This window comes from Delphinus delphis, chromosome 6 (assembly GCF_949987515.2).
Source record: "Delphinus delphis chromosome 6, mDelDel1.2, whole genome shotgun sequence".
NCBI lineage: Eukaryota > Metazoa > Chordata > Mammalia > Artiodactyla > Delphinidae > Delphinus > Delphinus delphis.
Genome location: NC_082688.1, coordinates 32,756,269 through 33,036,703, shown reverse-complemented (window position 1 = coordinate 33,036,703; position 280,435 = coordinate 32,756,269). Strand labels below are relative to the sequence as shown.

Genomic DNA, 280,435 nt, shown 5'->3' with positions numbered 1-280,435 from the left:
TGGGTGTGTTCACTGGACACTGCCGGTAATTAGCTTTGCTTGAGAAGTCATCCCTCTTACTCTCGCCAGCAGTTTCTACGGGGTAATTTTTAGGATGGAAGAACTAATAAAAATATTCAGGGTGTCCAGGAAGATATTTTCAGACTGTAAGGCAATTTACAATATTTTGAGGAATCTTCCCTTCACTAATGGATGAGGAATCTCAGCCTGGGTAGGTCTCCACCTGCCCCACTGGAAGGTATGGATTGGCCTCCAGTCCTGTTGTATGGAGTCAGGATCTTGGGGGCCAGCCCCAGCTGGGGTAGGTTGCTTCACCTGCTAGCACTCATTTCCTCATCTGCATGATATGGATAAGAATGTCTTCTGTTAAATTCTCAGATATATTTTTTAGTTACTTTTTTAGCAGTTGCCCTAAGGGATTATATTATGCTTCCTGGATTTATTACAATCTTCTTCATTCTTAGTATTGAGTTAATTTGAGTAAAATTTAGCAAATTTGTATCAGTATAGCTCCTGTCTCCTCCCCTGTGCTATTATGGACATATATGTTATATCTATATGTTATAAACTCAGTAACAGAGTGGTTTAGGTCTTGCTTTAAATAGTAAGAGAAAAAGAAAAAATATGCACACATAATATACACACAGTCTCTTATATTTACCCATCTATGTACCATTTTCCATGCTCTTCATTACTTCCTGTGAATCTGAGTAACCCTCTGGTGTAATTTTCTTTCAGTATAAGGCTTTTCTTTGGTATTTCATCTAGGATAGATATGTTAGCAATAAATTCTCTCAGTTTTTGTTTATTTGGGAATGATTTTATTATGCTTTCAGTTTTTGGAAAGATAGTTTAGCTGGATATAGAATGCTAGTTGACAAGGATTTTTTTCTTTCAGCACAGTGAATTTGGGATTACACTACCATAGTGTCACCATTGTTTTGATTGAGAGGTCATCCATTAATCATTTTGTTACCTGTATGGGATGAATCATTTTTCTGTTGCTGCCTTTAAGATGTTCTCTTTGTCTTTCAGGAGTTTAAGATATGGTAAATGTGGTTTGTATTTATTGTACTTGGAGTTTGTTGAGCTTGGAATGTAATTTAATGTTTTAAAAATCAATTTGGGAAGGTTTTAGCCATTATTTCTTCAAATATTTTTTCTGCCCCTTTCTCTGTTCTTCAAATTGGATAATTTCTGATGATCTATCTTTAAATTCACTGATTTCTTCTGTCAAATCAAACTATTGAGCTATGTAGTCATTTTATTCCAGTAGTCATTTTTTGTAGTCATTTTTTTTCAACTCTGAATATCCATTTGGTTCTTTTCAGTAGTATCTGTTTCTCTGTTGAGATTTCCTATATACTGACTCATTGTTAGCATATTTCCTTTAGTTCTTTAATTATAGTTTTCTTTAATTATTTGAATATATTTTTAATAGCTGCTTTGAAGCCTTTGTAACTTAGCAGCTTAAAACGTTAAATATATTATCTTACAGTTCCTGTAGGTCAAAAGTTTGCACGTGGCTCTTTTTTTTTTTTTTTTTTTTTGTCTGCGTTGGGTCTTCATTGCTGCGTGCGGGCTTTCTCTAGTTGTGGCGAGCAGGGGCTACTCTTCATTGCGGTGCGCAGGCTTCTCATTGTGGTGGCTTGTCTTGTTGCAGAGCATGGGCTCTAGGTGCTCGGGCTTCAGTAGTTGTGGCTCGTGGGCTCTAGAGCACAGGCTCAGTGGTCGTGGTACACAGGCTTAGTTGCTCCGCGGCATCTTCCCGAACTAGGGCTCAAACCCATGTCCCCTGCATTGGCAGGCAGATTCTTAACCACTGTGCTGTGCCACCAGGGAAGTCCCTTGCACATGGCTTGACTGGATTCTCTGCTCAGGGTCTCCCAAGGCTTCAGTCAAGGTGTCCACCACGGCTGTGATCTCATCTGTGATCTCACTGATTGTTGGCTGAATTCAATTTCTTGAGGCTGTAGAACTGAGGACCTCAGCTCTAAAAGGCCATTTTCCATTCCCTGCCATATGGCCTTCTACACAACATGACAGTTTTCTTCTTCAAGGCCAGTAGGAGAGTGTCTGTTGCTGATTCTTATCTCTTTTAAGTTCTCACTTGATCTAGTCAGGTTGACCCAGGATAATCTTCCTTCTGTTAACTCAGAAGTCAACCGATTAGGGACCTTAATTACATCCAGATAATTCCTTCTCTGGAGTGATATGTCATCATATTCACAGATCCTGCACACACTCAAGGGGAGGGCATTATATTCAGCATGTGTACCAGGAGGCAGGAATCTTGGGGGGTCATCTTAGAGTTCTGCCTATCACTGTGCACCTTTGATCCCCAATAATTCACATCCCTTACACGCAAAATACATTCACTCCCTCCCAAGGTTCCCAAGAGTCTCATCTCATTACAGCATGAGTTCAAAGTCTAAATTTTCATCATCCAAATCTAAATCTCATCAGCTAAAAGTCCAAAATCTAAATCAGGTCCAGGTCCAGGTGCAGCTCATTTCAGTATATGCAGCTGCTAGGACACCATTGCTCTCCATCTGTTACACTGAAGAGGCCATTTATCCACCCCAATACTCCCAACATACAGTGGTAGGAAGGCATAGGATAATGTTTATAGATATTCTGGCTCAAACAGGGGGAAATGAAAGTCAAAAGGAGTCATGGGTCCATAATTGTTTTGAAATCAGGTAAACATTTGACTTTTCTTGATTCAATTTCAAGACCTGGGAATAATCATGAGGGGCTTTTGGCTCTTCCCTCTGGGCACGTGGTTCCACCTTCTTGTCATCCTTACTATTTTATGAAAAGTAACACACGTTTGCAGCTGAGTCGTTTTGTGAGCCTGCTTCCCACCAGTAGAATTTTGGTTGTCCAACCTCTTTTCATTTTGTTCTCTCTCTCTGTCCCATTTTGTCCAAGCTGACAGGATTTCTTTTCTTTTTTTGTTGTTTTAATATTTATTTATTTATATATTTATTTGGCTGTGCAGGGTCTTAGTTGTGGCATGCGGGATCTAGTTCCCTGACCAGGGATCAAACCTGGGCCCGCTGCATTGGGATCATGGAATCTTAGCCACTGGACCACCAGGGAAGTCCCCCCAGCTGGCAGGATTTCTGCTGAGATAATTCTCAAGAACTTTGTGGTCTTTCATGGATTCACTGCTTTCACTCCATTAGACAGAAGCCACATCCACTAGATCTTTTCAAACAAATCCCTTTTCTCTCTTGGCCTCCTGTTGAGAAGGCTGAGTGATAATGACCTTCACCTTCCTGGATGCCCCTGGTGTAGTCAAGAAGATCCATGACATGCACACACTCTTGATCTCTTAAAAGGTCCCTTTGTGTGACTGAACGTTCTGAGCTTTTGATCTCTCTGAGGTTTTAACAAAAGATTGTACAGTCACACACTCAGTCTTTTCTCTGTGCCACATTTTCAGTAGCCATTCTGATTTTTAGCCTCTTTTGCCATCTGGAGTGGCTGAAAATTTTCTAAATAATTCAGTCCTACTTAATTTTTGTATAACAGTTATATATATATAATGTTATGTATAACATTATACATATATAATCTCTCTCCTCTTTCACTTTACCATAAGCAGCAAGAAGAAACCAGGCAGCATCTTCAGCACGGCTTGGAAATCTCCTTAGCTATATAACTAGGTTCATCCCTTAAAAATTCTACATAACTGCTGGAGACGATTTTGCTAAGCTTTCTGCCACTATATAATAAGGATCTCCTTTTTCCACTTTCTAATAACATGTTCCTCACTTTCTTCTTAACCTTCACCAGCAGCATCCTCAACATTTATATTTCTGCTAACAGTCTGTTTAATTAAGGAAATTTAAGCTTTCTCTATTATGTGCTGCAGAATTCCTCCAGCTTCCTCCTACTGCCCAATTCTAAAGCTGCTCCTACATTTTAGGTATTTCTTAGAGTGTCATCTCACTCCCAGGTACCAAAATCTTTATTAGTTTTCTATTGCTGCGTAATAGATTGCCTCAGATATAGCGGCAAATATAGTGGTTCCTGTAGGTCATAAGTCTGGACATGGCTTAGCTGGGTTCTCTGCTCTGGATCTCACTGGCTGAAATCAAAGTGTTGGCCAGGGCAGCTATCTCATCTGGGACTTGGGCTCTTCCAAGCCCACTGTTTGTTGGCAGAATTCAGTTCCTTGAGGTTGTGGGACTGCAAACCTCAGCCTCTAGAGGTCGCTTGCTGAGAGATTCTCCTGCTGGCTTTGAAGAAATCAGCTGCCATGTTGTGATGGGCCCTGTGGCTGGGACCTGAGGTGGCCTATGGGAGCTCAGAGTGGTCAAGTTCATGTTGAATTTGTGGAAACAAAGACTCATCAGTATGATTATTACATTAATAACAATGTAGACCATGCAGGTGCATTTGAAACTCTGGCTCAGGGATGCCCATCTCATCAGATGCCTACTTACCATTCCAGAAGATTCCTTTTTGAAAACTTGTAAAAATTCCCAAGAACCTGAACCTTCATTGCATGACAGTCTCCTTACACATGAGTTGGGAAGGATTTGTTTTATTTATATGGGTCGATTCTGGATATGTGTTAAAGGGAAATTTCCTGCGCTAACTAGCTTCCCTTTTCTCCTCCTATGAAAGCAGTACTTTTCACAATTTAATGTGCATGGGAATCACTTGACATCTTGTTAAAAGGTAGATTCAGGTTCAGCAGGTCTGGGATAGGCCTTGAGATTCTGCATTTCTCACAAGCACGCAGATGATGCCACACTGGATCAAATTTTGAGTAGCAGATTATTCAAGTGAGAATAAGAATGCAGGTCCTGGTTGCCTGGTCCCTGGTGTCTATTCTCACACACACACTAGATGGTGTTGTCAGCTCAGGAAATATCACAATGCTTTAGTTGCAGGCGTGTCTGTTGATCTAAAAGAATCCTCCAAATCTCAGGTCCATGGGATGCAGACCTGGAAGGCACCCAGAGATCATCCTTTGCCCAGTGGGTAGAGGTGGTAATGAGGCCCATGAGGGAAGGGGGTTGCCTGAGATCACACAACAAGTTAGGGACAGCGTTTTCTTTGTCAATACCTGTCAGTCTATGTAGTAATCAGTGTTCTAAATTTGGCCTGGGTGTGTTTTTCTTAAAGTGTTAAATTGGTACTCTTTTTAAAAAAATTGTATCTTCAAATATTGGCTTGCTGTATTACATTAAATTATAAAAAGGAAAATTAGTTTCCTATCTTGATAAGAAGTTCTAAAGACTTTGCCACATGGTTTGTTGTATCATAGCCGCAACGTTTATTTAAGCAAGTGGGGTTGGAAATGCTGGCCTCTTACAGTCTCCTAATGTTTGTGAGATTTAATGCACTGTACACCAAATTTTTCACACTTATACACAACTTTAGAGTTTTGTTTTCAAGAGTTTTATTTTGTTTGCTCCTATAAAGTCAGCCGAGTGAGGATTGCTCTCTCCTTTTTATTATCAGCATCTGCTGATAATAATAATAATAATACCATGAGTTGGGCACTGCTCTAAGCACTTCATGTAAATGAGCTAATTTAATGCTGAAAACACCCAGTAACGTAGGTGTTGGTCCTCCCCTCGCCTCCTACCAGCTTCCCCCATCCCCAATTTAAAGGTGAGGACACTGAGGCTCAGAGAGTGTAGGGAACTTGTCTCAGGTCACACAGCTAATCAGGGGCAGTGCTAGAATTGAACTCAGATGGTCTAACTCCAGAGCTCAGTTGTAACTGCTGGGACCTGGTACCTCCTGGAGGGGAGGGGAGGCGACTTGCCCAAGTCAGGCAGCTCGTACACCCTGGCCACAGCCCTCCCCTCACTCTTAGTCCAGTTACAGCACACTGCTGGTCATGGCGCGAGAATTAATGAGAGTCTGTCCTGCTTGGAGAGTACAGGGGTCACAGCAGAGTCACGTCTCTGGGCAAGTGCCAAGTCAGGGAGCAGAGCCAGGCCTAGAGCTCCAGGCTCAGAGCCGCTGGGGGTGCAGACCTGCTCCTCCAGCTGCCATTGTCCTGGTGGGCTCCGTTTTGCCCACACCCACACTCTGCCCTCTTTCTCTTTAAAACGAGGCATGAGTAGGAAGGCAGGATTCAAGAAGAGGGTGGGGGGTGTTTCTTCAGTTTCCCCTTTGAGATTCTTGCTGCAAAGCCAAGGAGGCCCACAGTCCGTGGCCAGATCCCCTGCGGTTGCCCCATCCAGCACTTTGCTGTCTTTGGAGGGTTTAGAGCCCGTGGGACTGAGTTCTGTCCCATCTGCCATGTCATGATTGCTCTGTGAATCATCTCGAACCTTCTTTTACAAGGCAAGGGTCAGTGGAACTGATTGCTCATCAGACTGTTAAGATGGTTATTTCAGTGTCCTAAAAAGAAATTGCCCGATGGGTGTGTCTATTGGGCAGCTCTGGTTATTAACTCAACAGTGATTGCACAGCACCACTGGATTCTGACTGCCAACTGTTATAAAAAGAAGCAAGTTACTGGGTTATAGAATTTGCAGGGACTTTACAAGTCATGTGTTCAACTCCCTCCTAAGCAGGAGTCCCTCCTTGTCCCCAGCAGTGGCCAGCCAGCCCTAGCTTGCCCACTGCTGGTGCGGGGATTCTCCCCTCTTCACAGGTCATCCGTTGTGTTCTTGGACAACTTCTTACAAGGCTGAAATCTGTCTCTCTGTAGCCTCCTTATTGCTCTGGACCCCCCGCTTGGAGGCCACCCAGCATGTGTGCTCTCTCTTCCCCTCAGAGATTCAAGGAGAGAGGATATGTGTCTCAATCTTCTCTCCTCCAGGCTGTCAGCCCTCCCTTCTTCAAAACATCATTATGGAATGTGGTTTTCACTGGAGTTCTGTGAGGGAGTAAAGATAGACGCTTGCATTAAATCTTCTGCATTTAACCAAAGGTCAAGACTCCATTCCCCATCCCTGCAGAGAAGTCTCATCTAGCTCAGGACCCCCCAAATGCTCTGAGGGCAGTGAAACGACATTAGTGGGCTGTAGGGTGGGACAACAAGAGGGAGAGAAATGGTATAAGAGAAACTTCATTTTCCATAATAGGAAGTCAGTAATAATGGTCTAAAACTGAAAAATCGTGAGAAAGCAGGGCTAATGTGTTATTTGAAGTTCTGAGGCAAATACTGGAAGAAATTGCTGAAAATGTTGAGAGGAGGGGCTCTCTTGAGAGCCAGATCTGGGTAGGATTGGGACAGGGGACTGCTGATTTTATTATAAACCTTGAGTACTATTAGGCTTTTTAAGTACATGTACTTAAGCTAAGTGTATTTGTTGAAAATTATCTCTAAAAATTCTCCCAAATGGAGTCTGGGCTCAAAGTCTTGTTAGTAGGGAAACAATTAGGGGCCTAGGTTTGGCTTTATTTGTCAGGGTAGATTTAAAAGACATTGAGATATGTAGAAGGACAGACCTGGATATAAATTTGGTCTGGTGAACTTGCCAGCTTTGTGACTTCGGGCAAGTTACTTAACCTCTCTGAGCCACAGTTCCTTATCTGTAAAATAGAGGCAGTGCTAGGAGCTAACTCTAGGGGGTTGTGAGGATTAAATGAGATGAGGCAGGCTCAGGGCACCCAGCAGAATGGGGGCTCAGGGGCCATTTCCTGGCCACAGATTCTCTGTTGCTTGATCCCAGAGATATCCTGAGGACCAGAGCAGCCGTCAGAAAAAACACGTGTCTCAACTCCTGCCTGCAGAATGTTTGCTCTTCATAGAAGTCCTGGATTCAGTGCCTTATGGCAGAACAAACAAGCCGGAGTCCTTAATGGTTCCTAGTCCTCCTTCCCTCTCCATCCTCAAGGAAATTAGCTTTTTGTGTGTGTGTGTGTGTGGTACGTGGGCCTCTCACCGTTGTGGCCTCTCCCGTTGCGGAGCACAGGCTCCGGACACGCAGGCTCAGCGGCCATGGCTCACGGGCCCAGCCGCTCCGCGGCATGTGGGATCTTCCCAGACCGGGGCACGAACCCGTGTCCCCTGCGTTGGCAGGCAGACTCTCAACCACTGCGCCGCCAGGGAAGCCCGGAAATTAGTTTTTTAACCCTTCTCCTCTCATAACTAGTTCATCTCTGGGAAAACTTTGAACCCAAGAGCAGCCGGGGGTTGGGGGTCACTTCAGTCCAATTTTTTGGCCATGAAGTGGGGGCACTGCTCCTCGAGAGCGGCCAGGAAGGGGGCCACCAGGCCAGTTCATCCTTTGTGCCTGCGGGTAGGGGACAGGAGCAGTAGCCTCAGCCTCTCTGCAAAATCCTAGCAGGCCACAGGATTTGGAAGACTCGGGGAGCTTGTCCCGAGGTAGACTAGGCTCAGCTCACTCCTTTTGGAACCAGAAACTGAGGCAAAATAAAACTGCCTTTTCTGGGTAGGATTCTGGACAGTTCTGGGAACTTGTCTGCAAAACAAATTGATTTATGGGGATCCAGCTGTGAGGAACTGTACAAAACAGGGATCAGAGGAGATATACTCCAGATGTGGCTTCATTAAGGTCAGGGGTAGAGCAATGGGATTGAAAGACTTCCGAGGTCCATTGGGCCATGGAGACTTCGAGAAAGTATGGCCAAGGGCCTGTGGCTTCCAGCTGCTGATTCCGAGCTGTAAAACAGCTTTGAACTCATTCTGTCCAACCTCTTGAAACTACAGGTGGGGACCCCAAGGCCCAGAGAGGGAAGGGGCTTACCCAGCATCACACATGGAGGGGAGACAAGGCTGGACCCAGAAGCCACATCTGCTGCTGCCGGTACCAACATCTGTCTCATCACCCACCCCTGCCTCTCCTGCCTTTTAGAATCCAGCCCAAGGTGGTTTTCTTAATCAAAAGTTGAGGGAAGACTTAACTCTGCCACACTCTGATGGTAACTTGCCCAGTGAGGAGACCAGGCTCACCCTAATGCTGGGGGGAAAGCTCCCTCCCCACTTCACGGGCTGCTGAGAGCCTGGGTGACACCTTCTGTTGGAGCAGTCGGTCCCTGTGCTTCTGGAGCTGGAAGTGGTACTTTGTTAGGTGCCTGTTCCCTGTCCTCTGAGGTGAGGGCAGGATGCCCTCCTGCATTGCCTGTATTGGGAATGAATTTCAGGTTTTTTTTAATGTAGCCAGGGATCAAACCCAGGACCCCTGCATTGGGAGCGTGGAGTCCCAACCACTGTGCCACCAGGGAAGTCCCATCTTCTTTTTTTTTTTTAACACTTTATTTTTTCCAGATTATTAAAATATATATATGCTCAGCTGAAAATTTGGAAACTATGCAAGAATATAAAGAAATCACTTAAGTTCTCACAACCCAATGACAGCACCATTTGGAAGCATTTCCTTCCAGTCTTTTTTCATTATTACAATTCCTTTTATTTGGCTGGAATTGGCTCAGTATTAGCTTTTGCCAAATGAACGTGGTTCTGTCCTTTGGGGAAATGCAGAATTAGTCTCCTTCCTCTGCCTATAACAGGGGTGTAGATGTGTGACAACAATATGCACCTCCAGATTCTTCCCTCCTCTGGGAGAAAATTGCAACTCCATTTTAAATGCCAAAGTTTTTAACAGTTATGGTCATTGCCATTTATTAAGAGCGTGCTACTTAAAAGGCACTGAACTAATATTTTCATACATTGTTTAATCTTCACAACAGTCTTACAAAGGAGGTATTTTCTAGCTTCAATTTATAGAGGAAGACACTGAGGCTCAGAGAGAATGGGTCCCATTTGAACTGATGGGAATTGAGTTCAGTGAGATTATCACCTCCCTTAATCTGGCCTTTTTATCTTTATTAATGCAGCCTTACTAAAACTGCCTCTTGAATGCCAGACTTGCAAATCACACCTTTACATTTGTTCCTGACAAATTTATCTCCTTGATTCTGGCCCACAAAGATCTTTCTTTTTTTTTCTCTTGTGATAATCTCTCTGATGCAACATGACTCATGTAGAATTCCTAGCAATGATTAAAAAAAAGGAAAAGAAAACCCTCCTAGCACATTGCCTGGCACATAGTACTCACCCAGTACCTGGTTGCTATTATTATTATATGAGGTGGGTGACACTGTTTGTTTGGTTACCTGGGTTTCCCTCTGTTCCCCACAAAACACACAACAATGTGCTAAAAGTAGCATTGTGCTAAGGAGGGGTCCAACCACCGTGGTTGGTCTCTGAGATGGCTTCTAGAACATCCTTCCTTTCCAGCTGTTGGCAGAAACAAGAAGCCAAGAAGATGCTCCCTTGAATTTGGACCCCTCTGTCCCATGCCTGGCCCTGCCCTTCCCCTGGGGTCTCATCATCCCACCCGTTGGTTGATACGGTAGGTCTGTCTTTGGTGAGAAGGGCCCCCTTCCCCCGACCAGCCTCCCAGCCCCTGACATGGCAGCCTGCCTTGCTGTTGCTCGTGCTGCTGACCCCTCAGAAGAGACGTTCCTTTTAGTGGGGTGGAGCTGTCAAAATGGATTTTAAAACATGGGTTGTGTTTTATTGTAATTTTTGGTTGTTTTCTAAATTTGGTCACAATCATGTCATCTTGTTCTAAAAAGAGAGGGAGGAAGCAGCTGCCCCCTGGGAAGGCCTCAGAGAGGAGAAGGAAGGGAAGAAAGCCCTCAGGCTTCCCTGCTAATTGTTCTGCTTCCTTCCTGATCTCTCGAAAGCCCTCTCTGTGGGAGTAGAAGGGACAGATGTGGACTTGAAGATGCCCGCATGGTCTCCCTGACCTGGGAACTTCGTGGAGGGCAGACTGTCACCGGCCCCTGATGACACTCACCAAGGCTACTGGCCCCGTACAAGTGCCAGACAACACAGACCCTGTTCCCACCTGGACCCAGGAGATTATGATTCAAGGTGGAAACAGAGAGATGGGAGGAGCCTGAAGAAAGGGCTGATCTCGTCTTCCTCAGAGAGGGGTGACATCTGTACCATCTTGAAAGGCTGAGCAGCCTGTGGATAGGTAGGGGGAAGGCGGTCCAAGGGGAGGGCAGCCTGGCCAGGAATGGTGGGCAGTGGTGTTACTGGAATGTGAGGAAGAGAGGCTGGGAGGTGAGGCCAGGTCCTGGCAGGGTCCACATCTTGTGGGGGGCTTGGATGCCAAGCTGAGGAGTTTAGAGGTCATCCTGGAGGCAGCGAGGATAAATGGTCTTTGCAGTCAGGACAAGACTGCAGCTGGCCGAGGGGCACCTTCCTCCCATCCTCCCTTGAGTGTCCATCCCCCAGAGCTGCAGATTCTATCACATTCTGTGCTTTGGTTTCTGTCCACAACGCTGCACTGAACTACCCCTGCCAAGGTCCAGGACCTCTTGTTTGCTAAATCCATTGATAAGTTTTCTTCCTCATGTTCCTGCATCTCACCATTGCATTTGGCCTGGTCCACCCCTGTCTCCAGGCATTTTCTCCTCCTCTCCAGGTAGGCTCCTGGCTACCACATCTCTTAGTTCTCCACTCACCCCAGACTTCTGTGGGCTTCCTTTCCAACATCCTTGAGCCACATTCCCCAGGATCCTAGGGGACCCTTTATGTTCTCCCCCAGAGATCTCAAACACAGATGTGGCTTCAATGCCAACGGTTACCTGTGTCCATCAGTTAGGAACTGTATTCAGCTGCTAGTATCAGAAACCTGAAAAACAGTGGCTTAATCAAATTCAAGGCTTTATTTTTGTTACATAAGAGGAAGTCCAGAGTTAGGCATTTCAGGGCTGATTTGGTGGCTTTGTGGTGCTGTTAGGGATGGTGCTCATTCTGTCTTCCCATTCAACCATGCTTAGCATGTGCCTGTCACCCTGTAGTTGTAATATGCTCCCCCACCCCCCACCAAGCATTTAGTGTGTCATCATTCAAGGAGAATGAGAAGGGTAAAGAGCAAAAGACCTGCTAACTGAGTCCGTCCGCCATTAAAGAGCTTTCCCAGAAGACCCTTCCTGTTTCTGTATTAGTTATTGCCACAGTAACGCTCTGTAACAACCACCCCCAAACTCAGCTGGCCAGGCTCAGCTGGGCAGCACTCCAGACTTGGGCCAGCCAGTCTTGGTCTAGGTCAGTTCCAAGTGCACTCGTTCTGGAACCCAGGCTGAACAAGCAGAGATGAGCCGGGGAGGATTCTTCTCATGGTGAGTCATCAGAGCAAGCAAGCCAAACTGCGCAAGCAAACTTAAGGTTTCTGCTTATTCCTTCTGCGAACGCTCCAAAGGAAGTCATGGAGCTAAGTCCAGCATCAGTGGGTGAGTACTCACCCTCCATTACCAGCGGCAGAGGAGAGCCCATGTTTGTGGAGTAATATCCACATTCACACGGTCTCCGTCCAGTCCTGTGTCCTGTCACCCCTTCATTGAACAGGAGGCCGACAAGTGTGGGCTTTTTGGCTGGCGCTTTGCCATCCTAAACAAACTCAAGGTTTTGATGGTGAGGAAGGAGGGAAGAACGGAAATCTGGTAGGCACACTTTGGCAGGACTTTTTTCAATAGCTGTGTCCCAGGAACTACCAGGTAAAAAATAATGAAGTTAGAGAACACACTGGCTGGCAGTGACACTAGTGACATTTATTATCCTTGGGAAGCCACCAGGACACAGAGACAGGCCATACCACAAGACTTATGTGGCCACTGAGTCCCCTCCTCCTGTTGCAACATTTCACAAACCTCCCTTATTTGGTGCTGTCATAAGTCCCACTGCACGAGGGCATGGGAGAACATTACCAGCAGAGGTGGGAGAAGTCATCGACGTCATCCCCATTTGGACTTGCTTGTCCTTCTGTCTCTAGTGAAGTGCTGGCCTGTGTCATTCCCAGCACATGCTCATCAGCCCTGAAGGGTCCTGGCTCTGTCACATCGTGGCCTGGCACCAAGACCTGGCTTCGATCTCTTGCCTTTGCTGTATCCATAGCTCAGATAGCTGTCAAATATATTCAGGTCCTAATATCATAGGGAGAGGAAGGTGCAAAGCATCTAAGACAAGAAGAAAGAGCTAGAGCTGTAAGATGGAAGCTGGGGCATTGCCTGCCTAAGGGCTGCAGCGGCTGTCCCACCACCAAATCCTGAGGAGCAAAGGAAGGAAGAGACGTTCACTAGACTGGATGTGCTGTTCCTGAGACAGGGAGCCCAGAATGGTTTCCAAAGCCCACGGCATTACTCGCCCTCTTAAGCCTCTCTCTTGCCATGTACACACTGGCAACTCGCACATCTCCCCCCCAGCCTGGGTCTCTCCCAACCTGCTGCCCGCTGAGCACTTCCCTCCGGCTGTCCCATCCACCCTGAAAAAACAACACATTCTACCCTGGGCTCGTCATCTTTTCTTTCCCCAACCTGCTATTCTTTCTCCCCTGCTGTCCACAAAGCTGGAAAGATGTGGTTTGTCTCCCTGACCTCTACTTCCCTTTACTCTGGCAAGAACCCCAGTATTTCTTTGGGATCCACCCCTTGCCCTCTTAGTCTCTGTGGTCTGTATGACTCCAGCAAAACTCATGGATCTAAGACAGTTAACACAGCCGTAGCGATTGGTTCAGTGGTGAGCATGTGACCTAAGATGGTGAATCTCAGAACTTTCATGCAAATGCTAGGACACAAGCTCTCATTTGTTTCTGTTAGATTTAAACCTGGAAGGATATAGCTCCGAGAGGTGCTGGCTGGCAGCCACCTTGTGACCATGAGACTGGTGACCATCTTGTGACAATGCAGGAGGAGCTGTCAAGACCAGAGTCAGCGCAGAGTACCTGAGTTACAAGAGATGGAGAGAGAATATACTGATGATGTGGTTTGAGTCCCTGGATCCAGGTGGGCCTGAAATGATTGAGATCTGCCCTCGTGTTGTTTAGTCATATGAACCAGTACACTTTACTTTTCCTCTTTTTAAAGGTCAGTTTGATTAGGTTTTCAGCCAATTGTAACCAGAAGTGTTCTGCTACACCTGTTTCACTGAATGGCAGCAGCACTTAACCAAATAAGCCAGAAGCCTGGGGTTCACATTTAGATTCACTCCCCACATCCAAGAAGGCTCAGCCCTGGGCCGTCTCTTTAGTTTCCTTCCTGCATCCCATTGCTGTCGCCTCAGGTCAAACCTATGTCCTCTCTTGCCTGAGCCATGGAATAAACAACCCATTGAGTGGCCTCCCTTTCAGCCTCAGTGTCTCAATTTCTCCTTCCCACTTGGCAGAGTTGTCTTTCTAAAAGCTAATCTGACTATGGCATGGTATTCAACCACTCCCCAAGCTCTGTTCGTTCACGTAAAGAATGACCTGGTCCCAGCCTGCTGCCAGTGGCCTGGGCAGAGTGGGTGTGACAGCATGAGGTTGCCAGAGCTGGCCTTCGGGGCCTCCTTCCCTCTTCTTGGTGCCATCCCACCCTGGCACCATCAGCTGAGTGTGGCACAGAACTGCTCAGATGGGCCAGGCCCACAAAACCAGTGGAACTTAAAGGTCTGAGGGAGCAGCCGGGAGGTCAGGCCCCTGCTGCCCAGCTTCATAGAACCAGATCTCTGACCTGTGCCCAGGACTCTGGGTGCCAGGCTTCCCCTCTTCACTTACCCATCCAGCTTTACTGGCCAACCAGCCCCTGGCTACTCGAAGCGTGAGCCATGGACCAGCAGCCCTGGCATTGCTGGGAGTATATTAGAAATGCAGACTCTCAGGCCCCAGCCCAGACCTACCGAACCAGAATCTGCATGTTAATACTCTCACTGGGTGATTCTCAGGCACACTGAAGTCTGGACAGTCATTAAGGCTCCCTCCAGGTCATTCCCTGGGCCTCAGGACTGGGACAGAACAGCAGTGAGGTGTAGACAGAGGCATAGAGCTGGAAAAATCCAGCTTCCTTGTCCCTCATCCCTGGGGATGTTTGTGCACCTACACTGGGGCCGTGGGATCTTAGAGTGGGCAGGGACCCTGGAGGTTCCCAGTGACCAGCCCACTGAATCTTGCTTGGATCACAGACACCTTTGAGAATCTCAAGGAAGCTATGGCCCCCATCTTTAGGAGAGCATGCATGTGTATGCACGTGGCTGCCCTGCACACAATCACAGCTGACGGCACACGCCCACAGGAGCCTCCAGGTAAAAACTTCTGCCTTAGAAGAACCCTTTCTGTAGCATCTCCAGCCTTGTTGAGAGCCCTGCAGGCTCTCACCACCTGCCACACCTGCATTGCACTCTGGTTACCCCCTTTTCTTGGAACTGGTTATGCCTCCCAGTGACTTCTTTCCACTGCCTTGTCCTGCTCTGCAGAGTCACGCAGAGGAGGTCACTTAGTCCTCCTCATGACAGGGATGAGAAGATAAGGAATTACATCTACCAGAGTTTGCCCTTCTCCACAATGTTCAGCTGTGGTTCTTTCCATATAGGATGGGACATCCAGACGCTTCCCAGCCCATCTTGGCCCCAGACATCCTCTGTTTCTCCGTGTTCCCATTAAGGGTTGGTCCCCAGAACACAGCATTCCAGGTGCAGCCTGACCAGCCTGGGGAAAGCTGACCACTCCCCCATTTGTTCTGAACACTAGCTCTGGGGACAGACATACAGCAGCAGATACACTGAGCTGGGGTTCAACTCAGACCCCCAGACCTCTCGTAAACACCTGCGTGATCTCAGCTTCCTTTTGTTGTAGGAAAAAATGGGGTGCAAGCGGAGGGTCACGTCCCAGGTCTTGAGTGAGTCCCTGGGGTGGGCCACCAAGTGAGGGTCCTTGGCTTCGAGTAGGAAAGAATTCAAGAGCGAGCCATAGTAAAGTGAAAGCAGGTTTATTCAGGGAGATACACACTCCCTGAATGCTCAGAGTGTGGGTCATCTCAGAAGGCAAGAGCGGCCCTGAGAGGTACACATTCCATATACAGAATATGGTATGTCTCAAAAGGTGAGACTGGCACTGAGGTGTGGGTGTGGCTCGTTTTTATGGGCTGGGTAATTTCATAGGCTAATGAGTGGGAGGAATATTCTAACTATCTTGGAGAAGGGGCAGGGATTTCCAGGAGTTGGGGCACTGCCCACTTTTTGACCTTTTATGGTCAGCCTCGGAACTGTCATGGCGCCTGTGGGCATGTCATTTACATATGCCAATGTATTACAATGAGCGCATAGTGAGGCTTAAGGTCTGCTGGGAGTCGAGTCTTCCACCAACTTGGAGCTAAATAGGTTCTAACCAGTTTTTGTGGTATCCTGTTCTTAATGGTTGTGTCATTCTTTTAATGGTTGTGCCCTGCCCCTTTCCTTCCTGTCTCACTTTCTCTCTTTCTAGCATTTGGGAGAGTCTAAATTGAAATCCCAGGTTAGACCACACATTCAGGTTTCTGTCCTGTTCTTTAACTGCCCTCAGTGCCCTTGCCCAAAGGCATTTCCACCCCCCCACCACACCCCACCAGCCTCAGTTTCCTCACAGGTTTGTTGGGATGGTCAAATATGTAATGAAAATACTGGGGCTTTGAAATATGGGATTTTAAAAAATCAATTTATACTTTATTTTTGGCTGCGTTGGGTCTTCGTTGCTGCGTGTGGGCTTTCTCTAGTTGCGGCGAGCCGGGGCTTCTCTGTTGCGGTGCACGGGCTTCTCATTGCGGTGGCTTCTCTTGTTTGGAAAATGGGCTCTAGGCGCGCGGGCTTCAGTAGCTGTGGCACGTGGGCTCAGTAGTTGTGGCTCACAGGCTCTAGAGCACAGACTCAGTAGTTGTGGTGCACGGGCTTAGTTGCTCCGCAGCACATGGGATCTTCCCAGACCAGGGCTCAAAGCCGTGTCCCCTGCATTGGCAGGCAGATTCTTAACCACTGTGCCACCAGGGAAGTCCCTGAAATATGTTTTTTAAAGTTTCTGTTACTTGTTATTTTGGAAAAGATTTCTGGTTGTTTCCAAAATCCATTTCCCCTTTCTTTCATAGGAATAGAACCTTAGCACACAGACGCTCAGCGTAAGACCATAAATCCCGGCCTGCCCTGTGTTAAGTGTGGCCCTGGGAGGTGAGGGGAGTGATGCACTCAAAATGCAGTCATGCTCTTCAATGGAGAGTGTGTCTTTCCTTGCCCTCTGCCCCTCCCCTGGCTGTGGACCTGGTGGTGTGCCATTTTGGAGCACAAGTATGAGTACAACACCCCTGGAATGGCAGAGCAACAAGATGGAAGGTGTCTGGGCCTGTGATGACTTCAGAGAGCAGCCTCCTCAGACTCGGGACGACTTTTATGTGAGTGAGAAATGAACTCCTATCTTCTTTAAGCCACTGTTATTTGTGGTGCTCAGCTCAACCTTATTCCAGCCTGATGAATGAATTTTCTTGAGGCGTGTTAATTCTAAGAGGCAGGTGTTGGCTTCAAATCAATAGGGAAGAGTTAGGGACTTGCAAATACCCTGAAGAAACCTGTATTTCCCCCTTTCTTTCTACTTTTTTCCTTCCTTTCTTCCATTTCTCTCCCCCCGCATCCAGTTCTCCAACATTTAGTGGGTTATTCTTCTGTACCAGGCCCTCTACTTGGCACTGTGGTTATGAGATGATTAAGGCACAGTATCCGCTGAAGCCTAGCAGGGGAGACAGATATAATGACTAATTGTCCTCCAAGTCCAAGTCACAAGATTATTGTGAAGGTGTGTACAGGGTGATGGGTGAACCCAGCTACCACTTTGCCTTGGCAGGTGGGAAGCAGGGGGCCTGAGTTGGTCCATGAGGGTTGAGTTGAGGTTCTCTAGAAAAAGAAGGACTTGCTTTGCTGTTACTGCCTTGTGAGAGATCAACTTCCTTCTGACAAGCCCTGAGCAAGGAAGAGACAACTGCTTTGCAAACAAACACCTCATGTATTATTTCCTCTGTTCTCCTCACATATTTCATCTCCTCCCCTGAATGATATGCCTCCCTGTGTCACTTAATTTCCACAGGAAACTGGAAAAAGCAACATCTGTCTAAATTTCCCCTAACTTGCTCCAGATTTCCAGGGTCAGAATGTGGACCCTGGGAGACACGGTCTCCGTGGGGTCAGAGGTGACAGCCCCAGAACTGGTGGACTCCCGCCGAGCCCCTGTGGCAGCCGGGCCGCCCCGGCGCCAGTTCCCTGCGCAATACAGATGTTCTGCTCGGCAAGGCTTTCACTGGGAGCATAATCAGTGGCTGAGGGGGCCCGTGGAGAGGGGAGTGCAGGCCTCGTTCCCACGGGCTCCTGCCCAACGTGGTTCCTGAGTTTTCTGTTCCTGGGAGAGCGGGTGACCAGCAAATGCTCCAGCTCCCACACCAGTTGCTCCAAGGAAGCAACTTCCTCACATGGCCCCAGGCTGCCCCCAGCCATGGGGACATTGTTTTGTTCACAGCCCAGTGGTAATGGCATTTATTTAGGGGACACTTTCTCTTCTGCTACCCACAAGGAAGCAGCTCTGAGCAGGGGAAGGAGCAGAGATGAGCCTCTAGGGATCAGGTTACAGCCCTTGAAAAGCCACTTTCTCTCTGAGTCTCAGTCTCCTTACCTGTAAAAGAAAATGAGTTGGTCCAGGTGGCATCCAAGGGCAATGCATGGCGAAGGTGTGAATTTTGGAGGCCAGCAGAATCCCACCTGTGCCACTTGCTGCGCTCGTGGTCCTGCCTGGGTGGCCTTGCACCTCGCCAGCCTTGGTTTCCTCATCTGTGCATTGGGGAGGTGGGACCAGGGCACCTCGAAGGGTCCTCAGGGCTTCATAATGATGGGAGCGTCTGCCTTTCATAAGGAAGCTGAGGAAAAGGGTTTTATTCTCTCCTAATGGCAGAATATTTCTAATTCTGTGCCTGGTGAAGATAAGCAGGGTCATCTCAAAAGAACTGGCCTCCATGAGTTCCCCTTCTGCCCTCTGCCCCCCATCCATGAGTCTCTGCAGATCAAAACACTATTTTTCTATAGCAAGAATCAGATGACTCTTTGGGGCCTCCTCCCAGGTCTTGTAGGATCCAGCCCTCAGACACCGCCCACACTGCTCTGCCCTCTCACTTTCTCTGGCCCCTTTCAGGCCCTTAAGTGGTCCAGCTGCAACCTCCTTTGGCCCTGGCCCCAGTAGTGGTGCCAAGGGGTGGCTGGGGGTAGCTCCTCCAGAGTCTTCCTCTGCTCCTCCAAGGCCACTCCAAAATCCTTTATCTAGGTAAAAACAGGGTGCTGTTAGTACAGGACCATGCCACATTCCCCAGGTTGCCCTTTCAAGATGCTGTCCCCCCAGCAGGCCGCCACTACAGCGTTTTCTCTGCCTGGAGCACTCCTCCCCCTCTTTCAGATCTTAGCATCGCCCATCACTCCCTCCAAGTGGCATTCATGCACATCCTGCTGGTCCCCCCTCGCTCTCCTCTCTCATAGCACCTGGTCCTTTTCTTCAGAGAACTCATCGCATTTGTGACTACACAGGTATCCTGTACTTACCTGCTCAGTGCCTGACTCTTCCACTGAATTATAAATTCCAGGAGGACAGGGGTCATGCAGGTCTTGCCATACAGTTGACCCTTGAACATGAGGTAGGGGGCGGTTAAGGGAGCCCATTCCCTCTGGGGTCGAACATCAGAGTAAAACTTTACAGTCAGCTCTGGAGTTCCACATCCTCAGATTCAACCCACCATGGATTGAGTAGTTGTGTAGTATTTATAGAAAAAAATCTGCATATAAGTGGACCTGCAAAGTTCAAACCCATGCTGTGCAGCCGTCAACTGTATTCCCATTGCCTAATACAGTGCCAGTAAATAGTTGACTCTTGATAAACAACTGATGAATGAGTGAATGAATGAATCGCCCAGAGAATCTAGAATTTGGTGGCAAAACGATGTCAATGGGAAGGCAAATGGTTGCAAGTGATGCTGTGGTACCTGCAGGCTTGAGGCGCTAGGCTTTGGCACCAACACTGTGGGTACAGTCCTGGCCTTGACACTTGGGTCTCTGGGAGGGCAAAGTCATTTTTCCTCTCAGCCCCAGGGAGAAGAGTGTCTTGAGAAAGATAGGAAGGTCCCCTGTGTTGAAATGTTTCTGAGAGGTGCAGGGAGGAAGCAAAAGTCTGAGACATGTCTATTGATTCCGCCACAGGTTGTGGTGACCTTGACAAGAACAGTTGCAAAGGATTGAGGAAGTCAGAAACTAGACTGCTGGGGAGTTAGCAGGAGGTGAGGAAGTAGAGACTGTGACTTAATGACTATTTCTAGACATTAGAACAGGAATGGGAAGAGAGGTGACATTAGCTATTTCTTATCACACAGGATCACATCAAAATCAATTTGGAAAAGTTTCTGAATAATAAAAATGATTCATTTTCTGGATGGCTAGCAAAATATGATGCCTCAACTCCTTGTCTTACTTCTCTCAGAAAAGTAGGATGTCAGAGTTGAAGGGATCTCAAAGGCCGGATGTTCCAACACGATCCTCTCATTTGGTAGATGAGGCGCCTGAGACCCAGAGAGGGGCAGGGACTTGCCCAAGGTCACACAGCAGTTGAGGGTTAGAGCCAGATTTTAAACCCAGGCTTCTGTAGGCCCAGGCTGAGGTTCTTTTTCATATTTCATGTCTTTCTTTCCTCTGTCCTTTCCAAACAGTCTTTATTGGCTCCAGGAAATGGGGAGGATAGTTATTTTTAGTTTATTCAAAATGAATAAAATGGGTAATTTTTTTCCCCATATATCAGATCCAAAGTATGTCTTATGTAAGAGCTAAATGGGATGAGAAATGGTTCCACAGTGAGAACAAAGATTCCTTTGAATATTAAAAGCTCCAGAGTGAACTCCAAATGGGCCCAAATGACTGGGACCAGCTCCTAGCCTAGCTGACTACAGAAGGCTGTGCAGGGCCGTGCGTGTGTGTGTGTGTGTGTGTGTGTGTGTGTGTGTGTGTGTGTGTATGTGTGTGGTAGCAGGCTCCATCTGTGGGGTGTGATTGCCTGAGCACCAGGACGAGCACCGCAAACCTCCTCAATACGTCTTTATTATTATGATTATTTAAAAAATATTTTTAGAGCAGTTTTAGATTCACAGCATAATTGAGCAGAAGGTACAGAGATATTTCCCATATACCCTCTGCCCCTACACATGCACAGCCTCCCTCACTGTCAGCACCCAGCACCAGAGTTATGCATTTGGCCCTTGAACAACATGGGTTTGAACTACATGGGTCTACTTATGTGTGGAGTTTTTCAATAGTACGTACTATAGTACTATAGGATCACCAGATATGGAACCACAGATAACAGAGGAAACTTGGAGATGGAGGGCTGACTATAAGTTATACTCGGATTTTCAAATATGCACAGGGTCAGCGCCCCTAACCCCTCTGTTGTTCAACGGTCAACTGTATATTTGTTGCAATGGAAGAACGTACCCTGACACATCATTATCACCCAGAGTCCATAGTTTACATTAGGGTTCACTCTTAGTGGTATATGTTCTAGGGGTTTTGACAAATGTATAATAATGTGACCCTGCACCTTCTCAATACCTCTTTATTATTATTATGGTAAAATACACAAAAAAATTTACCATCCTAACCATTTTTAAGGGTACAGTTCAATGGCATTATTCACATTGTTGTGCAGACATCACCACTATTCATCTCCAAAACTCTTCTCATCTTGCAAAACTGAAACTCTATACCCATCAAATGCTAGCTCTCCATTATCCGCAGCCCCTGGCAACCCCCATTCTGCTTTCTGTCTCCGTGACCTTGACACTTGAGCTCTGTCACGGAAGTGGAATCCTCCAGTATTTGTCCTTTTGTGTCTGGCTTGCTTCACTTTAGTCCCTCTGTGCATGTGCTCCCTGCCCCCCAATTCCACCGTTAGAAAGCCTTACCTCTGGCAGAGGATTTGATTCTCTGCTGAGGAGGGGCACACGCCCTGGGAAGAAAACACTTCAGGCGTTACTGGCACTTTTTCTTTAATGCCAATCAGTGGATGATTTCTTGAGAGCAGGTTTCGATGGGGGTAGGGTGACCCTGGTTGAAAGCAGTAGGTGAATAAGAGGGAGAGACATTAATGACAGAGAAAAAAGTTTTCCTGCCTGAAACAAAATGTTGTTAGGATGATTATAAATGAACCTGTATAATTGTTTTTATAACATAGCCACCACCTAAATTTATGTCTCTGGGTCTGTTGGCCTCATGTCTTGCTCTGACTTAATTCCTTGGGGTGTCATGGCTGAGGCGCCCTCTAATGGCTGCTAGTGATAATCACCATAATACCTTTGTGTTTGGTTGCAGTCTATAAATTAGCACACATTTTTTAAAATTTATTTTTTTGATTGAAGTATAGTTGATTTACAATGTTGTGTTAGTTTCAGGTATACAGCAAAGTGATGCAGTTATATATGTATATATGTATTATATATATATTCTTTTTCAGATTCTTTACCACTGTTTGTTATTACAAGATATTGAATATAGTTACCTGTGCTATACAGTAGGTCCTTGCTGTTTATCTATTTTTTAATTTCTATCCATTTATTTGATCAAAATGGCAGTGGCGTGAAGTAGTTAGAATAGGACTTATTGTCTCTATTTTTCAGGTGGGGAAACTGAGGCTCAGTGGGGTAGAGGGACCTTCTCTATTTGTTGGTAGAACTGGATCAAGAACCCAAGTCTTTAGTCCAGGGCTCTTCTCATGGCTCCACATTTTGCTGGCATTTATTAACCTAAAAATGTCTAAGGATAACTGTTATTTGCAAACGCATGGTCCTCTCCCCACCCCCACCCCCAGCCTTCCACTTGACCCAGTCCTTCTCCAAGAATGATGCGTCACCATACAGATGCTCAAATTAGAAATCCAGGCGTTGTCCTTGATATTTCCCTCTCTCTTGCACCACATCCAATCTTCAGTTAAATACTGTGGTTTTTAATTCCTAAATATGTTTTTAGTATACCCACTTCTCTGCAGTTCTGAACTCCCATAGTCTAGGCCTCTATCTCTCACCTGGAGTTGGCCCTTTATATTGTTATTGCTGTCCTTTCTGCTCACCTGTTCCTCTGCGATTTCTTGGGAAATGTGGATTTGAACAATGTTAATCAGGTTTCTATGTTATAGGATTTCTCTTTGGTATGACAATCATGGTCACGGTGACTCTTCAGGGTGAGGGATCAAGCATTTTGCAAGCCCCAGACTTTCTTGGTCATTCCTGGACTCCTGCAGTCCATTCTCCCAACTGAAGCCAAAGAGTTTTCTGCTAACTGCAATCTTGATCGTGCTGCCTGCCCTTCCCATACCTCTCCTGCGACCCTGGCCTTTCTGCTTCTCTGACATGTGTAGGACACACCGTCAGTGCCCCACGCAGACCCCTTCTCCAGTCTCCTGCATCCGTCTCCAGCTGCAGCAGCAGCGCTGACTGCTGACACCACAGCTGCCTCTTCTGGGGAGCCACCTACCAGGGAGGTCACATTCCCCCACCCTCCACAAGCATCTCCTAACCATGATCTGGGTGGGTTCACAAAAGGCCTCCCACCCTGACCTCGAGGAGAGAAACTTTGCTGTGCAATTTATGCTCCCGAGCCAGCTGTGGATCAGGAGCCAGTTAGACTTTACCGGAGAGCACCTCCACGTTCTTGTTCTGCTTCCCTCACTCCTTGTAGGTTTTTCCTGTCCAGCACTCCCTGGATACTTCCCTCTGTCAGCCTCCACCCTTCAGGAGCCCTCCCTAAGACACCAGCCGCCCCTCAGCCACCAGATGGGTCCTCGCACACTGTCCCTCACTCCTGTGCCTCATTCTCTCATAAAGCAGGTCTGTCTCCCCTATGGCGCTACCAGTTCCACCAGGGACCATGTATGTTTCTGTCCACAGTTCCATCCCCCATGCCTGGGAGGTGCTCAAGATTTGCCAAATGAAGTTAGAAAGCATCATAGATATCCAGAATGCCAATGAGAAATATTCATAAAATATGGCAGGCAGCAAGTTAACATCTAGAATATATTAAAACTTTTACCAATAAGAAGAGACAAATGTATTAATACAAGAAAAGAGCATGATCGGACAATTCATGCACACAGGTGGAGATGATTGCTACATCCATGGGAAAATATGTTAATCAGAAAATAGCAAATTAAAACAATAGTTGAAAGAACACTTTTTGACTACTGTGTTACCTAAGGTTGATTCTTAAAAGAGCATCATGCTGATGAGGGGAGGAGGAACCAGGCATTCTCATACATGGCTAGTGGGAAGATAAGTTGGTACCATGTTAGAATATAGCTCCCTAGGGCAGAAAGTTTGTCTCATTCTCTGTGGTCTCTCCAGTGGCCAGAACCATGCTTGACACTGGGCACCAAATTAATATTTGTTGAACAAATAGAAGGCAATTTGGCAATATCTATCAAGAACCTTAAGTTCTTCATACCCCTTGGTTTAGTAATTTTACTTCAAAAAGAGACCCTTAGAGAGTAGGACAAAGATATTTGTATCAAGACATTTTACACATTCATTTATAAAATCAGAAGACTGGAAACAGCCTGAGTGTCCACAGCTTGATGACTAGTTAAATTAATTATGGCACATCCACACTGATCAATCTGATATAAATGATAAAAATGATGTATTTGAAGAATACTATGTATGTAGGATTAAGCTACTGACAAATGCTAAATGAAAAAATAATATAAAATTCTATATACAGTGTGACCTCAATTTTTGTTACCAAAAAAAAAAACCTGAGTTGTTAATGGTGGGTTATAGTGATTTTTATTTCTTTGTTTTTCTCCTTATTTTCCAAAATTTCAACAGTGAATATGTATTACTTTTATAGTCAGAAAAAAAAGCTTTGAAAAAGGGATCGTGGTTAATAACAAAATTGTGGGCATCCAGGAAAAGTAGAAATGACTAGTCATCTTATTTTTCCCATTAATACTTCATAACAGATGATTTTATGGTGGGTTAGGGAACATAGCCCCGATTGAATTAGTCTGGTTTTACTTAGACAACAATGAGAAGTAAATTTCATGCTGTTGGAGACACTTGGTATTGTTGTCATGTTCTTAGTATATATTTTTCCATGACCTGGAGAATCTTAAAAATATTGGCTCCACTTTTTAAAAGAATTTTGCAACTTGTGTGACTGGAATTGATTTCTCCTGTGGCTCCTCGGATCTGTAAAAGGCATCAGAAGGCCACACGCTTGTTGACCTTTATTCTTTGCCTTGGCTAGAGAATTTCCCTATGGCTGGCTCAAGGTTTTCAAGAGGAAGGCAATTAAATGACCTAGCACAATTGCCTGCATTCTCAGCCCTGACCTTATCTTGATTAGGAGGAAGTGGATAGCTAGTTGTTCTAAATTTAGAGAATAGAAGAGAGCCAGATGTTTGAGACTGTCACGGTGGAGGAAGCCTTAACCCTTTAGGGCGTTTGTCCCACTCACCACTTCTCAGATATCTGTTTGTGCCCATCTTGACACAGAACAAAGGAGTTTTGATTTCCATTTTCCCCTTCCCCAAAATGTTTTCCTGGCTTCTAAGTCCATGGCAAACCTCATGCTAAGTATTGAAAGGACTCAGACCACATCTGCTAGCTTATTATTATTATTATTAGTTTTGGCCGCATAGCACAGATTGTGGGATCTTAGTTTCCCGACCAGGGATTGAACCCAGGCCCTCGCAATGAAATTTCCGAGTCCTACCCACTGGACTGCTAGGGAATTCGCCTGTTGGCTTATGTTAAACCTTCATCATCTCTAAGATCAAGTCCAGGATTCAGAGCCTGGTAGTCAAGGCTCTTTACCACCTGGCCGCTCCCTCCTTCTCCTACCATTCTCACTACAGTGAGAGAACAGCATTTAAGAGAGCAGACTACAGGCAGTTGACACAGATTTGGCCCCTAGGATAGTGGGGAGACAGACATGAAGAAGGAGAGTACATTCATCTGAGAGAGATCTGGGTTTGAAGACCAGATACGCCTCTTACTAGCTGTGTGATCTTGGGCAAGTTATTTCACGCCTCTGTGTTTAGTCATTTCCTATTAAAGGGGGATAATAATAATGATATTAACAATAATGATAATATCAAATCCATAAGGTTTATATGAGCCTTATTATCATCATCACTGCATATAAGTAAAGCACTCAGTACAATGCCTCCCATATAGTTAGTACCTAATACACATTAATTCTTCTTTTCTCTTACTCATTCACTTGGAAAAAGTTTGCCGAGTTCTGAGTAGGTGCTGGAAATTCAGAAGGGGATAATGCACAGCTTGACCCCAAGAAATCCATATTTTAGTGATGGAGACTCAGTGGGAACAGGCCAACATAACCCAGCTCCAGATATCATATTCCAGAAACCCTGGTCTCCTTCCCTTTCCCAAACACACCATGCACCCTTATACTTTGTGCCTTTGCTCACCTGTTCCTTGTGTCAGAAAAGCTTCCCCTCCCTCCTCTGCCATTTGAAGACTTTCAAGATGTAGCTTAAATGGCATCAACATTGTGAAGCCTTCCTGACACCCAAATTATGACCTCGCCTTTGTGTCCACGGTGCCCTGCACAAACTTTCTGACTCTAGCCTTCCCCTTCTGTCAGGGCTGGTCAAATAGGAACGTCTCCCAATAGACTGGGAGCCTCTTGAAGGCGAGTATATGCTTGACCCATTTCCATGTCTGAACGTCAGCACAGGGCCAGGCACACTGTAGATGTTTAAGAAGTGTTTATTGGTTAAATGAGTGAATGAATGAATTAAAGGGCACCTGACATCATAGGAGAAACTGCTGCATTGACAGGGGAGACGAGGAGGAAGGATGCTTCCTTTCTGCTACAGTATTTTATCTGCTCTGCAGATAGTTGGGTCCCTCCTACTAATTCCATCTATGGACAAGGATAAGTTTACTCAGTCATAGGAAACTTGGAGAAGGTCCATGTCCTCAGCAGTGTCTGCCTGAGGAAGCTGTCCTGAGTGTGGCTTTCAAATTTCAGACATTGTCAGGAGCATCCTGAAAGGGTTAAGACCTTGTCCTGTTGCTGGTCTTGTGCCATTCCATTCTCTTTTCACTGTGTGGGAGACTATTTAATTGGAAGTGCAGTTGCTAAGGCCAATAGTGCAACAGAAATAATTGGGTGTACAACCACATGTGCTTTCAGGACTGGGACACAGAAATTTAATTTAATTCTAGTTTCCTCTATTTGTTGGGTAATCTAGGGATGACTCCGTCTCCTTTCTGGACCTCATCTATTAAATAGTGATTGTAGGAGGCGAGAGTTAGGGTGGTGAGACATTACTCTCTAAGGTTCCTTCCGGCTCTGATAAACCATGTCTGTAACTTACATGTTATCAGGTTGACCAAAAGCCCACTGACACTGAGTTGCTGGAAGGTGATGTGGATGGAGTTCTGGGAGAGTGTCCCAGTCCTTGTGAGTTCATGGCCATGGTTTAGGAACCAAAAGCTCAGAAATGCTCTGAAACCACAGATGGCCAAATCCACCCACTGGAAGTTCAGTACATACTTGCTCAAATTTGTAAACTAAAACCAGAATTTTCTGAGTTGTTGGGAGTATGCACGGCTAGATATAACCTGGTAGTGGGTATGTGGGTTGGCTCATTCTAATGCGGGAGGCCTTCTCTGGGGCCAGTGCCGTCAAGTGAGGAGGCATCTCCCCGGCTAGCCCACCCTGGCCATCAGGATGTAAACATCCCTATAGTGAGTCTTATTCAAGCACCAGGTGTTAATGATACCCTAAGGGAATTCTTTTAACTCACTGTGTTATAGAGGCAACAACAGGGTCAGTTGAGAACTGAACCCACTGTGGGCTGTGAATTGCAGTATACACTTTTTAAAAAACTTGAGATATAATTCACATACCATAAAATTTACCTCTTTAAAGTGTACAGTTCAGTGGTTTTTAGTATATTCACAAAGTTATGTAACCATCACCACTAATTCCAGACTATTTCACCACCCAAAAAGAAACCCCATATACATTAGCAGTCACACCCCATTCCCCTCTCCCCTTAGTCCTCAGCAACTGCTAATCTGCGTTCTGTCTCTATGGATTTGCTTATTCTGGACTTTTCATAAAAAAGGAATTTTATGACATGTGACCTATCATGTCTGACTGCTTTCATTTTAGCATAATGTTTTTGAGGTTCATCCATGTTGACTGTATACTTTTTGAACAAGTAAAATTTATATATGCGTATCATCTTTAAGCTAGCATAGAGGCAAAACTATAGTTAGAGTTTGGTGGATCTACCAGCCCATCTTCATAGATAAAGAACCAGGCTAGCTAGGTCCTCCTTACTTTATTATTCCAGTTCCATTTTGGCCTTTTTAAAGAATTATGTATATAGATCTTTAAAATTGAGTCAAATTGGTTGATATTTTCAATTTTTGTTTTTTATTTGCTGGCAGGTTTAAGTATTTTCCCAACCTAAGATTATTTAAACATGTATATGTATTTTCTTGTCATAGTTTCATTTTTTCATTTATAACTTTAATGCATCTGGAATTTGTGAATGGTGTGAGGTAGGCACCTAATTTTAAGTTTTCCCATATGGTTAGCAAGTTGTACCACCAGACATCATTTTCTAATGATTTGGAACCAATAGCATTAGCTTCTGCTACTTTTTATATATACTTGGGACTGTTTAGGAGCTTTCTTTTCTGCACTAATCTGTCTTTTCTTCAGCTGCTAGCATACTGTTAAATTTCTTGCCCTTTTATGATACAATTTAATATTTGTTAGGATGAGTTTATATTATCACTCGTTTTAAAGCATGCCTAGTTATTATCATACATTTATTATTCTAGTTTAGCCTTATTTGTTAAAATGACATATTTGTTTTGTGTAATGTGTATTGCTATGTTATCAAAAATGTTAAATTCTGCCTTAGAGAACAATAGAAACAAGCAGCTGTGTAACATATTACAGATAAAGTTAGTAAAGCATGTATGGGCTGAACATAGATGGGAAGGACAGAAGGACCAAGGAAGCACTAAATATTCATGAGGTCTGAGACGTCAAATATGTGTGACAGCTATAGCACAGCTACAATATGAGAGCCACCTTGGTGATGACTGAGCAGAGAACAAGAAGGTCTGGGTCTCTGGAGTCCTAGAATTGCTGCTACACCAGCCTGGTCTGCTCCCTCCAACTTAGGCGAGAGTGGAAGACACTTCTATTTTGTTTAAGCCATGATTACATGAAACTGAACACACCCTCACTGATATCACCCCTAATTTCATTTTTGTATTTGGTTGTCTGGCTTAGGATTTGCAGAACAGTGTTAATAACACTGATGGGAATGGATATCCTTCTTGTTACTTATGTGAATGGAATGGCTCATTAAGCATCCCACTGGCTTTGATTTTACATAGAGTACATTTGTCACTTTAGGAAAATATTCTTCTCTCTTGATGATGATGATGATGATGATGGAATGTTGAATTTTCTCAAGTGATTTTTGTCACCTATCAAAAAAATTATGTGGTATTTCTGCTTTGCTATATTGATATGATGAATTAGACTAATACATTTTTCTAAAGTTGAAACATATATGCCACTTCAATTTTTTTCTCTATCTCCTCTGTTCTCTTCTTCTATATGTAGAAGCTGTATTGCAGCTCTTGGCTCTCCAACTTTTCTTTCACCATTTTTATCTCTTTAACCATTTCCTTTGAGTTCTGGGAGAATTGTTCATGTTTGCCTTCTGATTTCTTGCTCCTTAAAGTGTGGTCCAGGGACCAGTGCATCACCTGAGAATTTCTTAGAAATGCAAATTCTTGGGCCCCATCCCAGACCTACTGAATCAGAATCTGCATTTTAACAAGACTCTTAAGTGATTTGTGTGCACGCTAAAATTTGAGATGTGCTGTAAGATCGCCCTTTCCAAGTTTCAGACTTTCCCCACTTATTATAGTAGTTTGATGATTTTAGTGTAAATTTGAAAGGAGAAATTCAGTGTGAGGCTTTGGGTCACCATTTGGGACCAGAATCCACAGGCTCTTTGTGGCAAGATGTGGGGAAGGGCGGTCAGCTACTGTGTGTGATGACATGAAATGAAAATGACATCCCAAAGGTCATCAAAATCACCACCAGGCATCATTAACCCAACAAGAAAGGATCCTTGTGTTGCATTTCTGAAGGGCAGTGTGTATCCCCTAGAGGGCTTTGCCCACACAGTTCTTTGACAAATTTATAAATGCCAAGTCGTATCCACATGAAAATCTCTTGTCCTGAGCTTATAGAAGAGGAAAGGAGGGGTTCCAAGAGACTGGTTTGGTGTCAGGCATGAATTTCCCTCTTTTCTTGGTGAGTAGAAGAAATTTCTACGGTCACTGATGTGCTTCAGGACCCCAGCATTGTGCCTGAGAGCTGCCTTGGAGGAGGTGGAGTATTCACAGACCTGAATTATATGAGTATTAGCATGTGGAAAGATTTCCCTTAATTTTTTTTTAGGAAAAAATTAATTGAATAATACCCAGTTCTCATCAGTCATGGCAGGATGGGCAGGAAAAGTCTTGGTAAGGCACAAAAAGCTATTGAAATGATTCTAAAGAACAAGAATCTTTAGGACAAATTGGCTCATTCTTTATTGCTGTCAAACCCTTTATTCCCTGGAGATGGTTGAAACAATACCAGCACATAACTCTCATTGTGGAATTAACAAACATCCTAGTTTTCTTAATGGTTTCATGAAGTTATTGTCTCAACAGGAAATTCTGGGCATTGTCACACATTCTTCTTGTTTATTAGTAGTAATAATAACTCTTTGCATCATAAATGGGCTCTAACCTTATAAGGCTTTTCCCCACAAAGTAGGTCATTTGGTCTTTCCTGAGAATCCCATGAGACAGCAGGGTGAGTAGGCGTTAATGTGCCTATTTCGTAAAAGAGGGAACTAAGGGTCCAAGGAATTAAAAAACTTTCTTAAAGGCATGATATACAGTAAATGGCAAACTCAGGCCTCAGACTCCTGTTTTCTGGCTTCAGGGGAGATCTCTAAAGCACATATGGCCAAGTGTCTTTCATCCTTAAGCTTCCCCGTCTACTCAGTGATTTCTGCTTCTCTGCAGTGCCTGTACATATACGAAACATTGAGAACAATCTCCGTCCATGTGTAAAGTTCACTCTCTGCAGTTTTATGTTGAAATGCAGTGTAACTTTAGTGAGGTTACAATCTTCAGATTAGATTCACATGGTCAGACATCTCTGGTTCTCTGTACACTGTTTAGATTTCCCCCACTTATGGCAGACCTTTGTTAAACTTCTGCTAAAGATCCACTCCAGTCCCAAAGAAGGTGAGATTCATTACAAATCAACAGGAACTGTTTATAAGTTATTTTTTTATTCCCTAAATTTGATTCATCTCAACTGATGGGAAGAGTAAAGTCATCTTATTTCTGCTCTTCTATAAACTATGCTTCTATTCCTCATCTTTCCATTAAAGAACTTACCAAATTTCCCTTATGTTCCATTTATTCTCCCTTCATATGTTCTCTTTGCCTAGAATACCCTTCCCTTCTTCACTTCACCACATTCACCGTTCTTATCCTTAAAGGGACCCAGCTCAAAAGCTATTCCTTTGTGAAGCCTTTTCAAACCCAAAGTTAGACATACCTGTGCTCCTAAAAGCAATTTGAATGTATCTCTGCCATACCACGGACCTATCACAGTCTGAAATGTACTTAATTTAACTCCATATATACTGGAATTTCCACTAGATTTGAAGCCACTTTGGGGGCAGGAGTGACATCTTATTCCTCTTATATCCTCTGAATTTGGAACCTGACAACTGACAGGGATTCACTAAAGGTTGATCCATTTTCCTCCACCTGCTGGCTTTAGTGCACTGGGAATTCTTTTTGACCAGCTATCACTTTAGTTTTTACAGTCTAGGTGACAGGAAGGTCTTGAAGGAGGACTACTCAAACTGAGCAAGAATGAGCTATAATAGCTGATCCTTTTAAAGGACAGGAGGTACACTAAACGATTAATCTTGGGTTCTGTTCCTTTATGTCTCCCAGGTTAGAGCCATTTTAGTGTAGAGTTCTTTTTATCAACATCCTTCATGATTTTGTCCAGGACCAGTCCACCTTGAGGGGTTCGGCATTTTCTTTGGTACTAGGGCATTTCTTCCAACTCCTTCACAATTAGGGAATTAATACTCAATAGTTCTCAACCTTGGCTGTACATTTTAATCACTTAGAGAGCTTTAAAAAACACTGATGTGAAATGTTCATGGAATTCCCTTAAGTCTTTTGCTGAGTACTAAGCTGTACATGCACAGAGTGAGACTCTGAGAGACTTGGCAGGAAACGGCTACTGGAGGGCTACGAGGTCAACAGAGATTTTGGTAGTCTCACAGCACTGACAGATACTGGATTTCTGACTAGCCATATTAGAGAGACATCACCAAATACTCTGGACATTCAGTTGAGACCCCAGAAAGGCTGTGCCTTTCTGTCTTTAAAATAAAGGCAACTGCCTGCCAGAAAAAAAAAAAAAGAGAGACTCTTTTTTTTTTTTTTTTTTGCTGTACGTGGGCCTCTCACCGCTGTGGCCTCTCCCGCTGCGGAGCACAGGCCCCGGATGCGCAGGCCCAGTGGCCACGGCCCACAGGCCCAGCTGCTCTGCGGCACGTGGGATCCTCCCGGACCAGGGCACGAACCCGCGTCCCCTGCATCGGCAGGCGGACTCCCAACCACTACGCCACCAGGGAAGCCCCACAAGAGAGACTCTTTAAAAGGAGATAATCTAGACTCTCAACATCATATCCACAATGTCCAGAAAACAAACAAAAATTACTGGAAACATGAAGAAGCTGGGAAACGTGCACAAAACTAGAAGAAAGAACAGTTAGCAAAAACAGGTTCAGAGGTGATAAGATGATGGAATTAATAGATAAGAACTTTAAAATAGCTATTATCAATATGTTCAGTAAAGGAAGAGATGGACATAATGAATGAACATATGGGGGAATCTCTAACAGAGAAATGGAAACAAACAAGCAAAAAAACGGAATAGAAATTTTAGAACCAAAAAATGTAAGATCTGGGGACTTCGCTCGTGGTGCAGTGGCTAAGAATCTGCCTGCCAATGCAGGGGACACGGGTTAGAGCCCTGGTCCAGGAAGATCCCACATGTCACAGAACAACTAAGCCCGTGCGCCACTGAGCCCGCACTCTAGAGCCCATGAACCACAACTTCTGAGCCCGTGTGCCACAACTACTGAAGCCCTTGTGCCTAGAGCCCATGCTCCGCAACAAGAGAAGCCACCGCAATAAGAAGCCTGCGCACTGCAATGAAGAGTAGCCCCCACTCACTGCAACTAGAGAAAACCTGCACGCAGCAATGAAGACCCAATGTGGCCATAAATTAATTAATTAATTATTTTAAATATACATATATATATACAAGATCTGAAATTTAAAAATTTGATAGATTGGATAATAGCAAATTGGACACTGCAGAAGGAATAAAGAGCAATGGAAAAGGTAAAGATATGGACACCGTGAAAGACTTTTTTCTCAGTACTTCAGCCAGGTGATTGAGGTCATCATCAACTGTGAGAAGTCACATTTGTAGAATGTACCCTTGATATGATGTGATGAGAATGATACTTTATCTCTGTGGTCTTCTTCCTTAGAATTTATAACGCAAGTCTAATTGTGAGAAAAAACACCAGGCAAATCCCAACTGATGACATCCTATAAAATACCTAATACTCCTCAAAACTATCAAGGTCATCAAAAACAAGGAAAGTCTGAGAAACAGTCACAACCAAGAGGAGATTAAGAAGACATGATGACTAGATGTAATGTGGTATTGTGTGTGGAATCCTGGAACAGAAAAAGGACATTGGATAAAAACCAAAGAAACCTGAATAAAGAGTAGACTTTAGTTAAGAATAAGGTACAAATAATGGTTTATTAAGTGTAGCAAATGTACCATACTAATGTAAGTGTTAATAATAAGGGAAACTGGGTTCAGGATACGTAAGAGCTCTCTTTACTACCTTTACAATGTTTTCTGTAAATCTAAAACTGTTCTAAAGTAAAAAGTTTATTGAAAAAACTAAACTGACAATAACAAGTGCTGACAAAGATATGGAACCAATTGGAACTCTCATCCATTGCTGGTAGGGATGTAAAAATTGCATAGTTTGGAAAACAGTTTGGAAGTTTCTTATAAAGTTAAACCTCGACTTATGGTATAACTCAGCAATATCACTCCTGGGTATTTAACCAAGAGAAATAAAAACATATGTCCTCACAAAGACTTGCATGTGACTGTTTATAGAGGCTTTATTCAGAATTACCGCAAACTAGAAGTGACCAAAATGTCTATCAACTGCTGAATGGAGAAATAAATTGTACACATCCATACAATAGAATACAACTAAGTAATGAAAAAGGAAAGGGCTACTGATACATACAAAACATGAATGAAAATCAAAAGCATTATGCAAGTGAAAGAAGTCAGTTCATAAAAGAGTACTGTATCATTCTATGTATTCAATATATGCAGTTCCAGAACAAGAAAAACTAATCTAAGGTAGAAAAAAATCAGAACAATGTTTGCATCTTGAGCTCTGGGGAATGGTTAGGAAGGGGCAGCTGGGAACTTTCTGAGGTGATAGAAATGTTCCATATCTTGATAGAGGTGTAAGTCACATGGGTATACACATTTGTCAAAACAGATTAAGATAAGTAGTTAAGATCAATAAATTTCAGAGGTATGTAAAGTATATCTCATTAAAAAAAAAAAAAGTAAAAATGCTGATATCTATGTCCCACCCCCAGAGATCCTTATTTTGGTGGTTTCAAATGGAAGTTTTTGGGTTTTTAAAGTCTCCCTCAACCAAGGTTAAAAACCTTGATTATAGGTACTTGTCTAATGATAGGATCCTTCATCATTCCTGTTTGCCATGTAGATTTCTCTCTCTGACTTTGATGTGTAGATCATGGACACTAAGTGTATGGATTTACATGCTTACCTGATGGTCGGGTCCACCTGGGGATGGCTAATTGGCAAGCATCAGGATGCCGAAAGGCCCAAGAAGAAGATAGGATCAGGATAGAGTTTCCTGAAAGCCCCCGCAGCTCTTCTCTTTCTGCCTCTTCTGAGAATGGTCCTGCTTATTCAGGGACTGGATTGTTATGCTGATGGGAGAGGTAAACTGGAAGGGGACCAGTGGAGGTATCATTATGGGGCAGGGGGAATTCTTATTCCATAACAATTTTGGAAATTTTTCTGTCTTCAGTTAGCTGGTTTCACATACACAACAAGGTCCCACTGGATTCTGTAATCCTGACCTTCATCCTGATTTTGTCCTCTTGGTAACTTCGGACAGACTATAAAAAGAGAGAGAGCAGGACATACCCATGTGTTGAGCACATGCCCTGTAATCTGCTGGAACTTTGCTTCTTCTTTCCACTTTGGGGTTAACACTGTAACTATATAACTTTCCTATTAGCTATTTTTCTTCTTTTGAAGCTGACGGGCAACCCATTAACATTTTTAGGGCAACAAAGCTTCTCTTAAAACTATCCAACATTAATAAAACTGTATAATAAAAACTGAAATGATAAATCCTAACAGTTATTCCATGGATGCTCTTTGTCTGATATGGATTTCAGAACACATGGCCGAAGTTTCTGAGTGCTCTCACTAATAACTAGAACTCTGACTAACAATTTCCTCTAGGGTGCACCAACAAATAAACACATAGACTTAGACACTGCCAATTGAAAGGAATTTTTCAGGTCACTAGCCCAGCCCTCTCATATAGTGCCTGAAGAGCTGCTAAGTGGTACCCAGTCTCTGCTTGCACATGTCCCCAAACAGGGAGACTTATAAGACAATCAACATACCTGTGAGCAGTTCCAACAGCAAGTTTTTCCTGGTGTGAAGCCACACCTGCTTCTCTGTAACTTTTGGCCACGGAGAACATTGGATCGCTTTTTCTGTTTGCTCTCCATGAGCCTTTTCTGCAACAAGTTAAATATCTCCAATTGCTTAAAACATCCCTCCTATGCTTTGAATTTGTCTGCACTCACCAGCTCGCTTTCCCTTTCCCTCATGAGTCCTGGTCTATTTCCATTCATATCCAACACAATTCATCTGAAACAATGTCACTTGAGTGCCGTCTCAGTGCCAGGCGCTAGGCTTTGTGCTGTGGGGTAGACAGGAGCAAGTCAACCTTGGCCTTGTAAGACAGAGAAGGCTTGTCTGCAAAGGCCCTAGAAAACAGGCTGTGATAAGGGGCAGCAGAGAGGGACAAGTATCCTGTTTTCCCCCCAAATCCTCAGGCTCTCATCTTTTCATAAATTTATTTATTTATTTTTGGCCGCATTGGGTCTTCATTGCTGCATGCTGGCTTTCTCTCTAGTTGCGGCAAGCGGGGGCTACGCTTCACTGCGGTGCGCAGGCATCTTACTGCGGTGGCTTCTCTTGCTGTGGAGCACGGGCTCTAGGCGCGCGGGCTTCAGTAGTTGTGGCACGTGGGCTCAGTAGATGTGGTTCGCAGGCTATAGAGCACAGCCTTAGTAGTTGTGGCACACGGCCTTAGTTGCTCCGCAGCATGTGGGATCTTCCTAGACAAGGGATTGAACCCGTGTCCCTTGTATTGGCAGGTGGATTCTCAACCACTGGGCCACCAGGGAAGTCCTCAGGCTCTCATCCTGCAGTGCAGCACGTTTACTAAAATATATGACTGTGCAAGCTCAAGGCATGATTAGAGTAGGCTGCTCATCAAATGTTTGATGAATGCAAGTCACTTGACTAAGTCTCTGTGTTCCAAATTCCTGGGAGAGAGTGTGATTGGCCCAGCTTGGGTCAGAGGTCCTCCTGGCTCCATCACTTGTCTGCAGAAGGGGCTGCATCCACTGGTATGAAAAGCCACACTTTCTGGTCTAGGAACAAGGAAAGTTCCGTGAAATATGGGCATTTTCTCGATTTTATAGCTGGAGAAACAGATTCAGAGAGGTGAAACGACTTTGCCAAAGTTACTACTTGTTAATGGCAAAATTGTGTTTGAATTCTGGGCTGCCAATTGACTCCCTGCATTTACTCAGCAATTCTTTCTGGAACTTGTTTAGTCATTCGCTTATCTATTCATGTATTCATTCAACTAAAACTTCTCTGGCACTAACCACGGGCATGATGTGAGGGCAGCATGGGATACAGCAATTAGTCACATAGATGTGCCAGAGGGACACCCGTCAAGAGCATAAAAGAGAGTTCCTGCCCTGCTCAAACACATGGTTTTACTGGAGAAAGGAAACATGTGGACACCACAAATTCAGGCATTGTTGCATGAAATGACTCCAGGAGTGACTGATATTTCAAGGCCTAGAAGATGTCAGAGCAAAGAGATCTCTGAGGACCAGTGTGGTTGAAGAAGCCTCCTATAGAGGCAGAACTCTGAGTAGGTGCCTGCGGATAAAGAGAGAAAGAAGGAAGAATCCCAGTAGGCAAAGAGCTGTGCTGATTCTGCCTCTGAGTATTGCTCATTTGTATCCACTTCTCTCCATTCCCCACTGTGCCCTCCCCTGGTCCGAGTCACCAGCTTCCCTTACCTGGACACAGCAAAAGCCTCCCTAGCCTGGACACAGCAAAAGCCTCCCCAGCAGATCTGCCTCCCCCTTGCCTTGTTGTCCACGAATCCATTTTAAAATTCAATTGCCAAAAACTTCAAACATATCAAAAGTATGGCAAACAATGCAAAAGTCACAAGATACCCACCCTTTTCACTCAGTAGGTATTAACATTTCACTATATTTGCTTCAATTCTGTCTTGTATAGAAATATAAGATTATAATTTCAGCTAAATTCCTACCCTACCCCTTAACCCTCCGTCCACAGAGTAAATATTATCCTAATTTTGTGTGATGAATTCCCACATGTATTTTTATATCTTTTCTATTGATGATCCACAAACCACAAAGTATTAGGTTCATATCCTTTTGCAAGTTGCCTTTTTTCCCCCACTGCTCATTATATTTTCAGATTTGTCCTGATACATGGAGATCCGGTTCATTCATTTAACCATCGAGTAGTATTCCAATGTATAAGCAAATTGCACTTTACCAAGTTGTCCGTCTACAGGTGCCTGGATAGGTCATTTCAACTTTTTTACTATTACAAATGGTACTTCAGTGAATATCCTTACATAGACATGCCTCACACATGTCTCTTTGGGTAGGAACCAAGAAATGGAGTTGCTGGGTTAAGAATACCCACGTCTGAGGGGATCAGATTTAAAAAAAAAAACAAAAAACAAAAAGGAATATCCAGATCTTCAACTTTACTAGGTGTTGCTTAATGGTTCTTTAAAACAGTGGTTCAGGTTACAGGTATACATCCCATTATATGTGAGTATGGGAGTTGCAGTGGCTCCACATCCTCACAGATGCTTGGTATTGGCAATCATTTTTTTAAAAATCTGATCCCCTCTTGCCATGGCAGACAGAGGCATCTTCAAAATCATGCCTGACCACGTCCGTTCCCTGCTTATAATCCCTCCAGTCCTCCCCCACTGCTCTCTATGCATACCACCAGAGTCTTGCTCTGCATAAGCTAGTCCATGGCCACTTCTCCAGGCTCACCTCTCCATTCTCTCCTACTCCAACATGCATGAGTGCACACACACGCACGCACACACACACACATGCATGCACGTGCTGTGGTGCAGTCGAACCAAACCACGTTTGTTCATGTCCCCTAGCCTTCTATTGTCTTTGGGCCTTGGTTCAAGCTATTCCCTCTGCCTAGAATATTCTCTTCCTCTTCTTCAGAGGGCTGATTCCTACCAGATCTCAGCTTGATATTTCATCCTTTGGGAGGTCTTTGAAGGCATCCCAGGGCTGAATGGATGCCTTTCCTCACATTACCCCAGAACCATTGGCTTCTGGCATCGCAGTTCGCAGTGCACTGTCTGATAGTTGCCTGTCTATTACTTCCCTGACCCTCTAGACTGTGGACTCCGTGATAGCAGGGCCTGTGTGGAGCTTCTTATGGGAGTGTGCTCTGTGCCAGCCTACCTATTGAATGGATTTGTTAAATAATCCATGGGCAGGAGACAGGTCTGGGTGGAGCAGAGGTGGCAAGGTGGGGGGCAGTTGGAAATCAGACTGGAGAGGAATTGCGGCCCTATCACCTTCATAACTCCAATTTCCAGGAAAGGAAACAGAGGCTCAGCCAGGTGACTGACCTGTCTAGAGTCATGCATTTAGTAAGTGACAGAGCAGCTTTGATTCCCAGTCTTCTGACTCCGTGTCCAGGCTCTTTCTGCTGCCCCTCAGCAGCAACCAGTGGGAAGGAGCCAGTAGAGAGGGAGGGACAGGGCTGCCAGGGAGGGAAAGCTGAGCAGGAGAGGGAGGCCTCAGGATCTAGGACGCAGGTGGAGGACTTGGCTCAGCAGATATGGCCCTGGATCCTCTGAGCCAGCAAGGAAGGAAGAACATTGGGCCAAATTTCCAGATCAGATACTTGTTCAGACCGTCCTGGGAGACTTGGGTGGGCCGGCCCTTCTCTGGGGAGGAGCAGACTTGTGGAAAGTAACTCAGCATCTCCCTCGGCACCCACCCACCCTGAGTGGCCTCTTCCTGCTGCATCAGGAGAATGATTTCTCAAGGTCCCCTCTGGTAAGAGGGAGACCAGAGCCAAGGACAGCTGGGAGGAAACAGGAGCCTAATGCAAACAGGCAGGAGCTGGCCCAGGGCCTAGGGCCCGAGCGGAGAGTACACGGGTCAGGTTCAGAGACTCCATTCAGTTATTGCGTGTCTAGAGGAACTCACGTTTGCAAGGGCAAGTGGACATCGGTAAAACAGGGACAATAATACCCATGCCTCGTGTGAGTATGGTGGGGATTAAGTAAGGTGAAATATGTAAAAGGATTAGGGTAATGCTCAGCACATAATATCACTCAATCAACTGTAGGGTATTACCTTCTTACAGGGTTGTTGGGAGGAATGAACAGGATTATATGGTGGACAAACCTGTAAAACTGTGTGAGTGTTGGTGAGCAGTCTTTTTTCGTCAGCAACTCGATAAATGAGTGTGGACGACGTGGGACATCCAGTGGACAGAGAGAAGGGGTGTGGACTCGAGTGACCAATCACCCTCCTCCGTTCCTTTGGTTTCTTCACCTGACATCTGCATCGGAGACTACACGAGTCAGTTCTGGAAACTGCTTAGAGATGGCACAGTCCAATCCTCCAGCTCACAAGGGAAACCAAGGCCTGCTGGGTGGAAGTGACTTGTCCAGGGCTGCAGACAAGGCATCCCCAACTCAGATCCAACACTGCTCCCTCTGTCCCCGCAGTTCAGCCCAAGCTCAGGACATGGCTCTTTCAGCAAGGTCAGTGGTTGGCTGTTCTTCCACATTGTCCACACCCACCCCTAAAGTCAGCGGGGCTCCTGCCAGCTCTGAGCACCTCAGTCTCCAAGAGCCCCCTGCCTTGATCACCCTCTTTCTATCTTCCCATAGAGGGCAGTTGAAAGTAATTGAAAGCTACTTCCATCTCTGTTTTCCCCTGCAGAGCTCTCCTTCCCTGGGCCTCTCTGGGAGAGCTCGGGAGCAGGTCAGCGGCATGTATACACCTGCTACCTTACCCAAGGTTCCTTCAGCATTGGGCAAGTGCAAGCATTTCCCTTCCCCTCAGACAGAGTCCCCTCCCTCTTTCCTTTTTAAAATGACACCGCCGACCACACACACCTTGCCATTGAACTTGCCCATCTGGCACACACACAAGCTCATTCTGAAGGACCTTGAGTATGTGTTCCTGTTACACAGGTGGGATTTCTCTACTGAAAAACAGTTGCAGGAGAAAGCAGATAACAAAATTCCAGGCCTGTTAAGAGCTCATTTGACCCCAAGGACAGGCTGATGTCTGAAAGGCAGATTGAGTAACTGAGCTCACATCTTACCAAACAGTTTGGATTTTACTTTCTGGGTAAAAAGTTATCAGTCTGTGGCCACCACAGTTACTTTGAAGACATGGACCATTCTTATTGCCTCTGGAAGGAAAGCCCCCAGTCCCTGCATCCCATTCCCCAAAGTAAGGAGCACCAGGCCTCACCCATCCTTCAAGCCAGCAGAGCTCAGAGGCCAGCGTAGCACATGCTTGAAGAAATGGAAGGAGGAAACTAATAATATTTGTTAAGAACTTGCTATGTAAAGATGTGGTCTTAGGCCTTTTACATATACAAGCACACCTGGGAGTTATCTTGGGTTCAGTTCCAGACTACCACAATAAACAAAATATTGAACTAAAGCACATTACACAAATTTTTTGGTTTCCCAGTGCATATAAAAGTTATGTTTACACTACACTGTAGTCTAGTAAGTGTGCAATTGCATTATGTCTAAAAAATGTACATACTTTAATTAAAAATACATTATTGCTAAAAAATGCTGACCATCGTCTGAACTTACAGCAAGTTATAGTAGTAACATCAAAGATCACTGATCACAGCTTGGTGCTTTGTGACCACCTAGAGGGGTGGGATAGGGAGGGTGGGAGAGAGACGCAAGAGGGAGGGGATATGGGGATATATGTATACGTATAGCTGATTCATTTTGTTATACAGCAGAAACTAACACAACATTGTAAAGCAGTTATACTCCAATAAAGATGTTAAAAAAAAGATCACTGATCACTATAATAAATATAATAATAATGAAAAGGTTTGAAATATTGTGAGAATTACTAAAAATGTGACATAGGGACTTCTCCAATGGCACAGTGGTTAAGAATCCGCCTGCCAATGCAGGGGACATGGGTTCGATCCCTGGTCCAGGAAGATCCCACATACTGCAGAGCAACTAAGCCCGTGCGCCACAACTACTGAGCCTGCAGTCTAGGGCCTGCAAACCACAACTACTGAGCCCATGTACCACAACTACTGAAGCCGCATGCCTAGAGCCCATGCTCCACAACAAGAGAAGCCACCACAGTGAGAAGCCCGTGCACCCCAACAAAGAGTAGCCCCTGCTCACTGCAACTAGAGAAAGCCTGCACACAACAAGGAAGACCCAACGCAGCCAAAATTTAAAAAATAAAAAATGTAACATAGAGACACGAAGTGAGTAAATGCTGGGAAATGGTGCCAACAGACTTGCTCAACGTTGAAGGTTACCACAAACCTTCAATTTGTAAAAAAAAAATCATACCTGAGAAGTGCAATAAAGTGAAGTGCAATAAAACGAGGTCTGCCTATAATATATGTGTATGCATTTGCATACAACAGCCCAGGGACAGAAAGCTTTACTATCCCTGATCCCCAGAGGAAGAAAGGAGGCTCAGTGGCCTGATGGCAAGAGTAATGGAGATCAGATCTGAACGTTGAACTCAGTCCTCTCTGAGAGTTCTCCATCCTGCCTTTCTGCACAGTGATGACACCCGGAAAAAGTTGGTGCTGCCTTGTCAGAGCTGACAACACTAAAGGCCCTTGGAGCTGGTCTGGCCACCAGGAGCTTTCTGATCTCCCAGATGCCCCTCCTGCCCTCCAGTCTGTCCGGTTGATGTCAACTGGAACAGTTGGAGGGCTGGCCCAGGCATCCAGAGGTGAATGCCCTGTCCTGGGCCAGGGGCTACTTGTTGGTAAGAGAGCAATGCTGCTGGCTCTCTGGGAGGGGAACCAACTGTGAACCTGGCTCACAGGACGTGCTGGCTGCACAGGTTTGCCTGGTATTGGAGCCAGCACGGTTGGTCGCAGGGAACTTGATGAAAATAATCAGCTGCAAACTGCTCAAAAACAAACAGACTCCGATCCAGAGGTTTGAATAACAGCCCCCTCAGCCAGATGGCTGCAGGAGCCTTGCCAGGGAGAAAAAATGATCTCCCACCCTGAATTTCCTCTTTGTTCCGGACCCTGCTCTCTTTGGATGTCATTGGCTTCCCACCCCTTTCATGCACCAGACACCCAGAGTCTTGTACAGGGAGCTTAAGGAAGCTTTCCCGAGATTAGGACTTGGGGACAGGGAATCCAGGCAAAGAAGTGGCTTTCTTGTCCCAGCATGAGTCACCCTAGTTCACAGCTGTCTGCATGTGGACCTGGAATGCTGCTTCCTCCTCCGAGGACACTCCCAAGAAGCCCGGGACCCTTGTGGGTGCAGAGCAGGAAGTCATAAGCAGGGCCGCTTTGTGTGGGGCAAGCCCTCTGGACACCCTAGTCCTCGCCAAGAGACTGTCATGTCTGAGCTATTGAAAAACTGAATGCTAGCCTGTTTCCACATTAAATTGCAACCACCCCTGGAGCGAAAGGTGGCCAGTGTGTCCTGCCAAACTCAGCCTCCCTATGGCTCCAGTAAGAGCATCGATGTAAGAGTAAGGCCAGTGTGGGTTTGAATCCTTTCTAGACATCTTCTTTGACCTCTCTGAGCCTCAGTTTCTACATCATTGAGTTTTAGTGAGAATAATAAAGAAATTATATTTTCAATGCATGCAGCACAGTATCTGGCACGTAGCAGGCACTCTGTAAACACTGGTTTCCTCCCTCCTAGCCCTCTGGTCCAGAGCCTTTTGGTACTAATTTCTTCTATTACCCACTCCTAAATGCTTTCACTGATCCATAATCTAATACTTCATTCTTGGCTTTTAGCAAAGTTGCAGGTATAATCCTGGCAGTGTATAATTACATGAAGTCACATCAGTCTTATTTAACTTACAAGTTTACTTAGAACTTTCCTACCTCTATAAGAGGTAATGACATTTAAAAAAATCTTAACAAACAAGTCTATGAATTTGTATTAAGATTATCAAACGTATTAGTCAGGGTCAGCTGGATTTTGCTGCAGTAACACACACCTCCCAAATATGAACGGCTTAAAACAGCAAAAGTTCATTTCTCCCTCAAGCTATAAATCCACTGTAGGTTGGTGGAGTCTCTGCCCAACACTGACCTCTCTTAGATACTCAGGGTTCATCATCTGGAATGTTGTTGGCCCCTGCAGCTGGGGGAGACGATGAAGAGTTGCTTAGCACTTAGCAGAACTGGAACGCCTCAGCCCTAGCACACTTCACTTCACATTCGTTGGCCCGAGCAAATCACATGATCTCACTTAACCTCAAGGCAACAGGCACATCCAATCCTATTGTGTTCAAGGTGGGAGATAATTGATGAACAACACTACCGTCAAGCACTTGGAAGCTCAATGTTTTAAGAAGATTGGAGGAAACGCTGCAGGCAGGCAGAAACACTGAAATTCCACCCCTGCCATCCACCACTAGGGATTTGCTAGTCATTTGAAAAGTAGAATGTGCCCAGACATTTGCATAAAGAAGTTCCTTTTGTTCCTCCCTTCATTCTATTTCCTTGGTCCTCAATTTCCAGTGTGCATAAGAATGATTTGACATTGCATAACGTTGCATATACAATCCTAAAGTGTTTTCGAAGTGTTTTAAACATAGGCAGTTTTCCCTGTCTGTGCTGAATTTAGAACCTGACCTATTGAGGATGTGACTCTGTAGTATTTAATTAATACTAGTGCCTGACTTTATTGTTTTTTTAAAACCAGTTTATTGAAGTGTGATTGACATACAAAGAGCTGTACAACGTAATGTACGCAATCTGGTGAGTTTGGAGATAAGTATACATCCATGGAACCATCACCACATTCTATGCCATAAACATGCCAATCACTTCCAAAAGTTTCCTCCCACCCTGTTTAACTGCCTGAGTCTAATTGTTCCAATGTTTCATTGCTTTCTCCTCTTCTGTGCTTTACTTATGCTCTGAGGGGCCATTCCATCTCTGAATCCAATTGCAATTAATATTTTTTTTTGATTTTGTGTATGTACTTGACAATAAGAGTTTATAAGAACTGATCTGTACCCAAAACTCTAAAAAAGTCCTCTACATATATGATGTCATTTAGTGATTCTCACCATAACCCTCAAGAATTTGTTTAGTAGTGGAACATTTCCATTCTACTGATGAGCTAATGGGAGCTCAGAGAGGCTGAGTGACTTGTGCAAAGACACACAGTGCATATGTGTTGAGGTCAGGTTTTTGAACTTAATTCTGTCTGCCTTCAAATTCTGCAGGGCCACTCTGGGCACACAACGTTCCGGAACTTGGACATCCAGGAATTCCTGTCAATTAGGCATTTATTCACAGAATAAACATTTCCCTGAAGAGCTCTCCACAGCTGGCCAATCGCATGGCCCTGCCACATTTCGATCTAGGTGGTGAGATGCCCATTTGTCTTTGAGGTGTGACGCGTGAATTGAACTGTCAGTGTGTTATATGTGTGTGTGTGTAAGCTGGGTTCTGTGGTGGTGGGGGTTGTGTAAGCCTTCCTTGATGTGCAGGGTCACCAGATAAAACACGGACATCCAGTTAAATTTGAATTTCAGATGAACAACAGATTATTTTTTAGCATAGTAAGTCTGTCCCATGCAATATTTGGGACACTTATACTAAAAAATAATTTGTTGTTGACCTGGAATTCAGATTTAACTGGCACCTTGTGTTTTTATTTGCTAAATCTGGCAACTCCATCTACAGGCATGTGTGTCTGTATAAATGGGCTTACTCGTTTATGTCTCATGTGCACCTGAGCACGTGTGTGTCTGTGCCTGTGTGTGTCTGTGTGCCTATGTGGGTCTGTGTGCATGCGTACCCCCACTGTGGAGGAATCAGCAGGTGGTTGGGAACAAACAGCTCTACCACCCAAAAGCTTATCTCCCACCAGGCCAACCCCACTGGAGCAAGCGAGGTCAGGATGGGCCAGGGAGCTTGGACCTTCTGCTGAGGGCAATGAGGAGCCATGGAGGACTCTAGGCTGAGGAGGGGCAGCCCTGGATGTGTGCCGGAGACGTCCCTCTGGCTGTGTGGTGGAGAGGGCCAAAGGGGAGGGAGGCCTTGGTGAGAGAGGACGAGGATCTGGCCTCAGGCCTTGGCAGTGGAGATGGAGGGAAAGTGGCCAATCGCGGGACTTGTTTAATGTTTCCGCTGGGGCTGAAGGAGGGAGGAGTTGGCGGTGACACTCAGCTTTCTAGCTTGGACATCGGATGGACTGTAGGCTCCTTGAGGGTCTGTCTTGCTCCCTTCCTCCTTCTCAGTGTCAGGCATGGTGCCTGGCATGTAATGGATGCTCTCCGGGTGTTAATGGCATGAACACATGCGTGCAGGAATGAGAGAAATGGGAACCCAGGAGGAGGCGGGGGAGGAAGGGAAGGTCTGGGAGGTAGGCTGACCTCAGGTACTTGGGTCTGAGGTGGCAGTGGGACTTCCCAGGGCGACGTCCAGCAGGCAGTTGGCCATATGGCCAGCTTAGGAAAGAGGTCCAGGCTGGAGAAGCAAATTCAGGGGGTATGAGTGGGTGGAAAAGGTATGAAACCACCAGCTGGGATCAGCTCACTGCAGGACACAGTGAGGAAGGAGAGGGCAATGGTGAAAGGAGGAAGCTTGGGGTACAGCAGCATTTAAGGAGCTGGAAGCAGGAGTCTGAGAGGGTCAGTGTTTCCCCCTCACTGGGCTGCTGGCGATTAAGTGAGATACCCATGGCCTGGCAGCTCCAGGAGGGCCAGGCAAGGGTGATAAGTGGGACATTTAATGGGCACCAGCCAACAGGTGCCAGGTCTTTGGGCTCCCAGCTATGCTGGAGTCAACTCTGGAGTAGCTTGATCTTAGGGGAGTGAGGGGAAGGAAGGGAGGAGGGCCTGGGCAGCTGGGGCAGGGAGGGGGCACTCGGAGGCTCAGGGCAGCTGCTCTGTAAAACAGAAACATGGAAATATTTTAACATGTAGGACAGTTATATAGGGATATCCTGGCTGCATGTCAGCCCTGGCGACTGACAGTATGTATGTATTTCATTCCTGGCTGTGGCCTCATGTTAGAATAGCGCCCAGCAGTGAGTAAATGATAGTTCACATCAGGTCCTCACACAGTGCCTGGTATATAATAGGCTCTCAATAAATGTGCTTCCCAGTCTTCTTTTCAGGGAGTAAAGACGCCTCCATAGTAACAAGGAATTTCCTCCTCTGAGCACGATTTTTCTATTTTAGGGAATCAGATTTCCTTCCACTTGGGAAGACCTGTCTTTTCTGCCATTGAATTCCTGGGAATTTCAAAGGCACCAGGCTGCAAGCTCGCTGTGGCTCACGGCACAGTCAGAGCCCAAGCGAACAATGGCCTGATCTTGAGGGACAGTTCCAGTCAGGGTCACCCTTCTGGTAGCTTCCCCTTCCTTCCGACACAGCTTAGTCATCTGTCAGGAACCAGGAGCTTCTCCTGGGCCTGGCACATAATCTGTGCTGTGTGTTTGCTGTGATTATTTTTGTTATTACTGTCCCTGGGCCTGGTGTTTCCTCAAACTGAATCTTCTCTGTGACTCTAAAGCTTAATTTATTTTATTTTATCCAAGCTTCAGACTAATACCTCGATGGCTGTGGATCCCCAAACAGGGTCATTTTGCAGCAACTAATTCTAACACAGTCTCTTTCTGGTGATTTTTAAACACTCACACCACAGAGGAAGGTAGGCTTCCTTCAAGAGCTCACTTAATTTAGATAAATATTTGGCCTTGTGGATATACAAACAGTCCTAAAATGTACCTTTTCCTAGGCGTAGGGTCTCAAAAGGGTTTTCAGGATTCAACGCATATTCATTCAGTTATCAATTTGTCCACTTAGTTGTTCCCACTGGAATGGCAACGAGGGTAGAGCTTTTTGTCCGTTTTGTTCACAGTTGTAAACCCAGAGTCAGAACAGTGCCTGCCACATCGTAGGTGCTCATGGCACATTTGCTGAATGAATCAGTGAGTGAATGAGCATCTTCTCTGTGTCAGGATACCCGGCACTGGAAAGCCAGATTAGGACACAATCGCCCTGCTGTCCACGAGCTTGTGGTCTTGTAGAAGAGCTCTCCACTTCCCCCCAACATCTGAAATTCAAAGCAGTTCAACACAACTCCCCGTGAGATATGTAAAGACCCTGTACTGGTCACAGAAGCCTAACAGGAGGAATGACACTGTTGTTGGGAATGCCAGTGAAGGTGTCCTAGAAGAGGTGGCATTTGAGTTGGGTTTGATTTCCGCAGGAGGAGTTGGCAGAAGGGAAACAGGATGAGCCAAGGTCCAGAGAGGGAAACGTTGTCTTAGTAGAGGAAGTTGCAGGAAGGCAACCTGGTTGTGTAGGTCACTGTAATATAAGCTCCAGGAGGGCAGGGGCTGTGTCTGTCTTGTCCCTTGTTACATGACACTGCAACTGGCACATAGTAAATTGTAAACTGTAGCTTAAGAATGAATGAGTGATATGAGAATGGAAAGAAAAGATGGGACCTAGAAATCTTTTTTGGAGGTTTGTTTAGCACCTACAATGGGTTTCATCGTCCCCTTCCATCCTGTGTAGATGCTCGTGCCTAGAAGGAACCTTAAGTTCAACCCCAATCACCTCTGTAACACCCCACCAAGGGGTCATGTACTTTTGGTTGGTATGCCCCTTAGTGATGGGGTGCTCACTCCCTCCCACACAGCTGGCCCCTCTTTTGTGTACATCTGATTGTTAGAATAGCCAGCCTTACATTGACCACACAGAAGCAGAGGGGTGGCAGGGAAAGACCACTGAACTTGGCTTGGCTCCTGGCCCTGCCACGGACTTGTGTGGTCCCTTGGGCAGGGCTGGTGTAGCCAGTGATTACAAGTGTGGGCTCTGGTGTCTGACAGTTACTTGATGTGCAAGTAAGCTTAGATAAACTAAGCTTCTCCTCTGTGCCTTAACTTTCTTATCTGTAAAATGGGGATAGGAATAATAGTACTTTCCTCATAGGATCTTTGCGGGGATCCTCCTCAGTACCTTATTAGCAAATTAGTAAGTACTCAACATAATTAACCACGATTTGTAGTGTTATCACCTCCTTTCTGCCTCTCAGTTTCTTCCTCTATATAATGGAACTTAGAACTCCTGCCTTGGATGTCTCAGGTGGTATGTTTGAGGAGCCAGAGAGAACGGGTGAGAGGCATCCACAGAGGGGAGGGTTGTGTGCTCTTCCCACCAGCTGTGGTGTTTGCCATGGGAGACTTCACCACATGGCTGGCCCCCCAAATCACTCCCACCCAACCCAGAACCCGAGTTTTCTCTCCACCTTTGGTGGCTAGGTTTCTGCTTCTTGCCATCCCATATCTCGACTTCTAAGATGTATATTTAGAACAGGCCTCTGCAAGGAGCAGAAGGAGGAAGTGAAGGAAAGGAAACAGGCAAAGTTCTCTCTCTCAACAAGTCCTTGGGGGCCTCAGGACTCAGGCCCCTTTGCAAAGCAGGCTCGCCCAGCCTTTGAAATCACCACTTCCTTCTCTCTTGACCTTTTCAGATCAGAGAGGTGGGAGGGAGTGTGGAGGTTCACTTCCCAGACGTGCTAAACAGGAGGCTGCAGGCTTTCCTCTGATGTGCCCCACTTGTCCAGGGGCCCTGCCTCTGGGAGACAGGGCTCTGGGCTGTGGCCGCTCCTCCTGGGGTCTGCATTGGACTTGCCAGTGGCCCAGCTGCCACTGAGTACGCGGGTTTCTTTGAAGAGGTTTGGCTGACCTTCAGCAGAGCTGAGGTATTGTCAGAGCTGGAAGAAGTGTTAAGACTCCAGGGCAGTAGTTTCCAGGCTGGGGGTCCCTGGGTGTTGGGTTCCTGGGACTATGTCCAGTTCTTTCAAAATCCTAAAAGAGAGAGTCCATAGTTCCTGTGTGAGGGCTCATAGGCTCCTAATAGTGTCAGGTGTCTCCGTGTTTCTGAAGTCAATTCAGGGTGGTCCCTGTGCACCCTCGTGTTTGGAGAAAATAATAACAGCTTTTTATTGAGCTTCTCCCCTGCCAGGAGCTGGACGAAACCCTTCACACATCGTCTCAGTGATCTTCAACCTGGTAAGGTGGGTACGCTTATGGTTCCTATCTTGCAGATGGAGAAACCGAGGGTCAAAGGGGCTAAGCAAGCTGCCAGAGGCCACACAGCCAGCCAGGATTCCAATCCAGACAAGCTGGTTCCCAGCTCCACCCTCAACCACTAGGAATAGTCTCCTGGAAGCTCTGTTACGTGTCTCTGAATATCACAAAAGGGGCAAACACATTCGTCATTACTCAGGAAAAGTACCGGCAGGGAAGATTTTTGGATGCAAGCACTCGACGTAGGAGGAATAATAACAGAGGTAGTGGGATAGTGCGAGCCAGACACCTTGTGTTGTAGAACTAAGGCCCAGTGAAGTGAAGGTCTCGCCCAAGGTCTTCTTGTGAACTGGCAACTGGGACAAGAACTTGTTTTATTTCAAGTGGACTCCTTGGGCCTAAATCCAGAGGGACCTTGGCTAGCCAGGAAGCAGGCCAGCAGTGGGTTTTTCCTGAGCTAGTGGCTCATACCTTTGATGGCATCAGCCTGTGGCTCTGCCGGGCAGAGTCTCTGAGCTCCCCCTGTCCCAGCAGGCTGCTCCCTGTTATGGGACTGACTGCAAATCCCGACTAATTGTCCACCAGTCCCCACCTGCCTCCCACCAGCTGTACAGAGCTTTGGCCTTGCCAGACCAAAGGGCTGCTGAGTGCTGGTGGGGGCCAGTGGTATTCGTCTTCAGCAAACTCTTCCCTCATCACCTCTGACTTCCAATTCCCTACTTGTGCACGTACTTTACAGTTCGCAAAGTGCTTCCACATCTATTAGTTCATTTGAGACTCAAAGCTGCTCTGGGAGCTGGGCAGGGCAGGGATAATGTCCCATATTATAGAAGAGGAAAAGGAAGTTCCAAGAGGCAAGTGCCTTGTTCAAGGTCACACGCTCAGCTAAGAAATTTCGGAGCCAGAAGTTGGAGCTGAGTCCACCCACACAGCCTCACTCCTTTAAAAAAGAGGAGTCTCAGGGAGCAGTGATGAGTAAGGTGCTAAGCTGGGTCCTGCAAAGCACTTTATATATAATTAACAGCATCACCATTAACCATATCTTTCTTTCCATAGTACACAAATACAAGTACCTCAGTTAAAACAGTTAAACCTGTATCAACTAAGATTCCAGTCCTGCATTCTGAGAACTCATTATGTGATGCAAATACACAGGTGTTCAAGTCAGAAGTGGTTTCTGTCTCACTGTCACCCTGGAAAGACGGTTCATCATCTGGGTCTTGGTTTCTACAAGTGGACAGAAGGTAATGATAACACTTACCTCGCTTCTTATAAAAACGAGTAGGACCATTACATACAAATTTCTTTCTTTTTTTTTTTTTTTTTTTTTTTTTTGCGGTACGCGGGCCTCTCACTGTTGTGGCCTCTCCCGTTGCAGAGCACAGGCTTCGGACGCGCAGGCTCAGCGGCCATGGCTCACGGGCCCAGCCGCTCTGCGGCATGTGGGATCTTCCCAGACCGGGGCATGAACCTGTGTCCCCTGCATCGGCAGGCGGACTCTCAACCACTGCGCCACCAGGGAAGCCCCCATACAAATTTCTTTTATGAAATTTTTATATGACTGTTACACATGACAATGAATTTTCATAAGCAGGGAAGGCAAGGGAAATTTACATCTATAAGCTAATGATTATTAAGTGCTTCCTGAGTAATTTACATGGCTCATGCCATTAATTTGAACAATGGCCTTTAGGAGGCTAGTACCTTTATTATCTCCACTGTATACATGAGGAGACTGAGACGCAGAGATTTTAAGTAACAGGTAGCAAATGGCAGAAGCAGGATATTACATCTTGGTAATTTAGTGCCAGCAGGTAAACATTTTAACTGCCCAGGTGCCTCAGAATCACCTGAAGGCCTGGATAAAACACAAATTGCTAGGCCTCACCCCAGAGGTTCAGATTCAATAGGTGTGAGAATTTGATTTCTAACAAGTTCCCAGGCGATGCCGACGCTGCTGGATCAGGGGCCACGCTGTGAGAATCCTGTGCCACACAGAGCTCTCCTGGTACTTCCTGCCATACAAGTGGCCAAATCAGGACCCTGAGGCCTGTTTGCAAGGTTAGCTGGACATCCATGCACTAGATACTTGATTTATGTCACAAGACATATGTTATGCTCATGGACAAAGTAGACGTGGAGGCTGAGGAGGTCCTGACTCCTTCAGAAACCAAGTTAGAGAAGTTGCCCAGTGCCTGATGGCCCTGCAGTTGCCAGAATCCTTGTAGCTGTGGCTACTCAGGTTCTTCCCCAGAGTTGACCAGGGTGAAGGAAGGCCACTGACTGAGGAAGGCACAGAGAACAGATTCACGGGCTGCTTCCTTGGCTTCCATCAGTTTTGCCCTTTAAGCTGGTCACACTCCCAGATTTCAGAAATCATCTATGAATGGAGAGATAAGGCATAGCCTGCGAAAAGAGAAAGCACAGACCGAGAAGATTTAAATTTAATTAAGATTAATTAAATTTATGTTTTTGAAAAGGAATAAGAAAAAGAACTTTAGAAGAATACAAGTAGTTCAGAAAATAGGGGTTGAGCCAAAAGCAGGGGTCATGGGCAGAAGAGAGTCAAAAAATCAAGACATATGGATATCCAATTGTTCCGGAATTCTATATATTGAGAAGGCCATGCTTTCTCCACTAAACAACCTTTACAGCTTTGTCAAAAATCAGTTGTCCAACCCTCATAATGGGAGAAAATATTTGCAAATGAAGCAACTGACGAAGGATTAATCTCCAAAATATACAAGCAGCTCATGCAGCTCAGTATCAAAAAAAAAAAACAACCCAATCCAAAAATGGGCAGAAGACCTAAATAGACATTTCTCCAAAGAAGATATACAGATGGCCAACAAACACATGAAAAGATGCTCAACATCACCAATCATTAGAGAAATGCAAATCAAAACTACAGTGAGGTATCACCTCACACCAGTCAGAATGGCCATCATCAAAAAATCTACAAACAATAAATGCTGGAGAGGGTGTGGAGAAAAGGGAACCCTCTTGCACAGTTGGTGGGAATGTAAATTGTTATAGCCACTATGGAGAACAGTATGGAGGTTCCTTAAAAAACTAAAAATAGAACTACCATATGACCCAGCAATCCCACTACTGGGCATATACCCTGAGAAAACCATAATTCAAAAAGAGTCATGTACCACAATGTTCATTGCAGCTCTATTTACAATAGCCAGGACATGGAAGCAACCTAAGTGTCCATCAACAGATGAATGGATAAAGAAGATGTGGCACATATATAAAATGGAATATTACTCAGCCATAAAAAGAAACGAAATTGAGTTATTTGTAACAAGGTGGATGGACCTAGAGTCTGTCATACAGAGTGAAGTAAGTCAGAAAGAGAAAAACAAATACCGTATGCTAACACATATATATGGAATCTAAAAAAAAAATGGCTCTGGTGAACCTACGGGCAGGACAGGAATAAAGACACAAACATAGAGAATGGACTTGAGGACACAAGGAGGGGGAAGGATAAGCTGGGACAAAGTGAGAGAGTAGCACTGACATATATACACTTCCAAATGTAAATTGATAGCTAGTAGGAAGCAGCTGCATGGCACAGGGAGATCAGGTTGGTACTTTGCCGACCACCTAGAAGGGTGGGATAAGGAGGGTGGGAGGGAGATGCAAGAGGGAGGGGATATGGGGATAAACATATGCATATAGCTGATTCACTTTGTTATACAGCAGAAACTAACACAACACTGTAAAGCAATTATACTACAATAAAGATGTTAAAAAAAAATCAGTTGTCCAAACTGAATAGCCAAAACAATCTTGAGAAAGAAGAATAAAGTTGCAGGACTCAAACTTCATGATTTCAAAATTTACTACAAATCTATAGCAATCAAGACTGTGTGGTATTCACATAAGGATAGACGTATATATAAGGGAACAGAATTTGAGAGTCTAGAAAGAAACCCTCATATTTATGATTAAATGATTTTCTGCAATGGTGCCAAGACCGTTTAATGGGGGAAAAATAGGGTCTTCACCAAATGGTATTGGGACAACCAGATATCCACATGCAAAAGAATAAAGTTGGACTCCTGCCTCACACTATATACAAAAATGAAGTCAAAATGAATGAAACCTATAAGACTCTGAGAAGAAACATAGGGGTCAATCTTTGCACCCTTGGATTAGGTAATGGGTTATCTCTCCATTTATTTAGATCTTATTTAATTTCACTCAGCAATGTTTTATAGTTTTCAGCACCGGTCTTTCACATCTTTTGCAGATTTATACCTAATTATTTCATATTTTATGCTATTATAAATGACATTATTTTTACATTTTAAATTCCAATTTTTATTGCTAGTATATAGAAATAAAGTTGATTTTTGTACATTGATTTGGTATCCTGCAGCCTCACTAAACTCACTCCTTAGTTCTAGTAGCTTTACTGTAGGTTCCATCAGATTTCCCCATAGACAGTCAGGTCATCTGTGCATAAAGGCAGTTTTACTTCTTCTTTTCCAATGTGGATGCCTTTTGTTTCTTTTTCTTGCCTTAATCAACTAACTAGAGCCTCTGGTGCAGCAAAGAATAGCAGTGAAAGTGGACATCCTTATCTTGTTCCTGATCCTAGATGGAGAGGGGCATCTTATAGTAAGTACGATGTTAGCAGTGGGGTTTGTGGGGGCCCTTTGACAGAAGGAGGAAGTCCTCTTCTATTCCCCTTCAATTCTTAATTTGCTGAAATTTTCATCAAGAATGGATGTTGGATTTCATCAAATGCTTTTTCGGTATCTACTGATACAGAAAATACAGTGATCACAGATGGGAGAGGGTCCAAACTCAAGAGTGGCCTCTGTTTCTCTCAGAATGAAGGAAACAGGGAAGAAAGGGCCCTGCCCAGTGAAAGGAGCCTGTCTAGGGGAGCTGGGCTTGCCCCACCTCTGCTCTGCACCCCTCTCCTTGCCTGGCATTCCTAGAGGTCAGATCCTGGCCTGCGAACTCCAGAACCAGTGCTCTTTCCTCTACACCAAACTGTCTAAAGACTTTGACTCCAGAACTTTGAATGGTCAAGGCCCTGAAGATGGATGGCCCCTCAGTAATATAAAATAGTAGCAGCCATTTACAGAGCACTTTTGGAATGTCAAGAACCAGGGCTGGGTCGAGGGTGAGGTAAGTGAGCCATCTCTGGATGCAGAATTTAAGGAGGTGTCCGCAGGACTGTAGGCACCTCATTCGCTTCACCCTAATCCCAGCCCTGCAAGGAACAGTGCTAAACACTCCACTTGCATCTGTTCCCTTAATCCTCAAAAGAGCCTACAGTGGTAGGCTATTATTCTTATTTTTCGCAGAGGAAACAGAGGATCAGAGAGGTGAAGTGACTTACTGAATGATAAGTGGCAGAGCTGACTTGGAAGCTCTGAAAGTCTATTCATGATCCGTCTGTGCTCGTAATCAGTAGTTCTCAACTCCAGTGGATCAGAATCTCCTGGAAGGTTGGTGAAAGCACTGATGGCTGGGCCCCATCCCAGAATTTCTGATTTGGTAGGTCTGCTGTGTGGGCAGAGGAATTTGCATTTCTAACAATCTAGTCCAGGGACCACATTTTGAGAACCACTCATTAAATCTCCGGGGGCATGAAGATTCCAAGAGTAAAAGAGAGAAGTATGAGAAAACACTGCCAGATCCCTCTGGCTTTGAGAAAGGAAAGAAAGCATCCATCTCCCAGGACTGGACCAAGAGTTTCCATGTCATTTCTGGGCGTGTGTTGGAGTTCCAACCCCATTCCAGAACGCCTGCCACAGAATCAATGAGCACTTACGAGTCGAACTGAGGGATGAACGGACCAGTCGTGCTGGGACCTCTGCAGGGGCTTATTCATCCAAAAAGAATGCCTGACATTTATTCTGAACAGCGTCTTTCTATAAACCCTCAATTCTTGTGGTACCAAATGGCATTTTTTTCCTAAATATATTTCGAATATTTTCTAATTTATTCTTAGACATGTGTATCAGAGAGACATGGTTCATCAAATTTTTCAAGCCTTTGAATAAGGGCCACTGCAAGATAATGGGGGGGGGAACCAACACAGAACTATTCATCATGTTATAAGAAAAGCGAACTTAAATGAGACTTGGCCAAATCGCCAAGCTTTAAACACGTGACAACATTCCAGAGTTGACCCTAGTTTCTGAGGGGTTAAATTTTTCTTTAATTTCCCAAATCTTTGGACCCCAAGACCCCCATTCAGCTGCACTTGGCCCTAAAGTGCAATAAGAAAAAAAGCTGATTTTATTCATTCACTTGATCTTTATCAGGAGTATCACAAGGAATTCTCAGCACTGCGGCCCACTGGAGTCACTCGGGGAGCTTCTAAAAATCTCTTTGCTCCTCGCCACATCCCAGACAAAGCACGTCAGATCTCTAATGAGGCTTCTGAATCTTAAATATCTCCCTTGAAATGAGACCCTTGCTTAGAATATGGAGACAGCTACTGCCCAGGGCTCTGATTGGAGGGGTGATGAATGGGGAGTGAACTCCTATTTGTTAAAGGTCTTCTGATGCCACTTAACAACCCTCTGAGACAGGTATTATTACTGTCTCTACTTTGTAGAGGACACACTGCCGGTCAAGGAGGTAGAGTGACTTGCCCAAGGTGGCACAGCTGGAACTTAGCACCAGGCTTCGAACCTTCCTCCTCGGGAGGGAGGAAGGAGGCGAGAGTGCCCGTGGCAGCCACTGCTTGCCCCCACCTGCTCAAGGCAGCCCTTCTTTGTCCGTCCTACCTGGACCCCTGTGTCCGCTTGGAAACAGTTCATCATCTTCTCCAGTTTTGAGACCTCTGTAGCTAAAGGTCAAGGACAGGACTGTTCTCCCATCCCTGCCCCCCCAGGACTTGCTGTTAGGTGGTGGATGACAGGGGCCCTGATGGCTTCTCTCTGGGACTCTGGCTTCTGGCATCCCCTCCTTTCCTGTAATCTGATGAGTAATCAGCAGCTGAGGTCACCGTGTGTCCTCTCACAGACCAGGGCAGGCCAGGGCCCTGGGTGACCTGGCCAAGCTTGGCTGGAGCTTGTGCCTTATGCTGCTCCTAATGTATGCACAGCACCCAACAGCTTTGCTGCCCAAAATGGGCTCTGATATTTGTAATATGAAATATATATTTGATCTACATCCCCATTTCTGGCACAGAGTTCCCCAAACCCTTGGAATTTCCTGTGCTGAGAGGGATAAAGGTGTCTTTTGTTGTGTTAATGAAGTGACTTTTAGACCAGCACCTAAGAATGGGGGCTGGTTGCCAGTTGGAACTTTCAGTCCCACCTCCAGACCCCTGAGGAGGGGAGAGGGGATGGAGGTTGAGTTCTATTGCCAATGGCCTATGATTGAAGCCTCCATAAAAACCCAGAAGTATGGGGTTCAGAGAGCTTCAGGGTTGGTGGGGAGAATGGTGCACTCCCAGAGGGCTTCGATGCTCCGAGCTCCACACCCTTTCCCCTGACCTTGTGCTATGCCTCTCTTCCATCTGGCTGTTCCTGAGTTATATCCTTTTATAATAAACCACTGATCTAGTAAGTAAAATGTTTCATGAGTTACGTGAACTGCTCTAGCAAATTAACCGAACCCAAGAAGGAGGTCGTTGGAAGCTTCACTCTATAGCCAGTTGGTCGGAAGCACGGGTGACAACATCGACTTGCAACGGCGTTTGAAGTGGTGGGAGGGGAGCCATCTTGTAGGAGTAAACCTTTCACTGTGTGATCTGCTGCTAGCAGTGTGAGAATTGAGTTGAATTTTAGGACACCCAGGTGCAGAGACCTGCTTGATGGTGTGGGGGAACCTACCCCTCCCAACACACCTCCACCTTTGGGAACTGGTACCAGAATCTTTAAGGCATCAGACAGCTTCACTGGTGCATCTCAAGGTAAGATCTTTATCCTTGCTTAATGGCTGAGGAAACTGAGACTTTGATTGGGCACAAGGCTTGAAGCAGCCACCTGGGACCAGGGCCAGGTCTCCTGTCTGTAAGAACCTGTTTGGGTTTCTAAGTCCCCCACTGTTCAGGTTCAGGCCTTCCTCACCCCCAGGCTCCTGTGGCATCCTTTCCACACCAATGTCCGATGCATCCCTCCAAGGCACAGCCTGGCTTGTCCCTTCATTCAGCAACCTTAAATGACATTGAAAACGAACACCTTTTTTTATTACGGAAACTTTCAAAGAAATGCAGAAGAGAACAGTATAATACCACCCTTCCCCCCAACTACCAACTCCTTATCTCCTTTCATCTTCACCCCATCCACTGCTCCCACCACTCCATATTTTGGGGAGCAAATCCCAGATATCGTATCATTTAATCTGTAAACGTTTCTGTAGTTATCTCTAAAAGATAAGGACTTTAAAAAGTATCCACAATACCATTATCATCTTTAACAAGATAAACAATAATTCCTTAAGATAAACAAAAGCCCAGAGTTCAAATTTCCCCTAAGTCTCTTGAATATTGTCACTGCAATTCATTTGTTTGGATCAGGATCGAAATAATGCCCAATTATTCCAGTGGGTTGACAAGTCTCTTTAAACCTCTAGATTCCCCTTCCTTTTGTTTTTTTCCTTGTAATTTATTTGTTGAAAAAAACTGATCGTTTATCCTGTAGAGTTAGTGTCCCACACTAACTGGATTTTGCTGTTTGCATCCCCTGTGGTGGTGTTTAACATGATTCTCTGTTCCTTGTATTTTAAAGAAAAAAATCTAATAGGAAAAATAATGATCTAATGTCACTACCCTAATAAAACTATTTTTATTCCTGTCTGTTCTCCTTTGATCCCTGTTTACATGCATATAACCTTTGGTGTTTTTTTCTGTTTAACACCACACTGTAAATATTTTCCTTGTTTCTATGTAAAACTTTCACAATTAACATTCTTAATAGCTACTTACTATTCCAGAGTGGTGTTAAGCCTTAGTCATTTTCCTACTGTTGGACTTTTAGGTTTTGTTTATTTTTGTCACTCTGATAGATAATAGTAAATTTTTCATGTCTCTAGTATAGTTATTTCTTTAGGGTAGATGAATGCCCAGGACTGAGACAGGGGTCCAAAATGGATGAATGGTTTTATGTATTCTGTACATATTGACAAGGTGCCTTCTCAAAATGTTGTACCAATTTCCATCATCACCAGTGATGTACACACGAACTCCACCTCTATGACTTTGCACTGCCTCCTCCCCACCTTGAACCTGGGCTAGCCTTACTGATTGTTTGACCAATAGTATATGACAGAAGTGATGTTCTGGAATTTCCAGCCAGTTTGCAAGAAGTCTAGGCCTCTAAATGCTTGCTCTGGGCCATGGCAGCTACCATGTAAGAGCTCCAATATACCAAGGAGACTGCTGTGCTAGAGAGGCCTGGTGTAGGAGCTGTGGTCAACAGATCCAGCCCAGCCCAGGCTGCCAGCCTCTCCAGGCATTGGACACACGAGGGAATCTTTGCATCCTCTAGACTCATTTGCTAGCTGAGTACCACTGAGTGCCCTCAGATGCCATGAAAAGCAAAAGCATTTCTCTGCTGAGCCCTGCCTGAATTCCTGACCCATAAAATTGTGAAATACAATAAAGTGGTTCTTGTTTTAAGCTGCTAAATTTTAGGGTAGTTTGTTATGCAGTAATAGGTACCAACAGGTGTCTTTATGCCTTCCCCCTTATTTTTCTTGTGTCAAGAACTATGTTCCTTTGATTTACACTCCAGTTTGCATTTTCCCAGGGATTTGGATTTGGATTCGTGTGGTTTTTTTTCACCTTTGTAAATTGACCTTGTTTTGCCCCCGAGCAGAATTTTGACTCTGGAGTCACACTTATATAGTGAGTCAGGGACCCTGCATGTTCCCCCTCCCCCCAACCTCACTGGGCCATGTGATCCTGCTAAGGAGATTTCTACCTGAATGACCTGAAGTTTCCTTCCAGTTCTTCCATGATTCTAAGTGTCCTGGATGGTGGAGGGAGAAAATGAGATTTGTTTTCTAAACCCAACACCCATATCCACCTGATCATGGCATATCGAGTGCTGCAGATGAAATAAAAACTGTAAGAGACACTAAGCATCATCTCAGTGCTCCTTGACAAGAAGCCCCTTGTAAGTAGTTCCATAGTAACCTGAAAACATAGAAATAAAAGAAGCTTTAGACCCTGAATGGTTTCTGCAGTAATATAATTTGGACTTTTCTGTGCCTTAAACAAAACTATATTTTTATATATGCTTTTTGCATATATTTTATATTTATTTCATAAAACATGAAACCATTCTAAAGACACAATATTTGGGCAATAAGATGGGCAGTTTCTCATGTTAACTTACCCCCCAACCTCTACTCATGGTGTTTCTTCCTACTTAAAGCATTAATAGCATCTATTGCCTTTCTTTTTTTTTTTTTTTTTAGAGATTGAACTTTTTTTAAAAAAGAAGAGATGTAATACTATTAGAGAAATTTGAAAACAAGGTAACTATCCATACTGCTACCACATTGACACAGTGACAAGTACATTTTTATGTTCCCTGCTTGTTTTTATAAATCATGTGTGTGCAAATATTTTTCCAGACTTTTTTTTTACGTAATACTTTATCATAAGTATTTTCTCTGATCCTTCATAAACTTCATGCCATCATTTTTAATGGTTATAGAATATTTATTCAAGACTTATACCCTAATTTATTTTATCATCCTCCTCCCCCTTTTTGAATATTTGGGCTGCTTCCAGTTTTTCACTAAGCAAGTCTTTGATGAGTATTTTTCTGCATATGGTTTTTCCATATTTCAGGGTATTTTCTTAGGCTAGCTTCCCAGAAGGGGATTATGGAGTCATAGTGTATGAACATTTTTATGGCTCCAAAGTATCTTTTGAAGAAGGTAGGTGTTCCATTTCATGAGGTTCACAAACATAAAAGAGGAAATTTGGCTTCAAAAAAATCCCGTGTAACACATCTATGTAAAAATTTGGGCAAAAAGAGGTTCTAATAGTTTTCTAAATTATTAAAGCGTGCCCTTCTTAATTTAAAAAAGTTACTTTTGATTCTGTTTGTTTTCGATGAGAGTCTTTGCTAAGATGTTTTACACTGCGGAGCTTTTCTAAAAAGAACCCACAGAGCACAATTTAACCTTTTCTTGATGACTCATGTGATCAGTATAACCATCAGCCATTTCCCTGGGCTGAATCCCGGAGGACTTTTAGGAATTTCTCAGGTGGAGAGGCTACTCGCTCCTTCACAAAACAGCCACAGACCAGGAGCTCTTCTAGAGACCTACCCCAGTCTCTAGTTTCACGGCTCTGCACTGAGTCGCTGGCTACCTGTAGTGAGCTGCTGTCTTCTCAGACACAGACTTGTCTGGCCAAAGACACCAATGCCAGCTCTGATCTTTCCTCTTTATTCACAGGCCACAGGCAGCTATTGGAACTGGGGGCCTGAAGGCCCAGCTCCCACCAAACAGCAAGGCACCCACATCAGCAATCATCCTTCTTGGCAAATATTATTTGTGAAGCACAAATGTTGAGGTGGTGAAAATTGCACGTTGGGATTTCCTTGGACTTGCCGTTGGAAACTTGCATCTCCCACTGAAGTCCTGTGAAACTCCTGCAACTTCCCACGTGAAGGTGAAAAACTCTCAGTTGTCTTTTCGTGTATCCCCTGGATAACGAGGTAGGTGAATGGAGTTCTGAATAAAACCTGGGTGCCTAACCCAGGTGGTGGTGGACACAGTGAAATGTGAGTGGAATATGCATGGGCGGCCAGAAGACCCAGGTTGAAGTTCCAGCTCTGCCCTTCATTACCTACTGGCCTTGAGAAAGTCAGTTACTTAACCCTTCTAAGTTTCAGTTTTCTCATCTCTGAAAGGGATAATAAGACATGCCCTGCCGCCTCCAGGGTTGTTGTGATAATGACACGAGATAAGTGGTAAGGAAGCCATGAAAGCCCCTACCTACGCAGGTCACCATAACCTTATTTAGATTGTAAGAATACAGACCTGCTCAGGCCAGAGCAAGCCCACATTTTATTTTGTCAGCTTTCTGGTGGGAAAATGTATGATGTTTCATGCGTCATTAAGAATGAGAGGCCTGGCAGGGCTGGGATTCCCAGAGCATGAAGCAGGTGTGGGGAGTATTCGAGGGGTTGTCTGAATCCTCAGTGGCACTGGGGTGCTGGAGAGAGAGTGAGATGCTTTTCTCAAGAGCTCTACATGTGAGAAAAACAAGTTGCAAAATCCAGGATATATATATGCTTTTCCTGTCCATATAGGAAGGGATTATATAGGGAGGGACTGTCCATGGAGAGGCAGGGGGAAGGCCACATTTTTCTGAAAGTGGTAGCATTTAGACCATTTAAAGTAATATGTTGATATGATGGTTGTTAAGAGTGTGGTAAAAATATTAGAGGAAGCAGCTGGAAGAAGGGATCAGTTTGTGACTGACCTTAGTGGTCAGGAGGTGTCAAAGGGTGTCTGGGTATCCCACCAGCCAGTGTCACAGCCCCACCCATTGAACCTGGCTCTGCCCTCAGCCTCCTAGGTGGCGTCTACTCTTGCACTTCTTCCTCCATATTAGAACCTGGTCTGCTTGCACACAGTGGCAGGGAGGTTTGGGATTGATTTGGAGAGCCAGGCTGCCCTCTGCCATAGGTGTCACGCTGTAGTTCAAAGAAGGTGAGAAGTATTCTCTTAAAGCCTTTCAGCCGAGTTCAGGGTCCTCAGCCCTACCCTGCAAAAGCTTTTGAATGGTCAGATCCATCTGTTCCTACTGTGGGGAAATGCAAAACACATGGGCCGCCTGGCTCAGAGCAGGGTCCTGTGAAAACCACACGCTTCAACGATGACAATTGTTTGTCTCTCTTTGGGCATCTCTTCGGGAGACAGAGCAAGACAAGTTTAGCTCATCAGAAGTCACTGGGGCTTTCACTTTACCCTGAAATTTACTAAGTCAAGTAGTGTGGGTGAGAACAGACAAATGATTCTTCCAGTAAGGGCCCCTCTATATTCCCACCGCTGGTGCTGATTAAGAGTCTTGAAATGGGCTTCCCTGGTGGCGCAGTGGTTGAGAGTCCGCCTGCCGATGCAGGGGACACGGGTTCGTGCCCCGGTCCAGGAGGATCCCACATGCCGCGGAGCGGCTGGTCCGGTGAGCCATGGCCGCTGAGCCTGCACGTCCGGAGCCTGTGCTCCGCAACGGGGGAGGCCACAGCAGTGAGGCCCGCGTACCGCCAAAAAAAAAAAAAAAAAGTTTTGAAATGATTACTTCCTAATATGGGTTTTGGCCCATTTGTAGGTCATGAAATCTATTTAGTAGGTTTTGACCAGCCTCTTTTTTTTTTTTTAATTCAGTGGAATAGCACAGAATAGAGTAGAAAATACCTGAGCTCATTACATGTAATAAGTGCAAATACTGTTGCATGAAACTTTTGTTTCAGAAGTATGTGTTTATGGGATTGTGAGACCAAGCGTCTTGGTCAAAAAAAGTTTGAAAGTCACAATCTGCTAGTATTTCTCAGTGTGGGCACAGTTGGTACTTTTGCTGGGCTATTTCTTTGTTGTGTAGACTGCCTCTTGCATTGTGGAATTCAGCATCCCTGGCCCCTGCCTGCCAAATGCCAGTAGCATCCCCATTCATTGTGACAAAAGGAACTTCCTTACCTGGACACCCTCTAGGAGTGCCATTGACCAAACACTTGAACCTATAAGGTTGAGTAAAGAGGAAGATGCAATCTATTGCTGATTCAAGACCTCTCCTGCGGATTTGCAGTCAAGGCCAACAGAGCCAGAACCGGAGGCAGTGAGGCACATAAGTGGGGAGAGAGAGGGGCTGTATTTTTTGGAAGCTGTACCACTTACTGACCACTCTCAAAAGCAAGGTGTGGCCCTGCCCTCTGGGGACGTCGGTCCTTAGTCAGTGATAAAGCTCCTATCAGTTTGGGCAGATTTCACATCCTGCCCTCTCTGGCTTATCACAAAGACACATTTATCAACCCTCATCCTCCTTGAGACAAAAATAGCAGTTAACTTGAATACTTCCATCTTCGCCACACCCTTCTTTACAGATATTGGGGAAAGGACAGTTATTATCAGATGTATTGATGAGGGATTTGGGGTAGGATGGAAGGCAGACAGCCCCCAGGAGAGAGGTTTGCACACATCTTCTTCAACAGGCCCCCTTCTCTAGCCAAATGGCAGGCAGGGGATCCCCTGGTTGTCTTATTTCTTTGAATTTGCACAGCAGAGATGGATTAGATTGGATTTGGGATCATGTGCAAGGTCCCTTCCATTTCTGGGCTGCTTTGTTTCCAAAATCTTGGATTCTAAAGGCCTTAACTGAACAGAATGCATGATCTCTTGCTCTTTCAAGGGTATGGTAAATAGGAAAATCCACCCAAGAGAGGTCTTGGCAGCCTGTCTGAGCTAGAAACTGCAAATGCATCACTGTGGGGGATTATATTTGAACAGGAAAGTGTCCTAAGGCAAGAAATGCCAAGATAGAGGTCAAGAACCAGGTGCTGTGAGAAATATAGATGTGAAACTTTAGGCCAGTGGCAATGAAACTTCAGTGCACATAAGATGGACCAGAGGAGCTTCATAAAATTCCAGTTCCCTGATTCTGCCTGCAGACATCCTGATTTGGTAGGTGTTGAGTAGAGACTTGGAAGCTATGCTTTTAACATTTTCCCCATGAAATTATTCTGATGCACGTGGGCCACAGGTTAGGAAACACTGGTCTGGACTGGGGCTGACTAATGCTGATTGGCAGAGTGACTGAGACTTTTATCCTTTAAGGGTCTGTTCTCTTAGCTGCCTTGACTATTTCATTTGCTCATTTACCATCATTATGGAATATGGAGCCACCAAGAAATCCCCAAGAAATTACCTGAGTTCCTCTCTGACCCCATAAGGTAGTCACTGTTAACACTTCTCATGGTAATCAGAGTTCTTATCCCCGCTAATGCAGCCACTGTTTCCTTTGTCTGCTGGCTCTCTGGCATGAAGAACTCTAAGTAACCAGGTGGTACTCTCAGCTTCAAGTTTAGTGGCCTTACTATATCCCTTGGAAGAATTCTTCCCCTGCAAATCAGCACCTCTACCCCAAAAGAGCCTAGGGTTTCAGTGGATCACTGGAAGAGAGAGAGAAAGGGCTCAATCCTAGTACTATCCCTTGATTCCCAGACCCAAGTATTGTAGCTACTGGGGACACAGGACCATACAGTGACCATGGGTTCCATGTTCTGGAGGACAGTGCCACAACCCTGCACTGTATTGCCCCTAAGCTGATGCCTTAGCTGAGCCTTTAACAGGCTATTCCACCATTGTATTAAGCTAGTGGCTTCTGGGTGATGTGGTAATGCTAAAACCAGTGGGTTCCTTGGTCATTCACCAATTTTCACACCTCTTTTGCCATAAAATGAGTCCCCTCATTTGAGACAATGTTGTACGGGACACCACACTGATATATCAAGCATTCTGCTACTCACTGAATGATGGTGCCGGCAAAGGTACTTGGTCAGGGAAGGCAAACTCATATCCAGATAGGTATCGATCCTGGTAAGGAAGAATTGCTCAGGAAGGGTCCGAAGAAATCAACTCGCCATCAAGTGGCTGGGTGGCCTGTTCGAGGAATGGTACTATTTTGAGGGCTCTGTGTCGATCTCTGCAGCTGGCAGGTTGGCCATTCCACAATGTCAGGAGGTAGATCTGCTTCAGAAGGATGGGGCCCCTGTTCTTGAGCCGTGTTTGCCTAACATTTACCCTGGCCATCACTGTCACTCTTCTTAAGGCTCCACCATGTCAGCCCTGGGGTCACCAGGGCAAGAGGCGAGCTAACGTCCACAGGATGAACCACTCTGTCCACCTGATTGTTGCATGTCTCCTCTGTGACGGATGCTCTCTGGTGAGCATTGTGAGATACAAAGACCAACACATTTTGTGCCCATTCCTCTATGTAATCACATGATACTTAGCTTCTGGCAGAACCTTTGTATTAGCTCCCTGACTTATGAAAAGGTCTAGTGGAAGTCCTTGAAACTACCTTCCTTTTTCTACCTCCTAGAGTAAATCAGAAGCAATACCACATCCCAGCAAGTATTGCAGAGTTTAGAGCTACTGTTAACAGTTACATGGTGCAGGGGTAGTGGGTCCCATTGTATTTCCACGAATTCTCCTGAATGGCCTTTGAAAAAACCAAATGGATTGTGGTGGATAATAGTGGATTGCTATAAACTTGGCCAGATGGTAGCCTCAATTGAAGCTGCCATGTCAGATGTGGTAGCTACTGGAATATATCAATACAACCTTTGACACTTGGAATGCACTATGGTCTGGCAAATGCAGTCACAGCCTCTATGCGGGGGGAAATCAAAAGCAATTTGCTTTCATATGGCAAGGAGAATAGTCCAGGTTCATTTTTTGGCTCCAGGGCTATGTTAACTCTCCTGTTCTCTGTTATACTATAGTCCATAGGGGCCTTGTCATCCTAATATGACACAGATCATAATGCTGGTCCCCTATTTGGTAACATCATGCTAATGGGACCTGGTGAGATGGACGTGACAACCACTCTAGGAACCCTGTTAAGATCATGAGTGTGAGAGATAAACTCCACCACCTAGCTTATCCTGGGTCACTCAGGTGTTAGTCTTAGGTGCCTCTTTGGTATTAGGGAGTAAAATCCTAGGGAGCAGAAGTGAAGAAAAGAGAAGTGAGGCAGGGAAGGAGGAAGAGCCAATGAGAGGCATTAGATGATTGATCACTCGGTCTTGTGAGAGCATCTCTCAGATGGCGTATAAATGACTTTCTCAGGACAGTGCATCTGGTTGAAGAAAGGAGAGAAATGTATTTGCTGGCTTCCATTGGCTAAATATTTGCTTTGTGTGGTGTTATTTCTCCTGCACTTACAGGTTGCTCGGGCTGAGTGGATTAGGCAGTGTGTCAGAGGTCAGCATCTGCAGGGAGGCCCTGGGCAGGAAGGGAGAAGTGCTCAGTGTGGGTAAGGGGCAAGGGGCTGTGACGGGGACGGGGACTCTGGGTGTCTAGACGTTCCCACCAAATGGGAAAGGGAGCCCAGGTTTTTATCCTGTCAGCCACTGGTTGAGAGCAGCTGGGGGGTCAGCACTGATTCCCTAGCACTTCCAGTCCGCTATGCTGTGGGCAGAGCAGGCTCCAGCAGCCAGAGAAAGTGCTCAGGTGAAGGGAAGCAGTTGCTGGCAGCTGGATGACCTTGCCTATGGTGCACATAAATGATGGAGGCAGAGGGTAGGGACGGGCACTGGCAGTGGCACCTAAGAGGTGTTTGACACACCCTCCCTCCTTTTTTTTCTTGTCCTCTTCCCACTAGGATTGTCAGATTTTCATATTCATCTCTCATGCAGAACAAATCAGCTCTTAGTAGCCCATGGTCTTCCTTGGCATAGCCAGACACATCAAGGTGCTCATCAGAACAAAAGCATCCTCCGTGGAAGGCACGTGTGGGGTTACGCTGTCATTGTTTTCTCTTGTTTACCCAAAGGGCAGCCCTTTTCTCTGGATATTCCAGTTAATTCTTTTCTAGTCAGCTAGTTAGGTCTATTCTGCTTTTTCTGCTCCTGAAACCAGATGAAGATGCAAGCTTTGAGTGTCTCCTGTGAACTTCCCCACCACAGCTCCTCACGTGTCCCCACGTCTCGAGGAAACATGTTCAGAAAGACATGCGCTATGTTCTTCGTAACTTCTTCCTAAACCACAACCTGGGATGCTTCTCACTGATTTTTGTGCCCCTTCCAGCTGCTTGAGACAGTCTGGAGAATGCTTTTGGAGACTGAGTTTACTGGGACAGTTGGGTGGTTTATAGGAAAATGGAACAGCCCGTTAATTTAGTTGAGTCCTTCAAGAGCTGGGACATAGATTCCCCCCACCTCCACACGTCCCGATCTCGCAGATTGTACTAAAGCTGTGGTAAACAATTTAGACCAGCTCCAATATGACACAAAGCTTCCTCTTGGCTATTTCTACAACTTCACATTGAATAGAAGGAAATCGCTTAAACCCTCAAAACACAGTCTGGCAGGAGGCGAAACGTCTTGTTTGGCATCCTGCCCCCATCCCTCCCACACCGGCAGCTGGGACCATTTGGTCCCCCTTCAGCTCCCAGGCCGGATGCCCTCCCTGTCCTCCATCAGTCTGAGTTCACAGTTCCCACCTCCAGGCCCAACTTTAAAAATGAGAGCCCTGATTACCTAGGAACATGGTCTGGCTTCCCAGGTGAAATAGGTACAAAATTAACAATATTAACATGCATCCATTTCCAGTCATTTGTAGGAAAGAAATGTGCTCTGGGGACTTATATCTTTAGATTCTAGTGAATTAGATATTATCAGATACTTACACAGAACCAACAAACTATGAAATGTGCACAAACGACTTCCCTGTCAGAATAATAAAGGAAACTGCTGCTTTATGCATATGTATCTTGGACTGATAAATTGGACCACAGTCAAGCCCACCAATCAAAATACAGCTATCCTTTCATCCATCAGGTAACATGCATAACTGAGGGGGACCAGGTTTTTTCATCATGGCATTTTAGTTTTCATTTTTTCAATGTGGGTATTCTTAATTTGTATATTAAACGTGTAGAAATATGTTCTTCCACATCTTTCTTGAAACATGCTCCCCTTCTCTATCTATTTATGTTTTCCCCCCATTTCTAACTGAGATATGAATGCTCAATCTCTTCCACTTTTCTCTTTCTTATAAGAAAAGGCAGAGTGCATATGTGATGAGAAATGGCAAATGATTCTTAGGCTTGGTGTTGGGGAACAATAGGGATGGTAGGGATCATGGCAAACTGGAGAACATGGCCTTGACTGAAGGCAGCCACCCGCTTTTCATGCAAATCAATCACTGGCACAGGGAATGCAAACCCCATGTTGCCAGGTTTTCCAAAAATTTAAAAAGAAGCCAGAATTCTGGATTTGAATGTAAAATCAACTAATTATCAAATATATTGCTAACTAATTTAATTTGGAGGTTAACACCAGGCAGGCTGGACAAAACATACCTGTGGGACAAATTGAGCCCACTGCCACCAGTTCACAACCTGTGGTTTTAAGCATCAAATAGAACAATAGAACTATTATATAATCATAGTTGATGTGGCTCTTTCGAAGCAATATAGAATTCTAGTTCTTTTTTTTTTAACATCTTTATTGGAGTGTAATTGCTTTACAATTGTGTGTTAGTTTCTGCTGTATAACAAAGTGAATCAGCTATACATATACCTATCTCCTATAGTTCTAAGAAAATCAGTTACATTCCCAGTCGATGTGGTACTTTATAAGCAATAAAAGATATAGAACTAATAAGGCAAATTCCTTATGGTTAGTAATTCATAATAAAATAAGGTATGTCCAGCACAGCATGGCTGCAAGTGGGAGAAGAATTCATATTCACAGAATAAGAAAGAAGCCTAACGGTTTTGTTAGAATGCACTTTGCCTTTTGTGTTAGCTTCATGGGGGGCCATCCTAGCTCTAGAGCTGCATTGGCTGCTTTTCCCCTCCCTCCTATTTGCACCCCCCCTGCCCCCTGCAAACCCTCCATAGACCCCAGAGTCTGGGTTAACTTCACTACCAGGCTGAAGCCTCTCCTGCCTTCTCCAGACCATGCTGGTTTTTCTTTCTTTTTTGAAGACTGTGTGCATTAATCCCAGAGCTGACCCCTCACATCTGTACAGCACTTTACAGTGGACAGAGCACTGTGGCATCCAAGTGATTTCATCGACATTCCAGCCACCCACCCACAGCAGGATCATTACGTCCATTTTATAGATGAAGAAATAAAAAGTCACACAAGGATTTGCCCAACTTCACTCTGTAGCTAGGGCCAGAACTGGACTGGAATCCAGGCTCCTGACCCCAGGCCAGAGCTCCCGCTGGAGCCCTCACTGCCCATGCTGGCATTAACCCCTTCATGCATGAGTGCACCATTATCTCCAGTGCAATTTTGCTTTCAAGGGTGGGGAAATGGGTGTAATCCTCTTGTTCACAGACAGGTAGTGTGATGGAGTGGTGAAGAGCATGGGTGTTGGTACCTGTCATGCACTAGCTTGGGCACATTTTAAACCTCAGCTTCCTCATCTATGAAATAAGGATCATTGAAGTATCACCTATCCAGGGCTGTTGCGGGAATTGATTGTCATGAGTAAAGCATTTAGCACAGGGCCAGGACACAATCAGCACTCAATAAATGTTAGCTACGATGTCCATCCCCATCCCATCTCTGCAGGTGGTGACTTGCCATCTAGAAAGGAAAACCAGGAACTGACCACAGAGTCACAGCCCACTGTGGCTATTGGTGCACCAGGAAGAGACGCCCCTGGGCCTGCCTGGCTTCAGAACTCTCCAGGTCTCAGCTGATCTCAGTGGTGCCTCATCTCCCCCAGATATCTTACACTACTGGGCCTGGTGGTAATCACAATAATAAAAAGCCACCGGGCTTCCCTGGTGGCGCAGTGGTTGAGAGTCCGCCTGCCGATGCAGGGGACACGGGTTCGTGCCCCAGTCCGGGAAGATCCCACATGCCGCGGAGCGGCTAGGCCCGTGAGCCATGGCCGCTGAGCCTGCGCGTCCGGAGCCTGTGCTCCGCAACGGAAAAGGCCACAACAGTGAGAGGCCCGCGTATCGCAAAAAAAAAAAAAAAAAAAAAAAAAAAAGCCACCATTTGAGGGTTTAGCCAGTGCCAGGCCCTGTGCTAAGATCTGTAGAGGTGGAATAGTCTGCCCTCTGCTCCCTCCCCGCCAACCATGCACACTACCCATGTGTGCTTCTGTAGGCTGAGGCTGGTTCTTCTGTCCCCGGTCATCACAGTGCCTGGAGTGGTATCTCACCTAAGAATTGTGTTCCTTCATTCGTCCCCTGTTTATTGGCATCTCCTACTGCCAGGTACTATTTTAGAAGAGAACAAAACAAATATAAATTCTTGCCCTTCTGGAGCTTACATTCTGGTGGTGGAGGATGGTGGTGCCGGCAAGGTATAAAGAGGAAAACCTTGCAATAGTAGATAAATTTAAAATTTTTATTAGGGTTCTCTTTGCAGCGTTTATTTACATGAATCACTTATGCCGCCCCAAGGGGGCCATTCCTGGGCATTCAAGGGGGTTGTGTGTCAAGCGTGCAGGGCGAGGCACAGCAGTCAGGAGCCCAATCCAGCTGTGTGAATTTGGGACATTCACTGCGTCTCTCTGAGCCTCAGTTTCTTCGTTGTCATTTAGGGAAATCAGAGCGATTCCAGCCTTTCTGGGCTGGTGAGAGGATTTCATTGGCCCTTAAAGAGAGTGCTTTGTCTGCGAAGCAGCCCGGACAGGCACAGACGTGAGGGCCGGAGGGAGCTGCCCTCTGACCCACAAGAGCGCGGGCGCGGGGCTTTTCTCGGTTACACAAGGCCACCCGGGTGGAAGCCACGGCTGGGGGGCGCGCATCTGTCGAGGGGGTGAGTGGCGTGGGGAGGTGGTCAGCGCGGCCAAGAGCCACGGGACGTGAGTGCGCCGCTGCGGCACTGCCCGAGGTGGGGCGCGGCGCGGCGCACGGGGGACCGCAGGGCGCGGCAGAGTCGGGTTTCAGAGCGCGGGTGACTCAGGGCGCGGGCCGGATCCTGCCCACCGCTGCCGTTGCCGCTGCCCCTGCCCAGCGCCGCCTTTGTTCCCGGCAGGAAGGGCGAGCGGCCCGCGCGCAGAGCCCGTCGCCGTCCTTAGAGCTCGGCGGCCCGGTGCCCTCGGAGGCTCGCGGAACTGCGGGATGGCGCAAAGGTAGGACTCGCTGCCCCGCGCCCCGGCTCCCCCCGGCCCCTCCCGGCCGCCTCACTTTCTCTCTCTCCGCCACTTCTCGCAGGAGGGACACGCAGTGTTGGCGCCTGCTGTGGCTGCTTTCCATCTCCGTGCTTCTCCCCGCTGTCACCCGGACCCGCTCCGCGACAGGTAAACAGCCCGGCCCGAGGGTGGCACCGGCTACCTCCGCACCCAGGGGAAGTTGGTTTTGGCTGCGGGCGCGGCTGCGGTGCGCGCCTCATTCCTGGACATAAAAGGGAGTCCTCGCCTCTCGGTGCGCACTGGTGGTTCTGCCACGGCTTCCCCGGGCGCTGCCGGGGGTTCGAGAGGCGAATGGGAGTCTCTGGGCGGCCGGAGCGGGTGGAGCGCTGTCCGGGCACCCGAGGTGTCTGAGCTAGGCGCAGCCCTTCCAATCTTGGGCAGAGGGGGACTTTGGAAGCCCAGTGACAGCGCCAGCGGTTCCGCGGGGACAGTTAGCTCCAGCTCACCCAGGGCCCGCGCTCAGGTCGCGCGTGCTGACTGGCTCATTGTAAGGGCAGAGCTGGTGCCCTCTCTGTACACAGGTGCGGAAGCACGACTGCCAGCTGAGACACCTGGTGCTTTGCCGCGCAAGAAATAACGGGACTCAATTGCCCTGATGCCTAACTTAGCCCTGAGTTACCTGGAGAGTCCCATCCATCGTGGGCAGTAGCTCCATGTGTGATGGGAAGAGCTATGGACTGGGGACCAGGGGATCTGGCACCTTCTGTTCCCAGGTCTCACTTTCCCCGCCAGGACCCAGAGGCGGTTGCATGACTAGTGGAGTCTGAGTTAAAACAGTTTTGAGTTAAAGTGTGTTCAGGCTTCCTGGGCTTGAATTGTGGCTGTGTTAGGTGCCATTGGACAATGAATTTCACCACTCTTTGCCTCAGTTTCCCCATCCGAAAAAGGGGAATACTTAGACGACCTTTCCTCCTAGGAATGCTGTGCAGATTAAAAGAGATATTAGAAATAATATGCTTTCCACACCATGGCACATACTGGGCACAAAATAAGTGATCGAAACTATAGGTTGATCCTTGCAATAGCTGTGTTGGAAAGCAATGCAGACATTTTTACAGAAGAGGACACTCAGGGTGAGAGAGGCTTAGGAACTGGCCTGTGCAAAAGGCAGGGCTTGGGTGCCAAGGTCTCTAGACTCTGGTCCTTCCCTGCTCAGCCCTTTCTCCATGCAGTTTTGCAGGAGAGCTACCACTCTCCAAATAGTAGCCTCGGACTGCTTTTGGATTTAGGAGATTAGTACACAGTCTCCATAGAATAAGTGTGCTGGGAGACAGGGTCTGGGGTGGGGGGGAATGAACACAACCTCTGTCTCTGTGAAGGAAACTGAGGACTGTCGAGTGGCCATGGTTAACTCTTCGTGTGCTGAAGGAAGCCTGGGACAGCCCAGATCCTTGCCTCCTTGGGAGCAAGACTCAAACACAATGACAACTTTTCCTGCCAGAGCATCCAGCCTGGCATTTCTTGCAGACCAAAGGGCAGCTGGAGCACAGTTTTGGCTTCTCAGCACCGTGGCCCGTGTCGGAACGTTGCAGTTTTGCATGTAATATGAGGTACTGCCAACTCAGCGGCAGAGGGCAGCTTCAGGTTCTGTGGTCTTTGTGAACTCTGCTGCAGCCCCACCCCCAAAATGAAGAAGGTCTGGGGAAAGAAAATTTGGTGTTTCTTTCTCATCCTGCGTTTGTAGGCTGGCTCTCTGGATGCCAGGTCAGGGCTGTTTTTCTAACACAGAGGAAGTCCTGTGCCTATCCTTAATGTAAAAAGGGAGTGCCAGGAAACCCTCCGGAGAAGAATGAATGATTGTAGTGTTTTAATTACTGGCTAAACTTTTGGTTTTCTCTAAAGTTAGGAATACCCGTTACTGATGGGTGATTGATGGATATTCAGTGTCCCTCGAGGGGAGAATCTTCCTAGACCTGAAATATCCTCCTGTAAACTAAATCTGGCATGAAGTTTAATAAGGCTAACACTTGTAAACCACTTCATATGTGTGATAAGTTCATCCTTCATTCACTCAATCATCACAATCACTCCAGGAGCTGGGTACTGGGACTGTGCTTCAGATGAGGAAACGTGGTCCAGAGACCCCAGGCTTCTCAGCTCCTGAGGGTTTTCTGGCTCACCCTGTTTAAAGAGACCCTTGTCAGTTGGCCCCTTATCCCTCGCATCAATCCTTGTGCCCCTAGTGGGTGAGGGCTGAGCTGGTAAAGTTACAGTGTCACTGGAATGCCTGCTCTTTTAGAAGATAAGGAAGTTGTTGTGAGACGGGGGCAGTGGTGTCATAACTAATTTGTTCCTGATTACAAAATGTTAATATGTGCAAATGATCTACTTTTCTTTAAACTGTTTTATTGTGAAATATAACATCTATGCAGAAAAGTGCGCACAAAAATACAGTCCCATGATTTCTCACAAAGCAAACTTTCATGTAAGTGGGTCAAGAAATGGAATAGCCCCCAGAAGCTCTCCTGTGCCCCTTGGCTGTGATTTTTCCCTCCCTCTCCTCAGAGGTAACCATCCCCTTGACTTTTATGGTGATTCCTTCCTTCCTTTTAGAAAATAATGTTAGTACCTAAGCATGGATCCGCAAATTCTGAAGTTCAGTTTTTCTCTTTTTTTTGAGCTTTATACATGTGGGGTGTCTCCTTTGGTGTCTGGCTTCTTTCCCTGAATATTAAGTTTTGAGATTCATTTATGCTGTTGCATTTCACTGTAGTTAATTCATCTTCCTTTCTGTACAGTATCCCACTGTATTAACTTACTGTCCATTATTTATCCATTTTTTTCCAATGACATTTGGGTGGTTTCCATTTGGGGCTAATATTGTAGCGTGTCTCTGACATGCTGTTTGTCCACGTCTCTTTGTGCACGTGTGCACACATTTCCGTTGGTTGTACACGTGGAAGTGCGGTGCTGGCCGACAGGGCAGGCAGGCCCTCCAAATGAACAATGGCAGCACGGCTTCCGCTATGGTTGTGCCGGGGCTCAGGGCCGTCAAGCTGGTAGGAGAGCCTCTGTTTCTTCACCTCCTCGCCAGCACTTGGTGTTGTCAGTGGGCTTAACTCCAGCAGTTCTAATGGGTGCACGTTAGAATCTTACTGTCATCTTAATGTATGTTTTCCTGATTATTAAGTCGATTACCTTTTCGTATATGTATTGGACATTTGGATATCTTGATTTACTTTTTTAAATCGAGGTGAAATTCACGTAACATAAAACTAGCCATTTTCATAATGACAATTCAGTGGCATTTAGTACATTTTCAATGTTGTGCAGCCATCATCTCTAGTTCCAAAACCTTTTCATCACTCCAAAGAAAGCTTCATTCCCATCAAGCAGTCCCTCCCCATTCCCCCCATCCCCACTCCACCAGCCTGTGGCAACCACGAAACTGCTTTCTGTCTCTATGGATTTGCCTATCTTGGATATTTCATATAAATGGAATCATACAATATGTGACCTTTTGCATCTGATTTCTTTCACTTAGCATAATGTTTCTGAGGTTCATCCATGTTGGAGCATGTATTAGGACTTCACTTTTTTATGGCCAGATAATAGTCCGTTGTTTACTGCAATTTGTTTATCCATTCTTCCATTGATGGAGACTTTTGGGCTGTTTCCTCCTTTTGACTATTATGATTAGTGCTTTTATGACATTTGGGTACATGGATTTGAGTACTTGTTTTCAATTATTTCAGTTGTATACCTAGCAGTGGAATGGCGGGATTATATCATAATTCCATGCTTAAATTGTGGGGAACTCCTAAACTATTCTCCACAGTGGCTGAACCATTTCACATTCCCACCAGCAGTGTACAAGGGTTCCAATTTTTTCATGTCCTTGCCAACACTTGTTATTTTCTACTTTTCAGATTACAGCCATCTTAGTGGGTATGAAGTGGTATCTCACTGTGGTTTTTTTTTTGTTTTTTTTTTGCGGTACGCGGGCCTCTCACTGTTGTGGCCTCTCCCGTTCTGGAGCACAGGCTCCAGACGCACAGGCTCAGCAGCCATGGCTCATGGGCCCAGCTGCTCCGCGGCATGTGGGATCTTCCCAGACCAGGACACGAACCCGTGTCCCTTGCATCGTCAGGCGGACTCTCAACCACTGCACCACCAGGGAAGCCCCTCACTGTGGTTTTGATTTGTATTTCCTGAATGACCAATGATGTTGAGCATCTCTTCATGTGCTTCTTGGCCATTTGGGGGAAACTCTGAGTACCAGTCAGGGCAGGTTCAGGTTTTCCCTCTAATCATCTCATTCTTGCTGGTGGCCAGCTGATGTGCTTTCCTGAGTGAGAGAGAAAGGGGTAAGAGTCACACCTAAGATTTTACATCACTGGCCTCCCACCTTACCTGTGCCCCAGCCTGTAATGAGCTCATGTTGCTCACATACCATTAGAAGTTGTGATGAATATGAATGATTGTAGTGTTTTAATTACTGGCTAAATTTCTGTTTTTCTCTAAAGTTAGGAATGCCTGTAGTGGCATAATGTCCTGTCATTATATGTTTTAAAGCAGAGTTAAGGCTGAAAACCCCTGGCACACTGAACCACACACAGCTCCCCATGTATATTTGGGATTTTGCAGTCTCCTTGACTTTGCACAAGGTGTGATGAATCCCCTTGTCTAAAATACACTCCCTCGCCTTGTTTCTCTTTAGGGCCTAATTCTACCTCCCAGCTTAAACGGCACCTCTTCCAGGGTGCCTTCCCTGGATCTTCCCAGCTAAGCTTTCTCATCACTAAACCGCCACAGCCCTTCACCTGTCTCTCCAGGCACCAGCCACTACTGTCCCCCCTGTACTGACAGTATGTTTATTTCTCTCTCCTTCCTATGAGAGCACCTTGAGGGTGTGGATCATGCCTCATTCATCCAGAGTCGGCCACGTGGACTTTGGCCATTTTGTCATTATGATAAATAGTGCTGCTGGGAACATCTTCAGACAAATGGCCTTTGTTTTCTTTTGGGATTATTTCTTTTGACTAGATTCCCTCAAACAGATTTGCCCATCAAATAACAGAACTAGTTGGATAGTTCTTATTATCTATTTAGATGGATCTTTCTGAGATACAAATTGAATCATGCCGCTCCTTAGTTTAATTGCTCTCTCTGGGTTCTCCACCTACCTAGGATGGAGTCATGCTCCTTGCCCCCAAGTACCCCTTGTGGTCTGGCCTCCGCCTACCTCCTGTTCTCTACTCACACGATGTCCCTCTTGACTTGGGCTTACACCAGCCGCTCGCTGGCAGTTTTCTGGATGAGATATTCACTGTCCCACCTCTGTGTCTTTGTATGGGCCAGTCCCTTCTTGAGAATGCCTTTCCCCCTTTTCACCTGGCACCCCGTCATTCATCCTTTAAGATTCCTCTCTGGGAAGTCCTCCTGTTCTAACAGGCATATTGAGTGTCTCTCCTCTGGGCTAACACTGTATATCACCGTCTCTCAGTCACAGGGCTTCCCAGACTGGACCGTGATCATTGATTACTTGTCTGCTCCCACCACTACATAGGAAGTTCTGTGAGGTGGGGACTGGGCCTTGCCCGACTCTGAACCCCAGAACCTAGAGGGCCTGGCACAGAGTGGATGCTCCCCAAATCTTTCAATGAATCAAAGAGGGAATGAATGGGCAGGTCCAGACTGTGGTCTAGAGAGAATGTGCCGATTTATCATGTCCTCTGCAGTGTCTAAGTCATCCTGAGTCTTCCATGGCTCTGCCAGCTGTGGAGTGGCCATGGCTGAGTAATCAGGGCACGTTATAGGGCTTTTAGTTTTCTTTTCTTTAATGACTTTAATAACTGGTTAGGCTGGAATTTACACTGATGTTACTTTGCTCTTTATCTTTTTTTTCATTACATCTATTTGTGTAAACAATTTATTTTCTAGCTTATCCCACTCATCTTATTCCTGAAAGCCTCTGTTTTGTCAAAAGCTGCACGTTTATCTTTCTGTGCTAGCTAAATATATGAGCTTATTTTCGAGTTTTGCTTGAATGTCTACAGCTTGATCCATTTAAAATGAACCATTGATTAAATAGATTACATAGAGTGTATTCTGAGTTCAGTTCTTTTCCAAAGTGGTACCCAGGATTCCCTGAAATACTAATTAAAATGTAAACTATTCCTCCATCCTAGTATTGCTTCTGGTTATCATATAAAATTTTTCTTTTAATAATAGAATTTTTTTGTGGAATCTTTATACATACTATTGGTTGCTTTCTTGTGCGTATGTGTTGTTTTTAAAAAATCCCACATGGTCTTGATAATTGTTGCTTTGTAACGTGTTTTAAAATCTGGTAAGGGAAGTTACCCCTGCTTCCTCCATTAAGCTATGAATTCCTTAGCATAGACTGATTTATCACATAATTTTCTCATGATATGATTGGATACTGGGAGTGTCATAGTGGTGGTGGGCAGGTGAGGGTTATAAAAAGCAAGGCAATCTTAACAATAAGACTCAATTTAAGACATTAATATGCAGTAAGGAGAACAGATGAGCAACTAAGGCTTCAAAGTCAGAGGAACAGCTGTAGGGCCTGAGCTATTGCTGTCGACACAGAGCCCAGGGAGCTGAGGTGGGTCAGAGGTGTTGGAGAGGCCCAGTTTGCTGACTGACCACCTTCCTCCGCTACCACAATTTAAGAGAAAAATGTCTAGGGTTAGAGCAGAACCTCGAGAAACCCCAGACCTCTTCCTGGGCAAGATCTAATGAGGCAAAAATGAGGCCTAGGTCACCTATTGAGTGCAACCCACCCCTTATCTCCAATCAGAATCAACTCAACCCAACCCAACCCAACCCAACCTAATCCAGTGTAATCCATCCCAACCCAACTTTATCCAGTCCAATTCATTTCATACTTGTTGCATGCCATGGATGACTTAAAGAACTGGACAGGGCAGAAAACAGTTCTGAGGGCCCTCATATCTCTCTTAAGTGAGCAGGACCCTTGACTTCAGGTGTTAGGGCAGCCCCCTTTTTGGTTTGGGGAGCTTGGCTAGAGTCTGGCTTGCAGAGAGCAGCCCTGCCTTAGGTCTGTCTGGGAGTCACCCCTCCTATCACTGAGGGACTCAAATGAGGCCCAGCTTAAAAGGCCCCTCCACCACCAGGAGGTCTTTGCAACTAGTCTCCTCCCAAAGCAAACGTCTGCTGAAGTCCTCAAAACTGTCTGCCCTGTTCTGTGTTTTGGCTACTACTATAGATTTCTGTCTTCCTCCCATATCTCCTGACTGCCTGCCCTCTCTGAGGCCCACTGGGATAGGTGGCAGAGTGAATAAAGAGCCACACTGGACCCAGTGCCCATCCTGGAAGGACTCACAATCTAGCAGTAGGGACCAGCAGCTGGCTTGAATGCTGTGGACCTTGTCCTGAGTGTCCTAATGAGGGTGCAAGCAAGCCTCCTCAACACTGAAGCAGGGATGTCCATCTCCACCAGAAGGTGGAGGAGGCGGAGGGAGGTAAGCAAGCTTTGAAAGAAGAGATTTATATTTTTCAGTAACATTAAAATATTTTGATAATAAAAATAATAGTCATTGTAAAAATCTAGGTTGGAAAAAAAAAAGGAGTTTAAAAAAGTTGCATATTTTCGCATGACTCAGAGATGAATCCTGCTAACATTTGGTGGACTGTTTTTCAAGTCTATCTTCTGTGCCTAAATGTGCACATATGTTATAATGCGAATAGATCGTTCTGTGCACTGTATTTTGTTGCTTGGCATTTTTTCCCTTAACAATTACCTAGATACTTCCTCTGGAACATTGAATATTCTTCCCTAAATCCTTTGTAATTGAAATAGTATTTCATTATGTGGATGTCCCATAATTAAACTAGGCCTCTTTTAGGCCTTGAGGCTGTTTCCAGTTGTTTACGTCCATAAACACTATTGTGATGACGCTATTCTTGTAGCTCTGTACTTGACCATTCTCGTGACTATTTCCTAGCACAAATTCCTAAAACAAACTGTTGGGTCTAGTGCTTGCCCGTTTTTTTTCTTAAGGCATTCATTGCATTTTTTTGGAAAGGCATAGTAATTTATACTCCCTGCAACAGCATAAGAGAACACCTACCTAACTTACCGCACCTTTGTCCACTGATGCTATTTTTCTAACTGAAAGGAGAAAATGACAACAGTGCAAGGGACAGTGCCAGCATTACTGCTCCAAACTGCCCTTAGTTAAATGGAGTTGGGGATTCCTCCCTCGCCCCTACCATTCATTCATCCATTTGGCACGGGCCTTGTGGTAGGGCTAGAGGAGAAGAGGCTTTTTCAGGAAATTAGAATGCAAGAGCTCAGGTCACAAGGACCTTGGTGGTTCTCAACCCTGGCTGCACCTTAGAATCACCTCGGGGATTCAAGAGGAATCTGAAGCCCAGTCCTCCCCGCGTCCAGGATTCCTAATATGCCTGGGGTCCAGTCTTGGGCAGATTTCAAAATCTCTTGGTGTGATTCTAAAGTGCAGCCAGGGTTGAGAACAAGCAATGCAGTCCAGTGGCTTCCTTTCAAAAGTGACAATGCTAAAAAAAAAAAAAAAAAAAAAAAGTGACAATGCTGAGTCCCAGAAAGGAAAGGTCCTGTCCGTGGTCGCAAGACAGGTGAGAGGCAGAGCTGCCACTGGACCCCAGAACCCACGTCCTGGGTTCAGATCTCAGGTCTGTTGAGTGACCCGGGGCCAGTGACTTCTCTTATCCATGTTTTCCTTATCTGTAAATTGGGACAATAATTCCTACTATGAGGAGTAATAAGGGAAGTATAGGGCCTGTAATTGGTGACAAGTTCTGTACCTCTTTCCTTCCTGTTCCCGCATCTCTGTGAGTTCCTTGAGGGCAGAAACCCTATGTTATTTATCCATGTTTCCTCAGCGTCTGACGTGGCACCAAATGGACACAATGAGTGTTTGAATACATTCATGAATGAATATTCAAAGCCTGGGGCTGTGGAGATCTTAGTGAAAACCTAGCATTAGGAACCCTGGACCATAGCAGAGTCTGTGTGAGCCTCCAGCTCTGCGGAAGACCACCCCCAGCCATCCACTGTGATGATGGTGATGGTGATGATGATGACGGTGGTGCTAATGGTGGAGGGGCCAGAGCGGGTGGGAGCAGGGGCTGGGTGTAACAGATACGTCAGGGATGGAATACATTTCATGAAAGAAAAGTGAAGGTATGCCTTTCCAGTGCTGGAAAGTTATAACCATTGCATCCTGTAGAACAGAGAGTCCAAAAGCCGATGACAAACTACACCTAAATCCATGCAGTTTCAACAGCGTCACACAAAGAACCATCTGAAGTTAGGTGAGCCAGCTGCTTCTCCCCTTCCAGCGGCACAGTCTTAGTGCCTGGCTTGTTCTGTCTTTGTTTTCAGCAAACAGGCCTGTCTCCTGGCCTCCATTCTCTCCACCCACCCCCTATACTGCAGCCACGGGAGTCTTCTAGCTTCTTGCCACTCAGGTGTGGTCCACCAACCAGCAATATCAGTATCACCTGGGAACTTAGTAGAAATGCAGAATCTCCAGTCCCACTCACAGACCCAATTTATCAGAATCTGCATGTTAACAAGCTCTCTGGTGATTCACATGCACGGTAAAGTTTGAGCAGCAGTGTAAAACCAGCTCTTATTATGTCACCCCCTGCCTTAGAACCTTTTGTCATCTTCCTGTGCTAACCAACCTTGGTAGGCAGAGTACTGGCCCTCCCACTGTGTCCACATCCTAATCCCCAGAACCTGTGGATATGTTAGGTTACCAGACTAAGGGGAATTAGGGTTGCAGATAGAATTAGTATTGATAATCATCTAACCTTCAAAAAGGGAGTGGATCCTGGGTTACCCAGGTGGGTTCAGTGTAATCACAAGCGTCCTTAAAAGTGGAAGAGGGAGGTGAGGTGAGAAGGACTTGACCAGTCTTTGCTGGTGTTGAAGATGGAGGAAGGGGCCACAAGCCAAAGGAATACATGCAGCCTCTAGAACCTGGAAAAAGAAAAAGAAAAGAAAAAGAATTTTTCCTCAAAGCTTCCAGAGAGGAGCACGATCTGCTTAATTTTTATCCAAGATCTGTGTTGGACTTCTGACCTACAGAACAGTAAGGTAATACATTTGTGTTGCTTTAAGTACTTAATTTGCAATAATTTATTACAGCAGCCATAGGAAATGATTTTAACATTCCTTAGCATGGCATTTGAGACCCTCTGAAGTCCTACCAGTGTGCTGTTTTGGCCTCATCTCCAAGAATATCCTTCCTCTTAGCCTGATCTGAAAGCTCACAGCCCCCAGGGTGGCTGGAATGTCAGGAGTGGGGCACCCTGCGAGTCCAAGCTAAGGTTATTCTCCCTGCACCCCCAGCACCTAGCCCCATGTCTGGCTCCGGCAGGTACTCAGTCAATGCTTGTTAAACAAATAACCCAGTGGAAGCCTGCTGTATTCATTCAGGTCACCACCAGCCACGGTGGGGCCCCAGTACACTGGAGGCACTGGAGGGGCTCTACTTTGCTGTCCCCCTGCTCTTCTGTCTTGGGCAAATCACTGGCTCTCTTTGGGCCTCAGTTTTCTTATCTGGGAAATGAAGGGGTTGGACCAGGTGAATCCTAAAAGCACTGTTAGCGAGAACATTCTAGGATATCTGAATTCACTTCACCCAAACTTTGCGGCGGTTGGGGGAGGTGATTCAACTCAGCAGCGCTCGGTCCAGTTCCCATCCTTCACTGACATCCTGTTCCATAGGTCAGGATACAGAACTGCCCAACGGCTGTGTGTATTTGGTACATAATGGAGACCACAGCTGCTCTCCTTCCCTGTCTAGTTAAAATGCCAAATTGCTCACTCTCCCACAGAAAGAAAAAGGGAGGGAAAAAAGAAAGCATTTCTCACTGCAGAGTTTTTCCACGTGACACATTTTCTAATTTTATTTCAGGCTTAACTGTCTAGAGTAGATGGCTTCATTTCAGTGTCTCCCCCCTCCCCTTTTATTAGAATATGAGCTTCCAGTTGAAGAAGTGGAATGGTTTTTCTTGTTTAATATTTGCAAGTGTGGGCTGCTATCAAACTACGGCTGAATGTCCTCATTTTCTCTGCTGAAGGAAGTGCTCTCAGGTGCACAGCACTAAGCTAGTGGTAGGATTCCTGGGGTCTGGACCCTCCATGGGAAGCTTGACCAAGTCACTTCTGTTCTTGGACTCAGATACTTAGTCTGCAAAGAAAGGAAAAGGTTGGGTCACCACGGAGACTGTATGGACGATTGGAAGAACTGGTTGGTGAGCCCCATTTCTAAGAGTTGTTTTGTTTGAGACTTTATTGGAATTGTGTGCACCTAAATTTATATCTGCCATCAGCTTTGTCATCTCCGCACTGTCGCTGCAGTGCATGGATTGGTTGAGAAACTTTTAGCACCTGGAAAGAGTGTTGTAGCTTTGTTTCGAAGAAACTGATTCTGCTCCTGCAAGGTCTGTTGCTTCCAATCTCTTCCTTTCATCCCTTTGCCCCACTGGGTTCAGGCCTGTGTCGTGCTCACTAAGGGACTGTCACAGCAGCTTCCTGTCCTGGCCAATAGGTCCTCCCATCTCTCTGTCCTCTAGTGCATCTTTTCACAGCAACCCGAGTGGCAGGTCCCATTATGTCACATGCCCTTAAAACCCTTCCCTGCTTTCCCTTACAGCACCTTAAATTCCACTCTCCTCGAGCTGGAGCTCAAGGCGTCTTCTCCCCTCCCAGCGCTCCTGGTGCCCTGGCTCCAGCTATGGTGCCCTGGCTTCCAACTACGCTGAACTCCACTTGTCTCTGAATTTGCAAGTATGTTCCCTCCTCCTATCTTTGCTAGCGCTGCCCCACAGTCTGGAATACTCTCCCTGCTCTGTTGAAATCCTCTTTCTCCTTTATAGACTTGGTATTCAAAGTATGGTCCCTGTACCAGCAGCATCAACACCACTGGGGAGCTTGTTAGAAATGCAGGGTTCCCCGGTCCAGCCCCAGACCTGCTGCATCAGAATCTACACCTTACCTCGCCCCCTGGCTGATGGGAGTGAAACAGAAGTGAGGGGCGCGCCTTGTAGCGTGGTGGTCAAGTGCTGGGGCTAGGGGTCAGGCAGGGCTGGTTTGGTTCTAGGCTTTGCACGTACTAGCTGGTGACCTTGGACAATTTACTAGTCCTCTTCTAGCCTCAGTTTTCTTATCTGTAGAGTGGAGATGATAATAGTACTTATCTCAGAGTTCTTTGGATGAGTACATGGAGTCATGTCCCCAAAGCTCTTAGCACAGTGCCTGGCACACCACGATCTGTCAATGAAGGGTAATGGCCATGGTGACGAGGTTCAACCTCAGTGCTAACTGACATGGTTCCTAAACCCTCCTATGGCCTCCCTCAGCATTGCTTGTACCTGGTTTCTTCCATCAGAGTCACTTGCAAGCCCATCTACCTAAGGATGGGGAGAGCCGGGACAGTGCCATTCATTTTCAGGGTTCAGAATCATTGACCTTCCAGTGCAGGGAGACAAGCAAGGACTTTGCAAGTATGGGTGGGTGAGTTGGATAGAATTAATGCCAAAATTTCTAGGTATAAATGGTCATCCTGCCTGTCATAGCCTGGTAGGTTTTTCATTCACTCATTTGTTCACTCACTTTTATTTGATAAATATTTATTAACTGCTTACTGAGTGCAAGGCAGTGTGGTACATGCTGGCTATAAAATGATGAACAAGATAAGTGTGGTTCCCTTCCTCATGGAGCCTAGAATCTAATGGGGGACATAGACACTAAATAAAGGGTTGTAGAAAAAACCCTAAATGTCTATAAACAGTAAAAAGTGTTATGAAGAAGTGCAGGGAGCTATGAAAGCACATGGCTGGCCACTCTAATACTGTGGTGTCAGGAAAGTCTCCCCAAGTTGTGACCTTTAAGATGAGATCTGAGGTGTGAATAGATTTAGCCAGGAAAGGGGGTGGGGCTGGTGGGTTAAAAGAGGAGTGGAATGTTCCAGATAGAGGCAACAGGATGAGGATAGGATGGAAGCAGCTGCTGGTGTGGCCTGAGCAGTCAATTCTCTGAGCCTGGTAAAGGAGGGGAGGCTGGGATGGGACAGGACAGGATGGGATGGGGCTGAAGTGGGGGGTCTCCAGCATGAAAGCAGGACCTCCGTCCAGTAGCTGCTTTCCCGAGCCTGGCCCTGGGTGAGCATCTCGGCTGCCACTGCCCCTTGGGTCCTGCCCAGTGCTCATAGCCCAGGGTCCATGGGTTGAGAGCCTCTGGGTGCTCTTTCCTGCCCTGCTCTTGCCTCTACTTACCCGAGAGTTTATGGCTTCAGGGAGGGGCACAGTGTCTCCACCTCTGTGTTGCCCAAGAGAAGTGTATATGAGAGACTTGCAGTAGAATGATAGGGAAGCAGGGCTGAGTGAGAGCCTGGAGCAGAGTCTCTGGTCTTACCTTGGCCACCCAGAGCCTCCCAGGCCATCATAGCTGCCTGGCTGAGAGGTTGTGAAGGTCACACAAGAAAAGGATTCTAAGAATTGCCCTCTGCAGTTAGTCTCGGCTTTGAAAGCTTCTTCCTGTCTGTGAAATGAAGGGGTTGGACCAGCTCTGAGGCTCATCTAGATCTTATATTATCTCTTCTGATTTCTCTCTCTGGATCTCTGTATTCAGAACGTGTATCCACAAGTACATGCAGAATTCTCTTGCCAGGGAACAGAGAGGTCTTGTGGGGGAATAACTTGGGTGGGAAGTCCTTAGGTGTTTTCACATGGGAAGCAATTCCTTTAGAGATGGTGGGAGATGGGTGATTCATTACCCACTCCTGTCCAGGCCATTCCTTTAGAGACCTGCTTCTCAAACTGGGTGTGCTCGTGGTCCTTGGCTGTGTGACAGCAGTGTGCAAAGCTACATTGTTTATTTCCTGCATCCATTTTACTCAGCGGTTGATAACTCAGGGAGTCCAGTAACAACTGGAAAATAATTTAGAATATTTTTATGTTAAACAGCCCACAATTATTATGGAGTGCAAAACTTAAGTGCTTTTAAAGATAGTGCAGGAGGCTTTAATTAAATTTCCAAGCTCTGTGGGGCTCTGGCTAGACCCAGGCCTTCAGGTATAGGGTCCCCTCTCTCTAATGGTGATGCTTTAGTGGAGACGATGTTATATATAGATTTGAGGTCCCCAGTTGGTGGGGGAGGCTTGGAATTATGGTAGCGGGTACAAGAACCCGTTCTTGTATAAACGTTTCCTCCATCAATAGTTACCTAACGCACTTGTGTGTGGAAGGGGCTACTGACATGTTTGGTTTTTTGCTATGACAAGATGGAGGTCACTGCTCTCCATAGCGCTTGTACTAGAACTTTCAGGTCCACGAGGGAAGGAACTTGTCTGTCACTGCTGGATCCCCAGCACCTAGGACAGTGGTACCACACAGCATGTGCTGAATAAATGCTAGCAGAATGAATAGATGTGTGTGTGTTGGTGGCCGTAAGAAACTTCCCTCCTCAATCTGCATTTACCTTTCCAGGAATAAGTGTGTGGGTGCACGAGCATGGGAAGGTTGGGTGGAATGTGAAAAATGCTGTTCATGCATATGCATGCGGTAGACTGGCCGGTCCCACTCAAGTTCAAGGTTTCTAAGAATCTCTTTGGAGGCAGCCTCCTACCCTGTGTGGTCCATGCTCCTTGTGGGAGAAGCACAGTTCACCATTCATGCACCTTGGGTAGCTGGGGCTCCTGAGCTCCCTTCTTAGGGTCCGTGGGTCCCCCAAATACCTCGCTCCCATCAAAACCCACCGGGGACCTTGAGGACCCAGAAAATGTTGGACTTTCAGGATCCTCTATTCTGGCTCTCCTAAATTACAGAGGGGGAGATGGAGGCTCAGAGAGAACAAGGGACGTGATGAGAGTCACACAGCCAGAATATAGAAGAACTGGATTTAGAATTGGGTTTTCTGATGTCCAGGTGGGTGGCATCACACCACCCTCAAATGCCCAAGTTTTGCTGCTGCTTGGGTGTAGACATGTGCGTCTGTCCCATCCTCAGGGATGTGGGAGGAAAGACGGGGGACAGGAATTCACATACACTGAGGGTCTCTCCTGTGCCTGGCAGCGTATGGTTAGAGCTTTGGAAACGTCAGCTGGACTTCAAATCCCAATTCCTCCATTTATCAGCTGTGTGACCTGGGCAGATTGCTCAGAAGGAGGGTTGGTTCCCTATCTGGACAGGGGGTAGTGGAGGTCCCACCTCCCAGGCTGTGTGAGGCGCTCAGAGTAGAGCCCGAGAAGACAAGCCCTTGGTGGGGGAGAGCTCTCCCCGAAACCATGAACCGCACCCTGTGCACAACAGCGTCACTGGGGAGCTTTTAAAACATGTGGAGGCCTAGGCCTTTCCCCCAGAGGTCCTGATTGGTATGCAGCCGAGAATCAGACTTCTAAAGCCCTCAGGCGGTTTTTCTGCCCATCCAGGAACACAGTGCTAGAGCATACACGCCAGGAGGGCAGGGGACGCATCTGTCCTGTTCACCCGTGAATCTCCCACAGTGGCAGTGCCAGGCACCTGGTGGCTGGTGAATGAACGAATGAACGAACGGACAGATAAATAAGATGTGCTCAGCACCTGACATTACCCTGTACCACCACCCTGAGAGCTGGGTATTGTCATCTCTCTGTCCAGATAATGAAACTAGGCTCAGAGGAGTTAAGGAACTGGCACAAGGCTAGTAAGTGGATGAGGCCTGGCGTGCAGGTCTCTCTGGCACAGAACTACACGTCCTTCCCCTGCATCTGCTGGGCGAGGCTCGAGGCTCATCCTCCTCGGGTGCCCCCGAGGTCACCCTCAGTTTCAGGCCTCCAGTTAGGGGCATCTCCTGGTACGCACCTTGGAGGGTCTGGTTCCCTCTGCCATTACTCTGGAGGTGCACAGGCTCTTCCTCCAGCTGACATTTGGAGGCCATCAAGCTGTACTTTCATCTAGATTAAACAAGAGTCAGCCTGTTTCAAAATATGACTTCAGGGTCACCATCTGTTCTGGCTGTTCCCTTAAACTCAAATCCCATCTCAGAGTCAAATGGGGCTCCGGCATCCCGCAGGGAGCAGGTCTCTGCACAGTGGAGCAGGAAAATCTGTAGAAAGGAGCAGTGTGTTTGATAACAGCTGTAGGACAAATTTCTTAAGTCGTTCGTTTCCCCCTACTCCATGGCATCGAGTTGTTACATGTGAGCACCACAGGCCCCACTACGCATCCATTCCTGTATTGGGTGCCTACTGTGTACCAAGCACTTCCCTGTGCCTCACCTTCTTAGGGCAGTGGGTGAGAGTGGCCTGGATAGTCGATAACTGTGGGAACACGATACGCTGGGCAAGTCACATCGTCAGTCTGGGCCTTAGTTTTCTCATCTTGGGGACACTGGACTGAAGTCCTTCCCAGCTCTGAAGGTCACCCCGAGTCTCCAGGCCTCTATCAGCCTGTTCAGTGTAGGCATGATTTCACAGCTCCTGCTGAAGCTGTGAACTCATTCTGCCAGCTGCTTCCCTGCCCTGGCTGAATTCATACAAGCTCATCTGTTGGGACGCCCTGGGCCGTTCCCAGGGCAGCTTGATTTTGCCCAGGGCATCACATGACAAGTGCTGAGAGGCTGCAGGAAAATATGTCTCCTGCTGTTGCCAAACGACCGCCTTCGCTCCACATTCCAAATCGCCCAGTTCCACCCTCTGCTTGGCAAGGGAAAGGAAGGGGCCCGACTGCAGGGGCAGCAGCTCGAGGTGAAGTAGTGATGCCTCCTAAAATGGTCAGCGGCAGCCTTCCTCAGAAACCCTTCAGGCACCCCATTGCCTGTTGCATAAATTTTAGTCTCCTTGGCTTGACATTCAAGGCTCTCCCTAATCTGTTTCCAGTCTCCCGAGTGAAAAAGTGATTAAGAGTAGAAAGAGCTGGGAAGGACCTCAGATGACCCATGTGTGAGTCCCAACCACACCAGTCCAGCTCTGTGGCCTTGATCTCCTTCAGCCTTGGTCTGTTTATCTGCAAAATGGGAGAGCAATTGTTCCCACCTTACCAAATTGTCCTGAGAGTAAATGAGCTGATGTTGGCTTCACGCTTCTAACCTGGCTTCATAATTCTCTCCTTTCTGTGCTAATGTTGGAGGTTACCTAAGAGTCCCATTGCTCCCATCCCCCGGGACTACCCACTTACCCCTCAGTTTCCTAACTCCATAGGTTTGCTTATGCTCTGCTTGCTCTACCATGTTCACCTGTGCAGAGCCTTCCAGGCGCATCTCCATTGCCCTGTCCTTCAGTTCAGGCACCTGTATCAGGGCTCTGTGTGTTGGTGTCTTGCCCTCCCTACTAGTCTGAGAGCTACTCGGGGACCAGAGCCCGAGTCTTCTTGATCTTCCAGAGTCCACCCCAGGCCCAAGTCCAGACAAGTGTGGCCACTGGATGCTGGTTGTGGGCAATGCCAGAACCCTGGACTGGGACCAGGATAGAGTGAAAGACAGGGAGGTCCACTCCTGCCTCGCCTTCCGAGATCCATCCTCCCCTTGTGGCTGCGTTTCTCTCGGGGCTGGCACAATGTAAGTTATGACTGAATTGCATGTGGTTAGCACCTCTAACTCTGTAAGAGATTTTATGGACCACGTGGTGTCAATCATGCGAAAGAACTCAAGAAATACCCAAGGACATGCCTTACTTAGAGACTTACAAAGCTCCAGAATTACTCTTTCAAGCTCCTCCCACCATCGATGCCCCTCCCACCCCAATGCCTTACAACGTGGGGCTGGAGGTTGGAAGTGGGGGGATGCAGGAAGGAGCAGGAATCTTACCTTCTTCTCCCAGGACCTCGAGGGCTGGCCTGTCCCACCCCATCTTGCCCAGTGGCCCCAGCTCATGCTCTAGCCCCCAGATAGGCGACGAGCAGCCTCTCTGAGCTCTCCAGCCAAACCTCAAGAAGCTAATAGTATATCACGAGAAGGGGAAGCGTACGTTGTCCACAATCCCTACCCGGACCCTTGTTCCGGGGAGGCAGCTGGAATGCACACTGAAGTCTAAGAGGCCAGTGTGTTTTAGAGTGGCACCCCCAGCTCAGTTTGGTGGGTGAGAGCCAAGGCAGGCATGTTTCAGAAGCTGGTCATTCTGCACCCTCTTGCTTAAGGGTCAGCCAAAAAGATGGAAGATCGCAGCCCTCAGAAAAGTTAACATCAGGGCTCTGTTTGGCTATTAATATTATATTAATAGTTGGATCAGATGAGAGCTAGGCTGTTAAGTGCATATTGAGCTAAATGGTGCTGGTGGGATCACTGTGACAAACAGCTGGCGTTCATCAGAGTTCTTTGTAATTGCTGAAAAAGACTATTGATTGTATGTATTGATGACAATAAATGTAATATGGTAAGACAGGCATACGGTCACTCTTCTCCAGAATCCGTTAAGCTCATTCATTCACTCATGTGTGCATTATTCGTTCATTCATTCCTCCATCAATGCTCAATTTTTGCCTAACTCAGGCAAGCCCTGTGCTAGAGGGGTGAGGGTGAAGTTAGGAGATATAAACATGAAACAGATGATGCCTGACCCCCGAAAGGCTCACAGGCTGGTGGGAGACGTAGGCAAATAAACAGATAATAGCATAGAAGTGAGGAATTGGAGCTTCCTGGGAAACTTACCAAAGGAGGGTTTCTTGGCAAGATGGGGTGATCCATTTGCAGGCATTTAGAAAAAAATCAACCCTGAGGCCCAGCTTCCCAGTGTGGCTGGAGAGGACTTCCCCCAGGTAAGGGCAAGGGGAAGGTGGGGAGGCAAGGGAAGTAGCTATTGTTGCCCCTCCTGGAAGTGTGGCCTCCTCCGGCTTGGGACAGGCTTTCTCTGGGGATCAGCTCCCTTGGAGGCCACAAGCTTCCTCCTGGCTGTAGAACCCTCGCAGACATGCCCAGGCCCCCTGGGCTGCACCTCCCAAGCCTCTCTGCATCCCACAGATCACCAACCTCCTTCCCCCAGCTGGGGCCACGTGGCTGCCTCTCCCTGTTGTCAATCGGTGGGATCTAGTCACTCAGGGGACTCGGCCTCCCGTCAGCCTGTCTGGGAGGCAGCTCATTTGCTGTGGCTGTGCTGTGATCTGAGGGAAGCCCCATCACAGCTAGGGCCCTGCCTAACCCTGTGTCCATAGAGAATGGACCCAGGCTGGGTCCACATCTTGTCTCTGCCACTTACTACCTGTATGACCTCATCCCTCTGCATCTCAATCTCTTCATGTATAAAATACAGGTAATAATACCTTCCTCACTGGGTTATTGTGAGTATTAAACGAGTCAGTCCAGGCACCACACTTATAATAGGACTTGGCATACAGTAAGGGTTCAATGAATGTATTAGGTTTTTTGCCTGCTCTAACAAATTACCACAAACTGGTAAAGTTCTGGAGACCAGAAGTCCAATGTCAAGGTGTTGGCAGGGCTGCACTCCCGGTGGAGGCTCTAGGGGAGAATCTTTCTTTGCCTCTTCCAGCTCTGGGGGCTTTCAGTATTCCCTGATTCATGACTGCCTCACTCCAATCTCTGCCTCATAATCATGTCGCCTTCTCTTCTGTCAAATCTCCCCTGTGTCTTATAAGGACACTTGTCATTGGACTTAAGGCCCACCTGTATAATCCAGGATGGTCTCGTCATCTCAGGATCCTTAATTATATCTTCAAAAGACCCTTCTTCCAAATAAGGTCACGTTCACAGGCTCCAGGGATTAAGATATGGACGTATCATTTTAGAGGCCATCGTTCAACCCACTACAGCGAACATGGGCCATTATTATTATCGTTTAGTTGTTGTTTCTTCCAGCAGCTGCAGTTAGCCTGACCGTAGCGTCCTGCCCTGGGGTCAGGAGGGGGATGGAGTGGGAATGCTAAACCAATTTCCAGGTTCCAGCTCCTCTTGGTCAGCCCCATTTTATTCAAGCCATTCCCAGGCTGGGACAGGAAATTCTGCTTATGAAGTTCCACTGGCCACATTATAGCATTTCCGCATATTCAAATTTCACTAATCTGAGATAAACAGTCCTCTCAGGCCCCTACACCTGTTTGGAGCTCTCTGTCCATGTTAGTTGCTCCTTACACCTGAGCAGGCTATGCTTAACAAAGCATTTTCACATGCAGAACCACATTTGACCTTCACTGCGACTAAACTGAGGGAGGTCATTTCACCCCATTTTGCAGGTGAGAAAACTGAGACCCAGAGGGAAAATTGCACAAACCTATCTTTCCTGGCAATTATAGACAACAGTTCAGGGGAAAGAAAAGAAGGCTAATATCATTGATGATAATTGCAGTAACAACAACCACTGTGCTATATTGAATGTATGCTTTGCTAGGCCCTCTGCCTAGTATTTTACGTCTGTTATCTCAAGTCATTCTCAAAAGTCTCTCCTGAAGTAGGTGGCATTATTCCTGTGTTATGGATGTAGACACCAAGGCTCAGAGAGATTAAGTGTCTTGTTCAAAGTTGCACAGCTTTTAAATGCTGAACTGGGATTTGAAGCCAGACCTGGCTGAATCTTTCTCCCTAATACTGTGCTGCTTGGAGATCCTTCTCTAGTTTGGAACATATGTCACGCTGGCCAAAATGAGAGCAGTGGCAGTCCAGTTCCCTCCCAGATCTGCTCAGAAGATGAAGCCCACGAGAGACTGTCTCTTGCTGGTGGCAAAGCTCCTTCCTGAGAGGCAGGTGCTGAGTGTTGATGCTCAGAGCAGTGGGGATCGGCAGCAGGGCAATGGGAAGAGGGAGGCAAACAGGCCCAAGGTCACTGAGGGCCGGGACAGTCAAGGTGTGCTCCCTGGAGTGGGGCAGCCTTGGGTTGAAGTGACATTCCTGGAGAGGAGAGGAACAGAGGGAGACTCAACTCCTTGCCTCAGACCTTTAAGATTCATATCTTAAAATCGCCAGTTCTAGGACCTGATAGCTGTGTGCCCTCGGGCAAGTTATTTAACTTCTCTGTGCCTCTGTCCCCTCATCTGTCGACTGGGAACAGTTAAGATTGGGGTTGTCGTGGAGAGCTCCGGGGCTGTGAATCAGGATCACCTGGGAGGCTGGTGCCCAGGCCATGCCTGGACAAACTGAATCAACATCTCTGGGGGTGGGCCCCTGGCATAAATATTTTTTTAAAATCTCCCTGGTAATTCTGTGTAGCCAGGGTTGAGAACCACTGCTCGGCAGGTAAAGTACATGGCGCCCAGGACATGATAAGGGCTCACTACACACGAGCTATTGTTACACTTTCCTCATACATTCACGAAATTAACATTTATTGGGCACCTCCCTGTGCCAGGCTCTGCCAGGTGCCCATATCACCTGCGGTTCATACTTCTTGCTCAGCCATTTCTAGCACTGCTTCCAAGAGAATGAGTTAATTGGGTTCGATGCTGTGTGAAGACATGACCCAAATCTAATATTCTGAGAAGAAGGTTTTACTGATAAGGGCAGAATCCAGAAAATGTGCCCACATCAGAGAAACTGAAACCCTGTGTGTAGGAAGTGCAGCCGAAGATCTCCAGACCTTTAAAGAGGAAGCTAGAGAGAAAGAGTGGGCTGCTGACTCTCTGTGGGTCCCCAGGCAAACATCTGCCCCAGCAGTGCCCCCACTTCGACATCTGTAACGTGGAAGGGTTTCTCATGGGTGGCTTTATGTTGGGGGGGCTAGTTTTTAGCCGCAGAATCCTTTTCAAACGAGGCTGTAATTGGAACCCAAAATATCAAGCAAATTAAGTCTGAGTTGCTTTGGTGTGAGTGTATGGATCAGGGTAGATGAGTGTGGGTGTGTGAAGGTGTGAGAGAGTCTCCGCGAATGATTTGTGTGTGGATGTGAGTGTGTGAAGGTGTCAGGGTGCGTTAGTATGGGATGAGAGTGGGGGAAGGTGTGTGTGGATATGTGTGCATATACGTGTGAGTGTGTGAATGTGTGTGTATGGATATCTGTATCAGGGTGTGCGTGAGTGTTCGTGGGAGTGTTGTGAATAGGTGAGAGTGTGTATGAGTGTGGTTTTACGAGCGTGAATCTGGATGGGTGTGTGTGTGTGCATGTGTGACTGTATCTGCGTGTGTTAGGGAGCTGAGGGGCAGGCCTCCTTTAGCCTCCCCTCTCCTGCTGGTGGCCTCCTCCGTGCCCCTCCCTGCCCTCCTGCCATCCCTGGCCCTGGGGAACAGTTGGGAACTGTCTGGTCATCTGCCCTGCCAGCATTGGTTCTGTGTCCCCTTGCAGCGCGGAGCCTGGCATATTCAGGACACCCTGAAATTGCCCACTTCCAGCAGGTTGCCACCTGTTCCTCTCTGGTGCCCCTCACGTGCCCGGGGCAGGCCCCTTTTCCTCCAGGCCTGCTTCAGTGAGTTTGTGAGTTTTCCTTGCAGAGCCCCGGGCTGAGTCCTCTGGAGCTGCTGCCGGGAGTGATGACTCACCGCAGTTGATGTCATCCCCAGGAGTCAAGGCCTCCATCACACTCAAAGAGTCTTTGTTCCCCAAATGGAAAAGGAATGGCCATAAACTGAGAGGAGTTACTACAAAACCCTTCCCAGATGCCCGTGGCCCTCATGCCTGCCCACACCTGGTAGCCTTTACTGTACCACCTGGTGCACGGGGTCCCTGCAGTGGCTGTGAACCCAGGTTTGGGGAAGACAGTGAGGAAGGGGTCTGAAGACGCTCACCGCAGCAGCACAGCAAGACCCACTGCTTGCTTCCTGGGGCTTGCGTATGGCTCTTGCACTGGAGCCAATTCTGCCTAGCCGGGTGTGTGTGCGTGTGTGTGCGCGCGTGCGCGTGTGTGTGTGTGTGTGTGTGTGTTGCAGGGCCCGGTCACAGAATGAGAGACTCATGGCACTCTCTCCAGGCTCAGCTCCTCAGTTCCCTAGTCTCTGGGCCTACTTATCTGATTCTATTATTAATTCTGTAAAGGCTATAACAGTTGGAGGATGACTGTGAAGGGAACTGCAGAGACCATGAGGGTACCCGGCCCAGAGTCTGCCTAGTCTCTGGGTCCTGAGTGTTCCTGGCCCATCGTGTTGTCCATTCTCGTGGTGACTCTGGGAGGCAGCTTTCATTGCTGCCCCGCTGTACAAATTAGTTCACAGCTCAGAGAAGCGAATTGGCTTGCCCAAGGTCACACCCCAGTTAGCGGTAGATCCAGGGCTCAAGTCCAGATCGTTCTGCTACCAAACCCCAGGAGGTTAACCCTTACCTGTGGCTGCCAACCAGGAGAGGGCATCAGACTCACCCAGGCCAGACTCTGGAAGACTCTGATTCCATAGGGCCAGGCAGGAGGGGCAGACCTCTGTCTTTTTAAAAGCTCCCTGGGTGACTCTGATGTGTGGCTAGGACGGCAACCTTCATAAAACATTATACTGCCTAGTCAGATTTGAATCCTGACTGCAATTGCTTATTATCTTCATGGCCTTGGGGCAGTAATTAACTTTTCCAAGCCTCAGTTTTCTATCTTGTAAAATGGGGTTAATAATATTATCTCCTTCATAAAGAATCAAGGGTGAAGGTGAAATGATTGGTGGAAAGCTCTTCAAATAGTGCCTCTCACGCAGCAAGCCCACAGTAAATCTTAGCCACAGATGTTATTGTTTCTTGTCATCCATTCATAGGTCACCCTTGCCAGACTCCGTGCTGGTGCCAGGGACTGCGAGCTGAGTCTGCGTGATCCGTGTCCAGGAGCCCGTGTCTAGGCATATCAGGGAAGGAAGGGAGCTAACCACCAGAATGCAGGGATGAGGGTGTAGCGGTGGAGGGATGGACGGGGACTGTGGAAACACAGAGGGAGAGCCGAGGGGGAAGCCCAGGAGGCAGTGGGCTGTAATAGGTTGGCTTCCGCACTGGGGTTTCAGGTGAGTTACTTCTGCTCTCTGGGGCTTGATTCCCTTTGCCAAATGAGAGAATGAGCCCCACCTTGCCTCTCTCCCCCCTGGAGAGGGAACAGGTGAGAGGATGCTTCGAAACCAGAGAGGGTGCTGGTGGGTGCAGACTTCTTCCTGCTGGGGCACCCAGCTGGGCCCAGCTCCTTCCAGCTGCTAGGCAGGGTAACCAAGCTGCAGGGCCCACACCTTGCCAGGACTCTGACCACCTCCAGGCCCCTTCAAAACCATCGTTTTCTCACTTGAGGTCAGAGGCCTCAAAGAAAGAGAGAGAGGAGAGCTCATACAGTAACTTCATTGAGCAGGAAAATTCCTGCGCTATATATGAAAACCGGAAAAGGGAAAGAGGCGTTCTAAGTTTGCATGTAGAAAAATGCTCTTCTGTAATTCAGAAAAATGAGGTCTTTGATTGTTGGCAAGCCCAGGTCTTCCTTCTAAGTTGATCCAGGATTTTTTCCCTGGCAGCAAAACAGTTCTTTTTTCTAAGAAATGCATTGGGTGGTAGGTTTTTCTAAGAACCTCTTGCATCTTTGCTGGGTGTGGATTGAGCCCCTGCAGGAGGAATTCTGCTGCGTCCATTTTCCTCGGGAAGGGAGTCAGGTAGATCTGGGCGCCTTCAGGGACTCCAGCCCGGGTGCGGTGATGTTTCCTCACAGGCAGAGTTATGACATTTTCCTGGGCACAGTGCTCCCCACCTCCAGCCAGGCCACACTGTCCAAAGATGAGGACATCTGTAGGGGGAGAGCTGGATTTGTGCTGGTCCCCATTGGAGTCATTCCTTCCAGGCCTGAAGGCTGTGGGCTGAAGGAACCGGCAGTTACGGGTGGTTAGAGAAACTGGAAAACAGATGGGAGATGAGGATGCAAAACTGAAGACATTCAGACCTGGCAAGGGCCTTTGGAAACCATCTGATTCAGGCCTCTCATTTCATGGACGAGGAAACTGAGGCTCAGAGAGAAGGGACTGCTCGAGATCATACGCTGCATTGGTGGCAGAATCTGCCTCCCAGGCTGGGCCCTGTCCACCATTCCATGCAGTGTCTGAGAGGCCATGGTGTGGAAGTCCAGAGCGCAGAGTTAGGCCCAGCCAGGCAGGTGGGAGCTACAGGAGGACATGCCTTAGCTTACTGGGAGAAAGAAGACTTAGAATTGCCCAGCAGTGGCCGGGGTTGTCCTGGGGGCGTTGAGCTCCTGGACAGTGTAGATGTGCAAGCAGAAACCAGATAGACTTTGGCGTGGAGGGATGTGGCAGAGGAAACTCCTTCTCCAAATGGTGAGCAGTCTTTCTGCATAGAGTCTGTGGCTTGGTGAACTCCCAGCAGGCAGCAAAGGAGGCACTGGGGACCTCCTCTCTCCCAAGGGGTGAGTGCAGGGAAATCCAGGGGAGAAGGGGCCCTGCTGGGGTCCCAAGGGCAGTCATCCCCACTTTACCTACACACTTAGTCTGCTGGCTCCATCAGGGTTGGAACACCTGGACTCCCTGAGCCCTGCCCCCAGTGGGAGCAAGAGGAATCAGTGAGTCCCTGTTTGAGCTGACTGAAGTGTTCTGTAGTCTTCACAACGGCAAGTGGAAATGGGATGTGGGGAAGGGACACCTTTTGCTTTCCCAGGCAGCTGGTGTAGGAAAGGGGTAGAGGATGGGAGGGAGGCACCAGGGTTCTAGGCCTGGCTTGTTCACAGCTCCCCACTGACCTCAGACCTGCTCTCTTGGGTCACTTCCAGACCTGACTGTGATTCTGGCACAGGTGGTGACCCTCGCAGCTGCAGCCCAGGAAGCCTTCCTTGGGTTTCATGGATGCAGTTCTCCGTGTGGCCGCCAGGGGCCGCTGCTGTGCACGTTCCTGGAGTGTCCTCAGCCACCCTGTCTGGCTTCTCTGCAACCCTCTTTGACCTAGAGCCAGAGGAATGCTCCTTAGTCCCTTGGGGCTTTAAATGCTAACAAGCGCAGAGCACTGGGCTCAGGTCCCAGATAATCATCTGTGAGATGGAGCTTTGCAAAGCCAGATACAGTTCCCTGAGGAGGCAAGGCTCCAGAGCCCAGGCTAGCCCAGGCTAGCCCCAGGCACTGCCTCAGGACCCCACAGATGGAAGGGCTGAACCAGCCCATTACATAGAAGGAGAAACTGAGACCTGCCTGGGGAGGAGAGATGTCAGCTGTCCTGGAGAGGAGGAGAGGGAAGGGTTCCAGTTCTTCACCTCCTCTGGCCAGGTCACTGTCATCTCTGTGGAAGGAAAACCTGAACCCTGCCCTGTTTGTTTCTTCAGCACTAGGATTCTGCCCTGGTTTCCATGGAAACTGGCTTTGGACCCCTGGGAGGAAAGTTGCACCATGTGGCGACTGTTCACATTTTCCTCTGCCCAGTCCGCCTCTAAAGCCGTCTGATTCCCTTCCCTGTGCCCTCGGGAGGGGCTGCACCAAAGTTGTGCTTAGGAGCCCAAACCAAAGACTTGAGGAAAGTGAGGCCCAGTGGCATCTCTCTATTTCCTTTCCTCAGGCCACAATGCCAAGGGTCTGCTCTCTGCCAAGCCCTGATGTGGGTATTTGAAGGAGGGAGTCATGACTATGGCTCTGTGTATAGGGTGGGAGAGGAGCTCCAGTGTCTTGGGGTGCAGCTGAGTGAGCTTAGAAAGATTTGGCTGTGAGAAGATACGGGAGGATGTTACCGATAGAAGGAACAGCCTGAGCAAAGACGGGGACAGGAAAAGGGAGTGAATGAAGCAGTGAAGCAAAAGGTGTCTTGAGTGGAATTTCAACTTGATCCTGAGGGCGCTGGGGAGCCATTGAAGGCTCTGGAGCTTGTGAGTAGCATGAGTGGAAGACTGCTAACTGAGACACCTAGATCATGAGCTTCTTGAGAGCCTACATTCTAGGTTCAGCTCCATATCCCCAGCTGCACATAAGGTGTGAGGTGGGGGCTTTATGAATGTTATCAAATTCATGAACTGGAAAAGTGGGTTGAAGAACCTCCATTGGAAATGAAGCTATCCCTATGCATTAATGAAGTGAAAGATTAAGACTGAGGTCAGATGTCCTATGAGATAAGTAGTTATCTGTGGCGAAGTGTGGCCACCTCCCACAAAGGGCCCCGAGGTTCCTGAGGCCAGAGAATTCTGCAGTCAGTCCCCCATTAGCACTGCCCCCTCCAGTCTTGCCCCTCAAGGATGGTGAGCTGTCTTCCCACCAGCTGTGATCTCCACCCCTAGCTTCCCACCCAGCACAGAGCCATCCTAGGACAAGTGTATGGACCAAGTTGCTGGGCCTGTTTGTCTTGGCTCCCTGGCTTCTCTCCCCTCCCTGGTGGCTGCCTGAGCAGGTGGCCTTCCTGCTGGAGGCCAAGGAGAAATGAGCCAGCAGGCCCAGGCGCAGCCCTGAGCATGGGTCACTCCAGGCCAGGGGTCGCTCCCTGCCACGCCACGCTGTGGGACCATGCGTGTTGAGGGAGTGGTGGTTGCTGAGAGCATGGCTGGGCCGACTTGGACTTCCTCTAGATTGTGGCTTGGCTCCCCCTGTGGCCGACCCAGTGGAAGCAAGGCCTGTTGCCTGATGCCTGCACGCCGGTCCTGTCTCATGGCTGAGGTCTGGGCAGCAGGGCGGGGGGGGGGGGGGGGGGGCGGGGGTAGGATTAGGAAATGATCTCTTTGCAGACTTTGCTTTTTGCTAAGCTTATACCTTTGAATCAAACAGAAGACCAATTTCTACCATTTGTTGAGCACTTGCACTTTTCCTCCATCATCTCATTTGGTCCCCATGTGTGAGATGGGTGGGATGTCCCCTCGTCAGCAGTAAGTTATCTGCCCAAAAGCTGCCCGCTTCGTAATTGGCAAAGGCTGGATCTGAATCCAACACCAAGGTAGTTCTCCTCTGCAGGCTGCCTTTTTTGCCCACTGTCCGGCTGGCCAACCAGTGGTCTGTGCCTGGCAGGGCTGAGGCAGCTTAGGGGTCATGGGAGGGATACCAGTTCCGGGTCATCTGTCATTCCAAGTCACCCCTAAGGCAGAATCACACCTCCCCTCTGTCTATCCTTGCTTCACTTCTCCATCTACTGCTTTCTGGCTGTGTCTCCTCGTCCTGGAACTCTCTCCTTGACCACCCATTTCCCTGTCTATAAGATAAGGAGATTGGATAGATTGGTGATTTTTTTTTTTTTCCCAAACCAGAATCCTCCTGGAACTAAGAATTCCCAGAATGGCCACATGGAAGCCTGGGCTTTACTGGCCATGGCAGCACTGGGCTGGTTTAAGCAGGTTTCTGGGTGGGAACCTCTCAGCCCCTGTCCTTGGGTACCCTGGAACCCCAGCTGTTCCTTGAACGCTCAGGACACCACTTAGAAACAAGCTGCTGGATGAGAGGCCCTGGTCATTCACTCCCTGTGGAACCACACATTCTACAAACCTGGAGTATCCCACCAGAGAGGGACTTCTCCTCCTGTTCTCAGTAGGAGAGAGAGAGGAGCTAGAGGAAAAGCTTTCACTGGATTAAATGGAGAAGAAAGCGAAGCTATCAGCAGGGTACTCATGGTTTTGTTTGTTTTTATCTTTAAACTGTGGAGGGGAGGAAAGAAATCTCAGTGGGTTGCTTGCTTTTCTATTTCTTTTCTTTTCACTTTTTCTTCTTTCTATAGAGATGGGCTGTATTTGAGTGAGGAGAAACATGAAGAAAAGGTTTTATACTTTCTAAAAGGGGATGTAGGGTGTTAACATCTTTAAAAATATGTAAATGTCTTTATTTTTCACATCATGTACTTGGGGTAAAATTCAAAAAGTAGAAAAGAGTATCCAGTGAAAACAAAGTCTCCTGTCGTCTCCCAGCCACCAGCACTGTTCCTTGGAGACAATCTCTGGTCCCAGTTTCTGGTGTATCTTTCTAGATGTATTTAATATATATATTAAAATATATTTTATATATTTATGTATTAATATATGTATTTCCAACTGATAGCAATTCTATTCTGCACCTTGTCTTTCTTATATGTTTGTTTCTAGTTAATACATCTTGTTTCATATTAAAACCTAAGGAACCATACCTTTTTAAAGGCTGCATTGTATTTCGTTGTATGGGTATATCAAAAGTTACTTTCTTTTTTTTTAGAAATTTATATATTTATTTGTGGCTGTGTTGGGTCTTTGTTGCTGCACGTGGGCTTTCTCTAGTTGCGGCGAGCGGAGGCTACTCTTCGTTGCGGTGCGCGGGCTTCTCATTGTGGTGGCTTCTCTCATTGCGGAGCACGGGCTCTAGGTACACAAGCTTCAGTAGTTGTGGCTCGCGGGCTTCAGTAGTTGTGGCTCACAGGCTCTAGAGCGCAGGCTCAGTAGTTGTGGTGCACGGACTTAGTTGCTCCATGGCATGTGGGATCTTTCCGGACCAGGGCTCGAACCCGTGTCCCCTGCATTGGCAGGTGGATCCTTAACCAATGTGCCTCCAGGGAAGTCCCAAAAGTTATTATTTATTTAACCATTCCCCAAGAATTCCAAGACAGAATGGTTTAGATACATTTAGATACATTTTAAACAATACTGCAATGGATATTCTCGTAAGTGCTTTATAGGTCACATTTGTAACTGTATCTGTTCTAAAAATTCATAGATGTATAACTGCTGGGTCAAAGAGTACATATGCACTTTTACTTTTGATAAATATCATCAAAGTGCCCCTCCTACAGTTGTTGTGCCAGTTTACAGTCCCACCAGCGATGCATGCGATGGCCTGTTTCCTCAAACTCTTGCTAAACAGAATATTATCCAACATTCTGATCTTTGCCAATCTGATAGGGAAAATGGTATCTTCATAATCTTACTTGTTATCTCTCTTGTTCTGAATGAGGTTGAGTATTGTTTCATATGTTGAAGAGCCATTTTTTTTTCTTTTACTGTGGAAAGAATTTCCTGTTCTTTGCCCATTTTTCTGTTGGATTTTTGGCCTCCTGCTTATTCGTTTGTTTTGTGTATTAGCGTAATTCATCTGTTGCCTGTGATATATGTAGCAAATATTTTTGTCCAGGTTGGGATTTTATTTGACACTGTGGGGATTTATTTTTGCTATGCAGAACTTTAAAAATTTATGTGTTGTTAAATTTAATGAAATTTATAAATCTTGTTATTTTTGCCTTCTGGGGTTTGTCATACTTTAGTTTCTGTTTTACTGCAAGTTGCAAACTGGACAGAAAAAGCATTGGATTGAGAATCAGATCTGCTTTTAGCCACCAGATCCCTTCCCTCCTTTAACCTCAATTTTGCCTTCTTTCTGTAAACTGAAGGGGTTGGACTTCATTCATTTATTTGTTCATCTTTTCATGCATTCATTCATCAGCACTGAGCTGGATACTGGGAACACAGAGATAAATGGTGTGGTCCACGTTCTTGTGGTACAATGGGGAGAGAGACAAGTGACCCAACAGGGACCTGCAGTGTGCTGGGAGTGGAAGTGGAAGACCTCAGTATATATTGAGGCGGCATCTGATGCGGGCCTGGAAGGAGATGTAGTTCAGGAGGTGAAACAAGAGATTTCATGGGAGGGAGTCTTGGAGAATGAGGAGTTAGTTATTCTGGTAAAAATAACTGGTGGGGTGAGGTGGGGTGGTGGCAGAGGGAAGAGCATTTGACAAGGAAGGAAGGGGACCTGTGATGGCCTGGGGCACTGGAGGGAGGGCGTCGGGAGTGCTGGGTAGTCAGAGTGCGGCTGGGTCTAGACCACAAAGGCCTCTCCAGCCAGGTGCCCAGGCTGCCGCGGACCCTGAGAGCACAGATGGCCAGAGAAGCCTTCTCAACATGATCAGATTTGCCCTTTGTTGAGGATGGGACAATCGTTTTCATTTGAGTGTTGTGAAATATTTTCCATGGCATTTTTATAAAGAATAGTACAAGGAATACTTTTGAATATCATCTAGTTTAAGAAATAAAAGGCTTCCCTGGTGGCACAGTGGTTGAGAGTCCGCCTGCCGATGCAGGGGACACGGTTTGTGCCCCGGTCCGGGAGGATCCCTCATACCGCGGAGCGGCTGGGCCTGCGAGCCATGGCCGCTGAGCCTGCACGTCCGGAGCCTGTGCTCCGCAAAGAGAGAGGCCACAGCAGTGAGAGGCCCGCGTACCACAAAAAAAAAAAAAAGAAATAAACATCATCACTGTAGTTGAAAAGCCCCGTGGACCACTCCCCAAATCTCATCTCTCTACCTCCTCTAAATGTTGGCAAGAACATGCTTCTGGTGGACATGTAAAATGGCACAGTTGCATCTTAATGATAGTTAAGATAATAATTGCATCCAAAAAGAAATGATAATTATGGTATATAATGTAGGTGTTAGCTAATGCTAGGGAAGTAATCATACTGCAATACATAATATAAGTATCATATCAACACTTTGTTCACCTTAAACTTACACAATATTACATGTCTGTTATATCTCAATTTTTTAAAAATGGCACAGTTGCTTAAGAGAACAATTTAGCCACACTCAGTGAAGTTGCAGATGCATATACCCATATCATCCAATAATTCTACCCTAAGTGGTGGAATTACCTGCACAGGTAAGCACAAGGAGATGTGTATAAGAAAGTCCATAGTAGTAGTGGTTGTAATAGTGATGGTAACCTCACTCATCAGCAGAAATGTGAACTAATCCATAGTGGCTTATGTATACCTAGAGTACTGCTGTGAAAATATGAGACCTGGAACCACACGTCTCAACAGGGATAAATCTCAAAAATACAGCGTTGAGTGGAAAATAAAAAAGTTCCAGAATACATGCAGCATGCCAACATTTATATGAGGTTAGTAGACAGGCACAGCAGTGCTGCATTCTGTTAGAGACATATAGTCATGTAGTAAACACACAAAGGCATGCATGGGGATAATAAACACCAGACCCCCAGAGTGGCTGCCTCTGGGGCATAGGCAGGGAGAATAGGATCAGAGAGTCCATGAGAGCTTCAGCTGAGTTGATATTTTCTTTCTTAAGTGGAGTGGTGGGCCCATGCCTGTTCCTCATGTTATTCTTGTTCTAAAAATGTTAATAATATATTTTATTTAGCCCAGAATTTCCCCAAATTATCATCTCAACATGAAATCAATCTAAACATATTAAACAAAATGAATATCTTACATTCCTTTTTTCAAGCATTCCTTTTTCAAAATCCAGTTTGCATCTGTTGTCCCGCCTGCAGAGCTCCTGCCCACCTCTCTCTGGGACCTGCCTTCCTATCTCATCACCACAGGTGCACAGGGGTGCACGTCACTGCAAGCCAGCCTGCAGCCTTCTCCCAGGGGACAGTGGTTGGGTGGACCAAGGCTCATGAACCTGGGGTCCTTTCCAGGCCACCACAATGGAGGCCTATTATTTCTCCCGCCAAGGGGTAGTGGTTAAGAACACACCTCATTAGTGGGATGCTCTCCTGAGGGGCTTACCTTGGGCAAATTTCTTACCTTCTCTAAGTTTTCTCTGGGGTAGAATGGGGATAATAGTACCTACCCTCATGGAGTTGTTGTGAGGAGTAAATGAGCTAGCTAATGTATGTGAAGAGATTAGAGCCTGATAAGAGTGAGAGCCCGGGGAATGCGGGTGATGCTGACCATGATGACGACAGTGACAAAGGGCGATGACGATGATACGGATTTCAGTTGTCCTAAGGTCTGAGAACACTTGGTTTTGTCCCTGCTTTTTTCCCCACACCCTGAGGCACTTAAACAGTAGACCTTATTCAAAATAAAACAAAACAAAATAAACCTATCCACTTTTTAAAAAATTAATTAATTTATTTATTTGGCTGCGTCAGGTCTTCGTTGCTGTGCATGGGCTTTTCTCTAGTTGCGGCGAGTGTCGTTTTGGTGTGTGGGCTTCTCATTGCGGTGGCTTCTCTTGTCGCAGAGCACGGGCTCTAGGCAAGCGGACTCAGTAGTTGTGGCTCGCGGGGTTAGTTGCTCCGCGGCATGTGGGATCTTCCCGAACCAGGGCTTGAACCTGTGTCCCCTGCATTGGCAGGTGGATTCTTAACCACTGTGCCACCAGGGAAGTCCCAAACCTATCCTCTTTTAAAGAAAGAAATGGGGAAAAAAATCCTTAAGTTGATGGGGGAACACTGTAGGGATATTCTAGGAATATTTTTAAATGTTTTCCAAACTGCTAATCATGACTTGTTCATGGGTAATGATATCAATTCAGTAGGTTGTTTCCAGCATGTTTTTAATAAAACAAAAGAGAAAAAGAATTGTTAAACAGAAAGGAAAATATCATAGTGCCTGGTAAGTATTAAAAGTAAATAATGTTTTATGAAACATCTGTTTCGCTGTTACAGATATATATTTGTCTAAACGTGCATATTGGGTGGCCATGTAAATGCATTTCTTATTGTCGGTCGTTGTCAAAAAAGTTTGAAAAACAATAATTAAGACACAACAGTGGGGTTCCTGAAGGATCCCATTTCATTCCTGAATTTATGTCTTCCTCATTTCCAAGCGTAGTCGAATATATATGTGAAGCATGGCCTCCTCTCTCCCTCCCTGCAGAATTGGCTTCCCAGGGCCACCTGGACCTCACGGAGCTCATCGGCGTCCCGCTGCCCTCGTCCGTGTCCTTTGTCACTGGCTATGGTGGCTTCCCGGCCTACAGTTTCGGGCCTGGTGCCAACGTCGGCCGCCCGGCCAGGACCCTCATCCCACCCACCTTCTTCAGGGACTTTGCCATCAGCGTGATGGCGAAGCCCAGCAGTGCCCGAGGCGGCGTGCTCTTTGCTATCACAGATGCCTTCCAGAAGGTCATCTACCTGGGCCTGCGGCTCTCAGGAGTGGAGGACGGCAGCCAGCGGGTCATCCTGTACTATACGGAGCCCGGCTCCAAGGTGTCCCACGAGGCTGCCGCCTTCCCGGTGCCCGTGATGACCCACAGGTGGAACCGCTTTGCCATGGTTGTCCAGGGCGAGGAAGTGACCCTCCTTGTGGACTGCGAAGAACACAGCCACGTCCCCTTCCCGAGGTCCTCCCGGGTCTTGGCCTTCGAGCCCAGCGCGGGAATCTTCGTCGGCAACGCAGGAGCCACGGGGCTGGAGAGATTCACTGTGAGTCCGAGCCCTGCCGATCAGGGGGGCCTCTGGATACCGTGCGACAAACACAAGCAACTATTCTTGTTATTATCTTATTCTTATGTCCTCAAAGAGGCATGTATGCTGGTGGGAGAAAGCTAGGCCCAGAACACAAAACCTAGATTCCAGCGCTGAGTTTTCAGTGTAGCTTGATGATTTTAGACAGTATCTGGATTCTCTGATCTTCTCTGTGTTCTCTTATCTATAAGTAGGGATAAGAAAACCTAGGCCACAGGGTTGTGGAGTCATGTGAGCTAGCCTGTGTGAAAGCACTTTGTATGTTTTAAGGCATTATAGAAAGGGTAAGGTTTGTTAGATCCTTCAGTGATTTTATCTTTGGAAAAGGGTGGCAGTTGCATGTAATTTCTACAAAGGTGGAATAGCTGGGATGCCAGAGTGTGAGGTAGTTTCTCTCTCTCCTTTTGGATAATGCGACTTGAAAAAAATACTGGAAAACTGATTTTGCTGTCAAAATGGTTTTTTTGTTTTTTGCGGTACACGGGCCTCTCACTGTTGTGACCTCTCCCGTTGCGGAGCACAGGCTCCGGACACGCAGGCTCAGCGGCCATGGCTCACGGGCCCAGCCGCTCCGCAGCATGTGGGATCTTCCCGGACCGGGGCACGAACCCGTGTCCCCTGCATCGGCAGGCGGACTCTCCACCACCGCCACCAGGGAAGCCCAAAATGTTTTTTATGAATAAGCCATTCTAAAGCAGATCCCTAAGTTACTGTAGTTATTCATTTAGTCAGCACTATTCTTACTGATACCTTCCCAACTGATTCAGGACAGGCCTGTGGCCTGGGGTTTGGGTTTATCTGTAGGACAGTGGAAGATGGATTTTAAGAAGTTAAAATCCGATGAATAATTTTGAAACGCTTGCTTGGGGATAGTCGTGGAGAACGGGCTGTCAGGTGTGAAGAGGGGAGGCAGAGTGGAAGCAGGGAGGTTGGTGGACACCTACTCTGGGGACAGTTCCTTCCAGCTGGGAAGCATTGAGCCATGGGGGAGAGACACTTTCTGGTGCGGGAGGCGTGCATTTTAGGGCTCGTTGTTGACAAGCTGGGGACCTGGGGACCAGTTAGGAGGCTGCTGTTAGTCTACGCTTTGAACACCATGCTCTCCAAGGACCTCTCTAGTTAGTGGGGCTCATAGTACATTGGCCCAAGGAGCATGCCCCTGAATGAGAACAGGTCTGGAGGTGGCTTGGTTTCCTTGTCACGGCTCTGGGCGGCACTCCTCACACCTGTCCTTTCACGGCTTCTTCTCTGTTACAAAAAAGTCATGTTTCCCATGGCTGCTTGTGCTGTAGACGTGGCCTCTGACCCCTCTGCTTTTCCCTAGGGGTCTATACAGCAGCTCACCATCCACCGTGACCCCAGGACTCCCGAGGAGCTGTGTGAAGCTGAAGAATCCTCGGTGAGCCCCCACCTCCCCCCGGCAGCCAGAGAAGCTGGCGCCCAGGCAATTTTTCATTCCCAACGTCATGGAGTCTCTGAAATCTCTCATCTTGGCAAGCACTGCATCAAGTCCTATTTTGGGCTTTTTGGCTTTATTATTATTTTTAAGAACTTCAGCCATGTCTTTGGTGTGTGTGGGGGAGGAGTTGCGTTTCTTCTAAGGTGTTAGGTTCTTCCGTGGCCGTGCCAGTCAATGGCGTGGTTTCCAGACTTCCTGCCAAGAAAGAGTGTCAGGATTCTAAAATCAAAGTAAAAACTCAAAGACATTCTGGGTGTAAATTCTTATAAAAGCAAAACTAAATTTAGCTTTTATGCTTGGCAAATGAATCAGTTCCTCAGCTGGGGGGCAGTGGTGGTGGGCAGGGGACAAAAGATGGGTCCTTTCCCCCCTCCTTCCCTCCCTCCCCCCCGCCAGAATTGACTGAGCACCTGCAAGGTGACAGACCTGGGGAGATGCTGGAGATAAAGGGATGAACTGGGAACTGTCTCTATCCTCCAGATGCTCACACACACCCAAACTGCAGTGACAGAGCTGAGTGTGAGTGGCCCTCAGACCCAAATTCTAGAGGTCAGGTAGGACAGGAAGGTGGGGGAGGAGCAGTGGGAAGCCGGTCAGGCCGGAGCTGATGCCTGACCGGTGACAGGCAAGTGTCATCCAGATGAAGAAGAGGTGTTCCCGGCAGAAGCCATGGCAATAATGCAGGAAAGGCAGAGATGGGCAGAGCGTGGCGTATTCCTAGAGCTTCTGCCCCTCTTTGGGTGGTGTCAGACCCAAAGCTAAAATAAGCTGATTTTATTCATTTAGTAAAAACTGCTGCCAGTGTCGTTGGAAAGTCCCTCCAAGGTGGAACTTGGATCTGTGAGAATGTTTGCTCTCCTTGAGGCTGTGATCCCAGCCTGGCGTTCGCATGACGCTGAAAGAAGGGAAGCTTTGTGTGTATTTATTCCTTCATCTCCGTGTTGCTATTGAACAAACAGAAACAACCCAAGGGTCCACAAATAAGTTAGAAAATCATGGCCTACGGTGTCTTGGCTGCCATTAGGGGGCTAACCCTGAAGACTAGGTAGCAAAGGGAGGATGTATTTCAAATGTAACGACTCCCAGTGAGGAATTCTGGCGACAGTCGCACAAAGAGGGAGTGCCTTTTGATCGAGATTGAAGGGCACCTGGGCAAAATGCAGGTAGGTATGTTAGAGAGACTACACTGATTGTAGTTTTTTGTTTGAGCAATAAAATGTGGAAGGAAACAGAAAGAATAGCCAAGACGTATGCTGTTTTCTCCATCCCACTCCCTCTGTCTCCATCCATCTCCATCTCTCTCTTTCTCTTTCACACACGCACCGTTCCTCCACAGGAGTTCATTTCTGTGACTCCGCAGTTGTAAACTGCCCCCCTCTGCCCAGCATGATTTGTCTCCACACAGGCGTCAGGAGAGACCAGCGGGCTTCAGGATACAGACAGAGTAGCTGAGATCTTGGAAGCCGTCACCTACACTCAAGCCCCGGTGAGTACTGGATGCTGTGCCATGTCCTCTTAGTCGGCTTTTAGGGGGCTAGGCGATATCAGAGAGTCCTGGTCTGACCTCTCTGTTCTCAGAACTGTGACTTCATTAGACAGTTCACCTGGGGAGGTCAGGAAAACACTGGCCAATGGGCACTTTGCAAAATCCCAACTGCAGGGGAACACCGTTACCTGGGTGCCACCCTGTGCTGTGGCCACGAGAGGGCTGTCCAAAGGTGAACTTTGTGCTCTGTCACCTCCCAGCTGTGTGAGCTTAGGTGACTTACTCAGCCTCTCTGAGCCTCAGCCCCTCTCCCATAAAACAATAATCAGCGTGCTATCTCATGAGGTCCTTCTGAGGTTAGATGAGGCCATGCAGGGGCAGGTCTCGGCCCAGTGCCTGGCACAAGGGAGGTGGCCCTGAACGGTGGCTGTTGTCACATTTGCTCAGGGCTCTGGCTGTGAGAAGGAAGTTGGGGCCCCCACTCCTATGAGATGCAGAGTCCTCCCAGGAGCTCGTTTCTGGCCCCATGGGAAAGGCAGCCATCCTCCCAGTGGTGTGGGCCTCCTCCCTCCTGGGAATGTGCCCCATGGCCAAGACAAGGAAGTGGTTTTGAAAGCACTGAATCAGACTGTGGAGACACCGAGGAGCCTGTTGTAATGAAAACAGCCGGCACTGTCTGAGTCACTGAGCACAGAAGCCCCAGCCATCTCCTCGACTGGTCTGGCTCAGTCTACAGACTCATCTCTGATAGAAGAAAGCAGGGAGCTAGAAATAAGGTGGGGGCTTTAAATTATAGACCTCCAGTGACAGAGGGGTGGGTGGTGCAGAACAGGACCAGAGTCTGTTAGTGTGGGAGGGACTTAAAGGTCACCTCTTTCTGTTCAGATGTGTACAGAAAACTGCCCTTTGTACAAATGAGCAAACTGAGGCCCAGAGAGGGCAGGAGACTGGCCCTAGGGTGTGTGGCTGAGCTGAGGCTAGAGCACAGGTCCCCTCATGCCCCATCGAGGGTTCAGGCCGTGACCCTGTGCTGCCGGCCTGGGCGGTGTCGCAGGGGTGCATCCTCAGGACCACAGCCGATTTGGGGGTAGCTGAGATGGAGAAAGTCAAGGGTCCAAGGTGCCCGCCTAGGTGGTGACTGGCGGGTGGCTTCTCTGGGCAGTGTTGCAATCCTGTGTGCCCATCAGCCCTTGGCCACCCCATTGGCATGTCCAGGGCATAGGGCAGCAGGGCACAGAGCCGTGGTCCCCTGGGCTTTCTAGCCTGACGCTGCCCCCCGCCCCCAGGGTACCAGTTCACAGCTAGGAGTGAGGCTGACTTGAGCAGAGAGGCTAATAACCCGAGTTGGCCCTGAGCAACGGACAGGAAAGGGGAGTGGGGCTTAGGAGCATGAGACGTCATGGAGGCGGGTGCTGGTCAGGGAGGGCTGTAACCTTCTTTGCAGGGTGGTGTTTTCCATTCATTCCCCAGAGGAGGCACTGAGGTAAACACAAGTGAAGTGCTTTGCCCCGGGGCTGCCCAGCCTGGAGGTGGCAGAGCCAGGTCTCCAGCCTGGACCCAGGCTGCTATCAGTCATGTCACCCCCAGCTAGGGACTTCTCCCTTTCACCCTCTCCTGGAAGGCTCCCCTCCCTGGCCACCAGCCTTGCCCCGCCCCCTCCAGGGCGGGGGTGGGGTGGGGGTGGGGGTGGGGGGGTGGGGGGGGTGGGTGGTGGTGGTGGTGGTGGTGGAATTACTCTCCTCGGCTCAGACATTCCCCTCCCCTCTCTGTCTGGCTTCTCTCTTGGAATGAATCTCACTTCCCTGTCCTCAGCCTTTCCAGCCCTGCCGCCCTCCAGGACACAAGCCATGACTAGAGAACTGAATCATGGACTGCCTGAGCACTCAGGGCCTTAAAAAGCCAGGCCCTCCTGGCCTCCTTCCCCATTTAGGGTAGGAGTCCCTGCTCCCCAATTCTTCCCCCTGCTAAGTCAGCATGTGCTGACACACCTTTCCATTTCTGGAAAGCTCTATCTTTGACGAGTTAGAATTAATACCTTAGGGTTCTCAGCCCTGGCTGTGCATCAAAGTCCTGAACGTGTGTGTGTGTGTGTGTTTATTTATATGTCCATATGTGTCTGTGTATATATGTCTGTGTGTGTATGTATGTGTGCTTGTATGTGTTGTGCGTATGTGTGCGTGTAGGGGTGTGTGTGCTGGGGGAGGGTCTTAAAAAAAGCCTCTTGCCTGGGCTGCATACCTGGACATTCAGATTCAGTAGGTCTGGAGTAAGATCTGATGGTCCGTACTTACACAAAACTCTGCAGGTGATTCTGCGCCACAGCCAGGACCTCTCTTCCACCCACACCCAAATGCTCACAGATTCCCAAGACAACACACCCTTTCACTCCTCATCTGTGCCTTGGCTCTTGCAGGTTCTGTTTGCCCGGAGGGCCCTTGCCCACCCCTGTCTCTGCCTGGCCAATTCCCACTCCTTCAGGATCCAGTCCATAGCCCATCATTGGAGGCCACGGCCACGCTGCCCTCCTCACGCGTGACTCTCACTCCGGCAATCCCAAGTGTCACATTCATCACAGTTAGTTGGGTCTGGGTCTGCATCTCCCCGTAGTCCAGCAGTTTAAGGACAGATGCCCTTCTTATTTACTCACTTCTATATCCTGGGGATCAGCCAAGACATGGCACACAGTAGGGCTTCAGGAAATATGTGTTGAACGTGGGCCAGCAAATTACCCCTTTTTTTTTTTTTTTGTGGTACGCGGGCCTCTCACTGTTGTGGCCTCTCCCGTTGCAGAGCACAGGCTCTGGACGCGCAGGCTCAGCAGCCATGGCTCATGGGCCCAGCCGCTCCGCGGCACGTGGTATCTTCCCAGACCGGGGCACGAACCCGTGTCCCCTGCATCGGCAGGCGGACTCTCAACCCCTGCGCCACCAGGGAAGCCCAAATTACCACATTTTAATTAAAAACTCTTAAGGCTTGACATTCCCATTTTGTCACAGGCCACACTGGTTCTCCATCCACACTAATGCCTGAAAACCAGCAGCAGCCTGTTGGAGACAGGACACCTGACCCTGACTGCCGAGGGTCAGCTCACCAGCTCTGCCCTGAACCCAGGCTTCATGGCTGCCTTGTTGGGGTTTTGCCAGAAGAGGTTTTTAGCTGAGAGGCTGGAGTTGGTGATTTCATATAAGTCAAACTTTGCCACCTTGAGTTACTGAGCTCAGCCCACCCTTACCTGACTGTCCTGTGTTTCCCGTACGCTCACCTGCCCTACCTGCCTCATCTCAAATCCCAAGCCCCTTGTAAAGCCACTTGGCTTCCAGCCACCAGCAGTCTTGCTCCAGGCTAGGGAACCATGGTGAAGTGGCTTCCCCCAACCCTTGGCAGGGAGAGGAGAGGAACCTGCCTGGGGCAGGGGTCCTTACCGCCTTGCTAGACCACCATGCAGCTGGGGAATGGGGAGCTCTAACTTGGTCTTCTTCACAGCCTCTCCTTGGTTGGGGGGCGGTGACTGCTTGCTGCTCCCACTATACCCCCTTGGTTCCTGCCTCACTGGGCTTCTTTAGTGCACCCTCTGGTCTCCTGGCCTAAACTTCAATACCCCAAATCCATGCTCTCATTGACACCAGGGTGAACTCCCTAAAGTACACACCTGCCCACATCTCCCCCATCCTGATACCCAAAGGGACACAGTTTGTTGCCTCTGGTTTAAGGCCAGACTTCTCACCTAAGAGCCAGCCCCCTCCCTCTCTCTGCCTCCCCAGGCTTTATCCCCCTGCTTCCATCCTCGAACCCTGGCCAAGCACAGGTTGTCAGGCCCTGGCAGTGCTGTGTCCTTTCTCACCTCAATGCCTCCTTCCATCCCTGTTCTCTGAAACTGTTCATTCTTCAAGGCTCAACTTCTTGAAGCCTTCCATCTCTGCCCTCACCCTGGAGATTTTAAGGTACAGTAGACTATATCTTTTTTTTAGTACACAAGTATTCCATATTCATTATGGAAAAAACTACAAGTACAGTTGAGCAAAACGATAATCACCTTTAATATTAACACCCAGAGAAATCACATCTAGGGATGTTGATGATAGCTACCATTTATGGACTCATACTATGGGCCTGGCCCTATGCCAAGCACCTCCATGCATTTTATAACTTTTAAGTAGTTATTATTGGCCCCATTTTACAGAGGAGGAAGCTGAGGCTCAGTGAGGTTATATGAGTTGCTCAATATAATATAGCTAATAAGTGGAGAGCTGGGATTTGACTCGAGTTTGGTTATAAGAACTGAACCATTAAATCCTAAGTTTTGGGGCGCATAAGAATCTTCTTTGTTCTGATGGACCAGAGAGTCATCATTTATATACTAGGTTCTGACATTAAGGAAATAACCTTCTGTTATTAGTCAGGATAGGTAAGTGATAGGTATGGTAAGAAATTTACCCTGAAATCTTAGTGTCTTAGTTGTTTCATGTTCATACCACAGGTCCCACACTGGTCGGTAGGATCCCTCCATTCACCCTAGCCCCTTGAGCTCAGAAAGTGATGAGACTATCTGACCACTAACGAGCCCTGGGTCACAGGAGCTGCTCCCCGATCCTGGGTCTGGGGATGACCTTTGCTGCCCTTTATCAGGATTTCTGCCTAGCTCTCTGAACTGCTCTGTTTCCAACTGTTGGGGTTTTTGGTTTGTTTGCTTTTTCCTAGTTGGTAAAGGTGGTGAAGACATTGACTGGCTTTGGAAAAGTTACGCAGAAGCTGAAGTTTCCTAGAAAGGAAACCACACCCATCTTTTTTTTCATAGGTATACAGGGCCAGTGTACCTCTGGGATTGGATTTATACAGCTTTTATTGAGCACAGCCCCCTTCCTCCCTCCCTCCCTCCCTCCCTCCCTCTAACGCATCTTTACTGAGCACCTCCTCTGTGCTGGCCTGGGATGCAGGGATCACAGGGATATGGTCTCTGTGCTCAAAAAGCTTCAGCCAAGAGTATCAGAGTCTTGCTGTAAACTGAACAAAGTTTAATTACCCTAACATACACCTTTTTTAGGGCCTGGGTGGCCCAGTGATCGCCCAGGTGCACAATAGGCAGGTCTAGGTTTTCTTCTGGTTTATTCAGCTTTTGTGGAGATACTGTTTTCTCCAGTGATACTCACTGCCGTCTTTTCTGCTCTCCTGCTGAGTAAATCCTTTGGGTCTCATTTCCCCTGCAGTCTAGAGAAGCAAGAGTTGGCCCCATCAACACACCTCCAATCCTGTCTTCTCCCTCTGAGGATGCAGAGCTTTCCGGTGAACCTGTACCTGAGGGGCCCCAGGAAACCACCAACGTGAGCGCCGTCCCGCACAGCAGCCCCAAGCAAGGCAAGTCCCCGATGCACCTTCATACGCAGTGGGTTTTGTTGAGTGACGACTGGGTGATGTATGTGATAGAGAGCATCTCACTTGAGCTTCCCCTCAACCCCCTGAGGAAGGGACTATAATCACCCACATTTCCCAAACAAGATGGGGAAATCGAGTCACAGAGAGGTTATGTCACCCAGCCGAGGCTCCACGGCTCCTAAATGGCAAAGCCGGTGTTTAATCTTGGATGCCAGAACTTTTAACCCCCAGACTCCACCCCTCCAGAAGGGCCTGGGGTGTGAAAAGCTTGTGATAATTGTGGCTGCTTATTAAATACCTACTGTGTGCCAAGTGTTTACATACTTCCCCTCCAATCCTGACAACATGTCTACTAGTCGCTAGTATTAGCTAGGATTTTACACATGGAAAAACTGATGCTTGGAAAGGTGAGTGACGTGCCCACAGTCACACAGCTAGTGAGTGGTGGGACTGAGCCAGCGCCCAGGCCTGACTCCAGAATCCCTACTCTTTCCGGCCTTGGCCACAAACTCACCGACTCTCTGAGGATCAGGCCATCTAAACTCCTGTTGGCACATGTGGGAAACTAACTGATGGCCAAAGAGGGGCAGACACCCAGGAGGTCATTGGCAGGCCCTGGGGGCAGTGCTGGCCTCCTGACTACCCATCCAGGGCTCTCACCCCTGCCCAGCCATACAGAGGAGCCCTGGCAGAAGCAATTGCACAGGATCTGACAGGATCCCCCAGGCAGCAGCATGGCCGGAGATCGGCCTGCATTTTCTGCCCTTTATCAGAGGGGTAACCATTCAAACTGAAGTTACAGCCAACGCCAGAGCACTGAGATTTAGGTACAAGGTCAAAAACAACCCAGACTGCCCACATTCACATGTACAGCCCTGGAATTGGTGACACAGAAAATTTAATGACCCAGAGACATGATCATGGTGTACTCCACAAGAAAAGCAGCTTTCAAAACTATATGTGTGCTGTGACCCTAAATTTGAATATATGTTATTTATATCTATTTATATATAACCATGTAGAGCACTGTGTGTGTGTGTGTGTGTGTGTGTGTGTTAGAATAATATACAACAGAATGCTGTGAGTGGTCATCTCTGGTGGCAGGTTGTAGGTGGCTTTTATTTTCTCTTGTACTTCGGTATTTTGTCTTCTACAATCCTATGCATCATTATTCCTTTTACTTCTGCCCTCAGTAAATGAATATTATTTTAACAACTAAACTTGGGAAGTCTGTCTGTGAGAGAAGGTATATAGTACTGAATAGAAAACAATTGTATAATAATTTAATAAAGTTACAATACCAGCAAGGAGTCAGGGTGTAGCCGTGGAAAGACCGCTGGATGAGACCCTTTGGACGGAAACCCTGCTCAGACACCTCTTCGCTGTCGGGCGTGGGCAAGTTGCTCAGCATTTCCAAGCTTTGGATTCCTCCGGCGTCCACTGCGAGCATTCACAACCCCTGCCTCCCGGCTGGATGAGAGGACTGAATGCTGTGGCTGCGGGTGTGGAAGTGGTTTGCGAATGGCACATGCTGCTCTCCTGGGGGGAATTAGGATCTCAGAGAGAGGGGCTAGGAGGGGGCAGAGGCTGCAGGGCCAGGAGACGAGGGCCTCCCCTAGACTGAGGGGTGAGTGCATAGGAGGCGGGACCCAGACTAAGCACAGCTCGCCTGTTCCCCGGCATGTGCCAGATTACTTCTGTGGCAGACAGAAGGCCAAGCAGAAACAGCAGAGCTGGCTAGAGATCCTCATTCTTGTTGAGCAGACAGCTCAGTGAGGAGGAAGGGGTTGAACCCCGAGCCCTGTCCCTGGCTAGGGAAAGCCTCCCAGGAGTTTTATCCCAAGGGTCCCTGACACCATCTTGGCGTAGGACCTTGGTCCCCCCCCCAAAACTCGGTCCTCCAAGGGGTGGGGACTCAGAGGCCTGGGGTCCCTCTGCCTGCTAGCACAGCACCCCCTGGTGGTCAGATCAGGGAGGACGAGAGAGCAGTGAGAGACTGACCACTGCTGGGCATTCAGTCTTTTAAGTGCATGTGGGCACAAGGTCCCTTGAATAGTTCATCACCTCCCCCTCGACAGTGTCCTTACCGTGGGACGTGCATGAGCACAGTGTGTGTGGAAAGGGCTGGCTTCAGGCCCCTCGCAGCCTCTTATGTGGGACCTTGTTCCTTCTCTGCAAAACGGGGTTAATAATCACAAGGTGCTAGTGTGCAGATCAGAGCAGGACACACACCGTGGGGTGACAGTGGGGATACTGAAAACGTAGGATTCCTGCCTTGGTTCTGCCCACCTGCTGCGAGGTGGTATGGAGGTGCTTGTGGGTAGGACAGATGGGCCAGCCGGAGACTTCCAGGAGGCAGTGCGTGGGATGTGCTTAGCCTGCAGCCCAGCCTGTAACAGGCAGGCATTCATGTTAGTATAATGTCTTTTTCTTTGCTTTAGGACTCCATTTGTTTTTTTAAATTGCCAAAGAAATATGTGCTTGTGGTAACAGTTCAATCAATGCCGAGTTGTATGAATAAAAAAAATAGTTTCCTCTGATGTCCTCTGGAAGAAACCAATACTGTTAAGTGCTGTGGTTTAGCCTAGTATGTGTGGTTTATCTGCATACACATATATACATAATTATCTATATATTTTATATGTTATATATAATAATTAATATATTAATTATATAATGATAATATATATAATGATGATAAAACGTGTATTCTCATATATAGTTTTTCTTCCTTTTACAAATGTAGAACCACACTGACAATGAACATTTATCCCTTGCTAACTATATGTCAGGCACTGTCCTCAGTGCCTTTCTTGCATTAGTTTAATTAATCCTTGTAACACATAATCCTCAAAATGACCCTAGGAGATAGGAATTATGATCCCCTCTTTATAGGCAAGGAACCTGAGCCACAGGGTAAATGCCTTGCCACAGGTCACATTCCTAGTAAGCGGCAAAGCAGTGTTCTCACCCTATAGTTGGTGCCAGAGCCTGTGATCGAAACCACCACGTAATACTGCCTTTCGTTGTCCGATTTTCTGCAACATTTTTTCCCTCTTAATCCTGTATTATGGACATCTTTTCAAGTCATAGGTGAAGAGAGACCACATTCTTTTTCATTTGCAAAATGCAGTTATTAAGTGCAAAATGCCTGCTTCCTGTAGGGTCTGGTGAGATCCTGAATGACACACTGGAGACAGTTGATACTGTGGATGGTTCCCCCATTACTGACACTGGCTCGGGGGATGGGGCCTCCCTTCATGTCACTGAAGAGGTAAGTGAATGGTAAATTTCGTCTGAGTCAGTAGTACATTTGCTTGCTTATTTCAGACTTGATGGTGACTTGTCTTGGGCACCATAGAGAGTCACAAGGGTTTTAATTGAATATCAGGGAGACTGCCTCCCTCCTGCTGGTACAGAGAAGGTGGGAGTCCCAGGGCCCCAGAGTCTCCCCAGGGATGCACCAGGACAGGGGAGGAGAGGCAGGTCCTCAAACCTGCCGGGAGATGCATGCTGGGTTCTCAATCCCTCTTGTTGTGAAGATGCACAGCCTCTTCTGCCCTTTGAGCCCCTTCAAGAGAGAATGAGATTAATTGCAGGTGTGTTTGCTCTATTGCTTGGTAATTGGCTTTTACATTTGCAAAGCCAGTTGTTTCAATGCTGGACACAGGGAGGGTGCCAAATTAAAGCAAATTATGTTTCTCACCTGTGGCCTCTGCTAAAAACCTTGTGTCAGCTCATTCTTTCCCCTATCCTGGGGTGAAAACTGAAGACACTTCTCTCCTCTTCCAGTTACTATCTGGTAACAACCTATTTTCACAGGTATTTCCAAAATCCCTGCAGCATAATATCAAAAATTCAATAAAAATACAAATATAACCAGGAGCCAGGCAGGGAAGGAAGCATGGTTAGGGATATTTCCTCTCTGTTTTCTTACTTCTTTCTCCTCCCTCTCATCACTCCCCCCCGACCTGAAAGTCTGGCCCACCTGGAGAAAACGACACAGTTTTTTTGTTTTTTTTTTTTGCGGTACGTGGGCCTCTCACTGTTGTGGCCTCTCCCGTTGCAGAGCACAGGCTCCGGACGCTCAGGCTCAGCGGCCATGGCTCACGGGCCCAGCCACTCCGCGGCATGTGGGATCTTCCCGGACTGGGGCACGAACCCGTGTCCCTTGCATTGGCAGGCGGACTCTCAACCACTGCGCCACCAGGGAAGCCCCACGACGTAGTTTTATGTGGCTGGTCAGACAGTGATCTGGGCCTTTTGTGGGGAAGATATCTGGCTTCTGGAACATTCTCTCACGGGGGCTTTTGTGATTCCTTACAGGTCCTCCTGCAGGGAATCTAGGACCCAAGTCCATTTTTGGCCTTTTAACTTCCGCCTGGGCTTCCACCCTGTGCTGGTCACCCTGATCCTCTAGGGGGCCCTTTGGGTGGGAGTCCGTCTCCAGATGGCTTTAGCTGGCTCCCTTTGGAAGGGTCATATCAGTCATTCACTAGGAAAACAACTGCAGAGCAGATATCTGTGTCTCTCTCTCTTGACTCGGTCTGGATGGCTCCCTGCTTTTGCCTTTGGTAGTTCCCTAGAGGGAATCAAACCCCAGTCCCTTTGCCTCCCAAAGTCCAAACACTACATACCCAGCTCACCAAATGGTTTGTGGTGGGGGCCAGTGGGGAGCCACAGCACACAGAAAATTGTCTCCAAAGGAATTCTTACAAAAGTCTCTAAGCACTCAACCCCTAAATGAATTCTTTACCTTTTCTTACCTAGCCGAAGGCAGGTGGTGGGCGAATGCTGATAGAACTGATTCCATTTCATTCTCTTTGCCTGTCCCATGTAAGTCGTCTGGATCCTTTTTTTAGAACACGGAGTTTACCTGAGGCTTATGGAATTGTACTTTGGGGCTTTAGCTGACATTGAGTCAGATAAAAAATCTCATTTTAAAATCCTATGATATCATCTTTTCTCTGTTTTGGGGGGACAGTAATTCTGTAAGGATTTGATGTTATATGGAAAAATGGTTCTGTAGACCAGTAAGTTTGGGGAATGATCCACTCTGTATTCTTCTCACAGAGAAGGCTCTGAGAAGTCCTTCAGCAAAGAAATATGTCTAACTCTGATCAGCCTAGTGTTTTTAGTATCCAAAAGAACTACATTTTTGGGGGGTTCCCTGGTGGCCTAGTGGTTGGGATTCCAGGCTTTCACTGCCGGGGCCAGGGTTCAATCCCTGGTCGATCCCGCAAGCCATGAGGTGTGGCTGAAAAACAAAAAAAAAAACCCAAAGAACTACTTTTTGCAGCAAAACGAAGCAAAACCCCACCCAAATTTTTTTTAAAAACAAATCTTTGTGAAACAGATAAAACAGTCGGTTTGGTGACACCAACAGCCAAAGCTGCTCTCTGTTGCCATTTCCTGCATCTGCTGTGTAACCTTCAGAGAATCTGCCTGTGAATTTCCTGCAGAAACTGAGTCACAGGGAAAGAGGGGGGGGTGTCCAGTCTGGAGAAGGCTGAGGAGGGCGGGGTTGCTGCCTGCGTACCTCTGAAGCACCATCATGGACGAAGACACTTGCCCTGTTCTTATGGCTCCTGGATGCGCACGTAGGGGAGGTCACAGAGAGGAAGACAGGTCTAGATTGAAGTGTCTAGCGCTATAGCAGGAGGCGTAGCTATATGTGTCTCAGGAGGCACTGATCTCCCAGTCACTGGTGTGGCAAACAGATGCTTGGAATCACATGGGAGACACATGTGCCTTGCAGTCTCTCCTGCCACAGGGATTCTGGGACTGTTGTGGAGCTGGGGTAACATCACAGATAACAAAGTGCCTTGAGGAAAGAAGCTACAGAAATGCAAGCGGCCGGAGGACACAGGCAGTCAGTCTTCTCCAGCCACAGCCACCTTGATCGGGGGCATGGGCAAGTGACGTGGTCCCTAGTGATGCCTTTGTTCCCAGGGTCCACATATGGAAGAAGGTTTGGCAGCAACAGCAGCAGCTGGGGAGGCCGAGGTGTCCATCAGCACTGCCAGGGAAGCAGAGGCCGGCAGTGTGCCCACCGAGGGACTGACCCTCTCCATGTCCACCGAGCACCCTGGGGAAGGGGTCACTCTGGTAATTAGCTCAGAGCATATGCTCCGCTTCACTTGCTTCTGGAGTTTGGTTGCGGCTCAGGTGGGAGCAGTCACTGGCCTTCCTCACCTCTTTGCAAAGGACAGAGTGACATCCTTGTGGGGCCGAGTCCCAGTAGACACTGATTTGGAGGCTGAGGCCTCTGTTGACTCATTCAGCAGGTGTTTGTGGAGTGCTGTGCTGGGCTCCAGGTGAATAGGATAGACCCAGCTCCTGGGAACAGAGAGGGAAGAGGGACAATAGAGGCACAGGGGAGCATCAAAAGGGGCCCAGAGCCCAGACTCGGGGGACCAGGAAGCCTTCCTGGGGAAAGGAGGCTGAAGGCGAGACCAGGGGGATGCTTAGAAGTGATGGGGTGAGACGTGTGTTCGGGAGGTGAGCCAGAAGGAGCAAAGGCCTGGAGGCATCAACAGGAGCACACACAGACCTAAACAAGCGCAGCATGGCTGTGGGGCCCGGTGTGAGCAATGGGGAGGGGAAATGTGGCTAGAGAAGCCTCTGAGACCGTGGACGCTGTGAGACGGAGCCTGAGTGTCCAGCAGAAATGAGAAGTCACTGAAGGGTGTTTTTTTTTTTTTTCCCAGATTTTATACATGCTCTTTAATTTCAGCTTTCAGTAAAGCATGAGTGACCTTAAACTCAATTATTTGATCTTAGCTCATTTTCCTTTAAATAATATATAACTTTTATTTATTTTTGCTCTCATTTTTACTTATTTATTAAAAAATATTTTTTGCTCTCATTTTTACTTATTTAAAAATTTTTTTATTGGAGTATAGTTGCTTTACAATGTTGTGTTAGTTTCTGCTGTATATATAGAAGTCAGAGTGAATTAAGTCAGAAAAAGAAAAGCAAATATCGTATATCAATGCAATATGTGGAATGAAGGGTATTAAAGCAGGAAGTGATGTAGTCACAGTAGGATCTTAGAAAGATTGGGGGAAGCAAGCCTCGGGGGGAGGGTGGTGGGTTTGGAGGCTGTGTCTAGGTCTGGGTCAGGGGTGGTGTTTTCTTGCTCTGGGAGTGGCCAACGATGTCACCTCCTGCCAAGAGTCCCAGTGAGTAAAGGCCTGGGAAGCATCTATTGGACCTGTCACCACAATGATCAGTAACCTCGGGGAGGGCAGTTTTAGCTTCCCCTGGCCACAGCGCAGCGGATCAGTGATGGGGCCCCTTTGTGACGTCTTCCTATTCAGGGTCCAGATAACGAAGAAGGTTCAGCAGCGACAGCAGCAGGGGAGGCCGAGGTGCCCGTCAGCAGTGCCGGGGAAGCAGAGGCCAGCAGTGTGCCCACCGGGGGACTGACCCTCTCCATGCCCACTCAGGACCCTGGGGAAGGGCTCACTTTGGTAAGGAGTATAACGTGCTGGAAAGTTGAGGTCACAGCTGGGAGCGGATCCTGGCCTTCTCTGGGGGCCGGTCTCCATTCTGTTCAGCAAATCCAGAAGAACCTGAATGGGGAGGGGACACCTCTCTGACCAAATACTCCCTCAGAGGTGGAGTCTGCCGGTGCCTGGTGAGTGTACTGTGGGCCCTGGAGGCGTGGGGACAGAGCAGGCTGATGCAGGGCTCGGGAGCCGGGGTGGAGGAGTGCTGGGTGTGAGTGGAGGAGGTGATGGCGGGCACCGCCATGCCCGTTTCTGGGTGCAAGCACAGGTTCTCAGAGCTCAGTGGAGGGTCCAAGTGCAGGCAGGCCCTGGCGGGGTCCAAGGGCATGGCCAGGCCTTCTCAGCCCTCTCCTCAGGCCTCACGGAGACACTGCTCCCAACTCCTGAAGACAGGATGCAAGTATCCTAGAACACTCAGACTCAACAGATTCAAACCTAGACTCCTGTCTCCACTCCTTTTGTGTTCCCATCTCAGATGATGGAACCATCATCCCCCAGCTGCCTAATCCAGAATTCTCTTCCCTCTTCCTTACTTCCACGTTCTGTCACATGTCAAGTCTTGTTGATTTTTCTACCCCAGCACATCACAGATCTGCCTCCTTCTACCCTTCTCCAACACCAGCCCCCTGTACCGAGACACCGCATCCCCAGCCCGGGCAATGGTTAAGGCCCTTCCTGGCCTCCTCCATCCTCTCTGCCCCCGGCTCCTCCTGGTGGGGGCAGCCCTCTGTGGACCATTGTCCTCACTGCAGACCCCGCTCCCGCACCTGGCCTCCAAGGCTTGCAGGGTCTGGCCTCGCCAGCCTCTAGGTCCACATCTTGGGCCACTGTCCCTGCTCTTGGCGCTCCAGCCTCACTGGCCTTTCAGTTTCTTGAGCATACCTATTTCCTTCTTGCCTTAGAATCTTCCCACACCCTCCCCTCTCTGCCTGGAACCTTTTCCTTCTCCTTCTTCCCTCCTTTAATTCCTGCTTATCCTTTAGAGTTCAGCTCAAATACCACTTCATCAGGGAGGTGCCTCCCAGGCTGTGAAGTCTCCCCGTTAGACACATTCACAGTACCCCAAACGTCTCCTCGGAAGGCCTCATCACAACTGGCTCCCTTCCAGGCTGGAGGCTCTGTGAGGCCAGGGATCACATACGTCTTGCTCACTGATCTGTCTTCATCCCGGCTGATGCTGGGGACTCAGTAGATGTTTGCTGAGTGAGTGAAACGAGGGGCTTGTCAGGCCATCACATGTCAACACTGGCCTTTGAGATCATTCCACACGTTCACTCGCAGCCCTTCACCTCTGGTCGAATGTCCAGACAAGGAAACCTTACAGTGGGGAAGGTGTGCCCTGGCCAGGTGACGGGGCTCCCAAGGCCACTTGGCAGTTACATGGATTATTGTAATTAACAAATCGTCGCCACCACCTTCTCCTGCTTCTTCTTCCTCTTCTCTTCTCCTTCATCTCTCTTCCCTCCCTCCTTACCTTTCCTTCTTCTTTAAAGGCAAATCCCTTTTCACAGGGTGAGAAAACTAGGGTTCAGGTCCCAGTTCTACCAAGTCTTTACTCAACAGAAACTAGAACTTAACTAGCAGAGCTGTCTGGAGACAGAAGGGCTTCCTGCGGAGGTAGGGAGTGCCAGTTCCTGAGGATGCGCAGGTTTGGGCCAAAGCACGCGGCACAGGTGTGCTGGAGGGTACTCCGGGGCAGGGAGGGGACGACCTGAGAGGTGTGTGATGGCCTCAGCAGGTTCCTCCCCATAATCACACACCCACCAACCAGGGGTATGGATGAAGTGTCACGATCCCTTATGCCAATTTCATTTCAGGGTCCAATCAGTGAAGAAAGCTTAACAATAGCTACAGCAAAAGTGCCCCTCAGCACTTTTGAGGAAGAGGAGGCCAGCGGGTTCCCCACTGATGGCCTGGTTCCCCTCACACCCACAGCGGCCCCCAAGCAAGTAGTCACTTCCGTAAGTGTCTCCTAGCATCCTCTCTGGCTCACAGTGGGGAGAGAGGTCAGGGTCACGAGACAGGAGCAGTTGCCGGCCTTCCCAGAGCCAAGTGCACAGAGCATTTATCTGGGTCGGCACCAACCGGAGGGAGGCAGGATGTAACTGAAGGAGCAGAGCAGAGGGGGTCAGGGGAGCAGGCTTTGTCCTGACCCTCTACCCCCATCTTTGTCCAAGGAGAACTTTCTCGGAATGTGGTCCAAAGTTAGACAGCATTGCTGGGGTGAGAGGCAGTAAGCACCATGACTGGGGAGGGGGTTTAGAGGAGATGCATGTTTCAGAAGGGGATTATGAGTCTGTGCTTCTGTGAGTGTGTTGGGTGTAATGACAGTTGTAGGTAGGGAAGTGCTTTGAAATTGGGCTAGTGCCACTGAAAGGAAAGTCAACGAAACTCCCCAGCAGCAGTGTGCACATTGCATCATGGGTGAGGTGACTTGATTCATCGTGTTGGTTTGGCTTCTCAGGGTCCTGGTGATGAAGACTTAGCAGCAGCCACAACAGAGCAGTCCCTTCCCACGGCTGGGGCAGAAGAGTTGGGTGGCGCTCTCCCTGAGGGGCCCCCGCTTCCCATACCCACAGTAGCTCCTGAAAGAGGAGTCCCTCCGGTAAGTGAAGATTTCACTTTGCGTAGAGGCATGAAGATTTGACTTGGCTGGTCTTACAGAGGAGAAAACGAAAGACCAGAGGCATGGGAAGGGCCTGCTCCTGGCTTTCCTAGAGGGAGGTTTTCATTTTGGTTCGCAAAATGCGGAATTTGGGCTTTTGAGGGTCCTCCAACCTAGGAACGCACAAGGAAGCTGCAGTTTGTGGAGAAGAAGAAGCAAGAGGTAAAAACCTAGGGCACCTGGCTTTGTGTCCCAAATTGCCCACTTCTTTAATTGGAATGAGAGCTTTCTAACAGGCAGAGCTGCCTGAAGATACGAAGGCCTATCTCAAGTGTCATTAGATTCCATCCTGGAGGTGGGGAAGCTTGTAAGACGTGGCAGGGACTGTAGAGGAAATAGAAGCATCAGAGGTGTGTTTGTGTGGGGGGGGGAGGGGGCAGAGGGTCACCTTCAGGTCCCTTCCAACACGAGTTTTTGGGTTGCAACTGTACGACCTCACGCAAATCCCTTTCTTTGGGCTTCAGTTTCCTCATCTGTAGAAGAGGGTGGCTGTGAGGTCAAGTCAGAATGCAGGTCAGGGAATGTTCGGAAAGTTCTATGCACAGGTGTGAGGTTGTCACCACTTAAGGGCTGTGACTTTGTCTTTTAGAAGTGGGAAACCCAGAGCTGGTCCTCAGCATGGGCTTGTGTGAACTGGGGAATTAAATTGCCATTTAAGTGTCTATATATATATATATATATATATATATATATATATATTTTTTTTTTTTTTTTTTTGCGATACGCGGGCCTCTCACTGTTGTGGTCTCTCCCGTTGCGGAGCACAGGCTCCGGACGTGCAGGCTCAGCGGCCATGGCTCACGGGCCCAGCTGCTCTGCGGCATGTGGGATCTTCCCGGACCGGGGCACGAACCCGTGTCCCCTGCATTGGCAGGCGGACTCCCAACCACTGCACTACCAGGGAAGCCCTAAGTGTCAATATTTTTAAAGGAAAGAATTCGATTGGTGACCAGCTTGGGCCTGCCAGTTCCCCGAGCAACACTTGGTCACACATGCTTTCAGAGCCTTGACTCAAGTTACAGACATGTGGTCCCTTGGCCACAGTGCTCCAGGGCTGACCTGGGATGGGAGGGCTGTGGGACAGGACACCCGAGAGCTGGCTGTGAATCCTGAATGCCCACGGCTGCAGCGCCCGGCGGTCATTAAACACTGCTTGGTCTCTTTATTTTTTATTCATTCACTCATTGATGTTCTCCCTGACTCAGTGCATAGCAACTCAGGGCCCTCAGTCCATACACTTGGAGATTGAGATGAATATGACCTCGTCCCTGTCCCCAAGGAACTCACAGTCAAGGGGCTGGAAATAAGCCTTTTGCACTGACATTTATTAAGCACTCTGGGTTCCAACTTGATCTGATTCTATGCACACCACCGCTCTCTGGTACAAGGAGAATCGTCTCCATTTTCCAGGTGAGGGGAGTGAGACTTAGGTAAAGGAACCTGCCTGCTGTGGCACACCCTTAAGAGCAGGGCTGGGATTTGAACGCAGGCGTGCTGGCCTGCAGAGCTCATGCCCTAGAGCATCCCCGAGAGTGTGGTATGGTGGAGAGGTCCCAGAATGGGAGCCGGGAGGCTGAGGTTCTGACTTGTGGTGAGTCTTGGTGTTGCTGTCTATAAAAAGAGGAAGCGAGCGAGAGCTCTGGTTTTTAACCTTTTCTTCATCTTAGAGACACCTGGGAAGCTTAGGCCACTGCAGGTGTCCGAGTTCACTGCCAGACCAGTTGAGGAGCCCCTGGTGCTGGGGCTCATGCTCCCAGGAGACTCTCCTGGGCAACAAACATGGAAGCCACCAGGCTGGCTGTGATGCCTGTGGCCCTGGGCTTGCTAAACAGCCCCCCTGCTCCTCTGCTTCTCACCCCAAGGGACACACAAAACACCAAGACTGCATCTCGCCACGGTGATGCCACATCAGGTGCAGCAGCACTGGCTGGCGATGCACCTTCACGTAGAGCCAGTTTTCCTTTTTCTTTTTCTAAAACTTTTTATTATGGAAACTCTAAAAATTCACAAAAGGACTTAGAATAGTATAATAACCCCCCCACATACACATCACTCAGCAACATTACGTGAGTCGTGCTTTATCTGTTCCACCTCCTACAGCCATCTTTTTGGAGTGGAGGGAAGGGGAAGACTGGGGTATTTTAAAGCAAATCCCAAACACTGTATCATTTAACTCATAAATGTGTTAATGTGCATTGTTAATAGGTTGATCCTGGGACCTTTTTTTCCCCTTAGCCACAGTGTCATCCATCAGTGGTAATAATGGATGTCATTATCTATCTAACAAAATTGACAGAGGTTCCTTCATATTATCTAATACCCTAGTTATTTAAAAATGCCTTTTTGCACTTAGTTTGACTCTGCATCCAAACAAGGTCTACTTTGTGTTTGGTTGATGTGTCTCTTAAGTCTCTTTTGGTCTATGATTGCTTCCCACCTACTTTGTTCTTTTTGCCATTGATTTATTGGGAAACCTGGTTCAGTTGTCCTTGGATCCTTTATATTTTGTGCTTTCAGAAGCTGGCACTTGGTGAGGGCCTGGTGAGACCAGCTATGCTGGTGACAGTGTCAGTGGTTTACTACTGCTGAGAAGTTCTTGATCAACACATATCAACACCATAAAACTGCATATTGTTGACCCAGACACTTCTGTTCTAGGAATCAATCCTAAAGGAGATAGATAGTCTGTTGTGTAAAAAGGCTTTGTGTACATGGATGTTAATCTCAGTATTGTCCATAATGGAAAAAAACTAGACACAGTTTAACTAGCCAACAATAGGGGAGTTAACTGAATTAAAGGATGTTCAAATAATGGAACATTATGCAGCTATTAAAATTATACTTATTAGGAGTATTTAATGATGGAGGAAAATACTTACCATATAATGCTAAGTGGAAAAAAAGCTGGTTATGAACTTCAGTATACTGACTGGGCTGACCCTGGAGGAGTCCTAGCCTAGTGGGACCAACACACGCACAACTGAGCTTCAAGTCAGGTGGTCCTACGGTGGTCTTAACTATTTAAAAATAGACACATGCAAAAACCCTGGAAGGAAATACCTTCCCTAAATGTCGGCAGTTGTGGCCTTAAAGTAGTAGAACTGTGAGGGTTGGTAGGTTCCTAATACATGGTGGTTTTTCCGTCAAGGGGGCTTCTGACTTTTCCAATGAGATGTTTAAAAAATTTTTTTTTTAATTTTTCTTTTTTGGCCTCTCCATGTTTGCAGGGGTCTTAGTTCCCCGACCAGGGATTGAACCTGGGCCACGGCAGCGGAAGCACAGAGTCCCAACCACTGTACCGCCAGGGAATTCCCATCCAATGAGATTTTTAAAAAGCTCCAAGAAGAGAGAGAGAGGGAGAGAGGTGTGGGGAGAAAGGTGAAAGAGAGAGATGAACATGCAGGATTTCATCGCGGCACATAAGTAATGAAGATAGATCACCCTAAGTGCCTGTGTCAGGAATTTGCGATGAATTGAAATGGGTGCCCCAATGCCTGAGCAGACAGTTTAATAACACAGTAGGGACAGTCACGGGAGTACCCACTCTGGAATATCTTTTGGATCATTTTGAATCTCAGAGTCACCGAAGGCAGTGGGTGAGAGGGGCATTCATGTCTGGCTCTGCCACACCCCTCTCTCTGTTTATTCATGTATAAAATGGGGATTGTAGAACCTTCTCTCTGGGATGTGGTGAGGATTAAATGAATGAATACATGGAAAACTTTACCTGGCACATAGTACACGCTCAACAAATTAGGTATATAGAACTCCTGCATAAGCCTCCTCTTGAAATAAGCACAGTTTCTGGAGAGAGGAGGGGAGTGGGAAGGGGTTCCACTGACATCTTGTTCTCTTTAGGGTGAAGCTGGGGAAGGGCTTCCTGACCCCCTTGGACCTGCTGGACCCACGGTGAGATTCCCACCCGGGGTTGTCACATGCACGGTGTGCAGGGGATGGGGATGCACAAAACAGCCACAGGCGGATCCTTCCTGTCTGCCCCCAAGTGCCCTCCAGTCAGAGCTCAGTTCTCTTTCCTGTAGCAGGACTCTCTCAGAGAGTCCAGGAGCAGAAACTGTTTACATCCCATTTATATCCTGTGCCCTGAAAGACCCCCAGGTCCCTCAAACTAAGCACATCCCAAACTGCACTTGTCACCATGCTCCCAGGCCTGCTCTCCCCACAGGGTTCCCCTGCTCTGGGAATGGTACCCCATCTTCCTGATCATGAAGAGAGAAGCCAGGAAACATCCTCGAGTGCCCCCCCTCAATTCAGTCAGTCCCAAAGCCCCCGAGTCTAGCTGTGCAGCACCTCCTCATCCCTTGGATGCTGGCAACAGCCTCCGTCTCCTCACCTTTATGTCATCACCCCCGTTCTCCCACCTACATGCCCACACTGCCACAACCTGCCTAGACTCAGCTCTAACCCCTAACCCAGCTCTTCCTTATTTGATGATTGAATTAGGCCTTGCCTGGTTCCCATCTTCAGGAACTGAGTACCAGAAAGGTGTTTTGGAAGTTTCCTTTTGTTCTTTGGAGGAATTTGATGGTATTCAACAAGTACATAATGAGTGCCTTCTCAGTGTCAGATCTCATGCTGGACACTGGGCACCCAGAGGTATCTCAGGATTGGGCCGACCCTGGAGGAGTCCTAGCGTAGTGGGACCAACACACGCACAGCTGAGCTTCAAGTCAGGTGGTCCTACTGCCAGATCCAGACCCTCGCAGTGGCTGGTGGGAACACAGAGTAGGAGAGGTGAATTCTCTCTGAAAATGGGGTTGGGCAGGGCTCCATGGAGAAGGTGAGCATGGAACTGGGCCTTGAAGGATGAGTAGGGATTTGAAAGGCAGCAGAAGAGGCTGTGAAAGAGTGTCCTGTGTTTGAGGACTGGCTGTGTGTTGGCCGCACAGCAGGGAGGGGGAGAGGGAGGAGGGCAGCTGTAGAGGGGACCGGGAGAAAAAGCCAGAAGGAAAGTTGGCAGCAGCAGTTATAGGGCCACAGAATGTGGGAAAACTTTCAGTGACACAGCTGTCCTTGGAGAGGAGCAGGTGAAACTAAGCCGTGGGATCTTTTTCTCTGTACAGGTGGGAGTGGAGGCTGAGGGCTCCAGCCTGGGCTGGGGCATGGACGTCGGCTCTGGTGACCCAGTGCCCAGCGAGGAGCTGTTAAGAGTAAGTGTGAAGGGTTAAACAGCCTAGCGTCGGGGGCAGCCTTCACGAGGATCCAGGAGGGAGGGACAACAGGGGCCGATAGCAGATGAAAGCAGATTGCCACCGTTGATAACTCTTGCGGCTGATGGTGGGCTCCTGGGACTCACTATACTTTCCCCTCTATATTTGTATGTTTGGCATTCCCGTCTTCCATCAGTTTTAAGTGAGTCTGAGCCCTAGTTTATAGTCAGGAGCCCCACTTGGCCACTTGCCTCCTTCCCCCGGCAGCCTTCTCCAGCAGGCTCTTTCACAGCAGGTATGCCCATGACCTTCACCTCTACCACCTGGCTCTGCCCCCCACCCCCTTACCCATTACAGAGACCTGCTGGCCTCTTCTCTAGATAGCATTTCACACTTTGGCTTCCAGACCCTTCTCAAAATCCTTCCTACCCTGAGGCGGCCCCCTCCCTGCGTCTCCAGACCACTCATTCTGCCTCTTTGGCGCCTCTTGCTCTCCCAGCCTCTTGCCCAAGGCTGGGCCCCCACTGGTCCCTCTAGATTTCCCCCGGGAGCACCTCTCTTCTCAGCTGCATCTCGCGCCTCTGTCCCCAGGGCCCCAACCTCATCTCCATCCCTTCCTCTGAGCCCTTGTGCTGAATCCCCACCTAGAAGGCTCCACTGGGCTGCCCTTCTGCTCACTCATCGTGACAGGGCTGGAAGGGTTCAGGACTCACTGGATGAGTGGAGCGGGACCCAGCTGGGACTTCCAAGCTGGTGGCATCAGCCAACCCAGCCCGAGGCTAAAGAGACTAGTACACTGCAGGGATGTTTTTAATAAGGGTTAACAATAGGCAATTTTGGACTAACCTCTCAGGTAATCAGAAAACTAAATTAGAGCAACTCTGAGAATTCCAACAAATTATATTTTTATTATGTACATACATCTGGGGAGAAAACATGATATAATGTGCTTAAAAAGACCTGGATTCACATCCCAGCTCTTCTCCTAATTAGCTGTGTGTGTGAGCTCTTGGGCAAGTCACATCATGTCACTAAGCCTCAGTTTCCCCATCTTCTAAGTAGGAATACCAGTCTCTACTTGTAGAGTTGTTTTCAGAAATGGAGTGAATGGAACATATATATTTGTCCCCTCCTGCACTGTTTCTTAACAAGGTGTCTATTTTTAGGGTCCTCCAGGTCCCCCAGGCCCACCTGGCTTACCTGGGATTCCAGGAAAACCAGGAACTGATGTTTTCATGGGACCCCCTGGATCCCCTGGAGAAGATGGACCTGCTGGTGAACCTGGTCCCCCGGTAAGCTGCTGAAGCCATTGCCCCCACCCCCGTGCCTATGGGGCTTCCTTTAGCCAGGGAGGGGGTACAGACTGCAGACCCCAGCGCTAAGGCTTACGACAGGGAGCGAGGAACTAGCTAGCGTTTGTAAACAAATTCCTCCTCGGCTGAAACATTACTAAGACTCATAAGAAGCAGCAGCCAGGCTTCCCTGGTGGCTCAGCGGTTAAGAATCCGCCTGCCAATGCAGGAGACACGGGTTCGAGCCCTGGTCCGGGAAGATCCCACATGCGGCAGAGCAGCTAAGCCCGTGTGCCACAACTACTGAGCCCGTGCACCTAGAGCCCGTGCTCCACAACAAGAGAAGCCACCGCAATGGAGAAGCCCGTGCACCGCAGCGAAGAGTAGCCCCTGCTTGTCGCAACTAGGGAAAGCCCGCGAGCAGCAGTGAAGACCCAGCACAGCCAAAAATAAATAAATAAAATTTATTTTTTAAAAAAAGCAGCAGCCAAGAAAAACATCACCCTGCACATTGTTCCGCTGCTTTATCTTAGTGTAGGAAATGCAGGCTCCCGTAGAATCTCGGAATCGTAGAGCACCAGTGCTGGGCCCGGGGTGGGAGGCCCCCAGAAACTACCTCGTCCAGCCCTGCCCCCGACTCCCCACAGAAGAGAAAATGCAACCCAGAGAGTGAAGGACCCTCGTCCACAGATGCAGAGCCGGCCGTGGCTGAACTGGGGCCAGGACAGGTGTTCTGCTATGGGCTGACACAAGGCTTTGGACCCACTGGCCTCACCCACTTGGTCTTCCCAGCCCTGGCCTCCTTTTCCAAAGAGGGTTCATATTTGATTCTTCTCAGAGATATTGTGGGCTGATTATCCTTGATGTTCCTCAGGGCCCTGAGGGAAAGCCTGGACTTGATGGAGCCTCTGGTCTTCCTGGAATGAAAGGGGAGAAGGTACGGAGAAGAGGGGGGCGGGCTCCAACACGGGGAATCACCAGGCGCAGCCTGCCTCTCTGACGTCTAAGCCTGACCTTGCCTGATCCCATCCTGGTCCGCGCTGCTGGATGTCTCCCCATCCCGGAGCTCTTTATGCCCAAACCTGCACTCAGCGTCTTCCTCTGCCCACTACTGCATGTCCCCAGCTTCCATGAATGGCACTGCCATCCACGAGTCCAGCCCCCTGGACTCGAAAGCAGAGTCTTCTCTAACTCCTCCCTCCTCTCCCTTTCCTACCATGAACCATCTGTTGCCAAGACTGGCCAATCTGATGTCTACCTCTCTTTCCGCCCTGACATGACGTTCATCTCTCCTCGCCTGCAGCGTGGCATCAGGCTCCTCGCTGGTGCCCCCTTCTCTCCACCCACAATCCAGCCTCCAGCTACCTGCCCAGTCCATCTTCCTAGAGCAGGCTCTCACCACGCACTGCCCTCTCCACTGAGAAAGCGCCAGCAACCCCCCGTTGCCTGCAGGACAGAGCCCTCACTACGTGCAGACCTTCAAGGCCCTTCCCGGCCTACCTTTCCAGCTCCACCTCCCGCCGCTTCCTTACACACCTGGCCTCCAGGCCAGCCAGCCAGCACTACTGAAAGGCTCTGGGCTTGCACAGCCTCCTGGCCCTGGCCTGTGGTTTCCTCTCTGGCCTGTCCTTTCCCTTTCCTCATTCTCAGAAGTTCCCAGTCCAGGGAAGCTCTCCTGGACTCTGTGAGCAGAAAGTACCCCTCCTTCCTCTGCTTCCCGTTAGCACAGTACTGATTCTGCGGGACCCCTCCAGCCAGGGTCACTGAAGCTGTTGGCTTACCAGTCTGCTCCCAAGCCCAGCCTTACAAGCAGGGTGTGAGCGCTGTCTGTGTATCCTTAGAACCTAGCCCAGGCTTCTGTGAGCAGTTTGATGCATGAATGAAACTTCTTCAGGCGCCCTTTTTGCCCTCCATTCCTGAGTCTCACACGCCCTCAGTCTCGCTCTTCTCTGTAAGCCCCTATAGTCTTCCGTTAAGGTTAAGCCACGTGGTGCTGTGGGGCGGGGTTCCTGCCCCTGCTGTGCTCCCATGTTCCGCAAATGGGGGAAATAAAGATAAGGTGACCTTCCTTCTAGAGATGTAGCCGTGAGCTTCACTGGGGTTCAGAGGAGGGAGGGGCCTCCCCTCTGGGGTGGGGACTGGAGACCTTCTGTGTACCCAACCTGGACGGAGTTTTGGAAAGTGCTGACTCCCTAGACACCGTCCTTGTCACTGAATTTCCAGTTTCCGTCAGCTCTCAGGAGTATTTTTATTGAAACAGTAACTCGATTTTCGTGAAAAGCTCATTTCCCAAAAATGAAGAAACAATTGTCGAGCTTTATAGAACTCATTTTACACATACTGTTTCATAAGAAATTAAATTTTGCAGGAAACATCACAAGACTTACTCTCATCTTCCTTGTTCTTCTTACCAGCTTCCCTGCCCCCGACACTCCCCCCACACCCAGCCCCACACCCCTCCCACACCCCCCTCCCCACACCCCCCTCACACCCCTCCCCACACACCTCTCCCCCACACACCCCTCCCCACACCCCCCTCCCCACAAACCCCTCCTCACAGACCCCTCCCCATACACACCCCTCCCCACACACCCCTCCCCACACACCCCTCCCCACACACACCCCTCCCCACACACCCCTCCCCACACACCCCTCCCCCCACACACCCTCCCCACACACCCCTCCCCACACAGCCCCTTCCCCACACCCCCCTACCCACAGACCCCTCCTCACAGACCCCTCCCCATACACACCCCTCCCCCCACACCCCTCCCCACACACCCCTCCCCCCACACTCCCCTCCCCCCACACACCCCTCCCACACACACCCCTCCCACACACCCCTCCCCACACAGCCCCCTCCCCACACACCCCTCCCCCCACACAACCCTCCCAATACACCCCTCCCCACACCCCCCTCCCCACACACACCCCCTCCCCACACACCCCTCCCACACACACCCCTCCCCACACACCCCTCCCCACACACCCCTCCCCACATCCCTCCCACACACACCCCCTCCCACACACCCCTCCCACACACCCCTCCCACACATACCCTTCCCCCCACCCCTCCCACACACACCCTTCCCCCCACCCCTCCCCCATACCCCTCCCCCATACCCCTCCCCACACACCCCTCCCCCACACCCCTCCCCACAAACCCCTCCCCACACACCCCTCCCCACATACCTCTCCCACACACCCCTCCCACACAACCCCCTCCCCGCACACCCCTCCCCACACACCCCCTCCCCACACACCCCTCCCCACACACACCCCTCCCCACACAGCCCCCTCCCACACACCCCCTCCCCACACAACCCTCCCACACACCCCTCCCCCACACCCCTCCCCACACACCCCTCCCCACACAGCCCCCTCCCAACACACCCCCCTCCCCACATACCTCTCCCACACACCCCTCCCACACACACCCCTCCCAACACACCCCTCCCCACAACTCCTCCCCACACACCCCTCCCACACACCCCTCCCCACACACCCGTCTCCCACACACCCCTCTCCACACAGCCCCCTCCCCACACACCCCTCCCCACACACCCCCTCTCCACACACCCCTCCCCACACATCTCTCCCACACACACCCCTCCCCGCACACCCCCTCCCCACACACCCCTCCCCGCACACCCCCTCCCACACACACACCCTCCCCACACACACCCCTCCCCGCACACCCCTCCCCGCACACCCCTCCCACACACACACCCTCCCCACACACCCCTCCCCGCACACCCCTCCCCGCACACCCCTCCCACACACACACCCTCCCCGCACACCCCTCCCCGCACACCCCCCTCCCCACACAGCCCCCTCCCCACACACCCCTCCCACACACACCCCTCCCACACACCCCTCCCACACACACCCCCTCTCCACACACCCCCCTCCCCACACACCCCTCCCCACACACACCCCCTCCCCACACACACCCCTCCCACACACACCCCTCCCCACACACCCCTCCCCACACACCCCTCCCCACACCCCTCCCACACACACCCCTCCCACAGACACCCCTCCACACACACCCCTCCCCACATCCCTCCCACACACACCCCTTCCCACACACCCCTCCCACACACACCCTTCCCCCCACCCCCTCCCCCATACCCCTCCCCACACACACCCCTCCCCCACACACTCCTCCCCACATACCCCTCCCACACACCCCCCTCCCCACACACCCCTCCCTACATACCTCTCCCACACACCCCTCCCACACACCCCCCTCCCCGCAACCCCTCCCCTACACCCCCCTCCCCACACACCCCCTCCCCACACACCCCCTCTCCACACCCCCCTCCCCGCACACCCCTCCCCTACACCCCCCTCCCCACACACCCCCTCCCCACACACCCCTCCCACACCCCCCTCCCCACACACCCCTCCCCACATACCCCTCCCACACACACCCCTCCCCACATCCCTCCCACACACACCCCCTCCCCACACACCCCTCTCTCACACCCCTCCCCCACAGCCCTCTCACACAACTCTCCCACACACACTCCTCCCCACACACCGCTCCCACACACACCCCTCTCACACACCCCTCCCCACACACCCCTCCCACACACACCCCTCCCACACACCCCTTCCCACACATCCCTCCCCTACACACCCCTCCCTAGCTGGTCTCAGACTTAAAAATACCCACGCCCATGCCCACATCGGCACACAAACACCCTCACAGGCGCATTCTGCAGCTGCTCAGACGCTCGGTTGTGCACAGAGCAGCAGGCTTGCCCACACTAATTGTGGCAGATAAATCACATTTTTCTTCCTGGAATTTGCTGTGAGGCCTAATTTGTTGCCCTGTGTGTATACGATGTTTTCTGGTCAAGGAAAAGTAGACTCTAGAAGGACTTTGAAATTTTCATCTGGAGAGCTGGAGGAAAGCCTCGCACATGACATTTACCCCCCACCCCCACGCCCCCCCCAAAAGTAAACCAAGGAGAATAGTCTGAATGTGAAATAACAAAAATTGCTAAAGAAAATGAATAATCTCAGGGATGTAACACCACATAAGATCCAATGATACATTTGATCCTTGATGCCCCTCTACAATCTCTGCTCAGCTTACACACCTTCAGTGACAGGGGACTCATTTCCTGCCTTTATATGTACAAGCTGGATAAAATCATCTGTTTCTGAGAAAGATAAATCAAGGTCCCACATATCTTCTAGAACTTCCTTTGAAACTGCTACAAGGTGTACTTTTGATTTGAAAAGAGTCAGGAAAGCAATTGAAAAAGTACAGTTTTTTACCTTATGAACATCGTTTTCTTGAACGGGGTCAACTGGCAACACAATAATAATGTTTTCAGAGGATAGAGTCCAAAAGTCAAGAGATGGGACTAAGTTAACTTCTATTTCACAATATCCCTGACTGTGATTTGACTTGTTACTTGAAAAATGCATAAGGTTGGTACTTCCTTCAAGGACAGATTGCGTCAGGCAGCAGAAGATGGTGTGGCTGGTCACACCCAAGAAAAGCAGACAAAGAAACTGTAGCCTGCAGATTGGGCAACAAAACTGGAACCCGATTCTTTCTGTTTCTGCCCGGGATAAAAGGTCACACTTAATTTTTCCCATGTCAGGCCAGCAGGCGGGGAAGTGACAGAGTCTAGCCAGCCAGCCTTGCTTCCTTCTGCAAGCACCCCTCTCCTCCCACCATCCCATAGAGTAACGGGATTCTTTCTGTGATTCTCTCTTCAGGTGTGTCTCTTCTGTTATTCAACCCTTCTGTAGAGTACTTTCTCTCAGCAGTTATATATTTTTGTCTCTAAGGTCTCTAATTGATTTTTTCTTTTTTAAAAAATTTATTTATTTTTGGCTGTGTTGGGTCTTTGTTGCTGCGTGCGGGCTTTCTCTAGCTGTGCTGAGCAGGTGCTACTCTTCACTGTGGTGCACGGGCTTATCATTGCGGTGGCTTCTCTTGTTGCAGAATACAGGCCCTAGGCGCACAGGCTTTAGAGCGCAGGCTCAGTAGTTGTGGCGCACAGGCTTAACTGCTCCACAGCATGTGGGATCTTCCCGGACCAGGGCTCGAACCTGGGTCCCCTGCATTGGCAGGCGGACTCCTAACCACTGTGCCACCAGAGAAGCCCTGATTCTTTACTATAACCACTGTTCTTATTTCATAATAGTTTGTCCTTGTTTCTTGGCTGTAATATCCTCCCTTTTCTCCCTGAGAATATATAGTATTTACTTAGACTCCTGATTGGATCGTGTTCTTAGCTGTTTCCTCAGGAAACCTTCCATGGTTGATGTTGTCGTTTCTCTTTCGGAGTGTTGCCTCTCCTCAAATGTGTAGTGTTTCTTGTTTGTGTGTTTGCTTTAGAAATTGGAATCCCTCTTTAGTCTGTTTCCCGCCTCTGTACAAATTACTAGGGAGTTGGGTGGTAGCTACTTCTGCAGGTTTCAGGAAGGCGACGGGAAGAGTAGGATGTACCATCAGGCAGGGTACCTCAACAGCTGATCTTAGGTGTTTGGGGTACCCCTGGACCTCCCAGGGTCCACTAGCCACCTGGGGCTCTGCCCTATCCCTTTGCTCCAGTAAACAACTCTTATTATCCTTGTAGCAGGAGTGGAAGTGGGAGGTGAGGGGAGATGGGCAGGGCTCCATGGCTATCTAGCTCCAAAGTTTCAACCTATCTCCCTGTTAGAGCCACACCCTGCTCCTGGCTTCCGCTCCTCCCTTGCCTGCTATTTTTCTACCTGTGGTTCCTCTCCACCGCTGGAGCCTCTGGCTTCAGCTTCCCATGTTTTCTCTTTGCCATTCCTCACTGTTTCAGATTCAGTATCACTCGCCATCTTATTTTTGAGCATGACTATTTTGGAACTATCCACTCTGTCATTGCTATGGATTTGATATAGGAAGGGGAATCTGGCCCAGGGAAAGAGGGGTTTGGGAGAAGGCACAGCCTTAGATGGCGGGTGTATCACGGTGTCAGGGCCTTCTGTGTGGCCGTGCAATAGCTGGCTTCTTCTCTTGTGGGTGCTTCTGTGGTTTCCTTGGAGGTTCTCTAGCGGGGAGCCCCCGACTGCAGTCCTCTGATGTAGTGCAGTGTCTCCTGTGCTGGCCACTCCTGACCATCAGCCCCCATCGGTCCTCCCCTCTATCTGAGCTCACAGCTGACTCCTTTCCTTGGGATCCACATCTGACCCCCCAGGAAACCTGTACTGTGTCTCCCATTGGCGGTGGACACGCAACCTGCTTTAGAGACCCCACCCCACCCCCATTTTGGGGCTATTCCAGCCAGATTTTGGTCTTTAGATTTTTCCAGAAGAGAACCAGCCATCATCCACATATCCCCAGAAGCCTAGGGAATACGTATCAAATTCTTGAAGTCCCTTCCCTTGGCTTCGAGGAGGGGAATTGGGCCCACCCAGTACACTGACAGCTCTCCAAGGGAATTCTTCCTCTACAATCTCTTCCTGGTTAATCTTCAACTTCTCCTTTTCACTCTTGAGGTAGGTGATGAGATAATAGTTGGAAGATGGGTTTCACAAGCTTTCAGCATGACCTGCTTAGCAAACTCACAACTACTGTAATGGGCTCAGGTTTGAGACATCAGTCAGAACTGAGCAGGAAGAGTCCCATTTTAATGTCCTGTTACTTAAGAGTCTGAAATCCTGCGTTTTCTTTTAAACGTACCTAATGAAATATATATTAATTGGCCCCGATTTTTTTTTTCAGGGAGCAAGAGGACGTAATGGCTCATTTGGTGAAAAGGTAAAAAATGAAAATGAAGAAGAAAAAGCTTTCTCCTCCTTCCTCCCCTCTCTCTGAGTTTAGTATAATTGAACTGTTGGGCTAGAGTATTGAATGTATAAATGTCATGGATCAGAGAGAAACATCTGGAAGGAACTGCTTGGGAAAGGCAGAACAGCTGGAGCAGAGTGAATAACCCACCAGGTTTTCTCCTTTCTCACCCACCCCACCCTAATTCATTCAATGAGCGCCATTAGCTTATCTCCAAGTGAAATGTCAATTGGCAAGATGGCTGTTTCTGTACCATCAAGTAGCGCTGATCAGAGAATCCAACGATCTAATTAAGTTCAGAGAACAATTTTCTGACTCGGTTGCGGATGTTGTTCCTTCCATGAGTGACTCCAAGGCTAGATAATCAGCCTGTCCCCTTCCTTACAGGGTGATCCCGGCAACAGAGGCTTACCAGGACCCCCAGGGAAAAATGGACAAGTTGGCGCTCCTGGGGTCATGGGACCCCCAGGGCCCCCTGGACCCCCTGGGCCCCGAGGTCCTGGATGTACAATGGGACTTGGATTTGAGGTGCGTTTCCTCCTTTCTGTGGTTAAAGAACAACGTGCGCTAAGGACTACCGGAAAGGCCAGCTAACTGAACGCCAAGGTGGTGCTGATTCCCCACTGAGCCCCAGCTCCCAGCATCACACCTGGCACAGGGAGGTGCTCGGGAATCAGTACTGAAATTCTCATTCTTCTTCCTTCCCTAGGATACTGAAGGCTCTGGGAGCATCAGGCTGTTGCAGGAGCCCAGAATCTCTGGACCAACGGCTTCAAGTGTAGGTTGACTTTTTACACCTTCATTTTGAGGATTGTCATGCTGTCACGCTGGAGTGGAGAGGCTGTGGGGTGCCATCCTGGCTCTGCTACTTTCTCTAATTTACCCGCTCTGCGCCTCCAGCTTCCAGCTGTGTGGTGGGGAGACCAGGTGCTCTTTATAGCTTGTTTCTTTGAGGAGTAGCACAGAGGTTTTGCACAAAACATCATGTGGGAAAACTTGAAAATTATCTTTCTCTCTCTCCGCAGTCCCTTACCATCAAGCATCTCTGCTTCATTGCCTCCTTCCTGCCGCCCATTCAAGACTCACACTTTGCCCCGTTTCAGAATCCCTTGCTCCTAACAAGTTCCCTCCCCCACTACATCTACCCCTCAGGTAGATGTTGTCCATCTTCTTCTATGACACCTGCTCTCAAGAGGACCAATCCCCAGGATCTCATTATATTTGAGATCCAAGTGGTACCCAGAGCTGAGCACACCAGTGCAGGAGGAGCTGAGCCTCGCAAGGGGGAGCAGCACAGCCCCCTCCATGATTGAATAGGAAGACCTCCCCCACACCCCAGATGCAGAGTGCTCTGGGTTCAGGGTCAAAAGGACACTCACCCCGTGCTGGGAGAGGGCCTCTGGTCCTCTTACTGTCTGGGAGATATTCCTTCCTTCTGACTCTATAAGGGGAATTTGCCCCTCATCTTTTGCTCCCATTATCTGGGACAAAATCCTTGTAAGAGCTTAGGGAGAGATGGCAAGATGGGAGGATAGATGGAGCGTGGACAAAGTGAATAGAAAAAAACCCAAAGAATATTTGTTTGTCTGTTTTGCCAGGGTCCCAAAGGAGAAAAAGGAGACCAGGGACCCAAGGTGAGGTCACAGATCTGAAGTGGGGGTGAGAGAAATTTTCAGCCTGGTTCTAGGAGCATTATCCACATACAGTGAATTTTTTTTCCACTCTCACTGCTATATCCAGGGTGAAAGAGGGATGGATGGAGCCAGCATTGTGGGACCCCCTGGGCCCAGGGGGCTACCAGGGCGCATCGAGGTCTTATCTAGTGTGAGTATCACCAGGTATCACCAGCATGGCTGCTTTTGCTAAAGGGGAGGGAAGGTTGTCCACAACTTCAGGGCCTTCAGGGCTGCTCTTTATGCAGGGGGCACGTAGCTGGCGTCTGGTGTTGGAGTTCCTACCTGCCAGCATGGCCCACCTGTCTGTTCCTACCCTGGTACCACTATTGTCACACATAGTGTGTCCAGAACCCTCTCTTCTGGTTGGCAGCATTTGCAGTCAGGAGACTGAGTGTAACAGAGCTGTAACCAAGAGGCAAGGAACATAAGTGGGGTAATGAGGGAGGAAAGATGGTTTAGGTTATGAGAAATCAAGGAAGACTTTCTGGAAGAAGTCTCCTTGAGCAGGGACTTGAAAGCTAAGAAGGATTTACCAGGTAAGTATGGAGGACAGGACTTCCAGAACTCAGGTGGTCAAGACACTCTGAGCCGAAGCGCAGAAGAGAAAAACATGGATGTGTCCAAGGCACAGGGAGCTGATGGGCATGGGGGTGGGTGGAGAGCGATGGAAATTTGGAGAGAAGACTGGGATGTGGGCTGGGACACGATCACAGCCACTGAATATTAGAACATCACATTTGTGAAAAACTCTTGCCCTTCCAAGAGAAATAATGTCATACTGGGACATGACAGAAAGACAAAAAGTCCCAAATAAGTGGAAAAAAGAATGACTAGAGGTTTTTTTTGTTTTTTTTTTTAAAGTATGATTAAAAAATATCAAGTATAGGTAAGGGTGTAGTGAAATAGATAATCTCAAGTACTTTGTTGGAAGTGTAAGTTGTACGGCCCCTTTAGACAGCTCTTTGGCAATCTGCTAAAACTAAAAATGTTCATACTGAAAACTTCCATATGGAAAGACCTCCATGCTGTATGATTGAGTGAAAAAAGCAAGTTGAAGAATAATACCTGCAGCCTGATGCCATTTATATAAAATAACCACATGGACAAACACACACACACACACCCAACAACACTGTTTTCTGTGGGTATTAATATTAATTTATAATTATATAACATAAATATAATATTTAAATATATATATTTAAAATTATAAAAGAAAAAAGGCATTTACGTATGGTGCAATTTTAAGATTAATCGAAGAGGAAAGTGATAAGGCGGCTCAGCGCTGTGTCGTAAGTGGGAGGGATGGGTGTGTTGGTAGTGGGTGGGTGTTGTCAGTGTCTGCTTGTGTCTGCCATGCGGGGTGACTTCAGTTAAAGCCTCACAGCCAGGAGCAAGGTGGGACACGTGCCACCCTCTGTCTCTTTGTCTGATTTTTCTCTTTTCAGCCTTTGATCAACATCACCCATGGATTCATGAATCTTTCGGACATTCCTGAGCTCGTCGGGCCTCCGGTGTGTATCCACAGCTGCCCTAGAGTGAGGGTCCTACCCAGACACCCCAGCTGAAACTAAGTTGGGTTGGTTTGGAATCCTTTGAGCTCCTGAAGCATAGAGCTAGAGTGTCTCGAAGTAGTGAATAGAAAGAGAGCCTTGCATTTCTGAGAAGTTGCTGTCACATTAATTTGTGCAGGGAGTTTTGTCCAATGCAGTGGAAGCTTCCAGTCCCTTGCATCAGAAATATGTGTAATGGAAATCAGAGAATCATAAGTAACAAATTGATAGATGTCTGAGCAGTGCTTTGGGCATGCTTTTATTTACATGATCTCATTTCCCAGAATGGGAGGAGCCTAGAGAGACCTATCCTTGTGCTGATGGGGAAACTGTCGCATGAGGAGGGAATGTGACTGGCTTCAGTCTTTCTGGCCCCATTTAGAGATCACACAAAGAAGCTACGTTATTTCTGCAAGTCCACAGAGTCTGTCCCTGACACAACACGACCTAAGAGGAAGGAAGCTTCCTCCTGCAGTCTGTGCAGTGAATCCACACTGCATCTTCCATATCTGCTGGTGACAGCTGGGGAGAGAGGAAAGAGCTCTGGCCTTAGGAGCCTTGGGTTCCAGCCCCATCTCCTCTACATAATGCTCTGAGACTCTCATCATCTCTCTGATAACACCTCACCAGCCTTTGGGGCAGCTTATAAGAGGTGATGGATGCGAAACTGCTTTGCAAACTGTGGCACTCTGTGGAAGCCGACACAGAGATTGAGGCTTATACTTCCACAGCTGCGCAGTCCAGATGTCTGCCGGGGCCACCCGCCCTGCAGTCCCCAGTGAGGTTGGCCTGAACCTCTGCCATCCACATCCTAGGGAAAATTCAGTGCTCTCCCCAAGGCTTCTGCAAATATCTGCATGATTCCTTTAGAGCCGGTATCTCCTGCTGAGTGGCCTCTGTTGGTGGGTCATTTCACTGTCTCTTCTGTACTACATCCAGTGGGTCTCCCTTTCCTTGATTTCTACTAAAATCATCCAGAACACCCCAGTAAGCAAAGCCTAAAGCAAACAAGCAAGTCATTTCACAAAAGTTTTTCCCAAACTATTGGGGGTTTAGAGTGTTAGGTGGCTTAATTCTAAAGCAAAACACAGACAGCCTAAGATCTAAGAATCAACATCTCTGTTCTAAGAGTCCTTGGGCCTTGTCTGCCCCCACCCCTTCTCTCTTTTCCCCACCTGAGGATCCTCCTCCTGTTCCAATCCCTGACCTCCTCTTTGGCAAATCCAGACCCTGAAGGGGAAGATTAAGATTTTCCAACTCAGAGGCAGTTCCCTCCCAGCTGTACCTTTATACTTTTCCACTCTACTATATGTACATCATATAGATATATGTATATAGTATATTATATGTATACACACACACACACACACACACACACACACACACATATGTTAGTCCTTTGTTACTTCTGCATCCTCAGATTCAACAAACCTTGGATAAAAAGTGCTGAAAAAAAAAATTCCAGAAAGCTTCAAAAAGCAAAACTTGAATTTGCTGCATGCTAGCAATTATTTACATAGCTTTTACATTGGTTTTACAGCTATTTACATAGCATTTACATTGTATTAGGCGTTATAAGTAATCTAGAGATGATTTAAAGTGTATGGGTATATGGAGTATTTATGTAGGTTATATGCCAACACTACACCATTTTATATAAGGGCCTTGAGCATCTGCGGATTTTGGTATCCACAGGGGATCCTGAAACCAATACCCCTCGGATACCAAGGGACGACTGTACAGTATATTGAGAAAGTTGTTGCCGTTCAGTTATATCTCTCTGTATATATATATTCTGCCAAGCTCTATGTCTTTAATAGGTATGTGGGTATCTGGGCTTGGAGGAAAAAGAGTCCTGGCCCCATGTGGAGTGAACCACAAATTTTCTGTTTCCTGGAGCCTTTAAAATGGCTGGTCCTTTAAAATCCTCCCTCTTACTGAGGGAAAAGAACTGAGTCTCACCAACTGCCCCCACTTCCACCCCCAAATACCCCAGCACACCCTTTGGGCCCACTCCTCAGAGTTTAGGAACTTGTTTTCTGAGAATATTTGTGGAGGTTGAGCACTGCATTCATTGTCCCAGAGGTTTCTGATGCTGAGTGATTTCACGGAAGAGGAGGGTGCGACTTAAAGTGCCGAGAGTCCTGGCTCGGGGGAGCAGAGGCTCCAGACTCCTGAGCAGCTCCTGACTCTGTGCTGACTAGTGTGTGACTGCACGGTTCCTTCCCCTCCCGGGCCGCGGCATCCTCTGCAAAATGGATCCTGAGCCCCACTGTGTGGGAACATGCTTGGGCCTTTGGAAGGTGCTGGAGGGAGTGGGCCCCTGAGGTACAGGTTCCTGTTGGCCTGGCAATGCTGCTCCTAACCTGCCTGCTTTGTCTGTCTGTGTCACAGGGCCCCGAGGGCATGCCTGGGCTGCCAGGATTTCAAGTGAGTAGCACAGTAGCCATCTTCCTTTGTGCCCCGAGGCTGTATGCATTCTGTTCCTTCCACCTGGAATACCGTTCCTCTCCATCTGCACAACTGACCTCTAGCGCCGTCTTGTTCATGTAGCCTTTCCTCATTGCCCCCATCTGGAGTGATCCTTCCCTCCTTTGAATCCCATAGGGCTTTATTTTCACCTCTGCTGTCGTTCTTTTCTGTCTTGAATAACAGTTATTTGTACCCTTATTGTTTTTTCCTGAACTGTACTGTGACCAGCTTGCAGGGGGTCAGGTCTTGTTCATCTCTTTCTAGCCCAGGGCAGCCAGAGCCAGAGCTGGAGTCGGTGGTTGGCTTCCTATAAATGAGTGGATGAATCAAGCATTTCAAATAGATAGAGTCCGAGTAGATAAAATCCCTGGAGAGAGAGGACGGTGGCGATGGAGGATGGAGAGAGGGGAATCATAGCCTGGAAGTCCAAAATTAATAGTCTGTGTGCACCACGCTATGGGGCTTCCACCATGGAAGGTGAAAATGCATTTCTGTGTAGCAAGTGATCAGTTTAGTCTAAAAGTTTGAGCCTGCACTGAAGCCCAAGGCTCCAGAGTGAAATCTGCACAATTTCTCCATACATTGCAGCTCTGAAACGCCTAATGCCAATGGTGACACGCGCTGCTTCCAGGATAAATGAACGAAATTTATCAAAAAATGTAATAGAGGGCTTCCCTGGTGGCGCAGTGGCTGAGAGTCCGCCTGCTGATGCAGGGGACACGGGTTCGTGCCCCAGTCCGGGAAGATCCCACATGCCGCGGAGCGGCTGGGCCCGTGAGCCATGGCCGCTGAGCCTGTGCGTCCGGAGCCTGTGCTCCGCAATGGGAGAGGCCACAACAGTGAGAGGCCCGTGTACAGCAAAAAAAAAAAAAAAGTAATAGAAACTTCTTGTTGATGGTAGAATTATAATGATCTCTTTTTCTTTTTTTAATACTTTTCTGAACTTCTACATTTTTTAAAAGGAGCATGTGCTATGCTGACACTAAAAATACATGGGAACTAGACATTAAAAAACAGGAAAGGGTGGCAGCCATGGAGAAGACCTCTTAATTAGGAAGAGAAGAGGCCAGAACTGTGAGCTTGAGCTCCACCCCACCTTGGCTGCTCCAAAGCCAGAGCATTTTCCAGACACATTTTTCTCTAAATGACGGGTTCTGTGTTCCCGAGGGAGCCCTAGGCTCCCCAGAAGAGCCTTTGGGACCACTTCAGGAGTAAGGAGGGGGCCAAGTAGGCAGGATCCAGGCCACTGCTGAGGCTCCATTTGATGTATTTTATACATTGGGCTTTTGTTTGACTTTACTTGAAAAAGGAGAATGAAAAGAGTTTCACTGCTAAAAAATAATAATAACAAATATTTGAAGGCCACTGCGTTAACCCAGAAGGTAGGGACTTGTGAAAAGGTAAATTGCAATAAAGTGTTGAACCTCTTTTTTAGGGGCAGACGTCTGGCAGTGTGAGTCATTGTCACAGATATTAAGTGTATGTTGGAGTTGAGACGAGGTCACCTCTGACCGGGTGTGCAGAATTTTGGTTCTGCAGAGGGAATGGCGGTGGCGGGCGGGTGAGGGGTGCAGAGAGGCTAAGGGGATAGGCTCGCCCCTGGTGGAGTGACAGGAGTGGAAGATGAGGCGCTGAGGCCGGCTGGGATCAGTTTGGGTGTCAGGCTAGGATGTTTGGATCCCATCCCGTAGGTAGTGGGGAGCCAGAGAAGGGGCAGGATTCATGGAGGGTGAATGATGGGGGCGGTGGGCTGCAGGACGGCCCCGAGGACCCATGGGTGAGCAGAGGCAGCAGGCAGTTTCAGTGGTGCCCATTGGAGGAAACCACAGTTCAAAGAGGAGTGGGGCCTCCAGGCCGCCTAACACTCAGTGCTGTCTTCTTTCCACCAGACCACAATTTCTAGACCACTTAATATTAGGAAAACATCGTGACTAATTGTGACTTCCACTGGCGCTCTGTGTTCTTTTACTTTTTGGAACAACAACTTTGTTTAGTTAAAGCATTTTAATCTTAACAAACCACCGAATACCCTCCAATGATTCCTTCTAGGGACCCAGAGGACCAAAAGGTGACACTGGTGTGCCTGGATTTCCAGGACTAAAAGGAGAACAGGTAAGAAGGGCCCAGCTATCTGGGTGGGATTGTGCTCTAGAACCTGGTAAATATTTCGAATGGGCTGAAAGTAGCTGTTAACTTTTTAAAAATTTGAGATATAACTCACACACCATAAAATTCACCCCTTTCAATTGTGAAATTCAGTGACTTTTAGTATATTCACCAGGTTGTGCAGCCATCACCACTACCTAATTCTAGAACATTTTCATCATGCCCAAAGAAACACTGTATCTAGTAGCAGTCACTCCCCGGCTGTTAACTTTCATGATCTCAAGGTTCTTCCAGGGTGAAGGTGGGGCGGGTGGAGAAGCAGATTTTCATCATAGTTTGGAAAGAGAACTCAACCCAACGCTCCCTTGAACGCTATGCTTTGTCTAACTGCCCGCGGGCACCTGCATTAGAGTGTGCACTCCCCGAGGGCAGGCACATCCACTTTCTTTTCTGTAGCTCCAGTACTTAGCACTGCGCCTGGTACACAAATGGCACTTAAAACATTTGTTGGATGAAAAGATGTATAAGTAATGAATACAATGATGCTAATATTTAGAAGTCATTATTTTATTAAACTATTATTAGTGTAAGCGGGGGCATTCCACACTTGGATGGCAGTCTTGGTCCAGAGGTTGTGGAATATTTAGCATGCAGAGCACTTCCTGAAAATTCCAAGGGCATTGAAATGACCTTTGTACCCTTCCACATTTGCCTCTTAGAATTAATTTCCCAGTTGGTTTTTATAGATAAGGGGAGAGTGACGTCCATAAATGGATTGCAGTTATTCTGGATTGGATTCATTTATTCATCCATCCATTTATATACTCATCCAGGTTACATCCATTCCCTAAGGTGTGCCAGCCAGTTTCCTATACTAGGCACTAGGGATAGAGAAATAAGATGTGAGGAACAGACATGCAGACAGCCAGCAGAGTGCATGGTCATTGCTGTAACAGGGGTCTGTATAAAGCCAGTGGGAGCAGCCCTGAGCCTGCCTTGGGGAGTCAAGGAGGGTGTGTGTCTCTAAGAGGAGGGAGCATTAGGCTACTCTCTTTCCTTCCTCCCCTCACCGTTTTCCACTAGCCCCATGGAGGGGGAGAGAGTCTCCAGTGTCTGTTGGGCCACAGTTCCAGGAGGTGGAGGGTTCAGTGTGCTGGGTCTGAGTTTAGCGTTACATGGGACCATGTCTTGGGATGCCTTTTGCTGCCACGGGCCTACAGAGATGGCGTGGGGTCAGGGCAGTTCTGGCTTGGGAGGAGGCCTGGTCAAGCAGGATTGGCTCTTGCTTTAAACGCTCTGTTTTCTATGTGGCGAGGCCGGGTGAATCTGGAGGGACCTACGTGCCATCTCTCCCCTAATCCCCTGCCCCTTTGAAAACTGGGAAGAGCGCCCAGGCAGGTCTGCTCTGATCCTCGCAGCCAACGCGCTTTCTCTCGCTCTGCCTCTAATGCTTTTGTGCTTGCTTCTTCTTGCTGCTGGCGTGCTCAGGACCGCTTTTCCTCACCAGCGAAGTGGTAAGATCCAAATACCGGGTGTGGGCTTGGGGGACGGAGAGGAGAGGCTGCTTGGCTTGCTTTGGCACCACTGCCTTGGCTGCTTCCAGCCCTGTTGAAGGGAGACTTTCGTGTGGTCCAGCCCAGTTCCCCAGGGGCTAGCATTGAAGTCTGGGGCCAGAGCCTTGAATGGTTCCTCTCCCTGGCCTTTTCTCTGGACATATATCTTCTTGGAAGCCTCCTGGGATAGCAGATGGCCCTGCTGAGCACAGGATTGGGGGCAGGATCCTGTGTCCCTGCCACCTGTCTACCCATCTCCCCTATTTCCCAGCAACTGAGATAACTTTGCCTGATCAAGTGAGCATTTGCACAGGAGCCTGGAGTTTGGAGGCAAAGTTTCACATGGAGACTCAGGGCCCCTGTGTTGGAGAGGCCTCCACTGCTCATGCTGTCATCACTTTCCCAATTTTAGATGTTTTAACAAGACTAAGGATTCTAGGTGGGAACAGATCTCAAGTCGAGTTGTTAGGAAAGCAAGCCACCAAATACATTAGGAACCAGAGGTTCTCAGGGGGTAGCCACACAGCCAGAGGTGGGACGGATCTTGTTGGGACTGATTCCTGGAGGGTTGAGAGTGGGGATGCTGATCTGGCAGCAGAGGGAGCCCCAGAGGGGCTTGCAGGACCCCAACCTGTGCTTTCGGACAGTAACTGATGGTACATGGAGCGAACAGTCCAGAGAACATTTAATGACTTAGGAGGCTATGCAGTATTCTAGCAAGAGGTCATTGTCGGGCAGTGGGGCTGGAGAGGCAGCGTGAAGGCCAGAGAAATCATGGCGATGAGCCTCTGGATAAGGCGGTGAGGCGGAGGCCCGGCTTCATCAAAAGGTTCTCTGAATTGCAGGGTGAGAAGGGAGAGCCGGGCGCCATCCTGACGGGGGATATTCCTCTGGAACGGCTGAGGGCCCGAAAGGTAACTATGTCACCAGATCCTGAAGGCACACATCTTCTACATCCTATCTTTGCTTCTGTCACAAACCGTGTGCATCTGAGTGACAAGTCCGTGTCTCCCTGTTTTAGGGTGAACCTGGAGAGCGTGGAGCCCCGGGACCGATGGTAAGCCAGAGCGTCTTGCCCCTGCATCTGGACTGGGGTTTGAAGCATTTATCGTACTTTGGCTCAACTAGATTGAGTTGTCCCAGCTGTGAAAATAAAAAGGATGTGGCAAAATGTATCTGTGTCAAGGGTAGGCTAACTGCAATTAAATAAAATCTCAGTGGTTCAGCACGATAGCAGCTTAGTTCTCACTTATGCAGAGTCCACTGTGGTGGTTCCCAGTTGGGCATCTCCCCTCCAGGCAGTGACTCTGGGACCCAGGATGCTTGCATCCTGTGACTCTGCCCTCTGGTGGATTCAGGGCCCCAATGGCATCTTCCAGCTGATAGGCTGAGGTTGGGGAGGGGAAAGAGACCATGGAAGATGATGTACTCCACTTCTGGCCAGACCTCTGATGCAGGAGGTGGGGGTGGAAGTGGGGGTGGGGATAGGTCTCAGAAATGTGGTTTAGCTGTGTGCCCAGAAGGAGAGGGCAAGTGGATGGTGGTGAGACCCACAGTTGTATGGGTCTTGCCAGCTAAAGATTGTCATTACCCAGGGAACCTGGGCCTTTTGGCTTCTGGTCTTGGGTCTGCTGCCCATTTGCTGTATGACCTCAAACAAGTCCTCTTCTCTCTCTGGGCTTTTGTCTTCCCATCTATAAGTGAGGGTATTGAATGAGTACTAGATGACATCATAGCGTCCTTCTTGCCTTACTGCTCCAGGAATCTATAATTTTGGGGGGCTGCTGAACAATTTTTAAGCTACCAGTTCTCTCCAGATGAACCCTAAACTTGTCCCTCGTATATTTCTTTCCAAAGAACAAAGAAAACTCAGAGAACATCCACCACGGGTCAGATAGTGATGCTTCAACACAGATCATCTCATTGCATTTTCACCACCCTAAGAGGCTAATGTCTGAACCCCCATTTTATAGACCGGGAAACCGAGGTTAAAGAGGTTAAGTAACTAGCCCACTGCCATACAGCTTGTTAGTGACACAGCAGGGATTTGAACCCAGCCTGTCAAACTCTGTGTCCAGGTTTTTCCCAGCACACCTCACTGCCTCCAGCTGACACCTTCATTCTTCTGAAACGTTTTGAGCTGGAGAACTGCACACTGGGGCTTGAATGCGGGGTTTGTTTGAGCTGGATCTCAGGCCTGGGGAGAAAGGACCTCACATTTCTCTAACAGGCATGTGTCCTTGATGAATGGCCCATAACCTCCAAGGTGCATCCTTCAAAGGACCTTCTAAAGCCTTTGGTCCCTTAAGTCAGGCAGAATGGATGCCCTAGAGAGGTGTCCTTGGCCCTAGCTTCAGGCTAAGGCAGACTGGGAGAGTCTTGTGTTAACCACTGGGTAACACTTACTAATACCCAGTATGGTGGGAAATACTAATTGTTAGCAATGGTGGCCGGCAAGCTGCTGCAGATGGCCAGGGTAGTTATTGCCACTGAAGCCCAGCTGTGCATAGCTTGCCAAGCACAGACAGTAAGGGGGCACCTTCTTGTAATTTGCATAAGGTGGCACATGGGCTGTCTATGGCCCTCATGACGAGTATAGCTTACCACACTAGAGCCTTGTTACTCGAAGTGTGGCCCATGGACCAGCATCATCAGCATCACCTGGGAGCTCTCTGGAACAGCAAAGCCTTATGCCCCACCCCGGATCCGCTGGATCCGCATTTTGATGAGATCCAGGTGACTTGCGCACAGTGATGTTTGAGAAGCCCTGCGCTAGAACGTACCGCCACGTGGCCTGTGGCCTGTTAACTCCTTGCATTTCTTTTCCTGAGAGTAACCTGGTCTGGGTACTTTACATACAGAGCCTGTCTCAACACAGTCTATTTGCCATTCTTCAGGGTAAGTCTGAATACAGACTTATATAGAGAGAGAGCAGAAAGAAGGGGCTTGATAGGCCCCAGGCTTAAACCAGTCATTCCCCTGGGAGACAGGACAGACCCAGTTACAAAACAGGAAAGGTGTCAACTGGAAGTAGAGCTTGTTCTGGGAAGAGGTGGTACATTGTATGCATCCTAGACACTGGAAGGCATGAGGGTTCCGGCAGGAGGTTGGAAAAGGGCAGTGGCTCTGGGAGCATGGGGACACAGGAAGCAAGTACTGGAATGCGGTCCATGGGCAGGGGCTCATCTGGAGAACTGGGGAGCCAGGCCAAGATTCTGGTCCTTAGGGACAGGTGGGAGCAAGTTAGGAACCAAATCCTGAAGCAGGTTATTGGGCTTGGCTGACATGAGGAGTGAAGCAGGACTGCATTATTCCAACGGGGGACATGGAGAACCCTGGGACATAAGACCTAAGGCAAAGGTCCACGTTCTGAGCTGACCCAGCACACGGCTACCTGGGAGCTAAGGCCAGGAGCTACTGACCTCTTGCTTCTTTGTTAGCTCTGACTGGCTGAGAGGGTTGGGTCCAGCGTCTGGACTGGGGTAGAGCCCTGCAGGAGGGACTGAGCAAGTGGGTCCAGCTGAGGACAGAGAGGCCAGGGGACAAAGGAGCCAGGCAGGTGGACATTTCATAACTTCTCCTTGCCCTCCATCCTCCTATTAGTGGTTCATTGTCACCACTACCCACAAAGGTAGGCTGGATGCCCCCCATCTCCCTAGCCCTTGAGTTTCTGTTCTTTCCTTTTTAATTGAAATATATTTTACATACAGCATTGTGTACATTTAAGGTGTCCATGTTGATTTGATACATTTATATATTGTAATACGATTGCTGTTGTGGAGATAGCAGCTCTCTCACATCACATAATTATCATTTCTTTTTTGTGGTTGGAATAAAGATCTAGACTCTTAGCAGTTTGAGGATGATAATATTAATACAGCGTGGCTGTCCATATTCACTATACCGTGCATTAGATCTCCAGGACCTAGCTGTCTACTAGTTGCAAGTTTGTACCTTAAACCTCACCTCTCCTATTCCCCCACCCTCCTACCCCTGGTAACCACCATCTTACTCTGTTTTTACAACTTTGGCTTTTTTAGATTCCACATATAAGTGACATCATACAGTATTTTTCTCTTTCTAATCTGGTATTTACTTTGCCTCCAGGGCCCCAAAGGACCACCAGGACACAAAGGAGAATTTGGCCTCCCTGGACGACCCGTAGGTGTTGGGGTTTCTCATATTGCATATGAGGGAGGACATGCGGGCCAGGCTGGCCTGTGGGCAGTGGGTTTACTAAGGCCTCTCCTGTGGGTTTCAGGGTCGCCCAGGACTGAATGGCCTCAAAGGCGCCAAAGGAGATCGAGGGGTCATGATGCCGGTAAGTGCCACACCAGAGGCCCAGCCCCATGCTGCCCCGGGGACGCGGCCCCAGAGCCAGTGTCCAGAGGAGGGGCGGACAAGTGCCAGGTCCAGTGAGCAGGGCTCGTGGACAGAATGCTCAGGAACGTTATTCTTCTTCCTCTACTGCCACTTCCAAAGATCCTCCAGCCCAACCCTGTCCTCCGGCTTGCTCTCAGGAGGTCCCTGCCACCAAATCCACCTTAGTGGAGCATAGGCTTCCTTGTCCAGACCCCAGAGGGAGGGTGGGAGAACACGATCTGGGCTTTCTCAAGAAGTCTGGTTTCAAATCCCAGGTCTTCTGACTCGGGTAATATCCCATCCTTCCTGGGTTACACAGTCCTGGGGGTTTCGCATGTTGCTGGGGGTGCTCGGTGAGCGCTCTTGAGAGAACACAGACGGTCGATCAGCTGTGTAGGCAGGGCCTCGCAAGATGACAGACACCGGAGCATCAACAGGGTCCCACGTCTGCAATAAGGAAGCCAGCATTTATTGAGCACCTACTGTGTACCAGACACTCTACAAAGTGCTTTTGAGGACAGGATCTCAGTCTTGATAGTAACTCTCCTAAGAGAAACTCAGTGGTGTTCTTGTTTTACACAGGAGGAAACTAGGGCCTGTACAAGTTAGTGACTCACTGAAGGTCCCCCATTTGCTGCATGCAAATGCAGCTCAAAGTGTGTTGCTGCTTCTGTTTGCACCCCATGGTCGCCGCTTTGTATGCCTAGAAATGCAGAAATGCAATCGTATTGAATCACTGGGCACCGACTCACTTGCCAAGCCTACCGGGGCTCCAGGTACAGCAGACACGGGTGCCTGCACTTGAGTGATCACATGGAGCTTCCTTGTGGGCCGGAGGCCTCTCACCTGTGGCCATAGCCTCCCCCTCCCCCTCCCCTCCTGCAGCTTCTGCTGCAGGTCCAGCTTGGGCTCCAGGCTTGGCGGAGCAAACATTGCACGGTGTCAAGGCCAGGCTGACCTGGCTCTGAAAGTGACTCTGCCATCTAACAGGAGTTGGCGTTTATTGTTACATTTATGAGGGGCTCTCCCAGGCACTGTATCCTGGGAAGGCCTCAGTCCACCCGCCGCTCCATATGAGAGATGCGTCGATAGAGGTGGTGGGCTCAGTATCCTCTGAGCACTGCTCTTGGGGTCAGAATCTGGCTTCCAGTCTCCATTCTGCCATGAATTGCTGTGTGGCCTTGAGCAGGTCACTTCCCCTCTCTGGCCCTCATTATGTCCGATTGTAAACCAGCGATGATACTTGCTCTGCTGTTGTGAAGATGCAGCGAGGCCACGGATATAGGTGTGCTCTGGGAAGAGACTGGCCTACCCATGGGAAGAGTTAGTTGGCTTTAGAGGACCCTCCTTTCCTCACTGTGTCTCCAAACCCTGGGGAAGTGTCCTGCAGCTGCCTCTGCATTCATAACAACCCGAACTCAGGGATGGCCTTTCTTTCCTCCCTCTAGGGCTCACCTGGCCTACCTGGTCCTCCAGGCCCCCCAGGACCACCTGGAGCTGTGATTAACATCAAAGGAGTAAGTTGGCAGTGGGGAGGTGGGGGAGACCTGAAGGAGGAGGGGGGGACAGACCCAGACCAGCCTAAGCTGGAGTCGGGTGCCCTGATTCCCTCCTCTCATTCTCACTTCCCACAGGCCGTCTTCCCAGTTCCAGTCCGGCCACACTGCAAAACTCCAGTAAGTAGCGTATAGTCACTGCCTTGGCAGTGAAAGGCTTTGGCATAGAAAGCAACTCAGAGAAGATGAGTTTTTGTCTTGAGCCCCTTCTGTCTGTCAGTGTCCTCTTTGATGTCTTCTATCACCTGCATATAGACCCTTGAGTGACTCGAGGTTTCTAGATAATAGATTGTGGCACTGAAATGTACTGGGTCTTCTAAGGGCACACATGTGGACAGAGTGTGTCTTTTAATGCAGTCAAAGAGCAGTGTCTTTTGTTAGCTTCGTGTTAGCATGTTAGCTTCATGCTTGGAGCAGTATGAGAAGCGGGGAAATAGACCCCTTAAAATACAGATGAGAATAAAAAGGCAATTCTAACCAGCGCTCTTTACATTGGGAGCTTTGGGCTAAAATCTATGACTGTCCTTTCTCAACTGTCATATTACTGCACAGCACACAACCCTGAGAGGAGGGACTTTCTCTTCCCCTTTGTAATGAGGAAACAAACTGTGACTCAGACAAGCTCACTGACTTGTCTAAGGTCACAGGACGGACAGAGCTGGGGCTATCATGCAGGTCCCCTGACCACCAGGCAGCAGGTACAGGCACCCCAAGGGGTCAGACTCGTGGCTGGTCGTCCAGCTGGTCAGTGCAGTGTCCCCGGGGTGTCACCCGTATTAGGTGTGGGGAAAACCAGGGAGGGTGGGCCTCTCCCCATGCACAGGCATTAGTCATGGAACTGTGCATAACTGTTCTCTCATTCATCCAACAAATATTTATCAAGGACTTACCAAGTGTCAAGTACAAGTGAAGGACCACAGGGGTGAACTAGACAGGCGTGGCCTCTGTTCTTGGGAGCTTGCAAATTACAGTTTAGAAGATTCTTTGAAGTGGGTTCTTAATTGATGCCTGTTGGAGGTGGTGATGAGACTTGGGTCAGAGGCTTTAAAATGACGCAGTTTGGCTGAGTGTTTGCCCAGACATCTGTCCATGTCTAAACTTTGAGACACCCAAGTCTGCATCCCATGGCCTGGGAACTCTGGCATGGAAGGCAGAGGATAGGACCCACTTGCGTAAGGTGACCAAGGGGCCTGCTGGCTCCCAGAACTACATGAGGGCAACAGCTAACCAGGTCACGTTTACATCAGTGGCCTGAAAGGAATCCTAAAACATCAGGGCTGGAGAGACCCTCCTGAGAGATGGCTGCCTCCCAGCCATAGAGAAGGGGAGACCTCAACCCAGAGAGGCAAGGTCCCACCGTGAGTTAGTGCCCGAAGCCCCTCCCAGCAAACATGATATCAGGCTTCAAATGAACCGGCCATGGGACAGTACTTGAAAAACTCAAGAGCGTTGTAAAAATGCTACTGCAATTACCGTGACCTGTGCTAGGACACTTTGCTGTGACCATGGCCTTTGGGGGTCATGCTGTTCCTTAAAATAAGCCAAAGATGAACTCAGAGCATTTTGGGTTTTGATTTCATGTTGCCTGTCTGGACACCATGCAGGCTGGGGCATGGATGTTTCTTGACCAGCTCTCAAAATGGACATTTGAAAAAGCAATGCTTCCTCTCACATCCAGCACTTCACAAGCCCCTTCTCATTTCAGCCCCTTTCTAATACCTTAACATTTTACCCTTAACAATCCACCCCTGGAGTGGAGCAACTTTATCAGCATAGCTGTCAGATATCAGCTGGGCACTGCTGCCTTTATCGTTAACTTAGAAATATTCTTCCTGGAAAATTCCTGTCCCCTCCCCTCATCTTCTCTTGGTGACCCCTGAGCATCTTGTGACCCTGCACCCAAAAGCATGGAGGGATCTGGTGTGAGAGGGATCATTCTGATTCTGCATGTTAACTGGGAAAAAGGTGAAGGTGGACTATTAAAAGCAGGGTGGCAGGTGGCTCTGTGTTAACAGACAAAGAAAAAAAGAAAGAAATGCAGGAATCTGGGGATGAACTGTGAAGGAATATTATCTTGAATAGCTTGGACTCCAGACCCCTGGCACTTAATGGGAAGTCTAGAATAACCCCCCAGTCTAATGATAACTCCCCTTTATTAATTAGCACCACCATCAACTCCTGTTCAGTGTGCTCATCTTTGATTACACATGGCAGCAAAGCTAATGGCTGGCCCAGCTTCGTGGCTTGAGTACATCACTTGCACGAGTGCTTGACCTCTCACATGAATCAATCCTGATTGATCAGAAGGGAGGGCTAGAACACTCACAGTTGACCAGACCAAAGTTGCCATGACTTTTTGTCTTAAAGCTTTGGGCTTTCCTTCTGCAGAGTTGTTCGGCCAGTAGGTCTCAGCCCAGCTCAGCTACATGATGCCCTCCCTGCCCCCACCTCCCGACCCTGCCCCACTTGAAGGCCTGGGATGCCTTGCATTGAGGGATACCGGGAAACTCAGGGCCTTTGGGGGCTACAACACCCAAGGAAGGCCTGACTCCATGACCTCACCCCTCGCCCCCAGGACAGGGGACTGTGTCTCCCTGTGCATGCAAGCACCAGAACAGGGTTGCAGTGTATGACCTTGGCTTTCTCTCTCTCTCTAGGTTGGTACCACGTATCCTGGAAATTCAGAACTCATCACTTTTCATGGTACACACTCTTGTCTTCACCTTGTTTCTCTGGGACATTTCCTGACCCTCCTATGTCTGCAGAGGTGGTTTCCAATTGTCCAGTGCTGGGTGTAGACTTGGTGGTCAGGAAGATCTGTCTGGGTGTCATGGGAAGGGTGGTAGCTGGACAAAGGCTGTGGGACTGGTCACCCGTCTCCCTATTCTGTGCATCTCGGCTGAGTCTCCTAGCTAGCAGGCTGCACTCCATTTTTCCATTCATGTTAGTTTGCTCATAACACATCCACTGATAGCTTCTCCTTGCCTGGTGCTATCCCATGCACTGGGCTGAGACAGATGGATCCCATGCTCTTCCTGTCACCCAGGCCCTTAGACTCTGCTGGGTGAAACTCTTTAAAAAGTCGTTACAATGCAATATGCCAAGAGCTAATGCAGGGGAGGCCGTGGGAGCTCAGAAGGCCTTTGCTTCAGAGCGTTCCTGGACCAGCAGCATCAGCACCTCCTGGAAGCTTGTTGGAAATGCAGAATCTCAGGCCTCATCACAGACCTGCTAGACCAGGAGCTGCATGTTCACAAGCTCCCTCTGAGGTGTATACACAGTGCAGTGTGAGACGCACTGGCTCTTAGTGATCAGTAAACATCAGCATGTTCATGGCCTGTAGGAGCTTATCTACCACACATTAGAGTGGGGATAGGCCAGGAGACGGGAGCCTGCAGGCAAGCAGTGACTCTGGTTCCCTGTCCCCACACACGCTGTCACACCATGTGTGCCCCTTTTGATTGAGAAGTCTGAACGCTTGCAGTTTAAACAGGGAAAGGCCTTTTTTTTTCCCCCGAGTACTGACCTCTGGCTTGGCTCTGTCACTCCTGGCCTGCTTAGGTGGTGGTGTCCCTGCTGGTATCTGGCTTCATGGGCTTTTGGTCACTTTTGGTGACAAAGTCCAGGCTGTTCTCAAACTGCTTGTTCAGATCCAATTCAAGGCTCTCCCTACCCCTGGTGCAAGGTGGACCTTGGGGAGGAGGTGGGGTGGAGCTCGATTTGCTTTCTTGGATCCCCAGTGTGTAGGCACACATTGGTCAGCTGATCTCTCTCGGGACCTGGGAACTCAAAGATCTAGTGTCCACCCACTCATCTAGGTGGGGAAAGGGGACTGCTTCCCTTCCCAAACTCTGTACTCCCAGGAGGCTTTCTCTGAGCCCCTCTCCCAGATAAAGAGGTTGCTTCTCACAAGTCCTGTGGGGAGTGGCGTACCGCACTTTGCGAGTGGAATACTTAGTAGCACCATTAGCTGTCCTCTGCGGCACTCCCGGAGAGTCCTCCCCTCCCCTTACACCACCGTGCTGCCCAGGCTTAGGTGGGATGGGACCGGGAGCTTGACTTGGTGTTGAGTCTCAGGCCACGTGTATGAAGCCGTCCAGGGGAGTTAATTGTAGCCTCTGCTGGGCTCCCATGATGCACTGCTGGCACCTTGAGGATGGTACTTATTCCATCCTGCCTCGCGCTACCCTCACTGTGTCTGTCTCCTTGAGAGCTTTCCGAGGTCAGGAATTGTGTCTGCTGCATCTACCTCTGCCTCTCCATCCTGTAGCAAAGGATTTTATACCCTCAATAGGCCTTTGTTGTTGAGTAGACTTAGCTCAAGGGGCTGAGTTTCAAATCTTGTCTCAAAAATGTTTTATATAGAATGAAGGTGATTTTCCACTCTTTTTTTTTTTTTTTTAATGTGTGTGTATTTGGTGGCAGGTGTTAAAGGAGAGAAAGGATCCTGGGGTCTTCCCGGCTCAAAAGGAGAAAAAGGCGACCAGGGGGCGCAGGGACCACCAGGTATCCCAACTCTTGTTCTGGATCTTGTCCTTGATTTTTGTTTCTGAGAAATCCAATTGAGCCAGTAAGTAAGGCTAATTACATTACCACCCTGTCCACAAGCTCTATGGAATTCCAGAGAGACCCAGTCATGGGCAACACGTGTGCAAGATTGAACTTTGTCAAGAGAGACTGGAAGTTCTGATCGTTCCAGCTTCATCTGCAGAACGAGGCCTGGAGAGGACCAGGGACAAGCCTAGGATGCCACAGGGTCACAGGATCTGAACTAGTGCTCGTTTCCAAGCCCAGTGCCCCCTCTGTCAGCTAAACCAACGTGGGGTCACTTCTGCTAGGAACTCATCATGGTTGCCAACTTGGAGGCTTTGGTGTTTGAATTTCTGAGATTGATTGTGGATTTTTAAAAAGCGTTTCTTTTTCAGGCCCTGCTGTGGATCCAACTTACCTGAGACATTTTCTGAACAGCTTGAAGGTGAGCATTTCTCAACATCTGGCCTGTGTTTCCAAGTTCTCAGACTTATGTCAGAGACTGGTTCATCTGACTCTTACTGGATGTTCTCTGCTTCCAGGGGGAGAACAGAGACAAGGGGATCAAAGGAGAAAAAGGAGACTCTGACAGCGGCTTCCCTGTGTCAGGGCCCCCGGGCCTGCCGGGAAGTCCAGGCCTGGAGGTGAGTAGCGACCCCTCCACACCCCTTCCTCGGGGAGTCACGGCGCTCCCTGAAGCCCCCCAGTGTGACGAGGCAGCTGGGAGCAAAGGCCAGTCACAGTACCACAGGCTGCAGGCAGGCCTTGGGCGTTGGCCTCTCTCCCCCATACTTGCTAATGGGTGGGGAGCCTGGCAGAGGCCACAGAGGAAAGGGAGCTAGCCAAGGCCACATGCACGCAGGTTGCTTCCAGGTAACCCACCACCGTGCCTTATTCACATCAGCGGTGGAAAACTCAGCACAAAGAGTTGTTAATGGTAAACACATCAGATAACAGAGGCAGAAGGGAAGGTGAGGGAGATGTTTTTAGGGGGCTATTTGATTCTTCTGAAATTTCATCAAAGAAGGAGCCTGTAGATCGGCTTGGTCTTCTTAGGATGAGAAGTTTCTCCAGATCACAAAAGAGAAGTTCAAATTATGCCTCCACTGAGACTATGATCAGATCATTGACCCTCAGGGACCAGGAGCAAATTCTGGACCTGGAACTCGCCATGAGCATAGACCGAGCAAAGCCAGGAGACCAGGGTTCTCCTTCCAGCTCTGCTGCTGATTTGCTTTGGGACCTCGGGCAAGCCCTGCCCCTCTCTAGGCCTCTGTTTCTCCATCTATGAAATGCCGAGGCTGGACTAGATGAGCTCCAGGGGCCCTTCTGAGTCCAGGGCTCCCTAGGTTTCTCTGCTGTCATTCAACGTAACGACTGGGCCACCGCTCTTTAGGTCTTCCACCTCCTGGCTTGTGCCAGGACTGAGGATGATGATAACAATAGAGGATGTTTACTGACTTCTTATCAATGTCCTAACAAAAAGAACAGATGGGACTTCTAGTGACTAATGGTGCTTTCTCTCTTCTGTTACTGTGCACTTGACAGGGCCAGAAAGGGGAGACCATCATCGGGCCCCAGGGACCCCCAGGTGCTCCTGGCCTGCCTGGGCCACCTGGCTTTGGGAGACCTGGTTCCCCTGGGCCACAGGGACCCCCGGGGCCACCAGGACCTCCGGCTATCCTAGGAGCAGGTCAGTACTGCAAGTGGTGCCCAGCGTCACCACACCTGGGTGGCACGTCAGAGCCACACTATCCGACAGAGGGCTGCTTCCTGGGTGGAGCCTTCTTTCTCTTCGTTTTTCTTTTTAAATTGAGATATAATTTGCATACCATAAAATTCACCCATTTAGAGTGCAAAATTTAATGGTTTTTAATATATTCACAAGGTTGTGCAGCCATCACCTCTCTCTAATTCCAGAACATTATCATCACCTTAAATAGGACCCCTGTACCGATTAGCAGTCTCTCCTCTTTTTCCTGATCTTCCCCTGATCTTGGAAACCATGAATCTACTTTCCGTCTCTCTGGATTTGCCTATTCTTGACATTTCTTATCAATGGAATCACAAAATATGTGACCTTTTGTGACTGGATTCTTTCCCTTAGCATAATGTTTTCGAAGTTCCCCCATGTTGTAGCATGTATCAGTACTTCCTTCCTTCTTATGGCTGAATAATATTCCATTGTATGGAGATACCACATTTTGTTTATCTATTCAGCAGCTGATGAACGTTTGAGTTGTTCCCACTTTTTGGCTACTATGAATAGTGCTGTTGTGAACATTTGTGTACAACGTTTTGTGTGAACGTATGTTTTCAGTTCTCTTGAGTATAATGCCCAGGAGTGGAATCGCTGGGTCATATACATGGTTACTCTACTTTTGGAGGAACCACCAGACTGTTTTCCAAAGTGACTGCAACATGTTGCATTCCCACTAGCAGTGTACAAAAGGTTCCAATTTCTCCTCATTGTCAACAACATTTGTTATTATCATATCTTTTTTATTCTAGTCATCATTCATTCATGTGAAGTGATATCTCATTGTGGTTTTGGTTTGCATTTCCCTAAAGACTAATAATGATGAACATCTTTTCACGTGTGGGTGGAAGCTTCCTGGCTGCTTTGTCAATGCCTGGGACTTAAGGACCAGCATTGATTCTACCCTTCTATGTAAAAATTTCACCCCTTGTACCTCACTTCCTCAAATGAAAAATGGGTGAAATAGAAGAAAATCTCCATTTATCAAGTACTTACCAAGTGCCGGGCACTCTGCCAGTCACTCTACTACATTATCTTACTAGATTCTCAGAAAGCCTTTCAAGGAAAGTATTAGCATCCACATTTTACAGAGGAGGAAAGTGAGACCCAGAGATGTTTAGGAACCTTTCCAAGGTCACACAGCTAATAAGTGGCATGAATGGAATTAGGACCCAGATCAGAGTAGCTCCGAAGCCTGTGTTCTTTCCACTGTGCCCATGCTGGAAAATAACAGCAGCAGCAATAATAGCATGAATGCATCATTTTTTGTTGTTTGGGTTGGCATGAGCCAGGTGTGGTGGAAGCACACCTGGGGGGAGACCTACAATGTCTGGGGCATCCGGGAGAACTTTACACAGGAGGTGACTTTGGGGCAAGTGACAGAAATGGAACTCAAACTAGCTCAAGTGCATAGGGAAACTTATTGGATGTGCAGGAGGGTGTGAACAAGCAATTTGTAAGAGGGGCAGGCATGCAGTGAGACTTCAGGTGCAGCCGGAACCAGGGATTCAGTCCCTGTGAGGATTCTCTGGCCATCTCTTGCTCAGCTGCTCTCTGACTGCAGCATCACGCTTCTTCACCATAAACCATATCCTCTGCATGGCGAGAAATACCAACAACCTACAGCTTCCACTGTCATCTAGAAATCTTGACCTTGTTTCTCAGTTTTAGTTTGAAAAGCCCTGGGGTGGGGATGTTCTGGGGAAGGACACTGACTGACCTGTCTTGGGCCAGATGCCCAACCTTGGACCAGTCATCTGTGGCCAGGAGGTGGGATCACATGAGACCATGACAGCTCCTTCTGGACCTGAATGGTCATAGAGGTGAAGGGGAAGATCTCAGGAGCAAGTGAGGATGCTGGTCCTGTAAAGAGAGAAGGTGCTGGGTGGATAAAACCATAGGTGCCTATACAACCTTGAGGGATACATAGGAATTACAAGGGGTGAAGGGGCATTGCAGGGTGAGTACAGGATTCAGAGACTCTGTTGTCAACAGTAGCCCTAAACTAGGGGGCCCTAGGACTCCTTGCTCCATTGAAAAGGATTACCCTTCACATAATATATAGCAATTCACAGTTTACAAAACACTCCCATATCCATTATCCCATTTAATCTTTTTGTTTTTTTTTAAATTTACTTATTTTTGGCTGTGCTGGGTCTTTGTTGCTGCGCCTGGGCTTTCTCTAGTTGTGGCGAGCGTGGGCTACTCTTTGTTGCGGTGTGCAGGCTTCTCATTGCAGTGGCTTCTCTTGTTGCGGAGCATAGGCTCTAGGTGCGCGGGCTCTTTTAGTAGTTGTGGCATGTGGGCTTATCAGTTGTGGCTTGTGGGCTCTAGAGCGCAGGCTCAGCAGCTGTGGCGCACAGGCTTAGCTGCTCCACGGCATGTGGGATCTTCCCGGACCAGGGCTTGAACCCGTGTCCCCTGCGTTGGCAGGCGGATTCTTATCCACTGCGCCACCTGGGAAGCCCCTATCCCATTTAATCTTAACAGCAACCCCAGGAGGGAGATGAAATGCATAAGATTATAAAACTCATTTTATGGATGAAGGCATCAAAGCTCAGAGAGGTTGAGTCTGACTCAAGGTCACAAATCCTAGGAAGAAGCATGGCTGGGGTCCAAATCCAAGTCCTCAGACTTTGTCTCCACTAGACATTCACCACCTGTGTATGAATTTTCAGGTCCTGTGTCAGACTACAGGCTTATTTGCAGTGACCTCAAAAATCTCATACAGTAATTTTACTGGGACTTGTACAAACATCCTTAACTCTACCAAGAGTTTTGCAGATTCTGGGGGGGAATTGGAGATCAGAGAGGTAGAAGGAGAGCAGCGGAATTGCTACAATAACATTTCTTTATGTTTGCCTAAAGTAAGGACTCTTCATTTGGGAACCATAAACTCCTAGAAAATTCAAAGATGTGCCTCAGGGAGCTATCATCCCACTAACATTCTAAGTAGAAGTGTGTGTGTGTGTGTGTGTGTGTGTGTGTGTGCGCGCGCGCGCGCACACTTGCATATATGCATATGTGCATTTTTCTAGGGGAGAGGGCAATAGCCTTGATTTGATTTTTAAGGGCATTTTGACTCCTCAAAAGGTAAGAATCTCTGGTTGGACGCTATACAATTTGCAAAGCACATTCCTAGTTTGTGTTCTCAGTTCTCAACACAGGCTAGTGAAGACGTACCTGTTTACATTTCACCGATGAAGAAGCTGGGGTTCAGAGAGCTTGTTGTTTCCCCAAGATCACACAGCTGAGAACTGACAAATCAGGAACTTGAGTCTCCTGGCTGGACGGCCAGGGCCCCTGTCACTGGCCTACCCTGCCCCCCTGTAGCCCAGCACCTTTTCTTCTTCTTTCTGAGCCTGCTTCCTCTGTTCAGTAATTACCTGTTTGTCTCTTGGGAGAAATAAGTTGTATGAGTCAGAGCATTTTTGGATGCAAGTGACAGAAAATTCAACTCAGACTGACTTATACAAACAATTGAAACAACAGGAATTTATTCACTTATAAAACTGGAAAGTCTTAGGCATGACTTCATCCAGGGCTACAGTCAAGAATCTCAGTTCTCCCCCAAACCAGTCTATGTGGCTGAGTCATATGCTGGGCACAGAGCTCCTAAGATTCGGCTACGAGGTGCAACACTTTGCAGCACTATGAGTGGGGTGGTGAACGCTCCCCTCGGTGACCAGCTGAACGTCGGAGGCATTTTGCAGAGAGTATGCTATTTTGTAACTTCTCTTTTCTGCTTTGTCTTAGCTGTGGCCATTCCAGGCCCACCTGGCCCTCCAGGACAGCCAGGGCTTCCCGGATCCAGGAACCTGGTCAGTATTATCATCAGTGTGTCTTCATCCTTCTGCTTTGGATGGGTTTCCTTAGAACTTTGGCTGCAGTGTTTAGGGGCTGGCACACCTTCTCTGTTGGAGTTAGGCCTCCATGACAATAGAAATGGTATAATTTCACAAACAGGGTATTTATTATCTCTTTGGACGACTTATTAAGTAAAAAGATACAGACTACAAAATCATTTATGATTTAAGTTCCACCTTTCCAATCGTTAATTGACTAAACTGTAACAAGAGCCAATCATATTACATCAGAAAACACAGGCACAAGACCGTAAACAACATCACAGGAGGCCCTGTGCTGGTTACATTTCCCCTGGGTAATGCAGCCTTCTCCATTCTACCGAAGGATGTCTCTTGTACCTTGTTACCCTGCAGATCATTGGAGCAGGATATGGCACACAGAGATCGTTGTGATGCACAGAAAAGGGACAAATACCTCATTAGGGTGTCAGGAGCCCTAGGAATGCTCTTTGGTCTTTGATAGATTTTATTTGGAAATTTGGGCTGCCAGATGAAGAACTGTCCAACAGTAGATGGAATTTCGATATTTGGTACCTTTGGGGGATGCCTGAGTCATTTTAATCACAAAGTCATCTTCAAAGCTAGGTGAAAATTAAGTTTTTATAATCCTTCTCAGTTGAAAAGGTTGATATTTCCTTGAGGCTTGACACTTCTCGATAGATTTTTCCAGCTTTTATGCCTGTGCCTGGCTAGGCCGAGATGGCTGTCTGATCTTTGGCAATTTTCTAGACAGAGAAGTTACAGACCCCCATTTTCTGCTGTGTATTTAATACTGGAACTACCCAGCCAGGCAAAAAAGATTTAAGACGTGGGTAGAGTAACTCACTCGCTTACATTTCTTACTCCAAATGAAAAGCAATTTGCAGCAGCATGAGCTAACAAAACACATGTAACGATGTCGGTGCCGTTGTGCAGCTCACACCAATGGAAGCGGGAAAACTTACCCATGATTTTGCCAGTACCAACGTCCAACAGAGCCAACTCTGCTAACAGTTTTTAAATGTCTTTGAACTCTCAGGATACTATCTTCTTTGTCTTAATTTGTTTATTGTAATTGAGATTTGTGTTTCAAGGTAATGCATGTTTTTGTTTTATCGGAAAGAAAGTCCTCTGGTTATTAATGAAGTTATATATCTCTCTGTGGCACAATAAGACTTTCCCCTGGCTGTGAAGGGATGGCTCATATTTGACTTTACAGAGAGGCCAGTTTTTCAAATTGGGCCATCGCTGTGATGATAACCGCAATGTTTGCAATTTGAAATTATCTGACAGGTTACAGCATTTAGCAACATGGCTGACATGTTGCAGAAAGCCCATTTGGTCATAGAAGGGACATTCATCTACCTGAAGGACAGCACCGAGTTTTTCATTCGTGTCAGAGATGGTTGGAAAAAATTGCAGGTAATTCTTTAACAAACCGCCTCCAAGTACCCTGTAAAAATAACATTCTACTCCTGTAAATGCCATTTTTCCGATTTGAAAATAGGCGAACAGTTTCTAGTTGATGTTTCATTTTCAACGTGCTCTTTTCCTTAAAGCTGGGAGAACTGATCCCCATTCCGGATGACAGCCCACCCCCCCCTGCGCTTTCCAGCAATGTGAGTCGTTTCCCTGCCTTACCTCTAACTCCTTCATTCACCAGCACTTGCTGAATCCCCTTGGCATCCAGTATCAAGCTCTCCAGACTCTGGACAGGCAGCTCTGCATGGTTCACTATCTGGCAGAAGCCCCAAAATTGCCAAGTGCCAACAGAACGTTCTCACAACAGCTGGAGGGAGAGCTGGACCCAGACGCTGGAGATCTGCCATTCCCATGTCGTAGCTGAACCCTCTTGGGCAAGGGAATTCCCTTCTCTTGGCCTCAGTTTATTGATCTGTGAAAACACGGTTGGCATAAGCAATCTAGAAGAGCCCTTTAATATTTGACACTGAGACTTCCTTGCCTGATAAGAACACCAGCAGCTTGCGTTGTCCACTATTTTAACCTTACAGCTACCCTTTGAGGCAGGTGATAGCATTCCCACTTTGCAGGTGAGGAAGCTGAGGCTCTCAAGAGGTGCCTTGCTCTATTAAGTGAATGAGTTCGTTGTAAAACATGGACTTCTTCCTTGATTCAGCACTCTTTCTAAAAGTCTGGAGAATATCCACTCCCTTTCCGAGGATAATTTTTCGTTCATGTGTGAAACTCTTCACAGTTAAGAGTGGTCCAAAGACCGTGACAAACTGTTTAAAGCAGCTTTTCAAGAAACATTGCACTTGTACCTTAATGTACGGTGAAGAACAGATTGAATGCATATTCAGGACTGGTTTTTTTTTCCTTTTTTACCTGACAGTCTCATCACCTTCAGCTTCCACTGGCGTCTATTTCAAGTGCTAATTATGACAGACCTGCAGTAAGTACAATTCATGCATTTACTGTACAGATGCCGAAAGTGTGTCTGTCATGTGCCAGTCCCCATGCTTGGCACACAGTTCCTGCCCTCAAGATGCATATAGACTAGCCAGAGAGGCAAATAAAAAATAGGTAATTCCAATACAGTGTGAGAAGTCGTTTGGGTGAGGCAAACACAGGGCACTGGGAGTGTTAGGAAGGTCAAAGAAGTCTGCCTTCTTTGGAGGAGGTGACCTTTAAATCACGACCTGAAGGACAGCTGAGAACAGGGGAGAGCCAGGTAAGGGGAGGGGAATGGGAGTCCCAGGCAGAGGGAGTATGGAACAGAGGCAGGCAAGGGCAAGTGCTATACATTTCTCTAATTCCAAGTATTTCAGTCTTGCTGAAGGAGTAGAGTTCAAGGCAGGTAAGGGAAAAGTATAGTCTGTATAGGGCAAGGTCAGTCATCAAGGACCTGAAAGCCAGGCCAAGGGCTTTGGCCTTTTCCACTGGGCAGTGGGGGAACAATGAAGGATTTTAAGGAAGACAAGGGTAAATATGAGAAGGGCATCAGAGAAATTACCTTGCTTATAATGTACAAATGGATTAGAGGGCACAGGACCAGGGACCCAAAGACAGTTAAGTAGTTACTGTATTATCTGAGCTAGGATCACAGCAGTGAACATGTAGAAAAGTGGGCAGATGGGAGAGAAATTAAGGAGGCAGGAGTGACAATTTGGTCATTGGTTGGGTATGGGGCAGTGAGGATGAGGGCGATCAGGAATGATGCCCAGGTTTCTGCTTGGGTAACTGAGTGGTGATAGATTTTTTTTTCCAGGGATCATTTTGTTGCTTAGATCTGAAACTCTCACTCTATTTCTTCACTAGCTTAAATGAAGATTTTATTCAGATAATTGCAGGAACCTCATGGAACTCAATTGCAGGAAGTACAACAGGGCCTGTGGACTCTTGTTCCTGCTATTAGTATCTCTACAGACCAGCCTCTGCAAAGGTCTTTCCTCCTGCTTCCCCTCCACCCTCACCCCAGCACACAGACATAGGTTACATCTGCAAAGCTTGCGCACAGCCTTGGGTTGCCATGGCACTGATCCTGGCCTCAACTCTATGGGACCTTACGGCTGCAGAGCTCAATACCACCTCAGTCTTGGGAGAGGTAGTCTACATGGGTCAGTTGCCTACTCCCAGTCAAATCAAGAGTAGCCAAGGGACTTCCCTGGCGGCGCAGTGGTTAAGAATCTGCCTGCCAATGCAGGAGACACGGGTTCAAGCCCTGGTCCGGGAAGATCCCACATGCTGCGGAGCAACTAAGCCCATGCACCACAACTACTGAGCCTGCGTGCCACGACTACTGAGCCTGTGTGCTACAACTACTGAAGCCCACATGCCTAGAGCCCATGCTCTGCAACAAGAGAAGCCACCACAATGAGAAGCCCGCACACCACAACGAAGAGTAGCCCCCGCTCGCCACAACTAGAAAAAGCCCGTGCGTAGCAACAAAGACCCAACGCAGCCAAAAATAAATAAATTTATTAAAAAAAAAAAAGAGTAGCCAAGAGAGGAATGGAGATGCAGATGTGGAGAGTGGATGTGTAGACACAAGGGGTGGAGGGGATGAATCGGGAGATTGGGATTGATGTATGTGCACTGCCATGTGTACAATAGATGGCTGGTGGGAGCCTGCTGTGTAGTGAGGGGAGCTCGGCTCAGTGCTCTGTGGTGACCTAGGTAGGTGGGATGGGAGGCGGGTGGGAGTGGGGTCCAGGAGGGAGCGGATATGTGTATACATGGCTGGTTCACTTCGTTGTGCAGCAGAGGCTAGCACAGCATTGTGGAGCAGCTATACCCCAATTTTTTTAAATGTAAAAACAAAAAAATAGAGCAGCCAAGAGAATGAAATTGAATGGCCTGAGGCCACTCTGTTTAGCAAGTATTGTGGGGACACTTTCAAAGAAGAAGGCATAGACTTGGCGGACACCAGAAACACGTTTCCTTTAGTGCTGCCATCCACCGAGCAGGAACTGATGTAGGGCCTGGTGAGCCTGCAGTACCTGTAGGATATCTGAGTGGAGAGCAGCAGGAGGAAGCAGCATCAGAAGGTCTGCAACCCTGCAGTGGGTCTGGTCTGGAGATACAGACTTGGGAGTTTTCAGCAGAGCTATGGAAATTGTCTTGGGGATGGTAGGATTCCCAAAAGAGAATCTATATGGTGAGAAGAGATTGGATTGCGAGGAGCAAAAACAAAAAGGAACTGATGGAAGACATACGAGAAGGAAACCGGGAAGCCATCGCCAGAGAGGAAGAAAGAATGCCAAGCAAGATAGAAGCCAGCAGTGTCAAATGCTGCCAAGAGGCCCACTGAAAGGACTAAAAGGTGTTGTTCAAATTGAGAAACTAGAGAAAAGCATTTCTGTAGCATGGAGAGATGCCAACAAGATTCTAGTTGGTTGCAGAGTAGATGGGAGGTGAGGAAATAGAGAAGCAATTATAGGTAACCCTTCAGAAAGCTTAGTTATGAGGGGAGACGTTAGGGCAGTAGCTACAAAATTTTTTTATAAATTCTAAGGCAATACATATTCGTTGTAGAAAATTTGGACAATGAATAAAAAGAATGGGGAAGGGGACTTTCCTGGTGGTGCAGTGGTTAAGAATACACCTGCCAATGCAGGGGACCCGGGTTGGATCCCTGGTCCAGGAAGATCCCACATGTCGCAGAGCAACTAAGCCCATGTGCTGCAACTACGGAGCCTGTGTGCTGCAACTACTGAAGCCCACGCACCTAGAGCCCATGCTCCACAACAAGGGAAGCCACCGCAAGCAGAAGCCCACGCACCGCAACGAAGAGCAGCCCCCGCTTGCCGCACCTAGAGAGAGCCAGTGCGCAGCAGTGAAGACCCAACACGGCCAAAAAAAAAAAGAATGGGAAAGAAAATAGTAAATCACTTATAATTTTACACAACTACAACCATCTTCAAAAAGCCATTTTAATGTTTGATTGTGGAAATGTCACTGTCTTCATAAAAATGGTATCTATTCATGATAGAAATGTTCCAGCGGTTAAAGGTATAGAAACATGAGAACATAAAAGCCCCCAATCTCACCATTCAGAAGCAGCCATCATTGCAGACATTTCTCTGTGCATCTCCTTAAAGAAGGAGAGGTGGAGGTGGTGGGGTTGGAGGTGTGGCAGGGAGACCTGCACTCACCGCTGCCCCTTTCCTAGGTGTCCCCTGGTATCAGGGAAGCGCAGTCCATCAGGGCCTCTTGCGACTGCCCTTGGGTGTAGCCCCCAGAAACACAGCAGCAGAAAGGTGATGAGACCATAGGGCCTCTTCCCTCGGGTGCCACAGTCTTCAGACACATAAGAGGGAGGAAGACGTGTTTAAGATATTTAACAATATTTTCCTTTTCTGGCAACATGGGCCCGGGTCCTGCACCAGCTCTATGCTAATGAGATAAAAGTTACTCCTGACATGAGATTGAGGAGGGAGATGACTACCCCTTGAGTATTGAGTATAATTCCGAGGGTACAGCAGAAAGGGCTGGGAGAGAGGGCCGCAAAAGAAGGCTGGGTTTGGGGAGAGAAAGAGTGGGAGAAAGCAGATTATGGAATGGCTTTTATTTGGGCTCCTGACAAAGGTGGCAGGAATGTGAGGCTAGAATTACTGTATGACCCCTAGTTTCCAAAAGGGTCTATCCCAGCAGTCTTAGTAATAAATGTCATGACCTTCTCCTTTCAATGCCTTTTCCCTCTGGTCCCTCATGATCAGCCCCAGGCCTACTCAGGAGGTGGAAGAAAGGGCAGGAGGCAGATAGCTTGATGTAGCTCTGAGATCTAGGACCAAAGCCAGCTTAAAAACCTCCTAGAAACTCAATGAGGGGCAGACCCACAGATGGCCTGCCTGCAGGCTGGATTCAGATCTCTGAAGTGCTTTAGTTTGTTTTGTTTTCCTCATATATGGAAGAAATTTCTACTATTTAGAGCTGTTCAGATTGCTGACGCAGGCTGCTTTGGGACACCTGAGCTCTCCTTCCCTGGAGATGGTCCAGCAGGGGCTAGAATTCCAATGTCAGGTAGAGGTTGAGTAAGGTGACCTCCAGCGTGCCTTCCGTTGCAGCAAGTCTGGGATCTTATTAGGAACATGTGAAGGTTATGGGGGTTGGAGTTTGCTTTAATTCTTCAACTGCACCGTCTTTTCTCTCACTTTTTTCAGCTACACTTGGTCGCTCTGAACACGCCATTTTCTGGGGACATTCGAGCTGATTTTCAGTGCTTCCAGCAGGCCAGGGCAGCAGGACTGTTGTCCACCTACGAAGCATTCTTATCCTCCCATCTGCAAGATCTCTCTGCAGTTGTGAGGAAAGCCGAGAGATATAGCCTTCCAATAGTGAACCTTAAGGTAAAAATAAATATCGTTCCCATTGCCTCCTGGATGGACTGGTTTCCACGGGGACTAGAGGCAGTTGCCACTCCTGACATCATCAGAAGTATGTTGTTTCAAGGCCCTGATTAGCTGTGTGACTTTGGGTGGTTACTTTCCCTCTCTGCACCTCAGTTGCCTTATATTTACAATGGCCCTTCCTGTTTGGATGGTTTATGACCCTTGGAGCAGACAGGAGGGATAGTAATGACCTCTTTCATTTATACAGCTTTTGTGCTTGTTTACAATGCACTTCATATCCATTATCTTAATAGATACACCCGATAAAAATGGGAGTTATTCTTTTCTGTTTGTCAGTTGAGGAAACTGAGGCTCACAGGGAGAAAGCAGTTTACTCAAAGTCAGTACAAACTGGAATTAGTTTCCTCGACCCCCTCTTAGTTCCACCTGAGGATGCCTTCTGTAGAGCACTGGCTGAGGGGCACCAGAGAACAGCTGGTGAGCCCTGGTCCCAAAGCAGAGCCACTCTGTCCTGCACCCTGGTTTGGTACCCTCAGATATTTCTCTGCCCTCATTCACTGGCAAGGCAGGGCCCCGCATCATCCCTCAGTTATACCATGGAAATAGCCTACTTCTTTAAGGCTACAAGGGGCAGCTCTGTTGCTGCTCACACACATCCTGGGTCCTGACCCCTAACCAGACCTCAAAGGTGCTTCAAGACCCTTTGGTCCCTGTGAACCCCAGTACTCCAGTTTGGAACCTTGAGGCTGGCAAGTCCATCCTGACCCCACACCCAGCACTTCCCATCCCGTCTTCCAAGGTTCTGTTCCACCACATTCATCCACTTAGACTGTATTCTTGGAATACAAATAACCGAAGGAAAAGGAGTAAGAAGTTCATCTCCACATCATCCACTTGTAGGTTAGCACAAGGCTTGGCACAAATTCGAAGCTCAGTATATACATTTAAAATAGCAATGATAGGGCTTCTCTGGTGGCGCAGTGGTTGAGAGTCCGCCTACCGATGCAGGGGACGCGGGTTCGTGCCCCAGTCCGGGAAGATCCCACATGCCGCGGAGTGGCTGGGCCCGTGAGCCATGGGCACTGAGCCTGCGCGTCAGGAGCCTGTGCTCCGCAACGGGAGAAGCCACAACAGTGAGAGGCCCGCGTACCGCAAAAAAAAAAAAAAAAAAATAGCAATGATAAAAACCTAAAACACACTTTTGATAGGGAGGAGACTTTATACACATATAGTAAAAGAAATTACCTCAAGAAATAAGACCGTAAAGCCAAAAGGGTTCAAGGAAAGATTATAAAATCAAACCACAAGTATTTCCTGAGTTCTCACTCTGTCCAGGATCTGGGATTGGGGTTAGGGACTTCTGGGCCTTGAAGAATGGATAAATATTTGCAGGCTGTTTGTATGATTCTAACATGGCATTTTGTCTCCATAGGGCCAAGTACTTTTTGATAATTGGGACTCAATTTTTTCTGGCCATGGAGGTCAGTTCAATACACATGTTCCAATATATTCCTTTGATGGCCGAGACGTAATGACAGATCCTTCTTGGTAAGTAGAGATGGAAGCCCTTGAAGTATATCATATGATATACTTAGTTTAGTTTAGTTTAGATAGTTTTAGGAGACAGTCTAACAATGGGATGCCCTTATCAGCTGCTCCTTTGGGGTGCTGCCAGCGTAAAGCCTCAATGAGGCAGCCAGGGGCCATGGAGAGAGCCTGGCCGTGGAACCAGGAGACCTGGGTCCAGTAATTTAATATGGGACCTTGAGCAAGGCACTTCCACTCTTTGAGCCCCAGTTGCCTCACCTGTCAAATGAGCAGGATAATCATATCCATATGGATAAGACTGTTGTGAGAATTAAAAGGTAAGTGTGAGAACATCTAGCATACAGTAGGCACTTAATAAGTGGTAAGTAATGCTATTCATGGTGATTCTTTAACCCTATACTGTGAGTTGCACTCTAATTCTTTGAAAATTATGTATGCTTTTAAGAATAGAACAACTCAGTAAACTTTTCCTCAGTGTCTACTCTATGCCAGGCCTAATGCCAGGCCTGGAAGTCACAGTAATAAACCTACACAGCCCCTCTCCTTTCAAAGCTCGTAGTCTGTGGGAAGATAGACACAGACTAGCTACAATTCTAGACGTAATATTGTCATTGGAAAATGGAGAAACAGATAAGATGGTAGGAGCACAGAGGAAAGAGTCATTATTCCTTGGTGGTGAGAATCAGGAAGCCTTCCTGTAAGAGGGGGCGTTTAATGGACTTGTGAAAGATGAGAAGGAATCACTGAAAATGAAAGCGAGGCCATTCCAGACTAAGGGGCCTCATGAGCAAAGGTTCAGATTCACGAAAGCAGAGAGTATGATTTCAGAGCAAGTACAAGCTGGATATGGTTGGAATGCAGTGTGTTCAGAAAGTTGGAAACAGTGATAAAGACCAAGAGGTGATGTGCAGTCAGACCCTGGAGGGTTCAGGAGTTTGACTTGACTCACTAGACTTATGCCAATTTGCTCACCGAGATATGCCACAAAGAAGGGTCATTTCAAAAAGTAACACAACAAAATTCCTTTTCAGGCCCCAGAAGGTTGTTTGGCACGGCTCCAGCACCCACGGAGTCCGTCTCGTGGATCAGTACTGTGAAGCGTGGCGAACCGCCGACATGGCAGTCATGGGCTTGGCCTCCCCGCTGAGCACGGGGAAGATTCTGGACCAGAAAGCATACAGCTGTGCTAATAGGCTAATTGTTCTGTGTATCGAAAACAGTTTCATGACAGATGTGAGGAAGTAATGACCTTCCCATGATTCTTAAGAGTTTTCCAATTTTTTTTTTTATGTGAAGAGTTGACACTGAAATCTAAAATGTTTAAACGTTGTAAATATTAGTTTTTTATTACACATTCATCACAACAGCAACCAAAGAAAACATACCTCAATACACTCAAAACTGAAGACAGAAAGGACTCAGATCAAAGATAAAATCTGATCCATCTATTGGTGCTAGATTCTGCAGGAAACCCATGCAGTGTAAACACATCCCAACACGGTTAACAGCAAGTTGAAAACAAAGGCCTTGGCACTCTGCCCACTGCATCCTTCAGAAAGTGATTTCCTTCTTTTAACCGTTGTTGAGTGTAAGATGTCCTTCATGTTTTCTTACAAAGTCAGTGTTTAGAAGTGTACCCCTTTCTAAGTTATGTGCAGACCAAATGTTTTGTTCTTTAATATACATCCATTGTTTGCAACTGCTATTCATACAGAGAAACAGAACTGCTCAAAATGATCCGATTTGTATTTTCTGATATTACCAGACTTTAATGTTTTTTTTCCTAAAATATTATTGCCATCTTGCTTTAGGAGTTTTATATTTTGACACAACGTATTTTAGTATGGTATCTGTTTATATAAATGACTTGCTGGAAAAGTTTAAACTCCCAATGATCTGAAACTAGAGAAGAAATAGCACATAATTACTACCTTTCCTGTGGTGGCCCTTTCCCCACACCCCACCCTGATTTTATAACTTCCATTTGGCAATGCTTGAATTATAACTGCGATTCAACAAACAGGTTCATGAGGATGAATTTTCTGAGACACGTATACCTTCATGCTGTACACTTTGATTCTTTTTTTTCCATGTAAGTGAACATAAAAACATCTTTTCCAGGCGCTTTCTTCTGTTTGACTTTTTTCCCCCAGTTCCTTTATTCTTCACCAGTGATGTGGAAGCGGCCCTGGGGTGGGTTTGCTAACCCTGTCACTGCCACTTGTGCTACCCCTCAGGAGATGATCAGAGAACAGGAAGATTTTCCCATCATGCTCCTCTGCTCCTGCCTGTTGTCTTCCACTCAGTGGGGGCAGAAGAGCCCCAGTGTGACAAACAGGATCAACTGTGTCTCAACACATGACTTTGGGCAAATCTGCCTTTTTCTCTCAAGGAGGTTGGGATAAAATAAGTAATATCAGCTCTCAGTTCCTAAATATCAGACTTAACATAAGTCCCATTTATCTTTCCTCATAACCCTGCAAGGTAAGTAGTTTTATCTCTACTTCACAAATGAAAAAAAAAAAAAAAAAAAAAGTTGAGGCTCAGGAAGTCACTTGTTCCAGGTCACAAGGCTGCTGAATGGTGGGTCTGGTTTCAGGCCCAGGGTCCATCTCACTCCAGTGCCCAGGATCGTTTCAAGGAGCAACTGCACAAGGCTGCCTATTCGCTCCCTCCCAGCTCCCAGGCTGTGACTCTCCGGCTCTTGGCTTGATGCTGCAGGAGAAACAGAATCACCAGGCAAGTGGCATGCTGGGATATTTCCTCCCATTCAGCTGGGCTGGCCCAGAAACTCAGCGAAGTGAATCCACCCTAATAGTCCTTGAGGTAGGAAGGAAATGGAGGACCAAATAAAGGCAGACAGCCCAGAACCTCCACTTAGGGGCTTCCTAAATGGAAGAGCAGTGAAAATCTGAGTCATGGGATGAAGACAGTTATAGGTTGGAAAGCCCCAGAAGGGATTGTTGGGGACTCACTCACCTACCCAGTGGCTGGGGTGCCTAGCATGGACAGGAACTGAGGGGGGAGGGGGGCAGGGGGTGCTGAGGTCATGAAAAGAAGGTGCCTTCCGTTTTAGCCAGAGCCCGCAGCGGCCGTGGGCCACAGAAGGCACAGGGTGGTGTTGGGGTTTGGGGGAGCCAAAAAGAGGGGAGACCCCTTTTGCTGACCCCAGGAAGGCGGTTGACATTCATGCCCTGGCTTCTCAGTCCTCTTTGTGCACCGAAGGAGGGTATGACCAACCGGCCCTCCCAGAAGAGGCCTTGCATCAACCCCAGTCCTGGTTAGACTCTGAGAATGACAGTCAAAATCTTGGGCCTGGCATTCAAGGCCCTTCACTGAACATCAGTTTTCCTGTCATTTGCCAAAGGCCACTAGCCTGAGGGCCTCGTGAATACTTAAGTGAGCCACATGGGCCCCCCTACCAGGCTGCTGTCCGTGCCCTGCCCCGTCTTGGGAAAGCCTTAGCCACTCTAGGTCTAGCCTGGCTCTCTTGCCAACAGCCAATGCAGACTCTGCTTCCTCTGTGACATCCCCCCGTCCTCTGAACCTGCCTACCTTTTGTCATGCTTCCTCCTCTGAACACCTGGTGTATTTCACACCTAGATCTTGTCACACAAGTGAAATGCAATGATTGAAAGGTCTCCAGCCTTCACTTTATCCCTGAATGTCCTTCAAGGCTGGGGAGGAGGCTAGCGCTCTCAGGCATAATAGGGGAGGGAAGAGAGGTCACAGTAGTCTTTACAGTGCAAGAGGTCTTGGGGTACTTGCTCTGAGTCCATATTGTGGACTCCCATCCAAGGTCCCCTGTCCAGAAGCAGAAAGACAGAAGTGGCTGTCCCATATCCACTCACATCAGGGGCCAGGTTCCATGGGGGAGGCAGACTCTGGAAGGCACGAAGGAGCCGAGAAGTTGGGAAGGAAGGGGAGTTGGGGGAGACACAGAATGAAGGGGGAAGTCCAGGGCAAGCTCTCTGCCAAAGTCAACGTGGCTGCGCGGTGGTGCCTCAGAAGAAGCGAGGGAACGAGGAGAATGGATCACAAGAGCCAGTCTCAAATTTCCTGCACCCTCTGCATTTAGATGGCTTGGACCATGTTGCTTGAACCTGTAGGGAGTGCAAGTAGGAGACGGCATGGACCTCAGGGAGTGGCAGCAGTCCAGCTGAATAGCGATCAGTGAGGGAAACACAAGGCAAATTCATAAGCCAAAAAACAACCAACAACAAAAAGGAACGTATTAGCTCATGAAACCAGGAAGAAGGACAGGGAATCCAAGAGATTCAAGCAACATCGTCACTTAGTCTGTTTCTCTTTTTCTCTGTGTGTGTCTGTCTGTCTTGCTTCTGCTTTTCTCTGTATGTGTCTTCTTTCCCTTCAGCGAGAACAAGATTCCTTCGTGTGCCAGGGGTCGTTCATAGCTCCAGGCTTACGTTACTCCAGACCCCAGAGGGTGGCCTCAAAGGAAAGAGAAGACTCCCTCTCCCCTCTGGGACTATATTAATTCCTGAAAAGGATTCTGGTTGGTCCCACTAGTGTTGTGTGTCTATGACTATGGGTGGCAGCTCCATCCAAGATGAGTTTTGCAAAAGAAATAATTCCTCCACCCATAATGTGAGGAGGTTTGCAATGACCAGAAAATAGGGCTCAAGAGGTTGAGAAAAAGACCAAACAGAGAGATAGAGATTCCAGCACCAGCAGCAGGGAAGGGCTGAGTGTAGGGGATGTGATGGTAGATGCTGGCCCTGAATTCTAGGATAAGGTATGTGGACTTCATCCTGCTGCTGGTGGAGCGGGTTGGGAAGATTTTAAGAAGCTGAGATATGGGATGGGGATCAGTTCTGTGTTTGAGAAAGATCAAGCAGGTCTTTTGTTTATTCATTCATCCATTCAGAGATACTTCTTCAATAATGCTTTTGTAGCCAGCACCACGTTTGAATTTGGAGAAATGGTGCCCCACTTTTCAAATCCACCAAGCCTATTCTCCTGCCACGGATTGTTTCAAATCCCATGTGTACCTCCTCTTCCTCCAACTCCTCAAAGACCTTACCAGTTGGGGCAAGTGTATGTGTGCAATCCCTGCCTAACCCAGCGCTGGGGGAGTACCTCTCTGGTTATTCCTTGAGCTCCTGAGTCACCAAGATACCGCTGAGCATCCTCAAAGTTCTTTGATCACCACTGGCTGATCTCCCCTTTGTCTTCCATCTTGTACTCCAACTTACAGGGCAGTCGAGTGTAGACAGGCCTTTGTCTGGGTTTGAATTTGGACTCTGCCACCCACTAGCTGTGTAATCATCTGTAAGTTACTGAAAATCATACCCTACACTCAACACTTCCCTGCAGCTCAGTTTCTTCATCTGTAAAATAGAGGTAGTAAAGGAAACTACTCTCCACTGAGTTAAGTTGTTAGAAGCTCTGGGAGTGGGGTTGTGACCCTGAGTAAGTACTCACTGTCCTTGGCCTGCCCTAGATGTCTCTCAAGATGAGCTGGGGGCCCCTTCTCTGGACTTGCTGGATGGCGTCCTCCAATCTGCCTGGCTTCTCTGTCTGCCTTCAAGCCCAGAGCTCTGGCTCAACCTGTACACACTAGTGCAGCTGTACCTGTTGTTGAATATCCACTGTCCCAAGCCCCTGGGTGTCCTGGCTCCCCTGCCCCTCTGCTCATCCTCCGCATAACCCTACAACTAAAATGTTATCATCTGGCCCAGTACGGGCTCCATGATTCCGCTCTGGCACTGGGGCTATATTCCTTCTGATTGACAGGAGCATGTGCCACAATGACAGTGAAATAATCTGATTATTCCCCTGCCTAAGCCTGCCCAGCACCCTGAGTTCCAAGCAGGACCCAGAATGCCCTGTTATCTGATATGTTCATAGGAGATTGCCGGCCCCACCCCTTCCTCCAGACTTGCTCCTTCGCCTCTGATCCTTCTCTCGGGGAATGGTGCCACCAGCCAACCAGTAGCCTAGGAGTCATTTACTTACTCATTCAACAATTATTTTCTGAGTGCTTTCTTAGCAATAACAGCAACAATGATAATGAGATGTAAAGTAGGTGCGAGGAAGTTCAGCAAAGTCTGGATATTTCTATGGTGGTTACTTCTTCCAAATCTCAAAGTGGTTTTTTGTTTGTTTGTTTGTTTTGCGGTATGCGGGCCTCTCACTGTTGCGGCCTCTCCCGCTGCGGAGCACAGGTTCCGGACGCGCAGGCTCAGCGGCCACCGCTCACGGGCCCAGCCGCTCCGCAGCATGTGGGATCCTCCCGGACCGGGGCACAAACCCGTGTCCGCTGCATCGGCAGGCGGACTCTCAACCACTGCGCCACCAGGGAAGCCCCCAAAGTGTTTTTTAAAATATCTCGGGGCACTCTTGCTTTGTTGCATGTGTTGGTGCTCCTTTGAGATGAAGAGCGGGCCCTTGTCTTACCTCTGTAGGACTGCGTCTCACATCTCCATGCTGATCTCCTGGCCCACAGCTTCTCCCTTCCAGTTCATTCTCTACACCAGGAGACAGAACTTTCTAAAAAAAACTTGCCACACTGTCAGTGTTTTGATTTGGGGTCCTCCTTAGATGAGGATTCATTTGCCAGTAGTTTATGTGGGAGGTGATCCCAGGATACACCAGTAGGGGAATGGGGAAGTGAGATAGGGAAGGGAAGGCAGGCTTTAAAGGGGGCATCTAGTCACCACTGCGGGTGACCAGATCATCCTCTCCCTTTAGAACTCTGGGATCCAGTGTAGAACAGGCACCTCAGAGTTTCCCACCTAAGGGACAAGGAACTGTGGTTTTTATACACCAACATCCACCAGTCATTGAAAGGCAGAGGGGCATTACATTCCAGTACCTCTGACCTGCCGTGCTCAGTCGCAGTGGGCTCGGGCTGCCAGAGAAAGGTCTCAGGCAAAGAGATGTAAACACTGGCCATAGGAAGCTGGAGGTCTTCGGGCCGGCACCACAGAGCCAGTTACATCAGGCTCAGTCTAATGGGAAGCCACGCGGGTTTTATTTCAAGATAATAATTTGAGCTTAGAGTAACTTCCCCAAATCTCATTGAAATGATGAAAATAATAAAAATAAGAAGAAGAAAGAGCTCTGAAACACCACTGTTATAAAGGAAGAACAACATCAACCAGGCAGAAGTCTTGAGAATTTCTGGAAGAATGAACCTAGTGTGATTGGATATCTTACAAAGGCAGGGCCTGCTTGTGAGTCTGTCCAGATGCTGGCGCCCACAGCACTATGCCAGCCAGGGCTGGAGGCAAAGATACTCTGGGACCCGTGAGGGAAAGCTTATGGGGACCTGTGGCGATTGCTGCCAGCACTCAGAAGAGCTATCGATCCTGTTCAATACAGGCTTTCATATTTATAAATAGCAACATGTATTTGATTTGATGAATCCCCTCAGTCATCTGAGGAGATTAAGCAGTCTCAAAAAGGGAACCAGCAGATCAATCAGAGCCAATGGCTTTTATCAAAAAGAATTATTACAGAAAACAGGAGCCAACTTGAAAAATTCAAGTTTGTGTTTCAGTGAAATGTCAGAGGGTAAAAGAAGCATCAGATGGGATACTAGGAGAACAAGGAACACTACTTGAAAATAGAATACATGATTGTATGAGCCCCCAAATAAAATAGGACTGCAGCATATATACTATTGAAAACTGATTTAGTGAATTATCAGTAAACTCATAAGAATTAATACAATCCTCTCAGAACACAGACAAAAAGATAAATTCATGAGATTAAAAAAAGAAAGAGAGAGGGCTTCCCTGGTGGCACAGTGGTTAAAAATCCGCCTGCCAATGCAGGGGACACGGGTTCAAGCCCTGGTCCGGGAAGATCCCACATGCCATGGAGCAGCTAAGCCTGTGCGCCACAGCTGCTGAGCCTGCGCTCTAGAGCCCACAAGCCACAACTAATGAGCCCACGTGCCACAACTACTGAAGCCCATGCTCCTAGAGCCTGTGCTCCGCAACAAGAGAAGCCACCGCAATGAGAAGCCCACGTACCGCAACGAAGAGTAGCCCCCGCTCGCCGCAGCTAGAGAAAGCCCGCACACAGCAATGAAGACCCAATGCAGCCAAAAATAAATTAATTAATTTAAAAAAAATAAGAGAGTGATAGATATAATGTCCCAATATTCATATAGCAGGAGGAGTCATAGCATAAGAGAGAAGAATGGATAAGAAGTGAAATATCAATTAACAAAATAATGAAAGGAGATTTCCTGAGCTGAAAGAGTTTTAGCTATGGATTAAAGTGATTCATGAGTCCTGGGCAGAAGTGTTGCAAAAAAATTCACCCAAGGGCACATCTGGTAAAATTTCTGAATTTCAAGTATAGTGTAAAAATCCTATAAATTTTCAGTACAGAAAGAAATTCAGACTGGCATTGGAGTTCTCGTTTGCAATATTAAAAATTAGAATACAATGGAGCAATGTGTAAATAATCCTGTAGATTAAGAATTATGACATTAAAATTTTGCAGCCAAACTGAGAACAAAGGAGAGAGACTTCCAGAAATGTCAAGACTCGAAATTATAACACCCAAGTACCCTGTGAGAAACAAACTTAGTGGAACAATTATAACCCAATATAAATGAACAGAGAATTAGGTGCTCACAAAGTAGAGGGCATTGTAATACACTAGAAGTCTAATAAGAGAGTCAGGGTAATTTATAGTTGTGTCTAATCAGTGTTTCCCAATTTGTAATGTGTGTACCACATCTAGATTGAGGTGATTTTTCCTTTAGTGGTTATATACTTATTTTCATATGTGTTAGAAATATATAGGGAGCACCAAATCAATAATTTCATGGTTGTTTTTATTCAATATGAAGCTTAAGTGGGTATTTAAGTTTTTAAAAATATGTTGGTTTAAAGAAAAATATTAGGTAACTAGCAGTACAAACGGTATATTGTTAAGATAGTAGGCAAATGAGTGAGTTTGGGGAAAGGTTGGACTAAATAATTGTTGATAGTGGGGTTGTAAAATATGTTCCAGACTTTACCAACTTGCGATGATGATAAAATAGGTTCATGTTTCCTTTAAAACCCAAATTATAAGTCTGATCTCCTAGGTGGGAAATTAACACAAAGTCCTTTTCTTCCCCAAATATTCTTCAATAATTCTACCTTCAAATATATAAGGTTTGCTTATATTTTCCCCAGGAATCAGGTCTACTCATCCTCTACCTGTGGGTACCTGCTGGGAGAGGGGAACTCAGAGATGTCCCTTGTGCCAGACTCACTTCCCCGGTGTCAGTGCTCCACCGGCAGTTAGCAGGGAGCTTATGATGCTGAGAACTGTGCTGAAGTCATGCTGGTCTTGAAGAGATGGGCTCTGACATGACCACCCTGTTCTGGTGTCTTGACACCTAGACCACCTCCCCCATCCACTGCCACCGATACAGATCTCTGCCAATCCATGCCATGGTGCTTTCTCAGAACTCAAGCAAGGATGCTTCTTCTCACAATGTTCTCATATTTAAGGTGTCCCCAGTGTCACAGCTCTTAAATAGTACGGCATTTTGTGTTCATCCATAGTGCAATCTTCTTCAAGGCATCCCCACCAGCAGGAGGGAGGCTGACTTAGAAGTTCCACCATTAATCCTACTCTGTGTCCACATCAAACATGTCCCAGACTGTGATGATGAGTGTTTTGGTGTCCCCAAATGCACAGCCTAAGACAAGACTTGATGCAGGTGATGCCAGGAAGCAAAAGAGAGGGAATGGGGAGAGTGAGACAGAGAAGGGGGAAAAGTCCATCTATGGATGTATCATAATCAATGATGTGCTATGAAAATGTAATGATCAAAACTGATGCAAAAATACATAGAAAATCTTAATATTCTAACCACAAATGAAATGTAAAAGATTATTAAAAAAATCTCATCTCCCCAAATTCTGCATTCTTAGATAGTTTTATGGCCGGGATAGGAGCAATTCCTCAAAGAAAGGATGGTGCTACAGACGAAAGAAAAATTATATTGGCAAATGAAAATGAAAGATGCCTATTACATTCGCCCTCTTGGGTTTCTCTCTCTCTATCTCTCCATCTCTCTCTCTCTCTCTGTCTGTCTGTCTCTCTCTCTCTTCTCTCTCTCTCTCTCCCATATGTACAATACAATTAACTCACGTACAATAAAAATGCACTCACCCCCTCCTTAAGATTTGACAACCAAAGTGACATTCAGCTATCACATCTAGCTGCTGCAAATTGAGGGTCTCTGGCTGATGTACATTCCATTCCACCAGGTCCTGATGCTGGTCATTAAATTATTATTTATTGAGCAAACTGGAGTATAGAAGAAGAGTAATTGCCCTTGAAGATCTTATATTCCAGTGGGAGGGGAAATATAAGCATGCAAACAAATAAATAGATAAGATGAAATCAGGTACTGAAAATATCTAAAAGAAGACAAAATAATGAGGTGTGATTTGGGCAGGGGGATGCTGAGATAGCTTTCTGAAGAGATGACATTTGAGTTGAGATGTTAGCAACTGGTGTATTGAGATGTCTTGATTAAGGTATAAACATAGAACTATTTGACTTCCTACAGATGCTATCCCTGGCCATACTATATTTGGGGCACAGTCCTTTGTAGTATAGAACCTCTGGGGAAGTATATGAGTTAAGGTCCATCCAAAAGACAAAAAGCACTCTCAGTATTTGAAACAGAGGGAATCTGATGCAGACAATTAGTTACATGAGTGTTGGGAAAGCTGAGGAACAGAATAGGACACAGTAAGACTAACCAGATATTATCAAAAGAGGGACAAAGGGAGGAGAGTGTGTTACCAGAGCTTAGAAACGAGCATCAGGCAGCAGAAGTTGGAACAGGCTGAGCCTGGAGTCATAAAGGAAGAAGAGCCCACAGCCAGAAGCTGCACTAGAGGCAGATAGGGGGAAGAAAAATGCCTTGATTCATTCCTTCCTCCTGCTTTCCAATCCCTCACCTACCAAAGGTAGTCTGAAGTCATCTGAGCCAGTAGCTTAGGCAGCATGGCCTGCAGGGATCAGGCTCCCACCCCCAACACAGGGCAGAATTGGGAAAGAGTGAGAAATGCACCTTGAGGGCAAACAGGCCCGGGACAGACACAGGAAGAGTCCATGACTTCTTGGGTATTAAAAGTCTACTTTAAGACTTCAGTTACGGGACTTCCCTGGTGGCGCAGTGGTTAAGAATCTACCTGCCAATGCAGGGAATGCGGGTTCGAGCCCTGGTCCACGAAGATCCCCCATGCCACGGAGCAACTAAGCCCGCGAGCCACAACTACTGAGCCCGCGCGCCTAGAGCCCATGCTCCACAGCAAGAGAAGCCACCGCCACGAGAAGCCCGCATACCACAACGAAGAGTAGCCCCTGCTCGCCGCAACTAGAGAAAGCCCACGCGCAGCAACGAAGACCCAATGCAGCCAAAAATAAATAAATAAATAGAGAAATATATTAAAAAAAAAAAAAAAGACTTCAGTCACAAACTCTATTTCAATCTCTTTTCCCTTTCCCCTGCCCTCACGCAGAGCATTCTTGAGCTGAGATCCTGACCTCTAGGAATGAAGATGGGGAAGGAGTCTGATCAAGTTCTGAGGTATATTCTCCCCTTCCTTCTTCAAGGCTCAGCCCTTCAGGCGTGTTTGTGGTGGGAGGGAGGAGAGGAAACAGGACAAGGGTTTCTTTACTTACCTGGCCAGGGCTGTCGTCCTTTCCAGGTTGGCTGTTCCTATTTCTCTAGCTTACAGTGGCCACTGACACCCTCTCTGTGGCAGGCACTCAAATGCTGGTGAATCCTCTGGAGGACCTTCCTACAGGAGGTGGGACCAACTACCTTCTGTAATGTCCACTTAGCCCAACTGAGAATCTCACCAGGGCAACAGTAGAGGATAGGTAGCTCCCCTTTTGCCCCAATTCCCATCTTGAAACAAAGTCGATCTTCCTCTACCTTACTCGGCTAAGTCCAAGGGCAAATTAGAAAAGGCTAACTGACTTGAGGACGGCATGCTCATTTCCCCTTCTCTCAGGGACCCCTCTCTCTTGCTGATTCTTTGGAGCCTCCCCAATATTTGGCTTAGGGGGAGGTCACCTCTCATCACAAACACTGCACTCCCCACAAAGCAGATGATTCTTACTCTAACTCCCCTCCTTCTCTCCTTCCCCGTCATCTCATGAAGATTAGAAAGGAGGGATGGGTGGTAGGGACTGTCTGACACCTTTCCATGAGCTCTGGGAAAGGAACCTGGTGTCATGGTGGGCCGCTGTCTTGAGAAAGGGCCATTCTCCAGTTCTCATCTCTGGGCTTTAGCTGGAACTCCCGGACGACAGGAAAAGTCCCAGTGAACATCCTGTTACCTTTGTTTTGTTTTGTTTTTCATAAATTTATTTTTGGCTGCGTCGGGTCCTCGTTGCTGCACGCAGGCCTCTCACTGCGGTGGCCTCTCCCATTGCAGAGCCTGGGCTCCAGGCGCGCGGGCTTCAGCAGTCCTGGCATGTGGGCTCAGCAGTTGTGGCTCACAGGCTCTAGAGCGTAGGCTCAGCAGCTGTGGTGCGCAGGCTCAGTTGCTCCACGGCACGTGGGATCTTCCCAGACCAGGGACTGAACCCGCATCCCCTGCATTGGCAGGCGGACTCCCAACCATTGCGCCACCAGGGAAGTCCCCATCCTGTTACCTTTGAACAATGGAAGGGAGGCAGAGACCTGGGGGAATAGTGTCCCAGGAAGGAAGAACAGCAAATTTTGTAAAGGTCTTGAGATGCAAGCTCACTTGGTGTGTCTAAGGGACAGAAAGAAGCTGGAAGGAGCTGAAGGGAGAGTAAATGGGAGAGAAGACAGAGCAAGACAAGGGAGTCTAGGTAGGCAGCTGCAGATCACCTAGGCCATTGTAGACTAAGGTAAACGGTTTGGACTTTATGTCTGGTTGCTCTGAGAAGCTACTGGAGGATTTTAAGCGAGAGAGGGACATGAACTGGTTTTATTTTTATTTTTTGAGGCAGTAGTATCATCATGACAGTATCCACCATCAGAAAATACAAAACCAGCATGGACCCCTTAAGTACACAAGGAGAGTCTCACAAGCACATACCTCCTGAAGCTAGCATTCATTTTATTACTGAGATAGATACAACTATCTAGATTTTTGATTTCACCAGATCTATTAGGTTTAAAACTATGTGAACTGATTTTTGTTTGAAAAGACCACTGTGACTTATGTGTGCTGAGTGGACTGTGGAGACAAATGGACCAGTTAATAAACTGTTGCCATGATTTAGCTGAGTGGTGATGATGTCCTGGGCTACGGCTGAAGCAGTAGAGATGGTGAGAAGTGGGCAGATTTGGGATGAATTTAGGAGGAGTCTGGCTGAAAGGTCTCAGTTATGAGAGAATGATTCCTGGGATTTGAGCCTGGCCCATTGCCTGGATGGTGGTACTATTCTTGGTATGGGAAGGAAGAGGAGGGCAAGATTTGGTTTCGGTTGGTTGTTTTTCTTTATTATCATATCTCCAGGGTCTAGAAGAGTATCTGAGTAGGTGCTCAGTAACTATGTGTTGAATAATTGAAAAAGCAATAGTTTGATCAGGTTCTAGTTGAGAGGCCAATTGGCCATACTCACGTTCTTGCCACCTGTGATTAAATGGTACATTGAACCACTCCATATATGTTTGTGAAATTCTATTTAAAAGGGGGAAGGGGAAACAATTCCAGTTAGTTGTCATTTGCCGAGTAGCTACATCCCATTCTTCTGCACAGGGACAGCAAAAACTCATTTCTCTGGCAGAGGAGCAAATTCCTTCTGTCCTCCTATTGGTCCTACCTCTTGGGGGACTTGGGAGAATTCCACTGAGCAGTGGCAATCTGGACCCCAGAGTGGAGGGATCTCTGCTCTTCACCACAGGGTCCATTTTCTGGGGACTCTTCCTCCTGGCCTGAGCTGACTTGAAGCTCCGCAAGGTGATGAAGGTCCCCACAGGCCTTGGGCTGTGTTCCACTCAGTGGGGTTTCAGGATGAGATTCTCCCTCTTACTCCAGCTCCCCAGGGTACCCCTCTTCCCAACGACAGATTTCTGCTGTTGAATTACTTTAAGGAAGAATCATCAAAATCTCTGCACCCTGGAAATCTTGCTGCAAGGAGAAGGACCTCTCTTTTATCTCTCTGCTGTTCCCTACTGCTTTCAAACAGCCCGGCTTTGACGGAAGCATCCTTTTGGGTAGCGCAGAGCCAACCCACTCTGACACCCTGACATCTTTTGACCTAGACCTTTCCTGACAGCTGGCAAATATTGCCAGGCTGCTTACCAGCCCGTGGCCTGGAAGGCCAGCCTCTCCCCATCCTCCTGGCTCCTCACCACCTTGCCTCTCCAGTTCCACGTTTTAGAGTCTATTATTACTTACAGGTCCCCCTTTGCAGGTATCAATTTCTGTATTATTCAGACTTCTTTGGTTATGGGACAGAAATCAAGCTATACCTAGCTTAATTTTAAAAAAGAAGAGTTATTGGCTCCTGTAAAAGGTGGGCCTGGGGCTTCCCTGGTGGCGCAGTGGTTGAGAGTCCGCCTGCCGATGCAGGGCACACGGGTTTGTGCCCCGGTCCGGGAGGATCCCGCATGCCGCGGAGCGGCTGGGCCCGTGAGCCATGGCCGCTGGGCCTGCGCGTCCAGAACCTGTGCTCCGCGGCGGGAGGAGCCGCGGCGGTGAGAGGCCCGCGTACCGCAAAAAAAAAAAAAAAAAGGTGGGCCTGGTACTGAGATCACTGTGTCCAGTAAACAAATAACATCGTCAAGTCCTCTCCCTCCGGCTCCCATCCTTTTGCCTCCATCACTCACCTTGACTTTTCTCTGTGCTCGGGCCTCATTTTCTCTTACTTGAGTTGGCTTCATCCTGGCAAGGACAGGGCACAGAAGCTACGACCACCGGAAGCTCCTGGCTTATATTATTTAGCTCAGTTATGCCTAGGCAATGAGAAGGTGTCTCTTTCCTCCCCCTGCTTTACTGGCTGTAAGTCCCAGCTGATCGCCCCAGCGTTTATCAGTCTCCTCATTCAGTCCTGGAGGCCGGGGGATGGGGTTCTGTGATTGGTCAGGCTCAGGTTGCATCATCATCTGTGTGGACAGGGGTCAAGAATCAGTGATTGGCAGCCTCAGTAAAATCTACGGCCTGGCTGAAGCAGGGGAGCAGCAGATCTCTAAAGGAAGAAGGTGAGTGTGCTCTCCCTTAAGAAAGGAGGAGGTGGACAGGGAAACACAGCAAATCCCTCTCGTAGGAAGTCAGATTTAATGCCAGGAACCAGAGAAAGAGTACACATTCAGACGCTGGTTTTGTTTTCTAGGTGAGACGAGAGAAGTGAACTTTGTGGGCAGGAATTGTAATGAGGAAGTGAGCGCAGGCGTCTTCTTCTGTGGAGAAATAGCACTAAGGGGGAAGTTGTGAGAGGAGGCCTACCCTGCAGCCTGGCCTGCGGGAGGCTCTTGGAGGTGGAAGCCATTTCAGGTGATGACTCAGTGCGGTGTATCACGCCTCCCTCAGTTCTGCTCTGTCCAAAACCAAATAAATAGGAACTGTGGCAGACTGGGTTCTTTTTAGCAGCAGTACACTCGGGTTTGTTTTCATGGGCATGAGTCCACTGCAAAGCAATTATTTTCTCTTGCCTCTTTGCTGCGTTAGAGAAATTGAGCAATTTTAAAGAAATTGAAAGAAACAAATTCAAAGAAACAATTTTGTAACTTGCAAAATGGAATCACATAGTAACTGCCAAGTTGGCTGTGCTGATACATCATCATGACTGGTTCTCCTTTTTATAAAAAATTAAAATTATATGTATTTAAAATGTACATGTTTTGGGAGTTCCCTGGTGGTCCAGTGGTTAGGACTCAGCACTTTCACTGCCGTGGCCTGGGTTCAATCCCTGGTCGGGCAACTAAGATCCCGCAAGCCAAGTGGGGCAGCCAGAAAAAAAAAGTACGTGTTTTGACGTACATATACATAGTGAAATGATTACTATAGTCAGGCTAGTTAACATATCCATCTCTCCATATCGTTACCATTCGTGTGTGTGTGTGTGTGTGTGTGTGTGTGTGTAAGATGAGAGAACCCGAGATCTATTCTCTTAGCAAGTTTCCAGTATACAATACAATACAGTATTATTAACTATAGTCATCATGCTGTACATTAGATTTCTAGAACATACTCATTATATATAACTGCAACTTTGTACCCCTTGACCAACATTCCCCCACCTTCCCACCCCTGGTAGCCACATGCTACTTTCTGCCTCTATGAATTTGACAGTTTTGGATTCCACATATGAGTGAGATCATACAGCATTTGTCTTTCTGTGTCTGGCTTATTTCACTTAGCATAATGTCATCCAAGTCCATCTATGTTGTTGTACATGGCAGATCTCCTACTTTTTAAAGACTGAATTATATATATATATATAAAATTTCTTTATCCATTCATTTGTTGGAAGATGCTAAGGTTGTTTTCATATCTTGGCTATTGTGAATAATGCTGCAATGAACATGGAAATGTAGACACCTCTTTCATGGAAATGTAGACACCTCTTTCATTTCCTTCAGATATATACCCATAAGAGGGATCGCTAAATCATATGGTAGTTCTATTTTTAATTTTCTGAGGAATCTCCGTACTGTTTTCCATAACAACTGCACCGATTTACATTCCTACCAATGGTGTACAAGGATTCCATTTTCTTTACATCCTCTCTGATACTAGTTATCTCTTGTCTTTTTGATAATAGCCATTCTAACAGGTGTGAGGTGGTAGCTCACTGTGGTTTTGATTTGCATTTCCCTGATGATTAGTGATGTTGAGCATCTTTTCATGTACTTGTTGGTCATTTGTATATCTTCTTTGGAAAAATTTCTATTCAGGTCTTTTGACCATTTTTAAAATTGTGGTTTGTATTTTTTTTTTTTTTTGCTATTGAGTTGTATGAGTGCCTTATAAATTGTGGATATTAACCCCTTACCAGATACATAGTTTGCAAATATTTTCTTCTATTACATAGGTTGCCTTTTCATTTGTTGATTGTTTCCTTTGCTGTGCAGAAGCTTTTTATTGACAGTTTGATGTTGCCGCACTTGTTTATTTTTGTTCTTGTTACTTGAGCTTTTGGTTTCCTATCCAAAAAAAATTACTGCCAAGACCAATGTGTCAAGACTTGTCCTGATCGTATAGTTTCTATTAAAATCTTAGCGTGCCAGAATCAGAAGGGATCTTAGAGATCATAGCCAACCCTCTCACATTACAGAGAAGGAAACTGAGGCCCAGAGAGGGGAAGAGGGGTGATTTAAAGGACCCAGTGAGTTAGAGGCAGAGTGAAGTCTATCACTGAGGTCTTCTGAATTGTTGCACGAAGATCTTTCTATTAAGTCACTCAAGGATGCTCATAAGGGAGTGTCTGCTACAAATTTGCTTGTAAATGTCCTTGAAAGCAGTTGATGGGAAATTTCAGCCTGCTGCTTCAAGTGAAATTGCTAAATGAATTCGATTCTTGCATGCCAAAAATATCTCTGCGAAGATGTAACTTCATCCTGGTTTAAACACGGGACACTTGAATTCAGCCATCCAGGATGTGCCCTCACCTCCCAATGGCCTTTTTGTCTCTGAATCCCTGGGGTCTGAAGGTAGTCTTCCCAAATCTACTGTTTGACTGTGTTTTTGTTACCTGGTACCCTCTGGGTTCCCCATCTTGACTGTTGGGCTCTGCAGGCCTGTCGAGCTGCCCCCACTTTCACAGCAAGGCTGTGAGCCAGTTGCTCCTCCAGACCCACCTGGTTCTGTGCCCTGCAACCTGATCCATCTGGAATACAGCAGTGGGTTCTCTTGCCCTGTGATGTCCAGTTAGGTTAGGCCAGTTGGCTGGAGATAGGAGGGAGGGAGAAGAGTGAACTTAGGGTACTTATTTGCCGGGTTCCCTGTCTATGGGATCTCTAGGTCTGGCTGCATTCCCCCATTGAAAAGCTCAGCTCCCATCAAGCAGCTCCCTGCACAGGACTCTCTCTCCAGGTACCAGTAGCTCTTCCTCCCCTTTTCAGGCCTGTGCTGGTAAGAGCACCTTCTGTTACCAGTGCCTCCATGAGCCCTTGGCGTTCTGCATTCTCCCTTGTGGTTTCTCCATACCTGGCCATCTCTTTGAAAATAATCCTTTTATGAAACTCCCCTCCAATGACCCCATTTGAGTGTGCCACCTGTCCAGCTGGGACTCTGACTGATAAACTACCTGATTCCAACCTGGGGTCTCAGTCTCCCCCAAGCTCTGGGGCATATTCTCTCCCGGGAGAGAGAATCTTCGGCGCCTCAGTTTAGGCGTCAGTTTGTCTGTAGGGTCCTTGAGCCTGAACTCTTAGGTCTTAACAACAAATTCTAACCTTATTCTGGAGAACAAGCCTCCGACACCTGAAGGTGGAAAGGAGATGGCAAGGAGCCAGAAATCAGGACCTGCAGAGCTGGGCTGGGCATCTGGCCGATGTTAGGTGTGTCATATAATAGAGGACAGGGTCCAGCGATCCTGAAAGAGAGCCTACTCTGGCAGCATCAGAAGCCAGCGTGTTCCTGTGCTTTCAGAGGCTGAGGAGAGCTGGGGGAAGGCATTTGTGTCCACGTTCAGGCCAGAGCACTGGGGAGACGCAGCACCTGCGAGGGCCCAGTGTGATCACGGCGGCAGGGGTCTGCTGACTTGACCGAAAGAGCCCCCAGGGAAGGTGAAGCACAGCACGCTCCTCTCAGCTCTGACACCCTCCCCCACCCCCAGTAGCATGCTAGTCCGAGTCCTGGGTCCCAATGGAGCCCTTAAGCTCCAAGTCCCTGATCTGACAATCACAAGCTATTCACTGGTAGCCAATGTCGTCTTTATTTGCATCTTTATCGTGCTAGACACAAAATTTGTTAGATTGAGAATAATTCACAGTTACTTACAACCTGTTTCCTTTAGACTGCCACTTGAGCCCAAAACTGTGTGGGGTAGTGCTTTCACAGAAGAAATGCACAGTTGAAAATATGCCCAAAGTGATAATATTACCTCACGTTTTTAAAGTGTTTCACAGTTTGTCAAAGATTTTCTCAAGCATCACGTATCAATTGATTCTCACAATAAACCTATTATATATGTGTATATGTATATATCTGTCATCTATCTATCATCTATCTGTCTACTATCTATCTAACATCTATCTATCTGTAAAATGTATCTGAAAAGTTTGAGGATTCAAGAAATAAAATAACTTACCCGAAGTCATAAGCCTAGCCAGAATGAATTGCTTCTTTATATTTCTTATGATCTCATTGTGTAATATATTCATTGTGATTATGGCTGTCTTCCACTTAAGTCTGTGAGCTCATTAAGCATAGGGTTCATGGCTTATTGTATTTTTTGTCATACATACCTAATAGGTGTGTGTAGATGTATATACACAATGCGTCTACATTGCATTGTTAATGTTTAATAAATAAGAAAACAACCAGCCGTGTATCTACCAGATTAGGAAATGAAACGTTGCCATAACTGTTGAACGACCCTCTGTGTCCCTTCCCTGTATCTTTCTCTCTCAATCTCAACCACTATTCTGAATTTTGTCTTTATCATATGAATGTATCCTGAAAAATATATGATTTACTTATGTATGTCATTTAACTTTATATAAATGGGTACATGGCCTGTTTATCCTCACTCCTCCTGCACATCCTCCACATACACAGACACTGCCCTGCTCACAGTAGGTGCTTGGACTAGCCTGGCCCTAGCGTGACCAAGAAAGCCTCTGTCTGCTCACCATGCTCTCCAAAGAATTGAAGAAGTCTGCTCAGAGGTTGGAGTTGGGTTCTGGCTAAGAAAAATCGTAGAACAAAACAGCTCAGGGCATCCAGCTGTGTCGCATGCCCATACTGCCACTCCAGGGGAGTCCCTTGTAGTCCCAAATCTGATCTATTCAGGGGGATAGTCCCAGTGGACTGTCTCATTACTTGAAGCTGGAGTCCCACTTTGGAGCTCAAAAGTGTCTTCTCTCAAGGCTTTTTCTGAGTCACAAGTGGCAAGTACCACCCCTTAATGACCTTGTACCCTCTATTAACCCAACTTCCACTTCCTTACACATTTCCCTCTTAAATTCCTGGAGAATTTATGACACATTTTAACAACCATTTAAACAATGCAAGCAGTTTCTGCAAACCTTAAGAGTGGCACTTTTCAAACTGTGGGCCATGAACCATTAGTGAGTTGTGAAGTCAATCTACTGGGCTCAGACCAGGATTTTTAAAAATTGACATAGAATTGAGCATTACCTGGTCAAGAAGCTAGGATTACAAAATATCAGCATGCGTTCCCGGTAGCAAGCGGTAAATATTATCTTGTGAAAGTTCACAGAGGGATCACCTTGTGGTTTGGATGGGCTCTAGGTGTTTGAGTGTCCATGACTGACCTTAACAATTACCGTAATCCCAGCCAGTTGCCATATGGTTGGTTCAGGGATGGACAGTAATCCTCGGCCTCAGCCAGTTAGGATGTGTCACTCCCTGGCCACAGTTGGGGGGACACACGTCCCAATTAATCCAAGGATCTGTCTCTTAGGGAATCCAACCAAATCCTTTGACGGGCCTGGAAATTTCACAGATAAATACTTTGGAGATGCCAATCTGGTCTGAAACACAAAAGGGCTATTCACTGTTCACCCCACCTCCATCCCAGGTCAAAATTTGCTGGGGAGGGAGGAGAGACCAAGAACAAGCAAATAAGACACAGGGTAATTTCCAAGTTACATCATCAGTAACCTACTTATAAAAGTCATGGTTTTGCTGCCCTAAAGAGAGCTTTGTAGGTAGCCACAGGTCCGTCTCAAGCTCCAGGTAATCCTAAGGAGTACTTTACATACTGGAATTAAATATGTAAAAATATATTATATACTGGATACTTAGGAGGCTGAATTCCTAGGGAAACAGGGGTTTGGGAATCAGCTGCATGCCCATGCCAGGGGTGGGTGGCAGGCAGGGGAGCATTTGAGGTTGTCCAGGAAGGACTGTAAGTTGAGTCAAAGTGAGAAGATGTGGGACAGACCCCAGGGAGAGCAATAATGCTTGGGGATGGACAGAGAGAAGAGTGGTAAGAGAGAAGGCCGCCACCACCACACTTGTACTGTTGCATCGTGGTGACACAAACAGGAGCAAATTGTCCCTCCTGCCATCTCTGGCAGCCTGCCAAGACCTGGTCCACATTTGCCTGTCAGATTCCCAAGGCTTTTGGGATAGAGAACTGGGTAGCGGGAGAAGTGGAAGGAGGAGGCTACTGGATATGCGTTAGAATGGATAGAGGGCCTCTCGGAAAGAAGGAAGAGCATGGGGTGGCACAGGATACATTGTGAGATTTCAATGTAATCCTTCTGGCACCATTAACAGTTTTTCTTTTCAGTAAAAACTTATATGACTTTTTTGCGTGTGTGGGGAAGTCAGACCATTGTTTCTTTTGATGAAACATTATGATAAAGGGGGCTAGGAGGTGGTCCAGCTCTACTGGAGTTATGACACTACAATAGGTATTAATCATGTGTAGCCATCTCCCTCCCTATACTATGAGCTCCTAGAAGGAAAAAAGAGCTAGGCTAAAAGGAGGTGACCTGCCTATGTTTGAGAAGGAGAGAACAGTTGAGTGGAAAGATCTTATGCTGAAGTCTCGCCCCTCCGGGGATACCCGCCCTTCCCCCACTCAACTCTACCCATAAGGACTAGGAGAGAGAAAGCAGTGCGTCCAGGAGACCTGACCCCATACTGGCTTTTGGTTGGAATTGGGAGGAAGAAACCCACCTCAGAAATACTACGGAGTCATGCATAAAAGGAACTCTCAAATAGAGTGTGGAATAGAACCTTCCAGAAGCTGAGACACAGATCCTATAAGCTTGGTGGGTTTACAGCATTTTCTTCTTTCATTTCCTTTAGCGTCACAGTTAAATTCCTTTGGAAAGTACCACGCTGTCTCAACTATCTTAACGGAAATGAGGAAGGAGTCTGAGTTACATTCTGGAGTCTGAAGGAGGAGTCAAGAACTGTCCTCTGGGGCGCTGGGTGTGAGACCCCGGGGGTGGAGTTAGCCATGCTAGTGTGCTCTGTCCCCACCTGAGCAGCGCTCATCCAACGCTCAGCTCTCCAAAATCTCTTCGAAAAATATGTCCTAGCTTTTGCTTTTGACTTACACGAGATGCTTCCCAGAACCTGGCTCCTGCAGCCATGTGCCTCATCCCTCAGCTCATCTGTGGAACCATGAAGACGCTGGGACTCCTCAAGAAACAACCCCCCCTTCCCTTTTTCTCAGAACTCTGAAGGTGGCCAGGGCCCTGGGAATGCCACATGGCCTGGTTCTGATGGGCTCACACAAGAGAAACAGCACTTGCCCTGGTGTGATTAGTCTGCAGAACCTCCCTCGTGGCTCTTGTTTGGTCCAGCAAGTTCGGTCCAGCTGACTGTTGGTGCTGACTGGGGACGTAGGGACCCTCAGCCTCTTGGGGACAAAGTCCAGGGAGCATGTAGAGGAGTCAAAAACACAAGGGACCAGGAGGGCCTCCGTGCCAGGTGAAGGGGGATCGGTTTTGAGCTGGAGTCCTGAGATTTAGGATGTGGAGTGACTGAAGCCTGGGGACTGGTTGGTGGAAGGCGGATGGTAATGCTTCACCTTGGGAGCACTCACGTTTCCCCTGAAAGATGGGGGCAGAGGCCTGCAACCAACAGCCGTGGGGCTTTGTCTGCATAGCATCCCTTCTGCTAATAGGAACCTGGTGAGAATTCCTTTGGGAAATGACTCCTGCCCAACCACTGGTGCCTTATGTGTCTGGCAGGGTTGCCAAACCCAATGGCCCATCCATCCTGATCTCCACCACAGGAAAGGGCAGGTGGCAAGGGCACCAATCACCATGCCCCGAGACCCTGGCTTCACTGTCTGGCACAAGGCAGTGGTTCTCCACATAAGGCAGTATTGCACCCCACAGCCCTGGCCTTGGAAAGGGAGGGGTGTGCAGTTTGGTGGTGGTTGTCACAATGACTGGGGAGCACTTTGGCATCTAGTGACTGGGGGTCCTAAACATTAGCAACTCCCAGGACAGTGCTCCATAACAAAGAATTGTCCTATTGAAAGGCTAGTAGCCTCTCTGTTGAGAAACCCTGACCCAAATGATGGGCACCTGACCCCAGCTGGGACATTCAGAGTCTATCCCTGGGATTTTTTTTTTTTTTTTTTTTTTGCAGTACGCAGGCCTCTCACTGTTGTGGCCTCTCCCGTTGCGGAGCACAGGCTCTGGACGCGCAGGCTCAGCGGCCGTGGCTCATGGGCCCAGCCGCTCCACAGCATGTGGGATCTTCCTGGACTGGGGCACGAACCTGCGTCCCCTGCATCGGCAGGCGGACTCTCAACCACTGTGCCACCAGGGAAGCCCCTATCCCTGGGATTTTGTTTCAGAACGTCTGGCAGGAGAAGGTGGTGCTCATCCCCTCTACCCCAATACTTGCAAGAGTATGTCTGCAGGAGAGAATGAGGACCAGGCAGAGAAAAGGCTGAGATGAGAGATGGAGAAAAAGAGAGCTTGAGAGCTAATGACATCATCTGCCCTTGTTCTTTTCTGGTATTTCAGCCAAGTTTTTCTTCTTTTGTTTTTTGCTTAATGCTTTTGAGTTGGCTTTCTCTTGTAAACCAAAGCATCTCCACTAGCAGAGGCTTTAGGAGGCAATGTTGCTCCTCCCTGGCCACAGGTGTAGGGGATCCAGATCTTAGAAAGCAGCTTTAACTCTCTGTCTAGTCTTCCCAAGCATCCCTCCATACTTTCCACAGATAAGGAAACAGATCCAGAGAAGGGTCAAAAAGCAATACGTCAAGGCTTCTGCCTCAGAGCTCGGAAAAGAACAGAACAGCCTACTCTTATTTAATGAGATCAAATCTAAGCTCCGGCTATTGAGTTGGGGGTGCGATTATGTCTTTAATGTGCCATTTGGCATTCAGGGGAATGCTGAGAGACACCAAGGGGAGGTTCACCAGGAAATTTCAACCTGGTTGGGGCCAGCATGGCTGCTTGGATCCTGTTGGTCTGGCTTAAAAAGTGGCATATTCAGATGGAACTGGAAACACGGGGCAGCCAAACTGAAGGGCAGGGAATTTCAAGCCCACTAAGGCTCACCCTCCTTCATCCTAGTTTTTCCAGTTCAGGTAACTTAACAGGTCTGTAGGTTCTGCCATTTCCTTTGCAAAAGACCTTCAGGAGAGAGTCGGCATCCCTCTTGGGCCCAGAGAATTTTTAGAGGTTGCTTGTGGCCAAGATACTATAATTAGATGAATGGGATCCTTTGCCCTTGCCCTGTAGGTTGGAAGGAGTTGTAGGGCTGGTGCTTGCTGACTTGGGTGGAGGCTGCCCTGGGGGCTGTGGGCCACCTGCTTGCCTGTAAGTGCAAACTTCCATCCCGACCTGTTGGGAGATCTGATCCGTTGGAATGTCCACTCTCCACTCTGCCCCCCACCTTCCCACTCCCCGTCTCCCCACCCATTGCACAAACTTAAAAGTCACCGTCAGTTTTTTCTGGCACTGAAATAGTCTTCATTGCTATTGGTATCGAAGGGAATTCAAACAAAAGCTATTGGCAATACAGTACAAGAGAAATTCAGCTTCTGGTGTTATCTCCCCTTCTCCAACTGTGAGAGCATGCTCACAGGCTGTCGTTCCTCCTCCCTCTTTCAAGCTGATGTCTCCAAATGCTTGGGTTACTTTAGGAAATTTTTGTAAGTGGTTTTTGAATTTGTTTTCACTTGAACTTTTGTTACAAATGCCCAACTTTAAACACACCAGAGACAGGGATTTATCCTCTACTGTTGCTGCTTTGGAGGAATTTGTTGAGGTTTCTTCATGTATGATTCAGTTTTGTAAATATCCCATCGATACTGAAAAACAGAAGTACTCTGCATTTTGCACAAGTGACCTTGTGTGTGTTGGTGGGGGTGGGGTGGGGGGGAGTGTGAGCGCTTACTCAGCCTTGGTATTTATCCTTGATTGTTTTTTGACTGCTTGATCTGCCACTTAGAGTTGTATTAAGCTCTCCCCAGTGCTGCTGTGTTTCTGTTGAATTCTCTCATGAAATGTGGGTGCTGTTTTTTGGATGTATAGTTCTAAATGTGCAAGTGAATTTGTATGTGTGTGTGTCTGTGTGCGTGTGTGTGTGTAAAATTAAACTTGTGCAGATCTCCTACAAAGAGGCCACATGGCTATGTGCTCCATATCTTCTGGCTTTTTTTTCTCTTTATACTTTTTAAGAACGTGTGGTTAAAGGGAAATTTGATCCAAGGGGAAGGGGTAGGGGCAACCTACTGAAAACCTTCAATTTGTCTTGCCCACACGGAATCTTCCTGGCTGACCAGGGGGAAAAGCTGGGCTCTCCCTGAGACAATGTAACTGGGTAGGGCAGACCAACCCAGAGGAAGGGTAAGCGACCTTAGCGAGGCACCGAGTCTAGTCAGGGCAGGCGGCAACTGAGGGAAGAGTGACACATGACCACGTGCAGACAGTCCACTCTGGAGATTCTAACAAGGAGCAAGACGCTTCCGCAGACGAAGAGAGAGCAGCAATGGGTACTTGAAAAGCGGAGGCAACCACATTAGGAGGTCCGTCTTCATGGAGCAAACACTCATCCACTGAGCTCGGTTTTGGCCAGAGATTCCAGTCTTGAAAAGGGGGTGATAAAAAGGAGTCTGGGCCAGACGGAGGATGTAGGCAACACAGGTGACCAGTGCAGCAGCCTAGACTTGAGAACAAGGCAGAACCTAGTTATCTGCCCACTGGAGGCCGAGTCCCGGAGAGGGAGGCCGGGATTGCTTAACGTCCAGCTGTCTGTGAGCAGGACTGGTGCAAACAGAGCCACAGTCTGCAGCTTGGGACTGTTTCTCGGGGCCAGAGAGAAGACGGCTCCAGCCTGCTAGCCCCCAGCCCTAACTCACAGGGGCCAGGAGATTGGCATTACTTTTTGGCTCTCTTATGGGGTAAGGAGGGTGGTCAGGCCCAGAAGATGTGTCTCTGGGGAAAGAGGAAAGCAGGAAGGAGAGCTTAATGTACCTGTATCTGTCTTTGCAGATCAAGCAGTCAAAATGAGCAAAGGTAAACTACCAGGATTAGATATACACACACACACACACACTCACAAATTCATGTGAGCAGAAAGAGTCCACTTCTGTTTTCCAGTATCTGTGGGACGTTTACTTAATTAATCTAAATAAATAAATAAGTTCTTCAAAGCAGAGAAACTTTCCACAGAGCAATGCTTTGTCGGTAGTGTGTTTAAAATTAGACTTTCATAACAAAAGTCCAAGTGAAAACAAAACAATAAAAACAAAAACCAAAACATTTTCTTAAAAGTAACCCAAGCATTTGGGGAAACCAGCTTGAGAGGCGAGTGGGGAGAGACAGACTGTGAGTATGTTTTTAATGTTTGAGAAGGGGTAGAGACACTGCCAGAAGCAGGGTTTTTCACATACTGTATTGCAAAACAGCTTTTGTTTGAACCCCTGTGAGACCTATAACAGTTACAACTGCATTCTGCTCTAACAGAAAACTGGATAGCGATTTTCAAGATGTCTGCAGGATGTTAGGTAGTAGGAGTTCCATTCCTGATAACTGGTGGATTGACCCTTCCAAGGAAAAAATTCTAAATGCAGAGGCAATATATCTTCCTAAATGCATTTATGAGCTGGCAAGAAAGTAAGAGAGTCTCAGGCAAAAATCCTAAGTGAGTACTAAGTGAAAGAAGGACTGCGCTGGCTGTGGCTCTGAGGGCATTGATTGAACCAGGTGGACTTGAGCTTCTGTTGTCGGGCCTCAGAGAGGACAGAGAATCATGAAGTACAGAGACCAGGGCCATCAAAGGCCCCTAGACACCTCGTCCGTAAAGGTGAGGTGTCTAGGGGCTCAAATGTCAACCCCCAAATGTCTATACTCCCAGTTTGTGTAAACGGGAAATAGCTACTAACCCCATCAACCACCAGGGGGTTGCAAGACCCTAGGTGCTAAGCAAAAAAAGGGAAATTAATGTCATTATGGAGCCTGTGGGACCACAATCTGCCCCTCATGTAGTTTGAGGCCCAAGTTCATATTACCTGTGTGTTCTAAACAGTAAACAACAAACAACCCATGCCCCCCAAACTCAAGCCAATAATTTGTTAGGTTAATCTGAGACTGGTAGTGGTACAGGTGGCAAGAACTAGTGCAAATCCTTGATAGAGGAACCTACCTTTATCTCAGACCTTAAAGAATTTCCACAAATAAAATCTCAAGGAAATGCACAGCTTTCAATAAAAAGGAACCATCCTTACACAGAGGCACTGTAAATGAGAAAACATACAGAAGAAATAGACCCACAAGAATTCAAATACTGGAAATATCATACACAAACAAAAGTAGGAAATAACTATGATTGCTATATTGTTTTTTTAAAAAGAACAAATTGAAAAACAAGGAGATATAAGGAAAGATCAAGCAGATTTGGAAAAGGTCCAAATATGACTTTTACAAATGAAAAATCAAATAATTAAAGTGAAAACTTAATGGAAATGACAAACGATTAGAAAATGAAATTTAAAAATTAATTACAGGGAATTCCCTAGTGGTCCGGTGTTTAGAGCTCTGTGCTTTCACTGCCTAAGGCCGGGGTTCAATCCCTGGTCCGGGAAATAAGATCCCACAAGCTGTGTGGTATGGGCCCCCAACCCCCCAAAAATTAATTAATTCCACTTACAATAATGTACAAATTTACCTAGAAATAAATTTAACAAATGTTACAAAAGGCTTGTAGCAATAAAAACTACAAAACATTGTTGAGAGGAATTAAAGACTTGAATAGATGGAGAAATATACCATGCTCACAAATTATAATAATCAATATTATAAAGATGTACATTCTCCCAAAATTGAGTTATAGATTCAATGCAATTCCAATAAAAATTCTAGCAGGCTTTTTGGAGATATTGACAAACTATCATTAAAATTTACCTGGAACTGTAAAGGTCTTAGAATGGGCAAAACGACATTGAAGAAGAACAAAGTTGGGGGGGTTACTCTACATGATTTTAAGACTTACCATAAAGTGTAGTAATCAAAACAGTGATACTGGCATTAAGACAGACAAATAAACCAATGTAAAAGAAAAGAGGATCCAGAAACAAACCCACAACCAAATGATTTTTGACGAATGTACCAGTGTAGTTTTATGAGAAAAGAACATTTTTTTCAAGTCATGCATCGACCGAATGTCAGTATGGAAAATATTGAACCTTGATTCATACCTCACATCCTACACAAGAGTTAATTCAAGATGGCTCAAAGACTTAAATGTAAAAGCTAAAACTATAAAGCATCTAGAAGAACGTATAGGAGAATATCTTTGTGATTGAACGTAGGCAAATATTTTCTGGACAGAACACAAAAAGAACTAACTATAAAAGAAAAAGTTTAAAATTACTGCTCTTTGAGGATAACAATAAAATAACAGTCAGAGTGAAACTATTTACCATACACACATCTGACAAAGGACTCATATCCGGATTATATAGATAACGCCTATAAATTATTAATAAAAGACTTGGGTGAAAGACTTGGACAGACACATCATAAAAGATGATACGCAAATGAGTAACAAACACAGATGCTCAACAGAGAGCAGCGCTCAGCGAGCCTGCAGCTGCTAGAATTTGCAAGGCAAGAGTTCAGGAGAGAAAGGAGCTATGTAGGATGTTTAGAAAGCTGCATAGGGGGTCTGTTTGAGTCTGTGGTTGAATATTCATCTACAGGGAAGGAAACCCCACAAAGCCAGCAATAACAACTTTAGAGGAAAGAAAAATTACTGAGATGCTATAATGTTCTCAGGTAATTCTGAGCTCAGACCAGGTCAGGAATCATTTGAGCTCTCTCCAGCCAGAGTAGAGACACTTTGTTGAATATATAGAGCATTAAACAGAGATCCCAGAAAGGCCGTACCTTACAAGTGAGGAAAAATTAGTCTTAGATTAATGGCTACTTTGGACTTGTCCTAAAGGAGTTTTAAAATAAGCCTCAAAAGAATCAAATTAATCTGCAAGTAACCTAGCTCACTGTCAGAAAAATTTCAAGATTCTTTAAAGGAATACAAGAAAATCAAGCATGTCACACCCTAAAATTTGCAATGTCTGGCATCCAATAAAAAAAAGTCACTAGAAATACGAAGCAGTAGGAAAATGTGAGCCCAAAATATCAGTAAACAGAAACAGACCCAGAAACAACAGAAGTGATGGAGTTATCTGACAAGTACATACATTAAAACGGCTAGTATAGCTATGCTTCATATGCTTAGGGATATAAAGAAATATGTGGACGCAATGAGAGGAGAAATAGAAGATTTTTTAAAGAACCAAATGAAGCGTCTAGAGATGAAAAATTCAACAAAATAAAGCATCCAGATATGGAGCAACAGGACTCATTCATTGCTAGTAGAGATGCAGAATGGTATAGCCACTTTGGAAGACAGTTTGGCAATTCCTTACAAAACTAAACATACTTTCATCATATGATCCAACAATCATGCTCTTTGGTATTTACCCAAATGAGTTGAAAACTTATGTCCACACAAAAACCTGCACTCAGATGTTTACAGCAGTTTTATCCGTAGTTGCCAAAGCTTGGAAGTAACCGAGACATCCTTCAGTAGGTGAATGCATAAGTAAACTGTAGTAAGCCTGTAGAGTGGAATATTATTCAGTGCCAGAAAGAAATTAACTATCAAGCTATGAAAAGATATGGGGGAAACTTAAATGCATATTGCTAAGTGGAGGAAGCAGACCTTAAAATACTACATATTGTATGATTCTGACTATATGACATTCTGGAAAAGGCAAAGCTATGGAAACAGTAAAAAGTCAGTAGTTGCCAAGTGATAGGGGGAGAGAGGGAGGAGTAGGCCAAGCACAGAGGATTGATACTATATCAATACTCTGTATGATACTATAATGGTGGATACATGTCATTATACATTTGTCAAAACTTACAAAATGTTCCATACCAAGAGTGAATTCTAATGTAAACTATGGACTCTGGGTGAGAATGATGTGTCATTGTAGGTTCACTGATTGTAATTAATGTACCACTCTGATGGGGGATATTGATAGTGGAGGAGGTTATGCGTGGAGAGGGCAGGAAATACATGGGAACTCTATGTAATTTTTGCTCAGTTTTGCTGTGAACCTAGAAAATAGGTATTCTTATTTATTATTTATACTTTATTTATAAAATATAAAGTTTATTGAAAAAGCAGAGAGAAAAGACAGATTACCTACAAAGGAGAAATCAACTAATATCTGATTTCATAAAAACAACAGTGGAAGCCAGAGACAGTGGGATTATGTCTTCAATTGTTGAGAGAAAACAATTATCATCCTACAGTTCTATATCCAGTGAAAACACTGTCCCACAATAAGGATTAAATATAGACATTTCAGTCAAACAAAACTAAAATTGTTTGCCACTAGTTAACTCTCACTAAAGGGAATTCAAAAGGATATACTTCAGGCAGAATGAAGGTGATTTGAGATGGAAAGTCTAGAAGTAAAAAGAATGAAGATCAGAAAAAGTGGTAAAAAGTGTATTCAAAAATGGCCACACTTATTCCCCTCTTGGTCTCCACGCCCTTTTGCAATGTGATTTTGCAGATCCTTTTATCAAGAGAGGGAGTCTATTTCCCCACCCTTTGAATCTGGGCTCAGCTCAATTCATGCCAAATCAATGGGATGTGGCAGAAATTATGTTGTGCCAGTTGTAAACTTCCATTCACTATTTTGGACCCCTGAACTGTCATGTTAACAAGTTCAGACTAGCTTGCTAGGATTAAAAACCACGTAGAAAAGCTGACCGAGACTATTATAGATCTGTTCAGCATCAAGTTGATCTGCCACCCGACAGCAGATTCATATGGGAGCTCAGCTGAGATCAGCTTAAATTTGCCTAGACCAGAAAAACTGCCCAGCCTACCCACAGTCTTGTGAGAAATAATACATGGTTACTATTCTAAGCCACTAAGTTTTGAGGTGATTTGTTATTCAGTTAGGAGCACCAAGAGTTAGCAATAGATAATAATGGTATAAATTGATAATGTCTTATGGGTTAAAAAATAAGATAGAAATAAAATATACAGCAATAGATAGATAGCATATGACTAGAGTTGAAGTGTTCTAGGGTTAAAAGAAAAGATGTTTGTTTTTCTCATGTAATAAGAACTCCAGGGATAAGCATTTCAGAGCTGGTTCAGTTGCTTAAGGAATTTATCAAGGACCCAGACTGTCTCCATTTTTCTCTCTGTTATTATTAGCTATGGCCATCATCCTTATGTTCACAAGATGGCTGCTGCACCTCCAGTCATTGCAGCTGTGTTCCAGGCAGAAAGAGGGTGAGAATGTGATACATCTGTCTCTTCTTTATGAGGAAAACAATATCTTTCCCAGAAGCTCTACCTGGTAGACCTCTGATTATATTTCATTGGCCAGAAATCTGCCACATGGCGATATCGAGGTGCCAGAAGCCTGGGAAATTTTTAGTTAAGTGAACTGCTTTGCCAAAGAAAATGAGGATTCTGTTATAAAGTGAATGTAGCAGTGGATGTAGATTAGGCAACTAGCAGTCTCTGCTCTCTACTTAAGAGAAAACATCTTCCTTGAGGGAATAATACAAAATGAAAAGCAAAGCAAACAATGTACTTAGTATAGAGATGGAGAGGTAGCATTGTGCAGGGGACAGGGCACTAGAGTGAGAGTCTCCTAGTCCTGGCTCAGAAGCTGACTTGCTGGGGGACGGTACCTCATTTTCTTCCCCTTTAAATCACGACGTTGGAGTAAACAAACTACACATTTTTGAGGGCCTATAGAGACTGTGAAGGGAATTAACGTTTATGATAGATTCTTCATGTGCAAGAGCACATTTAGACCTTACAACAAATATATGAGTGTCATTATCCCAGTTTACACTGGGGATGTGAAATCTCAGAGAGATCAAGTAGGGTGCACAGATCCCACATCTAGTAAATGGCAGAGCCAGAATTCCAACTAGGGCCTGCAGACCTCCAAAGCCAGAGGCTTCCTTCGATTGCCCATTTGTTTCCAGAAGGTGAAATAAGCACATGCATTTTTATTTACTGAGTTTTAAGGTCACACTTCCTAAACGAAGTGTCTTTTAAAGCATGACCTGGCAACACTTCCCCTGGGGGTGTTTATTACATACGCAGACTCCTGGACCTCCTTCAGATGAACTGGAGCAGACTCTCTAGGGCTGACACCAGGAATCTGCGTTTTAAAAAGCTCCCCTAGAGACCTCCCCGGTGGCATGGCACAGTGGTTAAGAATCCGCCTGCCAATGCAGGGGACACGGGTTAGAGCCTTGGTCCGGGAAGATCCCACATGCCGCGGGGCAACTAAGCCCGTGCGCCACAACTACTGAGCCTACTCGCCACAGCTACTGAAGCCCGCGTGTCTAGAGCCTGTGCTCCACAACAAGAGAAGGCACAGCAATGAGAAGCCCACGCACCACAACAAAGAGTAGCCCCCGCTCCCGCAACTAGAGGAAGCCCACATGCAGCAACGAAGAACCAGTGCAGCCAAAAAATAAATAAATGAATTAAAATTTAAAAATAAAAAAATTAAAAGCTCCCCTAGTAATTTAGAGACATTTTAAATTGGAGAACCATGATTATAAACGTATAATGTATTGCTCCATTCTAATGTAGTTTATTTATAGATCAGTGGCTCATGAAAATTTCCTCCAAATATCAGGAAAATAAAATTTAAAAATAGTCTGTTTCTCCTTCCTGTTCCTTAGTTTCCTAATGAATATGCTCAATTCCATGGAAATGTGAAGAACCTGGAAGTATGTCATAGAAGATATCTGATTAATTGAGGCTCTGTAAGGCAAAGGCACGGATTACTGTGAATGTGAACGCTGATTAGAATCACACAAAGCTGGAAGGGGATGGGCAAAGGAAATGACGTTACTAAATATTTACTATGTTCCAGACACTATGCAGACACATTATGTCATTTAAGTGGTCTAAGACATGTGATTCGATCCCTTTTATTTATAAATGGGGCAGGTACTATTATACTTCCATTTTAGAGATGAAGAACTTAATGATGAGAGAAGAACAATCACTTGTCTGAGATGACTCATTCATTCATTAACTCATTCACACAGTATCTCTTGAGGGCTTATCTTAAGCAAGATATTGAGACCAGAGCAGCAAAAAAAAAGCAGTCTAGAGACCTCAGCTGTCACAAGGCCCTGACCTACCCACCAGGTCTCCACTGAAGAAATCAGAACTGAGAAAGCAGATTGGGGCTGAAGCCTGGCAGAAACAGGCTCCCTGGGCTTGGACTGCCTGCTGCAGGGAGCAAGAAGAAAGCTTGCTGCTGGTGGTCTCAGGCAGCCCTAGAGAGGAGGCGGTAACCTTGGTTCCAGCAGTAGCTGCATCCCTGGTTAGGTGGTTCAGTGTATGTATACCAGACCCTTACTTGCCCAGAGGAGAGGAGCAGGTGAGGGGTCCGATGAGAGAGAGCCTAGAAGTAGAATTTGAAAGGGAAGAAGGGGAGCCCCCAAATCTGAACATATCCTCTCACTAACCTTGGGAGATAGATATTATTTCCATTTTATAGATGAAGAAATGGAGGCTCAGAAAGGTTAACTGACTTTCTCAAGTAAATGTTCAAGCCAGAAGGGGAATAGTGCCCGTCTCAGACCTCAGCTCCAACACCTCCACCTTGCCCCTTTAATGCTCAGGAGGGAGGTCTTCACAGGGTTGTAAAATGCTCACCAAGTAGTGCTAAAGTAATTTACAAAGCGATACTAGAGGCTGGTTCTGATTCCTGTTACTAAGGTTTTTTTAACTCCAAGTTCAAATCGCACAGAAAATAAAATTTTCTCCCTAAAAGGTTCTGTGGAAAATGTTCTCTGTTCTATGTAACAGCCTCCTCATCTGTGTTTGTGTCTGAAGAGAGGACTAGTCTGACAGGAAGAGTGATAAATCTGGAGCTTGTTTTGGCGTCCCGGAGGAAAGGTGGGTGGAGCGTCTCACAGTAAATTAGGAATTCAGAATGAAAACGTAGCCGAGTTTATTTGGGTTTCTAGTGACACCTCAGAATTATTGTGCAGGCGTGTCAAAGGCGGCTCAAAGTAATGACTGCTCCTCCTCCGCCCTCGGGATGCTGCGTGCTAAGAAGGGGGAATGCCTCTCCTTTGGGGATGAGGGTGGGAACCTTCCCTTTCCCACCTGAATCAGGAAGGGACAAGAGGAAAGGATTGTGGTTTGGAGTCCAGTCTGGCTCTGCTGAGTTCCGGAGAGGGGCGGGAGGCAGTTCGGGGGCGTGTCTGAGCTCGGGATTTGAGGTCTGACGCCAGGATTTGGAGACTTTCTTCAGAATTTTTTTTGGGGGGTATCTACGTTTGGGGGTGGACGCTGACAGTGGGAGGAAACAGGAGACTGGGTCGTATCTGAAAGGCACTGAGGTAGGATCTTGGGGCGGGGGGCGTTGAAAGTTGAGGCGAGGATCTGGGGGGTGGAAGTTGAAGCCTGCCTGAAGGTACTAAGGATGTGGGTGAATGTGTCGGGTATTGATGGTGCAGGGCTGTGAATGGGAATCAGGCTCAGTACCAGATCTTAGGTGAGAAGTAAAGAGGCTAGAAGAAAAGAGCGTCGAGCAGCCACAGCCTTTTCCTAAAGCGACTCACACCCAGACACACCCATCGTCCCAGACACACCCAGTGCCCTCGGTGGCTGGAGGCAAGGCAGTACCGGGGCCGGCTAGACCCTGCTCCCACCGGGCCTTCTCCGAACTCCCAGCGGCTTCCACAGCTGCAGGGGTCTGGCGGGTCCCCCCAGCGGGGAGTCTGAGGGCGTGGCCAGCGGCCCGGCGCCCGCGGCTCTGGATTGGCTGCCCAGAGGGCCCGTAGGCGGGGCTCTGGGTTGGGTCCCGCTCGGCTGTTCGCAGACGGCGGGGAGGCGGGGCCGGCGGGAGCCCGGCAGCCAATGGATGCGCAGCCCCGGAGCAGTTACAAAGGGCCGAAGCGAGGCCGCCGCGGCGGCGGGGGAGGTGGGGCGAGGCGAGGTTTGCTGAGGCGAGGCGGCTGCCGGGCCGGGCCGGGCCACAGGCGGTGGCGGCGGGACCATGGAGGCGGCGGCCGCTGCTCCGCGTCCCCGGCTGCTCCTCCTCGTTCTGGCGGCGGCGGCAACGCTGGTCCCGGAGGTGACGGGTGAGCGGCGGCGCGGCGGGACTGGCGGGCGGCTTCGGGGCGCGCGGACCGGGCCCGGCCTCTGGCTCGCTCCTTCTCTTTCTCAAACATGGCGCGGGGCCGGGGGCGCAGGTGGCGGCGCCTGGGCCGGGGCCGGGCTTTCCTGCTCGGGCCGCCGCCACGCTAGCCGCGGATGGGGAGCGGAGGCGGGGCTAGGGCCTGGGTCCGAGCGCGGGTGGGCTTGCCCGGCAGCCCGCGACCGCCCCGGCTGCCGGCTCTCCGGAGGAAGTGGCGTCGGGCGAAGCCGTCCGGGGTCGGGGGCTGCCCTCTGGGGAGCGAGTGGGCGCGGGCCGACGGCCGGAGGGTGTGAGGCTGGCCGGGACCGGCAGAGCTGGGACTGCTCCCCATTCCCCTCGGGGCGCTGTGTGGCGTTGTCCCGGGCACCGCACCCCGAACGAGTAGGTGCTCCAGGCTCCGGGGTCCCGGGAGGGATTGGGGTCCGAGGAGGCTTCCAGGGCGGGGTGTGAGCTCTGAGCCTCCAGGGCCTCCCCTAGCAGTGGGAGGGGGGGATGTGTGGCAGAGACCCCCGGGTCAGCAGGGCCGCCCTGGCCTTTGGCGCCGGCCTGACCCCGCCGAGAGGGGCCGCTTCTCCAGACAGGGGTGGCTTTGGAAGGGGAGCTACTGTGAAGCTTTGTGTGAGGACAAGGAGGCACTAACATGTGCGGAGTGCTTCTTCTTTCGTGCTTCTGGGGAAGTGTTGAAGTGAATCCAGTAACCAGAGGCTACAGATTGTTTTCGTAGTAGAAACTTGAACGTTTGCTCACTCTGCGGGGGTTTGGAATGTTTGAATGGAAATGACTCTGAATTGATCAAACGCTTTTATTTCCTCGAAGGAACATCGCTAGAGATGTTCCATTTCTTGAGTGACAGTAGTTTGAATCAGTCGTCTGTGTAGCTGGTTTTCGAGGGAGTGTTTCCTGCGTTTTCCAAAATATTAAATTAGGATGGGGTATGGTCGTCACCTACCTCGCGGAAGGAGAAGTGAAAAACTTTGTTAGCATCCAAGTTATAGTACTAGAAACTGAAATATAGAGCCTTAGTGTAAGCAACTAAGATAAAGTGAAAGTACGTTTCTGTGTCTGTAATTGAACACCAAATGTTTTTAAAACAAAAAATTCAAGACTTAGGGTGCCAATTATTATTAATAGCTACTGTTTTTTAAGAGCTTACTATGATGCAGATGCATAAAGTACACCAAAGTACATTATCTAATCCTCACAACTAAACCCTTAGGGCTATGTGGCATTTGCCCCATTTTATTTATTTATTTATTTATGTCTGTGTTGGGTCTTCGATTCTGTGCGAGGGCTTTCTCTAGTTGCGGCGAGCAGGGGCCACTCTTCATTGCGGTGCGCGGGCCTCTCACTGTCGCGGCCTCTCTTGTTGTGGAGCACAAGCTCCAGACGCGCAGGCTCAGTAGTTGTGGCTCACGGGCCTAGTTGCTCCGCGGCATGTGGGATCTTCCCAGACCAGGGCTCGAACCCGTGTCCGCTGCATTGGCAGGCAGATTCTCAACCACTGCGCCACCAGGGAAGCCCTGCCCCATTTTATAGATGAGAAAACTGAGGTGTGGAGAGGCTAAGTACTCAATTATTAAGAGCTGGAGTTAGTACACTGAGGGTTCAGTGTTTCCAAAACCTATACACCTTAATATATACACCTCACTGTCTGGCATAGCCCATTTTTCTTTTTTAGTCCTCTAATAGTGATCTTTATTATTCACTTTTAGATTTTTGTCCTCACAATTAGAAAAACAGGTTGGCTTCTTTCTGACTCCTAGTACATTCCTTTTTTCTGGCCCTGCCACACAGTGGTATCTAAATTCCCCAACCAGGGATCGAACCCGTGCCCCCTGCAGTGGAAGTGCCAAACCCTAACCACTCCTAGTACATTCTTGGAGTCCCTACACACTGGGCCTACATTAGAGGAAACAATGGAGTTTTGACATTGGCCTGAGAAGGGGGACAAGATAAATGTGTGGACAGGTGGGAGAATCAATATAGTTATGCATCAAGCATAAGTAACATTTCCACACCACTATTAACTCAAGTAGCGTAGTTCACTCTTTTCCACCTAGCTTAGCACACAAAGTGTTCGTGTATTCAAGCATCAGTATTGGACTTAATAGATGTACAGAGTATTGCTCAGCCCATGCCCTGGAGGAGCTTACAGACTACCCTGGCATGCCTACAATACAAAGCCGATCCAGGAGCTATTGCTATGCTTAAGCCTAGACTACCTCAATTGGTCTGCCTGTTCTCCTTGATTATGTTGATGTTTCCATTCATCCTTTCATATATTCTGAAGAAGCGCAAATGCTTTTTAAAATTTATAATTTGACTTCCTTTTTAAGAGTTTGCAGTTGTTCCTTATTGTCTCGGCATCAGTTTTGTATTTCTCTGCCCAGCTTCTGCTCTCTCCAACATAGATTTCTCTAGGGAAATTGGTTCCTTGTCCGTGGTACACAGTTTAGTACCACTATGTCTACATATATATCCTGTGTGAGAATGCTTCCTTTCTGCCATTTCATAACCTTTTCTTTCAAAACATGCCTAAAACCCAACTCTTATTTACATTAATGCCTCTTGAATGTTTTGTCCTTTCTTCATATGCAGCCATCAGTTTAGTCCTGCCTGTTACCCCTCAAATCCATTTGCTTTCCAGAGTTTCTCTCACCTAGGCTTTTTTATAGGCTGCTGCCAAGCTAATCTTCCTTAGCCATCCCCACAGAGGGTTTACGAGATTTCCCATTTGTATTCAGTGCTTAGAGCAGTACTTGAGGCTTATGATTAGGGCCATCTCTGTGTATCCAACCAGAGATCTCACATCCCACTACTGCAAACCCTCGATTCCAGCGTTTTCTATTTTTCCACCCACTCCACTTTTCAGCCTTTTCACTACATATTTAATTTTGCCCCTTTTGGGAGTGTGAGGAGAGAAGTTCTCAGTCCTGACTTCCTATACTGCTTTAGTTTGTGAACTCTTTATTTCCCTGAACTGTATAGAACTTACACTTTGTGTTGTCTATTTCTACCATGTTGCACTGTTACTTAAAAATACTCTCTAACGTGTTATAAGTACCCAGAGGGCAAGGATCATGCCTTTTATTTCTTTTATGGTCTCAGAACCTAGCACTATGTTTTATATTCTGTTCCACTTAAATGCTTGTTGTTTAAATTAATTCTGTTTGACTTGAGTATTCCTTTAGTGTTTATACTGTTATATGTAAGTACAGTTTATACAATATTAATTGAGAATTCTGTGTACAATCAGGAAAAGTCATGTGATGTGGTAAAAGAAGCAGTTGGTTATTAGATTTGGTTATTAGCCCCAACTTCTAGATATGCAGAAAATGGGGATGATACCTACTTTGTCTAGTTTATGAGATTGTGAAGATCAAATGAGAAAATTGTATTGGCATTTGAGGTTGCTATTTTGTATTGTTATTAATAGGAGGGCTGATGTTCAACCAGCAATTCCCACTGGGCCATGTGTGTTTTGATTGGTTAGACATTCTTTCTGATTGGTTGGTACCACTGGGGTGCTAGTTGTTAATACTTTTAATATCAACCCTGCAGAGAGGCATCAGTATTCAAAGAGGGAAGTGAGTATTCTAGACTGAAGTGACTGGGGGAGGCTTCCTGGACACTTTAGGACTTAAACTGACTTTGAAGGGTGGCTAGAATTCAGTTGGGCAGAGAGGGGGATTTGATGAGTGTTAAGCTCTCTCTTTGTAAGCTGTGTCCCCCAGCTCCCCTAGGGCAGGAAGCAAAAGCTTCTATTGTCTGGCTGGCAAGTTACTCTTTATAGAGTTAATTTCCTTATTCTGAAATGTGGGGTTTGGATATATTAACCACTGTTATTTTTTCCCATATTCTAAAAATTCTCTAATATGTGACTGGAAACAGAAAGGTAATCTAAGTGGGATGAGTAAGGGAGAGTAATATAATGGGATGCCCACCAGGGCTAGGCATTCAAATGTTGAAAGTCATAAATCACTGAGTTTACAGATGGAAAAGCATAACTCTAGAGATTAGGTGAATTTCTCAGGGTTGGGCAGAACCAGGGCAGGAACTTTGATTTTTCTGATTCTAGATCTTGTGTCCTATATGGCAGTTTAAAATGTGAAGGATTTGGAGGGGGGAGGAACAGAGTTAATGGAGTGACTTACCTAAGTGAAGTTACCTTGAATTTCACAGAGCTTAAGAAAAGTGAGTTCTGAAAGTGGGAGGGAGGGGAAATAATTATAGGTTATAAAGTCCTCAATAGAAGGTCAGTACCTTTTTTATACTGCTGAAAAAAGGGCCTGGTGTAGTGCTTTTTTTTTTTTTTTTTTTTTTTTTTTTTTGCGTTACACGGGCCTCTCACTGTTATGGCCTCTCCCGTTGCGGCGGAGCACAGGCTCTGGACGCACAGGCTCAGCGGCCATGGCTCACGGGCCCAGCCGCTCTGCAGCATGTGGGATCCTCCCAGACTGGGGCATGAACCCACGTCCCCTGCATCGGCAGGTAGACTCTCAACCACGCAGGGAAGCCCGTGTAGTGCTTATTGATTGAGAAAAGTAGGCTTATAGTAGTTTGGAAATTTTGGTTTAATTGAAGTGGGATGTAATTGAAAGGCCTTGTAGCACATGGTTAGGTTTAGAATTTTAGATGATCTACTTTGTTGTTGAAATTAAATGGGGAGGAACTTCCCTGGTGGCACAGGGGTTAAGAATCCACCTGCCAATGCAGGGGACACGGGTTCGAGCCCTGGTCCGGGAGGATCCCACATGCCGTGGAGCAACTACTGAGCCTGTGCTCTAGAGCCCGTGAGCCACAACTACTGAAGCCCATGCTCCTCAACAAGAGAAGCCACCTCAATGAGAAGCCCTTGCACCGCAACAAAGAGTAAACCCTGCTCACAGCAACTAGAGAAAGCCCTGGCACAGCAACGAAGACCCAACACAGCCAAAAATAAATAAATTAATTTAAAAAAAGAAATTAAATGGGGAATGGACATGTTCAAAATAATGAAGAAGGAGATAAATCTTGTTCCTGTGGGGAAGGATGCTCCTGTGAAGACTTTTGTTGACAGCTTCTCCTAGGCCTAATTGAAACAGTTGCCTGAACTCAATGCTGTTCTTTAGTACAGTTGTATTGGATCAGATATGTTCATGTCTAATGAAGTGGGTTTTGAAAATGCCAGTATCCTATGGATGGCCCTTTTGATATGAGAACATGTCTTTTCAAACCACAGAATCGCCTGCACATGTCAAAAAACCTCATGCCTTTTGCTGTTCTTTCTTGGTCATGGCTTGCATAATGCAACTTTTTCTGAAAAGATGGACGCTGGTTTGATACCATGTGATTGGATCACATCTTTGCCTCCTGGTTCTGGAATTGACAGCAGATGCTGGCATGTTTCTCAGGAATTTTCATGTCTTGTTACATAGAACTGGCTGAAAAAAACTTTTGGAATCTTCTCAAAATTTATAGTCTGTCTTGACCCAGCCTAACTGCAATACTTAGGATAATATTTAATGCATTATTTAATGTAATTTTCTCAATATCAAATCTAAGCAGTTTCCATAAACATTAAGATTTGCTACTACGCTGAGTTAGATCCAGGTTTAGCTCTACAGTTTTAGTCCAAAACTGCAAGTAAGTTTCTTATGGTTACCCTTTTTACATGTGAACTTAACGATTGATTGACTTGTAGGCTTTTTGCCTTAGACACTTTCTCAAACACTAGGTAGAGTAAGTCTGATTGGTTTTATGGGTCAAATTTTATAGATCACATCTGGCCTTTTGTAAAGCTGCTCTTTCATTTTGGCAGTCTGAGAGCAATATACATTATACAGAATGATTTATAACAAAAATATTATGACTTGCAGGATGTACACACAGGTTGCTTTGACATTTCTGTGAAGGTTCAGTGGTCCTTGCATCATTTTATCAATCTGTAAGGAATATATTTTAAGAATGTGCTAGGAATTCTACCTGCCTTGTCTCATTTAATTCTCATAACCAGCCTTGGATGATAGTTGTGTAATAGTACAAAAGCTTCTTACTTTTGTACCAGTTAATTTCCAAAAGACTCTCTTTTTTAAAAAAATAATTAATTAATTAATTAATTAATTTTTTTGCGGTACGCGGGCCTCTCACTGTTGTGGCCTCTCCCGTTGCCGAGCACAGGCTCCGGATGCGCAGGCCCAGTGGCCATGGCTCACGGGCCTAGCTGCTCTGCGGCATGTGGGATCTTCCCAGACTGGGGCACGAACCCGTGTCCCCTGCATTGGCAGGCGGACTCTCAACCACTGCGCCACCAGGGAAGCCCTGTCGTTCATATTTTAATCATAAATACATTTGTAAAAGGAAGACACTGCTTCAGATGGAACAGATAGTGACTAACAGTAGTCCAACCACTGAGACTCAAATGATTGTGCATTACCATTGTGCATTACCATTAACTCCATCAGCCTGGGTAGGCAGAGTTGTCAGGATTTTGCTCAGATTGGAACTTAGTTTGTTCCTTTGAAAGTATGTAAATAGAAGAGCTTCTGTGTTTCCATTCTACAGACCAGGAAACTGAGGTCATGATGTTAATGAATGATGGAGCCTGTGTTTAACCTTTGCAGAGTGTGTACTCTTTCCTCTACATCATGCTGCTTTCATACACAGTAAATATCTTTTTTTTTTTTTTTTTTGCGGTTCGCGGGCCTCTCACTGTTGTGGCTTCTCCCGTTGCGGAGCACAGGCTCCGGATGCACAGGCTCAGCGGCCATGGCTCACGGGCCCAGCCGCTCCGTGGCATGTGGAATCTTCCCAGACCGGGGCACGAACCCGTGTCCCCTGCATCGGCAGGCGGACTTTCAACCACTGCGCCACCAGGGAAGCCCAGTAAATATCTTATAATGCTCATTTTGTCAGGAAGGTTTTCTTCCTTCCTTCCTCCCTCCCTCCCTTCTTTCCTTCCTTCTTTCCTTCACCATGAGAATATGCTTCAGCTTGTCTTTATTACAGTTTGCATCTTTGCAGCTTACTCAGATGCTTGCAGTCTTTCTTTGACGTTATATTTTTAGGTAATTCGAATCTCTCCAATGATTCTAATGATGGTTGATCCCTCACTATTTGTGTTGATTTATTTATATTCATAGCAAACTCTTTGCTTCTCAAATTAACATAGGCACAGACCTGAAAATTTGAATCAGAGAAGAGAAAAAAGCTATCATTGTCCATCGTTAACATTTTGGCTTATTCTATCCCTTTGCATTTTTTTGTATAATATAATCATTCTTTAATCATTCTGTCTCAATAGTTTATCAAAGCTAAATAAATATGTTTTTAAGATGGCAGAGCTTTGGCTTGTAGAAGAAATAGCTCATTTAATCTTAGCAAATATTTAGTAATGGTCAACTCAGTGGGAGGTATAGAAAAAGACGCACACTTGCTTTCAAGGAGTATGATGCTGGGGAAATATGAATACAGATTCAGTAATAGCAACCACAGGGATTGCTCTCTAAAGGTGATAGGACTTGATCTTGTGCCTTGCAGAATAGGTAGGGTTTAGAGAGGATAAGGGGCAGAGGGAAAGTACTCCTAGGTAGGGGAGGATGATGTGAGTGAAGAAGGAGCATGCTAAGTTTAAAAATTTTAAGGGGAGGAATGGAAGTTCATGATTTAAAGGGTGGGCTCAGAGAATTATGAACCTTGAAAATCAGGAAAAAGAATGTTTAACTGCACCACAGAGGAAATGGAGTAGGGTGGCTACCTAGGAGGTTTTGGAGTAGGTATGATGGCCTTGGGAATGGAGTGAATGGGTGGCTCTGTGACATTTTAAAGAAGTAGGAGCAGCTGGTAGTCATGCCTTTGCATGGCTGTTGCCTTGCCTGCAGGCTCTTGGCTTCCTCCCTCACCTCTTCTATGTCTTTGCTCACATGTCACCTTTTTCTCAAAGAGACTTACCCTGACCACCCTTTTGTAATTGTCATTACCTTGCTTTGCTTTTTCTTTCTTTTTTTTTTTGCGGTACGCGGGCCTCTCCCATTGCAGAGCACAGGCTCCGGACGCACAGGCTCAGCAGCCATTGCTCACGGGCCCAGCCGCTCTGCGGCACGTGGGATCTTCCCAGAGCGGGGCACGAATCCGTGTCCCCTGCATGAGCAGGCTGACTCTCAACCACTGTGCCACCAGGGAAGCCCTGCTTTTTCTTTTTTTTAACACTACCTTCTGAAATACAGTATTTACTTACCATATTTACTTATTTACTATGTTTATTGTTTCTCTCTAACTACTAGGATATAAGCTTCATGAAAGTGTATATCTTTGTTTTGTTAATCAGTGTATCTAGAGTGCAAAGAAAGTGCCTGGTGCATCGTAGGCACTCAGTAAATATTTGTTTAATGGCAGTCAGTGGCTCTTAACTGTAAAAAGGTGGAGTACAAAAGTTAAGAAGGACTCTATGAAGTAAAAAAAGAATGACTCCAGGATTTTTATACCTATATAATGCCTTTAACTAGTAAGGAATTTGGTGAGAGAAAGAAGGGTAGTGAATTCTGATTTGAGCATGTTGAGTTTGAGGTGAAAGTAGGATAGGCAAGTGAAATGGTTCAGTAGGCAGCAACAATATAGGACTGGAACATGGTTGGAATGGGAGAGGACCTTAGGCAGAGAAATGATTATCAGCATTTCCTTCCACCCCATTCTTTTGGATTCTCATGCCCCGCAAACCACCTTAAGTGGAGTATTTATTTTGATCCTGAATTCCTGGCTTAGATGTGGAGCCTTGCTCAGTTCACTGTTAGATTCTTCACTCCCGGTTGCAGGTCCATGTTTTGTTACCCACCCCCACCCCCACCCCCAAGCCAAAGAAGTATATATTCAGAATCATTTGTGAACTTCTGGTTCTACTGAAATTGGCCTTTAGGCTATGCTGCTTTCTCTGCAGTAATATGACTGACTTCCTGGGAATCTGCTCTGGTTCCTGGCTGAGGTACAAGAGAGGGAGTTTCTTGTTTGAGGCCTGCATTTACTCCACTGGCTTCACGTCACGGTTGTGACGTTAATAGGTATTACCTTACTGTCTCTTGGAGCTTCCTGATGGCAATATTGTTAAACGCTTTTCATGCTACTGTTTTTCTCTGTGAACCAAACACTGGTGCACTTGTACATATCTCTAGACCATCTTTATTTTTCTCTTTGGATTGATCTAACTTATTTGTTTTCCTTCCAATTTTGAAGGCATTTAAATCATGTGACTTGGTTGCCAGAAATGTAATAAAATCTTTATGGGAACAGGTATAAGAGCCCCCACATGTTTGTCTGGCATTAGATTCTAATCAGTGTGTCTCTTTGTCTGGCATTAGATTCTAATCGGTGTGTCTCTCTGGGACTCACTTTTCGCAGGAGGATAACACCTAACTTAAATGATGATTGTGAAAATAATATGTATCAATAGTAGTGTTTATAGAGTACCTAGCACATAGCCTGATACTGATAAATATTCAATAAATGAGACATACATTTAAATAAGTGAAGAAATGCCTTTTGGAAGAGGAAATACATGTCTGTGTAATGAAGAACTATGATTAATTGGTAGACTGAGAGGCAGATTTCACTCAATGTAAGAAAGGACTTTGTATCAGTGGGAGCTGTCATGAAGTGGAACATTATAAGGTGTTATGTTCCCTGTCACTGGAAATATTCAGGCAGAGGTGGGAGGCAGAGATAACCTTCTGTCCAAGAAGTTGTAGAACACATTTCTTGCATTAGGTGAGAGGATGGAATTGATTATCTCCAAGCTCTTCTTCTATCCCAGAATTCTGTACTTACAGGTGTAGTCCAGGCTTCCTTGCTCATTGCTTTTAGCCAGCATACAGGCTCTCAACTTCCCTAGCATTCACGGCTTCAAGATGAGCACTGTTTTATAACTTTATCTTATGGTATGGGAAAAATTTATTCAGGCTTGGCTTGTCCTCTGGCCGTTTTCTATAAAAGAATTTAGGACGCTTGAAATAAAAATATATGCAGTAAGACCAAAACTAGTGATCAGAAGGGTAAGAACCAATAAGTAAAAGAGGAAAAGAAAGAGAAAAATTAGCTATAACTTTTACCTGAGGAAAGCTTTAGTAGTTGAGCACAATAATTAACTTTGAGTTTTCCAGGATTGAGGGCAATAAGGGAACCCTGAGAGTTTGCATAGATCTCATTGCCTGTTGTTGAGAACACATGAGGAGGCTACCACCTTCCTTAATAAAATGGAGCCCCCAAACACGAAGACTGCAATGCAGGGAGAATTTCCAAGTGTTAAAAGAGTTCCAGGACCTGGCAGCCCTGATTCTTGTTCTCAGCCTTCCTCTTTAATATGTTTGAGGATTCAGTTTAGTGCTGCTGCTACCATTTTTATTCTGTACTCTAAGGACACACTAGTTTTACCTTAATGCCAGTGAAACAGCTGGTATAAGGCTGGAATGTTTAAATCAAGCTATCCTAAAAGCTATGGATAGAAAGCAACATAAAACTATTCATTCTGGTTTACAAAGACTCTGTCTTCAGGTCCTTATCTTTTGGCCTGTCTCCATTTGGCAGACAGAGTCTGAATACTGCCACCAAGTGAACTGAGCCAGACATCTACCTCTTTTCCCACAGGCCCAACTCAGCAAGGTCCAGAGTGTGTCTTTGCTTGGGTTTCCTGTTTGAAGAACTGCCTCCTTTCTGGGTGATGAATTATGGGAATGATGACTTCCTTTAGGAGAGACTGCACTTACCTAGAGAGCATATGTTGGTTGTATAGTAACCCAATATTCATATGAAAAATACCCACGTATGTTACCATAAAGGACATTCTTTGGTTAGAGACATGCTTATTTCACTGGGGAAAACAAGTTTCTCTCTGCTCTTGAGCATAATCTATTATAGAAATCTTTGTATAAGGGGCATTGGGAAAAAAGTGAAGAATTTGGGTTTATCACTCTCCATGACTTGAATGAATTCACTTGCCTTGCGTATTCTGCAGTTGCAGAGTTACTTTAGGCCTGTTCCAGTGTTTCCTTGTTCTAATCAACAGGCTGAACCTCCTTATTTTTGTTCACTTGCTTCAGGATAACCATTCCATCTAGATTTCCGAGGTGTGAACCTCACTGATTGCATAATAGTGTATATTTATAGTTCTAGGACACCTTGTACAGGCATCCTGTTACATTTCTACAATATAAGATCTTTAAATATGTATGGAAATAACAAATAGCTCCCATGCAGAAAAGCAAAGACAAATTTTTTTTTTTTTTTACTAGAAATAAGGACTAATATACATATATCAGAGCACTGAACATAGAGGAGATAAACCTGAAGAGGAATATAGAGATAAAAGCAGTAACGGTGGCTTTTCATTTATACAAACACACAAACTCTTACCCTCTCTCTCTCCTCTCTCTCTCTCTCTCCCTCTCCCTCTCTCTCTCTCTCTCTCTCTCTCTCCCCCCCCCTCCTCTCTCTCTCCTCTCTCTTCTCTCTCTCTCTCTCTCTCTCTCTCTCTCTCTCTCTCTCTCACACACACACACACACACACACACACATACAATGTGTGTATGGGGCTTTTTTTTTTCTTGATGTATTCATTCCCAAACCAAACTATAATGTGCTCTAATTGAGTCTCTTTGTTTAGCACATGGCTATTGATTTGAGTACTTTCTCCAATTGAAAAACTGACATTTAAATTTTGTTATTCAGTGTACAACTGATTTGAATAAAACACCAAGATCGTGTATTGTAGATTTCCTTCAACAATAATTATATGTAATTATTTTACCAAAATAAACAAGTTAAAGTAGTTTTAGCTATTTTATCTCATTTCACATTTGGGGAAAAAATTACAGACCAGGGATAGAGTTTGCTCTTGTTTCTCAATGAGGAAAGCTAATTTCTGATTGCTAGTTCCAGCTGGTTCCACCAGAGACGTGTATAGTTGATGCTAGTAAAGAGCACTGAGCATGTGGAGAGGAAGCGCAACTGGAAATAGGTCAGGCTGGCCACATGCTGCTAAAACAGGTGACAGTTTTCATGAGTGTGGTATCTCAGAAATTTTAAGGAACCTGTGAAGATTAACTGAGTTTATGCTCCTAAACTTGGAGCATACTTCCTGGCACATAGAAAACATGAAGTAAATGATTGTTATTAAGAAAATTGTTTTTTATAGAATCATAGAATTTTTAGACTAGAAAGGACCATGAGACCGTGATTATCATTTTGTCTAACGTTATAAGTTAGGAAACTGGAGCTCAGACATTACGTGGTATTTCAGGATAAGCAGGATAATTTCAGGATAATAATTCAGCTAATGACTGAACAGGAATCCACTCCCTCCTCACAATTTTATTTAGCATCCCTTTTCTGACTCAAGCCTCCATTAGGGAGAATGATGTTTTTAAAATCGCCTAACTTTGTGGAAGATTTCTTTAAATACTATCAAATCAGACCCTAACAGATGGATGCATAGATGGATACATAATGATAAAATCAGTATAGCAAAATAGTAGCAGTTATGGAATTTAAATGGTGGTTATAGAGGTGTTCACATTTCTGTCAATTTTTCTGAATGTTTGAAAATGTTCATAATATAATGTTGGGGGGGGACTAAAAAAAATCTATACCATCTCCTCACCCCAGATATGTTTCTATTACTGATTTCTTTGAACACAGACCAACCAGCGGTACTTGCTACAGCCAAAGGAAATAAAACAACTGGGGGTCCAGGGCCCTCTGGCATGCACATTCTAGGCCCTTTCCTTGACAGTCTCCAGGGATTGAGAACCACAGGTCTGTTTCAAGTTTTTCTGTCCTTTTCTTTCTTTTCTCTATCCTTTTTTTAAATTACAAGTGATAGTTGTGCATTGCAAATTTGAAATTCCCTACTCACCAACAAACAAGCCAATTAACACAATTAGCACTATAGGTGACTTTCCTATGAACAAAGGCTCTATTTTTTTTCTTTCTATTGTTTTGCTTTCTCCCTTTCCGTGGTAAATTTTACTTTTGTTCTTTTCCTTCTTATTTTTAATGCCTTTATAATCTTGAGTATTTCTATTCTTATATAATCTTTCTCCCCAAGATCACAATTGTTTCTTCCACCTTATCCTTTAAAAACAAAACAAAAACAAAAATGTGGCCACATAAATATTCTTTTAGCTGGGGCCTTTCCGCCCTTTCTTATATATCACCTAAGTTTTGTCAGATCCAGCCTACCCTTGCCTTGTGATGGGAGAAGGCGAAGCAGGGAGTTTCAATAAATTGGGTTTTAGGACTCAGGCAGAAACCTTAGGGGATACTCTTCAAGGGTCAGCAGACTCAGAATTAGCTGTGCATTGCAAACAGATGGTATGCCCTAAGGAAATAGTTGCTCTAAGCAATTGGGTCCTTGCATCTAATTTAGCTTAGAGATCCTGGAACAGGGAAAACAAGTCTCATGAAGCAAATGAGTATAATCACCTATGAACCATTATAAACCATAGCTAGGGCCTAATAACTATTAACTTATGTATAGACGTCATAACTCTGTGCCGCCATATACACATGCTGCATAATTCTGTACAACATAATTCTGTGCTGTATCTTCTATTCTCCAAAGGATAAGTAACATCAAGCCTTAGCAGACTCTAACCAAGCCCCTGCTAGAGGCCTTCTTCAGTAACCAAAATGGTACTAGTAATTGGAAAGCTGAATTCCTAATGCTAAGTCTTGGGACGTCTAGATTTTGAGGTCTGAAAACTTTTAGGTTGATTACAGTACATCCCCAAGCTCCAGTTTTTATATACACATAGTTTAGTCTTAAAAGGGTAGTGTTCCTCAAAGGAGTTCAGACAACCCTAGCTGCTTGCATCCTCATGCCCCAAGGGAGGCCATGGATTCAAAGGTTAGAAATATTGTAACAATATAACTATTATAAAAGCCTCTCATTTTGAGTGGGCTTTTCTGCCCTTGCTTGGTTTAGTTCAGGTTTCTCTAGGAGACTGTAACTAGAATTGAACTGCTTTCTTTGACTTTTTATTTGACAAGGGAGATGACCATTTCAGACTAGGGAAGGCAAGAAGGTTATAGCCTGTGTAAGTTGTGGTTCACCAAGTCTCAGATTTCTAACAGTATCTATCATCTTCCTTTTGGCTAAATTCTGTTATTTTTTCCTTTGTTTTGCAAAGGGGTGGGAATGACATAAAGCTAAATACCAAGAGACTCAATTAAGAGTAGAAAATGTGATTGCTTCTGTGGAGCGGGAAATAGGAAGGGTTGATTGTTCAGGAGTTGTTACCTTTTTTTTTTTTTTTTTTTGGTAACAGTCTTGTAGAACTATTTGACACCTTAAACTCTATACATATACAACTTTGATCAAAATAAATCTAAGTTAAAAAAATTAATGGTAAATATATGGCAGTTATAAATCCATGAGTGCTTAGTAAATATGAAGGATTGAATTCCCCTGTTGAAAAGACAGACTCTTAGATAGGATTAATACAGACACAGAGGCCTGCAGTCTAACAAAGTTTTTCAAGAGACACTTAAAGTGACATCAAAGGTTGAAAGAGTGGAATAGAAAAAGGCAAATCTGACCCAAAAAAAAGTAGGTATGATAAGATTAGTACCTGACAAAATAAAATTCAAACTACAATAGCATTAAAGGGAAGAAAGAGATGTATTATATTTTATTTTGATAAGAGGTACCATCTCTTAAGACATGTCATGAATCTTTATGCAACTAATAAAATATTGTCAAAATATGTAAGGCCAGAATTGTTAAAAATACAAGAAGACATTGATAATTTCACTGTTTGTAGATTAAGAAAGCAGTGCTTGAATAACATAATAATAAATAATGTATTCCAATTTCATAATCATGAATAATATTTTTGCAAAATAATTCTGCAATTTTCCAGGAAATTGATGATTTGGAAGTCTATAAAGAAAGGTCAGATTAAAAATTAACAACCAAAAAAAAAAAACCAAAATAAAAAATGTATCTACTTGGAAATGTAAGATTATTCTTCTAAATAATCCTCAGGTTAAAGAAGAAATTACAATTGTAAATTACAAGCCATTTAGAAATGAACAAGAGCATATCAAACCTAGTGGGAGTTTTGCTGAAGGAGTACCCAAAGGAAAATCTGAAAGTAAGAATATTCAAAATCAAGCCATAGACCAAGTAAATACAAAGAAAATAAGGATTTAGAAACAAATTAAAAAAAACAGATATGATACATAGAACCCCAAATCAGTTCTTTGTAAACACATTATTAAAATAGACAAATATTTGGTAAATCTAAAACAGAAAGACATGGATAGAAAAATGGCAAAGGAGAATGGTGTCTTTTTGTTGAACTGTAATGTATTTTAATGTCCAATTTCAGTTTTTTTCTCTTTAAGGTTAGTGCTTTTTGAATGCCATTTGATTAATATTTCCAGATTCAGTGTCTTGACAATGTTTTTCTGTGTTTTCATCTAAAAGGCTTCTTGTTTTACCTTTCACTTTGAGATGCACAGTCCATTTGGAGTTGATTTTTGATTATGGTACGAGATTTTATTTTATTTTTTTCATTTTAAAAATATGTATGCCCAGTTGACCCAGTACTATTTGTTGGTAACGCCTTCCTTTTCCTAGTACACTGTGTTGTCACGTGTACTATAAATCAAGTAGTTGTATATGTGAGTCTGTTTCTGGAATCTCTATTCTATTTCATTGGTCTATTTGCCGTTGTGCCAATACCACACTGTCTTAGTATTATAATGTTATAATGGGTCTTGATATCTAGTAGTTAGGTTTTCCAAAAGCATTGTTTTTGAAGATTGCTTTGGCTGTTCTTGGGATGTTTTTCCACATAAATTTTAGAATCACCTTGTCAGTTCACACACACACACACACACACACACACACACACACACACACACAACCCAACCTGTAGGATTTTTTTTTTTTTTTTTTTTTTTACGGTACGCGGGCCTCTCACTGCTGAGGCCTCTCCCGTTGCGGAGCACAGGCTCCGGACGCGCAGGCTCAGCGGCCATGGCTCACGGGCCCAGGCGCTCCGCGGCATGTGGGATCTTCCCAGATCGGGGCACGAACCCGTGTCCCCTGCATCGGCAGGCGGACTCCCAACCACTGCGCCACCAGGGAAGCCCAACCTGTAGGATTTTGATTTGATTTTGTTGAATGTACAGATCACTTTGCAGAATATTGACATTTTTACAGTATTGAACCATCTAGTGAGGAGGCTGGCATGTTTCTCCATTTATAGATAAATACATTTTATTTTATATTTTTCATAATGTCTATCAAGTATTGTTTTGAAGCTTTTGCTGTAAAGGTCTTACATGTTGTTTTTTGTTAGATTTATTCCTAGACATTTGATTTTGGGGGATGCTTTTGTGAATGATAATATTTTATAATTTGTGCTTTCTATTTGTTGCTGGTTTAAGAAAAGGCAATAACTTCTTTGTATAGTGACTTTGCTTTATCTTGAATAGGTGTTGAATTTTATCCGTATTTTTGTTTATGTGATCTATTCACATTTTCCTAAACTGCCTAAATAACTCTCTTATTCCTGAGTTTACATACAATATCTTTGTATATCACCGCCCTTGAATGACCTCCTTTCCTTTTTTAGCCTTCCATAAGCCTCAGTTGAGATGTCATCTTTGAGATAAGTCTCCCATTTCTGTACTGCCTCTGCACTTTGTCCATATTACCCTTTATCAATTGCATGTTTGTTCTCCACATTACATTGTGAGCTCCTTGAGAGTAGGAGTCTCATCCTAATCATCTGTCTTCCTAGAGGTGTGTTCTTTCTTCCTTCACAGATGACAACACAGTGTTCTTTTCTGGTAAAAGGTGTTCAGGCCTTATTCTCTGCTTCTAAAATTACTAACTACACAGGCCTTCGCCTTATATCTTCAACTATGGCTCTAGTAGGTCTTTTGCTGTTTGCTGGCCGAGGTGAAACTCTCCTCTGCCCTTAATTCAAAGGCAGCTGGTGGGTGGTTCCCACTTCATTCTCTTACCACAGTTCTGTTTCATACGTCATTCCCCTATTCCAGAATGATATGCTACTTTCATTTAGGTTCATCACCATATCTTGGTATGTATGCAACCAACTCACAATGTCTCCTACAGCCACTCTTGCTTTCCAGAGGGAAAGGGTTGAATCCTTTGTCTTGTTCTACTTGGGAGAGATCACCCTAGATTATCTAATAATCCTTTTTTTCTTTTTGTGCTTTTAGAATAAATCTAGATTACATTGGTATAACTTTTAGGGCACTCCTGTTTACTCATCTATAAAATAAAGGGTTAGGATCAGGTAATTATCAGTTGCCTTCCAGCGTGAACATTTTATGGTTTAATGAATTATGATTCTTTATCATTTGGGGGTATTACATATAAATGTGTATACTGGATGTGTCCCAACACTTTGTTAATTTGGGTTGGAACTGAAAACGTACTTCCCTGTAGGTATCTCTCACATGCTACAAGAGTGAAGTTCTTGGGTTTAACCCTGTTCAAGCAGTCACATTGCTGAAAAACTCTGTATGGATATTTGTGAATGGAGAGAGAAACAGCTACCATGAATGCTCGCTTAGTGCTGTATGTGTGCATGTTTATATTATATTGTGTCAGTGTTGCCTCCTAGAGCTGTATAAAGGTTTGTGTTGGTTCTCTGTCCAGCATCTAGAACAGGAACTGGCACATTGTAGGTGTTAAAAATACTTGTTGAATGAGTGCATAAATGAATTTTTGAGCATTTTATTATGTGCTAGGCACTGTTACTAAATCTTCTGTTATCTCATTTAACCCTCAAACCTTCTGAGATTGCTATTGTTATGCATTTAGGAAACAGGCTCTAAAAGTTAAGCAACTTCCTCTGAATTACTTAGAGGCTGATTGGCAGAGATAGGATTCCAACTTGTTTGTTTGTTTGATCTCTGAATTTCATGAAAGAATGAAATGAATTACTGTTCTCTTGTAATACCCACTAGTCAACATAGAATCCAGTGAGAAACTGTATAAAAGTGTGTTTAGATTGGGGAAAATAAGAAATTCATTTATTTATTTTTTAGCACTTCCCATCATAAATACTAGTTTGTCCATTTTTTTCATGGGCTAGGGTGAGGCAGAGTGCACACATCTGCTCTGTATATTAACATACCCCCTCAAGTCATTGCAGTGGAACAAAAACAAGAAGATCACCTGATAGGAATGGAATTATAATCACTTTGTATACAGCTTTAATAGTAAGATCATTCCTTTGTCCTTAAACATACTTCTATGAGGTATCAGCTTTAATGGCTATATAGTGTATAACTTACAATTGTATCATAATTTATTCTGTCATTGCCCTGTTGTCACTCATATAGGTTGTTTTCAACCATAAAATGCTGTAACAAACATCTGTGTGCTTATATCTTTGCTATCATCTATTGTTTCCTTAGACTAAATTTTAGGAAGTAGAATTAATGAATTAAAAGATATAGACTTTTTTTGTGTGTGTGCGGCACGCGGGCCTCTCACTGTTGTGGCCTCTCCCATTGCAGAGCACAGGCTCCGGACGCACAGGCTTAGCGGACATGGCTCATGGGCCCAGCCGCTCCGCGGCACATGGGATCCTCCCGAACCGGGGCACAAACCCATGTCCCCTGCATCGGCAGGTGGACTCTCAACCACTGCGCCACCAGGGAAGCCCGATATAGACTTTTTAAAGGCTCTTACTGTATCTTTGCAAATTATTTTCCAGAAAGAACAGTTTGAAATTGAGAATCCTTAGGGTTAAATATCCTGAGTTGAAGTTTTGAAGACAAGATAGGGAAGAGGGATGGAGCACAGAGGGGCATATTAAACATTTTTTATAACTTTGAAGAGATATAATACAGTCACATTTTTCAAAATTCAAAATGTGCAAATGGATTTATAGTGAAAAGTCTCCTTCCACTCCTATCTTCTGGGTACCCAGTTCCCTTCCTTGGAAGTCAGTGTTACCTGTTTCTTTTATATCCTTCCAGGGAGATATTTTGTAATATTTGCAAGCCAATATATGTATGCATTTTCCTCCCTCCCTCCATTCCTTCTTCCTTCCTTCCTTTTTCTAGCACAAATGTTACTATCTCTGTGATGACCTAGATGGGTGGGATGGGGTTGTGTGGGAGGGAGATCCAAGAGGGAGGGAATTAATGTATACATATAGCTGATTCACTTCACTGTACAGCAGAAACTAACACAACATTGTAAAAAATTATACTCCAATTAAAAAAAATAAAATTTATATTAAAAAACAAATACAGTGTTGTGCACTATGTGGATTTTCACTTAATATGTCTTCAGGTAAGTCTACAATGTAGTACATAGAAAACATCGTATTTTTGTGTGTGTTTGTGGCTATATGATCTTCCATTTCATAGTGGTACCATTATTTTACCAGTTCTATTGATAGATGCATAGAAAGATTACAGTCTAGTATAACTGATTAGGAAATTAATAACCTATTATGTAAGTATATGTAAGCCACTTTACACATGTACAAATTTATCTATAAGCTCTTTTCCTTCTGGGTCAGAGGGTATGTTCATTTGTAATTTTGAAAGTGTTGGGTTGTCCTCCATTTATATGATGAGAGAAGTTATTCTGGGCAATAGGATATTTTACATCAAATGGGCTTGAGAGGTGCCTACATGGGAATTTTGGACAGTTGAAAGGAGAGCACTGAGAATTGGGGAAAGGATTTCAAAAATGAAGGTAGTAAGGGATAAAAGAGAAAATTGGCTTGCTTGGCCATTTTATTGAGGACCCTGCTAGTAGCAACCAGCCACATACTAAAGAGATATTCCTTGGATGTTTTTTTAAGAAACACATACTAGATCTCTCCTGTGTGCCAGGATCTAGGGATGCAGAGATGCTTAAAGCATTAAACTAGTTCCTGACCTGAAGCAGTTCATAGTTTAATGGAGGAAAAAGAATAAACGATTATAAAATGAGGTGCACTGCTGTAGTTATTGCACCTTGAAGATGTTAAGTTGAACTAGGTCAAAAAATGAAAACATGGATATTTAACATTTGATGTAACTTGTAAAATAATAGAATCTTACTATTTAAAGGATTGTTGAGTTTTGGACTAACTTTTCATTTATTACAGAAGATCCCTACTTCACGAACTCTGGCTATTGGTCATTAAGCCTCTGCTTAAATATCTCTAATGACAGGGAAGTCATAACCTTCTGAGCAGCCAATTCCATTGTAGGGAGGAGCTGTAGTTAGGAAATGATTCTTTATGAAACAAAATTTACCACATCCTGACCTCATGATTTGATTTAGTATTGGAGTAAGATAAATTGACTCAGTTGCTACATCTATAAAATGAGATTGTCTTCACAGTGATGGTATCTTTCAGATCAAACTTTGCTGAATTAATTCTTTGATTCTCTGACTCATTTACATGGCAGATTGATATTCAAGTAATACTTACTGATTAGTTGTTATATTGGACATTTGTGGGATTTTGTGCCCAGTTCTCCCTCTGTCTCCCCCATCACCATGGCTACAGTTAACAGTAAATGTTGTTGACTCTTTTTAAATCTGTTCTTAAACAGATTCCCCAAATCTACTAAGCAATTATCCTGCACTTGTGCAGTTTATTTTGAACCTAAGTGAAGGCCTTTGTAGTAATTGCCCCTATTAAATCTCATCTTGCCATTTAGGCAGCCTTTTCGTAGTGTGCTTTTCTCTGATAACAGTTAACATTATATCAGCTAATTCTGTGGAGCTTTGGAGACTAGAAAATGGAGGTATTGTGAAAATCAAGTGATTGAGAATTTCAAAGTGCCCTCATTCATTTGTTGAATTATATAAATGATTCTTCTTAAGTGCTTTAAAGGTGACAGAAGTAAATGGAATTTATCTGAAGAAATGTTTGGATAAGTCAGGTTTTTGTTTTGAAGCCCAACATTTTGGAGTGAAATGTTATCCAGACTAAAGGAGAACTTACTTTCACAATGTATGGTGCTGTTATGTTGATAAGCTTGCGTTGACATTACTGCTGCAGAGCAACCCAGAGGGTGTGGAGTTAAGAAGAACCACTGAATCCTTTGAGGAACAAAGCCCTTAGCAGCAGGGTTTTGGCCTTGTTTATAGAGATATGCAGCATATTTTAAAAAGAGGAAGAGAACCTATGTGGTTCCCTAGACTTGGAAGAGGGAGAAGAGGAGAGGATAGGCCTCCTTGAGATGGGAGTGGAGAGAAGAGAGAAAGGTGGTTTACTCAGAGAAGCTTGAGTAGACCAGTAGACTAGATGGTAAATTGACATTAGTACTGGAAAGGATTTAACTTTGAACTTTTGCCTTTGCCTTTGCCAGCAATGTCGTGATCTTCTGCTTTTAAGCTAGCTAAGCGGACTGAATGAAAGGCATTGTGCGTGTTAGTTCCTTTACCTGTCTGTTGGTGTGTATTTGTTATATTTGGAAATACTGACTGTGCTGTAAAGAATAACTGTGCTGTAATAGACCGGGTAAGGGAAAGAAGTGTCGTTACCAGCAAAGTCAGAGTGGTGAAAAGATTGGAATCCAGTGTCTGGTGAGAGCAGTCTTCATCCTCCTGTTCCTTTTTAGCTGCTGATCTGTCTTATGTCTTAGCAAGAAAAAACCTCTGAATCCTTCCAGGGGCCTTTTTTATCACAGATACTACTCTTGGAGGAATAGTGCTGTATTTGGTTTTGAATGTGTTGACTCTGCACTAACAGGTAAGACAAAGTACGCCCTGGAAGGCAGTTAGAAAAGGAGTTTGGAGCACAAGTGCAAGGAACGGGGAGTTTAGAGACAGATGTGAGCTGCAGCAAAGGGCTGAGTGTGCTGGTGGGCGCAGTGTCATGTGACTGAGACAGAAGGTTGTTAGTGTGTCTCATGTCCTAAAATATTTAGAAAAGGATGAATTCAATCAAAAGGGCATCACGAGTGAATTTCAATGAGATGTTTCAGTCTAGTTCTTGATGGGGGAAGATGGGTGATGGAAGGATAGAGAGACCAAATAACAAGGGTTGAAAAAGGAGAGAGTATTTAAGGGTATGCCTAAAAAGAAGGGTAAGTTGTATAGACACTCTAGGCCTGGGAAGACAAAGTTTCTGGTACTAATTTTTATTTCATCAACAAGGCTCATAGAAATGCCTGTTCCATATAGTATTCACAGGCTGTCTACCTCTCCACTGTCAGATATAAGGGCTCGTGAATCAACCCTTGGTAGCCCTGGTATTATTAGGTAGAAGTAATAATGCCTTGATATGTGACTGCTGGATACACTGAAATGAAGGAATCATGGAAATTTCCTTTATAGATGGGACCAAGAGCCATAATCTCAACTTGGAATTTATCCCTCTGATACTAGAGTATAGTGAAAATGATAACCCCAGGGGTTCTGCTCTTTTTACTCTTCCCACTTCCCTTGACAGCTAGATGTTTGGTTTCTGACAGTCCTTCACGTCACACCAACATCTTCAAACTCAATAATTCTATGATCTATTCTGCAGTATTTGGAAATTTCTACTGCTAATAATTGTATTCCTGGCCTGGGACTGACAGTTTTCTGTGAACACAGTAACTTTTCATTGCAGTGCTGAATCACAGAGAAATCTTTGTGAATACATTTTAATAGGGATCAAGCTTAAGTTAAATTTTAGTTGCAGGAGAGCTACCAGTGCAAATAGTTAAAGTGATAATTAACTGAGTAATACCTTCCATGCATAGGCAAGTTCGCACATGCATAGGTTGTAACAAGTACATCATGTCTTACCTTTCTGTCTAGAGGCTAGAGTTTTGTGTTTTGTTTGACCTTGATTGTGACACGAGTGCAGATTTCCAAAATGTTAAAGTGTGGGAAAATGTGCATCTTAGAATTGAGGAAGCTGTGGCTACTAGTCGAGATTGGGGCACAGAAGCAAAAGGTGGCTAAGGTAGGAGAAAGGCACTAAACAGGGAGTTTAGTTCTTACCTTTGCAATCAAGCAGAAAAGTCAAAGGAAGCTGTACTATTGAAAAGTTTGGAGTTACTTCACATATGGATACCAGTATAGAAAAGAACCACATATACTTATCCAGGTTCATGATGATAATTTACTCACATCCACCTTAGGCTGGCTGGAATATTGTTATAAGTCATTTTGTACTCCTAAGTTTTGGTTTCTTCATTAATAAAATGGTAGAACTGCATTAGAACTAGATAACTTTCAAGGTTTTGTGTGGTTCTGTCAGTCCAGGATTCCACAGTGGAATTTAGGCACTACATTTGGGAATAGGTGTTTCTTTGGTGGCCTACAGATAAAAATCATGTTTGGAACAATGCTATGTATTGTATGTGATAATTCTGTATGTTCACATAATTTATATTAGTTTCAGAATATGTTAATGTATCTCATTTGATAATCTCAATGAGATGATGAAATAGGTCAGGAAGGTATTATATTCATTTTGCTGATGAAAAACCATTGTGGTTAGCATATTGAATAGTTATTTAAATTTGATGATCTTATTAACACTTGAGATACTAGTCACGAGGATGAAATCTTGCCGCTGAGGAAGAAAACCCTGTCAAAACAACTTCCCTACCTTCATCTATCTGGCAAATTTACATATTCTCCAGTTCTGACTTGAATATCCTGCAAAGCTTTTCTTGATCTTTCTTATACCTCAGCATATTTGAAGCACTTTGATCAGCCTGCTCAGGACTCTGGATTTGAATGATCTGTTTAATGCCTTACTCATTCACCCTAGTGAACTCCTTAACTCCAGATACCTTACACCCCACAGCCTACATAGCACCTGGCATATAGAGATGCTCAATGAAAAACTGCAGAATGAAATGAAAGAGCCCAGTTGATGGGCTGGTGTTAAAAGGGTGCTGTGGAGGAGGGGAAACTTGGGCTCTGGGGTGGGAATAAGACATCTTGTATACTTTTTTTTTTAGATAGAAATTTTGCCCTGTACATGGATTTAAAAATTAAAAAAACAAAACAAAACAATAACCTAGTTTAATAAAAGGGAGGTAGCTAGGGATCAGATCTATTAATGAAATAATTTTGGATTTTTAAATAATGGGAATTAAAGCTCATGAATTCATAGGAATTTTTAAATTTCTGTTTTATTTTTTCCCTAAACTACATTACTATATCATACACATTTAACAGCAACTTTATATTTAATTAAGACTGATTTAGAGTACTGCAATAGAATTTTTAAATTCCCTCAAGAAATAAACCCGTACCTGGTTAAGCACTGTGTTATATGATGTTTTTATTTATCTAGAGACCTGTTCTTCTTATTGAAAGACTCTTGTTAAGAGAAGCCCTTTTTTAGCACTGACTTTCTCAAACTTGCCATAATGTAATGACCCCTTTTAAAAGAAAAATACAAATGTATTTTTCATAGTAGTTGTATAGACATGAAAGTAGATATAAAATCTTTGTTTTTGGCTCATCGACAACTATAAACCAAGTCTGCAAATTAAATATAAAGACAATTATACAAAGCCAAAAAATTCAAATTAATACAGTTATTCAGTGTGACGGATGATATTTAGGTTTCACAGTAGAAAAAAATAGCCTTGGGTTTGATTTCATTTTAAATCTGTTTCTATATTTTAACTTCAGTGATACTGAAAGTAGCAAGTGCTGATTCTCAGATGTAATGTTGTGCAAGGTGGTATTAATTTCTGCAAGGCTTTGTAAGTTCAGGTTTATCAGACCTCATACCTAACCAAACACTTGCCCGCACACATTCCTCAAATACCAATTTTAATGAGATGTCAACTGTTACGTTCACTTGTTGATGAGGTTAACATTATGACATTATTGAAATCTTTGTTAAATGACTATCTAACACAATTAATGCTGGAAGTGAGAATGGAAAAATGTCATTGCATACTTACAACCACATTTACTGCTAATGAACTTTTGCAGATTGTACTACAGAGGTGGGACCCATGTAATACTTGTAGCATGTATTTGGTATTGGCTTTTGAAAATACCATGAATATACCATGCCTATATCACCATATGCTTTGATGATTCAAGTTCCCTGTACTTTTCACTCTTTCAATTACAATTACTATGAAACGCTTGCTCGTAGAATGTGCCATGAGGACATTTGAAGGAGATCTTAACCTAGCTGAAGAAGCAGCAGTGAAAGCCTACTGACAGTACTTGTTTAGATAGCAGTTACTCATGATCCAGAATGTTTATCATTCATCTTAGATTATCTTTTAAATAAAAATATTAAAAAAAATTTTGGGGGCTTCCCTGGTGGCACAGTGGTTAAGAATTCGCCTGCCAATGCAAGGGACATGGGTTCAAGCCCTGGTCCGGGAAGATCCCACATGCCGCAGAGCAACTAAGCCCGTGTGCCACAACTACTGAGCCCGCGCCCTGCAACTACTTAGCCTGCGCTCTAGAGCCCGTGCTCCAGAACAAGAGAAGCCACTGCAATGAGAAGCCCACACACCGCAATGAAGAGTAGCCCCCGCTCACCACAACTAGAGAGAACTGACAGCAATGAAGACCCAACGCAGCCAAAATTAAATAAATAAAATAAATAAATTAAAAAAACAATTTCTTTGTACACAATTTTAGACTCCCCTTCTTCTCCCAACATATTTGTGACCTCCTGTTTGGGAAACACTGCTTTGGCAAAAACAAAAAATTTTTTTCTTTTTTTTTTTTTGGCCGTGCTGCACAACATGTGGGATCTTAGTTCCCTGACCAGGGATGGAACTTGCATCCCCACTGCAGTGCAGGCACCCAGTCTTAACCACTGGACCACCAGGGAAGTCCCTGGCAAATATTTTTATTTCTTTTAAAGAAATGTTTTTTATTTTATCTTTTTACTTTATTTATTTATTTTTGTTTGTTTGTTTTTGTTTTGTTTTGTTTTTTGCGGTACGCAGGGCCTCTCACTGCTGTGGCCTCTCCCGTTGCAGAGCACAGGCTCCGGACGCGCAGGCCCAGTGGCCATGGCTCACGGGCCCAGCCGCTCTGCGGCATGTGGGACCTTCCCGGACCGGGGCATGAACCCGTGTCCCCTGCATCAGCAGGTGGACTCTCAACCACTGCGCCACCAGGGAAGCCCCTTACTTTATTTTTTTAACATCTTTATTGGAGTAAAATTGATTTACAATGGTGTGTTAGTTTCTGCTGTATAACAAAGTGAATCAGTTATACATATACATATATCCCCATATCCCCTCGCTCTTGGGTCTCCCTCCCACCCTCCCTATCCCACCCCTCTAGGTGGTCACAAAGCACCAAGCTGATCTCCCTGTGCTATGCGGCTGCTTCCCATTAGCTAGCTGTTTTACATTTGGTAGTGTATATATGTCCATGCCACTCTCACTTTGTCCCAGCTTACCCTTCCCACTCCCTGTGTCCTCAAGTCCATTCTCTACGTCTGCGTCTTTATTCCTGTCCTGCCCCTAGGTTCTTCATATCCATTTTTTTTTCTTTTTAGATTCCATATATATGTGTTAGCATACGGTATTTGTTTTTCTCTTTCTGACTTACTTCCCTCTGTATGACAGTCTCTAGGTCCATCCACCTCACTACAAATAACTCCATTTCGTTTCTTTTTATGGCTGAGTAATACTCCATTGTATATATGTGCCACATCGTCTTTATCCATTCATCTGTTGATGGACACTTATGTTACTTCCATGCCCTGACTATTGCAAATAGAGCTGCAATGAACATTGTGGTACATGACTCCTTTTGAATTATGGTTTTCTAGGGTATATGCCCAGTAGTGGGATTGCTGGGTTGTATGGTAGTTTTATTTTCAGTTGTCTAAGGAACCTCCATACTGTTCTCCATGGTGGCTGTATCAATTTACATTCCCACCAACAGTGCAAGAGGGTTCCCTTTTGTCCACACCCTCTCCAGCATTCACTGTTTGTAGATTTTTTGATAATGGCCATTTTGACTGGTGTGAGGTGATACCTCATTGTAGTTTTGATTTGCATTTCTCTGATGATTAGTGATGTTGAGCATCCTTTCATGTGTTTGTTGGCTATCTGTATATCTTCTTTGGAGAAATGTCTATTTATGTCTTCTGCCCATTTTTGGATTGGGTAGTTTGTATTTTTGATACTGAGTTGCATGAGCTGCTTGTAAATTTTGGAGATTAATCCTTTGTCAGTTGCTTCATTTGCAAATATTTTCTTCCATTTTGAGGGTTGTCTTTTTGTCTTGTTTATGGTTCCTTAGCTGTGCAAAAGCTTTTAAGTTTCATTAGGTCCCATTTGTTTATTTTTGTTTCTATTCAATTTCTCTAGGAGGTGGGTCAAAAGGATCTTGCTGTGATTTATGTCATAGAGTGTTCTTCCTGTGTTTTCCTCTAAGAGTTTGATAGTGTCTGGCCTTACATTTAGGTCTTTAATCCATTTTGAGTTTATTTTTGTGTGTGGTGTTAGGTAGTGTTCTAATTTCATTCTTTTACATATAGCTGTCCAGTTTTCCCAGCACCACATATTGAAGAGGCTGTCTTATCTCCATTGTATATTCTTGCCTCCTTTATCAAAAATAAGGTGACCATATGTGTGTGGGTTTACCTCTGGGTTTTCCATCCTGTTCCATTGGTATATTTCTGTTTTTGTGCCAGGACCATACTGTCTAGGTTACTGTAGCTTTGTAGTATAGTCTGAAGTCCAGGAGCCTGATTCCTCCAGCTCCGTTTTTCCTTCTCCGGATTGCTTTGGCTATTCGGGGTCTTTTGTGTTTCCATACAAATTGTGGAATTTTTTGTTCTAGAAAAATGCCAGTGGTAGTTTGACAGGGATTGTATTGAATCTGTAGATTGCTTTAGGTAGTAGAGTCATTTTCACAATGTTGATTCTTCCAATCCAAGAACATGGTATATCTCTCCATCTATTTGTATCATCTTTAATTTCTTTCATCAGTGTCTTATCATTTTCTGCATACAGGTCTTTTGTCTCTTTAGATAGGTTTATTCCTAGGTATTTTATTCTTTTTGTTGCAGTGGTAAATGGGAGTATTTCCTTAATTTCTCTTTTAGAATTTTCATCATTAGAGTATAGGAATGCAAGAGATTTCTGTGCATTAATTTTGTATCCTGCTACTTTACCAAATTCATTGATTAGCTCTAGTAGTTTTTTGGTAGCCCCTTTAGGATTAGTAAACAGTGTAAACAGTGACAGCTTTATTTCTGTTTTTCTGTTCTGGATTTCTTTTATTTCTTTTTATTCTCTTATTGCTGTGGCTGAAACTTCCAAAACTATGTTGAATAATAGTGTTGAGGGTGGACAACCGTGTCTTGTGCCTGATCTTAGTGGAAATGGTTTCACTGTTGAGAACGATGTTGGCTGTGGGTTTGTCATATATGGCCTTTATTGTGTTGAGGCAAGTTCCCTCTATGCCTACTTTCTAGAGTGTTTTTATCATAAATCGCTGTTGAATTTTGTCAAAAGCGTTTTCTGCATCTACTGAGACGATCATATGGTTTTTATCCTTCAGTTTCTTAATGTGGTGTATCACATTGATGGATTTGCATATATTGAAGAATCCTTGCATTCCTGGGATAAACCCCACTTGATCATGGTGTATGATCCTTTTAATGTGCTTTTGGATTCTGTTTGCTAGTATTTTGTTGAGGATTTTTCCATCTATTTTCATCAGTGATATTGGCCTGTAGTTTTCTTTCTTTGTGACATCTTTGTCTCATTTTTGTATCAGGGTGATGGTGGCCTTGTAGAATGAGTTTGGGAGTGTTCCTCCTGCTGCTGTATTTTGGAAGAGTTTGAGAAGGATAGGTGTTAGCTCTTCCCTAAATGTTTGATAGAATTCGCCTGTGAAGCCATCTGGTCCTGGGCTTTTGTTTTTTGGAAGATTTTTAATCGCAGTTTCAATTTCAGTGCTTGAGATTGGTCTGTTCATATTTTCTATTTATTCCTGATTCAGTCTTGGCAGGTTGTGCATTTCTATGAATTTGTCCATTTCTACCAGGTTGTCCATTTTATTGGCATAGAGTTGCTTGTAGTAATCTCTCATGATCTTGTGTATTTCTTCAGTGTCAGTTGTTACTTCTCTTTTTTCATTTCTAATTCTATTGATTTGAGTCTTCTCCCTTCTTTTCTTGATGAGTCTGGTTAATGGTTTATCAATTTTGTTTATCTTCTCAAAGAACCAGCTTTTATTGATCTTTGCTATTGTTTCCTTCATTTCTTTTTCATTTATTTCTGATCTGATCTTTATGGTTTCTTTCCTTCTGCTAACTTTGGGGTTTTTTTGTTCTTCTTTCTCTAATTGCTTTAGATGCAAGGTTAGGTTATTTATTCGAGATGTTTCCTGTTTCTTAAGGTAAGATTGTATTGCTATAAACTTCCCTCCTAGAACTGCTTTTGCTGCATCCCATAGGTTTTGGGTCGTCGTGGCTCCATTGTCATTTATTTCTAGGTATTTTTTGATTTCCTCTTTGATTTCTTCAGTGATCACTTCGTTATTAAGTAGTGTATTGTTTAGCCTCCATGTGTTTGTATTTTTTACAGATCTTTTCCTGTAATTGATATCTAGTCTCATAGCGTTGCGGTCGGAAAAGTTACTTGATACAATTTCAATTTTCTTAAACTTACCAAGACTTGATTTGTGACCCAAGATACGTTCTATCCTGGAGAATGTTCCATGAGAACTTGAGAAAAATGTGTATTCTGTTGTTTTTGGATGGAATGTCTATAAATATCAATTAAGTCCATCTTGTTTAATGTATCATTTAAAGCTTGTGTTTCCTTATTTATTTTCATTTTGGATGATCTGTCCATTGGTGAAAGTGGGGTGTTAAAGTCCCTTACTATGAATGTGTTACTGTCGATTTCCCCTTTTATGGCTGTTAGTATTTGCCTTATGTATTGAGGTGCTCCTATGTTGGGTGCATAAATATTTACAATTGTTATATCTTCTTCTTGGATCGATCCCTTGATCATTATGTAGTGTGCTTCTTTGTCTCTTGTAATAGTCTTTATTTTAAAGTCTATTTTGTCTGATATGAGAATTGCTACTCCATCTTTCTTTTGGTTTCCATTTGCATGCAATATCTTTTTCCATCCCCTCACTTTCAGTCTGTATGTGTCTCTAGGTCTGATTTGGGTCTCTTGTAGACAGCATATATACGGGTCTTGTTTTTGTATCCATTCAGCCAGTCTGTGTCTTTTGGTGGGAGAATTTAATCCATTTACATTTAAGGTAGTTATCCATAGGTTTGTTGCTATTCCCATTTTCTTAATTGTTTTGGGTTTCTTTCTTTCTTTTTTTTTTTTTGCGGTACATGGACCTCTCACTGTTGTGGCCTCTCCCGTTGCAGAGCACAGGCTCCAGACACGCAGGCTTAGTGGCCATGGCTCACGGGCCCAGCCGCTCCACGGCATGTGGGATCTTCCCGGACCAGGGCACAAACCCATGTCCCCTCCATCGGCAGGCAGACTCTCAACCACTGTGCCACCAGGGAAGCCTGGGTTTCTTATTGTAGGTCTTTTCCTTCTCTTGTGTTTCTTGCCTAGAGAAGTTCCTTTAGCATTTGTTGTAAAGCTGGTTTGGTGGTTCTGAACTCTCTCAGCTTTGGCTTGTCTGTAAAGGTTTTAATTTCTCCATCAAATCTGAATGAGATCCTTGCTGGATAGAGTAATCTTGGTTGCAGGTTTTTCTCCTTTGTCACTTTAAATATGTCCTGCCAGTCCCTTCTGGCTTGTAGAGTTTCTGCTGAAAGAAGAGCTGTTAACCTTATGGGGGTTGCCTTGTGTGTTATTTGTTGTTTTTCCCTTGCTGCTTTTAATATGTTTTCTTTGTATTTAATTTTTGATAGTTTGATTAATATGTGTCTTGGCATGTTCCTCCTTGGATTTATCCTGTATGGGACTCTCTGTGCTTCCTGGCCTTGATTAACTATTTCCTTTCCCATATTAGGGAAGTTTTCAACTATAATCTCTTCAAATATTTTCTCAGTCCCTTTTTTTTTTCTCTTCGTATTCTGGGACCCCTAATTCAAATGTTGGTGAGTTTAATGTTGTCCCCGAGGTCTCTGAGACCATCCTCAATTCTTTTCATTGTTTTTTCTTTATTCTGCTCTGCAGTAGTTATTTCCACTATTTTATCTTCCAGGTCACTTATCCATTCTTCTACCTCAGTTATTCTGCTATTGATCCTTTCTAAAGATTTTTAATTTCATTTAGTGTGTTGTTCGTCACTGTTTGTTTGCTCTTTAGTTCTTCTAGTTCCTTGTTAAACTTTTCTTGTATTTTCTCCATTCTATTTCCAAGATTCTGGACCTTTACTATCATTATTCTGAATTCCTCTTCAGGTAGACTGCCTATTTCCTCTTCATTTGTTACGTCTGGTGGGTTTTTACCTTGCTCCTTCATCTGCTGTGTGTTTTTCTGTCTTCTCATTTTGCTTAACTTACTGTGTTTGGGGTCTCCTTTTCGCAGGCTGCAGGTTCATAGTTCCCGTTGTTTTTGGTGTCTGCCCCCAGCAGGTATGGTTGGTTCAGTGGGTTGTTTAGGCTTCCTGGTGGAGGGAACCAGTGCCCGTGTTCTGTTCAATGAGGCTGGATCTTGTCTTTCTGGTGGGCAGGTCCACATCTGGTGGTGTGTTTTGGGGTGTCTGTGGCCTTATTATGATTTTAGGCAGCCTCTCTGCTAATCGGTGAGGTTGTGTTCCTTTCTTGCTAGTTGTTTGGCGTAGAGTGTCCAGCACTGTAGCTTGCTGGTCGTTGAGTGGAGCTGGGTCTTAGCATTGAGATGGAGACCTCTGGGAGAGCTTTTGCCATTTGATATTACATGGAGCTGGGAGGTCTCTGGTGGACCAATGTACTGAACTCGGCTTTCCCACCTCAGAGGCACAGGCCTGACACCCAGCCGGAGCATGAAGACCCTGTCAGCCACGCAGCTCAGACGAAAAGGGAGAAAAAAAGAAAGAAAACAATAAAATAAAATGAAGTTATTAAAGTAAAAAATAATTATTAAAAATAAAAATTAAAGAGTAATTTAAAAAAAAGAAGAGAGCAGCCAAATTGAAAAACAAATCCACCAATGATAACAAGCACTAAAAACTATACTTAAAACAAAAGAAAAAAGCAAAAACAGACAGAACCGTAGGACAAATGGTAAAAGCAAAGCTATACAGACAAAATCACACAAAGAAGCATACACACACACACTCAGAAAAAGAGAAAAAGGAAAAAAAAATATATATCATTGCTTCCAAAGTCCACTACCTCAATTTTGGGATAACTCATTGTCTATTCAGGTATTCCACAGATGCAGGGTACAGCAAGTTGATTGTGGAGATTTAATCCGCTGCTCCTGAGGCTGCTGGGAGAAATTTCCCTTTCTTTTATTTGTTCGCACAGCTCTTGGGGTTCAGCTTTGGATTTGGCCCTGCGTCTGCATGTAGGTCACCTGAGGGCGTTTGTTCTTCGCTCAGACAGGACGGGGTTAAAGGAGCTGCTGATTAGGGGGCTCTGGCTCAGGCCAGGGGGAGAGAGGGGTACGGAATGCGGGTTGAGCCTGCGGCGGCAGAGGCCAGTGTTACGTTGCAACAGCCTGAAGTGTGCTGTGTATTCTCCCAAGGAAGTTGTCCCTGGATCACAGGACCCTGGCAGTGGCAGGATGCACAGGGTCTTGGGAGGGGAGGTGTGGTTAGTGACCTGTGCTTGCACACAGGTTTCTTGGTGGCTGCAGCAGCAGCCTTAGCATTTCATGTCTGTCTCTGGTGTCCATGCTGATAGCCGCAGCTCGCACCCTGAAACAATGGTCTCTTGCTTCTTAGGCAGTTCCAGACTTTTTCCCGGACTCCCTCCCGGCTAGCTGTGGCGCACTAGCTCCCTTCAGGCTGTGTTCACGCAGCCAACCCCAGTCCTCTCCCTGGGATCTGACCTCCAAAGCCTGAGCCTCAGCTCCCAGCCCCCGCCCATCCCGGCGTGTGAGCAGACAAGCCTCTCAGGCTGGTGAGTGCTGGTTGGCATCGATCCTCTGTGTGGGAATCTCTCCGCTTTGCCCTCTGCATCCCTGTTGCTGTGCTCTCCTCCATGGCTCCACAGCTTCCCTCCCACCATACCCTGTCTTAGCCAGTGAAGGGGTTTCCTAGTGTATGGAAACTTTTTCTCCTTCACAGCTCCCTCCCAGAGGTGCAGGTCCTGTCCCTATTCTTTTGTTTCTGTTTTTTCTTTTTTCTTTTGCCCTGCCCAGGTACGTGGGGAGTTTCTTGCCTTTTGGGAAGTCTGAGGTCTTCTGCCAGCATTCAGTAGGTGTTCTCTAGGAGTTGTTCCACATGTAGATGTATTTCTGATGTATTTGTGGGGAGGAAGGCGATCTCCACGTCTCACTCCTCTGCCATCTTGAAGGTCTCCCTTGCAAATAATTTGCTGATCACTGCCTAGGAGTACAGGATTCAAAGATGGGAAAATAAAACAAGTTTTAAATCTTGGCCCTTCTTAATGTAATGAGAGACACTTTAACGGCAAAGTGTAAATAGATTGATTTGTGCTAACCTAAAGGTATGCAAAGAGGGCTATGGGAAAAAATTGAAAGGAGTCACCCAGTTGTCTTATGGGTAGGGGAGAGGTTTAGATCACATCATGGAAAAGATATTGTTTGAATATGGTCTTAAAAGATGAGAGGGTGGTTTCAAGTAGGCAGAGAGATAGTATGTGTAAAGACCAAGGTCATGAAAGACATGATTATCATAATAATGAGATTTGTATGGCCCAGGATAGCATTGTGAGCAATAAGTTGGAACCCCAAAGTAGAAGTTTTCATTGTTAGACCCACTGTTTAGCTCTTATTTCATATACTCTAAGGGAGCCATGAAGATCATAGAAAAGGGAGAGGTATTCATGGTAGTATTTTTATATATAGCGATTACCATAGTGTATTGTAATGTTCTCCTTCACTGGTTGTTGGAGCTACTCAAGGGCTATGACCATGAGTTATAAATTTTTGTATACTAAGCTTTTGGTAGAGCAGCTGTTAAAGCTAATGCTTAGAAAACATTGGTTGAATGACTAATCATGAGTAAAGAGGATTCGGGAGAGAATAATGACAATCTCCTGTGGTGGTTTTAATTTTTTGTGGGTGATAGACCACTTTGTGGTTCTGTTGAAAACTATAAACCTTCTCCTTGAAAAGGTAAATACGTACAACATTTGGCCTACAGTTTCATGGGATCCTTGTATCCCTGAAGCCAGTCCATGGATTCCTGGTTCAGAATCCCTCCTTGGGAAATTATACCCAGGGAACCTACAATCACTGCCAAACCTCACCATGAATAAGCTACTGTCTCTTTTAACAGTCTTTTAAATGTTAGATTATAACTGTATCTTTTTCTTATAATTTTCTTGAATTCTCTTCATGCTTGGGAGGATTTAGTTTAAAGAACTGAATTATCTATGGAGAAAGAAAATAATTTTTATAATGATTGAGGTAAAACTTTGCTGGTCTGTAAAGATAATAGACAAGCATGCTAATTAAGCTAGCAACCAGGAAGCAGCTGCTTGAGGTAATGCTGATGTTCCTTGAGTTTGGGTTTAGCAAGTGAGTTAGGGGTCCTCAGGACCATCCTCTAGCTTGATGATTTGCTAGAAGAACTCACAGGACCCAGAAAAGCTGTTATACTCATGGTTTTTATTTATTACAGTGGAAAGATACATATTAAAATCATCTAAAGGAAAAGGGACACCTCATGGGGCAAAGTCCAGGAGAAACCCAGTACAAGCTTCCAGATGTCCTCTCCCAGTGCAGTAGCACAGGTGCACTCCATAGCTTAGCAATGATGTATGACAGCACATGTGAAGTGTTGCCAACCAGGGAAGCTCACCAGAGCCTTGGTGTCCAGGGTTTTTACTGGGGCTCAGTCACAAAGGGTTTGCAGCATTCTTATCAGGGAAAATATTTCAAGGTGTCAGAGCTCATCTCCCAGGAACTGGCCAAGGGCCAGTCCTGAAGACAGGCCTTTCTTGGGGATGTGTAAGGTTTGAGCAACTTGGGCCTGCTGAGTGAACCCTTTCCTGCACACCAAGTTAGCTGTTCAGAGTTAGCTAGCTTTCTTCTGGCCTGCCCGCCTAGCCACTCTTTTTCTAGTTACAGTAGGCCTCTCATCACAGATGGCCATTCTGCAAACCTGGACTCTTCCCTTTCCCTTACCAACATGTAAAGTTTGATTGGACTCAAGGACATATGTGTGCTTTGTTGTTTCATGAGATCCTAGTGATCTGTCACTCATTCAGCACTTTTTGAATGTTGCTGTGTACCAGGCCTAGTTTTAGATGTGGATCATGAGGGAGAGGAAAAAATAACAGTTCTGGTAAGCAGTGTATGCTTTGGGGAACACTTAATCTTGTTGGAGCTTAGTGAAAGGTTGTGTGTGTGTATGGGAAGGTGTTGGTGATAATTAGAAGACTTCCCTTAAGTTGCGTATAAATATCAAATAGATAAAAGTGGGCATGGAGCTAGTGTTTCTCCAGTCATTTCTGTAGCCAGTTGCCTGTGTGATTGGAGCACATATGTATTGTTACCTTGCTTATGAGAAAGTACCCTAATCCTAGTTAGAAGATACATGTCTTTTGGGGATTTGCAAAGGAGAAAGGAATGTCTGGCTCAATACAAATCTATTTCCATTACTCCATTACCATAAACTTACCCTGACATTTCCAACCTACAGTGAGGAGGTGGTAGTATTTTCACATTGCTCCCCAGTCGGGGGAATATATGAATGCCTAGTTTTGGACCAATAAGAATAAGTATAACCTTTATAAATTTCAGTGTACTTTGTTTCAAATGGGAGGGCAAATGCTTGCCTTACATTGATGAAATTGCACGTAACAGTTTTTCTATACTTGGAAGCCAAAAGTTTTAGGAAAAAGCCTGGGTCCAAATTTCAACATGTTTGGCTCCTACATATGTGTGCTTCTTAACAGAATTTGGAACTTCTCAGGTTAACAAAGAGTTTGGTTTTTTGAACAGAGCAAAGAAATTGTATAATTATAATAGAATCAGGAATGTATTAGTACAGAGAATATGGGATAATTTAAAATTGTTAACCTTGAGAATTTTTTCTGACAGGATCTTTTCTTTTCCCCCCAGCATTACAGTGTTTCTGCCACCTTTGTACAAAAGACAATTTTACTTGTGTCACAGATGGGCTCTGCTTTGTCTCTGTCACAGAGACCACAGACAAAGTTATACATAATAGCATGTGTATAGCTGAAACCGACCTAATTCCACGAGACAGGCCATTTGTATGTGCACCATCTTCAAAAACTGGGTCTGTTACTACAACATATTGCTGCAATCAGGACCACTGCAATAAAATAGAACTCCCAACTGTTGGTAAGTTGTTGTATAAGTTTTTTCTTGATACTACAAGAAAAGCTCTTAGACTCTATGATTTTAGAGCTGGAAGGGATCTTAGAAATTGTCTATCCCAGTTTATTCAGTATAGAGGCAAGAAGTAACTTGTCCAAAGTAGTAGAGTTATAAGGGTAGCCAAGATCCTGACTCCTGCGTGTGTGTTAAGAAGGTGGTTCCAAGATACTTTCTCTGAGGTCTGTTGTGCCTAAAAGGGTAGCCTCTTTAGAGAATACTGATAAAGCCCACCATAGCAATATGTCCTCAGAGTGAAATTTTTTCCTTGTATAATGCTCCAGTCTTTTAAAGCAGTCAGTAATGGGAGGGAATTGAGAACAGCACTAAACAGTACAGGTGCCTTCATTTTGTAATATCACCTTGCCTTATGATCTTTATGTATAAATTATTATATACGATTTCTAGGTTTTTGGTCCTTCACCATAGTTTACATTTTAAAATGTCCTGGAAGAGCCAGGAATTTGAAAGCTTCATAAATGCTTAGGATTAGATTAATTTTAAGGTTCTGATTTAAGATGCCAGTCTAAGCTCATCTGTTTAACTCTTCTGACACTTTCCCCAAATCCAAAATACCTACTATAATAATCAAAGGAATACAAAAATGAGGAAAACCTATATTAATGCTAAGAGAATTAATGGAAGAAATGCCACCCACTTGCCTATAGTTGTGAGGAACTCTGCAGTTTATAGTGCAGATTATAACAGACTAGTGAAGAACTGACTAACTATAGGAAAAGGAGTAGGTGAAAGACCCTCTTGCAGAATCCCACCAATACCTTAAGCTGAGGGGCTGGGTGTGAGGCTAGGCTACAGGGGCAAACTCTCAATTCTCCTTTAGGAAGCACCTGCTTTCAGTGCTCACTTTCCACTCAGAGTTGGTCTAGGCATCATGCTAATTAAAGTAGGAAGCACTGCTGTAGCTCAGAGGAAAAGGGCCAGTCCTGCCAGTTGTAGAAGGAAGGCAGTCCTCCACCTAGTTCGAGTGATAACAGCAAAGTAAAACCAAATCTTCAGCATGATAGAGAAGGTCCCTGTGGCAAAGCTCTGTCAGACTGTAATTTTTCTTTTATATAGGCATCTGCAATTCTAATATGACAAGGAGAATGATAATTCCAGAATTTCCCATTTCCATTATTTGAAATAGCTTGAAATATCAGAATGGAGACTCACAAAACCTTATGAAGAGCTCACTTTATTTTTAATGCTAAAATACACAAGTACCTCATTCCCAGGTCCCTGATAATCAGACAGCAAAAAAATTTATCAAATGGAAAGATTGCATGGTTCAAAAGAAGTGAACTGAACTGGATAAATGAGAGTAGATGTCATCCTATGAAATACACTTACAACATGTTAGGGAAGAACTTTCAGACAGTCCAAGGTCTGTTTTCAGTTGTTCACAATGAAATGAGAACATTTCACAGTTGTTAAGATCGCTTTCAGATGAAAAGCTCAATTGATGAATTATTTTTAAAAATGCAGTATTGAAAGTGAACAGCAGACTGGATGTTGTAACTTTATTGTCAAGTGTGAGACAAGCTTAAAGCAAGACAAACTTGAGAAATTGTGTTACAATTCAGAGAAAAAGATAGTTGGTGAGCAAATTAAGAGACATAAAGGACAGATCTAGGTGATCCAATATGCTTAGCATAAAACCAGAAAAAGGCAAAAGGACAGAAGAGAGAAGAAATACTATGTAAAATTAATGAAAAAATACTTAACCAAATATATATAATGAAAAAACTATCAGTTTTCAAGATTAAAGAAAAATTGTGCACACATTCAGTACAAGTGAACACTGGTTACCTATAAAAGGAAAAAAAAAGTTCAGATTTTTTCCTTTTTTTAAATACCAGAAGGCAATGGAATATCATAACATTGCTTGTTACCCAAAATTCTTTAGATGAGCCAAGATTTTTCATATATAAAGGCAACAAGCATCTTTAGATAATTAAGTATTCAGTGTATAAGGACCCATATACTCTTTCTGAAAGGAATTACTAGAATTAGGATTCTTTATCATATGAAATCAATCCATATAAAGATCTCAAGAATGATAAAGATGTGATGTGAAAGAAAGGGTGGTGAGCCATGAACCAGCATGTGTCAGAATGAATGCCAAAATAGCTGTAATTAATGTGTTTCTGAAACAATGCAAATTGTTAATTGTTAAAAGAGATTATAAAAAAAGATCTTTAATTAAAAGTCTAAGTGATTAAAATAAACTAGAAAGTATACACATGCAAACTATTAAAAAAAGAGGATATATTTTTGCATGAAAAAAATTGGTGGAGATATATACACAGGTGAGTTTGGGGGGATGGTGAGGCTGTAGTTAATTTTTTTTTTAAATTTTGCTCATCTGTATTTATATTTTTTAATTTTTTTTCCTGCTATGAGCATATACTAGCCTTGGAATAAGAAGATAAGCCAAACTACTTTTTAATAAAAAAGAAAAAGAAGACAATGACTTAAGAAGAAATATTTAATGGGAGTTGTTCCAGATTATTGGTTCTTCTATTAGCGATCTGACAGGGCTAAGGGGGGTGGGTGGTGGTCCTACAGTGTTTGTGGTAGCTGGCCTTGTTATTTAGGGGATGGCTCAAGACTTCAGGAAGACTAAGTGGATGTTCATAGCGATCATAAAAGGAGAGCCAATGGGAGAAGATTAAGTGCTTCACTTGTTACGGGTTTGAGCTTTATGAGCTGCTGTGATGAGGCTCTGACTAATGGTAGTAGTGGCCAACTGCAGGAAATGTGGAGGATTTAGGAAATTGTGGATGCCGCCTACAGTGTTATTGTTGTTGATGTTTATTTCACTTGAGGCCCTTTTCCAGGAAAGCCGTCATCTGGCCTTGGTCCTGTCGAACTGGCAGCTGTCATTGCTGGACCAGTATGCTTCGTCTGCATCTCACTCATGTTGATGGTCTATATCTGCCATAACCGCACTGTCATTCACCATCGAGTGCCAAATGAAGAAGATCCTTCATTAGATCGCCCCTTTATTTCAGAGGGTACTACGTTAAAAGATTTAATTTATGATATGACAACATCGGGTTCTGGATCAGGTAATGTATTTGTTTTTTTCTTTTTCCTAAGATGTCTTTTTAAAATTAACTGTGTTATTTATTAGTTGGCTAAGCCAGTTGGCTTAGTATGTTAAAACTTGGGATAGTGTGAATACTACTCCAGCTTTGAACCTAATAAAGGTCTTTAAGCTAGGTCTGTATCTGACTATGGCTAGTTTAGTAAGGACAAATAAAATTGACTGACTTATTTGAAAAGTAAAAGTAAGTCACCTTCACATTTGTGTAACTTTCAAAACATTCTCACCTTCTCATGACTCTGTGAGAATAAGGACAGTTATTCCTCTGTAGCTGAGGCCGAAGTTCACAGATGTTCAAATAATCTGCAGTTTACCCATTCTCTTCAGGACTGTTTAGCAGCTTTATTTCTGTATTGAAAGCAGGCATGACAGAGAGTGTGTTTGGAATTGTGAAGGTTATTTGCTTTTTCAACATTAAATTGCTGTCTCTGGTTCAGGGCTAGTTTTTTATTAAACTAATGAATTTTTAGTCATTTTCTCACTTTAGAAAAAAGTCTGACCACCTTGTTATTTAATATAGCTTTATGGATCCATGGCCCTTCTGATATTTGCTTTTCTCAGTTCTCTTTGCTTTTTGTGGGATCAGAGATAGATTATCTAATTACCTGAAGCAAATTTTGGCATAGCAGTCAGTGCTTCATATTTAAATCAAAAGGGAATTTAATTTTCACTTTTTCTTACATGTGCTTTGGAAGGATACTAAGAGAAGATTCCTATCCTCTACAGTATTGTAATTTGACACTTAATGCCTAGCCAGGAATTAAGAGATCTAGATTCCAGTGCAAGCTTTGTCATTGATAGGCTGTCTGATCTTGGTTAAACCATGTTTTCTCCTTGGGCTTCTGTTTCCTCATCAGAAATATGGGACAGATACTGTTGATAATAATACTTAAAGTGGTTTGTTAGGACTTTTAAATGAGATGTACTGTCCTTTAAAAAGTATAAATTAACTTCAAATAAGGGCTAGATTCATGGATAAAAAGATTTAAAAATATATGTATAATGAATTTTATAATCAAGTGATTAAAGGAACTTTATTGGTTTTTTAAATTAATTAATTTTAATTTTTGGCTGCGTTGGGTCTTTGTTGCTGCGCGCAGCCTTTCTCTAGCTGTGGCGAGCGGGGGCTACTCTTCATTGTGGTGGCTTCTCGTTGCGGAGCACGGGCTCTAGGTGCGTGGGCTTCAGTAGTTGTGGCACGCGGGCTCAGTAGTTGTGGAGCACGGGCTTAGTTGCTCCATGGCATGTGGGATCTTCCCGGACCAGGGCTCGAACCCTTGTCCCCTGCATTGGCAGGCAGAGTCTTAACCACTGCGCCACCAGGGAAGTCCCTGAAGGAACTTTAAAGCAGAAATTGTGATTGGGGGAGGAATATGACTCTGAAGCACAAAATCTCACCTGATGATACAGAAAGTTCACATAATGACAAATGTCTTTAAGGGAATGAAGGTATATTCATGTATATATATGTATGTTTATTCATTTAAATATGAAGAAACTGACTTCATGGCATAAAGTTTTCTTCTGTAGAATTTGGCCGTACATATTCAGTAAGTGAGTTCTGCCCATGACTGCTAGGATACATACAGGCTTACGGTGGAGCCCGGGTCTCTTAAGGCAGCCTTTAGGGATCCCTGTGACTGTTGTGAGGAGGGAGGCAGTGACTGGCTGGATTGAGATGGAGCAGCCTTAGTACTAAAGATGTGACAGTCTTTGGGCAGGAGTGGTGGAGGAGTGGAGAGAGATTATTTTAGGGTTCCCCTTTGATTCTGAGTTAGTTCAAAGGGTTCCCAAAGAATATCTGGCTCATTCTAGAAGCTAACCTGGACCAACAAAATATGATAAGCAAGGGCCAAAGTCACAGAAAATTAGGGTGGCTTTAGATCATTTGGAATTAATCCCTTGGACCTGCTCTCTTGTTGCCACACTTACACCCAGGGAAATCAAAGCAGCTCCTGCCACTTGGCACAGTGGTATGTATCAGGCCTCAAGGAGAGCAAGCCTACCTAAAGGATTAAAACAAATTGCTGTCTGGATGGCAGTTTGTTTCTGAATAAGAATATATTTATTTACCTTTTAAGATACAGACGTGAAGTAAAGAATGGAATTGTAGTAAAGAATGGAATTGTTCTTTTTCTATTTTATCTATATTTCTATATATGTCAGGGACCCAGCTCTATTGTTGAAAGCTTCTCTCCCTCCTTTTATGCCTCCTTTTACACCCTGCAAAAACTTGTCTGCATTGTTTGCCAGCTCTGTGGCTTTGGGCAGTTAGCTGATGTCTCATGCCTGAGTTATTTCGTCTTTAAAATGAAAGTAATGAACCCTGCCCAGTGTACATTACTGGATTGTTGTGAGGTTCAAATGAAACGAGATGTTTGTGTGAAAGCACTTAAGCACTTGGTAGATTGTAAAGTTATATCCAAATGACAGGTGTTATTCTTATTGAAAAGACATTTGGAAAAAATCTGATATACAGTATGAATTTGCTGCATTTTACAAAAAAACTAGTTTAAGGCCTCCTTCCCTGTCATAGTTTATTCTGTGTTAATGGCTTTCAGATTTATCCAGACAGAAGCTATCTTCTGTTGAATGACAGCAGAAAATTCCATTGCTTTTCCTTCTATTTATTATAAAGACTGAATGCCATTTCATGAATGGGACTCATGCCTCTGAGTAAGTCAAATGTCTGTGTATAATATCCTTTTTAGTTCTTTCACTCATTGAGGAAAAGATAAAACATTTTATGTTATGAATTCAAATGTTTATTACTCAGTACTATGACCATAATTGAGGAAAGGCCCTATCTCTCTCTTTCAAAGACTACTTTTAACTTAGGAATTGCAGGGAGACAATGGAGAGATGTGTTCTGGAACCTAGCTCTAAACTTAAAGCTAATCGTATCCCTGTTGCATTTATTTGAATCACAGGTTGTGCATGTGCCCATATTTAAGCTGTCATTAGATTGCAAAGTATGTGGGAACACGCAAACATGTGCCAGATTTATTTATTTGGTTGTGCAGGGTCTTAGTTGCGGCAGGCAGGCTCCTTAGTTGCGGCACATGGGCTCCCTAGTTGTGGCACTCACACGGGATACAGCTCCCCAACCAGGGATTGAACCCGGGCCCCCTGCATTGGGAGTGCGGAGTCCCATCCACTGCACCACCAGGGAAGTCCCCTGTGTGCCAGTTTTTGAGAGTGTGCATCTCTTAGGCCAATGTTTATTATGTCTCATTCATGCTTACGATCTCTTTAATGCATGCATGTCCTTCAGGTCTTATTTTTGTTGTTCACTGCATGTAAAGGTGCTTGGACCCTGTTTCCCCATTGAAGTTTTCGCTCAAGCAGTTCTAAAAGGTACAGAAGTAAAGCAGAGAATATAGAGATCTGAATTAGGCCTGTTTATTTTTGTCTTTAGAAAAAAACTATTACTTTTTAAAAAATGCTCAGATTTTCATGTGGGTTATGGTAACCAAATACAGATAATATGATAAATCTAGATTTGATTTTTAATTCTAGTTCTGCATCTAGAATCCAGTTGTGAAGGGGAAGACAAAGACTTTCTTTGTCCTGTTAGGCTTTCTTGACCCTGCGTGAGTCCTGAATGTGTCAGGCATTTTCAGACTTCCCATTTGCTATTCCCTTTCTTCTTTATTCCCTGCATTTCTAACTTCCAGATCAGCCTCCTGAAATGAACTCTTAAGTATACTTTAAATCTTTAAGTACATGGTGTGGCCCTGTTCAAAGGCTTTAAGAAAATTTTGTAAGTTAGTGTCTACTGTAAACAACATAATTAGGAATTGGTTATTCATAATACAAAAGAGCCCCTTGACTTAAATAAGGATTTTTCACAGATTTATTTTTAACCAGTAGTCTCCTTATAAAAACAATTGTTTACAATTAGACTGCTAACTACTTTGCAGGAAGTACGGAGGATGGATAGAGCAAGGGGAAGGAAGGATCTATTTGAGAAACTTAAAGATGAAAAGAGACAACTTAAAGATTTAACATTTGGATTTATTAGTATTTCACACCAGAGAATCAAAGAGACCAGATAATTTTATTTACTTCCATTAGTTTAATTTGATCTAGCAGGCAATTCAAGATAGATTATAAGTGACACCAATTTATGTGTATTAGACTAAAAATACTGTAGAACACGATGTACACTGATATTTTGTCAGTGTCAGTATAATTCGACAGTTCTTAGTCCATGGGGAATTGGACTAGTCCCAAATATAGTGTTACTTAAATTTTGTAGGTAGTTAGTAAATACTTTTATGTAAATGAAATAAGTGTGGTAATATTTAAAACTATGTATTTTATAGTAAGGTAAGTTCAGTTAGTGAGAAAATTGCCAATGTTTCATCACCAAGGTAAGTTACTTGGCATCTTTCCTTAAGATATTAGTGTTGCCTAGGCAGCCAGTTCCTGGCACGTAAATTGGTAAATTGCTTGCCTTGAAATGGTTTCTGTGATAATTTTTACTGATTTATTAAAAGTTAGACCAGAATTTACTTCTTCATTTCTTATGCTTACACACTTTTCTCCTCCTTTTCTCCTTACACACTTTTCTCCTCCTTCTTACACACTTTTCTCCTCCTCCTTTTGTAAAACTGTTACCAGACTCATCTTTCTGAAATAAGATTTTTAAATTATTTCTTTCCAGTCATGAAATGAATGGAAATGTTTACTAGTTCCTCTTTCACCCACAGCTCTCATTGGTCATCTTGAGCCGGGCATTCAGTACTCTTCACATTCTGGTGCAGCTTCTCTTCTACTGTTTTACTACATCATCTTTTTTTTTTTTTTGGCAGTATGCAGGCCTCTCACTGCTGTGTCCTCTCCCGTTGCGGAGCACAGGCTCCGGACGCGTAGGCTCAGCAGCCATGGCTCACGGGCCCAGCCGCTCCGCGGCATGTGGGATCTTCCCGGACCGGGGCACGAACCCATGTACCCTGCATTGGCAGGCGGACTCTCAACCACTGCGTCACCAGGGAAGCCCCCCATACATCCTTTTTCTGCTTATCTATCTAAGCTGGTTCCCTAAACATGTATCATCCATTTCTTCTACTTTTGCTTGCATATTCCTCCTACCTAAACACCTTACCTCCTTGTCTTCTTCTTTGTCCTATCCCTTCTGTAAAGGACAATCTAAATTCAGCTTATCTTTTAAAGCCTACCTTGACTCTCTAGGCAGGAGTTTCTGGATTCTTTTATTGTATTTATTATTTTCCTTTTATCATGAATTACTGTTTTTGCAAATTTACTCTATATTTCCTCAGTGAGATTGTAAGTTCCTTTAAGGAGTTAAACCTTTCTGAGTCACTCTTTTAACGCCTATCGTGGTGTTAGAAACAGGTACCGATATTGGTTGTTTGTGTCGAATACTATTTATTTTTATCTTTAGGTTTACCATTGCTTGTTCAGAGGACAATTGCGAGAACTATTGTGTTACAAGAAAGTATTGGCAAAGGTCGTTTTGGAGAAGTTTGGCGAGGAAAATGGAGAGGAGAAGAAGTTGCTGTTAAAATATTCTCCTCTAGAGAAGAACGTTCATGGTTCCGTGAGGCAGAGATTTATCAGACCGTCATGTTACGTCATGAAAACATCTTGGGATTTATAGCAGCAGACAATAAAGGTGAGTAACATTTGCTTCTCCTTTGAGTGTTACAAAATATACTTAATCCTTTCCACAAAGAAGACTATTAAACAGTGTCATATTTGATGAGAAATGGATGTTTGTAATATAAATTAGACCTATTAAGTAAAATAGAATATATTAGAAGCCTTTAGGAACAAGAACTTCTTAAAGATTTTCTTGACTCTTGACAACATGCTCCTAAACCTCTAATTGCTTTATAAAATGTAAAGAGCTATTTAAAAAAAGGTTACATGCTTTTGTTGTTTGGTTCTGGGAAGTTAGTTACTGAGGATAGTCATAACGTAGAAAAAAAATTTATCAACTCTGGTTGCCCAGAGTTTTGAGATAGGCTAGAGCTCATATGTTTCCTTTTAATCTCTTCCTGACCATTAGGGCATTCTAATATTTCTTAATGACCTTATGTATAGGGAGAGTAAGAATAACTTCTCAGTGTATTCTGTGTTTAAATTGCTAGGCTAAATAGATTAATCTTTTAAGTAAACTCACTTAAATAGAGAAATGGTTTCTCCAAAACCACCTTGCCCTTAGTAACCATGTGGACCTTTTCTTGCCTGTGGCACACAGGTGCTTGAGGCCTGGGGGCAGATGCTGAAGCAAGTGAGGAAGCCATGTCAGTAGACAGCATGAGAGGTGACTGTGAAAAGTGAAAAGTGACTTCAGACTGCACTTCATTTACTTTCCTGGCTTCAGTTATTATTAGTAGTGCCCACAATCGTACCTTTATAGCTTTTGTCAGAGGCTTGTATTGGGTTGGCCAAAAAGTTCATTTGGGATTTTCCATGAGATGTTACAGAAAAACCCAAATGAACTTTTTGGCCAACACAGTATTACAACTCGACTCTCATCACACCCACCCTGAGTCAAATGTATTTCCCAGCTTTCCTATTTTTTTAAAAAAAATGCTATCATCTTTTTTAAAGGCCATAACCATAGTCATCTTTTTACTTCTCTCCCTTCCCATTTTCTTCAACAATATTTATTTCTTTGAAATATTAACAATGTTTAATCTCAGTTTGTGTTCATGGGTGATTTTGATTTTTCTTTTTGCTTCTCTGTATTTTCAAATTTATTTACAACAAACATTTATTACTTGTTTTTTTAAACTTTTATTTATAGAAAATTTCCAGTATATAGAAAAGCAGAGAATAGTATAATAAACCCCCATCACCCAGCTTCAACAATTATCAGCTCACTGCCAACCATATTTGAGCTCTGATTCCACCTACTCTGCCCCCTCTGAATTATTTGAAGCTAATCCCAGATAGCATATCTTTTCATCCATAAATATCTGTTTGTATCTTTAGATTATGGGGAATCTTTTTTTGTGAAACATAACAATACTACCATTGTCAATTTTTTAAATGCCATCAAATATCTAGTCAGTTTCACATTTCTGCAGTGGTCTCCCCCCCTTTTTTTTTTTTTTAACAATTGGTTATTCACTTTAGGATCCATTGCATTTGGTTGATATTTATCTTAAATCCCTTAAAATCACTAGGGTTACCCTTTGTCTTTTTCTTCTCGGAGTTTATTTGTTAAAGAAACTGGATTGTTTGTCCTATAGGGCTTATCATTAATTGAATTCTTATAGTATCTCTGAACTTGCTCCTTGTATAATTTGAAAACTGGTAGTTAAAATTAGAGACTGAATCTGATTATTTTATTGGTTTCCTGAAAATATATACGTTCTACATATTCTTTCTATTGCATCAAATCAGGAGGTGTATAAGTGTGATTATCTGCTTTTCGTGACTTAGGGGCGGTGATGGATGTAAGCAGGGATTATCAATAGATACTACCAATTCAGTATTACTTAATTTAAAAACAAAACAAACAAAAGCAGTGATCATAGTCTGACCAAGTCCTTAGTTTTCACTTTCTTCTGTCTTCGACACCATTTAGCTTCTCCCCCAACCCTTAAAACAACCTTTGTTTTCTGTGACTCTGGACTTTCTTATTTCTTAATAGGTGTTTTTGTTTTCTGAAACTCTTCTTAATACATATGAAGGCTCTAATTCTACAAATAGTAATTTCTCCCTCAAAGAACTTACCCACATTTTTGCTTTCAAACTCAATGGTAGGTAGTGGTGACTTTCAAATATACATTTTGAGGTTCAACCCTTACCCAGGCCCAGCATGTTTTAGGCTTGTTCCAAGTTGTAAACACACTAACTGACACAAAATGTTCCTGCTGCTGTGCCCTGAACTCTTCCCTTTTGCTCAGGCAGCAGCCAAGCTGTTACTGTCATCTGGAGGTTACCATGGGAACTGACAACCCTGCTGGCTTTTCCCTACACCTCCTTTTTTCTTTGTCAGGGTTAATGGACTTTGCCTAGAACCTAGCCCCTCCATCCCCTATTCCCCTTTTCTTTATCTTTCTCATACTGATTTAGTTAATTCCACCTTAGACAACCCTTTATGTGGGCATAGCCTCTAATATGTCCTTCTTCCTTCCACCTCTCTTGTAACTTACCTCAGAAAACCTCCCATTCTTCCATCTTGCTGTGTTCCTATTTATTTCTTGTATTTGTGAGCCTTTCTGAATTCAGGTATGGTTAATAAGCATGCAGATAAAGCTAGTGATGTACCTGTATCAAGGAAAGGTATAAGTTTGAACAGAATCAGTTTACAAAGTTTATGAAGAAACAAGTTGATAAAGAACTAGTATCATGAATATTTAAATCCTTTCGAAAATACCCAGAAATCTCCTCCAGAATCTTCTGAAAACATTTCATTCCTTAATCTTTTCTAATCAGAATTGCTTTCTTTCAATTAACAACCTTCAAAATATACAAATTGTTTTATGTCAATCAGTTTTTCTTTTGTTTTACAACTAATGGGGAAGTTCTTATGTGCCATGCATTGTACTGAATGCTTTTTAAAAATCTATTATCCTATTTTTAAAATCTTCTTAGTAGTCTCACAAAGTAAGGTATTCTTGTTGTGTAAAAGAAGGAACAAAGGCTCATTGGTTAAGAAACTTGTCTGAGGTCATGTAGTCAGTGACAGCCAGGCCCTGATTCCAACCCAGGTCAGAATGACTCCAAGTGTGCATCTTTTACTGAATTGTCCTGCCTCCTAGTATTGTTGTAATATTTTTGCTTTCATGATTTTGTGAAATATATGACTTGCCAGCTACTCCTAGGTTAAATTGGCTTTTGTGGACCAGCCTAGCCTAGAAGCCCAGCCAGAACCTTTACCATGATTCTCATGGGAACATACATTTCCAATTCATGTACTGGCTTACAAATGAACTTTTGGAAGGACACATATTCCTAGTTGTTGAGGTTCAAAATCACCTTGTGTAAAACTGCATTCAGTCCTAGCCTTTTCTCCTCATGACATTTTTAGCTCCTGTCTCAGCTTCCCCATGTGTCAGTGATACCACTATTTTTATATTTTTCTAATCTGGAAACCTTGGAATTGTAATCTTTTCTGGCTTCTTTGTGAACGGTACACACAGTCTGTTTGTCATTAAAGCTTGCAGTTCTCATTTAAGCTCCCTTTCAGTTTCCAATAATATTCCATTCCCACTATAGCCACACTAGGTTCCAGGTACTTCTCATCTTCTTCCCTCCCTCCTCCCTTGTTTCCCTCCCCGCTTCCAGAAACAATTGTTGAGCACCTAACCTGAACCAGGCACCTAACTTGAACCAGGCATTCCTCGAAGCATTATCGCAGCCCTGCTACCATCTGTGTGGACTCAACATCACCATTTTTTAACTATGATTCCCTCTCTCTTGAATGGGATTAGTTATCCTTGCCTTATCTCAAGATTAAAGGGGCTTACTTTAAGGATCTAAAGGATACATACGTGAAAGTATAAGAAAACTGAAATATAAGAAAATATGAAAGAAATATATACAAATTTGAGGTACCAACATATTGCAGTTGTGTGATTCAGGATTGAGAGTAAAAAATGATAACTTTTGAATAAATCATAAATGTTCTATAGCCCATCTGAAATATTGTTATTCTACTTGGCAGACAATGGTACATGGACTCAGCTCTGGTTGGTGTCAGATTATCATGAGCATGGATCCCTTTTTGATTACTTGAACAGATACACAGTTACTGTGGAAGGAATGATAAAACTCGCTCTGTCCACAGCAAGTGGACTTGCCCATCTTCACATGGAGATAGTTGGTACCCAAGGTAACTCAAAGCAATCCTGTTATTTAAGCTTTAAATTCCCATGGATCTAATGTCTGTTCAGAAAATTTTTGCAAGAAGTCAGCTTAATTGGAGATATTTAAAATGAGTTTTTAGATGAGAATATTTTACCTTTCTGTTGAAAATCTAAGGTGGAGTTATGAATCTGGGAATTTGTTCAGAGATTCTCCAGTCATTGTAACAATACTGATATTTTTGTAAGTTCTTAAAAGTAGTAGCGTTTAGTCTTTCTTGTGATTTTTGAGGATCTTGATTTTGGAATTTAGTTTATGTGCAGTACCATATGAAATGTGAAAAAGCTTTGTAAACATCAACATGCTCCATAAATGCTATCTGGCTATCTAATAATTATATTTGACCCTAGGATAAGGAGACTGCATGAGACAGTTTTACAGTTGAAAAATTGAATACTAAGTTTATGAAATTTTTATGCTTTGATTTTTGTGCCATATAAGATATCAGATGCCAATATATTCTCTGCTGTAATGATTATCCACTTGCTACCTGATGACTCCCCCAACTCCCAACTTTACAACACACATGCTGTTTTACTATCTCAGCCAGCCCCATCTTTGTAATTTTTATTATTGTTGATTATAATAGCTTTATTGAGTTATAATTTACCCATTTGGTATACAATTCAGTGGGTTTTAATATATTCACAGAGTTGTACAGCTATCACCACAATCAGTTTTAGAACATTTTCATCATCTTAAAAGAACCCTGTAGTTCTTAGCAGTAGCAGTCATTCCCCATTTCCCCCCAAACTCTTTAGCCTTAGGCAACCTCTAATATACTTTCCATCTCTATAGATTTGCTTATTCTGGACATAGCATACAAAAGGAATCATACAATATGTGATCTTTTGTGACTGGCTTCTTTCTCTTAGTGTATTTTCAAGGTTCAGCCATGCTGCAGCATTTATCAGCAATTCATTCTTTTTTATGGCTGAGTAATATTTCATTGTATGGATATACCACATTTTGGGTATCCATTCATCAGTGATGGACATATGGGTTGTTTCCACTTTGGGCTGTTATGAATAATGCTGCTATGAACATTGTTGTACAAGTTTTTGTGTGGACATGTTTCCAGTTCTCTTGGATATATACCTGGGAGTGGAATTACTGGATCATATAGTTACTCTAAAGATTTGTGAAACTGCCAGACTTTTTTTTCCAAGTGCCTGTACTATTTTACATTTCCATCAGCAGTCTCTGAGGGTTCCAAGTTTTCCACATTGTAATTATTACTTTTTAATTTTAATTATTTTTAAATTATTTTTAAAATTTTATTTTTTTTCATTTTAGTGAGAAGACTAAATAAATAGATTAAAATACATAGTCCCTGCATAGTACAACTTTTTCTAGTGGTATTAAGGTATTATACATTTAGTGAGTACATTCCAGTTGATAGACAAAGGAAGTGATTGAGATTCTTGGTTCTTGAATTCGAATATCAGTGACTAGGATTCCTGTAAAAAATTCATAGGGTATCAACAAACTAGTATCTTTAACCCCCAGTCTTTGCATATTAGACTTATATTTTTTGAGCATCATCCATTTTCTTTGAAGAAATGTAATTTCAGCAACTTTTTGTGTAATGATTCCCTTAAGGTGGTTTAGTAATGGCTGAGGTATTGCGGTGATGGGGGTTGAAATGCTTCGACACTGGGATGGGAGGAGAAGCTTTTGAACCTAAAGGTGAGATTTGTGATTGGTATTACCCTTTAAGCAACCATGTTTAATTTTTTTCTTTCTTTAGGAAAACCAGCCATTGCTCATAGGGATTTGAAATCAAAGAATATCTTGGTAAAGAAGAATGGAACTTGCTGTATTGCAGACTTGGGACTGGCAGTAAGACATGATTCGGCCACAGATACAATTGATATTGCTCCAAACCACAGAGTGGGAACAAAAAGGTATACTTATGGCTACACAGTGATTAATATGTTCTGAAATTGACTTCTTTTCCTTCTCATTTCTAGATACATATCTTTTCTGAAACTCGACCTTGTACTTTATTAGATTGCTCACAGGTAGAAGATCTCATGGTCTTGCCTGCTCTGAAACCAAGGTTACCTGACTTAAAAAGGTAACTGCTGATGAAAGGTGGCCTTTCCAGAAAATATTACCGTTATCATAATAGTAGCTAATGTTTATGGGGTACCTACTATGTGCCAATCATTTTAATGGGTCTTTTATGTATATCATTTATTATTCTCTACAAATGTTGTGCTGTAGTTAGCCCAACTGTTTTCATATTTTTATCTCCTGAAAACATGCCTTTCTCTCTTCAAATTTTCCCATGTGCTGTATCCTAGAGCATAGTTTCTGCTTTTATTTCCCTAGCTTGTACTTAGTCTTCCTTTCTCATAGAAATCCTTTTCTGGACTGTTAGATGTCCTTGGCAAGGGCCCTCACTGCATGCTGAACTTGGACCATTGAGGCACTTAGCACATTATAACTGTCCATTTATTTGTCTGTATATTCCATTGGATCATAAGCTGCTTGAGAGCAGCCTTGTATTCCCAGCATCCATTTGTGCCTAATACATAGTAAGTCCTCAATAAATATTTGTTGAGTCTATGAGTACTCAAAGGACCTAATTAGGTAGGTATCACTACCCTCAATTCAGAGATGAGGAAACCGCCTTGTGGAGGTTAAGTAATGTGGCCAACCAACCTCATGGATGGTAAGCTGAAGAGCCAAGATTTGAACCTGGGCCTTTCTGACCCAAAAGGCTTTGCTCTGTGTATCACACAGCATTTGCCACCACATATCTTCAAACTGCTACCTTGGACTTGAATAGAGCCAATGGTCTATCTCAGTCGTATTTGTGACTTATGGATTCGACAGGGACTCTCAGATCTCTTGACTCAGTGTTCCAGGCAGTGGTTGCTGCAGGTCTTTGTGAGTCCTGGGACTTTTGAAGCCTCAGAACTGTGCAAGGTGGTATCAATAGGAGAACTGGCATTCATTTTTATCTATTATTTTGTTCCCTGGAGTATGTCTTTGTCTTTCCTTTTATCCTGTATTAGTGAGAAGACTTCTAGATTAAAATATAGTACATAGTACATAGCCAAGTAGGTGGTGTACATTAGGACACCTAGGATAGTCAGTTATTACTTGTGGGTCATTGGAAACTTAGATCATAAGGCAGATAGCATAAAATTGCTGTTTCAGCTTTTCATGGGATTTGGTTGACATCATTAATTTGCAAACTAGTTGGGATATTTAATATTTTTCTTGAGTCTAATATGATCTCAGTTATGTGTGGAAGCTTGAGCTTCAGAGATCAGACCCAGGGAGAGGACAGGGGTGGGCTGTGTAGAAACAGTCTGAAGGGGCTGGAGGCTGGTGCAACTGACTGCACCTGAGGTTATACACAGAGGAAGCCTGGGCTGCCTTAGAGGCCAGGTGCCATTGTGTGGGCAGTGCATGAGGGGAGGGTTGGGACCTGCCATTACAGCCTTTTTCCTGGCATGAGCTCTCAGGCAGCAGGACACAGCCTACACAAACTCCTGGAGCAGTCACAATACATACCCCACCCCTCCACCCCAGGCTCCAGGAGCGATCGATCGTGAGCTGCCTCTGCTCCCCTCATGCGCTCTGGGGGCACACGTGAGCTGCCACCACCACCAACCCCAGGACCAGGCATCCGCCGCCACATCTGCACACCCTCTTTCAAGGGGATAACTGCCAGCACATGCTGAGGAAAGAGGTGACAGGCGTCCATACTAAAAACAGCCCTTGCACCAAAAGTATTAAACCCACACAAGGTACACAGGGACACCCCCACATATAAACAGTCTTCCAAGATCACCATCAATAACTGTTTCTCCTAAACTCACCGAATAAGAAATACAAGTAAAGTGAAGAAGCAGAGGAACCACTCCCAGTTAAAAGACCATTAGAATTCCCCTGAAAGAACAAACAATGAAACAGACCTCTTCGGTCTAGGGGACACTGATTTCAAAAAGGAAATCGTGGAAATACTGAAGGAATTAAGAAAGGCTATCAACAGAAATGCAGAGTACTACAAAAAGGAACTAGAAACCATAAAGAGGAACCAAGAAAAATTAGAAGAAAACTCACTTGTTGAGACGAAAACTAAAGGCAATGAATAGCAGAATAAATAATTGAGAAGAACGAGTAAGTGAACTGGAAGATAGAATATGGAAATCACCCAATCAGGATGGCAGACAGACAAATGAAAAAAAGAGACCTATGGGATAATATAAAGCATGCCAATCTAGGCATAATAGGGATTCCAGAAGGGGAAGAAAGAGAAAAGGGGATCGAAAATGTATTTGAAGAAATTATGACTGAAAACTTCCCAAACCTAAGGAAGGAAACAGATATCCAGGTACAGGAAGCACAGAGGGTCCCAAACAAGGTGAACCCAAACAGATCTACACGACGACCTATTATAATAAAAATGGCAAAAAGAGAGGATTCTAAAGGCAGCAAGAGAAAAACAAAGAGTTAATTACAAGGGATCCCCCATAAAGTTATCAGCTGATTTCTCTACAGAAATGTTGCAGGCCAGAAGGGAGTAGCAAGATATATTCAAAGTCCTGAAAGGGAAAAATCTGCAACCTAGGATACTCCAGCCAGCAAGATTATCATTGAGAATAGAAGGAGAGAGAAAGAATTTCTCAGACAAGCAAAAAACTAAAAGAATACAGCAGTACTAAAGCTATCCTAAAGGGAATATTGAAAGGTCTTCTCTCAATAGAAAAGGAGTAACAGTCTATAGGGAAGAGAAAATCACAATTGGAAAGCAAATTACCTAAATAAGCCAGTACACACACAGATTAAAAAAAAAAAATTCTGTGAAAGTAATGGTAACCACAATGAACAGCAAAAGGATGAACATGAAGATGTAAAAGAGGACATCAAACTCATAAAATGTGGGGAAGGAGGGTAAGAAAATGTAGATTTTTTTTTTTTTTTTTTCCATTTCCTAGATGTGTTTGAGCCTGTATGACTACCAGTCTAAGGCAAGTAGATATAGGACGGGGTTAATATATTTCAGAAACAGAGTAAACACAAATCAAAAACATATAGTAGATTGACAGAAACAAAAAAGAAGAGAATGTCAGTGTAATACAAGAGAAAATCATCAAATCACAAAAGGAAAAATAATAGAAAAGGACAAAGAAGAAATATAAAATCAACAGGAAAACAAGGTCAAAATGGCAATGAATAACATATCTATCAATAGCTACTTAAATGCCAATGGACTAAATGCTCCAATCAAAAGACAGAGTGGTAAGCTTCTGCACAGCAAAGGAACCCATAAACAAAACAAAAAAACAACCACAGAATGGGAGAAAATATTTGCAAACTATGCAATGGACAAGGGCTTAGTCTCTAAAATTTACAAACAGCTCATATGGCTCACTATCAAAAAAAGCAACCCAATCAAAAAATGGGTGGAAGACCTAAATTGATATTTCTCCAAAGAAGACATACAGATGGCCAAGAGGCACATGAAAAGATGCTCAGCTAATTATTAGAGAAAAGCAAATCAAAACTACAATGAGGTATCACCTCACACCAGTCAGAATGGCCATCATCAAAAAAATCTACAAACCATAAATGCTGGAGAGGATGTGGAGAAAAGGGACCCCTCCTACAACTGCTGGTGGGAATGTAAATTGGTACAACCACCATGGAGAACAGTATGGAGGTTCCCTAAAAAAACTAAAAATAGAACTACTATATGATCCAGCAATCTCACTCCTGGGCATATATCCAAGAAAACCATGATTCAAAAAGATACATGCATCCCAATGTTCATTGCAGCACTATTTAAAATAGCCAAGACATGGAAGCAGTCTAAATGTCCATTGACAGAAGAATGGATAAAAAAGATGTGGGGTGTGTGTGTATTCACACACACACGTGTATATATACATATACACACACACACACACACACAATGGACCATTAGCCATTAAAAAGAACGAAATAATGCCATTTGCAGCAACATGGATGGACCTAGAGATTATCATACTAAGTGAAGTAAGTCAGACAGAAAAAGACAAATATCATATGATATCACTTATATGTGCAATTTAAAAAATGATACAAATGAACTTATTTACAAAGTAGAAACAGACTCACAGACTTAGAAAACAAATTTATGGTTACCAAAGGGGAAAGGTAGGGGGGAGTGATAAATCAGGAGGTTGGGATTAACATACACAATACTATATATAAAACAGATAATCAATAAGAACCTACTGTGTAGCACAAGGAACTCTACTCAGTACTCTGTGATAACCTATATGGGTAAAGAATCTGAAAAAGAATGGATATATATATTAACTGAACAACTTTGCTGTACACCTGAAATTAACACAACATTGTATATCAACTGTACCCAAGTATAAAATAAAAAATTAAATTAAAAAATAATAAAAATATACTCTCTCTCAAAAAAAGAGATCTCAATATCCTGTGGTAAACCATAATGGAAAAGAATATGAAAATATATATATATATATATATATATATATGTGTATATCTGAATCACTTTGCTGTACAGTAGAAATTAACAACATTGTAAATCAACAAGAATAAAATAAATTTTTTTAAATAGAAAAAAAGAGTGGCAGATTTGATAGAAAAAAACAAGAGCCTACAATATGCTGCCTACAAGAGACCCACTTTAGGGCAAAGGACACACATAGATTGAAAAGTGAGGGGATGGAAAAAGATTTCATGCAAATGAAAATGAAAAGAAAGGGGAGGTTGCGATACTCATATCAGACAAAATAGACTTTCAAACAAAGCCCATAAAGAAAGATAGAGAAGGACACTATATAATGATAAAAGGATCGATACAGGAAGAGGATTTTATACTTGACAACATATATGCACCTAATAATATAGGAGTACCTAAATACATAAAACAAATACTAACAGACATAAAGGGAGAAACTGATGGGAATACAATAATAGTAGGAGACTTTAACACCCCATTCACATCAATGGACATATCTTCTAGACAGAAGATCAATAAGGCAACAGAGATCCTAAATGACACAATAGAACAGTTAGGCTTAATTGACATTTTCAGGACATTACATTAAAAAAAAAAACCAGAATAAACATTCTTTTCAAGTGCACATGGAACATTCTCTAGGGTTGACCACATTACTAGGGCATAAAACAAGCCTCAACAAATTTAAGAGTATAGAAATTATCTCAAACATCTTTTCTGACCACTGCAGCATGAAACTAGAAATCAACCACAGAAAAGAAATGAGAAAAAAAAAAAAGATTACATGGAGACTCAATAGCATGCTACTAAAAAACCAATGGGTCAATGATGAAATCAGAGAGGAAATTTTAAAATACCTTGAGGGACTTCTCTGGTAGTCCAATGGGTAAGGCTCCGCACTCCCAATGCAGGGGGTCTGGGTTCGATCCCTGGCCAGGAAGCTAGATCCCACATGCATGCTGCAACTAAGAAGTCTGCATGCTGTAACTAAGAAGTCCACAAGCCGCAACTAAGTCTGCATGCCACAACTAAAGATCCTGCGTGCCACAGCTAAGACCCAGCGCAGCCAAAATAAATAAAATAAATATTTTTAAAAATACCTTGAGACAGATGACAAAACACAACCATACAAAATCTATGGGATGGCAGCAAAAGCAGTTCTTAGAAGTTCATAGCAATACAGACCTTGCTCAAAAAACAAGAAAAATCTCAAACATCCTAACCTACTACTTAAAAGAATTAGAAAAAAGGAAAAAGGAGAACAAACAAAACCTGAGAGCAGAAGGAAGGAAGTAATAAAGATCAGAGGGAAAAATAAGAGATTTTAAATAAAATAGAGATTTTTTTAAAAAAATAGAAAAAAATCAATACAACCAAGAGCTGGTTCTTTGAAAGGATAATCAAAATTGACAAACCTCTGGCCAGGCTCACCAAGAAGAAAAGAGAGAATCCAAATAAAGTAAATGAAAAAGGAGACAGACATAACAACTGATACTGCAGAAATACAAAAAACCATAAGGGAATACTGTGAACAATTAAATGCCAACAAATTTGACAACCTAGAAGAAATGGACAAGTTTCTAGAAACATACAGCCCACCAAAACTGAATCAAAAAGAAATAGATACATACAGCTGATTCACTTTGTTGTAGAGCAGAAACTAACACAACATTGTAAAGCAGTTACATTCCAATAAAAAAATAGATAATTTGAACAGACTGATCATTAGAGGTGAAACAATCTGTAATTTAAAAACTCCCTACAAACAAAAGTCCAGGACCAAATGGCTCCACAGGTGAATTCTACCATACAAAGAAGAACTTACATTGATCCTTCCAACTCTTCCAAAAATTGAAGAGAACACTCCCAAAGACACTCTATGAAGCCACCATCACCCTGATACCAAAACCAGACAAATACACCAGCAAAAAAGAAAATTACAGGCCAATATCATTGATGAATCTAGATGCAAAAATTCTCAACAAAGTATTAGCAGACTGAATCCAAAACACACAAAAAAGACCATACACCATGACCAAGTGGGATTCACTGCAAGTTCACAAGCATGGTTCAACATTCACAAATCAATGTGATACACCACATGAACAAAAGAAAAGACAAAAACTGCATGATTGTCTCAATAGATGCAGAAAAAGCATTTGACAAAATTCCATTCATGATAAAAAAAAACTCTTACCAATGTGGGTACAGAGGGAACATAACAAAAGCTATTTATGACAAACCCACAGCCAATATAATACTCAGTGGTGAAAAGCTGAAAGCCTTCCCACTAAAATCTGGAACAAGACAAGGATGTCCACTCACACCTCTTTTACTTTTATTCAACCTGGTATTGGTAGTCCTAGCCACAGCAATCAGACAAGAAAAAGAAATAAAAGATATCCAAATTGGAAGGGAAGAGGTAAAGTTGTCATTATATGCAGATGACATGATTCTACATATAGAAAATCCTGAAGACTCCACACATCGATTACTAGAACTGATAAGTGAATTGAGCAAGGTAGCAGGATACAAGATTAACATACAGAAACCGGTTGCATTTCTTTACACTAACAATAAAACATCAGGAAGGGAATGTTAAAAACAAAAAACAAAAAACTTTCAAAATTGCACCCTCAAAAATAAAATACTTAGGGGCTTCCCTGGTGGTGCAGTGGTTGAGAGTCCGCCTGCCGATGCAGGGGACACAGGTTCATGCCCCAGTCCGGGAGGATCCCACATGCCGCAGGGCGGCTAGGCCTGTGAGCCATGGCCACTGAGCCTGCGCGTTCAGAGCCTGTGCTCCGCAATGGGAGAGGCCACAACAGTGAGAGAGGCCCGCGTACCGTGAAAAAATAAAAAATAAAATGCTTAGGAATAAACCTGCCCAAGGAGGTGAAAGACTTGAGAACTCTAAAACATTAATAAAGGAAACTGAAGATGATTCAAAGAAATGGAAAGATATCCCATGCACTTGGATTGGAAGAATATTGTTAAAATGGCCATACTACCCAAAGCAATCTACAGATTTAATGCAATCCCTACAAAATTACTCATGACGTTTTTCACAGAACTAGAATAATCCTAAAATTTATATGGAACCATAAAAGACTCAGAATTGTCAAAGCAATCCTGAAGAAAAAGAACAAAGCAGGAAGCATAACCCTCCCAGACTTCAGACAGTACTACAAAGCTACAGTAATCAAAACAGCATGGTATTGGCACAAAAACAGACATATGGATCAGTGGTACGGAATAGAGAGCCCAGAGATAAACCCACACCACTACAGTCAATTAATCTTCGACAAAGGAGACAATAATATACAATGGAAAAAAGACTCTCCTTCAGCAAGTGGTGTTGGAAAAGTTGGACAGCTGCATGTAAATTGATGAAGTTAGAACACACCCTCTCACCATACACAAAAATAAAACTCAAAGTGGCTTAAAGACTTAAACATAAGACATTACACCAAAAACTCCTTGAAGAGATCACAGACAAAACATTCTCTGACATAAATTACACCAGTGTTTTCTTAGGTCAGTCTCCCTAGGCAGTAGAAATAAAAACAAACAAACGGGACCTAGTCAAACTTCCAAGCTGTTGCACAGGAAAGGAACCATTAAAAAAATGAAAAGACAAGCTACAGAATGGGAGAAAATATTTGCAAATGATGCGACTAACAAGGGCTTAATTTCCAAAATATACAAACAGCTCATACAACTCAACAACAAAACAACCCAATCGAAAAATGGGCAGAAGACCTAAATGTGCATTTCTCCAGGGAAGAAATACAAATGGCCAACAGGCACATGAGAAGATGCTCAATTTCACTAATTATTAGAGAAATGCAAATCAAAACTACAGTGAGGTACTACCTCACACCAGTCAGAATGGCCATCATTAAAAACTCTACAAATAAAAAATGCTGGAGAGGATGTGGAGAAAACAGAACCCTCCACTGTTGGTGGGAATAATGTAAGTTGGTACAGTCACTATGGAAAACAGTATGGAGAAAACTAAAAACAGAATTATCATATGATCCAGCAATCCCACTGCAGGGCATATATCCAGAAAAAGCTAATCAAAAAAGATACATGCACCCCTGTGTTCATACCAGCACTATTTAAAATAGCCAAAACATGGAAACAACCTAAATGGCCATCGACAGATGAATGGATAATGAAGATGTGGTATACAGATACAATGGAATACTGCTCAGCCATGAAAAAGAACAAAATAATGCCATTTGCAGCAACATGGATGCAACTAGAGATTATCATACTAAGTGAAGCAAGTCAGAAAGAGAAAGACAAATACCATATGATATCACTTATATGTGGAATCTAAAATATGACAAATAATCCTATCTACGAAACAGAACCAGATTCAGGGACAAAGAGAACAGACTTGTGGTTGCCAAGGGGGAGGGCGTTGGGAGAAGGATGGAGCGGGAGGTTGGGGTGAGCAGGTGTAAGCTATTATATGTGGAATGGATAAACAACAACGTCCTACTGTATAGAACAGAGAACTATATGCAGTATACTATGATAAACCATAATGGGAAAGAATATTTAAATAAGAATATATATATGCATAACTGAATTTCTGTTGTATAGCAAAGTGATTAACACAATATTGTAAATCAACTATACTTCAATTAAAATTTATTTTTAAATTTAAAAAACAGCAGAAGCATAGTGAAAGGGGGAAAAGGTCAAAATTAATATTGACCCTCCCCCCCAGGAGTAAAAGGAAGTTTATGAAACAGTTTAAAAGTAATGTCACTATTACATAAAATAAAATGCTGACTTCTTTTTTAGGTACATGGCCCCTGAAGTTCTAGATGATTCCATAAATATGAAACACTTTGAATCCTTCAAACGTGCTGACATCTATGCAATGGGACTAGTATTCTGGGAAATAGCTCGACGATGTTCCATTGGTGGTAAATCTCTCTCCCCTCCCCCAACATTTTGTCATGAACAAGTGGTTCAAGAATTGCCTTTTTTATTGAATGAAATTGTTTACCCAGTGATCACTGAGAGTGCCAGAAAAAATGAAAGAGATAAATGACATGACATGCTTTATCCTAGTGTATAGTTTTATCCTAATACACAGCTTTATTCCAGTGTAGTCTTTTTCTATTTCCACTTGAATTTTGGGAAGCAACAGAAACCAACCCCTTGTTATGTTGCAATATAGATACTTAGAATGGATGACTACTTGAGAGGCCACCCAGGAAGCTATTTCTAGCATGTACCTGAGTCAGACTGATTTTTTCCCCCTGAGATTATGGTTATTTTCTCAATCTTGAGAGCTGGAAATTACATATACAGAATACATATACTGCGTTGCATTACTTTTTTAAAGTAAGTTTGTGTTAGACTGAGCACTTTCAATGTTTACTTGAGAAATAGTCTCTTATCCTTGAGGACCAGGCTCACCAGACTAGTGCCTCAGGGTTTTGAGGCAGTGAGGGGTGGAGTAGCAAATAGGACAGGTTATTGACAGATGCAAGTAGAGGAAGGGACTTGCACCTCAGGCTTGCCTTGTAAGATTCACACCTTAGTGATAGAGTGTGTGTATCCCCGTACCAACTGAGAGGCTGTGCACTTGTAGAATAAAAGGTTTCATTTCTTGCGCATTAGGGTTCTGGGAGAAAATCTCGTCATCACAGCTCATAGTTAACCATCATTAAAATAGCCTTTGCTGATCCCATGGCAATACTTAGTTTCAAGGTGTGGGCTCAGTACTGACTCAAGGAGGTGGGTTGTTGATGGAGATGTGGATGAGAGACTGCAGTCTGTAAGCTGTGTTCCATTTACCTGATTTAGTAATGGGACACTGTAACAGGACTCTCAGCTGTTCTTTTTCTGTCTGGTCAAAGAATGCTCTGACATTATCTGAGTAAATCCTTCAAAATAGATTTTTTTTTCTCTACCAATGTAGGAATTCATGAAGATTACCAGCTGCCTTATTATGATCTTGTACCTTCTGATCCATCAGTTGAAGAAATGAGAAAAGTTGTTTGTGAACAGAAGTTAAGGCCAAATATTCCAAACAGATGGCAGAGCTGTGAAGTGAGTATTTATTTTGGATACTACACAGTTCTCTAAACTGCTTCTGGTTAGTAAGTGGAAATTTGCTACTTTAAGGAAAACAGACATTAAGAATCCCCATTCCTTTATTTTTCATGGCTGTTAAACCAGTGAGTAAAAGTAGAATAATTTGTTTTTTATGTTCAATTTTAAGTATATTGAAAGGGCTGTGGAACGTTTTCAGTGGCCATTAGTGTATCAGAACAGTGTTTAGATCTGCCAATGAAACAAGCCTCCTACATGTTTAATTAAAGCTTCCCTTCAATCAGGGCAGCCCAGAATAGTGGGATGAGTGCTGGATGGAATTAGGAGGCCTGTATTCTAGATCAGCCTGGCTACCATTTCAGAGTCTGACTTTGGGCAAACCACTTCTGTTTTCTGGACCTTAATACGCCTTTTTGTAAAATGAGAGATTTGGATGATTATGAAGATGGTTCAGATGATTTTACATTTTATTCATCTCACTGCCCATATGACTATTCACCAGGAATTTGGGGAAAGTGCTTTACAGCAGTGCCTGAGCTTTTCAATCCCAGCTCTTACAAAAAGTTTTAGAAATATTTTTGTAGTTGTACCTTTAAAGAATTCATAAGAAAAATTTTATTTAATCTGTCCTTAATTGCTAGCTGTTACTATTATAATACTATTATAATATTGGTGAAACAAAGCATTTCCCTCCAGATTTGATGTTTTGTAGTTTAGGAAGAATAAAAAGCTGGTTACTTAAGTAGTTGATTTTACATCTTAAAATAATGTAGGCCTTAGTAGACACCTTTGACATCAAGAGAGTTCCTTGGCTACCTCCAACCAAATCAAGTATCCAGGCCCAGATAAAATATATTGTGTGCTCACAGAATCTGCATGTTTTAACGAATGGAATTGGGCTAGATCTTGTCTTGTAAAAATTTGATCTTGATACTACAAAGCAGTTACAAATTGGAATTACTCATGTACTCATTCAGTGATTAGAGCAGATTAGTATTAAACAGATGGCTTTTTAAGCATGAAGGAGAGTTAGCAGTTAACATTAAAAATGCACATGCAATTTGCACTTACTCTCACAGCATGCTGAATTAATGCCATCACTGGCATTTTTGGTTTTTTCTCCATTTGGCTAGTTTTCTATGCACTTATCACTAACTCAATCTTTCACTTTTCTAGGGTTTTACAAATCTCTCAATAGCTGAAACACATCAAGAATTTGAAACTGATAGGATACCTACAGAAGTATCTTCAGAACCGTCTGACTTTTTCCAGTCTGGACTGGTTGTTCTCTAGGCCAGCTTTCATCTTGGGATATCCCTCACCTTTCACCCGTGATTCCCTTTGCCTCTTTTATGGTGAATCCTCCTTCCTGGATCCCACATCTTCCTGTTTCTTGGTTTGCTCATTTTCCCCCTCTCTCAGCTCTCTGCTCAGATGTTACCTTGTCAGTGAGACATTACCTCTCAACCTATTTAAAATAGCACCTTCCTTCCCTGGCATATTTTATCTCCTTCTCTAAACGATGTTTCTCCTTAACACTTACCATTGACAGTCCATGTATTTTGCTTATTTATTAATTATATGCTTTAGCCTTCTAGAATATCAGCTTTATGAGAGCAGAAATTTTGTCTGTTAGTTCACTGCTGTTAGTTCCCTAACACCTAGGATGGTTATCTAGTAGACTATAGGCACTCAGTTTGTTGGATGAATTCATGTATGGGCTGGGCCCTTGGTCATTTTTATCTGGAAACAAATGTTCATTTCTAGGGAATTTTCCTCAAGTATTTCCTTGATGTGTTCCTTTCCATTTTCCTCTGTTCTTTTTGTTCAGCTCTGGTTATGAATGTAGATGTCCTGAACAGGCATTCTAATTTTCTTATCTTTTCCCTCCTATTATCCATCTCTTTGGGGGTTTTTTTCTCAACTTTCTGGGAGATGTATCAGCTTTTATCTTTTGAGTTTTTTATTATTATTATTCAGGTTTATCTTCTAGTTCTGTAAAGTTTTTCTAAAACCAAACAAAACCCAAAAAATTATCGATAAGTCCAATATCAGTGTTTTCTTTTTATCTCTTTGAGGATATTAATGATAGATTGTTGATACTGTCTTCTTTCTATACACCTTCTGTTTTCTCCAAGGTGCTTTTTTCTGTTTTTGTCAACTTCTGCATTTCATATTACTTTCCTCAAATGTTTGATCAAGCTCATACTCTTCATGTATAAAAGGGGCACTGAAAGCTGATGGGAAGCTTTGTGCACACGAATGGAGCTTATCGTCATCAACTGTGATGTGAGCGTGATGTAACTGGGTTGCTTCCTTGGGGAACCACTGATGTCAGTCTCTTCAGGCTTTTCCTCTTGGGCGAAAGACTCTTCCAGTCTCTTACCTGGAGGATTATGTAAAGTCAGTGGCCGTGTTTTCGGAAGAAAGTTTATGCTCTTAGCGTTCAGTGTGTTGTCAGTGTGGAACTTCGCCATGTTCCCCAAGACAGAAATCTCAGTTCTACTCTCTCAGGTGCGAACCTCTCGACTTCTGCTGGGGTGGGGGTAGGGCAGTCACCCAGCTGTGTGAGGTTGGGCGGGGGGCGGGGGGGCAGCTATCTGGGGTTCTAGCTCCTTTGGCTGATCCTATTTTTAGCCTGAACTCCACCCCAGGGGTACTTGATGCAGTTAATTCCTCACTTCTGGGGGGCATTTCATGGTGAGTCAGGTTCCTTCTTTGCCTTGAACAACTCTGCTTTAGTATTCAGCCTTTTCAGTCTACAAAGTAAATCACCCCTTGTCCATCTGCTTTCCAGCTCCTGGCACCAGTACCCTGTTGATGGGTATTTAGGTCATTTCTACTCACTTGCTATTACAAGTAATGCTGAAACAGAAATACTTGTATATATGTTATTTTAAAAGAAAATTTACAGGTAAAGATTATTATCCAAATCAGTGAAAAGTGGTGCATGCGTTAATGATCTTTCTTGTCTTTTCTTGTAGGCCTTGAGAGTGATGGCTAAAATTATGAGAGAATGTTGGTATGCCAATGGAGCAGCTAGGCTTACAGCTCTGCGGATTAAGAAAACATTATCACAGCTCAGTCAGCAGGAAGGCATCAAAATGTAAATTCTGCGGCTTTGCCTGAACTCTACTTTTTCTTCAGATCTGCTCCTGGGTTTTAATTTGGGAGGTCAGTTGTTCTACCTCACTGAGAGGGAACAGAAGGATATTGCTTCCTTTTGCAACAATGTAATAAGGTCAATTAAAAACGTCCCAGGATTTCTTTGGACCCAGGAAACAGCCATGTGGGGTCCTTTCTGTGCACTATGAACGATTCTTTCCCAGGACAGTTAACAAAATGTTGTGTGGTCTACCTTTATTTTTTATTAACACAAAACGTTTTTTTAAATGATTGCTGGTCTTAACTTTAGGTAACTCTGCTGTGCTGAAGATCATCTTTAAGGGTAAAGGAGCTGAATTGCTGAGTTATATGAAACATTTCTTATTTTTAAAGAAAGTGATTTACTCCTGGTTAGTACATTCTCAGAGGATTCTGAACCACTAAAGAGTTTCCTTGATGCAGACTTTGAATGTACTGTTCTATAATTTTCAGGATCTTAAAACTAACACTTATAAAACTCTTATCTTGAGTCTAAAAATGACCTCATATAGTAGTGAGGAACATAATTTATGCAATTGTATTTTGTATATTATTATTGTTCTTTCACATATTCAGAACATTACATGCCTTCAAAATGGGATTGTACTATACCAGTAAGTGCCACCTCTGTGTCTTTCTAATGGAAATGAGTAGAACTGCTTAAAGTCTGTCTCTGTGTGTTAAAACGTGTAGTGTTTTAATTCAAAAGTTTATTTACCTGGATAACCCAGACTTTTTCTGTTTTGTTTTTTGGAAGAGTTTTTCTGGTATGTCATTTGGTATTCCATTTTGAAAATGCCTTTTTCCTACCAAAATGTGCTTAAACCACTAAAGAAATGAAGTGGCATTAATTGGTAAATTGTTATCATGGTCATGTTTGAATATTCTCACGTCACGCTTTTGCATTTTAATTGTGTTGTCTAAGTATACTTTAAAAGAATCAAGTGGCACTCTAGATGCTTATAGTACTTTAATAATTTAAAATCTGTAGCATACAGACTAATTTTTCTAAAGGGAAAGTTTGTCTAGCTGCTTGTGAAAAGTTGTGTGGCATTCTGTAAGCCATTTTTTTTCTTTATCTGATCAAAGACAGTGTTATTTTTTTAAGAAATGAGCTACGTTTAAAATTAGAATATGGTTAATGTTAAATGATAGGCCTTTTTCTTGGAAGGTAAAGGTAGTTAATAATGTGGATAACAGTGTGTGAGAGAGTCACATTTGTTGTGTAGGAGTCAATGTTCTGTGGATTTTCTGTCTTTGTACCTAAGGTTAGAGTTAGTGTGGTTTTGAGGTCTCACTACACTTTAAGGAAGGCAGCTTTTAATTCAGTCTTTCCTTCTCTGTGCAGATACTGCAAATGCCTAATTCACATGGTTATGGAATGAATTCGGTGCACCCTTGATATTTGGGAAAGTGGTAGCTAAGGAATATTCTGAGGAGAGGTTCTCCATTTACAGATGTTTTTGGTCAAATTAAATGTTTAAGGCAAATTTGTCATGGTCTTCTCACATTAAGTTGAAACTAGCTTATAATAACTGGTTTTACTTCCAGTGTTAGAAAGTCTGCAAGATTTTTACAGTTTTCGAAGTCCTCTTTATCACTGTGATCTTAATCTGGGGGTGGGGGTGGGGAACCTATCATAGCTGTGAGGCAAGACGTTCACCTTATAGTGCTATCAATTTCCTGATGAAAGGGTCAGAATAACCTGTACAGTATTTTGGTAAGAGATAGTGGCCACTTATGCTGACTGAGCTGCATTCTGTTAATGTCTTATCTCTTATACATAGAACAAATCTGAAAGACTATTTGGTCTTAAAGCCAAAGTAATTTCAGAATGAATGACATATTACATAGGAATTTAGTGTCAATTTTATGTGTTTAAAAATGTCATGAGGAAAATATGTTTAGAGGTTAATATTTTGAGTCCAAATTTGAGGGGTTTTTGTAGTTACCATGATTTCATCAAAGCAAATGAGTGAGTTTGAGAGGTTTGTTTTTTGTAATTGTGTTATATTTCCTGTTTATTAATCTCTAGCTCTGTGATCAGGTACTTTAAAAAATTTTTTTGGCCATTTACAAGCCTACCAGATCTGCTTTATGAAATCCAGGGGACCAATGCATGTTAATCACTAAAGCTATTTTTATATAATTTTAAGAACATACCAAAAGTTCTTCTCTGATTTAAAGTTGTGATACATGATTTCTCACTTTCATATAAGGTAATCAACTTTTGCTGAAGATATTCTTCATTAAGTCAAAAAATAAGTTACAATTTTACTGTTCTTGCCTAAATGGATAAAATGTACTTTTGATGAATCAGGGAATTTTTTAAAAGTTGGAATTTAGTTCTAAATTGGGTTTACATGTTACTCTAGATAATTCCATTTTCTTGGCTAATGATGGTTTGATAACCCCAATTGGCTAGTATTGAAAATGAAAGTAACTTAAAAGATTTATAGATCATGATTACTGTGGCTATAACTGCAGAAAAATTTGAGAATGAATTTTATTATTTAAAAACACAAACCTTTGTTTATACTGCCTATCTTCAGATGCTCACTTTCCAAGTTTCAGCTTGGCTAAAATATACCTTCAGGCAAATTATCTGTCCACGTCCACTTTGTTAGTGTCCCCAGAGGAACGGGGATGGGGGTCGGGTATGACCTAGTGGGGTGTTAGACATTCCTGGTCCTTTCTTAATATCTCAGCTCTCTCTCTCCCAAACTGCCTTCCTGCTGGTCCCTGACTCAGATTGGGATGGCAGCTAGGTGGTAGCTGTGGCAATGAAGCAGTAGCCAGTTGTATCTTCCATAGGACAGGGTAAGGTCCAAAGAGCTGAGCCTCTAGTTATGCTGTAATGATAGTGCTCAGGAAGTGCCTCGAGTCAGGATACAGTGCCATGGTCATCAGAAATTCCAAATTTCAGTTCTTAAAAACTTTCATTGGTCACTTGGCCATTTTGCAGCTCATACATGGATTACCTTTTTTTTCCTCCTCTACATTAAAGAACTGTCACATACAGAATATTTTGTAAAACAAGATGGCAAAGTGCTAATTAAAATGCACAGCAAAATTAGTATTCCATTAGACATGTCATATCAAGAGTTTATTTTTACGCCTGCACTGAAAGAGTGGTTGTAAGTAAACTGTTTCTTGACCATGGCAGTGTTCTGGCTCCAGATGGTAGAGAGTCCAAATACTGGTTCTGTCACAGCTTGGCAGAAATTGCCAATTCAGATGTTTTTGAGAGTCTAAAGAATAGCTCATGACATGTACTACAGCTTCTTGAGTGTTTTGTAATGCTGGGATGCCCATGGGCCCTCTCTCTAGAAATGCTGGACTTCTAGGACATTCTGAGGATTGTCAGTACATTTAAACTTTTCAACCCTATTATGCAGTCTTATTTGTAATTGTAAACTTTAAAAAATGTGGTTAATAACATTCAACCAGTTTCTTAAAGCTTAAAAAGAACTTCAGTGAATGTTTTCATTTTTAAATGAATTTTGTGAATTGAATATCATGAACCATGTTTTGATATCCCTTTTTCACATTGTGCCAATGGAATGGGGTGTTTGGTATTTCTTTATATGTCAAGGAGATGCTTCAAAATGTCAATTGCTTTAAACTTAAATTACCTCTTGAGAGACCAAGGTACATTTACCTCATTGTATATATGATGTTTAATATTTGTCAGAGCATTCTCCAGGTTTGCAGTTTTATTTCTATAAAGTATGAGTATTATGTTGCTAAATTACTCAAATGGTACTGTATTGTTTATATTTGTACCCCAAATAACATCTATACTTTGATTTCTATATTTTATTGTATTTGTGCAAAATCCTTTTGGCTTTATCACTGTAATCTCTGGCCTATAAGATGTGTACAGAAAATGTCCATATAAATTTTCATTTAAGTTGGATGATTTTGAGATTTCTCCTCTAAAGAGGAGAGAAAATACAAAAACTGCAGTTCCCCATAAGTTTTTTTAAACTGTATATTGTATTTGTAGTAATATTCTGAATGAACTGTAAATAGGAAGTAGAGGAATAATGCTTATGTCAAGTCCTAACACTACAGTAGAAAAATGGAAGCAATGCAAATAAATTACTTTTTTTCCCAAGTGCTAGTGGCATAATTTAAAATAAAGTGTGTATATTGGAGTGAGCCATGCTGTTATGAAATGCAGTTGCTGTAAATAGAGACTAGAATCTTTGGATGACTACCTGGTACAGGTTACAGTATCAGAACATGTTTGAGAAGTCCCCACAGGTGCATCTGTGTGTGTGGAGGCTTCTTTCCACATGCTTGGAGGTTATTGATCTGTCAGTGGACAGGATGGGACATGTCTACATGTGAACTGCTTTGCCTCTGGCTCAGCAGATTTTGCTAAGTTTGTGTTAAAGTGGTGTTTAAGTTTTTCAATGATTTTCAAAGGAAATTTAGAGTATTTTCATCTTCTAAGTTTTACCTTATTTTTCCTTCTTTTCCTAATTTAAGGATTTGTGAGAAATAATTTGTAGAAATAAGTTTTGTTTGTTCTGTTTTTTGTTTTTTTAAGTAGATTTGAACAGTCTCCTGGGAGTGAGAACTTGGCTGATAAAAGAACTAAGGAAGTAGTGGTAGAGAGGGGAGATGTCATCCCCAAGCCCTCGATGGACTCTGGGAGAGGTTTTGCAGATGAGATTGTTCTTGCATTAAAGACTAGTCACTTCAATTCAGAGACTGGATTTAGGGATTTTTTTTTTTTCTTCATAATAAAGACGTATCACTAGGAGGTAGAGCTTTTGTTGGAAGTTAGAAGAAAGTAAGATTATTTTTAAAACATTATATAGATTCAGAGAAAGCAGAACTAGCTTTATCTCTTTATCACCTCTTCTGCCCCTGGGGTTTCGTAATTTGGAGAAAGTGATTTTACATATATGGCCTGCAACTCTGCTTTTTTTGTTTCATAATTGAGGATTTAGAAAACAGTGGGGCTATTCCAAAAAAGTGAGTAGAAAATCTGATGTTACAAAAGCTAGGGCTCAGCCATGTATGACTTCTACGAGTTAGAAAATATTCAGTTAAATAATATTAAATCATTGTGGAAATAAAGGATTCTTAGTGTGAGTTGTAGAGAAATGGAAAAAAGAAGAAACTTAAGATGACTATTTTCTTTCCTATTATGAAAGAATAGAATTATAAAGGGATATTGGCAACTTAAAGTATTTCAAAGAAGGGAAAGGGACCCTAGACTGTTGAGAATTACAGGATTTGGATACAACTAAACCAGCTTTCAAAAATGAAAACCAAAAAAAGAAAAAAAGTGGGAAAGTAAGACTAAAATGATTTGTTCTCTGTAGATCTACCTTACAGGAAATACTAAAAGAAATTCTTCAGAATGAAAATGATACCAGGTGGTAACTTGAATCCACAGAATGAAATAAAAAGTACTGGAAATGGGAAAGATAAAAGACTGTATAAAGGTATTGCTGCTGTAACAAATTACTACAAATGTACTGACTTAAAATAACACCTACTTATGATGATGTCACATTTCTGAAGTCCAGGTATAATGTGGCTCAGTTGATTCTCTGCTGCATATTTCGGAAGTCCAAAAAAAAAAAAAATCAATGCATTGGGTGTGCTACATTCCTTTCTGGAGGCTCAGGATGAATTGACTTCCAAGCTTATTCAGGTTGTTGGCAGAACTCAGTTCCATGTGGTTGTAGGACTGACATCCCCATTTCCTTGGGGACTATCAGCCAGGGGTTGTTCTTCGCTTCTAGAAAGCGCTTACATTCCTTGGTCCCCACTGCCATCTGCAAGGACAGCAAAAGCAGTTCCAGTCCTTCTCACACTTCATCTCTCTAATCTCCCCTTCTCTCCATCTTTCCTCTGCTTCTCTTTTCCACCACATCACTCTCCAATGGAATCTTCTACTTTCTTCTTTGCCTTTTCAGGGATCATGTGGTTACATTAGCCTAGATTATCCAGAAAGGCCCAATCTCCCTATTTAGTAACCTCAATTTCATTTGTAAAATCCTTTCACAGCAGAACCTTGATTGAATAAACAAAGGATGGGAATCTTGAGGAGACATCTACCTACCACAATACCTATTTTCTCTTTAAATGGCATGTTATTGTATGACACAAATAATAATACTGTATTGTTGGTTTTATTACATAGATGCAATGTACATTACAATAGTAGCACAAAGGAGTGGGTAGGAAATGGAACTATACTGGAACAAAGGGGGATTCTGTATTTTATTGAAATTACATTAGTATTAATCTGAAGATATTGGTTAATTAAAATACATACTGCAGTCCCTAGAGCATCCACTAAAACACTCAAAATACAGTTGAAGAAAACAAATCTAAATGGCACACTAGGGACTTCCCTGGTGGTCCAGCAGTTAAGACTCCATGCTCCCAATGCAGGGGGCCCAGGTTCGATCCCTGGTCAGAGAACTAGATCCCACATTCTGCAATCAAAAGATCCCACATGCCACAACGAAGATCCCGTGTGCTGCAACTAAAGACTCGGCGCAGCCAAATAAATATTTTTTTTTTAAATGGCACACTAAAAAATATTTAACACAAAAGAAGGCAGCAATAGAAAGATGGAGGTGCAAAAACATTTGAGACATTTAGAAAACATAGTAAAATGGTAACCATAAATCTAACCATACCAATGATTTCATTAAATTTGATTCAAGTATTTAGTCCAATCATAAGGTAGAAACTGTCATAGTGGATAAAAAAGCAAGACTTAACTATATGATGTCTACAAGAGACACTTTGGATTCAAAGACAAATAGTATAAAAGTATGGAAAAAAATATATACCATGCAAACAGAAACCATAAGGGAGCCAGAATGGATAATGTCAGACAAAGTGGGATTTGAAACAAATTACTAGAAATAGAGGACATTTCAAATGATAAAGGGTCAGTATATGAGGGAGATATGTTACCCAACCAAGCTTGGGTTCGCTCTCCTGCATGTGGTAAAGCCAATCTAGTGACACCAGGTTGTGGTGAAGGAAAGTAGTGTTTATTGCAAGGCACCCAGCGTGGGGCCAAGCAAGAACGGGCAGCTCGTGCTCGAAAGACTTGAACTCCCCCGTGGATTTTAAGGAAGGGTTTTTAAAGACAAAGTGAGGGGGCTTCCCTGGTGGCGCAGTGGTTGAGAGTCCGCCTGCCGATGCAGGGGACAAGGGTTCGTGCCCCGGTCCGGGAAGATCCCACATGCCGCAGAGCGGCTGGGCCCGTGAGCCATGGCCGCTGAGCCTGCGCGTCCGGAGCCTGTGCTCCGCAACGGGAGAGGCCACAACAGTGAGAGGCCCGCACACCTTAAAAAAAAAAAAAAAAAAAAAAAAAAAAAAAAAGACAAAGTGAGGGAGGGGGCCATAGGGTCAGTGATCAGTTCATGCATAATTCTGACTGGTTGGTGGTGAGGCAACAGGGTGATGTTTTGGGACTCTCAATCATCAACTTTCTGGTTCCCAATGGTCTGGGGTCTACATGCTTGTGGTCAGAATGCAGTTAACTTCTTCTAGCTGGTAGGGGTTTTATCTGCAAAACAATTCATGGATATGCCTCAGGATATTATCTATAGCCCTTGAGGAGGAACTAAAGGTCCTTGACTTTGTTTTATATATATATTATTTTGTCTTGCTTGACTGTTTTCTTTTGTTTCTGCATTTTCTCACTTCTGATTACATTTGCCCTTTGGTATTTGGGGAAGGCCTTGGAGGCTAAAACTTTTCTACAAAGAAGGCGTGGGGGACACGGGGATCTGCCCCTGGGAGGGGACTGCAGGGTCCTGCTTGGTTTCAGATATAACAGCTATTAATGTATATGCACTTAAAAACAAATACATGGAGAAAATAGTGACAGAACTGAAGGAGAAATGGACAATTCAGCAATGATATTTGGAGATTAATATCACATTCTCAATAATTGATAGAACTCGACAAAAAGCAAAAAAGAGAATATCATCACCCAACTTGTCCTGACATGTGTAGACCAACCACCACAGCAGAACACACATTCTTTTCAAGTCCACATGGAACA

General features: G+C 45.2%; 2 protein-coding genes across 4 annotated transcripts; both read left to right on the top strand.

The window, feature by feature from the left end:
- The first annotated feature begins 71,416 nt into the window (after positions 1 to 71,416).
- COL15A1 (collagen type XV alpha 1 chain) lies at positions 71,417 to 174,098 on the top strand. The gene is made up of 41 exons (XM_060013363.1): positions 71,417 to 71,486; positions 71,569 to 71,654; positions 104,875 to 105,422; positions 106,789 to 106,863; positions 108,329 to 108,409; positions 113,614 to 113,761; positions 116,944 to 117,057; positions 119,751 to 119,887; positions 121,102 to 121,254; positions 123,111 to 123,254; positions 123,758 to 123,898; positions 127,817 to 127,867; positions 129,040 to 129,126; positions 130,293 to 130,418; positions 131,293 to 131,355; positions 138,145 to 138,180; positions 138,598 to 138,738; positions 138,920 to 138,988; positions 139,809 to 139,844; positions 139,951 to 140,034; positions 141,335 to 141,400; positions 143,834 to 143,869; positions 145,961 to 146,023; positions 148,416 to 148,484; positions 148,592 to 148,627; positions 151,678 to 151,731; positions 151,832 to 151,891; positions 153,381 to 153,449; positions 153,567 to 153,608; positions 156,146 to 156,191; positions 157,914 to 157,994; positions 158,414 to 158,463; positions 158,561 to 158,662; positions 159,567 to 159,711; positions 163,534 to 163,598; positions 164,916 to 165,044; positions 165,182 to 165,241; positions 165,976 to 166,035; positions 170,246 to 170,431; positions 171,867 to 171,982; positions 173,014 to 174,098. The coding sequence occupies exons 1-41, from the start codon at positions 71,476 to 71,478 to the stop codon at positions 173,225 to 173,227; spliced, it is 4,080 nt and encodes a 1,359-aa protein (XP_059869346.1). The 5' UTR covers positions 71,417 to 71,475; the 3' UTR covers positions 173,228 to 174,098.
- Positions 174,099 to 187,133: 13,035 nt separating this feature from the next.
- TGFBR1 (transforming growth factor beta receptor 1) lies at positions 187,134 to 276,531 on the top strand. 3 transcript variants are annotated; one of them, XM_060014448.1, is made up of 9 exons: positions 187,134 to 187,166; positions 243,407 to 243,652; positions 246,514 to 246,756; positions 252,205 to 252,435; positions 256,447 to 256,614; positions 258,397 to 258,553; positions 267,970 to 268,094; positions 269,099 to 269,229; positions 272,217 to 276,531. In XM_060014448.1, the coding sequence occupies exons 2-9, from the start codon at positions 243,517 to 243,519 to the stop codon at positions 272,340 to 272,342; spliced, it is 1,317 nt and encodes a 438-aa protein (XP_059870431.1). In that variant the 5' UTR covers positions 187,134 to 187,166; positions 243,407 to 243,516; the 3' UTR covers positions 272,343 to 276,531. The 3 variants fall into 3 exon arrangements, with proteins under 3 accessions (XP_059870431.1, XP_059870429.1, XP_059870427.1); XM_060014446.1 differs by lacking the exon at positions 187,134 to 187,166 and adding an exon at positions 207,108 to 207,251 and having other exon boundaries at positions 246,526 to 246,756; XM_060014444.1 differs by lacking the exon at positions 187,134 to 187,166 and adding an exon at positions 207,108 to 207,251.
- Positions 276,532 to 280,435: the final 3,904 nt, after the last annotated feature.

Excerpts from the sequence above, each read along its gene's own strand:
- COL15A1 (XM_060013363.1), top strand. Across the intron at positions 138,989-139,808 it reads CTGGACCAACGGCTTCAAGT|GGTCCCAAAGGAGAAAAAGG; the intron begins GTAGGTTGACTT and ends CTGTTTTGCCAG. Across the intron at positions 170,432-171,866 it reads TTCCAATAGTGAACCTTAAG|GGCCAAGTACTTTTTGATAA; the intron begins GTAAAAATAAAT and ends TTGTCTCCATAG.
- TGFBR1 (XM_060014444.1), top strand. The coding sequence starts at position 207,167 with ATGGAGGCGGCGGCCGCTGCTCCGCGTCCCCGGCTGCTCCTCCTCGTT. Across the intron at positions 207,252-243,406 it reads GCTGGTCCCGGAGGTGACGG|CATTACAGTGTTTCTGCCAC; the intron begins GTGAGCGGCGGC and ends TTTTCCCCCCAG. Across the intron at positions 252,436-256,446 it reads TATAGCAGCAGACAATAAAG|ACAATGGTACATGGACTCAG; the intron begins GTGAGTAACATT and ends TCTACTTGGCAG.